At 41.0% G+C, this 266,801-nt stretch overlaps 2 protein-coding genes across 9 annotated transcripts; both read left to right on the top strand.

Annotated features, from left to right (window-relative positions):
* The first annotated feature begins 36,744 nt into the window (after positions 1 to 36,744).
* Positions 36,745 to 37,644, top strand: LOC307186904 (ferritin heavy chain-like). The gene has a single exon (XM_079922533.1). The coding sequence runs from the start codon at positions 36,921 to 36,923 to the stop codon at positions 37,470 to 37,472; it is 552 nt and encodes a 183-aa protein (XP_079778659.1). The 5' UTR covers positions 36,745 to 36,920; the 3' UTR covers positions 37,473 to 37,644.
* A 10,051-nt stretch (positions 37,645 to 47,695) lies between these two features.
* TGFBR3 (transforming growth factor beta receptor 3) lies at positions 47,696 to 252,859 on the top strand. 8 transcript variants are annotated; one of them, XM_079902214.1, is made up of 18 exons: positions 47,696 to 48,153; positions 79,534 to 79,713; positions 138,333 to 138,517; positions 177,309 to 177,446; positions 200,807 to 200,990; positions 205,397 to 205,565; positions 207,816 to 207,963; positions 213,607 to 213,796; positions 215,756 to 216,090; positions 216,518 to 216,670; positions 219,393 to 219,533; positions 219,706 to 219,864; positions 224,226 to 224,525; positions 225,078 to 225,113; positions 227,410 to 227,530; positions 236,327 to 236,368; positions 238,965 to 239,072; positions 249,431 to 252,852. In XM_079902214.1, the coding sequence occupies exons 2-18, from the start codon at positions 79,653 to 79,655 to the stop codon at positions 249,547 to 249,549; spliced, it is 2,589 nt and encodes an 862-aa protein (XP_079758340.1). In that variant the 5' UTR covers positions 47,696 to 48,153; positions 79,534 to 79,652; the 3' UTR covers positions 249,550 to 252,852. The 8 variants fall into 8 exon arrangements, with proteins under 8 accessions (XP_079758340.1, XP_079758341.1, XP_079758343.1 ...); XM_079902215.1 differs by having other exon boundaries at positions 47,698 to 48,153; positions 215,753 to 216,090; positions 236,333 to 236,368; positions 249,431 to 252,847; XM_079902213.1 differs by having other exon boundaries at positions 47,699 to 48,153; positions 215,753 to 216,090; positions 249,431 to 252,845.
* The last annotated feature ends 13,942 nt before the right edge of the window (positions 252,860 to 266,801 follow it).

The raw sequence follows: 266,801 nt of genomic DNA, 5'->3' as shown, positions 1-266,801 counted from the left end.
AAATTGTACTTATATAGCCGGGTTTATATTTCATGTCTTATTTTCCCCACTAGGCAGTAAGCACCATGAGTGCAAGGTATCAAAAGCCTCTAAAGTGTATTATCATTGAGTATATTATCCTTTGATCCTGCTGGGTTTTAAGAACTGTGACAAAATCACATTTGAATTAAGGGTGGGGATGGGTGGGGAAAGGAAGTGTGACAAAACCAGATTTGAGTTTTTGAAAAACTTAAAATGGTTGCAAAATTGAAAAGATATGGAGAATGGATTTATTTGGGAGTAGACTCCCCAGGATTTGGTGTTAGATGAGATGTAAAGATGACTTGGGGTTTCTGGCTTGAAGAAGGCACCATTTACGGGGAAGGGGATTGTAGGAGGGGAAAGCAAGTTTGATGGAGTGGGGAGAGCATTAGTTCAGTTTTTTTTTTGGGGGGGCAGTTTATTTTTCCTTCTGTTCTTAGTGGAATTTCTATCATTTAGCAGATTTACTTTCAAGAGTTCTCCTTAACTTTATCTTCCCATTCATTCTACTGATTTTTATTAATTTTATTTTTTTAATACAGCAGGTTCTTATTAGTTATCTATTTTATACAAATTAGTGTCAATCCCAATCTCCCAATTCATCACACACCCCCACCCCCCGCTTTCCCCCCTTGGTGTCCATATGTTTGTTCTCTACGTCTGTGTCTCTATTTCTGCCTGGCAAACCGGTTCATCTGTACCATTTTTCTAGATTCCACATATATCTATGATATTTGTTTTTCTCTTTCTGACTTACTTCATTCTCTTTGACAGTCTCTAGATCCATCCATGTCTCTACAAATGACCCAATTTCGTTCCTTTTTATGGCTGAGTAATATTCCATTGTATAATGTACCACATCTTCTTTATCCATTCGTCTGTCGATGGGCATTTAGGTTGCTTTCATTACTGGGCTATTGTAAATAGTGCTGCAATGAACATTGGGGTACATGTGTCTTTTTGAATTATGGTTTTCTCTGGGTATATGCCCAGTAGTGGGATTGCTGGGTCATATGGTAATTCTATTTTTAGTTTTTTAAGGAACCTCCATACTGTTCTCCATAGTGGCTGTATCAATTTACATTCCCACCAACAGTGCAAGAGGGTTCCCTTTTCTCCACACCCTCTCGAGCATTTATTGTTTGTAGGTTTTCTGTTGATGCCCATTCTAACCAGTGTGAGGTGATACCTCATTGTAGTTTCAGTTTGCGTTTCCCTAATAATTAGTGATGTTGAGCAGCTTTTCATTTGCCTCTTGGCCATCTGTATGTCTTCTTTGGAGAAATGTCTTTTAAGGTCTTGTGTCCATTTTTTTGATTGGGCTGTTTGTTTTTTTAATATTGAGCTGCAGGAGCTGTTTATATATTTTGGAGACTAATCCTTTGTCTGTTGATTTGTTTCCAAATATTTTCTCCCATTCTGAGAGTTGTCTTTTCGTCTTGTTTATAGTCTCCTTTGCTGTGCAAAAGCTTTTAAGTTTCATTAGGTCCCATTAGTTTATTTTTGTTTTTATTTCCATTACTCTAGGAGGTGGGTCAAAAAAGATCTTGCTGTGATTTATGTCAAAGAGTGTTCTTCCTATGTTTCCTCTAAGAGTTTTATAGTGGCCCATCTTACATTTAGGTCTTTAATCTATTTTGAGTTTATTTTTGTGTATGGTGTTTAGGAGTGTTCTAATTTCATTCTTTTACATATAGTTGTCCAGTTTTCCCAGCACCACTTATTGAAGAGACTGTCTTTTCTCCATTGTATATCCTTGCCTCCTTTGTCATAGATTAGTTGACCATAGGTGCATGGGTTTATCTCTGGCCTTTCTATCCTGTTCCATTGATCTATATTTCTGCATATAAAAATATGCAGGTCTTTCTGTAAGAGACCATATTGTCTTTTCTTTTTTGCTCATCACAGAGTTTATTATTAATCCATGGTGGTTTCAGTTTGCCCATTCCATACTATATTATTTCTTAATCCAATGGTTCATCTGATTTGCATATACTGTCTTCAGTTTTGTTCCTTCAAGGCTTGTTTTTTTTTACGTCTTTATTGGAGTATTAATTGCTTTACAATGGTGTGCTAGTTTCTGCCCTACAACAAAATGAATCAGCTATACACACACATACATCCCCATATCTCCTCCCTCCCACGTCTCCCTCCCACCCTCCCCATCCCACCCTTCTAGGTGGTCACAAAGTACCGAGCCATATTGTCTTGATTAGTGTAGCTTTGTAGTATAGTCTGAAGTCAGGGAGTCTGATTCCTCCAGCTTCATTTTTTTCCCTCAAGATTGCTTTGGCTATTTGGGGTCTTTTCTGTCTCCATACAAATTTTAAGATTTTTTTGTTCTAGTTCTGTAAAAAATGCCATTGGTAATTTGATAGGGATTGCATTGAATCTGTAGATTGCTTTGGGTAGTATAGTCATTTTCATAATATTGATTCTTCCAATCCAAGAACATGGTATATCTCTCCATCTGTTTGTGTCATCTTTGATTTCTTTCATCAGTGTTTTATAGTTTTCTAAGTACAGCTCTTTTACCTCCTTAGGTAGCTTTATTCCTAGGTATTTTATTCTTTTTGTTCCAAAGGTGAATGGGATTGTTTCCTTAATTTCTCCTTCTGACCTTTCAGTTTTGAACATGATGAATTCAGGGTGCCTGTAAGATATCTGGGTAGAGATTTTGAATAGGGAGTTTATTATAGAGTTCAAAATACAATCTAGGCTGAAGTTGGGAGAGGAATGCAAGAAGGAGGTTAGGAGGGTGAAAAAGGTTTAAAATAATTATAGAGAACAGGAGAAAAAGCTGACTGGGGACAGGTGTTAGTAAGACATATCTGAGACAGTTGAGACCCAGAAATTGGTGACTGTTCATGGAGAAGTAAGATAGTTGCTTTTATCCAACACTGAGATTTGCCAGGGATGTGTGGCACAGACATGTAGAGAAAAGTAGCTTCTAAAATATTGAAAAGAAAGTGGCTGAAGACCAGGATAGTAAAACTAGGATATCACAGGACTATTCTAAGACAAATGTAAATAGTTGTAATTACATTTTTTAAGAAAAGCAACAAATGTAGTTCCATGAGATATGCATTTTAGTTTAAATCCAGATATCACATGAACATAGCTAAAAGACATTTTAAAGTTTCCATCCTTCATTCTAGCATCAGATTCAACAAGAGGAAGCCTAGCTCTCTGGTCTTCCATGGATTCACAAGTATCCCCAGAACTCAGAGTTAAAAGAATTTAAATGTACAAATGGTTTTGTATAGGAATTTGGAGGCAATAAAATACATATAGACATAGGAGTTGATTCATCACTAAAAATAAAAATACTTGTTACCTCTGTGTTGCTAAATCTAAAAGTCAGTTTTTGCTGGTTCCTTCTTCATCCTTGTTCTCAGTGTTGAAATGCTCCAATGTTCAGTCCTTGGACCTTCTCCCAATTGATACATCTGTCAGTGTATCCAGTCCCAAGGTTTATCTGCTCTTAGCTACCAAATTTACATCTTTCTAACCTGAACGTTTTCCTGAACTCCAGACTCATACACCCAACTGCCAACTGGATACTTCCATGTGGAGAGTCTACAGAGCGTCTTAAACGTGGTATATCCAAACCTGAGCTCTTGATATCCACCTTCGAACTCCTCCTCTCAGTCTTCCCCATCTCAGTAAATGACAACTGCAATCTTACAGTTACTCAGGCCAAAAATTTCAGTCATTCTCTCTCTCACCTCTGACAGCTAGTGAAGTCCAAAAAGAGTTGATTCATCAACAAATCTTTATGGCTACATTTTCAAAACCTATCCAGAATCCAAACTATTCTGAGTCTATATAATTTTTCATCTAGTTTATTGCAACAGACTTCTAACCTAACTAATCTCCAATGCTTCTGCTTCTCCTTTTGGCCTTCTTCAGTTTAGACTCAACACAGCCATAGAATGATGTTGGTAATCAATTCATGTCACTCCACTTCTCAAAATGTTTTAATGGCTTCCCACTTCCCTCATAGTAAAAAACAAAGTCCTTGCAATGGTCTTCAATGCTCAACATTAACTGCTCTTTATCCTCCTCCTTCCTACCCCCCCACCCCACCATTAATACTTGATCTTATTGCCTGCTACTCTCTCCCATGCTCACTCCACTGCAGCCAAACTTGGTGCTCCTAGAACACCCTACCCACACTCCTGCCTCAGAGCCTTTGCTCTAGGTGTTCCCTTTGCCTGGGAGGCCTTTTCCCCAGAGAGCTGAATGGCTTACTCCCTCAAATTCTTCAGATCTTGTCAGCTTTTCAGTGATATCTTCCATAGCTAGCTTATCTAAATTAAAGCATTACATAGGTACACATACATGTATTTCTTATTTCCATCCTGCTTTACTTTTCTCCTTAATTCTAGTCACTAACATACTATATATTTGTACTTATTTATCTTATCTATTGTCTCCTTACCCTATTAGATTGTAAACACCATAAGGACAAGGAGTTTTATCAGTTTTGTTCATGATGTGTCCCAAGTACCTAAAACTACCTGGCATATAGCAGACCCTTAATAATTATTTGATAATTGAATTAGTTGATACATGTTTGGATTGTTCTTCTCTATCACAGAAAGAAGATATGTACCTATGACCATATAACAGGAAAAAAGACAGTTGAAATAAAGAACTAGGATAACCTGTGTTTATATATACATCATCATAGGTAAGTTTACCTGGGTAGACCTACTTAGTGAGTCATATATTAAGAATAAGTAAATTTGGGGGATGCAAAATGCTAAGAAGAATTATGAATATGATTTTGAGAGAAGACAGAAGAATAATACTTGTGATGCATAGGTTCCTCCATAAATGTTTGAAGAAACAGAGCCAATTAGTTGACAAAGCATGCAAAAAGGTTTTGAGTCAAATAGCACATATACTAACTTCAAGGGGAGACATGACTTGTAATCCTAGTCTTGCTTTCTGCCTATTCAATTTCATGGTTTAAAATTTTGACTTCTTACTTGCCTTAGACATTAATATTTTTATTAGCAGCTTTTCAGCTCTTATATATCCATTCATTTTTTAAAAAGTAAAATTAAACCAGTTTTTAAATTATTTTGACAATAAAATGTATAACATTTACCAATAGATATAAGCTTACAATTTTCTCTAACAAATTTATTTATTTTGGAAATAGTATTAAATACAATTAAATAATGCTCCTCAGGTAGTGCTTAAAGTATAGAAGTTTCAAATTTGAATGCGAATTAACATGTATAGTAAATAATTATTTTAATATATTCATTTCAAATAAGTAAAGATTATACATAAATAATTTTGGGAGGCTGGGCAGTAGACAGGGACTCCATCTGTGAAAAGAGAAGCCAAAAATTTTGTATAGTACTACCACAAAACTGAAGAATTTAGTTAATCAGCCTAAGAAAATTTATTTGTAAAATTGTTCCCCATTAATCCTGTATATCAAGATTTTGTAAATAGCACAATAACACTGGAAAACACTAAAAGAAAGTTAATTGCATATAGAATGGTAAAACTATATGACACAGAGAATTTCTATCCGCAATAAAAAATATAAATCATGTACAGTAGAAAGTTACAGAAAATGTCTCTGTGAAACCACTATAACCTAATCTGGATGTCCTCAGAAATTCCTAGCCCTCTTGAGTCAACTGGATTTCTGTTGTTTGGGCTTGACTGCATTTTCAGTCACCTCCTGAGAAAAGGAACTGAAGAGAGGTATTGGTGAGCCCCACCCTCTAAAATAAAAATAGAGGATCAAAACTACCATATGACCCAGCAATCCCACTACTGGGCATATACCCTGAGAAAACCATAATTCAAAAAAAGTCATGTACCACAATGTTCATTGCAGCTCTATTTACAATAGCCAGGAGATGGAAGCAACCTAAGTGTCCATCATCGGATGAATAGATAAAGAAGATGTGGCACATATATACAATGGAATATTACTCAGCCATAAAAAGAAATGAAATTGAGTTATTTGTAGTGAGGTGGGTGGACCTAGAGACTGTCATACAGAGTGAAGTAAGTAAGAAAGGGAAAGAAAATACCATATGCTAACACATATATATGGAATCTAAGAAAAAAAAATGTCATGAAGAACCTAGGGGTAAGACGGGAATAAAGACACAGACCTACTAGAGAATGGACTTGAGGATACGGGGAGGGGGAAGGGTAAGCTGTGACAAAGTAAGAGAGTGGCATGGACATATATACACTACCAAACATAAAATAGATAGCTAGTGGGAAGCAGCCGCATAGCACAGGGAGATCAGCTCAGTGCTTTGTGACCACCTAGAGGGGTAGGATAGGGAGAGTGGGAGGGAGGGAGATGCAAGAGGGAAGATATATGGGAACATATGTATATGTATAACTGATTCACTTTGTTATAAAGCAGAAACTGATACACCATTGTGAAGCAATTATACACCAATAAAGATGTTAAAAAAAATTTCTTCCTCACAGATAAACAGGAAAATGAGAATTCTATGTCATGCTGCAATCATTATCTGGTTTTCTGGAAAATTAAAATATCCCTTTAAATTAATAAACGGATGTTCTGAAAAAAAAAAAAAATAGAGGATCAAACCCCAGTGTGCTTCTGATTTCGATCCGAGAAGAGAATCAGAATCCAGCAATCCTTCACCTCCACTGGGATCAGTAATCCATTAACCCTATCACATTTTCACTATCCCTTACCTACGTCTTCTCTTCCCTTATTATCCAACTTTAATGCTGTGGTCAATCATGATAATCCCTTCTTGTGATCACCCTCAGCTCCTCTGTCTCCTCTTGCTTCCTCCTCATTTCATGCATGGCAAGGTCACAACCTTTATTAAACCCTTATTAAAACTTAAATTAAATCCTTATTAAGCTTATATCTGCCCTGTGCCTTGCAGCTCCGTTTGACTAAAGGAAAATGCACAACTGTGCAGTTAAGTATTCCTTTAAATGTATGTCCACGAACGCTAATGGCCAATTGTACTGTATTTCTTAATCCATGACTTTTCTACTCACCTTATTGGTGAGAGCTTTTCTCACCATCCTATTTAAAAGAGTAACCACCATTGCCACCCCTATACATTCTGTCCATTTCCCAAATTTTCTCCATAGCATATATAGCCATCTGACACATAATATAGTTGTTTGTTTGTTCAATATCTATCTCTTCCTTGAATGGAAACTCAGAGAATGGATATTTGTCTGTTTTGCTCACTAACCTAGTAGAGTATCTGGCATATAGCAGGTGTTCAGTTAATAGTGATCTAATAATGAACAAATGATTTGTTCCTAAAGACCTCCTCTTTTTTATCATTAAAGTATAGTTGATTTGCAATATTATATTAGTTTCAGGTATACAACACAGTAATTCAATATTTTTTATAGATCATACTACATTTAAAGTTATTATAAAATTTTGCCTATATTCCCTGTGCTGTACAATACATCCTTGTGTCTTATTTTATACATAGTAGTTTGTAACTTTTAATCCCCTATCTTGCCCCTCCCCCCACCGTTCTCCCCACTGGTAACCACTCGTTTGTTCTCTATATCTGTGTTTCTGTTTTGTTATATTCATTTGTTTGTTTTGTTTTTTCAGTTCCACTTATAAGTGTTTGTCTTTCTCTGTCTGACTTATTTCACTTACCATAATATCCTCCAGGTCCATCCATGTTGTTGAAAATAGCAAAATTTCATTCTTTTTTATGGCTGAGTAGTATTCCATTGTGTTTATACACCACATCTTCTTTATCCATTCATCTGTTTATGGACACTTAAGTTGCTTCCATATCTTGGCTATTGCAAATAATGCTTCTATGAATATTGGGGTGCATTTATCTTTTTGAATTAGTGTTTTCATTTTCTTTGGATGTATACCTGGGAGTAGAATTGCTAGATTGTATGGTAATTCTATTTTTAATTTTTTGAGAGACCTCCATACTGTTCTTCATAGTGGCTGCACCAATTTACGTTTCCACCAACGGTATACTAGGGTTCCCTTTTCTCTACATCCTCACCAACATGTGTTACTTGTGGTCTTTTTTTTTTTTTTTTGCGGTACGCGGGCCTCTCACTGTTGTGGCCTCCCCCGTTGCAGAGCACAGGCTCCGGACGCGCAGGCCCAGCGGCCATGGCTCACGGGCCCAGCCGCTCTGCGGCATGTGGGATCCCCCCGGACCGGGGCACGAACCCGCGTCCCCTGCATTGGCAGGCGGACTCTCAACCACTGCGCCACCAGGGAAGCCCCCACTTGTGGTCTTTTTGATGATAGGCATTCTGACAGATGTGAGATTTGTGGTTTTGATTTGCATTTCCCTGATGATTAATGATGTTGAGCATCTTTTCATGTACCTGTTTACCATCTGTATGTCTTCTTTGGAAAAATGTATTTTCAGGTAAAGACCCACTCTTCACCAAAGGTGAGAATGTAGGGGACAAAAGAGGTAAAGGGAACAGAGAAATCCTCTTGCCAAAGTGAAAAGTAGGAGACAGTGCCCTTAACTGGCCTGAGAAGAGGCCTGAAGTTCCCTGATGAGGCTCTATATTGACTGCAGAAGAGATATTCTTGTACTGAAGAGTGGATTAGGGAGCTCCTATATATTTTCTGGGATTGCCCAGCAATTTAAACGGGCAACTAGCTTTCAAATATTGTTGAAATTGTATAAACCCTATGTATCTAAACTTCTAATAATTGGCTGAAAATTGGCAAATATATTCTCTATTGCATGGAAAAATCAAACAAACCAAAGGGAAAAATTTACACATGGAGCAATGACCTTGTCTTTTGGCTGCCTTTGACAGTCATGATCCATGTAATGGAAAAGAAGAAGATTCCTTCAGTAATCCAATGAGTCCTTCCAATATCTGAATTCTTTGATCAGAACTAAAATAGTGGTTCATAAGGGGGAAAAATCTCCCCTGACCAAATCAGAAAAAGAGCCATGATAGCAAAATTAGTTACAGTGTTTAAAAAAAATTCAAAGTAAAGCAAACCAATTTGTCAAAATTCTTTTATTGCTTATTCATTTGTTTCTTAGGAGGCTTTGTGTTGTTAATTTTAGTGAATTCTGACCCCTTGTTTAGGCTTAACAAATTCTAAGGATGCATTTCTATTGGAGAATTGTACATTGTAACTTGGCCATTTCTTAAATTGTTGTTGACACATAGGTAAAATTTATAACGTACATGAAGGCTCCTAAGAAACAAATAAGCAATAGGGGAATTTTATTTTGACAAGCTGGAACACAGATCATGAAAGGGGAAGAAATTCTTATTCATTTTGCTTTGTTTTCCTTTGAATTTGTTTTACTGTACTTTTGAGGGATGATTATTAACACATAGGTAAATTTTAAAATGTTACTAGTGGTGAAAAGATTTTTGACCATATTTAACATGATAAAATTTCTTGACTAAAAAAATTTTTGTATAGCTAGAACCTCAAACATATAACTTCTATGTATTTATTTACCTAGAAAGGCTGAGATTTGCAAATAAGTCAGAATCAATAATGCTTATGTTTCTTGGCCATAAGGTTCACCAGAAAATGATGCAATTCAAATTAAAAGTGATGAGATAATGTGTTATAAAATCTCTTAGGTTAATAAACAAATTGTCTCTCAAAAGCACAGTAAGGTAATGTAATATTCAGAGATACAATTACCAATGCTACTAATCTGGAAAACATGTGCCTTTCCATTTATTTTACTTAATGCTGTTGCTGTCTCTTTTATAAAAGTAAGTCTTCAATACAATTGTTGAACAATGAATAATTTGGGGGTTTTTTCCACCATAATTTATTTAACGAATACTTGAGTATAGAATCTAATTGGTATACCTACCTTTTTATGCTTTTGGATTGCATTCGAGTAACTTAGTAAGGTCAATTTCAAAAAACATCTTAGAATTCCAGATGGGAGGTTTCAATTTTTAGAGCTTTGGGTCATGTCCCTGGGTTGTGCCCCTGCCAAAGTGTCTGTCCTGGGAACGTTGGAAACCTCTAACCAGGACCTGCAGGGCACTCTGCACAAAATAATGAGGTCACTAGCATGAAGGGCTCTGGGCTCTGAAGCAGTTGGAACAGGGTTCTATAACCTTTCCCAATATTAGATCCCTTCCAGGCTAAGGGTCAGGGAAAGGGAAACCGGAAATGAGATTGCCCTGCTGGGTGGATAGAAAGACAAGGGCAAGGGACCATAAGTTATGAGAGGAAAGAACTGTTCAAGAAGATTGAGGGGGGAATTCCCTGGCAGTCCAGTGGTTAGAACTCCACCAAAAAAAAAAAAAAAAAATGCTTGAGGGAGTGGGGAAAGGAGAGGGATGTGAACAGAGGAAGAAAGCTCCCTTTGAGGTCCTGGCGGTCATGCAGTTCTAAGTGAGGACCAGTCCAACTGAAACAGCTAGCAGGACCCTGTGGGGCCTTCCTGGGGACAACCTCCCCATGTTCCCACTGTGTCCCCTCCCTCTTGTTTGTAGAAAAGCTTTAGCCTCCTAGGCCTACCCTGATTTTTTTTTTTTTTTTTTTCGGTACGCGGGCCTCTCACTGCTGTGGCCTCTCCCATTGCGGAGCACAGGCTCTGGACGCGCAGGCTCAGCGGCCATGGCTCACGGGTCCAGCCGCTCCGCAGCATGTGGGATCCTCCCGGACCGGGGCACAAACCCGCGTCCCCTGCATCAGCAGGCGGACCCTCAACCACTGCACCACCAGGGAAGCCCCCTACCCTGATTTCTAAAGAACAAATTTAATCAGAGAAGTGAGAAAATGCAGAAACAAAGGAAAATAGTCAAACAAGACAAAATAATAATAGTTTAGCCATAAAACAAAGTCAGGGACCTTTATTTCCTCCTCAAGGGCTGTAAATAATATCCTGAACAATATCCTTGAATTGTTTTGGAGATGCTAAAACCCCTACTAGGTGAAAAAGTTAACTGCTTGCTGACCACCAGCGAGTAGACCGCAGACCAGGTGGAATCAGAAAGTTGATGACTGAGATTCCGGAAACATCACCGTGTTACCTCACCATCAACCAATCAGAGAATTGTGCACAAGCTGATCACACACCCTGTGACCCTCTACCTCACACTGTCTTTAGAAATCCTTCCCTGAAACCTATCGGGGAGTTTGGGTCTTTTGAACAGTAGCTGCTCATTCTCCATGCTTGGTCCCATGTGGGGTGCCTTGCAGTAAGTGCTATACTTTCCTTCACCACAACCCAGTGTCAGTAGATTGGCTTTGCTGTGCATTGGACGAGCCAAGTTTGGTTCAGTAACACAACGGGGGTAGATAAAAAGCAGTGGAAATAAAAGTCTGTTTTTAGGGAATTCAGAAACTGGGACGCAAGAGTCTCCTGTAGAAGGGCCATCTCTGCTGCTCTCCTTCTGGCCATATTCATTCATTTCCTTCCATCCATGTCTTCTGTCTCTAGTTTCTTCCTCCAGTTCACTAAGTAGACAAAACCCCTTAAATAAAGTAGCCGGTGGTATGAAATCCAGGTTTTTCACTAATGCTGGTTTTAATTTATCATGAAGTCTATGTTGAAATGCTGCAAATCTGGATTAAATTATGGGAAGCATTTCACCATTGACTTGAAATGCGTCACAGACAAAGCATTAAATTACAGGGAATCACATGGTCATAAAATTATTCCACGTTTCTCTTTCAGTCATTCTGATTATACCTCCAGGAGAATACCTCCGTTTGTTGAAAGCTGTTTGTCTTGGACACAAGGCTCAGGCAACAGCATTTAAGGAGTACTGTTGGGGGATTCTGGTGTAGAGGTCTATAGACTGCACTTTGGAAAACCCTGGCCTAGACAAATACAATATTGTTTTGCATGATCAAATACCCCATTAGTAAAAATAAGTTTAGCAAAACCCACAATATTTAATGTAATGAGTGATATAGTGAAAGCAATGTAGCATTTACACATATTTGCTAGTTAAAAATTTTTTTTTGGTTAATGCTTTGTGATAAAGATCTAGTTCAGTCAGCTTTGGTATTTAGTTTTAATGACAGCCCTAGCTGATAAAGCTATCTCACCAAGATACAAAGGGTCAAATGGAAATACACAGTTGTCTGTACTTACTGAATCTTGATACTCATTTTTCAGTTCAGTTTACCAATTTTTCAGGTTTTGTTAAAATCTGGCTAGTAAATTTCTTTCTTTTTTGGTGTCAATCAATATTTTTGTGAACTGGGAGATTGTGCTTTTTTTTTTTTTTTTTTTGCGGTACGCGGGCCTCTCACTGTTGTGGCCTCTCCCGTTGCGGAGCACAGGCTCTGGACGCGCAGGCTCAGCGGCGATGGCTCACGGGCCCAGCCGCTCTGCGGCATGTGGGATCTTCCCGGACCCGGGCACGAACCCGTGTCCCCTGCATCGGCAGGCGGACTCTCAACCACTGCGCCACCAGGGAAGCCCCATTTTTAATATTTTTAACAAATAGGTTGTAATATTTTTAACAAAACCCATTGAAATTTCTAAACAAATGATAAATTATGTCTCCAAGTCTTTTTACCATGCAGGTGAGCTTTAGATAGTTACATTGTTTGGGGGGAAAAAATTACCAAACAACGGAAATAATTTCACACATCAATTTTCTAATGTTCTTTCAATAACATGAGTTTCTTTTAAAAAGCAGATGTTTTCTTATTCATTGGATAACTGCTTGTAATATCTAATTAGACTGACACACTCTTTTGACTGCCTGATGGAAAGCTCATAATATGTCAGTTTTGTCATTTTCTTATTAGCTTCTGTTTGCATTATTATTATTTTCAATATGTGTCTACTTTGCAGGAAACTTTAAAGTCACACTAGATAATATACTGTGTGGGTTTCCTGACACAAACAGTCCTCCAATTTTCCAACACCAACTGGGTTTCCAATAATTTAATTCAATTCTGACACTAAGTGTCTGGAGTTAGCTACAGGTTAAGGGCTCTGTCCCACAAGACTGCCTCTATGTCAGATGCCATCCACAAATAGGGTACCAAGGCTACCCACAGTTCTGCCCAGCCAACTACAAATTTGGGGGTTCCCATGACCCCCTCCTCAGATTTGTAATTCACTAGAACTACTCACAGAAATCAGAAAAACACTTAAGTTTAAAGGTTTAGGTTTAGTCAAAGGTTTAAAGGTTTAGTCAAAAGGAAGAGATGCATAGGGTGAGATATGGGGACTCGTGGTATTGCAGGGGGTGCGCAAAGATTTCATGCCCTCTCCCAGTGACCATGCTCCCAGCACCTTTTGACTAACAGGGAAGCTCTCTGTATCTCCTTGTTTAAGAGTCTTTAAGGAATACAATCTTTAGTCCTTCTTCCCGTCCTTGGAGGTCAGGGATGGGTTGAAAGTCCCAACCCTCTCATCAAGGGTTTGGTCTTTCCAGTGACCAGCTCCTAGCGATCTAAGGGGCCTCACCCTGAGCCACCTTATTAGCATAAACTCAGGTGTGGTCCCAGGGGCCTCTTGTGAATAACAAAAGGCACTTCTGTCACTGAAGAAATTCCAAGGGTTTTAGGTGCTCTGTGTTAAGAATGGGAGAAAAAGACCAAATATATATATTATTATATATATAATAACATACATTATATAATATATATTATTATATATATATACTATATAAATATGTATATTATACCACGTAATACTCTATATGACTCTTAACCAGGCCCACGTAAATTGCAACTGCGATGTACTTAAAGTGAACAATTGGGTAAGGGTACCACTGTTAGCTCCCACTTATGCCCAGGATACCTCACTGCACCAGTTAGGGTTTCTAATTGTAAAGAACAGAATCCACCCTAGCTAATAAGTAGGAAGAGCGTTTATTAAACGACAGAGCTCAGAAAAACATTGCTTATGTTTACCAGTTTATTCTAAAGGATACAACCCAGGAACAGCCAAATGAAGAGGTGCATAGGGCAAAGTGTGGTGGTGGGGAGCACACCACCCTCCCAGCATATCAACGTGTTCACCAACCTAGAAGCTCCCTAATCCCATCATTTAGGGGCTTTTAACTAGGTTTCATTTCACAGGCATAACTGATTAAATAACTGGCCATCGATGATTGAACTCAAACTCCAGGTCCCTCTCACCTTCCCAGGAGTCAGGGAAGTAGGGCTGAAATTTCTAACCCTCTCGCCACCTGGTTGTTTTTTCTGTCGATCAGCACCCCATCTTGGAGCTATCTAGGGGCACCCACCCGAAATATTTCATTATCATACAAAAGACACTCTTATCAATCCAGAGATTCCAAGGGTTTTAGGACCTCTGTGCCAGGAACTGGAACAAAGACCAAGTATTTAATTTTTATTGTACCATAATTTCATTTAAAAAATACAAAATTTGTCATGGTTTTGTGAATGAAAGGTCCTCCTCCTCTAAATTTTATCTGTCTTGTTGGGTGTGAAAGTTAACAAGTGGCTATGTAACATGAAACTGCAGCTGTAGTGATTTGTCTGCCTTTCACTGATTCAGAAATTTTTGTCCAAGCAAAGTTCATTTTAAAAGCAGAATCATATATATATACATATATACATATATATGTATATATGTATATATATATATGTATAACTGAATGACTTTGCTGTATATCTGAAACTAACACAACATTGTAAATCAACTATACTTCAATTAAAACAAAAAAGGAAAAGAAAAAAACAAAAGCAGAATGAGTGTTTTATATGAACCATAATCAAAAGAAGTGCTTTAATTTTAACTGATTTACCATGATTGGTACTTGGCTAGCAAATGTCCATAACATAACAATTTTCTTAAAGTGGAGAAGGATATAAAACACTATCTCAGGAATAAAAGACTAAGCGATAGTACTTTCTAAGAAGGCAGACCTTATAAAAGCCATTGTCAGTAGGTTAAAACACTCCTCAGAAAGAGTAAATTTAAGTTGTGAGTCCATAAATAAAGGTGATGTTTTCTTCTTGTCTGGTTGATCTTTAAGGATATTTATGTGACATTTATTTGACAAAATGAAATGTTTTATATAGCAAGCTAGGAATGGTAATTTCAAAGTAAATTGGGAATTTTTCTGGCTTGTGCAGTCGTTACTTTTTTTAAGATAGTTATTTTTAAGAGATATTGCATTAGTTTGTTAGGGCTGCTATAGCAAAGTACCACAATCTGGGTAACTTAAAAGAACAGAAATGTGTTCTCTCAGTTCTAGAGGATTGAAGTCTGAGATCAAGGTGTCCACAGGGACGTACTCCAGGGGAGAAACTGCCCTATGCTCTTCTTTCAGCTTCTAGTGTTTCCGGCAACCTTTGGCATTCCTTGTCTTATGGACATTCCATGTTACATCTTAATTATGTCTACAAAGACCCTGTTCCCAAATAAAGTCACATTTGCAGATATGGGGGGTTGTGTGTGCTTAAGACTTACACATATCTTTTTGGGAGATGCAAGTCAATCCACGATTTAGGGTCCCTGGCTGTTCTGGAAATTAAAATAACAAAGGATAATGGGAGAAAAGCACACAAATTTTACCGAATTTTTACATGTACATGGGAACCTTCACATGAGAGTGAAAACCCAAGGAAGTGACCAAAGCAGGAAGCTTTTGTACCTTTAGACAAAGAAACCAGAAATTTGTGTAAAATTGACAAGACAAAGGGGTTTGAGCTAGGGGTAGTAAGTGGTGAAGAAGTAACTAGGAGGACAGGGGTTAATTTAATGAGAGGTTTATACAGATTTCTTGGCCCCAAATTCCCTGATTCTGGTGATGAGAATTTCTCCCTTCCTCCTGGTAGAGGGAGGGTACATTTCACTTGGGAGTTTTAAGATGTGTTTCAGGGAAGAAGGGCAAGAGGGTGAAGTTAGCGTGACTTTCCTGTTTCTTCTGCCTTTTTCTCAAACTTCTTCAGCTTAAGATCTTCAATGTGCCAAGGTGCCATATTTTGTCGTAGCATGTCCTGGACCCCATCAAGATAACAATGTCCTCACCATCACTTCCACTGTAGGGCATAGTCAGTGAAATATGCTAAAAGAAAGAAATTAGAGGCATAGGACTGGGAAGGAGGAAATAAATCTGTCATTATTAATAATAGATTTTAGCAAGGTGGCTGAATACAAGATTCTATACAACAGTAATAAGCAACTAGAAAATGTTTTTGAAAGAAGACATTGTTTTCAATAGTGTCAGAGAATATTAAATACTTAGGGAAGACATATAGGACTTCTAAAGGGAAAATTATAAAACTTTACTAAGAGACATTAAGGAAGGAAGATTCAAATAAGTGTAGAGATAAAACATGCCCACAGAAAGGAAGAAGGATCAGTATAGTAATGGTGTCGTTTTTTCCCAAATTGCTCTGAAGTTTCAATGCAATTCCAATCAACATCTCAAAAACTTTTTTATGGAACTTAATAAGAAGGTTTTAAAGTATATTAGTAAATAGATAGAACTGAGGAAAAATGGTTGTCCATTTGGAAAAAGATGAAATTGGATTTCTAATTTGCACCAACTCTAGGGACTTCCCTGGCAGTCCAGTGGTTAAGACTCCGAGCTTCCAATGCAGAGGGCACGGGTTCAATCCTTGGTTGGGGAACTAAAATCCCACATCATGCAGTGTGGCAAAAAAAAAACAAAAACAAAAAACAAAATCAACTCTAGATGGATTAAGAAGTTAAATCTCAAAAACAATACTTCAAAACTTTAATAGAAAATATAGGTCATCTGAGGGAAAAATGTCTTAAGACATAAAAACCACTATCTATAAAAAGAGAATGTAGATAAATTAGACTATATTAAAGACTATATTAGACTATATTAAAGGATGGTCCCATGGTTCCATAAGGCTCCATCCCAATTTGGTTAGTAATTTTAGGAATCCCATAGACTCACTGTCATTTTCCTGATGGTGATGTGCAAAAGCAATGGACAGGGGCCTCTGTTCTAGGTCCAGCTTCACTAACCAGTGGGACCTTAATTGATCTGATTTTCCTCTTGTAAAACAAGAGCACTGGATTCAATCATCTCCAAATTTCCTTCTAGTTCTTTTCTTTTCTTCTTTTTTTAACTGACATGAAACATTATATTAGTTTCAGCTGTATGACATAATGATTCAATGTTTGTAAATATTGCGAAACGTTCACCCCAAGATGTCTAGTTAACATCCGTCAATATACATAGTTACAAAAATGTTTTTCTTATGATGAGTTCCTTTCAGACCTAAAATTCTGAGTCAGCAATCCCAGGCATAACCTCTTGACTTTCTTGGGTGTTGTCCTAGAGCCAGGCCACAGCTCCTGGAACCTGCCCCTGCCCTGCTTCCCCTGCCTCAGTTCCTGCTTGACGTGTGTCCCTCTGCAGCTCATACATGAGCACAGCCTCTTCTCCCAAATGCTATGGGCTTGGCTCCAGCTCTCCTGCATTTATATGTTGCCTTGTGTTACCTTTGTATGTGCATGCATTTTTATCTCCTCAGGTGTATCTTAAGTGCTTTTAAGGTTAGAGCCCTGACTTCTAACCCAAACCGACCTTTCCAGATCACCTGCCTATAGTGGACATTCAGTAAATGTTTCTTCATTGAAGAGTGTCTTGAGAATTTATGTACCATTGTTATGAAAGCTTTTTTTCTTTTTTTTTTTTTGAGACAAGCTAGTAAAAATAGCATAGCTCTGGCTTGCCTGAGTTAACTTGTTTCAGTGTAAAGATACTATGCTTTCTTCCTCTATAACCCTCCTTGTGAGTTCCCCTAAAAGAACTGTCTTTATAAACGTTTTGAAAAATTTATGTTCTTATGGGAAACATTTCTCCCCAGGCATTCCATTAAACTTGTCTGTCAGGTTATTTGGTATTTTATGTTGTTTTGTCAGAGAGTTACTCAGAATTATTAGGTCGTTCCACTACTTAAAACCCTCCAGTGGGCTTCCCTGGTGGCGCAGTGGTTGAGAGTCCGCCTGCCGATGCAGGGGACACGGGTTCGTGTCCCGGTCTGGGAAGATCCCACATGCCGCGGAGCAGCTGGGCCCGTGAGCCATGCACTCCGCAACGGGAGAGGCCACAACAGTGAGAGGCCCGCGTACCGCAAAAAAAAAAAAAACAAGAAACCCTCCAGTGCCTTCCCGTCTCACTCAGAGTTCCCAATGCCAAATGTGAATTCCTGACCATGGCCTATACGGAGCTGGCATCCTTACCACCTCTCTGATCCTGATACCTACCGCCTCCTTACTCTCTGCTCCGCGGGCCTCCTTGCTGTTCTTCAATGACATCAAACATATTCCACCTCCAGGGTTTTGTACTTCCTGTCCTCTTGGCCTGAAATACTTTTGACCCCCAAATATCAGTATGCTTTGCCTCTTCACTTCCTTCAGGATTTTCTTTATTGAGTGGCCTTCCCTGATAACCCTACCTGAAGTGGAACACACATCGCCCTTCTGTTCACTCTCAAGTCCCTCAACTCTGTTTTGTTTCTCTTCATGGAACTCATCATCAACTAATATATTTCATATTCATCTACTAATTTTCTCCCCCACTACAACCGTAAGCTCCACTGAAAGCAGGAAATTTGCTTGTTTCTCTGCTGTAACTCTGGCACAAAGTAGCACCCAATAAGTACTCGCATGTTAAATGACTATGTGCTGGAAAAAAAAACAACAAAAAAACCCAGATCTGACTTGAAAAAATGTGGTGTCAGATCACAAATTTTAGTTCGAGTACATTACACTTATGTAATTATGTTGCTGGTGCTGTTTTTTCTGCTGGCTCTGTGATACAGCATTGATCAACTCAGTAAAAGTTGATAAAAATTTGATAAATTGAGAAGACTGATTCAAAGTTCCTAAAAATAATAACAAGATTTGTTTCATTAATTTTCTTAATATTAGCATAGTTAAAAATGAATTCTTTGTGTGGCCACTAGGTGACAGAATATACACACATACTTTGAAAATGGAAGTTTGTCTTCGGGTTCACCTTTTGGGAGCAGTGATACTAATCCCCTCTATTTGAAGAGTACTTTATAGTAGACAAAACACTTTCACAAAAACTATCTCACGAAGCCCCTGTGAAATAGGGAAGATAGGTATTTGTTTGTTTACTTTTAATCCGTTTCCTTTATTAATTTTTTAATTATTTTTTATATTTTAATTTTTTTTTTTTTGCGGTATGCGGGCTTCTCACTGTTGTGGCCTCTCCCGTTGCGGAGCACAGGCTCTGGACGCGCAGGCTCAGCGGCCATGGCTCACGGGCCCAGCCGCTCCGCGGCATGTGGGATGTTCCCGGACCGGGGCACGAACCCGTGTCCCCTGCATCGGCAGGCGGACTCTCAACCACTGCGCCACCGGGGAAGCCCCGTTTCCTGTTTTTAAATAGGAAAACTGAGGCTCAGAGTTTAAGGGATTTGCCCAAGGGAGTAAAGAGCAGGGCTAGGCCTAGAACCCATATCCTGGGCCTCCTAGTCCAGGGATCTTTTCACAGTTCCACTCAAAGATGGGAAATTTGAGTCCTGGAAATTTGCTGTTGGGTCTAAACTTGTCGTGATGAAAGAGCCTGAAAATACAAATAATTTCCAGCTTTTAAAAAGTAAATGAACCATAAAAGCTTTCCAACCTTCCCCGCTCCCCGCTTTTTCTTTTTTGGCTGCGCCGCACGGCTTATGGGATTTTAGTTCTCCGACCAGGGATCATATCCGGGGCTCCAGCAGTGAGAGCGCTGAGTCCTGATCACTGGACCACCAGGGAATTCCCCCAACCTTCCCTTTTGACTTGGGACAGATCCTGAAATGCTTCTCTTTTTGGATCTCCCCAGACTTCAAAATACGTTTAGGGGAAAAAATAGTTTAAGTTATGAAGCTTCCACATTGTGTCAACAGACAGTCTCGGTGGGTAGCAGGGCGCCTAGGCACATGACAACATGTGCCTGATTCTTGGAAATTTCTGCCTCCTAAATGGTTGAGTGGTTTGGGGGCTGTTTTCTGTGAAGAGCTGGGGTGTGTGATCCCCATTAGCATCAATGGGAACTGCACATGTGTTGAGCCCTGGATGGATCTGGAAGAACACTCGTGGAATAGCAAAAAAATCACCTGCACATAAAAAATATCACTTAAATTCATTAAATATTGCTCTTAGCTTTATCATAAGCAACCTACTGGTGTATTTTTAGCACAGATTTCTATTGACAGAAATGGGATGTAACAAAGTCTCCTTTACTAATTGCACCTTGCTACAGTGCCATGTGGCATATTAGAAATAACTTAGGCTTCGAGGCTAAATTCTGGGGTGTGATTCTAGTTTAGCTACTTAGTGGTTGTGTGATCTTCAGCAAGTGATTCAGCCCCTCTAAACCTCACTCCTCCTGTGTAAAATGAGTATAATAACTGCTTCACAGAGGCAGTATGGAGATGAAATGAGATAGTAATTATGAAAAATGTTTATAAACTAAAATCCTTGTATACAAAGTTATTGTTTTTATCAGAGAGGCAGGGAGAAAGCATGTTTTTTTGTTTGTTCGTTTTGTTTCATTGTTTTGGGGTTTTTTTTCTTTCCTTTTTTTTTTTTTAATAAAACTGGAGGTATTGGGCGTTGTCATTACTAGCTGTTGACCTTGGGTTACTTTATTCAAATTGCTGAGCCTCCATTTTCATGTGTGTGTGTGTGTGTGTAGGGGTGGATGGTGAAATAATCAGCAACTCATTTATTGAGGACTTCCTAAGTGCCCGACACTTGTCTAAGTTCCTGACATAATAACTGACTTAATCTCTACACCTACTTCTGAAGTGGATTTGTTAAAATTGATTAATTGTTAAAATCTTGGCATATCAGAGCTAGCGGAGTCTTTAACTAGTGTGCTCTACCCTTTTGTTTTATTCATGAAGAAAATACACTCAGGAGATGAGGTAAAGTGCTGAGGTCACCTGGTTAGCTGTGAGGGCAGCTGAGACTAGAAAATAGCCAGGCTGGTTTCCAGGGCATTTCATTGTCTCAATTCCTGTAATGTCAATTCAAAGAAATGCAAAAGGGAGAGTTACTCTTGTACCTTTTAGTATGGTTGGAGGGATGAGTAGCGATGAAATTGTGGGAGAGAGCAGAGTGGTAAGAGAGAATAACAGAGGTGGAGGGCTTCCTGCAGGAGAAGAGATTTGAACTGGGTGTAGAAAAACAACTAGGACGTGGTAAACAAAAGGAGGGAATAGATGTTGCAGGAGAAAATGGCGTAATTCAAAGAGGGGAGGAAGATAAGAATACGGAAATTGCAGGCACTAAAGCTTCCCCTTAAGGAGAAGTTGCAAATGAGGGAGGATGGGTGGTAGGTGAGGACTAGAGGCCAGGGACCTGGGATACCAGGCAAGATTTGTTCTTAATCCTATAGTCAATGAGAACCATTATTTAAGCAATTCATTCAGGTGTTTGACAAAGGTTTATTGGGCATCTACTGTGCGCTGTGTTCACTTGGGCACTGGATATATAGTGCTGAACAAAAGGGGCTCTGGCCCTACCTTTGGGGGGCATTCAATCTAGTTTGGAGAGATGGACAATAAACTGGTAAGTCAATAAAAACTGAGAAATGCCAATGGAAGTCCTGGACAGGGTGCTGCCTTAGAGAGCAGGGGAGAATGCCTCGTTACACAGGGAAGCCAGGGGCAGCCTCTCTGAGCAAGTAAAGAGGCCCACGTGGCTAGAACACTGTTCGTTTGGGGCTGGAGGACAGCTGGGGAAGGGAGCTGGGTTGGGTAATGCGGGACTTTGTTCTAAGTGCAAAGGGAGTTCTAAGTGTGCTGGAAGTTTAGTTATAGGTTAGTGATATAGTCTGACGTAAAAACTGTAAAAGCCATTCTTGGCTGCTCTATAGGGAATGAACTATGGAGGGGGGAGGAGACCAGAGTGGAAACAGGGAGACCAGTGCTGCTAGGGGGCCATGGCAGAAATTCTCAAGAAAGACAAAGGTACCTTGAATTGGGGTCATAGCAATGAAGCAATGAAGCATCGCATCTTCAAAGCAATGAAGATAGATGGGCTTGGCTGAGTGAGAAGATGTGAAGGTAGGTTCTTCAGAACTTGTTGATGAATTGGCTGTGAGGGGTAATGGAGAGTGTAGTGGGTTGAATGATGGCCCTCAAAAAGATACATCCATGGTTTAATCCTTGGAGCCTCAGATTGTGACTTTATCTGGAAAAAAAGTTCTTTGCAGATGTAATTAAGGATCTCCAAATGCAATCATCCTAGATTATCCACATGGGCCATAAATGACAAGAGATTTTATAACAGACACAGACAGAAGTGGAGCAGGCAATGTGAAGACAGTCAGAGGTTATAGTGATGTGGCCACAGGGAATGTCTGGAGCCACCAGACGCCGGACTAGGCAAGGAAGGATTCTCCCCTGTAGCCTCCAGAGGGAGCACAGCTCTACTGACACATTGTTTTCAGATTTCTGGCCTCCAGGGCAGTGGGAAAATACATTTCTGTTGTTTTTCAGCTACCAAGTTTGTGGTAATTTGTTAAGGCAGCGACAGGAAACTAACACAGAAAGGGAGGTGTCCAGGATGACCCTCAGGTTTCTGGGTGTTTGGTGTTGATATTTACTGAGTTGGGGAAGTATGGGCTTGGAGGGGGTCCAGGGGGCATCAAAAGTTCTAGTTAGGTGAAATAGATAAACAACAAAGGCCTACTGTATAGCACAGGGAACTATATTCAATACCTTGTAATAACCTATAATGGAAAAGAATCTGAAAAAGAATATATATATATGTATAACTGAATCACCTTGCTGTATACCTGAAACTAACACAATTTTGTAAATCAACTAGACTTCAATTTTTAAAAAAAGACAAAAAAATAACAAGTAGTGGCAAGGATGTAGAAAATTGGAACTCTTGTGCACAGTTGATGGGTATGTAAAATGGTGCAGCCACTACGGAAAACGGTATGGTACCTCCTCAAAAAATTAAAAATAAAATTATCATATGATCCCCAAAAAAAAAGTTCTAATTTGGATGTGTTAAATTTGAAATGCTTGCGAGATGTCCAAGCAGAGATAGGTCGGTACGTAGCTGGATGGAGGAGTCCGGAGCTCAGAGGAAGGATTGGGAGGGAAGGTATAAACTCGTCAGCGTACAGATTACATTTAAACCACAGAAACTGATGCATTATTTTAGAAAGAGAGCATATTGTAGAACCTCGAAAAATTTGTGAACGGCTGCATGCAATAGTTCAGTCCATCTGTGGGAAACTCCTTAATCTTTGCCTCATGTTTTTTCTTTTCTCACCTCTACTGCCCACATGCTGTAAGAGAGGAAAATTATAGGAAGAGCATGGCTGACTGGGATGGTAGTGTAACTTCAGGGCAAAACAATGCCATATGCCTTCCCAAATAATTTATCTGTTGACTGATGGCTGGCCTTCCACGATTAGAGATTTTTTAGGTCTTAAAATGTAAATATTCTTTTGGAGAAGTCAGGTACCACCTTTTCCTTTGCATCTACCTCAGTGAGAATTTGTTTATCAGTCAGATGCTTTCCTCAGAGCAGGTTACGACCTGGTGGTGACAGGAGTATGAGAGAACAAAGGCATAAAGCCTGGGGCTTAAGCTGGGCCAGCTGAGTACAAACAGGCAATCAGAACGCAGGGACGCTGAAGCCTGGCTATGACTGCTCCACTGCTTTGCCAGTGAGGGGGAAATCAGCGAGAGAAAGATTCTCCCCTTCTGTACCTAAAACTCATGCTCAAACTTCTTTCCCTCACCCCCTGGAGTACCCCTGATGGAATCGGAGCTGACATGCCCTTCTCCAGTATGAGAAGTCAGAGAAACACCAGTGGTATACAGCAGATGGTTTTCCACAATTATAAGGAGAAATCTATGGCATGGACTTTGCAGCCTTCTGGTAAGGGCTGTTCTGAAGTTTCTCCTCTTTCCAAGGCAAGGGCTACTTTCACTGGCCTGTTGATATTATCTCCTCTTGTCTCCAAGGCTACCATCATCAGTCTAGCACCAGCCCACTGGGACTCCTGAGGTACCACATCAGATACCCACACAAGGCCAGATTCCCTGCAGCCCCTCCACCAGCCCTGGACCTTCTTGCTAGCTCTGCTATTGGAGGGAGGGTTTCAACATGAAGCATGCTTCTCACCCTTCAGTGTCTTCGCACTAATCCTTGGATAAAAAAACTATAAAGCTTGATCTAACTATTCTGTACTTCCGGCTTCATATCATCTCCTGCCTCTACACACTGCTCTCTGAGACCCAGCTGCAGGACTTTCATTCAGTTTTTCCAGCTGCATAGCTCTCTCCTTGCTCCCTGGTCTGGAATGTTCTCCCTGCCTCCACCTCCCACTCCCTTACTGGCCTTCCCTCCCCTACCCCCTGCCCCAACACAGAATCACACACTTCATTAGGGAAGCTGTCCTAACTGCTCCCTCTACCCACCATATCAAATCCCCCTATTTTCAGCCTTATAGCTCTGTATACCTTTTCTGCCTAGTCCTTTTGATAGTTGTAGTTGTATATATAATAATTGTTTAAAAATATATTTGTATTTTTGTTAGTGGGCTTATTTATTTATTTATATTTTGGCTGCCTTGAGTCTTAGTTGTGGCACTCGGGATCTTCTTTGCGGCTCTCAGGCTTCTCTCTAGTTGTGGCGCGTGGGCCTAGTTGCCCTGAGGCATGTGAGATCTTAGTTTCCCGACTCCTCTGCATTGGCTCACGGACCCAGCCGCTCCGCGGCATGTGGAATCTTCCCGGACCGGGGCACGAACCCGCGTCCGCTGCATCGGCAGGCGGACTCTCAACCACTGCGCCACTAGGGAAGACCGGAAGGCGGATTCTTAACCACTGGACCACCAGGGAAGTCCTTTGGTGGGATTATTTGATTAATGTCTCTCCCTACTAGACTTAAGTCTTCGCCAGGGCAGGTGTCTTGTTCATAGTGGCATCCCTAGCATCCAGCCACCTTTAGCCTGTGACAGGGTCACGTTGTACGTTGGCTGAAGAGATGAAATGAATGGACATATATTGCCACTAATTATTGAGCTGCTAGATGAATTCTAAGAATTGTCAGGATGGGTCTCTTCTGTGTGGCTTTTTAGGGTTTGAAAAGTGATTCGTAATGATATTGAGTCTGATTGTTTGCTGGGGGAGAATGCTCATTCCCAGACAGCAGGAAGGAGAATAATGTTATCTATCAGTTTTCACTTATGATCATCAATTCACACCCCCAAATGAAAGGAGAGAAATTCTTGCTGGTCCCAGGAGAAATGGAGTCTCTTTTTGATAGCAACCAGCAGGACGAATTGCTCTGTGACAGTCACTTTTGAATGAAAAGAAAGCCCAGTGAAGGGCTTGCTTTTCCTCCTAGCCTCTGGAGGTCCTCCTGCCCACCCCCACTCCGCCCTCACACCTTAACGATGTGCAGTGGTTATCTGAGAATGTGTTTGGCCTCCCTGAAAGAAGATGATAACCAAACTCAATCACTTTAAATAAAAAGAACACAGGGGCTAAGCGTGATAAAACTACCAAAAAACATTAATTAAGGGGAAAAATCCAGTGACATTTCAAATGTAGTTCAAATTCTCTTTCTTTTGAATATTAAGTCTCCAATACATGGCTCTAGTCCGCAGAGTGATGAAAATATGGTGTACATCTGTACATTTGTTTTCTCATGGCTTGTGTTTAATTATCCACAAAGAAAAAAGATTCACAAAATGTTTCATGTTCTTCTCTTTTAACTGCCAAAACAGGAACTTCTGAGGCTTTGACAGAATTGGTTGCAATCCCTTTGAAAGTTTTATTAATGTAGCCAGAGTATGTTTTTAATCTTTCATATTTTGATCACTAAAATGTATTTCCTATGATTTGTTCATGCTTGTTTCTACCGTATTTTAAGTAAACAAGGAATGAGCAGTTCTTACCTTGTAAAATATATTGGGCTTTTTTTTTTTTAATGCAGAACTATGATGATTGATGAACAAACTAAATATTAAATCAGAGGATTCTTCTTTGTCTAGGACATAAAGGAAGTCTTGAGAACGTTTGAGAGACTGGTATCTGCATTCATTTTAACGTAAACATCAGAGACATTCCACTGCGAACATATTTCGTTCCTCTAAAAAATTCTGTATGTGGATGCTGTATTTTCTATGTATTTGTGGATGTAAAAAGGCAAATAAATGAAAGTGCTTATTTTTTGTCTCAATTGATATTTTTTGATACTTCAAGCGTGTGTTTTTAGTAGAGTACTTTAAAAAATAAAAGTGTGCCTGAGAAAATATTGAAAATGTACTCAACAGAATCTATTATCATAATTATCTTTATTATTCCTATTTTTTAAAGGTTCATTCCAGTTTCATAGATCTCATTGTTTGGGGCGTATTTAAAGTATTTGGAGGATAAAGAGCAGGCTACCTATCCATAATTGCCTGAACAGAAAAACAAGGTGTCTTGTCTTCTGGATGACAAGACATCTTGTTTATCTCAAACAAAATAGAATTCTTGGGTTAACAGTCTCAAAATAGGCATAACTAAGGTAGTTTTAATGTACTGCCCAAACAAGAAGGCATTTAGTAGAGCTACAAGTCAAAGCATTTGATTGAGATAAGGTAATGCCATCTTTTTAAAGCTAAAAGTTTTGTCTTTTGTTTTTTTTTTTTTGGTCGTGCCGTGGGGCATGTGGGATCTTAGCTCCCGGACCAGGGATCGGGATCGAACCTGTGCCCCCTGCATTGGAAGCATGGAGTCTTAACCACTGGACTGCCAGGGAAGTCCCTAAAAGTATATTTTTTAATTAGTTATTTTGACTTTGCAGAGTCAAAGCCTCAAATCTTTGTTTCTTGTTAAAATTGCACTATAATTTGTACCTACAAAAGTTTATTTAAAAAAAAAAAACAGTACTTCAACAAATCTCACCTGTGTTACTAGGTTTACAGAGACGTAGACACTCTAGCCTAACAGACCATTTAAAGATTGAAGAGAATGCCTAGAAGTGGAAGGATAACAGCTTCTAAACATCAGGCAATCTGAAATAGGATTTCTGACAGCATGTCATAAAGAACCGTTTTTCATCCCTCTTTTATTCACTAACTGAGCAAGTACTTAAGTGCTTCCTACATATCAGCCACTGTTCAAGGTGTTGAGGATACAGAAGTGAACTAAAGAGTTTAAAATCCAGCCTCAGGGATCTTCTATCCTGCTAGGTGGAAGTGAAATGCTTAACATTTAACCATATCTTTTCTTAATCCAATACTCAATCACATGTTATTAAAATATCCCTAGATTTCATCATGGATTAAGTTCAAGGACACCTATGAGATAAATATTATACTACAATATATTACTTTTCTTGTTTTAAAAAAATATATGAAATTCATCCCGTTAGCTCACTTAAAGTTTGCCGGATAAGTGGTAACTTTATGATTGAATTTGTCTACATCTTAGAAAATTATGCTTTTCTCTGTATTTTACAAAGGAAAACCAAAATGTTTGTTACCTAACTAGTTAATGGCGGAGCTGGTAATAGATTTTGATGTTTTATCTGATACCTTTGATCTTATTAGTCACTTTACTTTAAATTTAGAACCTTGTTAGAGTGATCTGTTCTGAACTGGAGAGTGGGAACTGACATTTATTTAGTATCTACTATGAGCCAGGTACTTGACATATGTGGAGAAGCAGGTATGATCAGACATAATTCATAATTCCTCATAAGGAGGAGACCTCTCTGAATACAAATTGATAATAGGTAACAAGGCTGAAGTCTGGACCTTGGCCTTTAGCTTTCTACTGTGCCAAGCTAGGGCTAAATGAAAACCGTACATCTGTTTAAATTTAGATTGCCTTTTGAATCCAAAATAGGAATAATAATCAACTTTTAAATTAATGTCTAACAACAGATTCTAATGATAACTAACATTTAATAAGTGCTGTGCTAGGTGCTTTAAATGAAATGCAATGTATCATTTAATCTTCACAGCAACAATTATTATCCCACTTTTATGGATGAGGAAAGTGAGGTTTAGAGAAGTTAAGTGACCTTTGGTCACACAGTTAGTAGAGTCAGGATTCAAACTTGAGATTGTTGCACGCTAGAGGCCAGACTTCAACTGATTTCTTCAGTAAATGTCACCCAAAGGAAATGGAAAGAGGGGCCAACTGAGGGAGCACTGCTACTTCTGGGACATCACACGTGCTGGGACAACCTCTTCCCTAGTAGGAAAATCCCCAGTAGGATGCACAGTGAGGTGGGCTGTCCCCTTCTTTCCAACCCTTAAATTCGTTGATCTGACTCAAGGAGACTTAAAGAAAGGAAACTGCAGCTGGAGACTGGCTGTAGTAGATTGGGTGGGTGAAGTGAGGATCTATAATGAGTATACCTGGAAGGTAACAGAAAGGAGTAGTTCTCTGTGTGAGTCATGAGCATTTCCTAAATGCTCCAGTGAAAGAACAAAAAATGGTTTCCTCACATTTGCACAGCAAGATGGGAGTTGGTAGCAGTGTAAATGCTGGCTGAAAATATGTGTTGGGGACAGTACCTCCTTTTGGTAACTTTTCAGAGCTTTTAGTCATTCATTTAAGGCAAACTTTCTGAACACCTTGTGTATAAGTGGCTGTGTGCTAGGCAAGGTGGGGGACATGAAGGCATACTTTGCAGGAGATTGGAAGTGAAAAAAGGCAGATTGAATCTTAAGCCAAATCTGAATGAATTCAACAATCTAAATCAAAAATGAAAGAGGGAGTTTACAACGAAATTAGAATGTTTAGAGAAGAAACTTGATAATTCAAACAGAGATCTAACATAGAATTATCCAGAATAGAATAAATATCTATCTTAATTACATTGACTGAATAGATTGCACAGTCAACTTTTCACATTTGGTTGTATGAATATCATCACTGAAGGATATTACATTTATACCCTATTTAGGTAAATTAGGATGGCACAGGTGAGTTCCTGAAACTCTCATGGTAGAACTTAGTAAATATTTTAAGAATATTAGAGGAAAAATTAGATTTTAATAAAGTGATTCTAGTTAACTACCATGCATAATACGGCATACTATGTCCATTCTCCTTCAAAAGGGCTCTGGATATAAACCAAAAAAGTCTTGACGATATTTCATTTCTCGGATGCCAGTTTATTACATATTAATTAAGTAGTTAATGTTTGAATTTGATGCCTTCCAGATGAGATTTTGTTGTGGTTGTTAAGGCAAAATACAAACACAGACTTATTAAATCCTGCTCAATTCCCCAGTGAAGATCCTTCATTACAAAACAGTTTTCCACACAACTTCAAGTTAAGAGATTGGCATCAGATGAGATTTTTTTTTTTTGGTAGCAAAGTTTTATTGTAAAATAAGAAATCAATATAAAAATGGATCAGATGAGGTTTTTTTATGCAATATTCTGGTGATTTAGGAAGAGACTCTAATGTTATCAGTAATAAGGTTTCAAATTTTGGGTGTGTCACTCTTGGGAAGATATCTTCAGATGGCTCATCTCATTCTTTTTTGTGTTTCCATCGCAGAGGATGACTTTGCTTTTTTCTCTCTCTTTCCCCATATTTTGTGACTATTCCCTGTTTGGGTTGTGTACCCCCATATGTGAAGTTCAGAGAGTTTATATATATACATATGTATATAGAGAGAGGATTTCTTTTGGGCTTAAAAAAAAAGTTGTATTATGGAGCTTATGTAAATATTTTCCTTTTTCTCCTCCCTGATCATAAACTTGCCCTCACTCCTGGATTTGGAACATAACCAAGCTAAAAGATGAGATCATGTTTGCAGTGCACACTGAGGTCTCAGCAAGAATCTTCTAATTTGAGAGGCATCAGTATTTTATGCATTCATGTGCTGAAATGCTGAAGAATGAAATCAGGAGTTTAAAAGTTATTTTCGACATCGGGACTAAACAAAGGAGATAGGGCTTTCCTTTTTTGTATTTTTTAATATTCAAAATAATATTTTCTGTTGCAAATGTATTTCTCTTTCACTTAGAAAAATTTAGTCAATAGTCATTTGCTAATGCAAGTAATGCTAATGTCTTCCTTTTACTTTATTTTTTAGTATTATGTAAATTGCCCAGAGAATGTTAACTCTTTTGTTCTTATTTTGAAACAGGCAAAATTTTAGACTATTTTTTATCAATTGTCTGATTTGCTTTTTCATCCGGAGAAATTTTTTCCTTTCTTTTTCATGTAATTGTACATTATTATTTATTACTGGTCTTATTTGCTTTTTCAATATGGAAAGATATATTTCCCCCTTTTTCACGTAATTACACATACTATACTGCTTAGGATGTAGAACATATGAGGATAACTATTTTTTTTTTTTTTGCAGATGTTTACCACATGTGGAGCTTAGCATGAAGAATAAGCATGAATCAAGAATGTCCCACCCCAATGCCCTTTTGAAACATTTTTATGTGGTTCCATGAAATAGTGCGTATTTTAATAGTTGCCATGATGGCCATGCTGAGGTCTTTGGTCTCAGACAATCCAACTCTTACTCTCTGCTCTGGACATCTAACGTTTTTACTTGCTCATTCTACCATCTTCATTTGTCAGGAATCAGGTCTTGATTTTCTTTTGGGAATCACCTCTCCCTAGGCCATGTGGTCCTAGTGAAATGACTACAGTGTCCCACGTACTCTGAAACAAGAAGAATCTTCTCTAAGATTTGTTTCTGTAAGATTTATAGCTTCTAGGAGAGAGAGGAGTTCCTTTTCTCTGGGTTCTCCAGCTGAAAGAACCGTATTTGCCTGAAGCTTATGGTCCTAACCTCAGGTTTCGTGGAAGAAGTTCTCTGCAGAATGATGCCAACACATGGAGAGAACTAGAGCTTTGTCAGCATTTAGCACCATGTGAAGCTAGATCAACCCTTAAAGTCCTCAGTTACTGGAGGCAATACATTCCCTTTTACTTAAGCTAATTTGAGTTGTATTTCTATTATTTTCAACCAAAAGATCTTTGGATATTGTTTTTCATCTAGAGGTAAGAATGATCAACTTGGTACAAGCAAAAGTAACTTGCCAACAGTTCTGAGTAATAGAAAATACTATCAAAATCTCTTTTGGATAAGTAGTAAGTGTTTGTTGGTTTGGGATCCTAAATTTAGAAAGCTCAAATAACTAACATTTTCTTGTACCCTAGAGACGTGTTGAATAAACTAACTGATCCCAAGGATTATTCAAAGATGTAATTTCAGGGTATGTCAGAGTGTCATTATAGATTCAACTTAATCACCTACATTTTCAACATTAGTAGGATTGTTCTACAGGAATTGATGCCAAGAGAAGTGATCCCAAGGCCCAGTGCTAATAACAGCTACAACATATTGGCACATTCTATGTGCCAGGAAGTGTGCAAAGCCTGTCATTATTTTACATTTAATTCTCAGAAATCCTAAAAGGTGGGTGTTACTGTTTTCCTTTTACAGATAAGAAATCTTAGTGAAGTTCAGCAATGTTCTCAAGCCCAGGTATGTCTAACTTTAAAGTCCAGGGTTTTAACCACTGTTTTCTCTCTAAGTTTCCAAAGTTCATAAGAATTCACTCAATTACTGATTTTTTCAACACATTTTGGAGATACACCTGGCTCATGGTAGGTATATCTATATCTATATACATATAATAGATAATATGTAGTAGATATCTATAAGTTTATATATATATATATATATATATATATATATATATATATATATATATATAATCTACAAGGAGCCAGTTATAAGTATCTTTAATTCACATGGCTTATTCCAAAACTCTTATGGATAAACCATAATTTGCCATCAACAATTCAATATCTGAATTTTTAATTCTTTCTCTTACAAGAGAAAGAGGCCCAGGCAGCCATTTAAAAAAGAAAAAAAACTGAGGCAACCAATCCAGCAGACTGCTAGCAGAACATGGTGTTGCAGCTTCTTCCAAAATTGCACAAACCTTTGGTGGTTTTGGAAGACTTGGAGGGCCTCTCTGCTGATCTAATGAGATCCAAGGGCGATCTGAGGCATAGCAGGCAGGAAGGAGGGAGTGGAGAGCCTGGCCCTGGCCCTGTCCACAACCTTCTGTCATAAGCCAAGTCCCGTGTGTGGATGTGTGCTCCTGACCTGTTTCTGGATGTGTGACAACGCCTTGTTTTCATGTTGACTTTTCACAGCTGGGAGCTGTACTGGCACCGAAAGTTTGTTTTAACTTCCCACACAGAGTCCAAAATGTAATTAATTGAGCCCTTATTTGAAGAAAAGATGTGTTTGGTGTATTTAGAGACCCCAAAAAGAGGTAAAAATAATATTTGCAAAACTGAACTAATTCAAATAGAACTATGTTTTCTAATGGAGGAATGAAAAGAAGTAGGGATTTGGAGAGAGAACACCTAGCTTTGAGTTTCAGTTAACCACTTATTAAATATACATCTTTGGGCAGATTGTTGTATCTCAGTTTTTCAGCCCATAAAGATGCTGGGAAGATTAAGTTAATGTTGATAGGAAAACTTCCTAGAAATCCCTTGAGTCTCAGGGAACACACACCATTCATTCATTTTGATATGCTTATTTCCATAGAATTTCATGAACAGTTAAAAAAGTCAGTTTAAAATTTAATATCTTTAAACACATTACAATGCAGAATACAATACTGTTTGCAATGTTCAATGTTCAATGCTATTATTTAAACAAATAGCTAAATAAAAACAGATTTAAATCCTTGTCATCTTAATCATATGAAAGATCAAGCAATTGCAAAAAATGATTAACTTGTTTTGTTCTGATTTTTGGGCGTAGTTTCCCTTAATTGCATATTTGTAGATACTGGTTCTTACTGTGCTTTCCTTTCATGCTGGAGAAAAGACTTATTTCTCTTTAGACACCACTTGTATGTGTTCCAGGTAATTAAATATTTAGATTAATGAAGAACTATTAGATATTTTTCTCAGAATTAGAACCAATAAAAATACACCTAATGAAACTATATATGACTATCAGAAAAACAGAAAATAAGTGTTGTGATCATGTGGAGAAATTGGAAACCTTGTGCACTGTTGGTGGAAATGTAAAATGGTGCAGCTGCTGTGGAAAACAGTATAGAGGTTTCTCAAAAAATAAAAAAAAATAGGATTACCATATGATCCAACAATTCCACTTCTGGGTATATATCCAAAAGAATTGAAAGCAGGATCTCAAAGAAGTAGTTGCACACTCATGTTCATTGCAGTATTATTCACAATAGCCAAAAGGTGGAAACAACTCAAATGTACATGAATGAATGAATGAATAAAAAAATGTAGTACATACAATGGAATATTATTTAGTCTTAAAACAGAAGGAAATCCTGTCACATACTGCACCATGTATGGACCAGAGGACATTATACTAAGTGAAATAAGCTAGTCACAAAAAGACAAATATTGTACGATTCCATTTTTATGAAGAATATAGAGTAGTCAGATTCATAGAAACAGAAAGTAAGATGGTGATTATCAGAGTCTGGGGGAGAGGGAGAACTGGGGAATTGTTTTTCAATGGGTAGAGAATTTCAGTTTTGCAAGATGAAAAAGGTCTGGAGAGCTGTTGCACAATAATGTGAATGTACTTAACACTATTGAACTGTAAACTTAAGCATAGTTAAGATGGTACATTTTATGCTGTTTTTTACCGCGATAAAAAAACTATATACAAATGCAGTTTAATTTGGGGGATGATTCAGAATACTTCTTTATTATCTTTTCAGGCCTGATGATAATTCATCTTCACATGGGGCCTCAGGATAAGCAGCTCAGATATTTGCTTCAGATTACAAGGCACAGAGGTGCAGATGTCCTCAAACCCAGTGTTTGACTCAAGTGGATGGTGGTAGTGCCGCAGGGCAGAGAGTTTCTTATCAGTTTGTAAGGACTAAATCCAAGGCCATTTGTAGGGGTGGGGAACTGAATTTTGGTCCAGAACTCTTTCTCTGAAGCATGTGAGCTGGGGAAAGCATTCCAGAACCTCATGTTAGTAGATATCAGTCATCGATAAAGGAAATATTTGTTGATGAAATACACCAATGAAATGCACTGTTTAAATCAAATAAATCATGTTTGTTATTGCATATCAGAGTTTCCCTAACTGTGTTCCGTAAAACATTAGCTCTGTGGGTATTACATTTAAAAAAAGGGTTTTGGGGTCAAAAAGTTTGGAAGATATAGGGATAAAAAGAGTTAAAAATGTGATTTTTTACTCCATAACTTCTCAAAGGCTTTACTATGTTAACATTAATGTTACTATACCAATATTAACTATTAGATGTTAATATTTAACGTTTGATAGGTTGACATTTATGTTAATGTATTCATTAATATCCATGTTAATATATTAACATGTTTTTCCATATCTCATATAACCAAGGAAGCAGTCCTCAGCACACCAGTGTGAGAATGCTGCCCTATATCATAAAAGTCATGATATTTTTGTCACCTGCTTTCCTTTAAGATAGTAGCTTTCTTTCATTTCTCCTGGGTTTGCTGTGAAGCCCATCTCCTTCACCATGAGCACCACTGGGGAAATATCCAGAGAGTAGGGCAGTTGCAGTTTTAGTATTCGTTGTTATGAGATACTGTAAAGCTATATGATGGATGCAGCTTTTCTGTACTTCCAGCTATTTTCCAAACAGAGCATTAATATTGGACAAACTTGCAAGAGTGTCAATAGAAAAGAGTGAGTCAAGACGAATACATATTGCAAGGTGAAAATGGTCAAAGTGTGTAGTTTCTTCAGTGGGATAACTTTTTTGTTTTATAAGAAAAAGCTAGCTACTGCATTAGGAAATTATAGTTGGCTTATTTTGAATTCTCATTCCAGAGATTTTAAATGTTACTGTTACTAAAATGATGATAGCTCAGAAATGGCCCATTTAACAGCTAACTCATTAGTTAAAATTAAGCTTGATATGAATGGAGTAATCTCTAGAGGGAGTATATTTTAGAATATTAAAGAAAGAAACAACTGCTACAAGTATCTGCCCACAAAATCCAAATCAACTGAGCAAGAAGAGAGTCAAAGCAGTTTCTTGATAGTTTGAGAGTCCTTATATGTGTTACTTTTTCAGCTGAAAACTCAGGGTTGCTACAACTACACTCAATTAATATTCTTTGTTTTATTTGTAGTCAAAACCAGGACACACCATCAGAGGGTGGGCAGGGAAGCCTTGTGTGTAGAACTTTGATGGTGAGTCCCTGATACGTCATCTAGGTTAAGTCATTAGCATTAGAAGCATTTGATTTTGAACCTGAAAAGTGGAACCATGAATCTAAGTCATTACAAGAGACAGTGTGATTAGCAGAAAGAAGTATTGGCTGTGTATTTTTTTTTTTTTAGTGTATAGTTTTATCTTTACCAGAGCACTTGTTCTGAAATGCTCCTTCTGAAATTACCTCTTGCCCTACTCCTTTTATTTTTTAATTTAGCAGGTTTTTATTGAGCACCTACTATCTGCCAAACATTGGGTGGTGCACCGAAGATATTTGTTTTGCTACCATATTTAAGAAGTATATTTTTTAAAAATTAATTTGTTTTATTTTTAATTTTTGGTTGCATTGGGTCTTTGTTGCTGTGCGTGAGCTTTGTCTAGTTGCGGCGAGCAGGAGCTACTCTTCGTTGCGGTGCGCGGGCTTCTCATTGTGGTGGCTTCTCTTGTTGTGGAGCATGGGCTCTAGGAGCGCGGACTTCAGCAGTTGTGGCACTCGGGCTCACTAGTTGTAGCTCACGGACTCTAGAGCGCAGGCTCAGTAGTTGGGGCGCACGGGCTTAGTTGCTCCACGGCATGTGGGATCTTCCCGGACCAGGGCTCAAACCCGTGTCCCCTGCATTGGCAGGCGGGATCTTAACCACTGTGCCACCAGGGAAGCCCTAAGAAGCATATTTTTATTTGCACTAAGAAAAATTAAGACAGGTTAGTCCCTATGATGCACAAAAATGAAAAAAAATACATTAAGATACCAGTTTAGACATTAACAACCTATATATCAAAATTTTGGTATGATTGCTTTTTGAGAAAGTGGTTTTCAAATTCCTTTTAAGTTTTGCTTTGTCTAGGAAATGAACATATATCACAGCGGAGGAAAACTGAGTGGTTAAACATATGAAACCATGTTCAATTTTACCAGAAGTCAGAGCAAAACAAATCACTCTTCAGATTAAAAAAATTGGAAAGTATCAACCATTGGCAAAGATGTGGACAAGTAGCATGGCTCATTCCCTCAGTGGAAATCTAAATTAATATACTCCCTATGTAGTACACATTGATAATACCTACAAAATTTTAATTGTTTATACCCTTCAACCCAGCAATTACACTTCTAGTTATACATTATAGACTAGAGAATTTGTCTCATGCGTGAAGTGGAAGATAGGTGTAAGAATCTCTTGTTTGTTGAAACATTGTAATAATAGAAAGTAGAAACATTTTCAATGACCATCCTCAAGGAAACTTGAAACTTAAATTTAAAATGGTATAGTGGGGCTGCCCTAGTGGCACAATGGTTGAGAGTCCGCCTGCCGATGCAGGGCACGCGGGTTCGTGCCCCGGTCCAGGAAGATCCCACATGCCGCGGAGCGGCTGGGCCCGTGAGCCACGGCCGCTGAGCCTGCGCACCCGGAGCCTGCGCACCCGGAGCCTGTGCTCCGCAACGGGAGAGGCCACAACAGTGAGAGGCCCGCGTACCGCAAAATAAATAAATAAATAAATAAAATTGTATAGTGTGACAGTCCTCGCGGAGAGTCGCCGCGGTTTCTTGCTTCAGCAGTGCTTGGACGGAACCCGGCGCTCGTCCCCCGCTCCGGCCGGCCGCTCAGAGCCAGCCCTCGCCATCACCTCACGGCGCCCTCCGACCGCCCCAAGGTCCCCGCCGCCGTTACAGCGCCGAGCAGCCACCGCCACCGTTTCACCTCAGCCGCCCGCCATGACGACCGCGTCCCCCTCGCAGGTGCGCCAGAACTACCACCAGGACTCGGAGGCCGCCATCAACCGCCTGGTCAACCTGGAGCTCTACGCCTCCTACGTCCACCCGTCCATGTCGTACTATTTCGACCGCGATGATGTGGCTTTGAAGAACTTTGCCAAATACTTTCTTCACCAATCTTGTGAGGAGAGGGAACATGCTGAGAAACTGATGAAGCTGCAGAACCAACGGGGTGGCCGAATCTTCCTTCAGGGTATCAAGAAACCAGACCGTGACGATTGGGAGAATGGGCTGAATGCAATGGAATGTGCGCTACACTTGGAAAAAACTGTGAATCAGTCACTACTGGAACTGCACAAACTGGCCACTGAGAAAAATGACCCTCATTTGTGTGACTTCATTGAGACTCATTATCTGAATGAGCAGGTGAAATCCATTAAAGAATTGGGTGACCACGTAACCAACTTGCGCACGATGGGGGCCCCCGAATCTGGCACGGCACAGTATCTTTTTGACAAGCACACCCTGGGAAATAGTGATAATGAGAGCTAAGCCTTAGGCTGGCTTCCCGTAGCCACAGGGGTGACTTCCCTGGCCACCAAGGCAGTGCATGCATGTTTGGGTTACCTTACCTTTTCTGTAAGTTGTACCAAAATATCTACAAGTCCTTTCCTTAGTACCGTTCCTTCAAATAAAGTAATTTGGTCCCCCCCACCCAAAAAAATGGTATAGTGATACTGTGGAATATTATCTATCAGCTAAGAGAAATACCACAAAGATGGATTTAAAAATCATAAAGTTGAATAAAAAGGGCAAGTTGTAGATTATGTTCTACTTATGTAATATTTTTAAATGGACAAATACATTCATATTATAAAGAATTGATTTATTTCTATATGTATGCATATATATGTATATGAATATACAATACAAACACATATATGTATATGTAATAGTATAACAAAACACACTGGAAGGATACACCTAAATTCATAAAAGTGGTTTCCTCTGAAGACACTGGCAGGGTAGTCGGTTTAGACTGGAGTTGAGGGGAATGGTCAAGGGGACTTGAATTTTATCTGTAATGTTTTACTTCTTGTATAGAAAGACAAAGAATTTGTCAAAATGTTAACAATGTTCAGTTCTGGGTGTTGACACAGGGGTGTTTATGAAATTCTTTTTGTTTTTCTATATTTTGAAATTTTCTTATAAACAAGATCTTTTTTTTCTGGAAATCAATCTTCTACTTTGTGCCTAGGTTTGATAAGTTGTGCACATTTCACACAATAGTAATGAAGGGGTCTTGGAACAAAGCGCGTGTAATTCTCTGCATAGCTGCCTGGCACATTTTCACCAAGCCAGCCTAAAAATAACTGAAAAGTAAAAGTATGAGTGGGTAGAGGGCCCCTCTGCTGACCTTCAGGACTTTTGGGTTGTCCATCAGTTAATCTTGTCACAATCACATAATTATGAGGTTGGTTTGAGCTTGATGAACCAATATATACAAGGAAAATACGCTATAACCAGAACTGTGCCATGTCAAAGCCCTTGGGACACGATGATTTTCTGGTGTTTCTATGTGAGGTTTTCCTCAAGGTAACAAGGCTTTTAAAAATAACTTGCTTTTCAGGCATATCACCATTTCCAAAAAATATGCCTCTTCTCCAAGCCGAGTTGTATATTCCCCAAAATATGCTGATGCTGTGTGTCCATCACATAAATACCCAAATGTCACACCATACCCCAGCAGGTTACAGTTGGGCAGTACAATACCTTTAAAAGCAGTGGGGCTGCAGAATTCTATAGAAAAGACCATTATATCCTCCTCTGAAAGAGAATCTCATAAGCTGAAATACCAGTTAATAAAAAATACAGGACAGAGAAAACTAACAAGGCAAGGATACAAGTGCACTCAAGCGATACTCAAAATTCCAGCTGAGTTGAACTTAGAGTTATTTAAGAAAAGTCAAATATCTGAAGAACTAGTTTGGGAGCCTCAGTGTGTCTTTTTTTTTTTTTTTTTTTAAGGTACATACCACTTAGCTCTCTGGAAAAAAAAAGTTGAAAGGGGTTTCTAACCAACAGAATGAAATCTGAGACTGAAATCTCAGGTCACATGCAAAGTTAAAACTCAACATTCCCAGTAAAGGTTTCTTCCTTCTAAACTTTGTATTTTGAAAAATTTCAGGCCTTGAGAAAGTTGAAAGAATACTCAGTGAAATTCTGAAGGTATTTGGCACAATGAAAGACTGGAAAATAATTTACATGAGGAAAAAATCTGTAAAATTTACTAATTCCTATGTTTATTTTTACAAATGTGCACAAACTCTACAAATGTATATGCTTTGCTTATGCATTTAAATTTAGTAAAATTACATTTAAGGAAAAGCAGGAGGAAATTTGGCAAAAAGAGAAGAAACAAGAGTAAGGAACAAAAAGCCGTATAGAACGCACAAAACCCTGCGACGCTTCGGATTTTTAAACAGGGCCTGAACAATTGGTTTGCTTGATTTTTAAAACAGAGTTGAAGTTGTTTTAATATTCTATAGAGAAAACTGAAGGGGATCCTAGTGGGACTGTGTAGTGTCAGAGACCAGAGGCAAAGAAGGAAGTACGTTGTCCTTTCTCAAAGGGAAAAGTGAGTGGGAAGGGAGGAGGCTGTTTAAGTTAATGAATGCTTCCTTCCTTTCTCTCTCACTTCAGGAGTAGCCAGAGACCAAAGACCTGCTTCTTTCTCCTTTAGTATCTGTGCCTTTAGCATTTAAAGATGGCCAGCATTTTCCAGCAATGTTAATAGTAGTGTGGATATGATTTTTTTCTATCAACATAGTATAAAATAAGAGTGATATGCAAAGGCATTACATTACACATTATTTCTACTCTTAGTGGCTCCTGGCTCTTTCTCTCCTTTCTCTCAAGCTAACTTGAGTCAGCAGCCTTATTTGCTCCAGCCCAGGGACTTGGTTTATCTCCTCTTTGTTAACGGGTCTGACTGAGATCAGGAAGCCCCTTTCTCATGCTAAACCTGTGGCTTCCAGGTCAAGCTTCATTCATGCTGTTTATACCACATACTTGCTTCCTGCCTGGGCAAATTGGTTCCAGTTCTTCCAGGTCAGATGTATTCTGCTGTCTCCTGAGTCTTGGCTTGCGTTAACACCCAAAGCCCTTGTGTCAGTGTCTTGTTGAGCCTCTAGAGGGGCATGTATCTCAATGGTTGTTGCAAGACTTCACTATTCTCGGTCTCTAACTGTGGGTATCTATCTGTGGAATGAAGCCGTCCATAAATTCAATAATTTTTATTGGATACTTGTTAGAGGCAAGGAGCATTGTACTCTGCTGGGAGCTGGGAATACAATGTTGGTTAAGATAGCCATGGTTTCTGCTCTCATGGTTCTTATCGTCTAATGTGAACTTACACAGACAGCCTGCTCCAAGGAGGGGCCAGCTTTTATTCACTAACATGAACTGTACACAGAAAATACTGAATAAGTACATGTGTTTATGTTAGTGGGTGGGAAGCAAGATTAGAAGTAGGGCGGCTAGAGCTATCACAATTGTACAGGTGAAAAAATTGTATAGGTTAGATAGTATTTTGACTGCAATGGAAATAGTGAGAAGTGATAATTTGAAGATAGAGCAAACAGGCCTGGGTTTGTTATGGGGTGTGAGAGACATAGAGGCAGCAGTGAAGACCCATTTGTTTTTGACCTGAGTCACTGAATGAATGGTTGAGCTATTTACTGAGATGAGGAGATGGAAGATGTGTTCATGGGAATCAGGAGTTTAGTTTTTGTCATGTAACATTTGATTTTCCTACTGAACACATTGAGTAAAGATGTTGAGATGTCAACTAAATACACGAGTTTGGAATTCAGGGGAGAGGTCCAGTCTGGAGATAAAATTTTGAGAATTTTCAATGTGTGGATACACTTAAAGAGATGGGTCTGGATAATAACACCTTGAGAGAGAGAGTCTTAATAGAGAAGAGGATCAAAGGTACTGCCCTGGGACAGTCCAACATTTAGATCCTGGGAGAAGGAAGAAGAGCCAGCATCGGTAACTTAGAAGGTCCAGCCAGGAGGTAGGAGAGAAACCACTAGTGCTCTGTATCCCTGTAGGCAAAGGAAATGTCTCAAGGAGAAGGGAGTGGGTACCTGGGTCATAAGCTATTGAGTGGTTACGTAAGATGAAAACTGAGAATTGGCTACTGGTTTGGCCACAAGGTGACCTTGACAAGTGTGGTCTGATTGGATCTGGTTGAGGAGAAAATGATGGGTGAAGAATCATGGGCACCAAATGTAAATATCCCTTTTGGAGTTTTATTACAAAGGGAGTAGAGAACTGGGAGTGAGATGGGTATGCGGGGTCAAGTAAAATTTTCTAAAATGGGAAACATTACAGTATGTTTGTAAGTTGATGGGAATGATCAGAGAGAGAGAGAGAGAGAGAGAGAGAGAGAGATCTGAGGATGCAGGTGAAAAAGGAATTACTACAGTATGAAAGCCCTTGAGTAGCTGAAGAAATGGAATCCAGTGCACAGGTGGAGGGAGAAGGGCCAACAAGAGAGAAACCAGAGCAGAGAAGAATAGACACAGATAAATTTGCAGATGTGGTGGTGGGAAGCTGACGGTATTTATTCAGAGGGCTTTGATATTCTTAGTATCAATAAAACAAGAAATAAGAAGCAGGGTCAGCAGTTGAATTCAGGTAAAGGGCCGAAGGTATTGAAGATTTGAGGAAAGAGGAGGAGAAGTAACATAAACCTCTTGGAGAATAAGAGAGTGAGCTGATAAGGAAAATATAGTAGGATTGCTGAGCAGTGCTAAGAACCCATTGAGGCTTGCGGTCATAAATTTAAGTGAGACCAATCGTGGTTGCAGATGGTAAAAAAAAGTAGTAGGGACAATGGATTAGAGATCCTGGTGGGGTCAAATCATTGTTGGAATCAAGATACTGGGGGCAATGAGTTGGAACAATAGAGATTGATGGTCAGAGAGGGGTGCTTGAAATTGAGATCTGGGAGGCGGAACATTTATTTCTGATGAAAACGACCTGGACATAATCATGTTTCTAGGCGACTGAAGTGGGATGGAAGAACAGGTTGCTGGAGGGGAGAAAGTCAAGGAACTGAGAGGCCAGAGCTCTCCAGAGGTGGAATATACAAGGGATCTTGTTGGTAATTTGTCATAAGTTCTAGAGGGCACCTGGAAAGTTTGGAAGGTTGAGAAAGGGAGAAGGATTGAACAGGTTAGGGAACATTCAGAGCCGTATGGTGATAAGAATCCAGGTGTGAGCAATGACTAAGAAGGCTTGGATTTCTCATGGAGACTGAAGGAAACAGGATTGAGAGGTCCTAATAGTCTCTTCAGGGAAGATGAATAGGCTGTTCTCATTCTATTATTCTAGCTTCTTTCTTGGGACCAGTCTCTCAGGTGCTCCTGGCATTATAGCCTTTGCCATTGTTCAGAATGTTCTTTTCATCTTTTGCATCTGCTGAATCCTCAGCTCCCTTCTTATCTTGCTCCGATCATCCCAGACCAAGGATCGTCTCAGTTCTTCTAGCACTTACAGTCACATTTGATACTTAACATATAATACTGTTCTGTTCCTCCTGGAAAAGTGGTACAGATGAAACGGTTTGAAGGGCAGAAATAGAGACACAGATGTAGAGAACAAATGTATGGACACCAACGGGGGAAAGTGGTGGTGGGGTATGGTGGTGTGATGAATTGGGAGATAGGGATTGACATGTATACACTAATATGTATAAAATGGATAACTAGTAACAACCTGCTGTATAAAAAAGTAAATAAAATAAAATTCAAAAAAAAATAATACTTTTCTCTTCCTTAGTTATCTTTTATCATGTTTCCTGTCATCTCTATATGTATCTTTCACCTCTTAATATGGCTTAGCAAATGTCAATGAATATTGGTTGATTTTTCATGAAAGAGGCTAACATCTTCCAGAAATTATATGGGTAAGCTGGGGACATGGTAAAGGAAATTTTAATTTAAATTTTTGCAGCAAATTTTTCAAATGTTAACAATGTAAGGACACTTCAGAAGAAAAAAAAATTCTTAAGCATCTCTGGAAATGAATTTCCCACTTCGAAAAACATCAACTTAAGAAAAAAGTCTTTTGTTATGGGAAAGTCTATTGGTTTTTCTTTCTTTTTTAATTTATTTATTTATGTTGGCTGCATTGGGTCTTCCTTGCTGCACGCGGGCTTTCTCTAGTTTCAGTGAGCAGAGGCTACTCTTTGTTGCAGAGCACGGGCTCTAGGCAGGGGCAGGCTTCAGTAGTTGTGGCACGCGGGCTCAGTAGTTGTGGCTCATTGGCTCTAGAGTGCAGGCTCAGTAGTTGTGGTACACGGGCTTAGTTGCTCCACAGCATGTGGGATCTTCCCGGACCAGGGCTTGAACCCATGTCCCCTGCATTGGCAGGTGGATTCTTAACCACTGCGCCACCAGGGAAGTCCAGTCTATTGTTTTTTAATTATCCCTGTCCTCCTCCCCCACAAAAGAGGGTAAATGCTGCTTTTTAATATTACCATTAAAACAAAAATACAAAATGAAAACAAATTTCTTATTGAAATTATTACCGAATTCTAAAGACTATGTCTGCGGGACCCAGTTGAGGCACTCTCCTCCTTAGATTTTATGGTAAAAAACATTGGGTGAGTAACCTAAAGAAATGTTATAGCGGGTAATTTTAACAAATACGTGGAACTATCCATTTGCAAAATATGTTAGGAAATAAATTTTATAGGGCCAAACTTATAACAAGGGCTTGCCCAGAGAAAGTGCTCAATAAAAGGTAATAATAATAACAGTAATAACAGAAGATCAATAACAATAGCAATAATAATTTTTAAATTTTGGTGTTTTTACAAGTGGAGTTTCAGCATTTCTTATATTTGCTAAATGAAGGTAATAAGATTTGTAACATTCACAGATGCTAATATATGTCCTGGGTCCTCCTGGTCTTTTTTTGGTCCCCCTGTCACAAAACAACGTTTTCCATTTTTTTCTCTTCTCCAGGCCAAAACAAAAGTTCTCTGCGGGGCAGCTATGGAGGTGGGGGCCAGGACGAAGCCTTCCCTCTGGAACCCCTGCTCCTGAGGCAGGGAGAGCAGAGGCTCTGCCACATCCCCTACGGAGCTAAGACCACAGGGATCTCAGGGGAGGTTGCTGTTCCTTTGAAATGGTGTGAGGTTTCCTTCATTGTCAGTAGACCCGCTGAGGGGGAAATTAAAGGGGCATTGTGGAAACTGCTATTGGAGGCTCTGCACAGGCACAGGAAATGACAAGTGTGCAGGAACTCGGGCTTACTGTAAGGGAAATTGCTTTGGATTTTTATTTCCAAATTCTCTGAGGAATCCACCAGCCTGAATCAGGTGTCTGTTTGGGGCTCTGCTCTGCAAACGGGTTCACCTGACAGTATCTTTTCCTCATTAATTTGAAATTTGCTGGCTGCAAATATTATCAGTGAAAACCATATTCTAATCTTGGATATAGATATAGAAAATGTGGCTTTAGATTATGGCCTTAGGTTATGGTGATATATAAAACACCTACAGGTATGAATTAGAATCTTTATGGGCAAATTTTAGAAATAAGGTACTAAATCTGTCTGTAATAATAGGTCAACTGAGCAGAAAATAGGAGCACAGGCTGTAGTTTGTAGACCAGTATCCTGTCACAACAATTTTGGAACATTTGGTTCTTGTTCTGTCACACATTCTTAAGAGTAGTTATGCAACTGCCTCCAAGATGTTGGCTGTTTCAGACAAACTTTGAAGTTAGCGTCCCTTCGCCTCTCTTTCTTGGGTGAAAGGAATCGATTTTTATGTGGTGGTCGAGGGTCATATTTCTCCTCAACAAACTTTATCTTTTGAAACTTTTAAAGAATTGAGCTTTAAAAATATAAGACTCTTGCTCTGAGGGAAAGGGGGCTCATTTTCACCTGTGGAGCACAAAGCGGAGGTTCAGGGCGGACTCTGGAGTCACAGCTAAGTCACATCCTCATTCTAATCTGTAGAATGAGGATGACAGAGCTGTTACAGGGTTTAATGAGTTAGGATTTGTAAAGTGCAAAGCATATGCAGTACTATATGAGGACTTGTTAAAAAAGAAAAACAACCAGATGATTTTCTACTGATAAAGTCTTTTAGAACTTTGAGGTCTTTGCTTCTGTAAGGAACACAAACAGGTTATTATGAATTTGTTCAGCTGTCTGCTAATCAACACAATCTGGGGACATGCCACTGTCATAAATAAGTGGGTCCACACCTATAGGAAGCGTGGTTCCTTGCGAGAAATACAGCCTCAGTAAATTTGACGCTCTGCTGTCAAACGTTTTTATGCAAGTGAGATAGAGTGCACCTCTATATCTCACCCCCCTGCTTGCAATTCTTTTTGAAAAAATTTGGAACGAATGACCAAGATACCACCTTGAACCAAAGAAAGTTTGTATCTTATGGTAACAAATACTGTAACTTGAACAAAGTCCTAATTTGTAAGAGACCAATGAAAGGAGAGGATTCATTCCCCCTAGAAATCAGTTAATATTGCATTATTAAAATGTAGGGGAAACCCCTTTTCTAGAGCTTTGCTGGGGAACCAGAATTTTTAGTTTGTTTTAAACCTTTTCTCTATGCTTCAGGAGTCTGTATTTCTGCAAATAATATCACATTATTAGTGTAAATATTTAGAGAAAACACCTATGTAGACATTGTTGGTTTTGCAAATACTGATATAATTTCTTGTGTTTTTCCGTATCGTCTACAGAAAATAATTAAATAGCCCAAAATTTTAAAGATGTTTTGAGAAAAAAAAAATCCCAGCCAACCAAACAAACCCCCCAAACCTTTCATTTTGCCAATAATGTAAAGCTTTTGATGACAGGTGGTATGTCCTGTTGGTTGAAGACTTGGGCTCAGAGCTAGATGGATGTGGGTTTGAATCCTGACTTTCCCACTTATTAGCTGTACTATCTTAGCAAGTTGTAAGGCCTTCAGTATATAGGTAGGTTTCTACATAGGCCTCAGTTTGTATACAGCCTTATAGGGCTGTGAGAAGTAAATGTGTTCATATGTATAGAATGTTTAGAACTCTGCCTGGCACAGAGTAAGTGTTCACTGTTGAGTTACACTATTAGTTACAGTAGTGTAACTAACTGGTTACACTATTGAGAATCTGACTACTGTGAACAGTTACTTTATCACTCTTTAAAGACAAGACACTGTTAAGTTATCTAGGACTTGGTTTTTCTCTCTCTTCTATGCCATTTATTTTCTTTTTTTTTCTATGCCATTTTATTTAGAAATTAAAAAGCCTTAACGTGATTGATATGTTTAAATGTAGGATTAAATATCCCAACACAGCTCACGTGTTCATGTCTGCTCTTGAAACTAAAACTTGACAATTTGAGGCACGAATACTATGTCATTTGAGTCTATGAGAAATCTAAGGCCTTGAATCTAGAGAGACTGTATCATAGCTGAGGCTAACTCTACCTAGACTGTTGCTCCAACAGGGCATTATGCCTATGGGTTTCTCCAAGGCCTCACTCAAGCCTCTCACACAGTAGGTGTTCAATAAATATTGGTAAGGAATGAATTGTTCATTTTAGAGATTTTTGCAGGAATCCAGTTGATCAATAATGATTTGACTTTTGTCAAACTATATTCAATTGGGTGAGCTCTGTATGTATAGGTACAAGCGAAAAAGGAGGAGAAACACTTCCTCTTTAAGTAGGGAAACCCAGTAACTTTCCAAACAATAATACTGCGTAAGTAATAATATCAGAAACCTCCCCATTCTACTCTCCAACGTTTTGAAGGCCTAGGACCATAACATTTTAGGACTGGAAGAGGTCTCCTAGGCCAAGCTCCTGATTTTACGGAGGAGAAAACAGACTTGGAGAGTTTAAGCCGATCGTCCAAGGTTCCACAGCTCGTCGAAGGGCAGAGTCAGGACTGGAAGTCTGGTCTCTGAAACCTGTCAGCCCAGAGTCATTTCACCAGCCTCTTGGTAAAACAGTGCCCTTTGATTTAAGCATATCTTTTAATAGACAAACCAGGTGTAAAAAAGGAGTATCAAAGTGGCGTACTGATGACAGCATTCGTCAACTCTTGCAGCGACCAGTTCACCCGCGCATGTATGCAGGGAGTTGCACGCCGCCAACACCTTCGCTTATATCGCGCCAACCTTAGGGTAATGCTAGTAACGCTGACCTGCCTTCTTTATTTGTATTCATTTATTTAGCGAGCGGGGGCAATGGCTGGGTAATGCACTCTCAGCTGTTAAAGATGAGGAGGCAAGACCCACCATCGGAGCGCATCTTGAGAGAGCAAACAGCATCGGAGGCGGGAAAACAACCAGGGGCAGAATGAATGTGTGCGTGGGGACTTTTGCTAGCGAGTGGGCAAGAGGGCGTGATCAGATTACTGGAGGTTTTAGAATTTTTAGATCAAGACGGAGGGAACCAAATAACCCAACTAACTCTTCCAGAGAGCCCTGAGAAGTTGGAAGGACCTAGTTTAAGGGAGGGAATCCCTGCAGCTCGCGCCCACGTTCCACCCCCCCGCACCCCCGCCCCAATCCGGCTCTTCCCCGACGACTGGGACCCCCCCCCCACCCGACGCCCCAGCCTGGGCGCACAGCAGCACAGCAGTTCCCGGTACTCCTCTCCTCTCCCTCCCTCCGCGGTCCGAAGGGAAAGGCAAGCTGTGGCAGCGCTCGGGGTTCATCCGTCAGCCTGAGAGGAAAAGGAGGAGGAGAGAGAGAGAGGAGGCGGGCGGCGGGAGGAGGAGTTTCTCCGCGGCCCGGAGCTCCCGGGGGGACCGCGGAGGAGGAGCGCCCTTCCCCCCGCACGCTGATTGCTGTGGCGTCCTGCCCGTCCCCGCCCGCGTGTGTGAGGGGGAGCGAGTGCGCTGGGTCGGCCCGATGGGGGTAATCGAGGGTTTCGGGGACGCCGAGCGGCGCTTTCCTCTTCCCAGTGAGTGAGGGAGGGAAGTCGGCGGCTCTCGTGCCCGGCCACTTTCCCTGCGCGATTCCCTGAGCTCCCTGCAGGAGGAGAAAGTCCCCGGCGGGTCCGGATGGCGTAGTTGTGCCGCGGCGCAGCAGCTGCCGGAGCTCGCCGCCGCCGGGCGCGGGGCGGGGAAACTTCGTTCTGCTTCGCTCCAGCTTGTGGCGGGTGGATCTCCGCTTGACACATCGCCTCCAAGGTACGCGCCGGCTCGGCCCCGCGGCACTGCCGCCGGCGCCGGGACGCCCTTGGCCGCACCGCTAGCCCAGCACCCGTTCCGGCCGAGGGCTCTGCAGGCTGCGCGGTGCCTGTCGGCGTTGCGCGGTGGTCCGCGCCTGTTTCCCGGCCGGGGGTCGCTCCGGCCGCCCGGACCCCCGGGCTTGTGGGGGCGGTGTTGGTCTGTTAGTGTTTACACTCCGAGGTGCGTGGGCAGCGGCCGCCCCGGGGTGGGCAGCGCTCGGGGCGCTGCACTGTGCTGGCGAAGACATCTACTCCGCGCCTGCCCTCACTCTTCCTTTCCGCGGTTTCTTCTGACCTCCGCGGGGCGCGCTGGCCACTTCCCACTGAGCTCGTGACAGCGTCGGTGGGAGAGATTTGTTGTGGGTTTGCACGCAGTTGCCGTTGCAGAGGCTGCGGCCCCGGGACTTGAGCACCAACGTGAGCTACGCTCCCTGCGGGCCGCGCCCTCGGGGTGCTGTGCTGGAGGCGCCGAGCGCTGCAGCTCGGAGCCCCGCAGAGAATCCTTCTTCCCGCGTTAACTTACTAGCCACCTTAGCCAGCTTATTTGGTTAGAATACGCTGGAAAGTTGGACTGTTGCTAGGAGAATCTTCTTGCAGTCTTGTTCTTATTAGGGCGTTTGCCTCACTTTCCAGAATCATTTAGTGTAGGGAACCGGCTTGTCAAGCTTGAATTACCTTGACAGAGTAGAACTTAATGTGCCTACAAAAAGAGCTGAGAGAAATGGGAATTTCTCTTAGCTGTGAAATGGGAATAATAACAGTATTGGCCTCATAAGGTTACTGTGAGGATTGAATGATTTAAAATATATAAAGTACTAGAGCAGTGCCCGGCTCCAGGCAAGCGCTGCATGGCTATTAGCGGTGCTTGTCCTGAGCCCAGTGGGGACGAGAAGAGCAGGGAGGGTACGGGATGGTAGGAATGACAGACTGAGATAGGGAACCAGGCTTTTTCTGAACTCCGCATCCCTTCCAAGAGAAGTAAGCGAGCGGTTTGGGAGGAGAGAAGTCTCTACAAGTAGCAAAGCACATGTCAAGACCTTTTAATTTTTCTGAAATGGTACTTTAGATTGCAAACAGGTACTTCAGTGTGAAATTAGCTATTAATTTCTGATAATAATAATAGCTCACGTTTATTGGGCTCAAACTCTGTGCCAGACACTCTCCTAATACTTAGGGCACTTAATCGTTACACCAACCCTCTGGAAAAAACAGTATTAATAGCCCTATTTTACAGGTAGGACACTAGAGGTTAGTTCCTTAACTGAGCTATTACACAACTGTTAGTTCTGTCTGACTCCAGGGCTATCTTAGTCACTCAGCAGAGAGCAGCAAGTGCAGTCAGATTTGTGTGCAGTGAGTCCAGGCGTCTTCTCCCATCCTTCAGCTTCCCATTTGAGTTGAACACAGGTCTCCTGAAACACAAATCAGGTATCTGTGATTACTTTAGGTGATCTGCCCAGGGGGGCGCCAAATTACAACTCCTCTGAAACTGACCCCAAGTAATTATACATAGAACTCTGATTTGTATTAATTAGTTCAGATCTTTAATCTTCATTTCTTTTATTAATTCTCCGGACATCGTTGGTCAGTGTTACATGGCTTCCTTAGGAAACAGCTTGGGGTTGGCACAGAAGGCAGGGAAATAATTCTTACCCCCTTAAGGGCTATTAAAATGAAATTGATTTCATGCCATTGTGTCAGCTAAAGGATGTTGCTCTGTTTCTTGATGTTCTCTGCTTTTGGCTATAATTCTGCATTGTTTAGTGTTTCAAGGCTTCAGCATGTTTTCAGCTCTTCAGTTTGTCTTTGTCAACTTTAATTTTTCCTGTTTTGATGGAATCTGACCATTACATGGCAGCTTTGCTTAACAACTGTTGATCCAGCTCATGTTTTTAAACATAAAAATCACCAACTTACTTTTGAACCCCAGCACTTCAAAGGCAACCCCTGGGGAATTCATTGTTATGTTGAATATTAACCAATAGGGGGAGCATAACACACTATGTATTGATGTCCGTTAGGCACCTAAACCAGTTTTTAGAGTATTAAACATACATTTCAGGAATGGACAATGTGTGGCTTTATCTAGCAAAATAACCAAGTTGCCTTCCGAGTTGACTATGGAGAACTGGGTTTAATTTCAACTGATTACTGTTAAGAATGACTGACGACAGGGCCTACATGTTGGATATATGTCAAGAACTCTCTGGTGTCCAGACAGATATTAAGTACACACACAGTTTATTGCCATTTGTTTTCCTTAAGAGGCATATGTAAAACGATTTTGTGTACTTTGAATGATATTTCAGATTATCTAGGAGAACTGGGAGTCTGGAGAGATCCATTGTGAATCCTTTTGTAATGATGCTCATTTGTCTTTTGTAGAAAACTGGATATAGTGAATTTGTTCTCAGGGAGGTTGGTGTACTCACAATCCTGTCATTATCATTTTTCATTAACATCTGAGTGCAAGACAATAAGGGATTGTTATGCTGAGTAACAGCATTTCTATTCCAGTGCATTTTTCAGAGGCTTGTATTTTAGTATGGCAATAGTTAAGAAGTATCATATTTGTTGAGTATAGATACAGTGTGTCTATAGATAAATATATAAACCATATTTAGGAATTAACATGCTTGCAAAAACAGTTAAACTGACTTTTAAAAAAGGTTTTCAATCTTTGTCTGAATTTTGTAGGCCAGTTTCCTTTCTTGTTTCTTGAGTATCAGGTAGTAGGGACTTAACTTTATTTACCAAGTTAGGGGTCAGGTGGATCCTACTTTATTTTTATTTATTTATTTTTTTGCGGTACACGGGCCTCTCACTGTTGTTGGCCTCTCGCGTTGCGGAGCACAGGCTCTGGACGCGCAGGCTCAGCGGCCATGGCTTACGGGCCCAGCCGCTCCACGGCATGTGGGATCTTCCCGGACTGGGGCACGAACCCGTGTCCCCTGCATCGGCAGGCGTACTCTCAACCACTGCGCCACCAGGGAAGCCCTATTTTATTTTTTATAATTCGTTCCTATTTATTTATTTATTTATCTATTTATCTATCTATCTATTTATTTATTTATTTATGGCTGCGTTGGGTCTTTGTTGCGGTGCGCGGGCTTCTCACTGCGGTGGCTACTCCTGTTGAGGAGCACGGGCTCTAGAGCGCAGCCTCAGTAGTTGTGGTGCACAGGCTTAGTTGCTCCGCAGCATGTGGGATCCTCCCAGACCAGGACTCGAACCTGTGTCCCCTGCATTGGCAGGAGGATTCCTAACCATTGCGCCATCAGGGAAGCACGTGGATCCTGTTTTAAAATACCTTTCAAATTTAGTTTTTTCTTTCTAAATCTCAGCATTGCAGTTACACTTCAGAGTAGCATTTTGTTTAGAGTCTAATTTAGTCTTCCAGGGTCTCATCTAGTTTACTTATTCAGCAAACATTTATCAGGCCCCAACTCCCTAATAGGCTTAAGGTTCCTGGTGTTGGAGTTTGGCAAATTAACTATCCTCTTTCAGTCCTCTGATAGCAGGAGGCCTTAAGGCTTCCTAGGGCTTAGGAAAGCTTATACACATTGACAAAATTTTTTGCTTAAAGAGAACTATTGTCCCATTCTTTTGAAGACTCAAAGGAATTAATCTTTCTTTTTTGCATGCAAACTTGATTGTATCTTGTAAAAGTCAGGTGACTCTTGCTTTTCTGAGGGCCTGCTCTGGGCCTAAGTGCCTAGGGAACTCAAATGTCCTTTGAGTACTAAGAAGGTGATCTCTGCTGACTTCTTTAGTACCTAAGTGATGACCAATTTCTTGGGATCATAAATTTGTGGAAATTCCTGACTTTACATCTTAAGCTTAACAGACAGAACTGTTAAAATTTAGAGGATGACTGCTAACAGTTAACATTGCTGTAATATTTTTCCTGGATGAATTTGCTCTGTGGTCATTTAAAATTACCCCTGTTCTTGATAATCCATTTTGAAAATGTATTTTTTCTTCTTTCATTGCTATTGGACAAAAACTAATTATAATCGTCAGGTTCATTAGTTAATGAGGACAGTCTTCATTTTTTCTTTTCTTTTTTTTTTTTTTACTCAACAGTTATTTTGAAAATGATTTTATCACTGTTTCAGTCTGTCCACTGGAGTGTTTTTCTTATGTTTTTCAACTTCTTTTGAAATTTTGAAACTTAAAAAATGTTAACTACTTTTTGAACTTTGCATGACTCAAGTTAGATAATGTTTTTAAGGGTCTTTAGCTTAAAAGCAATCTTATATTGCCTTTAGGAACACGGATAGTTTGGAATATAGAAGAGTGAATCTAAGGCATTTGTGGCTTTGGAAGAGAATTACTGCACCAAGATTCATGGCAGTAATTTCTCTGGTTCCACATCTTCAGAGTAACACTTGGAATGATAGCATTGTCTTTTTGTAGCATTTCATAAAGCACAAGCTTTTGCTAATATGTTTGGTTTCTAGTAAAGCAGAAATAAATCAACACAGCTTGGAAGTGCCTTACAAAAAAGGATTTGGGTCCATTTCCTGGGCTCTGTCCACTTTTAGATTTCTTTTATATCTTTTGAAATAGCACATTTGTTTGTTAACTGACATTGAGATTTATTTTCTCTGCAAAGTTTTAAGATTTAGCACAGATTTCTGAGCATTCTTCCTTCTCTTAGGGAGAAATTTTTATTTCTCAACCAAGATGTGTGCAGTATTTAATGTTTGAAGCAACATTCATAAAATGTCTGCATTGAGGCCCCTCTTATTTGGACCTTATTTTACTTGTTTTATCCTTCAGTTTTCCAGGCCAAACAGCAAGACTTAATAGGCTGACAAGTAGGGGTATAAGGGATGGAGACCATATTTAAAATTGAGATTATCCCTGAAGGTCTGAAACGTGGGCTCCAGAAGCACACCCTTAGGCTATCCTGATATCTCCTGTTTAAGATAATTATAAGAAAAGAAAGATTAAAGTCTGTTGTTAGTGCTGGTAATTCCTTTAATGCTGAAAGCTTCAAGTCTGGGAAGAGGACTCAGAGTGATATAAAAGTTCATTTTTAGGATTTAATGTTAAATTGTTGCCACAGTAATAATTTAGAATCAAGTCTGAAGTGTTAGCTCTGTCTTCACTTTAAGGAAAAGGATGGTAATCCAGAAGCATATACTTTCCCCACCTCTAGGACACTGGGCTCTGGGAGAAAAGGGACTTAAGAATTTGGTGCTGTTTGCAGAAGAAGGAAGAATTGGGTGCTGTTTGTTATGTCCTTCCAAGCACATAATTCATTTTTCTGGTACATGCTGAAGGTCAGGTTTTTGTTTGAATTTGCAGATGGACCATTTGTAAAAACACATTCAAGTTGATTTAGTCCCTGAAAAAAAATGATCTTTAGAAAATAGTCTTTACAGATCCTAGTCCTTGAGTTTTCCTGTGATCAGATTGCCCTGGGAGAAGCTCTGGAGTTTACAGTCATGATGACTAACCACCAGTGATGGGTAAGAACACCAAGTGGACCAGGTGGAGGGTCTAGCAGAACTTTGGAGTTCTTTTTTAAAATTCTTATTATACTATTTTATTAATGGAAACTTGATGAATACTTAATTTCATTTGGTGTGTGAAAAGATTCCCTTTTGGGAGTATAATTCAGTTAGCATTTTTAGTAATTTATGTGTTTTGACATATGAAATTGGTCATTGGATGCAAAAATACACTGGTGGCTGTTTGCAAATTTCATTTTATAATTAACTGCATGATGATTGCTGGAGCAGAACGTTGCTTTTTTTTTTTAATACTTGGAAGGTTATTTGGGGTGAAATACTTAGATTCCAGTCTCAAAACCCTGTGTTCATGTGGTGCCCTAAGTACTTTTGTGTGATACTCCCTGTGTTGTTTTATCTCTTTTCTGTTTTTTTTTCTTTAAAGCAAAACATACTCAAACACAAAACTCTCCTTCTAAGAGTCCATAAAGAAAAAACGTCTCATTTTGTTATATTCTACTTTGTGCAATTGGCTGGCACATGAAATTCAACTTCGAGGGAAAGCACCATTGACTCATTACATACATTTTGCATCACTGCAGTGTAAGGTCTTCCCTATGTGTGTGGGAGAAGTTTCTGATCTTCTAAATGGGCATGTTTACTATTGCTGGTCTATCTCTTTTTGTCAGAGCCTTTCTGAGCAGACATTCCTCTTAGTTTTCTTATTTTTGTGTCCTTATAGAGATAGTTACTTGTTGTGTATTCATAATATACCATGTGAATCACGAAAAAATATGTAGCACCTGCCATTTTGTTTTGAGTCCATCATACTTACCCATTACAATACTGTGCAGCCATTGGATGCATCATGCTTTTGACACAGGAGCCAGGGGAAGGATGACCTACTTGATACATTTCTTTTTCTTTTGGTACTTATGCCTTTTTCAGTTTGAGGCATCTTTATTTCATTATTAGAGTGGCTGCTCTCTATGATATTCAAGGTTTTAATTTCATTCAGTGTGGGCAAACAGGGAGGTTTCATGTAGAGGCAGTTCTACTAAATAAAAACAAACAAACAAAAAAACCAAAAAAAACCCCACTTCCAGAAAGTATCATATATAGATATGTTGTTGGGTAAGGCTTTGGTAATGTTCAAATGGGAGATAACTGAACACACAGAAGGGTCCCACTTAGCTTAACGAAGTAGGGAGGCTAGGAGAGAGAGGGGAGTGTCTAATTTATTAGGAGAAAATTCACTTTTGCATAATAATAAGCATTTAAATGTTTTCTTTGGAATTAATATATATTTCAAGTAGTTATACAGGTAAGAGATTTGCAAAAGAAATTTTGCTAAGGTTGAAGTTCTGTAGTTGGCAACTCTTTTAGCTCTGAAGATCCTGTTCTCTGAAGCCAGGAAAAAACAGCCTGTTTCCAATTATAAATCACAAAAATAGGGAAATTAGGCCAAGAAAAATGATCATTTGGGGGTTGGGTTGCTTTTTTTCAGAGGGTAAAGGAGAAAGGACCATAGATGCACATTTAAAAAAATCTGCTAGTTATTCTGTTGGTTTTCAAATGCTTTTCAAGCATTCTATATTGGAAATTAAGAATAATTTTAGGATTAAAGACTCTTCCTCCTTCAGCTCCTTTTTGTTTTTCAGAGAGCAAACAGAAGAGCAGTTAGGCAGCTTCTGCTGAGACTGAGGGGCTTGGTCTCAGTGTTTTGGGACCCCGCTGGTATTACTGGTAAAGCCTTTTCCTGTCTGAATGGTGCCAGGTTATGGTTCCAGCATCATACCAGGTAGTTGATGCTATGGTTTTTTGTTATACTTTATACTATGCTTTGAACGGAGATGTAGTCCCTGTGGATTAGCATTACTCTGCTCTGGGAGAAAGACTAGCGATGCTAGTGTGAGAAGAATCAGAGGTGAGAAGCCTAACTGGGAGTTGGACGATGTGTGGGTGAAGATATTGTCCTCAGCACTTGTCGGAAGCAACTAGCCTTTCTTAAATAAAGCCTGCTGCTAGTTTCAGGATTAGTGGTCCCATGAGACGCAGGTGTTAACTAAGAAATCTCCTTTGTACCGCCAGAAGATCACCACCAAAACAGATCCTAGTTCCTGTTTCTCACACCTTACACCTCCAGAGTGCTGAATAAAACTTTCCTGATGGTACAGAATCTTTGATAACAACGTAGTCCGTCGGGGCCAGTGGTGTGCAGCTACTGGCTCTTTTCTTCTCACCTCGGGTTAACAACTCGGCCTGCGGCAGGCAGGCTCCCACGCCCACTGCACCGTGACCCATGATGGGCGGGCGCCAGAAAAGGTGCGAAGTGCAAAATTCCGTGCTTGTATTCAGTCAGCATCTTCATTGTACTCTCTTTGGTGCCTCTGCTGCTTTAGTCTCCCCCACGTTTTATTACCTTGGTTTCCGGGAACTACTTGTCCTGGTTTTCCCCATTTCCTGCCCGATCTGTCTTCAGTTTTCCTTCTCAGTGCTCGCTCCGTGCGGGTCGGCGTTCTCCACCTTGCATCTGCCCTTTCCCTCCTCTCCTCGGTTGTTCAGTGGTTCATGTTTCCATGCTTCAGTGGCCACGCCTATGCCAGTAACTCCCAGTTTTATACGCTATACCCTATTTCCAGCAGCTACCTGGCTATTCTGTAGGTTTTACTGTTAGAACTAAGTCCCAAACCCGACATACAATGTCTCTGTGGTCCCCAGTCTCAACTCCTTTATTTCCCATGTCAGTAAGTGGCACCAGTTATCAAGCTAGGAGCCTCAGGCATACTCAGTCTCCTTTTGCTTACTTGCCCCAGCTGAATCCCGCAAAGCCCATGGTGTCTTACCTTTAGCAGATCTCAACTGGCATTTTCTTTTTTCCCCCGAGTTCCAGGAAACTTTATTTATGGACACAAAAAGTAGAATTTCATATAATTTTCAATGTATCATGACATATTATTATTCCTTTGATTTTTCTCCATCATTTTAACATGTAAACACCAATCTTAGCTCTAGAGTAGGAATTGGCAAATAGACCTGTAGGTCAAACCCTGCAATTGACATTTTCTTCTCCATTTCCAAATCATCATCTCACCTGGACTATTGCAGACATATTGCAGTTGGTTTTCCAGGCTTCATCATCTCTATCTCAAATTGTTCATCCATTATGATTGGTACCTTCTAAAATACAGATCTGTGTTTTCCTTTCTTACATTTTAAAAGTGTCTGCTGTTCCATTATCCTTGGCATGGGATATCTGGTTATTTACAAGGTAGCTCAGCCTACTTTTTCAGCCATCATTCCTTCACTTCTTCTGTGAACCTCACTGTGCTCATACCAGACTCCTTCTGGTTTCCAGAGCATGCTCTGTGCTCTCATGCCCTGTTTCTTTAGTACTGGTCTCTTCTCTAGCATCCTCTCCTTTCCCTCCTTCCTTGTGGCTCCCTGCTTACTCATCCAGGCTATCTCCATGGTCAGCTTTTCTGGTGAAGCTTCACATGGCTCTTCCCTGGCAGGTGGTTGGTTGCTTCCTCCCTGTATTTCTCTTGCAGCGTTTCTCCTGCTGCCTCGTGAGAACTTACTTTCTTCTTCTGCCAGATTGTAGACTTCTAGAGCAGGATTGAGTCTCACTATCTTTGTATCCTAGGTGTGTGGCATGGGCATGACATACATGTTGTCAAATTGAATTCTTCAGCTTGGTTCCATTTCTGTTAAAGCTTGGGGGAAAGATCAAGTTTACAGCTGATATAAATTATAACTTTTTGTAGAAAAGACAAAGGAAATAATCAACTCAGAATCACAGAGTTTAGCATTAGATTGGGGCTTAGAAATAATTCTCTTGAGGTCCCTCTAAAGAGGAGGACAACCAGGTACAGAGAGGTTAGGTGGTCTGCCCAAGACTGCACAGCTGGGAGTACTGCTTCCCTCTGCCCCTCTGCAGTATTCTCCACCCAGTAGCCAGAATGGCCCTGATAAAACCTAAGTCAGATGCTGTTATTCCTCTGATTAAAACACTCTCTTGTTCCTGCCTTTCTCAGAGTAAAAACCCCAATCCTTATAATGATCCATAAAGCCCTATACAACCAGCCGGTGACTCCCTTGCCTGTTGCCCCTTTGACCTCACTTCTCTGCTTTCTGGCTTGTTTACTCTGCTCCAGCTGCTTGACCTGCTTTACCTTCCTCATACTAGACACACTCTGTCTCAGGGCCTTTGCATGTGCTGTTTTCTTTGCTTGGAATGTTTTTCTCCCAAATATCTACAGAGCTCATTTAATTTTTTTTGAATTTAATTTTATTTATTTTTTTATACAGCAGGTTCTTATTAGTCATCCATTTTATACACATCATTGTATACATGTCAATCCCAATCTCCCAATTCATCACACCACCACCACTCCCACCCCCCGCCGCTTTCCCCCCTTAGTGTCCATACGTTTGTTCTCTACATCTGTGTCTCAATTTCTGTCCTGAAAACTGGTTCATCTGTACCATTTTTCTAGGTTCCACGTATGTGCATTAATATACAATATTTGTTTTTCTCTTTCTGACTTACTTCACTCTGTATGACAGTCTCTAGGTCTATCCATGTCTCTACATGTGACCCAATTTCGTTCCTTTTTATGGCCGAGTAATATTCCATTGTATATATGTGCCACATCTTCTTTATCCATTCGTCTGTCGATGGGCATGTAGGTTGCTTCCATGTCCTGGCTATTGTAAATAGTGCTGCAGTGAACATCGGGGTGCATGTGTCTTTTTGAATTATGGTTTTCTACAGAGCTCATTTCTTGTAGGTCCTTACTCAACACAAAATAAACAAACAAAAAAAAAAAAAACAAAGACTCCCAAATACTTCCTTTCTCTCTTCTCTGCTTTATTTGTTTTCTTAGCATTTATCTCTACCTCACGTATAATTATATATCTTGTTTATAGTCGATCTCCCTTGACTAGAATGTAAGCTCCACAAGGGCAGGGATTTTTATATGTTTTATTCCCTGTTGAATCCTCGCACCTAGAAGAGTCCTGCACTGACTGAGCAGGCACTAGATAAATATTGTTGGATGAATAAATAAATGAGAAGAAGCAAGATTTGTGGATTTCTTATACATCCAGTTAAATGTACATTTATGGCATTAAAAAGGGAAAACCATCAGATATGTGTAGAAGGAGAATCTGATTTTTAAAAAGCCTCATTCTAGACCTGTCAGACTAGAACACTGACCTCGTTAATTGTCTGACTTGATCTTTAATTGTCTGACTTGAAGCAGCAACCGTGGGTTCTCCTCAGCCTTAAAAGTGGTTTGGGAAGACTCCCATTTTACCTCTAAAAGGCTAGGGCTTGCTGTGGTTTCTCTCTGCCTGTGGTTTGCCCTTTAACCCATCGGACTGCAAAGATGAAAAGTAAACACAGCATTAAAGAAAAGAGCTGGGGGAGAGGGTATGGGGCAGAGGAGCAGAATTTCCTTGTGGCCCTGACATCTTCCCTTGGCTCTGGGCCCATGTACAGGGCTGCTCACTGGACCTTCTAGAGTTGCTTTGGGGCTGTGCTCTAAGGAACAGTCTGGAGACTGCCAGGCCAGACTCTTAAGTTTTGCTTTGATGTTCCTATTTCTTTGAAAAGAAATGTTTAGTTTAGACAAAAAGGACATTGGAGAAAGGATTTTTAAAAAATTAAATTACTGTCTTAATTTTGCAGAGAGGTTTTTAACCCTTTTCAAGATAGCAGTTGAAATTACCACTTGTGGACTTCCCTGACGGTCCAGTGGCTAAGACCTCTGCGCTTCCACTGCAGGGGGCACGGGTTCCATCCCTGGTTGGGGAAGTTCCACATGCCGTGAGGTGCGGCCAAAAAGAAAAAAAAAAAAAAGAAACTACCACTTGCTTCTCTCAGTGGTGCTGGTGGGGATCTGGTCCTTTGAAACCAATGACTTAAATCCAAGGGGTGGTAAATCATACTTCTGTAGAAGCATCCAGTTCTTGCGGGTGGGGGCTAGGTTGGGTGTAGAACTCATTTATGTTAGTGTAACAGTGATGGTAGAGGCATTTGCCCCCCTCTCTTTTTGTGCTAACATCAGTATGGTTCCTACAGAGCCCTCCTCATCAGGACAGGAAGTCCAGCCAAGGAAGTCAAAGGCTTAGTAGGATGTTATTGGCCATGTACGAAGCTGCAGCATAATTTAACCCTGGGATTCAAAACCATCAAATTGAAAGTGAATTGTCTTGAATGGAGCTGTTGTCAATGACCTAGTTAAAAATCAAAGCTACCATTTCCTGAACCCTAAGAACCTATGAGGTATTAAGTGCTTTATATGTTATTAACTTACTTAATCCTCATAACAACCCCATTAGGGAAATAGAATCATTATCTCTACTTTATAGACGAGGCATGGAGGTGTTTATTGAGTTGCCCACAGTTACACCACTGGAAAGAGGCAGTGCAGAGGTTTGAACCCAGGTAGGCTGGGTCCCCACCCTTTCCACTATATTATACTGTAGTCTGCTCCCGGAGCACACCAAGCATGCTGTCAGTGCAGGGTCTTTGCATTTGCTATCCCTACTGCCTTGCATGCTTTTCCTTCAGATATTCATAGCTCTGCCTCTCATCACTGTGCTCAAATGTCACCTCATCTGAGAGTCCTTCTAAAAAGGGTTCTGGTCACTGATCCCACTTTGGGGGACTGTGTTCCCTCCACACCACCAAGCAATTCTCAGACACTGGCAGGGTGTCTAAGAATTCAGCTCAGCTCTGACACTATCTACTGTCCATCCAGAGATAGCATCATCTTCCACAGGTTAAGGACTCAAAGACCACTGTCCACTTCATTCACCAGTCAAAAGCCCAGGTTATTACCTGGGATTTTGACCCACTGGCTGCAGATTGGAGGTTCCCAGGACCTCCTCCTTGGACTTCAGACACCAGTCCCAGTCACAGGTCCACATTGTTACCTGTACTTCTGACCAGGCTGGCTATAAATCAGAGATTCCCATGACCCCACCTTGGATTTGATTAGTTTGCTAAGAGCAGCTCACAGAACTCAGAGAAACATTTTACTTATTAGATCACCACTTTATTATAAAAGGATATGAGTCAGGAACAGCCCGATGAAAGAGAGGCATAGGGCAAAGTATGTGGGAAAGGGGCGCAGAGCTTCCGTGCCCTCTCCAGGTGCCCCACTCTCCCAGCACCTCCATGTGTTCACCAACCAGAAGCTCTCTGGACCTTGTCCTTTTGGGTTCTTATGGAAGCTTCTTCACGTAGGCACAATTGATCAAATCATTGGCCACTGGTAATCTCCCAAGGATGGGTAGGGGTAGGGGGCGGGACTGAAATTTCCGATCCTCTAATCACGTGGTTAGTTCTCCTGACAGCCACCCCCCCATCTTTAGGTGGGGTCTAAAACTGACCTCATTAACATAACAAAAGACACCTTTCTCTCTCTTGTCACTTAGGAAATTCCAAAGTTTAAGAGCTTTGTGCCAGAAACAGGATGAAGACCAATTACATATTTCTTATAAATCACAATATCACACGTTCCCTGACCACCCTATCTAAAGTAACATTTCTCCTCTCATCATTCTTTCTTTTTAACCTGCTTTATTTTTCCTTCACAGGATTTACCACCATTTGACACATCATTATTGTCTGTCTCTCATTAGAAGGTAAACTCCATGAAAACAGTGTCATGTTTAGTTCACTGCTGTGTCCTCAGCTCTCTGAACAGTGCCTGGCACATGGTAGGTGCTAATAAATAATGAATGAATGAAGTAAAAGAGAACTGCTGATTGAGCCTTGCCTCCATGGCTTCAAAACAAAATAACTTATCCCGTATGTCAGATCTAATCAGACTGGCCCTATCAGAAAGTGAATGTCTCTGCAGGGCCTGGTTGGTGTCCATAGTGGAGGAGCTCCTGTGTGTAGTGGTTAAGAGCATAGGCTGTGGAATCAGACAGACCTGGGCTCAAATCCTGGTGCCAGGATTTATTAGGTGGTGACCTTGGGGGTGGTTTGACATCTTAAGCCTCACTCTTCTCACTATAAAGTGGAGTTAAGGACATCTGTCTCCTTGAGTTGTTGAGAGGTTGAAATGAGAAATTGTGAAAAACAGTGCAGGTGTTCAGTAGATGTTAACTGAGATGTTTTGTGAGGTCAGAAGAAGAAAGCAGGGTGTTAGCCTCTAATCGGAAGGCGAATGTTGTAGAAACACGGGAATGACCACAGAATAATTACAAAGCGGCCTGTGGATAAGTCTTGGCTGTGCTACTTACAAGTTGTGTATCAGTGGGCCAATTATCAAGCCTTTCTAATTCTTGGTTTGCTAATCTGCAAAATTAAAGGCTTGGAGTACATGTTATCTTTTTCGAACCTTCTGACTCGGCTCTGAGCAGAAGATAACATGGAACAAATCATACACAAGATGTTAAGGAGATGGTGTTTACAGTGGGCTGGGATTGTTCAGAAGTGGCTTTTGGAATGAGGTGAGGGGAACGAATAGATTTCGTGGAGTTGGAGGAGTGGAATAAAAATGGCAGTTTTATTTTATTTTATTTTATTTTATTTTACATCTTTATTGGAGTATAATTGCTTCACAATGGTGTGTTAGTTTCTGCTTTATAACAAAGTGAATCAGTTATACATATACATATGTTCCCATATCTCTTCCCTCTTGCGTCTCCCTCCCTCCCACCCTCCCTATCCCACCCCTCTAGGTGGTCACAAAGCACCGAGCTGATCTTGCTGTGCTATGCGGCTGCTTCCCACTAGCTATCTACCTTATGTTTGGTAGTGTATGTATGTCCATGCCTCTCTCTCGCCTTGTCACAGCTTACCCTTCCCCCTCCCCATATCCTCAAGTCCATTCTCTAGTAGGTCTGTGTCTTTATGCCTGTTTTACCCCTAGGTTCTTCATGACATTTTTTTCCCTTAAATTCCGTATATATGTGTTAGCATACGGTATTTGTCTTTCTCTTTCTGACTTACTTCACTCTGTATGACAGACTCTAGATCCATCCACCTCACTACAAATAGCTGAATTTCGTTTCTTTTTATGGCTGAGTAATATTCCATTGTATATATGTGCCACATCTTCTTTATCCATTCATCCGATGATGGACACTTAGGTTGTTTGCATCTCCTGGCTATTGTAAATAGAGCTGCAATAAACATTTTGGTACATGACTCATTTTGAATTATGGTTTTCTCAGGGTATATGCTCAGTAGTGGGATTGCTGGGTCATATGGTAGTTCTATTTGTAGTTTTTTAAGGAACCTCCATACTGTTCTCCATAGTGGCTGTAGCAATTCACATTCCCACCAGCAGTGCAAGAGTGTTCCCTTTTCTCCACACCCTCTCCAGCATTTATTGCTTCTAGATTTTTTGATGATGGCCATTCTGACTGGTGTGAGATGATATCTCATTGTAGTTTTGATTTGCATTTCTCTAATGATTAATGATGTTGAGCATTCTTTCATGTGTTTGTTGGCAGTCTGTATATCTTCTTTGGAGAAATGTCTATTTAGGTCTTCTGCCCATTTTTGGATTGGGTTGTTTTTTTGTTATTGAACTGCATGAGCTGCTTGTAAATTTTGGAGATTAATCCTTTGTCTGTTGCTTCATTTGCAAATATTTTCTCCCATTCTGAGGGTTGTCTTTTGGTCTTGTTTATGGTTTCCTTTGCTGTGCAAAAGCTTTGAAGTTTCATTAGGTCCCATTTGTTTATTTTTGTTTTTATTTCCATTTCTCTAGGAGGTGGGTCAAAAAGGATCTTGCTGTGATTTATGTCATAGAGTGTTCTGTCTATGTTTTCCTCTAAGAGTTTGATAGTTTCTGGCCTTACATTTCGGTCTTTAATACATTTTGAGCTTATTTATGTGTATGGTGTTAGGGCGTGATCTAATCTCATACTTTTACATGTACCTGCCCAGTTTTCCCAGCACCACTTATTGAAGAGGCTGTCCTTTCTCCACTGTACATTCCTGCCTCCTTATCAAAGATAAGGTGACCATATGTGTGTGGGTTTATCTCTGGGCTTTCTATCCTGTTCCATTGATCTTTCTGTTTTTGTGCCAGTACCATACTGTCTTGATTACTGTAGCTTTGTAGTATAGTCTGAAGTCAGGGAGCCTGATTCCTCCAGCTCCGTTTTTCGTTCTCAAGATTGCTTTGGCTATTTGGGGTCTTTTGTGTTTCCATGCAAATTGTGAAATTTTTTGTTCTAGTTCTGTGAAAAATGTCAGTGGTAGTTTGATAGGGATTGCATTGAACCTGTAGATTGCTTTGGTAGTAGAGTCATTTTCACAATGTTGATTCTTCCAATCCAAGAACATGGTATATCTCTCCATCTATTTGTCTCATCTTTAATTTCTTTCATCAGTGTCTTATAATTTTCTGCATACAGGTCTTTTGTCTCCTTAGGTAGGTTTATTGCTAAATATTTTATTCTTTTTGTTGCAGTGGTAAATGGGAGTGTTTTCTTGATTTCACTTTCAGATTTTTCATCATTAGTGTATAGGAATGCCAGAGATTTCTGTGCATTAATTTTGTATCCTACTACTTTACCAAATTCATTGATTAGCTCTAGTAGTTTTCTGGTAGCATCTTCAGGATTCTCTATGTGTAGTATCATGTCATCTGCAAACAGTGACAACTTTACTTCTTCTTCTCCAATTTGGGTTCCTTTTATTTCTTTTTCTTCTCTGACTGCTGTGGTTGAAACTTCCAAAACTATGTTGAATAAGAGTGGTGAGAGTGGGCAACCTTGTCTTGTTCCTGATCTTAGTGGAAATGCTTTCAATTTTTCACCATTGAGGACGATGTTGGCTGTGGGTTTGTCATAATGGCCTTTATTATGTTGAGGAAAGTTCCCTTTATGCCTACTTTCTGGAGGGTTTTTATCATAAATGGGTGTTGAATTTTGTCAAAAGCTTTCTTTGAATCTATTGAGATGACCATATGGTTTTTCTCCTTCAACTTGTCAATATGGTGTATCACATTGTTTGATTTGCGTATATTGAAGAATCCTTGCATTCCTGGAATAAACCCCACTTGATAATGGTGTATGATCCTTTTAATGTGCTGTTGGATTCTGTTTGCTAGTATTTTTTTTTTTTTTTGCGATACGTGGCCTCTCCTGTTGCGGATCAGAGGCTCTGGATGCACAGGCTCAGCGGCCATGGCTCATGGGCCCAGCCGCTCCGCGGCATGTGGGATCTTCCCAGACCAGGGCATGAACCCATGTCCCCTGCATCAGCAGGCGGACTCTCAACCACTGCGCCACCAGGGAAGCCCCTGTTTGCTAGTATTTTGTTGAGGATTTTTGCATCTATGTTCATCAGTGATATTGGCCTGTAGTTTTCTTTCTTTGTAACATCCTTGTCTGGTTTTGGTATCAGGGTGATGGTGGCCTCATAGAATGAGTTTGGGAGTGTTCCTCCCTCTGCTATATTTTGGAAGAGTGAGAAGAATAGGTGTTAGCTCTTCTCTAAATGTTTGATAGAATTTGCCTGTGAAGCCGTCTGGTCCTGAGCTTTTGTTTGTCGGAAGATTTTTAATCAAAGTTTCAATTTCATTACTTGTGATTGGTCTGTTCATATTTTCTATTTCTTCCTGATTAAGTCTTGGCAGGTTGTGCATTTCTAAGAATTTGTCCATTTCTTCCAGGTTGTCCATTTTATTGGCATAGAGTTGCTTGTAGTAATCTCTCATGATCTTTTGTTTTTCTGCAGTGTCAGTTGTTACTTCTCCTTTTTCATTTCTAATTCTATTGATTTGAGTCTTCTCCCTTTTTTTCTTGATGAGTCTGGCTAATGGTTTATCAATTTTGTTTATCTTCTCAAAGAACCAGCTTTTAGTTTTATTGATCTTTGCTATCATTTCCCTCATTTCTTTTTCATTTATATCTGATCTGATCTTTATGATTTCTTTCCTTCTGCTAACTTTGGGGTTTTTTTGTTCTTCTTTCTCTAATTGCTTTAGGTGCAAGGTTAGGTTGTTTATTCGAGATGTTTCCTGTTTCTTAAGGTACGATTGTATTGCTATAAACTTCCCTCTAAGAACTGCTTTTGCTGCATCCCATAGGTTTTGGGTCATCGTGTCTCCATTGTCATTTGTTTCTAGGTATTTTTTGATTTCCTCTTTGATTTCTTCAGTGATCACTTCGTTATTAAGTAGTGTATTGTTTAGCCTCCATGTGTTTGTATTTTTTACAGATCTTTTCCTGTAATTGATATCTAGTCTCATAGCGTTGTGTCGGAAAAGATACTTGATACAATTTCAGTTTTCTTAAATTTACCAAGGCTTGATTTGTGACCCAAGATATGATCTATCCTGGAGAATGTTCCATGAGCACTTGAGAAAAATGTGTATTCTGTTGTTTTAGGATGGAATGTCCTATAAATATCAATTAAGTCCATCTTGTTTAATGTATCATTTAAAGCTTGTGTTTCCTTATTTATTTTCATTTTGGATGATCTGTCCATTGGTGAAAGTGGGGTGTTAAAGTCCCCTACTATGAATGTGTTACTGTCGATTTCCCCTTTTATGGCTGTTAGTATTTGCCTTATGTATTGAGGTGCTCCTATGTTGGGTGCATAAATATTTACAATTGTTATATCTTCTTCTTGGATCGATCCCTTGATCGTTATGTAGTGTCCTTCTTTGTCTCTTCTAATAGTCTTTATTTTAAAGTCTATTTTGCCTGATATGAGAATTGCTACTCCAGCTTTCTTTTGGTTTACATTTGCATGGAATATCTTTTTCCATCCCCTCACTTTCAGTCTGTATGTGTCCCTAGGTCTGAAGTGGGTCTCTTGTAGACAGCATATATATGGGTCTTAGTTTTTGTATCCATTCAGCCAGTCTGTGTCTTTTGGTGGGAGCATTTAATCCATTTACATTTAAGGTAATTATAGATATGTATGTTCCTATTCCTGTTTTCTTAATTGTTTTGGGTTTGTTATTGTAGGTGTTTTCCTTCTCTTGTGTTTCTTGCCTAGAGAAGATCCTTTAGCATTTGTTGTAAAGCTGGTTTGGTGGTGCTGAACTCTCTCAGCTTTTGCTTGTCTGTAAAGGTTTTAATTTCTCCATCAAATCTGAATGAGATCCTTGCTGGGTAGAGTAATCTTGGTTGTAGGTTTTTCTCCTTCATCACTTTAAATATGTCCTGCCAGTCCCTTCTGGCTTGCAGAGTTTCTGCTGAAAGATCAGCTGTTAACCTTATGGTTATGGGGATTCCCTTGTGTGTTATTTGTTGTTTTTCCCTTGCTGCTTTTAATATTTTTTCTTTGTATTTAATTTTTGACAGTTTGATTAATATGTGTCTTGGCATGTTTCTCCTTGGATTTATCCTGTATGGGACTCTCTGTGCTTCCTGGACTTGATTAACTATTTCCTTTCCCATATTAGGGAAGTTTTCAACTATAATCTCATCAAATATTTTCTCAGTCCCTTTCTTTTTCTCTTCTTCTGGAACCCCTATAATTCGAATGTTGGTGCGTTTAATGTTGTCCCAGAGGTCTCTGAGACTGTCCTCAGTTCTTTTCATTCTTTTTTCTTTATTCTGCTCTGCAGTAGTTATTTCCACTATTTTATCTTCCAGGTCACTTATCCGTTCTTCTGCCTCAGTTATTCTGCTATTGATCACTTCTAGAGTATTTTTAATTTCATTTATTGTGTTTTTCATCATTGCTTGTTTCATCTTTAGTTATTCTAGATCCATGTTAAATGTTTCTTGCATTTTCTCTATTCTATTTCCAAGATTTTGGATCATCTTTACTGTCATTATTCTGAATTCTTTTTCAGGTAGACTGCCTATTTCCTCTTCATTTGTTAGGTCTGGTGGGTTTTTATCTTGCTTCTTCATCTGCTGTGTGTTTTCTGTCTTCTCATGTTGCTTATCTTACTGTGTTTGGGGTCGCCTTTTCGCAGACTGCAGGTTCGTAGTTCCCGTTGTTTTTGGTGTCTGTCCCCAGTGGCTAAAGTTGGTTCAGTGGGTTGTGAAGGCTTCCTGGTGGAGGGGACTAGTGCCTGTGTTCTGATGGATGAGGCTGGATCTTGTCTTTCTGGTGGGCAGGTCCACGTCTGGTGGTGTGTTTTGGGGTGTCTGTGGATTTATTATGATTTTAGGCAGCCTCTCTCCTAATGGGTGGGGTTGTGTTCCTGTCTTGCTTGTTGTTTGGCATAGGGTGTCCAGCACTGTAGCTTGCTGGTCGTTGAGTGAAGCTGGGTGTTGGTGTTGAGATGGAGATCTCTGGGAGATTTTTGCCGTTTGATATTACGTGGAGCTGGGAGGTCTCTTGTGGACCAGTGTCCTGAAGTTGGCTCTGCCACCTCAGAGGCACAGCACTGACTCCCGGCTGCAGCACCAAGAGCCTTTCATCCACACGGCTCAGAATGAAAGGGAGAAAATGTAGAAAGAAAGAAAGAAAGAAGATTAGAGAAAATAAAATAAAGTAAGGTAAAATAAAATAAAGTTATTAAAATAAAAAAATAATTATTAAGAAAAAATTTTTTTTTAAAAAGCAAAATACCAAAAAAAAACAAAAAACAAAAAAACCGGACAGATAGAACCCTAGGACAGATGGTGAAAGCAAAGTTATACAGACAAAATCTCACACAGAAGCATACACATACACACTCACAAAAAGAGGAAAAGGGAAAAAAATAATAAATCTTGCTCTCAAAGTCCACCTCCTCAGTTTGGGATGATTCGTTGTCTATTCAGGTATTCCACAGATGCAGGGTACATCAAGTTGATTGTAGAGATTTAATCCGCTGCTCCTGAGGCTGCTGGGAGAGATTTCCCTGTCTCTTCTTTGTTCGCACAGCTCCCAGGACTCAGCTTTGGATTTGGCCCTGCCTCTGCGTGTAGGTCGCCGGAGGGCATCTGTTCTTCGCTCAGACAGGGATGGGGTTAAAGGAGCCGCTGATTCGGGGGCCCTGGCTCACTGAGGCCAGGGGGAGGGAGGGTACTGATGTGGGGTGAGCCTGCAGCGGCGGAGGCCGGCGTGACGTTGCACCAGCCTGAGGTGCGCTGTGCATTCTCCCGGGGAAGTTGTCCCTGGATCCCGGGACCCTGGCAGTGGCGGGCTGCACAGACTCCCCGGAAGGGAGGTGTGGAGAGTGACCTGTGCTCGCATACAGGCTTCTTGGTGGCGGCAGCAGCAGCCTTAGCGTCTCATGCCCGTTTCTGGGGTCTGCGCTGTTAGCCGCGGCTCGCGCCCGTCTCTGGAGCTCATTTTAGCAGCGCTCTTAATCCCCTCTCCTTGCGCACCAGGAAACAAAGAGGGAAGAAAAAGTCTCTTGCCTCTTCAGCAGCTCCAGACTTTTCCCCGGACTCTCTCCCGGCTAGCCGTGCTGCACTAACCCCTTCAGACTGTGTTCACTCTGCCAGTCCTGTCCCTGCGATCCGACCGAAGCCCGAGCCTCAGCTCCCAGTCCCGCCCGTCCCGGCGGGTGAGCAGACAAGCCTCTTGGGCTGGTGAGTGCTGGTCGGCACCGATCCTCTGTGCGGGAATCTCGCCGCTTTGCCCTCCGCACCCCTGTTGCTGCTCTTTCCTCCGCGGCTCCGAAGCCTCCCCCTCCGCCACCCGCAGTCTCCGCCCGAGAAGTGGCTTCTAGTGTGTGGAAACCTTTCCTCCTTCACAGCTCCCTCCCACTGGTGCAGGTCCCGTTCCTATTCTTTTGTCGCTGTTTATTTTTTCTTTTGCCCAACCCAGGTACGTGGGGAGTTTTTTGCCTTTTGGGAGGTCTGAGGTCTTCTGCCAGCATTCAGTAGGTGTTCTGTAGGAGTTGTTCCATGTGTAGATGTATTTCTGATGTATCTGTGGGGAGGAAGGTGATCTCCGCGTCTTACTCTTCCGCCATCTTCCCCTAGATCTTCCCCAAAATGGCAGTTTTTATGAAATGGGCAGAGCTGACAAAATTCAGGTTTTGTGGTTGCTTGCATTGCTTGTAAGAGAATTCATTAAAAAATTTTTTTTGTTTTGTAAGTTGTGTGTTAAAAAATAGCTAGTGTAGTATTAGTATTTTATTTATACATACATTGTCAAGTTGAATGTTTTTCTGGGATAATACTTTCTAGTGTTGTTGTCATTCCTGCTAGCCATTACATGATCATGCATTTCAGATTTCCACAAGTGTGTTTGAAGTTTCATTTTATAGGAGAGATTCAGAATTAGTTGTTAGTCCTTATAACGGCAATCATAAGTAAGGTAGAGAATAAAAGATTTTCTTGTTTAATCTCTTCATATTAGAGATGAAGCAATTAAAGCTCCAAATGAAGTGACTTGTCTGAGCTTGTAACACATGTTGATGCCAGAATTCTTGCCTCTCATGTCCCTTTCAGGCTGCCTGCTGTGTAGGTTCTTTCTTATATTCAACTCTTACTTGTTGGCTTATCATTTATTATTGAGAAATGTTCTGATAATTCACCATCTTTTCATACTGTTTCTCATTTTAATGTACAAGATAGTATTTTATACTTGCGATCCATATGGTACATTCATTGGATGCCTACTATATGCCAGGTGAGCCAGGGAGACTGTCATCCCGCTTTCTGGAGTGAACAGATGAGTGCAAAAACCATACCCGGAAGGAAATAATTACATGGAGATTTACCAACAGGGTTGAATTGTACTACGTTCTACTTCGAGAGAATCAGAGGAGGCCTCCTTAAAGAAGTAATGCTTATACAAAGACCTGAGGCCTTGAAGGTGTTTGAAATTGACCATATTAGGGGGACCATGGAGGGTCATTGAGTTGCAAAACGTGAACATCGCTTCTGGAAGAAAGGGGTTGGCCCTTGGGTAAAACTGAATTAAGGTGAGCATGGCTGGAGAAGATGCAGAACATGAGGTGGGATTAAGTTGGCAACACCCAGCAACCATGCAAAGTGTTTTGGTCTTTATCCTGACCGCAGTGGGCAACCATCTAAGGGTTTTAATTCTTAATGTTTCACAATGCCTGGGCTGCTGAGCCCTTTCCTTACTAAATAATATCAGTTAAGTGATTGAAATGTATCTGTTGAGGGATTAGCCCCACTCAAGAGAAAGAATTTTATATTGGAAGTCAGTGAGAGGAATTAAAAAATGTGCTTAATTGTGATTAGCAAAATAGTCTGTTGCTGGAGTGTTTATTCTAAATTCATATATTTGCAGAATCCCTGCAAATATAAATAAAGATGTGAATCAAATATTTTAGTAAATTAGTACATATTGTACAAAATAGTCTATTGGAGGTCTAGAAGGTGTAGCTTCCCCAAAGGCTTTTTTTTTGTTTTATTTTATTTTTATTTAAAAATTTTTTTCCCCAAAGTTTTTTTTAATGGCTTGGCGCTTGCTAGGGCCTGAGAATATTCAGCTGTGCTGACTTTGCTGGAATAATTGCAGCTTTGTGATTTAATAAGCCCTTCTGGTGATAGCCGATTCCTTTCTCTAGGCAGCTGGGTTAGTTTGGTGGCAGTGCCAGGCTGAGCTCCGCAGCCCCCAGGCTAAACCCCTGCAGCTAATTTGGGAATCAAAAGGTAGAATTGAGGAGGGCCGTTCAGCCGGATCCCTGTAACTTAACACCAGAGCTGTTGAGGCAGCAGCTTTACTACCCTTTGGGAACAGCATTGCAATATTAGGACTATCTTTAGGACTAATACCTTACATTAGGTTTGGAATCATTTTTTGGTGATGAAGGGAATTTTTGAAACTCTAGATGACAAAGTCTAATCCTAAAATTAATACAAACTTTGATGTAAACTGTGATTTTTTTTTTGCGGTACGCGGGCCTCTCACTGTTGTGGCCTCTCCCGTTGCGGAGCACAGGCTCCAGATGCGCAGGCTCAGCGGCCGTGGCTCACGGGCCCAGCCGCTCCGCGGCACGTGGGATCTTCCCGGACGGGGGCACGAACCCGCGTCCCCTGCATCGGCGGGCGGACTCTCAACCACTGTGCCACCAGGGAAGCCCCTAAACTGTTATTTATATTATATTGTTACTGGTAGTTTGCTTGGTTTTTTCCCAAAGACTAGATGTATTTTAATCATAATAACTGCAATGACTGTTATTTTTAAAAAATGTACTGTGTGGGCCAGGTGTTGTTTTAGGTATCATGCCCATATTCTGTCTCATATATTACCATCAAAATATCATTAATATTTTACAGATGAGGGGGTGATGGAGGCTAAATGACTTGTCCAGTGTAAGACATCTGGGTAAGCCAGGTTTGGAACCCCAAGAATAGTTCTCTATTAATTCTAGCTTAAAATTATAAGCAACGGAAATCTTTGGATGCAGAAATATTAAATGTGAAAGGTAGTTCCTGGAATACTGCACGGGTGGGTAAAAAAATCTGTCCTACTTCCTTGGTGGCGCAGTGGTTAAGAATCCACCTGCCAACGCAGGGGACACGGGTTCGAGCCCTGGTATGGGAAGATCCCACATGCCGCGGAGCAACTAAGCCCGTGTGCCACAACTACTGATCCGGCGCTCTAGAGCCCACCAGCTGCAACTACTGAGCCCGTGTGCTACAGCTACTGAAGCCCACACGCCTAGAGCCCATGCTCTGCAACAAGAGAAGCTACCACAATGAGAAGCCCGTGCACTGCAAAGAAGAGTAGCCCCCACTCGCTGCAACTAGAGAAAGCCTGAGCGCAGCAGTGAAGACCTAACTCACCCCAAAATCAATAAATCAATAAATCAATAAATAAAATCTGTCCTAGTTTGTGAACTTGAACAAAACCTGGTCTTCACAACCTTGTGAGATGTGTACATGCCCACCCTCCCCTCTTTGCTGTATTTTCCTTGGGCAGTGAGGTCTGCTGTGCTTGGGATAGACAGAGGGCTTTTAAGGACTGACTGAAGGTCAGCCCCAGCTGGGGCCAGAGATGTGTTGGTTATACTCTGTGTAACCAACAGGAATGAGGGTGGGCCAGGCCCTAGAGGGGCAGGGGAGAGCAGAGCCCAGCTTCTCTGCACATCTTGTACCCTCTGTGCTTCCTGCCTTCCTTTACTGGGTCTTCATGTGGAATTCCTATCCACAAGTATAGGTAGTTCAAGAGTAATCCTTTTTTTTCCCCTTCCACTGGCAGCCATAGAATATTGGGACTTTCTTAGGCTTCAGGATAATTCTCTTTTGTAGAGACTGCCGGCTAATGATAAGTAATGATAGCTTTTATGCTGTTATGTGTACAATTTCATTTGATTCTTGTAACGGCCCTGTGATGTACGTAAGGTTAGTTTATTTTCTTACAAATGAAGAAACTGAGGCTCCATTCTGATCCAAACCACCTTTCTTATCTGACGTGCTGTCAGAGTCTTAACTGAACATCCAAGCACTCTGGGCTCTCTTCAGTCTCTTCTCCACATGGTACCCAGGGAAATTGTTATTTATTTTTAATTAAAATTTTTTTCAGTTTTATTGAGATATAATTCACACATAACATTGCATAAACTACAACACAGTGATTTGATGTATGTATGTATTGAAAAGTGATCACCACAGTAAGTTTAGTTAACATCCATTACCTCACATAGTTAATTTTTTTTTTTTACTCATGTTAACATTTTTTTTTTTTGGCTGCATCATGCAACATGTGGGGTCTTAGTTCCCCGACCAGAGATTGAACCTGTGCCCACTGCAGTGGAAGTATGGAGTCCTAACCACTGGACCACCAGGGAATTCCCTACTTGTGTTAACTTTTAAGATTTATTCTCTTAGCGACTTTAAAATATACAATACAGTATTGTTAACTATAGTCGTCATGTTGTACATTACACCCCCAGAACTTATTTATCTTATAACTGGAAGTTTGTACCTTTTGACCACCTTCACCTATTTCTCCCACCCCTCACCCCCACCTCTGGCAACACCAATATGTTCTCTGTTTCTAAGAGTTCAGTTTTTTAGATTCTACATATGTGTCCTACAGTATTTGCCTTTCTCTGACTGACTTATTTCTCTTAGCATAATGCCCACAAGGTCCATCTATGTTGTCGCAAATGGCAGGATTTCCTTCTTTTTTATGGCTGAGTAATATTCCATTGTGTACACACCACATTTACATTATCCATTCATTCATCAATGGACGTTTAGGTTGTTTCCATGTCTTGGCTATGGTAAACAATGCTGCAGTGAACATGGGTTTGCAGATATCTCTTTAGCACAGTGATTTAACTTCCTTTAAAGATATACCCAGATGTGGAATTGCTGGATGATATGGTAGTTCTATTTTTAATTTTTTGAGGAACCTCCATACTGTTTTCCATAGTTCCTATACCAGGGAAACTTTAAAAACATAATCGGATCATTCCACTTTCCTGCTTAAACTCTTTCTTGAACCTGTTCCTCTCTTTTCCCTTTGGCTTTGCAGCCATGCTCCCTTCAGCATCAGTGACCTGTAATGTTTCCTCTACTGTAATGTCATCCTTCACCAGAGCTTTTAAATCTCTACTTATCCTTCAGGTTGTGGATACCTTTTCTTTAGGGCCCTTATCATAGTGTATAATTACATATTTGTGTTTATCCCACCACACTTTAAGCCCATGAGGGTAAAAGAATATGTCTCTTTTCATGGCCATTATATTCCCATTGCCTGGCATGAGTAAGCAATAAATAAAGATTTACTGAAGGGAGAAATGAAGCTCAGGAAATTAAATATCTTGCCTAACGTACTAAATGGTGTTACTTTTACTAAAATATAAGCACCATGAGGGCAGGATTTTTGGCTCAATTTTTTTTTTTACTACTATATCCTTGGTATCTTCAACAGTGCCTGGCTCCTAGTAGTAAATATTTATTGAATATTGATTGTACTTAGATGCAATTCCAAAGATTTCTTATCCAAATCCAGGATTTTTCTCCTCTTTGTGCCAAATCTGTCTGAAAATGGGGATTTGGAAGTAGCTAGTTTCTCTGTGTAGTAGAGAAATCTGAGAGTTGCGACTCAGTAAGGTGGCTTTGCTCTCTCTGTGTACAAGTCTTAAAGGGCATCCAAATGTCATCGGACAAACAACAGTATCTGTTCTACACGTTGCACACCCCTTTTTACAGGCTGCCAAGCTAGATATTGATGTCCTCCACCCTGCCTCTTTTCTAAATCCCCTGAATAACATGTTGAATATCCATCAGAACAATTCTTTTACCAGCTTTTACTTAACCATTTGCAGACTTAACAGTATACCTTTCTCAAAAAAATTCACTTAAATGACCAGACTAGAAACAACTTAATGATCTGCTAGAAAACCTTTTCATATTGAAGGTACCAGAAAATCAGGTGTTATTTACTATTTGAGTTTAGGGAATGGCCATTTTTTATTCCACTCAATATATCTCTGTCTTTAAGATCTTCACATTTGTTGAATATTTTCCTTGTTGGGGGCTAAACAGTCTTAGTGTTAAGATATGATTGTGCAAAGATTTGTGCTTCATCTTCACAGAACTTGAGTCAAACAACATCACCAAGGATTGTTTATTTATTATAGCCGCCACCCACAGTCCTGAAGTCAAGTCATAGTTTGTGATCAGTAATGATTTGTGCAGAGTACATATGTCAACATGGAAGTACCAATGTCTGGTGGCAGCCATGGCAGGCTTCCCCCTCTCTTCGAAAAAAAATTCTGTTTCCAGAGATTGAGTATGGAGGGAGAGAAAATGGTTCCTAGTTTGTGGCAACAGACCTGGAACTGCAAGGTAGGATACTGGTCATGGAAAAACCTGGTTTCTAGTCTTGACTCTGCCCTGTTATTTGGGGCAAGTGCTGGGCTTGGAGTTTGGGCTCCTCTTCATCCATGAATCCTGTTGACTTCTTCTAACTTTAAAAGCTGTTCATGTTATCTTTAGCATGCTAATTCTTTTAATTGAGAAATTGATTGGCTGGAAGCTAATTTAAGTTCTGATTTTGAATAATCTCATGTTCATAGCCACTGTGTTAGCCATCTAAGGGGAAGTTAGCAATTTTTCTTGCTGGCTTTTAGCCTATTGCCAGACATCATTTCACCACATTTTTCCACTAAGACAGAGCAAGATTTTCTCTTTAAAAGACATCCTGGTCAACTCAGGGAATACTGTTCCCAATCAATTCCTTTTGAACATTAGTTTAACCCGTAATGGTTTTTGGGACTTGTTTGGGTAGGGGTTTTCAGCTTATCCTGGTCTTTCCCTGTGAATTCTGTTGGATCACTAGAGAATGTGGGGCAGCACACAGTTTAATGGCCTTAGAAATAGATACAGGGGAAATTAGAAGAATTAGTATCACATTCCTTTTTTAAAAAAATCCGTTAAAGTCCCTCTCAGAATTGTGTTCTGTTCATTTGCGGATACTATAAGTTCTGGTACCCTTTGAATGGAATACATTACTTTGAAATGTGGGTGAAATGACTACTACACAGTAGACCCCAAATTGTTCATTCAAGATTTCAGAGTACCCTATTTATATTCTAAAGGAAGAGTTTAGTTCTTAAAGTCCAAAGAGATACAGTGAGGTCAGAAAACCAGAGTGGCGAGTCCCTGGTCTTTGCAGACTGAGTGTGATATAACATCAGAGAAGGAGAAGAGTTTGTATTTCCCTAGTTTTATTCAAGATCTGCGACTTTTCCAAAGCCTTTGATCATCCTGCATTCTTCTAATTGGGGAACTGATCCCTAAGTCGTGTGTTAAGGCGCTGATGTATGCAAGTCTTGGCCAAAACTGGAGTTCCACTGAATGGAATGACATGCTTCCTTTTTTTATTCTCCTCCGCCTTAGGATCCTGTCACCACATTGGGAAGATTAGACAAAAATTCTGTGCAGTTTATTTTCTTTTTGAACAAGTTACATTATGGAGGGACTTTTAAGCTGAAAGAAGAAAAGCTCCCTCTTTGTTTGAAGCAGCAGTATGTAAGTTTCAACTTGTCTTGGACTTCCTTGGAGATGTTTTAAGATCCGGTGTAAACTTGCTGTGGTTTGCCTTTGGGCATCAAACTGTTTAGCTTGGCTCTATTGTATCTGTAATTGCTGCATTTTAATAATTACCCAATATTCTTGTCAGCAATTTGCAGTCTACATTTTTAATAGAACCATTTGCCTTTCTTTTCCACAGGTTCATTCAGACCTGGTTTAAGCCCCAGATTAACCGTGCACAGCTCCACAGAGCCTCTGCAGCTGCGGGCAGGGGGTGATACAAGCTCATTAAATATTCCCACAAGCCTCGTGCTGGTTATATAGATTGTGTGCACCATAAAAATCCTCTGGGAAGTCATCTTCTTCTGAAATCTCCTTACAGGGTTTTGCTTTATAAAAGTTGCCCTTAGCATTTGTTGAAATAGCATATTCTTTTAGAGTTTTTCTTATTGATCCATTCAGGAAATCTAATTAAAAAAATTTAATTTAATTAATTAATTTATTTTTGGCTGTGTTGGGTCTTCGTTGCTGTGCGCGGGCTTTCTCTAGTTGCGGTGAGCGGGGGCTACTCTTCTTTGCGGTGCGCGGGCTTCTCATTGCGGTGGCTTCTCTTGGTGCGGAGCATGGGCTCTAGGCGCGCAGGCTCAGTAGTTGTGGCGCACGGGCTTCGTTGCTCCGCGCATGTGGGATCTTCCCTGACCAGGGCTCGAAACCGTGTCCCCTGCATTGGCAGGCGGAGTCTTAACCACTGCGCCAGCAGGGAAACCCAGGAAATCTAATTCTTTGAAGGGAAAAAAATAGGGACAAATTCTCTTTGCTGTCATTGACTTTTAGGTTAACAGAGGAGACTTCCATTACATCTGAGGTGATGTGGAATTATGGTGACAGAAATTTTGGACTTAAAGGGATGATTGAAGTCAATTTTATGGTGTCCAAAATTGTGTCTATAATTTAGTCAGTTTTTGAGATAAGACCATTGTGCCACCAATGGATTGTGCCTCAATTTGACTGGCAATTTTTTTCCCTTAGTGATTCCACTCTTTAGCTTATCTCCTTTTTGTGTCCATTGTAGTGTTTATTTAGCAGCAAACAAAAGACTAAACTGGTTTTTCAGTAGCTAAGAATTATGTCAATAATCACAACCTACTTTCTCCACTTTCTTGTTATAAATATACCTCAAAGGGAATGGACAAGCATGATAATAATAGCTAACATTTATTCATTGCCTATTATGTGCTAGGTACTGTTGTAGCAATGTATATATATTAACTGCTTTAATCCTCATGGCAGTCCATAGGATAGTTTCATGCATGAAGAGTATTGTGGTCAACATCACCCATTTGGTAGGTGGCAGAGTGGATCCACACTTAGGCAGACCTTTAACTGCCATCATAATCTATATTTACTCACACTAGGCTTTTAAAATCACTGTCATACCAAGATTGAACTGCAGTGCCTCCTGCATATGTAATAGTTTAGTTTTAAAGCATATCTAAAATTTATTTTTGAAATTAGGACTTTATTGTTATTTCTGGGTAGGTAATACCTGTAAAACCCAAATGGGAGTTCAGTGAAAAGGTTCCTGCCCCCTCCCACCACTGTCCCCCAATCACCCTGTTTCTCTCCTTCTCAGAGGCCATTAGTGTTACTACTGTAGGAAACCATTTTAAATATCTTTCTCTTAACAATCGATGCAGTGAACTGAGACCATTTGATTAGAAACTCATTTTTCCATTGTTTTTATATTTTTCTACTGTATCTACAAGTGCCCAAACTGGCTTTGTCTCTAAAGGTAGCAAACTGGTTCTGGGGATGCAATTTTCTGGATGAGAGTAACAAGGCTGCAATCTCTAGCTCTTTGAGGTGGGTCCTAGAAACTCTGTGATCTTGCCTTGCCCAGGGCTTAGATCAGGCAGGGTCTTTATACTTTTTTCCAGTTGTTGGGTAATTTTTTTCCCTGTTAACAGGAATCATGTCCTCACACAACGCCTGGAACATAGTAGGTGCTCTGTAAACATTTGTTGAATTGCACCTTCTATGGGTTGTGCCAGGCTCAATGAGATAAGGCTGGAAATACTTTGGAGTGTCTAAATGAGGTGATCTTTAGGGCCATAGGAGGATATTCCAGTTCAGCAAACCTTCACAAAACTCACCATTCAAGGCTCTGGATAGGAAAAGTTTAGAAAAGACCTTCTGGATCCTCTAGTCATGCAACCAGATAGTCTCAGATGGGGTTGAGAGACAGGGAGAGACATTTTTGCTTATTAAAATGTTGGCAAACAGTTGAAATAAGAATCTTGTCTTTTAATGGTTCTTTATTTTTTCAGGTTGACTCTCAATGTGTTTCAATTTGATCCCTGTGATAACTCTGTCACTATAACATTAGATTGAGTTCTTTTTTAAAAAAAAATTATTGAAATATAGCTGATTTATTAATTGTATTAAATAAATTAAATAAATATAGCTGATTTATTGATTGTATTAATTTCTGCTGTACAGCAAAGTGATTCAGTTATACACATATATATTCTTTTTCACATTCTTTTCCATCATGGTTTATCACAGGATATTGAATATAGCTCCTTGTGCTATACCATAGGACCTTGTTGTTTATCCATCCTATATATGATAGTTTGCATCTTAGATTGAGTTCTAATCAGAGTTGTTTGTGTTTTTTTGCTGGCACTAGGGAGTTCATGTATCAAGTGTCACTGATTATTTTATAACTGATGATGTTATATTATAGGTGTACCTTGATTTTCTTCTATATTCTTGAAAATTTTATGTAAAACCAAAGATTTAAAATGTCAAAACAGCATGTATTTGCAGAAGTATTTGCTATAAAATTCTTTATTAGGTAATTACCTCCCCTGCACCCCCAACATTTGCTTGAGTGCTGTCTAGGCACACAAGATAAATTTATCTTATACTTTTTAGAAATTCCTCATTTCACTTTCATGTGTATTTATCAAAAGAAATACCTGCATTAAGTTTTCTTCTTAAAATGTTTATTTTTATAGGCAATTTGAAAATTGGCAAGAAAGATTTTAAGGCCACTTCCAATTTGCAAAGATTATTTATAATCTGAAGAACTGCAGGCTGAGGTGACTGAACGGGACACACTTTTGGAGAAATAAAAATGGCTTCTCATTGTGTGATTGCCATGTTTGCCCTGATGAGTTCCTGTTTAGCAACTGCAGGTAAGTTGCATAATATAAATTGCATGTTCATTATATTCTTTTGGATATATTTTTCTTCAGTCTCTTCAGTCTAGAAACATTTAGGACATGGGATATTTATATAAAACTTGAGTATTTGTGTTCTTCAAGGAAATAAAATATTTGACTACTCTACAGATACATAGTATGTTTGCCCATGTTATATTTTACTAGACAAGTGCTAGACATTCTAATGTCAGTAACACAGATACCTAACTGACCTTCAGTGTTGAGGTGGCTAGAGAACAAATATGCGGTTTAATACCACTTAATTTTGTTACATGCATTGATTACATTTACTTTCTTGTCGTAAATAAGAATTTCAAGAAAGGCTTTTTGTTCTTTATTACAAAATAAATAGATCTTTTACATAGAGGTAGCACTCCTAGCATGGGCTACTTAGGAAATATTTAATTTTGCCTATTTCAGGTAATTTTTAAAAAAGTAATTTTTAAAAAAGTACAGAGGGAATTCTCTGGCGTTCCAGTGGTTAGGACTCTGTACTTTCATTGCCGAGGGCCTGGGTTGGGGGACTGGGATCCCACAAGCCACGTGGTGTGACCAAAAACAAAACAAAACAAAACAAAATAAAAAAATTAAAAATGTACAGAAATACACTGTGCTTCCTAGAGGCCATCAGAATGGGAGCTCAGAGATGAGAAGAAGCAAATGATTTGGTTGGAACATTGTTGCTTAAATAAGAGTGTCAGATCCCCTAGGCAAGGTCTTAGTGTGGCAATCAGGGTTACTTAACAAATTTGGAAACTTAATTTGCTCTATTTTGTTATAATTTGCTTTGTGTCTCTTCTATAATGAGCTACATAGAACTAATTTGTTGGGCCAGTTCTGGAAACACATTGACTTAAAAAATGATTAGCCTCTTGGTTTTAGCTGTTGAATTGCACATACAGATTACATGAGAGTGATAATAATAACCATGTATTGAGTGTGCACTGCAGCCAGGTACTGTGCTAAACAATTATAGCCTCTAACAATGAGCAAGGATATTCTTAGTTCATGAGCTCACTTAGTCACAACTCTGCTCTTCACCTCTGCGTTATACTGAAGAAGCGGGACCACCATTAATGCTCCAGTTGACTCAGACCAGGAGTCATATGCAGGCACAGACTGAGTGGAAGCCAGTTTGCAGAAGCTGGTTTATGAGATTGGAAAGCAGAATGTCCTCCTTGTTGCAAATATCTTGAGAGAAAGTTGCTAGTTTTTTTTTTTTTGAATGCTGGTGTGTGAATTTGAACTGCCCATTCTCTCTGTCAGCAGTTTCATTTTGTCTCATGATTGAGAAGTTATTTGCCTTTTAGCCTGTGTATTAAAACTTATCTTAATTAAAATCTCACTGAAAAGTAGTAGGAAAAAAAAAAGAGAGAGAAATGGCTTGATGGAAAAATGTGCTGTTTTGATAACAAGATGTATAATTATACCTGGTGGGTTTGAGGCAGAATTTTCTGCTTTCATTGATGAAAAAACATAACTTAAGAAGGTACTTCATGGGAATGTGGTGAGTTTGGTGGTTCTGTATAGCCTTGATGTATTCGATAGTGAATCAGTTTTGCTTGAGACCTTCCTTCCTCTGTCCAGCCACTGGTAGAAATTTTTTTTGAGTTGTGTACACACTGAAAGCTTTGCTGAAGTGTACAGTAAGATTGAAGGTACAGTAGAATTACAGATTTTATAACAAACTGAGGCAACTGATCAATAGTACAGAGGTAGAGATGCTTTTTTGAACAAGCTGACGGGCCAAATGAATGAAGAAGAAGGGAGAAATGTTTTGTATATAATACTGACATCCAGTAGCTTTCTGTATAGGCTCAGCATACTTTGCAAAATACTTTTTTGGGGCATTCTGCATGAGCTGAATTTCAAGAAGATAGTAGAAGATAATATAATAATGAATATTTATAATAATTAATTAATTACTGTGTATCAGGCCCTGTTCAAAGTGCTTTAAATGTATTATCTCATTCCATCCTCATAACTCCCCTAAGAAATGTAGGTTCTTTGTTTATTCTCAGTTTATAGATGGGGAAACTGAAGCATAGACAGGTTAAGTAACTTCCTCAAGGTCCTACAACTACTAAGTGGCAGATTTAACCAAGAACCTACTGAGTCTAGGTCTACAGATTGAGCCTTTAATCTCTACACTATGAGGGAGTCTTGATCAGAAAGGTGTTTCAAAAAAATGATAATGGGTTTGCTGTGTGTCATCTGTGCCCTTTTGAAGCGTCAAGTAAATCACTTATTCACTGAGTCTCCACTGAGTGCAAAGCACAGTACTAGTCACTTAGGGATATAGAAAGAAATGTAAGATTCATCCTTCTTTTGAGTTGTTTATACTTTAGTTCGGCATATAAAATATAACCAAATAATCAATGCATGGTGAGGAAAAGCCAGAAGACCTCAGGGGGGTCAGGAGGGTGGATTAGAGCAGCTGGGGAGGGCTTTGTGGAAGCCTAGGTGTTGAGCTGTGTTTTGAAGACCAGGCAGAATCTAGAAGGCGAAAGGCATTGGGGTGAGCAGAGGGGAGAACAGGGCTTAGTACAGAACAGGGCAGTTAGGTGCTTGATGTTGTTTTAAAGAACGGATGACCCAGAGAACTGGTTGGGAATGTAGAGGAGGTCTGTTTGGAAGGAAGGATGGGGGTAGATTGTGGAGGACCTCAAATGTGAGAACAAGGCTGTGGATTTCATTCTGAGGTTTGGATTCTCTCTTCTTCCATCCCCCTGTAGCCAAAAGCATGCACTGTTTAATCTTAGAATTCAAACTGCAGCCTCCCAAAGTTAGACTGAGAATATGGCCTTCTTGGCTACAAAGGCAACAGTGCCTGGCACATAGGCTGACATTCAGCTAGGGCTTGATCTCTGCCAGCTAATTTATTTTGTTTTTATAAGAAAACCCTGTGAGGTGGTATTAGTATTACTATCATCATCTGCATTTTACTCACAAGGAAACTGGGACTCAGTAACTAATAAGTGGGCCTTCTCTGGTGGTCCAGTGGTAAAGAATCCGTCTTACAATGCGGTGGGTGCGGGTTTGATCCCTGGTCAGGGAACTAAGATCCCACATGCCGTGGGGCAACTAGGCCCGCGTGCCACAACTACTGAGTCCACGTGCCCTGGAGCCTGCACACCGCAGCTAGAGAAGAGAAAACCCGAACACCACAGCTAGACAGAAGCCTGCACGCCACAACGAAGAGGCTGCGCCCTGCAACGAAAGATCCCACGTGCCTCAGTGAAGATCCCGCGTACCCAACTAAGACCTGACACAGTCAATAATAAATACATAAATAAATAATAAATCTTAAAAAAAATACATTTTATAAAAAAAAATCTAATAAGTGGCAGAGCAGGGACTTGAACCCAGGCAATTTGGCTCTAGACTCCAGCCCATCCACCACTCCACTAGAGCCTCTACGTAGGAGACACTCCGTGGGGAATGAATGAGCCTCTTCCCTTGATTGATTCAATACCAGGTGAGTAGCCACCAGTGAGACATCCTGGAACCAGATGAAACCTCTTTGGCCTCAGAAGAGACGTATGTAAGTCATCAGAATGGAAAGACCCTCAAGTAATGGGCCTTTATTCGCGTTCTTCTTTCACTGACGGGGCTGTGGAGCTCTACTGTAGAGTTCTTGGCAGCAGAAGGGGTGAAGTCCTCCTTTAGACACGCGGCCAGGGAGGAGAAGAGCACAGCACCTAAAATGAGCCTGAGCTGGAACAGTAGGTGCCTGCGTGTGGGCCTTCAGTGAAAGCCTTCCTTCCCTGCTTGTGGCTGAGGGTGAAGGAGGCGGAGGCAGAAGCCACAGCCCAGGGTTAGTGGTTGCTTTGACAAAACTCATACTTTTCCTTCCCTCGCTTGTTCCTTGGTTATTGTACAGCATGTGGGGAGAGAGGGCCATGCTCTTGGTGAACAAGAACTGTGTAAGGACCATAATGCCTTCTGATTAGAAATTACCTTAGGTTTTTAGTGCCTTATCTTAGGTCCTGTAATGTATCTAAGAAAAGTGGGAAGTTATAAAGGTAAATGCTTGCTCCTGTGGGCTTAAGGCTCACTAAGTTTTCACTTTAAAAACTGTTCTGCTACACATCTTTAAAAAATATTAGCTGCTGCCTCTGAGGCTTGCCAGAGTTAGGTAGGGCTGTGTTCCCAGGAGCCTTAATAATGAGAAAAAGAGGCATGTATGGAGAATTCAGGGAAAACAATTTGGTAGGAGGGGATGGACTTGTCTGTGCCCTACTGGTCCCTTGTGTCAGGCCAGAGGGGTGCTGCTGAGGGGAACTCTGCAGAAACGCTGCTGGCCTCTGTGCTGGCCAGTGTTGATGGCTTGGCTGTCTCCCTCATTCCGTGGTTTCCATTTGGTGCCTAGGTGTATCCTTTTAGATGCTTGCCTATGACCCGCACACACATTTATTTCTATTGAACGAACTCATTTCTTTTTATCTTTATTCCAGGATGTACCTGGAATTCCAGGTACAGTCCACAGGAAAACAGAGATGTTTTTAGTTGGAGCTATTTTCCTGCTAAGAAATCTCTGAACTCTTCGGGTCCGTAGGACAGCAAGCAGAGACACTAGCTGGTTAATACTTGGTTTGGAATGGAACAAGCTGGCAGCCTTGAGGGGAGGCTAAACATAATAATATCATTTTATTTTTATTGTTTCCAAAATGCTTTCATGTCTAGTGTTTCATTTGATTCTCCTAGCAGTCCCTGGGTGGGCAGGGTTGTTTTCTTCACTTATGGAATGGGAGTAAGGGGCTTTAGAGAAAGTAAGCAATTTAGAAAGCTGGTCTGCCTCTTGATCGAACCGAACCCAGCACACTTCTGCAGATGAACTGCACTGTTGAGTCTTAGTGCGCCCCTCAGCACCTCTTGAAACAATGCAGCCAGGTGCTCTGCTGGGTACTTTGCACTAATCAGTTCATTTAATCCTTATAGAAACCCAGTGAAGTAGGTATTCATCATTATCACTGTTTTTGTAATTATTACTACTGCCACCACCCTTACCATTATTATTATACTAATTTTACAAATGATGAAACTGAGGCTTAGAGAAGAAAAATGTCATATATAGTGAGAGACAAATTTTTTAAAAAGTTAAAACGGTCCTTTAGGTAATAATAGTCATACGATGAGTAAGTGGCAGCATGGCAGCAGACCCAGAGTTCATGTTCTTTCCATTGTGCTGCCCAAAGGGAACTGGCACTCTCTCTCTCTTGGATTTGAGATCAGTGGTCTGAGGACCGCAGAGGTGGTTCTGCCATGGTTTCCCTGCTCTGCCAACTGAGGGATCAGAGGCTGGAACTCATAATGGCAGAAAGGGAGGGAGGGTGCCGGTGGGAGCTGCCACCAGGAAATGTGAAGGGTAGAGGAGGAATAGACTTGAAGGTTCAAAGCAAATTCGAAAGGCTCTTCTCTTGCTAACCCCTAAGTCTTTGGACACAACTAGTTGATTTGGTCTGTGATTATTATTGTTTATAGGTGGTTATTATAACCACTTTTGTGTTTAATTCCACTTTTGGATACATAGGCAAAAGATCTTGTCAGTTGTGATGCCAGCTATCACCAGGGTGCCAACTTTCTATTTATTTTAAAGGCAAAGTAATGTTATTAAAAGTCCCAGAGTGAATACCATTTTAGGTAGTGATTTTAGGTAGTGATTTAGGTAGTGATCTCTTTGGGGGGGACCATGCACACCCTAGCACGATGAGGTCCCTGCCTCCCTTTCTTTAGTTTTGCACAGAAACAACACACACACACACACACACACACACACACACACACACACACACACACACACACACCACACACACAGAGTTGGGGCCGTTAGCTGTAGTCAAGAAAAATACAAGTTCATTTCTCAAAGATTACCCTGCCCTGCATATTCCACCCACAGAGGTGGAATATGATATGATATCAAATAAAAGGCCTTTTTCTTTTTCATTTGCAAGGAGAGTAGATAGTTGGGTAAGCAGATGTTCATATAGTATGAGAAAGATATTTACCAAGAGTGTGTGTAAGATTATACATAGATTTGATGTCAGACAGGTCCACAGAACCCAGGTTTCCCTCTCCTTTGCATCCTTATCCTAGACTGTATCATTGCCACCCAGCTTTCTGAATTGTTGATTTATTTGGGTTATTTTAGGGTACCAATGATGGGGCATTTTTGTAAACACTGATCAACTTTTCCATCAGGACAGAGCTATCTGTATGTGACCACATAGCTGTTTAATTGCTCAGGGCTTATACTCTCACACACTGTGGATTTGGGAAATTAGGCTTTCTCGGCTTGTTTGCTTTGATAACTAAACCTTCCTACTCTGGGACCACCTTGAATCATTGCTGGAGCTCTGAGCTCCGAGTGCTGGTTTTGGAAGTGTTGTAGGAACAAGGCGGGTTCCAGGAAGTGTTTCACTGTGGTGCCTTCCCTCAGGACCGGCCCTGCACATGGGGGCCTCAAGGCGTGGAACAGTTTGCCTGTCTTGGAAGATTGGCCTGACCGGCACTGCGTCCACGTGAACCGCTGACTTTCATTCTCTTTAAAACATTCTCTGCCAGAGTGGCCTAAAATAGATTTATCCTGAAGTCCCATATAATCATATTTTTGTTCTCTGAGAGGACATTGTAAATCAGGCAGAATTCTAGAAGGCTTAAAAATGCACTTGCTCTCAGAATGTTCCTTCCAAGGACTAGGCAGCAGGTGCTCTGGGGACTGAGGCCCAGCTATTCTCCTGTCCTATTCTGCCAACTCCTAGAAATCTTAAGGAAAAAAAAAAAACAAACAAAAACACTAGAGTAGAATGTGGAAAACCTTACTGCCTTCAAAGAAAAATATTGATTAAAAAAAAAAAGTTATTCTCTCTGTGGGCAATGAAGGGAACCATATAGCGATAAGTGGTATAGTTATGGCAAAAGGAAAAAGTTCCAATAAGCCTGCCCTGAGTTCTTTATGTTGCTTCCCTTTGTCCTCATGTGCCTGAATAACTTAGTCCTGGTCTGGACGATAGATGAGCCATGAGTTGTAGCACCTCCCTTCCTCCCTACCCTCCTGCCCCATCCGGAAAGATGCTCAGGTAGCAAAGGCCTCAGGAGAGAGCAGAGCACCTGCTTCTGGAGTCAGTTCCTGCTCTGTTGCTTCCAGTGGTGCCAGAGCTGCTCCTGGGATGAGCTGTTCCAGCGGGACGCATCTGTGTGGCCCATTTTGGCATTTCGTTGCTGCTTGGTAAAACAGAATGCCACATAGCTCCCATCTGCCCCTTTCTTTTTTTAGACGAAGGAACCATTTATCATTTCACCGTTTCTTTCAACTTTTAAATACTGCTATGTTTAGGTGGGAGGTTGTAGTCTGGTGAATTAGCTTTGAGTGCATACCAGATTTCAGGTAGTTTGCTAGCTTCTGTGGCACAGAAAGGGGATACTTTGGAGTTAGTGCAAATAATGAGTTTTTTCCACCTTCTAACATGGTTGTTTCCTAAAGTGTTGATTGATTTATTCAGCAAGCATCTACTGAGCACTCTAGACACTCTTCCAGGTGTTGGAGGTACAGCAATGAACAAAACAGACAAAAATTCTTGTGCACCTGAGGCATACATTCTAGTGAAGAGAGAGAGAGACCAGAAACAAAAAATTATGCGTATTTTAGCAGGTTCAGTGGAGAAAAAGCAACAGGGCTAGGAATTACTCCTGGGGAAGTATAATTTAAAGTAAGGTGATCAGGGAGGGACTCACTGGGAAGATGACATTTGAACGAAGTTTTGAAGGAGGTGAGCTAAGTGGATATCTGGGGAAACGAGGACTCCAGGCAGAAGGAAAAGCACATGCAAAGGTCCTGAGGTGGGAGCTTGTCTGAAGTGCCCAAGTCCTAGTAAACAGGCCAGGTGGCTGCTGGAGTGGAGAGTCAGAGGGTTACCTGGGGGACAGGTGTAGGGCTGCATATAGCCTTGTAGGCCATTGTTAAATTTTTACTCTGAGTGAGAAAGAGCCATTGGAGAGTTTGAGCAGCAGAATGGTGTGATCTGAAGGATATTGTAACAAGATAACTCTGGCTGCAGTGTTGAGAATAGACTGTTGGGTTATGGTGCATTTAGGGATACTGGCTGGTGGCTATTGTAATAATTGAGGCAAGAGCTGATGGTGGCCAGAATCAGATTTTAGAGGCAAGACCCTTGGGAGTGAAATGCTTATGAAATTAAGAATGATTTTATGGTTTTCTTTCAATTTGTTCCTTTTGAGGAGGAGATTATAAAGACAGATATATCAGTGGAATACTATGCCATAACTTAATAGTAAAGATAATTACTTCTATGTAACAGTAAAAACTGTATCTTAAAACACAGAACAACCCCCCAAACTGTCTAAAGAAAATCTCTTTGCGCTGTGAATGACTGTCCTCGAAAAATCACTGTCTTAAAAGCCTGGACCCTCTCTTCCTAATTTACCTACTGTCCTGATTTCCAAGTCTCATCCTTTTCATTCACCATGTGGTCTGTTTTTCAGGATTATGGATTTTGACGGTTTTACCACCTTTTGCAAAATTGCTTCTCATAGCAAAATTAGCGTTTCAGAGAAATACAGTTGCATCCAGCTTTACCTAGTAAATAAGCGTGTTGTGTGTAAACTCATTTTTATAAATTAAATTACATATTAGGTGTGAGCAAGGAGCTGGATACTTACAGTAAACTTTATTCTGTAGAGCAAGTAATTACTTTAAAATATGTTTTATAGTATGGGTATTCATATTGCTTTTGCCTGAGAGTGGTATGCCCATTTCGCTTTTGGAGTTGGAAGTTAAAAACAGACAGACATTAGACCAGTGCTTTCTAAACTTTAATGTGCGTACGAATCACCTGGGGATCTTGTTAACATGCAGATTCAGTTTTCATGGGGTAACAAACTGCATATATTTTTTTTACCATTGAATTGTATGTGTTATTTTTTTAAATTAATTACTCAATGCTTTTTTTTTTTTTTTTTTTTTTTTTTGCGGTACATGGGCCTCTCACTGTTGTGGCCTCTCCCGTTGCAGAGCGCAGGCTCCGGACGTGCAGGCTCAGCGGCCATGGCTCACGGGCCCAGCTGCTTCGCAACATGTGGGATCTTCCCAGACGGGGACACGAACCCGCGTCCCCTGCATCGGCAGGCAGACTCTCAACCACTGTGCCACCAGGGAAGCCCTAAATGCATATTTTTTTTTAACAGGCCCATATGATGTTGATGCTGCTGGTCTGAGGACCACATTTGACAGCATAGATCATCTGTTTTCTCTATGCACAAATTGTAACACAGAACCTGCAAATACCTTCTAGAAAAAGTCTTACTGTCATAAAGGGAGCTTGGTTTTAGCATCCTTTTGAAACAGCTACCTTGAAAACCTTTCAGTGAACTCATTTGGGTCAGAGAGATCCATGTGCTGGAAGGGAGATTGGTTTGAAGGAGTGAGCTCCACAGACACCTTTAGCTCTCCAGCTGTAGGTGTGGTGCACCTGCAAATACCAGGTGCATCTTCATTGGCTGGGGCCACACCTTGAAATAATGGCTGTAGCTATAAGAAGAAGGAATTTTCCCTCAGTTCTTCCTTTCATGTGCCTCTTTTGCCTTTTCCCATTTCTTGCCTCGTGACTTAGTAGGTAATGGGGACACTGATGCAGGCAGCTGTGGCTGAGGAGACTCTAGGTAATGCGGGATGGTACCAGCTGACTGGATAACAGGGAGAGTTGAGGTAGGTTAACAAGGGTGTTAAAAAAATCTGGAATGTTAAGTGGGGCACACCCCATTTCTGCTGGAGCCGTTCTAGTATTTTTTTTAAATTAATTTATTTATGGCTGTGTTGGGTCTTCGTTTCTGTGTGAGGGCTTTCTCTAGTTGTGGCAAACGCAGGCCACTCTTCATCGTGGTGCGCGGGCCTCTCACCATTGCGGCCTCTCTTGTTGCGGAGCACAGGCTCCAGACGCGCAGGCTCAGTAACTGTGGCTCACGGGCCCAGTTGCTCTGCGGCATGTGGGAACCTCCCAGACCAGGGCTCGAACCCGTGTCTGCTGCATTGGCAGGCAGATTCTCAACCACTGCGCCACCAGGGAAGCCCCACCATTCTAGTTTTTAGCTCTGGCTTCCTCACTGATTCCTATTTTATTCCTGTAATCAGATTCTAGGCTAGAACTTTAAAAAAATTAACAATTTACAGAAGGGAAAAAACTCCCCAAAGTTGTTATTGATATTTATTAAGCATGAACATCATATTTATTGAAAATTGGGATAAGACACTGTGAAGATTTAACCTCCGTGCCTGAAAAGTTGTCTTTTAAAATAACTTGTTTATTTATTTTGCCACTGAGTAGTTTGTAAAATTTTCTGATTTGCTTTCTCAGATCTCATCACTGTCATCGTAGGGGTGGTAGGGGCTGGGTTTTGGGGTGGGTGGGCAGCGATAAGCAGCTTAAGTTTGGCCCTGGAGCTCTCTATAAGCCCCAGGTGGTGGTCGTTCTGTTTTTGAAACTGGAACAGAAAAGTCCAGAGGAATGCAACAACATTTTTACTTCTTGCCCCCCTGCTAGCTTTTTTCTAGGCCTCCCAAAAATGTGTTTATCTTGCTGGCCATGCATGTAGAGCAGCCTGGAATTCTGTGTGGCATTAAATAGTAAAAAAATCGAAAGATTTCTCACATGACTGAGGTTATGGGAGTGGGAAATCGTGGATTATGCAGGACTCTTTGATTGAAAGAAGGGAATTTTGGGACAAGATTTATTCTAATATTTAGTTTTAAAAACTATTATTCATCCCCCCCTCTTTTAAAAAATTAAAACCAGTCTTTCGGGGGATGGAGGTATGGAGGTGTGGAGGTGTGGATTAAAAGCAATATAAAACTTTTAAGTATCAAATTAAGAATTTCCACTCATTAGAAGAAAAAAATGTCTTTAGGGTGAAAGAATAATTTTGAACTTTAAGAGCCTGATAATGATATAATTTGAGAGCAGGGTCTGGCATATTGTGGAGGACCCTAAGGGCCTGACCCCAGCAGCCCCCCACTTTGTCACCCCAGGATCGTTTCCAGGATGGCTTCACTGTCAACAACCAGGTCTCAGCCTGGCCCTCTCGGGTGCCTGGGGAGTCTGTGTCCTCTGGTTTGCCACGTTTAATGAGCTCTGGAAATATGTTATCAGAGGCTGTCTGGCAATGTTTCATTAATGGTATGGGGTGAATTCAAAAGCACTAATTAATTGTTTTAGATCATTTGCAAAGCCCATGCTGAAAAACCTAATGACTGTAGGAGAAAGTTGGCAGAGAGGCTGTTCAGAGATTAGCCTGGACCTTACCCAGCTCAATTGCCTTTTGGAGTTGGGCCAAGAGGGGAGTTGTTTTTCTTTTTGGAGAAGTGCTTGTGGTCACATTGTTCCCTAAATTCCCAGTTTACTGCTCCAGGCTCGTGGCTGATGGAGCTCATATGGACCTTGCAGAGCTAGGGAGCCCAAAGAGCATCTTCTAGAAGTTTTTTTTTTTGTTTTGTTTTGTGAGTAAAACACAATTACTTAACATTCATTAACTAAATAAATACTTCCCAAGGGTCTCTTCTTGGAGGGAGGAAAGGGAGCTCTAGTTTATTATGAAACAGTTTAGGTTCCAAGTGTTAACTGTTCAAAAGGTACCAGGATCAGGCCTTAAGTAGTTTTTTTTTCTTCCTCTTAAAATAAAACAAATCAGATTCCTCATTTCCTCTGTTTGGCCGGCCCAGGGCAGCAAACTGCTACTGCGTTTGGAAAATGGTGTTCAAAAATCTCAGTTTGAAATCAAGTGCACACAATATAAGTTCAGAGTATACTGTATGTATGAAGGATAAAAATAGACTTGCATCATTTTGTTACATTTGACATATGTTATAGAATAATACCTTGAATTAGCTCAATCTGATGAATTATAGAAAAATAATGCAAGTCCTTGCCCGTTAAAGATGAGAGATATTTGAGGCTTGTTGAGCCAAGTGCCAGTTCTGGTGACTCTGAGAGCAGTGTAGGCAGTTGAAAATGAAAGCAGAGAAGAGTATTTCAGACTTATCTCAGAGCCAGTCAAGTGTTCTGTAAGGGAGCTCTTTTCTTTTCTAAGCAATATATAGCTTTGTTGGAAAACATTTATCCAGAAATCTGACAATTCCTGGGCCTGGGCCTGGCCCTGCCTCCTACTGACAGGCCTCAGTGTCTTTTCCCCGTCCTTCTGGGCTTGAGCTGCTTGTGAGTAAGTAGTTACGTATGAATCCGAGGCCAAATTGTACTTTATTAACATGATTCAGGAGAAAAGAATTCTAATGAAAAATTTCAGAGGACTGTGCTGAGCTATTTCATGATAATGTCAGATCTTCCTGAACTCAAGAAGGCCCAAGAGCATCTATTATTTCTGTTTGTTCCTCAACTTGGAATCTATTGGAAAAAACTTACATGCAAACCTCAGGAGAGTATGTGCTGGTTGAGGAATTTATTCCTGAGTGCACAGCGGCTCTGTTTACTCTGTGTGAGGCTGGCCATCCTGAGGTTCCAGGAAACCTGCTTCCTCCTCAGCCAGCAAGCATGGAGTAGCAACTTTGACTTTTAACCCTTTCTGCAGATGGTCCCCAGGCAGCTTGATGGAGTTGATCTCAGAGCTGTGAGGAATCATGAAAGATATTTTTAAAGTTGGGAATGAAACCTTTGAATGAATAAATCACTGTGATTTTTCTTTGCTGCTTTGTTTTTTTCCATCTCATTACACTTTTATTTTAGAAAGTAATTCTGTGCCACAATGTCAAGACTTACTGGTATATCCCAGTTAAGTTGTAAGATACCATGAGTAATGTTACTACTAATAGTTAAAGTGCTGACTTTAAAGAGTGGTTTTTCTTTAAAAAGACGAGATTCAGGTTTACCCTAACCATGGTTATTTGCATTTAAATATATCTGAGTGAGAGAGAGAGAGGTTAGGATTGCCGTTGATAGAATGAAAAGAGTGGTACATATATACAATGGAATATTACTCAGCCATAAAAAGGAACGAAATTGGGTCATTTGTAGAGACATGGATGGATCTAGAGACTGTCATACAGAGTGAAGTAAGTCAGAAGGAGAAAAACAAACATTTCATATTAACGCATATATGTGGAACCTAGAAAAATGGTACAGCTGAACTGGTTTGCAGGGCAGAGACACAGATGTAGAGAACAAACGTATGGACACCAAGGGGGGAAAGTGGCGGGGGTGGTGGTGGTAGTGGGATGAACTGGGAGATTGGGATTGACATAAGTACACTAATATGTATAAAATAGGTAACTAATAAGAACCTGCTGTATAAAAAATAAATAAAATTCAGAAATTCAAAAAAAAAGAATGAAAAGAACACAGAATCTGTAGCATGTAATATCTGTTTTGCCATCCATGAACATGGTACACCCCTCAATTTAAGTTTTCTTTAATTTCTTTCAGTACTCCTTGGAGTTTTCAGGAATTTATTTTGAAGACTGTAGTGTGTCCAAATGTGAACAATGTTCATTATGCATGTCTGTTTCATTAGAATTAGGTTTGAGAACCTCTGTTTTAGAGACAATAACTCTGTCTTCTTTAAACTACCCTTGATTAACAGTGATAAAAATTAATACTCCCTCTGGCCATCTGGAGAGTGAACTCAGTTACAGATAACTAAGGCCTTCTGCTAAAGAGAGTTATTGGCCTGGTGGCTTTGCTCTAAGTTGTAGGAACTCAGAGCTCAGTGTGTACTATAAGAAATATGTCCTTTAGCTGAGGCTTAAACTGGTGTTGCTGAGCAGGGGAAGCCATCACATCTCTTCAGTATGGTAAAGTGAGCACTCTTGTTCCTTTGGACAGTCTCAGAACCCAAAGATTGAAAATTGTGCCCTTTTGCCAGGCCCTTGGGTTTTCCCAGCAGAAATTTATTTTGGGACTTGTAACTAAAGGATTTTGTAGAGATTTTACCCTCCAAATGTGAGCAATACCTAAGGATTCCTGTTACACTTTTATGTAGGAAAAGTAATTCTCTACCACAATATCTAGTCTTAACAGAGATGTATTAAAGTCAGAGAGTCAGGATCTTATGGTAGTTGTGACCATGGGCTTTGGATTCAGACACAGGTTCAGGCCCAGGCTTTGCTATTTGCAGGCTGCATGACCATAGCCTCAGTATCCTCATATATAAAATAGAGATATTGATTATATCCACTGCACTGTGTTCTTGTGAGGAATATAAATGAGATAATGCATGTAAATTAGAGGGTCATGTTTATTTTAAAAAAACTATTGAAAATGGTGTTCTTTGAAAAATACGAGCATGTTGAACATATTTACCCAGTCTTTTAAGTTGGAAGTCTATTGCTTAGGCATATTTTTAGTGCGAAAATCAGATCTGATCCTGAAATCCAGTGTTGCAGACAAGACAGACTCTATCAGTGCCCAGTTTCTTTATTTTCCATATGTTCTGCTCAGAGCAGTACAGTGGGACTGATGAAGTTGGGAGGAGGTTGTGAATAAAAAGCTTTCTTCTTTTGTTTTCTGTATTGAAGATTTGAATTTGAGTCCCAAATGTATGACTTTCAGAGCTTCTGTTGCCTTATCTATAGATTATTGCTAATTATACTTATTCTGTTGATTTTTATGAGAATTAAATAACATGTAAAGCAGCCAGCAGTTTATGGCACATAGTAGGTCTTCAAAAAGTTATTCCTTATTTAGAGAATCTGCGTGTTTAGAAAAAGAAAGAGAGCTAGAACAAACGTAGCAAGGGCAGAATGAGTTTGCTGTTTAGCTCTGTGCTCCCAGCAGAGAAAAGGCAGGTCAGGGTATTTTTCTGGGAGATGGCTGATTTGCTGTTGGCTGAACCAGGGCTCAGGTGGCTTTGAAATGAAAAGAACTAATCTGGGGCCTGGATAGAAAAGACCTTATTCCTCTTGAGGAAGTAGCTTGGCCTTTAGCTGGAAGTTGGAGGGTAAGCCTGAAACTTCAAGAAAGGTGGTAGTGGCACTGAGGATGATGCCTGGCCGAGGACAGGAGAACTTGGAAACAATGGAGTGAGACCACCTATCAGCAATTTTCCTCATCTGTGGTGGTACCCCTGGGCTCAGTCCCACCCTAACTACCTTATTTAAAATTGTAATCCCTCTCAACCCCTGGTATTCCCATTCTTATAATCTTGTTTTATGTTTTCCCTCGTAGCACTTATCACCTTAAAACAAGTTTATGATTTATTTTGTTTATTACTTGTCTTCCTCCACAAAAGTGTAAGCTCCACGAAAGTCAGGTTGGTTTGCTTTTGCTCTGGTATATCTCTTCCATCTATATGAAAACTCACAAGTAGAGGAGTTTCTATGTTTTTGTTTGACCCTTCTTGAATGTGACCATTGTGGTAGAGCATGGGGACAGTTCACTGATAAATCCCTGGTCCCCAGCACATAGTGGATGCTTAATATTTATTGAATAAATCGCTAATTATAACTCTTGTTCATAAAGTACAATAAAGTGAAACAACTTTGCTAAAATAATAAATCTCAAGGTTACTCCATGAAGAGCGGGTGAGGGTCACTGTCTTTTCAGATAAAACAGTGTCTGAGTGACATGTGGGCATCTATTTAAAGACAGATACTCGATCTGTCACTAGATTGTTATGAGTCTTTGGCGGCAAGAAGCTGTTCTTTCTTTTTTTCTTATATAAATTTATTTGTTTTATTTATTTATTTTTGGCTGCGTTGGGTCGTCATTGCTGTGCACGGGCTTTCTCTAGTTGCGGTGAGCTGGGGCTACTCTTAGTTGCAGTGCACGGGCTTCTCATTGCGGTGGCTTCTCTTGTTGAGGAGCCTGGGCTCTAGGCATCCAGGCTTCAGTAGTTGTGGCTCATGGGCTCTAGAGTGCAGGCTCAGTAGTTGTGGCACATGGGCTTACTTGCTCCGTGTCATGTGGGATCTTCCCGGACAAGGGCTCGAACCTGTGTCCCCTGCATTGGCAGGAGGATTCTTAACCACTGCGCCACCAGGGAAGCCCCAAGATGCTGTTGTTTCTTGGGAAACATTCTATGAAACTTAGCATAGGGACTTCCCTGGCAGTCCAGTGGTTAAGACTTCGCCTTCCAGTGCAGGGGGTGCGGGTTCAATCCCTGGTCGGGGAGCTAAAATCCTACATGCCTTGTGGCCAAAAAACCAAAACATAAAACAGAAGGAATATTGCAACAAATTCAATAAAGACTTAAAAAAAAACCCAACAGCATAAGACAGTACTTTACATGTTGGCTAAAGTAGTGGTGCTATATTTCATTCAGGAGCTGAAGGTTAACTCTTTGAACCATTGATTCTCAAAGTGTGAATTGTAGATCTGAGACCTTTTCAGGATGTCTGTGAAGTCAGAACCATTTTTATAATAATTCTAAGATGTCTTTTTCCCTGGGTTAATATTGCAATGATGATATATAAAAGCAATACTGGATAATACTGCTGGTGCCTTATCAGGAATTGAGGCAGTGCTTCACTGCCACACACCAGCTTCATTTAAGAATATTCTTGTTGAAGCAGTAAAACCCCTCAAATACACGTCTTGTTCATATTCTGTATGATGAAATGGGAAGTATGCAGGTAGCACTTTGATACTTCAAAGTACAATGGTTGGCTTGAGGAGAAGCACTTGTGCAGTTGCTTGAATTGTGAGCTGAACTAGTCTGTTTATCATCAAATACCATTTTGCTTGAAAAAACGAGTGACAGACAAATGATGGTTATCTAGACTTTGCTATTTGGCAGGTATTATTCAAAAATAAACAGAGGGAGCATATTATTTCAAGGAAAACAACTATTTGTTGCTAATGATACAATTTTATTTTTCAAGTAAAAATTAAAATTTTGGAAAATTTATATCCATCACCATGACCATGGCAGTTTCTCAGTAGTTAAATGCTTTTCTGATGAGGTCAATGGAGATATTAACAAATGTGATTTTTTGATATCATATAAGAAATACTTCAACATTTGGCATATTTGTATAACTCAGTGAATCATTATTTTCCAGATGACCAATACCTGCTGTAATAAAATCATGTATGGTTAAAAGATCCCACATCTTGATAGTACAAGATAGAGCAATTGATTTTTTTTAAAACTTCATATTTTGAGATTATTTTATTTTATTTATTATTTTGGCCATGCTGTGCAGCTTGCGGGATCTTAGTCCCCCAACCAGGGATTGAACCCGGGCCCTCAGCAGTGAAAGCACGGAGTCCTAACCGCTGGACTGCCAGGGAATTCCCAAGATAATTTTAAACTTACAGTAAAGTTGCATATATACTACAGAGAGTTCCCATAATCCCTTCACCCAGCTTCACCTTACAACATCTTATATACCCATAGAGCTATTATCAAAACTAAGAAATTAATTTGATATAATATTATTAACTGAAGTATAGAATTTATTTGAATTTCACCAATTTTCCCACTAATGTTCTTTTTCTGTTTCAGGACCCAAGTCAGAATCTCACATTTCATTTAATTGTCAGGTCTTCCTTTTTTTTAAATTTTATTTTATTTTTGGCTGCATTGGGTCCTTGTTGCTGTGAGTGGGCTTTCTCTAGTTGTGGCGAGCAGGGGCTACTCTTCGTTGTGGTGTGCGGACTTCTCATTACGGTGGCTTCTCTTGTTGCAGAGCACGGGCTCTAGGCACGTGGGCTTCAGTAGTTGAGGCGTGTGGGCTCAATAGTTGTGGTGCGCAGGCTCTAGGGTGCACAGGCTTCAGTAGTTGTGGCGTACGGGCTCAATTGCTCCACGGCACGTGGGATCCTCCTGGACCAGGGATCGAACCCGTGTGCCCTGCATTGGCAGGTGGATTTCTAACCACTGTGCCACCAGGGAAGTCCCTGTCATGTCTTCTTAGTCTCCTCCGATCTGTGACAGTTCTCTGTCTTTCAGTGACCTTGACACTTTTTCAAGAGTACCGGTCAGTTTTGGAAAGTGTCCCTCATTTGGGGTTTATCTGATCATGATTGCGTTGAGGTTATGTTTTCTTGACAAGAATGCCACAGAGGTAATGGTCCCCTCTCAGGGTATCAAATCAGGGTTACATTATGTTAGTGTTGAATAATAGTGGCTAGAGTGGACATCCTTGTCTTGTTCCTGATCTTAGAGGAAATGCTTTCAGTTTTTCACCATTGAGAATGATGTTTGCTGTGGGTTTGTCGTATATGGCCTTTATTATGTTGAGGTAGGTTCCCTCTGTGCCCACTTTCTGGAGAGTTTTTATCATAAATGGGTGTTGAATTTTGTCAAAAGCTTTTTCTGCATCTATTGAGATGATCATATGGTTTTTATTCTTCAATTTATCAATATGGTGTATCACATTGATTGATTTGCATATACTGAAGAATCCTTGCATCCCTGGGATAAATCCCACTTGATCATGGTGTATGATCCTTTTAATGTGTTGTTGGATTTTGTTTGCTAGTATTTTGTTGAGGATTTTTGTGTCTATATTCATCAGTGATATTGGTCTGTCATTTTCTTTTTTTGTAGTATCTTTGTCTGGCTTTGGTATCAGGGTGATGGTGGCCTCATAGAATGAGTTTGCGAGCGTTCCTTCCTCCGCAATTTTTTGGAAGAGTTTGAGAAGGATGGGTGTTAGCTCTTCTCTAAATGTTTGATAGAATTCGCCTGTGAAGCCATCTGGTCCTGGACTTTTGTTTGTTGGAAGATTTTTAATCACAGTTTCAATTCCATTACTTGTGATTGGTCTGTTCATCTTTTCTATTTCTTCCTGGTTCAGTCTTGGAAGGTTATACCTTTCTAAGAATTTGTCCATTTCTTCCAGGTTGTCCATTTTATTGGCATAGAGTTGCTTGTAGTAGTCTCTTGGGATGCTTTGTATTTCTGTGTTGTCTGTTGTAACTTCTCCTTTTTCATTTCTAATTTTATTGATTTGAGCCCTCTCGCTCTTTTTCTTCATGAGTCTACTAATGGTTTATCAATTTCATTTATCTTCTCAAAGAACCAGCTTTTAGTTTTATTGATCTTTGCTATTGTTTTCTTTGTTTCTATTTCATTTATTTCTGCTCTGATCTTGATGATTTCTTTCCTTCTGCTAACTTTGGGTTTTATTTGTTCTTCTTTCTCTAGTTCCTTTAGTTGTAAGGTTAGATTTTTTGTTTCAGATTTTTCTTGTTTCTTGAGGTAGGATTGTATTGCTATAAACTTCCCTCTTAGAACTGCTTTTTCTGCATCCCATAGGTTTTGGATTGTCGTGTTTTCATTATTTACCTCTAGGTATTTTTTGATTTCCTCTTTGATTTCTTCAGTGATCTGTTGGTTATTTAGTAATGTATTGTTTAGCCTCCATGTGTTTGTGTTTTTTACGTTTTTTTCCCCTGTAATTCATTTCTAATCTCATAGTGTTGTGGTCAGAAAAGATGCTTGATATGATTTCAGTTTTCTTAAATTTACTGAGACTTGATTTGTGATGCAAGATGTGATCTACCCTGGAGAATGTTCCATGCGCACTTGAGAAGAAAGTTATCTGCTGTTTTTGGATGGAATGTGCTATAAATATCAATTAAATCTATCTGGTCTATTGTGTCATTTAAAGCTTGTGTTTCCTTATTAATTTGCTGTTTGGATGATCTGTCCATTGGTGTAAGTGAGGTGTTAAAGTCCCCCACTATTGTTGTGTTACTGTCAATTTCCTCTTTTATAACTGATAGCAGTTGCCTTATGTATTGAGGTGCTCCTGTGTTGGGTGCATATATATTTATAATTGTTATATCTTCTTCTTGGATTGATCCTTTGATCATTATGTAGTGTCCTTCCTTGTCTCTTGTAACATTCTTTATTTTAAAATCTATTTTATCTGATATGAGTATTGCTACTCCAGCTTTCTTTTGATTTCCATTTGCATGGAATATCTTTTTCCATCCCCTCACTTTCAGTCTGTATGTGTCCCTAGGTCTGAAGTGGGTCTCTTGTAGACAGCATATATATGGGTCTTGTTTTTGTATCCATTCATCAAGCCTGTGTCTTTTGGTTGGAGCATTTAATCCATTCACGTTTAAGGTAATTATTGATATGTATGTTCTTATTACCATTTTCTTAATTGTTTTGGGTTTGTTTTTGTAGGTCCTTTTCTTCTCTTGTGTTTCCCACTTAGAGAAATTCCTTTAGCATTTGTTGTAGAGCTGGTTTGGTGGTGCTGAATTCTCTTAGCTTTTGCTTGTCTGTAAAGCTTTTGATTTCTCCATCAAATCTGAATGAGATCTTTGCTTGGTAGAGTAATCTTGGTTGTGATCTTTGCTTGGTAGAGTAATCTTGGTTTTAAGTTCTTCCTTTTCATCACTTTAAGTATATCATGCCACTTCCTCTGGCTTGTAGAGTTTCTGCTGAGAAATCAGCTGTTAACCTTATGGGAGCTCCCTTGTATGTTGTCATTTTTCCCTTGCTGCTTTCAGTAATTTTTCTTTGTCTTCAATTTTTGCCAATTAGACTACTATGTGTCTTGGCGTGTTTCTCTTTGGGTTTATCCTGTATGGGGCTCTCTGCACTTCCTGGACTTGGGTGGTTATTTCCTTTCCCCCCGTTAGGGAAGTTTTCAACTATAATCTCTTCAAATATTTTCTCGTGTCCTTTATCTCTCTCTTATCCTTCTGGGACCCCTATAATGTGAATGTTGTTGCGTTTAATGTTGTCCCAGAGGTCTCTTAGGCTGTCTTCATTTCTTTTCATTCTCTTTTCTTTAATCTATTCCGCAGCAGTGAATTCCACCATTCTGTCTTCCAGGTCACTTATCCATTCTTCTGCCTCAGTTACTCTGCTATTATTCCTTCTAGTGTATTTTTCATTTCAGTTATTGTGTTGTTCATCTCTGTTGTTTGTTCTTTAATTCTTCTAGATCTTTGTTAAACATTTCTTGCATCTTCTCGATCTTTGCCTCCATTTTTTTTTTTTGAGGTCCTTGATCATCTTCACTATCATTATTCTGAATTCTCTTTGTGGAAGGTTTCCTATCTCCACTTCATTTAGTTGTTTTTCTGGGGTTTTATCTTGCTTCTTCATCTGGTACATAACCCTCTGCCTTTTCATCTTGTCTTTCTTTCTCTGAATGTGGTTTTTGTTCCACAGGCTGCAGGATTGTAGTTCTTTTTGCTTCTGCTCTAAATCATGTTTTATTTTGGAAAATAGTTGTTTTTTCCTAAATATACTATTTGTGTTCACATGCAATGGGTTTATTATTATTGGTTTTAAATGAATTAATAAATATTTTAAAAATTGCTGTTTTAATTTCTGTGTTGGTAAATCTTGATAGATAGAACTCATATCAACAAAGTCTCTGGAGTGCTCAGTAATTTTAAAGCATAAATGAATCCTAAGACCAACAAGTTTCAAAATTCCTGTTTACTGAATACTAAAGAGGAGCTATCTTGGTGTAGGGGTGGAGAGTCCCTAGCGGATCTTGTCTTCTGGCCCAAATGAAGATTCAAAGGAGACATGACCCTGAGGGAAGTCACTTACTTAGCATCTCTGTCATCAATCCCCTCACCTGTCAGATGAGGGAGATTGGCCTAGGGATCTCCAAGTTTCTTTCAACTCCCAAACTATGACTCCAAATCACTGTGGCTGTCAAAGAAGCCATGCTGGTAGCATGGACATTATGCAGCAACATAGGTAATTTCTAGATATTCACAAGGTTAAAGATGAAGATCTCATGTGGAGGATGTGACACAGTAATATTTGTGAGAACCTTGTTCTGACTTTTTGGGCCTGTAAAATTATTTTTTTCATCGTCACCTTCAGAAAATTATAGTTTAATTATACTAAATTTTACTATAATGACGAAAGATTTAAGTTATTGCTGAATATTTTTGTCAGTTTATGTATATCACAAATTAAGAAGTGCATGATTTCCTAGAAGTATTTTGCTATAATATTCTTTCTCCGTGTATGTGTAAGCTTATTTTGTGTGAATATATATAAGTATTTGCATAAATCATTTTTATTTGTTTAGGGTTCTTAATATACCACTGATATCTATATTGAAGCAGGCTCAAGTTGTATATCCATTTTATACTTACTGATCATCTTCATGAAATTAATTAGTTACTTTGGTACTTTGGTTTTTAAAAAATGTGATTAAGACTCTTTGGACATCATTGATATTTATAAATATAGACGTAGAAAAATGCCAGGTGGAATGTATTAATAATCCCAAGCTGGGCTTCCCTGGTGGCACAGTGGTTAGGAATCCGTCTGCCAATGCAGAGGACACAGGTTTGAGCCCTGGTCCAGGAGGATCCCACATGCCGAGGAGCAACTGGGCCCGTGCGTCACAACTGCTGAGCCTGTGCTCTGGAGCCTGTGAGCCTCGGCTGCTGAGCCCCCGTGCCACAACTCCTGAAGCGTGCTCACTTAGAGCCTGTGTTCTGCAGCAGGGAAGGCAGCCACAGTGAGAGGCCCGCGCACCGCAGCTGGGAGTGGCCTTCTCTTGCTGCAGCTGGAGAGAGACCCCGTTCAGCAACAAGGATCCAATGCAGCCAAAAATAAATAAATTAAAAAAAAAAAAGAGAATCCCAAGCTTTGAAACTAACACTTTTCCTTTTTTAGTTTAAATGGAAGGAGACTTGATGACATAGTTTTTTAAGATGAGGAAACAAAAGGGAAAGAGAAGCCAGTAGTAAATTGTCATATTAAGAATAAGTCTAAATCAGTTTTTAAACAGGATCCTGCATTCCTGTAAAGTGGATTTTGTAATGGAAACTGCCACAATTGAGGGCCAGCTCTGTCATAACCACCAATTTGGGCATCTCTGATGTTTAACAGAAATATAAATATCCAATGCAGAGTGTGTTTGTTACACTGTCATAGGAAAATTTTGTAACTGATTTTGAGCCAGATTCTTCTAGTGTTTAAGCTACTACTTGGAAATAAGACTTGGAACCTGAACTAACTTTCTGAGCACTTCTACAATTTAGTAGTAATAATAATAATAATTTACCTTATTATGATGAGGTAAATTTAGTATATATTATATCTAGAACAGAAATTTATGATTATCTTATATCAAAAAGGTTTCACTTATCAAATTTGAAAGGTTTCTTTAAGTAGTTAACTATTTTAGGATATTCATGTCACTCAGTCTAAGAGAAAAATGCTCCCCAGCTCCCAACAAGACAGTTTAGCAGAGCACGGTGCTTCACAGCACAGACTTGAGAACCAGCTGCCTGGGTTCAAATCCCAGGTCTGCCATTAAGCAGCTGTGTAGCCTTGTTTGCTTCAGTGTTCATCTGTAAAATGGAGCTAATAATAGTATCCATCTCACTGCGTTGTTTTGAAGATTTAATGAGATAATATGCTTCAAGTGCTCAAAACACTGGCTGGCGTTTATTAAGCACCAATAAGAAGGCTGTAGCTTTTAGTATTTGTGTGCTTCTAAAATTATTGCTTAGTTAATACATGGTATGTTTTTGGTTCCTTATCTCTTCATGACATCTGACTTTTTAACTCATTAGTGACATTATCCTCAAGTAATGTTTTAGGAAAAGTTACATCTGGAAAGATTTTACATTCATAGGGCACAGTACAGCTCTAGATTTGTGGTATGTTGCTGGTATTTTAAGGATCCTTAGAGATTACCTGGTCCAACTGAGCTTGATACATAAATCACCTTTCTAATATCCTGTTGACTGAGCCCCCAGCCTTTGCTTGAATTTAAAGTATCTCTGACTCTCGGGAAATTCTTCCTTGTGTTGTGCAATTCACCTCTACTCTCAGCACCAAGCTTTGTGCAGTAGAGCTGCATAGAATTTGGCTAACAAATAACCCATCTGAATAGTGACCGTGAAACAAATGGATTCTGGATAATTCAGGGTTGTCTAGAAGTGACCAGATAGTATAATTCAAAGTTGAGGGGCTCAATGGACTTTGCTGCCTGTTGGTAAAAGAAGTAAGGCTGCTATTTGTAGATGGAGTTGCCCTGAGCTAGTTGGGAACACATTTGGCATAGAAATTTGTATCATTAAGCCTGTGGTGGGGCTATAAACCAGAGAGGGGAAAGGCAGTGCCTGGATCTCTGGGCCCCCCTTGTCCAAAACACCCCCATGCATTGTTGTGCATGTCCTTTCCTGGAGGTGGAGCTTCTTTGTGTTTTAAAAACCTGATCTTCCATATTTAAAAATTTTTTGTCTATTTCTTTTACGTAGAATGGAAGCTTCACGAAAGCAGAAGAGAAACTGCTTACTTTTTTCACTGCTGTATCTCTAGCAGCTACAAGAACTTGGAATATAGTAGGTGCTCAATATTCAAATGATGGAAGCAAAGATTGAACACTTGAATGTGAATATATTTTCAATTTAAATAAATAAATGTCACGTTCACTTTTATGTCATGGCCCCATTCTTTGGGTCTTGAGCTGAAGGAGAACCTGTCAGAGGATAGGATTGAGAAAAGTATCTGTTATTATTATTTGCAACTTTCAAATATGTTCAGAAAAAAAGTATCTTTTCTGTTTTGATATGTGAGGATTTTCTAGAAAGAAAATAGAGGTTTCTGATATTATCAAAGCCAGAGGTATACCATGCTATGAGTTTTGGGTTTTTAAATCAGCCCAGCTGGATAGCAGCTTCAGACTGTAGCCTGGGCAATGTTATATGAACTTAGCTGTACTCTGAGTGCTAATGAAACAAGTTTGCCAGACACATGAATGGTAAAAAGCCATCAAAACGTTACAATGTAGAAGAAAAATGTAGTGAAAATCCCAACATATAATGTCTAAATGGTTCCTTTTTTCTGAAGGCTTTAAAGATTTTTCTTAGGTAATTTACAAAGACTATCTGAGGTTGTATAAAATATATGTAAAATTAAAATGACATTAGTTGAAATCTGAGCCTCTTTTTTTTTGGTGTATCTCTCTTTAACGTGCTAGTAGCTGAGTTTTCTGTAGCTTGAAGATATATATTTAGGTCAAAACTCATTGGCATATTCCTTGGGATATCTTGATTTGTCATCTTCTCTGGGAAGAAACATTCTTTGATTTTGGAACCAGAAGGCTGGTTCCTGCGTTCTAGCCCAGGTCCCACCCTCCCTCGTGTGCTGGTCTTGGCTTAGTTATTTGACTAAGTCTATAACTTATGAAGTCAGTAACTTTTGTGACTTTGAGTGAGTTACTTAACATCATTCTACCTCAGATTTTTCATCTGTAAAATGGAGATAATAGAACTGTATCTCAAGGTTGTTGTAAGGAATAAATACATAAACACATATAAAGTGCTTAGAAGAGAGCCTGGGACATTGTAAACAACCCATAGATAGTAACATCATTGTTGTCAAAGGTGGATATTTTGAAGGTAATTCAGTGGAAAATAGATAAAAGAGCTTTGGAGATTTAAAATCTCTATACAAATTCAAAGGAGTATTGATTATTTGTTTCCATGGTGACCTTAGTATTTGCAAAGTTATTTTGCACTTAGGGCCACTCACTGTGCTCTCATTTACATGTTTCTCTGCAGGGGTGTGGAGTTAATTCCTAGGGTGCTTCCTTAATCATGAGCCAGGAATGCTCTGAGGAAAAGAAGTTTAAGTACTGACTAGTTAGAAAATGAAATAACTTTGAATTTTCTAAGCTATACCTTTACTTGGAATTTTAACTTTGTAGAATTTCTAAGTAAGGGGATAAAAAAAAGACTCTATTCCATTTGTTCATAGGCAAAATGGAAAAAAAAATAGACAATTCAAGGAGAAATTTTTTTTGGCCATGTTACACAGCCTGTGGGATCTTAGTTCCCCAGCCAGGGATTGAACCTGCACCCTCGGCAGTGAGTGTGGAGTCCTAACCACTGGACCTCCAGGGAAGTCCCGAAGGAGAAAAGTTTTGAAGGGAAAAGTTTTAAAAAATAATTGTCTACATTAATCAAATTCCATAGATCTTGTATCTTAATTATCACTTTGTTTATGCAGAGAATGGAGTAGATTTTGAACATGCTTTTTTTTTTTCCTTAAAATATATTGGCATTATATTTAACAGGATCTAGGTTTTTTAAAAAATAGAGGTAATTAATTGTGAAGTATTTTGATGTTCAGCAGGCAAAGGAAACACATTACTTTGTGTAAACAGAGGTTAATATCGAGTCTTTGAAGTCTAAATTATTGAACTGTTTGCCTAAGGACAAACTTCTTAACTGTTTAGGTTTCCTCTGGCCTGTAGTAAACTACAGGGGTGGGAATAACACAAAAATATTCTATGTGTAAAACATTTGGAGTCTGTTTGCAAAGGATGTTTGATCCAAATTTTCAGGTTTCCCTTTGAGTTACACTGACGAATTAGGGAACTTTCATTCCATTTTCCTCTCCTTGTAGCAGTCTAATTGGCTTATGGTTGATAAAGACAGAAGCATGTGTTTCTGGGAAAGGTAAGCCTTCATTTGTTTAAGTTTTAAATGATCTCTTGCCTCTCGAACTGGCACAGGGACCAAAGAATGTTTATTACTTCCATGTCGTTAACATGGGAATGGATCTGAAAGATGTTAAGTGAGGTTTATGTCCATTTCTATTCTATAGCTTCCTTGGGCCCCAGCCAAGGTGACTTGGTTTTGTAAGGGCCAAGAAGGCCTTGCTTAAAGAGTAGACTATTTTTTATATCTGTTTTTAATCTGAAAATATCTACCTCGAGCACAGAGCTCTACTTTGCAGAGTAAAAGACAATTATTGACTGATCTTAGCAAATGGACAACCACCAGAGAGGTGGGCAGGGGCACACGTGTTTCTAGACACAGGTTGTGCCTCACACCTGCTCTGCTTGTGTTACTGGTCAAGCAGATCTTGTGGCCTTTGGACAGGGTTGCTTTGGGAAGGTGGAAACACAATAGTGTTGGTTTCCAACTTAGAAAGACCTTTGGGACTCCAGTCCACAAGTTTTTTGACGTGTGTGTGCCAGGTGGGAAGTAGAGTGTGTGTCCTGCTGTGAGGGTCGGGGCGTGGGGGGAGCGGTGGCCCACCCTCGTGGGGAAGGGAGAAAGCATCTGATTGGCACGTGTGATTCAGAAGCATCACTTCGCAACTCCACATTCACTTTTCCAAGATCCTTCCCTTTGCCCTGAGGTCTGCCCTGCCCCCTTTCACAGCTCTGGGGACTGTGGGAGCAGCAGGGAGGAAGTCGCCATTCTTCATGCCCTTTACTTTGCGTGTGCCTCCGCCCTGAGATCTGTCAGGTGGGTCTGGGCCTCACCCAAAATCCCATTTGTATTTAGCAGCCTGCTTGGCCGTTCCCGCTCAGGGCCCAGACTCCTGTCTGAAATACTGGCTGGCGTGACAGCAGCTCCCGTTGACCCTCTGTTCACAGAGGCATAGGAACAGATAGCCCCAGACTGTAGAACCCAAAGAAAGCTCTGGGTGACCTCTCTTATTTAGCAGCTGCTCCTAGCACCAGTCACTGTGGCAACTGGGCTCTGTTTATGAAAATGAATGAGGACCTCAAGCCTGGGGCATCCACACCATGGACAGAGCTCCCCCTGGAAATACATCGCCTGCCAGATTGCCAGGGCTAAACCAAAACAAAGATGAACCAAACAAAAGTAGCCAGGGAAGTGTTCTGCCCTGGAGAGACATGAGCCATGGCTCAACTGCCTAATTATCCTCCCTTACCAAGCAGAGCCATGCCAGAGTGAGCTTATCTCGGTTATGCTAGAGGAAGACTGAGGCTAAGACCCTGGAACTGGTCTGGGCAGTTTTCTGAGCTCATCCTCGCATAGCACTGGCCGGGCCTCTAGCTGTGGGTTTAGAAGGAAGCAGTGTTTAGTACCAAGGATCTGACTTTTTGAAAAGCTTATTTTAGATCCTGCCTTTACGTAAACTGGAAAGCTATTTTTGGGTCTGCACCTTTGGAATGGACCCTTGTCTGGAAAAACTGAGGTTGGAGTTTGTCATCTTTGAGTCCTGGCTTTCACAGTGTCCAAAGCACCCTTAGACGTTATAACTCTCCTTGGGAAATGGTGAACCCGTGGATGTCTTTGAGAACTCTGAAACTGGAGCTTCGTTGGAGAGGACTGCTATGTTCTAGGTGCTTCTAGCCTTCTTAGCTTTTATGATTCCATGGCTGGACCCGTCCAGCATATGTGTCCTTTGGTCTCACTTAGATGTTCCCTGGGGTACTTCACTGAAGTACAGATAAATGTGGAGCTAGAAGGGCCTGTAGAAATCATCAAACCGCACTCCCTTATTTTAAAGATCTGTAAGCCAAGGCTAAAGTTCACGTGGCTAGTGTGGCAAAGCCAGAGCCAGTGCGTGGGTCTTCTGATGCCGTGGCAGAGCTCCCTTCCCCACACCGTGCTTCGTCGTTGTGAGGGTCTGTTTGGGCCATGGCTGAGGTGGAGGAGGGAGAGTTGGGGAGCTTGAGAGGACTGGCATTGATGGTTCGCCAACAGAGCAGAGGTGCTTAGAAACATGATGTACGTTCAAAGAAAGAGGGATTCCTCCACATCCGTGTAAGTCAGTTTTAGCTTTAAATTTGGAAGCACCCGTTGGCTGCACTGAGGAGGCCTTGAGGTCGGACGTACCTGCTCTTCTTGATCTGATCAGATGTCAAGGAGTTGGGGATAAAGGGGGAGAGGGACCCGCAGAGGGGATGCTACAGGTTTTGACTGCAGTGAGAAGACCATGGGCTTGAACCAGAGCTCCTTCCCAGAAGAATTCAGGTCCGCCTCTGCCACAGCAGCCCTTTACCCCTAACTTCGGCCGCATGTGCTGGGGTTTGAACAGCTCCTACCCCTCATGAAGGCAACCCATCGAGAGGGACCCTTGCCTGCGGGGAAGGGAGTAAAGCTAAGCCCTTGCTCCTTCAGCAGTCAGGCCCGTGCAGTTACTGAACGGCTGCCGCTGTTTGCGGATGGTAATTCCTTATGGACTCTCCTGTTGATAAATCAAACCAAGTCAGTGGTAGTTTTCCTTTAACTGAGGATTTAAGTTAAAGTATAACCACAAGTATCCTGTTAGTTTCCATTCATGTCAGTGCTGAACATTTGTACACTGGGCTGTGGAGTTGATGTTTCTGAGCTGTCTCGGCTGAGATACCTGTGTGAAATGTGAGTTTCCTCTGGCTGGTCAGTGAAGCGAAAATAGACTGGTTGATTGGTTATTTTTGAGAGTTTTTCATGGGCGTGAATATTGGCACAGGTAAATCCTGTGTTTCACTCTGAGTAATTGTAATCAGGGGAAGAAGGAAACTTTTCCAGGTTTGTTCTGTAACTATCATGACATTCGTGTTCCTTGGGGAAAGGATAAGGAAGGGGTTTGTTAGAGGATGTCCTGTGCTGGTGCTGTCAGGCTTTGAAAAGCAGACCTCAGGGTGAGCTGAAAAGCCAGTACCCTGGACTGGATGAAGCCATGAACTAAAATGATGTTCTGAACAGTCTGAAGCTGAACAGGTTTCTCTATTATCTATTCACAGTTAGCCGGTGAGGTTAATAACAAGTTAGCTGGGAGTCAATGCCTGCACTGGTCATAACTCACCTGTATTCTGGATGGGGGTCAGAGAAACTGAATAGATTTATTCATTCAGTGAGCAGTGAGTAACAGCGGCCTTAGCTGCAGAACCAGCTCTTTTCAGCTTTTTGATGACATGTATTATTATTGTTGTTAACCGGTTGGCTAAAAAGAACCTGGAAGAGTCAAGGCTTTGTTCCTCTTTTTCCAGCACTCAGATGTGTTCTCCTAGTTAGTCAGTAAACATTTATCAGATGCCTACTGTGTGCCAGGGGCTGTGTTATCACAACGAGTAACTTATTATTAGTTAATGAACGATCTCATGCAGCAAGCATACAAAGAAGCCTTAAGAAGAGGAGGATAATTGGGATCTTGTGTGTCTCTTCCTGCCCATCCTTTGGTGCCTTCACACCAGGGAAAGGAAGCGGAAGTTGACTTAAATTAGTTTACTTTGGTAATAGCAGTTTTAGCAAAGGTTTGGAGAAGGAAATTGAAACTGTTGAGAAACAGGAGGTTTGGGGATTACTGCTGGAGTTTTCTTATTCCTTCTAGCCCAGGAACTCTGTCCCAGTTACCAGTGATAATGGACCTTTTTTTGTGTTTAACTGTCTTGTCAGGAAGTCAGTGACACATGCTGAGAATAGAAACTTAGTACCATTCCATGTTGTAATCGCTAGTCCATACATGCCCCACTGCTTCTGTTGTTGTGACTGTTGCTATGATGCTTCACATCAAGTGTCAGCCGTTAGCTCGCCGCTTTACATCACACCTGCATGGTCCCTGTTCCAAGCAGTTTACCTGCCCTAGAAGCCCAGGGCTTTTTCCACATTGGCACCACAGGAAGTGATTGAGGGGAAGGGACAGGAACCTTCCTTTCAGGGTCCTTTCCACTCTAACTTTTCCATAATTCTCTACTATAAAAGAGAGTTTATCAATTCAGTGGAATATTACAGTGAAATGTGGTCCTTGCTTGAGTCAATAAAGGGAACTGTGTTCATCTGTTTTAATAGGGAAGGCTTTTACTGAGGTAAATTTTTTTTTCTGTTAAATTCTGCTTTTTAAAGCGTCTAGGGTTGGGTGTAACAAGAACAGAATAACACCTCTGTTCACTGTTTTCTGTTCTTTCAGAATATGTGACTTGCAATGGTTGACTACGTGCTAGGCTCTGAGGGAGGAAATGAAACAAGAGATGTAACCTCTAGTCTCTGCTCTGTAGGTGTTTCCTGACCAGTGAGGGAAGAAAAAACATCAGATGGCGTTGTCAGGAGCTTCTTAAACTTAAGGTGGACAGGAGAAAATTTCATTCAGTTTTTAGGTTGTTTTGTCTCCACTTTCCTGGCCATAACGTTATTGTAACTGGAGATGGATCTGCTGGTGGTTGTAGGAATGGCTGGCAGTAGGTATCAGGGCTCTGGGCTTGTTTATAGTTCAAGGAAGTGTGATGCTGCCTTTGGCTTTCTTAAGAATGTGACAGCCTTCTTCCCCAAACTCCAAGCATGCCTCTCTTTGCATTCACTGGCAATTAACTTAGCCCCGCCCATCCAGGAACAGTCATTGGTGAAGAGTAATGGAGTTGCTGTGATTGGCTTAGACTGATCAGCTGGAAACTCAATCACATTGCTGACCACAGGGGTCTCCTACCAAAGTAAATGCGGGTGTACCTTACAATAGAAGAAATGTGAATCCAGCAGGACCCTGACGTAGGGATAAGAGGTCAAGAAGTAATGGAGAGAAGGTCCTGGCCCTTATTTGTGTTCCCTCAGTTCCCTAGACATCCCTCTATGGGGCCCTCTACTGTGGCGCTGCACTGTGGACCTACCTGTCTCCCCACTCTTAGAGTATAGCTTCTTAAGACTAAGGCACTCTGTCTTATTCAGTATTTGTGGGCATGCCTGGCACATCATAGGAACTTAACATGGGGTTTAAACAAATTGATTGAAAAGGAATGCTTTGAATTCCTTTGTGTTTAACTTTTATCAAACTTGAAATACGTGGACCACTGATATCCTGTTGTTCATTAATTTATTTTATAACAGTTTTATTAAGATATAATTCACATACCATGCAATTCATTCATTTAAAGTGTACATTTCAGTGGTTTTTAGTATGTTGACAGAGTTGTGCAATCACCAACACAATCAATTTTAGAACATTTTCATCACCCCAAAAAGAAACTCCATACTCATTAACAGCCACTCCCCATTCTCACCTTCCATCAGACCTTCTCCTTTTTATGGCCAAATAATCTGTTTTATGTATATACCACATTTTATTAATCCATGGTCAGATGATGGACATTTGTGTTGTTTCTAGTTGTTGGCTGTTATGAATAATGCTGCTGTGGACATTCGTGTGCAAGTTGTGTGGACATATGTTTTTATTTCTCTTGGGTATATATATACTTAGGAATAGCTGGATCATATGGTAACTCTATGTTTAAGCTTTTGAGGAACTGCCGAACTGTTTTCCAAAGTGTTGTGCTATTTTACATTCCCAGCAGCAACATTTGAGGGTTCCAGTTTCTCCACATCCTTGCCAACCGTTGTTATTATCTGCTTTTTGATTATAACCATCCCAGTGGGTGTCAAGTGGTATCTCGTTACATGTTCATGGATTTAAAAAAAAAATAAACAATTGGATGTGGCGGAAGCTCTCTGTTAGGTAAAAAGACATTGAGTAACTTTTGACCCTTTCCATCTTTCTGGCCTCATCTCTTTCATGTATTTTTCTTTTTTTTTTTTTTAACATCTTTATTGGAGTATAATTGCTTTACAATGGTGTGTTAGTCTCTGCTTTATAACAAAGTGAATCAGTTATACATATACATATGTTCCCATATCTCTTCCCTCTTGCGTCTCCCTTCCTGCCACCCTCCCTATCCCACCCCTCTAGGTGGTCCATGTATTTTTCTCTTAATTCATATTCCAAACACACTAAATTATTTTGTAGTCCCCACACTACTGTGTTGTTTCCTACCTCTAGGCCTTTGCTTGTGCTCTTCCTTGTGCCTGGAATATGAATACTAATGCTAATGCTAATACTAGTAATGATACTGGGTAATTCTTACACAGCCAGTAAGTCATAGAGCTAGCAGTCTGGCTCCAAGTCTGTGTTCTTTTTAATTTGATTTTATTTATTTAATTTAATTTTTTTAGAGTTTGTATTCTTAAATATATAAATATATATTTAAAATCAGTGTTATGGGAGTATATTTACATAGATTAAAAGGCACACATTTTAAGGGTACAGTTTGATGAATTTTGATAACGTGTATATCTTTGTAACTACCACTGCTATCAAGATATAAAAGATGTAGATATTGTCCTATTCCCCGTTCCCCACCATCCCAATTCTCTTATGCCCCTTTGTAGTCAGTATCCCCAGTCCCAGGCTCTGACTGATCTGCATTCTGTCACTATGTTTTTGTTTTTGTTTTTGCGGTACGCGGGCCTCTCACTGCTGTGGCCTCTCCCGTTGTGGAGCACAGGCTCCGGACGTGCAGGCCCAGCGGCCATGGCTCACGGGCCCAGCCGCTCCGCGGCATGTGGGATCCTCCCGGACCGGGGCATGAACCCGCGTCCCCTGAATCAGCAGGCAGACTCTCAACCACTGCGCCACCAGGGAAGCCCTGCATTCTGTCACTATGGATTACTTTTGCCTGTTCCTGAATTTCATGTACTCTTTTTGAGTCTGGCTCCTTTTGCTCAGCGGAATGTTTTTGAGAGTTAACAACCAGGTTATTGTGTATATCAGTCGTTTGTTCTTTTTTGATGCTGAGCATATCCATTGAATGGATATACCCCAATTTGTTTATTCATTCACCTGTTGACGGACATTTGTGTTGGTCCCTTTGAATACTATGAAAAAAGTGGTTATGGACATTTGCAAACATGTCTTTTTGGTGCACGTATGTTCTCATTGTTCTTGGTTATATACCTATGAGTGCAATTGCTTGGTCGCATGGTAACTGTATGCTTAACTTTATAAGAAACTACCACCTAGTTCTCCAAGTAGATGTACTTATATTGATTTTAATACAGATTTGTCCTTTCCTATCCTTTTTGTTTAGGTAACTTCAACTAATTCTTAAGAATTAACTGAGGGACTTCCCTGGCAGTCCAGTGGTTAAGACTTCATGCTTCCATTGCAGGGGGCACAGGTTCGATCCCTGGTCAGGGAACTAAGATCCTCCAAGAAAAAAAAAAAAAAAAAGAGCCCAAGAATTAACAGACATCACCTGCTAGGAAGTCTTTTCTGACCCCTTCATTTCCCCTTCCTTGAGATGGATTTGAAGAGGCTGCTCCTTTGTGCTCCTGTTGCACCTTGGTCATTGAAATTGTTCACTTGTCCATCTTTCTCATTAGACTGTGAGCTCCTTGAAAATGGAGAATGTGTTATTATTTCTGTATCCCCAAGATGGGGGATACTTATCATCTAGCTAGGTGCTCAGTAAATGTTTGTGAATGGGTGACTGAATTAAACATTATTCGGCTTATAAGGGAGTTTACAGCCCTGTATAGGAGTTGAAACAGGCATGCAAAGAACTGCAATGTATAGTAGAAACTGATAAAGTTGAAGAACAAAGTCTATGTGAATTCAAAGAGAGAGATGACTTTTAATGGGGAGAATTTGGGAAGGTTAATAAGGGAGGTGGAATTTCCACTAAGCATCAAAAGATAGGTTTAGATGTACAGAGGTATTATTATACATTGGTTCTAAAGTGATTTGACTTGAACTTCTGTTCAGAAGATTGAGAGGCTGGAAAATGAAGGCTGTGTTTGGGAAGGTGACACTAAAATCCTCTATTTTGTAATGCTTTGCTATTCCCAGTCTACCGCAGACACTAGGGGATGTTTTCCATTTGGCAATAGAAGAATATGAATGTGTCTGTCTGTCTGTCTATTACCTTTCCAAATTCTGAGTCTTCTAGACTGGAGAAAAAAGCCTTCTTGTATCCTCTTTTCCTCTTACCCTGTGCGGTAGTGGTCACACAAGTCCCACCATTGCCAAGGCTCTGCCTGGGAGGTTGTCTTTGGTCCCAGCCACCTGGCTGCACTTTTTAGCATGTACTTGTCCACTTTTCTTTTTTAGCACATGTTCATAGAATATTAGAGCTTTCAAAATAATCAGGTATCAGGCTCTTGTTTAACAGATGAGAATTGATCTTGAGACCCATAGAGTTACCTGGTTAATAATAGTCATGATAAAAGCTGCCATTCGTTGAGCACTTAGTGTGTGTCATATAATCCCTGTGACAGCCCTACAAAGTGTAGATACGTCCCCATTTTACAAATGAGAAAACTCAGGCAAAGTCTCAGATGGTACACAGCAGAGCTAGGAGTCAAAGTCAGATCTTTTCAGTATAGCATCCTTCTGAGCCCAGGCAAGACCCTAGGTCTGCAGGGTCACTGACCACAGAGAAGGAGGAAATCAGGCCAAAGTCCTCAAGTAGAGGAGAGGCTGTTTTCACACAGGTGGAGTAGACTAGGGTTCTCTGCTTCTTAGACATTGGGTGGTGGTTTTTTTTTTTTTTTTTTTTTTTTTTTTTTTTTGCGGTACGTGGGCTTCTCACTGTTGTGGCCTCTCCCGTTGCGGAGCACAGGCTCCGGACACGCAGGCTCAGCGGCCATGGCTCACGGGCTTAGCCGCTCCGCAGCATGTGGGATCTTCCCGGACCGGGGCACAAACCCGTGTCCCCTGCATCGGCAGGCGGACTCTCAACCACTGCGCCACCAGGGAAGCCCTGGGTGGTGGTTTTTTTGAACCACTTATGATGCTGTCACAAAATAGAGACATCAAGAGCAGAAAAGTAATCAACCAGCATTGGCTTTTATCAGAGTTATTTGTATGATAAAGTATGGTATATGTTCTTAGTTTTTAATTATACAAATACAATTGTTTATCTTCATTATACAAGTAATGCTTAAAATACATTTGCGTGGTAAAGGGGTTAAATAATGTGGAAAGACAGAGAGCAAAGTCACAGTTCCCATTCATCTCCCCGACCCCACTCTAGCACCATCCCCACCTTAGGTAAGAACTATTTTAGTTAGAATTATGTGCTTAATCTTTTTTCTATACACATGTAGACATATACATTGTTTTAGGAAGTTAATAAATTGTATCATTCTTTACATATTTTGTTTACAATTTTTATAGAGGCTTAACAACATGCCATTAACAACATGCCATTTTTGTCAGTACTAATAGACTATTTTAACTGCAGCAAGTGTATTTCATGGTACAGATGTACCCGCATGAACGTTTACAGCATTTCTAGTATTTCTCTATTGTAAATACTATGGCAGTTAACACCTATGCATGTAACACTGTAATAATACCTTTACGGTTAATGCTGTAAAGTTATGGTGTAATACAGTTGGTGTATTTACAATTACACCAATTGTAATTGGTAAGGTGTAATTACAGTTATGGTGTAATACCTTTACAGGGATGTTGGGCACTAACCAATCCTATCTGAGAAGGTTGTAACAGGTTCAAAATGTTCCTATTGGCCTTTATTATTGAATGATCACACCCTTTGAAAAGTATTAATTGAGCATTATCATTGTTTTATAGGTAAAAGGTTAGTAAGTACGTAATATGTGGTAGGTACTTTCTTATGTATTATCTCATTTAAATCTTTTAATAATCCCAAGAAAAATGTGCTACTATTTACCATTTTCTGAAACTAAGACTTGGAAAGATTGTGACTTGTGTAATGTGACATGGCTTCTAAGAAGCTGGTTCAAAATTTGAACCTCATCTTCTGATTACCAATTCAGTGTCTCTTTCCCCATTGTTCTGAAGCTGGTCCATTTCCTTCTACGAGCCTTTAAGAAGAAAAACGTCTTTGAAATAATGGAGTTGTAGCATGAGGAGAGAAAGGAAGAGAGGGTATCCTCTAGGTTGGGGGTCAGGGTGGCCTGGAAGCCTCTGCTCCTGTCATCAGGCTTGGAAGTGAGATTCATGACTTCAGGAGGTTGTGGTAGTGGCGACAGTGAGAGGCCTTGGTGCCCTGACAGCAGTGTCCTGCTATTGTAAACTGTGGATTTAATATCATGCTGAGAAAAATAAATCACCACCAGGAAAGGCTGCGTGCTTAGATGCAGCCGGCTCCTGGAGGCCCTCTCCCAACAGGAGAACGGCCCTCAGTGGATGAATTGTCTCAGCTTCCTTTGAGTTTTAATTTCTATATAGATCAAAGGGTTATTTTCAACCCGTGGGATGGCTTGGCCCTTTGAGAAGTGGCCCCTTTTACAGGCGCCGTGGAGTGGGGTGATGGTCAGGATTTAAGGGTTGTTTCAAGCTCTTCCTGGATGCTGTTAAGTCCCCTGAAGTACATGTGAGCAGCCTTTTCTCCTAGAGGCGGAATTTGAGCTGTTTGGGTAAGGGGAATCACTTCTGCTCTCTGGCAAAATGATTTGCATCCATCGATCCTGTTGGCAGTAAAAAAAAATTTTGAGAATAAGTCATCACATGTGTTTGAGGAAGAAAGCTTAGAAAACCTGAAAGCAAAACACAACACAACAGAACACAAACCCATAGCAGAGTAAATAACATTCTTATAATGAATGTGTCAGCATTTTTAACGGAAGTGTACTCAAGCATGTGGTGATGCAGTATGTGTATACAAGCGAAAAGCACAAATGTAGTCAGTTTACATTCAGCCTCCCACCTCCAAAATACACTCACCAAAGCTCCCACTTGTGTATGTGGAATTACATCTCTGAATACTCCCTTGGTCCACTCCTCCCCCTCCTTTCCTCAAACACATATTTTGGTTACTTCCCTAAAGAGACATGATATATATGAGGAAACACCTCTCTGAGTAGTGTATAAAGTGTAATGTTTTGAAACACCAAGGACGTGGGTCCACCGGGAATCCTGAACACTGGTTTCCAGCCACAACTGTGCTGGAATGAAAATAGAAAACAATGAGGCATGTGCAGAGTCAGCTTTACTTTGTATCTCAGCTCAGCAGTTTTCCCGCTGTCCTAAACTTTCCAGAAAAAAAAACCAAGGAAAAAGAGGAAATGATCCGGTTTTAAAAATCCTACTAGTGAAGAGTGAAAATATCAGATGGCAGCCAGGACTGTGGGGACACTTATAAAAAAAATCAAAACTGAACCAATGGTGAAAAATCTCACTGTTCTTTGCTTGGTTGTGAAGACTCACGTATGTGCGCACACCCCATAGTAAACACCTCACTGCACACGTAAGTACACACGCAGTCATGCATTTTCATGGTGGTGTGGTACAAGCTGTATTTGGTTATCATGACGTACTAGTTTTATTTCTGCTGACCGCTTGCTGTGGAATCTTGGAAATGTCACTTTTATTCATTAATCAAATAATTCCATTTAAAATTTTTTTTAATTTTATTTTTGACTGCGTTCAGTCTTCGTTGCTGCGCACAGGCTTTCTCTAGTTGCAGCGAGCGGGGCTACTCTTTGTTGCGGTGCGCGGGCTTCTCGTTTTGGTGGCTTCTCTTGTTGTGCAGCACAGGCTTTAGGCGCATGAGCTTCAGTAGTTGTGGCATGCGGGCTCAGTAGTGTGGCTCACAGGCTCTAGAGCGCAGGCTCAGTAGTTGTGGTGCACGGGCTTAGTTGCTCCGCGACACGTGGGATCTTCCCGGACCAGGGCTCGAACCCGTGTCCCCTGCATTGGCAGGCGGATTCTCAACCACTGCGCCACCAGGGAAGCCCCAAATAATTCCATTGAACAAATATTTATTGAATGCTGGTTATGTTCAAGGCCCTATCTAGGTGCTGTGGAGGGTTAGATCAATCAGAAAACATGTTGTGTGACTTGAATATGCTTAGATGCTGGGGGAATCATGAAGAAATGCTCAGCGTTGAAGCTTGCTGCTACGGTGCATGCCCGTGAAGGAAGAACCAGCCTGCTGCAGGAATTCAGAGGAAAGGGCATGGCTATGTCTAGCTGAAAGAGGCTTCTTACAGGCAGTGAATACCATTGAGGTGGGCTTTAAAGGCCAGGTGGGCGTTTAGAGATGGGGAGGGAAGATTGATTGCCAGAGCTGGGGAAGCATGAGGCCTTTTGGATGACCAGGCCGCAGAAGAAAGTGGGGCTCTGTTTTGGTATGTGCTGACCATGAAGTTAAACTGTGTCTTAATTTCTCTAGTCCTCAGTTTCCTCCTCTGCAAAAAAGACGGTTGAAATTTCTTTTTGTTTCAGTGTGCCAAAGAAAGAAAGAGAGGATTATGTTTGTGGCCAGGCATGCCAACTGCCACTGGTCTTAGGCCTTAGTGCTTGAAAACAAATAGGATTTTAGCCCTTTATAAAAAGTAGACATCAAAAGGCTTTCTCCCCTCTTTCTTTTTTTAAAAATTATTTTCACCCCCTTTTTATTATTTTCTTATTTTAACATCTTTATCACTAGGTTACTATTTACTATAGGATGGGCTTGTGGAAACTTATTTGGTAAAGAGGGGAAAAAAACCTAAGTGATGTGTCAAGCCTTTTTCATGAATGGCGCAGAAATCCAAATTTACATAGTGTAGTTTAAGTTGAAAGGTTTGTTAGTGAAGTATTATTTCAAACATCTGTATATGCGTCTGTAAAAGGAGAAAAACCAAGACAGAAGAAGATGTGAACATCAAGTACATTCACATTTTTTCCCTATTATCAGTAGCATCCTTCAGAAAGTACTGATTAAAAGTGAAGGCCGTTTCCAGTTCTTGGTTTACTTGCCTCATAGCACACTAAGTCAAGGCTAAGCTGGGGGCCACCTTCCAGAAAGCACAGACTTCCTTTATGGTTGGAAATAATCCATTTTTTGTTTGACCTTCAGAATACTCATGGCCTTGCTGGAATATATGGGCCAACATTTGTCCTGGCAAGGCCAGGGCAGTTTTAAGTTTGGTGTCTTCAGGGATGGCTTTATAGGCCATTAAAAGCAGTGGGAGGAAGGGGACGATAGTAACTCAGACATTTGCATCCTTTCCGACTAAAAAATCAAGGGGGTGATTTAAAACAGGCAGTATTTGAAAACAAACAAACAAAAAAACTTCTTGCAGTTCCTATTTGTCTGAACTTCTGAGAACGCTCTCAAGGTCAGAGTGTTCTTTTGCAAATGACCTTGTCATGAAGAGGGGATTGCATCTCATTTATTACACTGTATTAATATCTGAAATCCTCTTCTGACTGTCAAATATGGACCATGGAAAGAGCACAGTTTCCATGCCTTTTGAACAATATGTTCTTCATGATGCTTTGTTTGTAAAAATATTGTCAGATGGTTGGGATTTGCCTGAGGGTAGTAATATTAATTGGAATTAGGCCTCATGGTAGCTTTTTCTGCTTAGGCCAGAGGCAGAGTCCGAAGCCTAAGAGTGAAAAGTTATTGCTCTGTTTATTTTTTCACTTTAATAGATGGCACTTTTTCTTCCCTTCCAATTTTATTGAGATATAATTGACATACGGCACTGTGTAAGTATAAGGTGTACGGCATAATAATTTGACTTACATATATCATGAAATGATTACCACAATAAGTTTAGTGAACATCCATCATCTAAGATACAAAATAAAAGAAAAAGAATTTTTCTCCTTGTGTTGAGAACTCTTAGGAGATACCCTCTTAACAACTTTCACATATAACATACAACAGTGTTAATTATTGGGTTGGTCAAAAAGTTCATTCAGTTAATGAGTATGTTCAATAAAGTTCTTGGTGAAAATGAAAAATATATCTTTTATTTTTACTTAAAACCGAACGAACTTTTTGGCCAGCCCAGTATACTAATCGTCATACATCACATCCTAGTTCTTATTTATCTTATAACTGGAAGTTTGTACCTTTTATCTTCATCCCATTTCCCCTCCTCCCACCTCTCTTATTATTCTTATTTTAAAGCAAATACATAACTAAAGTTATTGTTGTATACTGGGTTTTTGAGTACTTAGTGAGGTCAGTAATGCCCACTACTTACGGCCAGTTCGATTGTCAGATGTGGTGTTGCAAAGATGATAAATGATAAGGTAATCAGGGATTAGATGGATTCATATGTGGCAATATGAAGATATTGTCTTTAATAAGAATATCCATTATATGGGCATAATTGAAAATAATTGTAATTTACTTGAAATCTGGTATAAATTTAGGGGAAAAAAGTAAAATAATTACTTTTTTCCTGCTCATATAAAGGGATATAAAAGAATGCATGTAATTAAATTTCTTAATGCTTCATTTTGCTTTTGATGTGCTCACACCAGGTGAAGTTATACTTGAATGTTAACGCTCATAGCGTGAGTCTAAAGTTTCAGTTGCAGCCAATAGATGGGAACCACGGTTTCTAGTGATTTTCAAAATACGATCCCATAAAGATGAAGAGACCCCACAACTGAAACAGGTGGTGTGCTTAGTTTAAGTGAACATTTGGGAGTCCAGAAAGAATCCGACACTGTCTCATCACTGTCAGAAGTGATTCCAACACCACTGCTGTGCACCAGCCCATGTTGTTGGCCGTTAGTTGTACGGATGTTTGCTGTTCACTCAATGACAAAAGCAAAATAGCCAAAAAAAAAAAAAAAAAAGGATATAAAAGAATATGTCATACACTGTTAAGTTCACATATATATGTATTTTCTTTTTGCAGTTGAGAAAGCAGGATTGGTAAGTGAAGCTCAAGGGTTAGGTATGAAAAATAATTGAGAGAAATGAATAGAAAGAAAGAAAAATTGATGTTTGATAATCTTTGTTAAATATGTTCTCAAAGATCAGCCTCAGATTTAAAGTATTATGTACCTGTAGACTTTGGTCTCCAGTAGTTTTTTTTTTTGTTTGTTTAAATAAATGTATTTATTTATTTATTTTATTTTTGGCTGTGTTGGGTCTTCCTTGCAGTGCACGGGCTTTCTCTAGTTGTGGCGAGCGGGGGCTATTCTTCATTGCAGTGCGTGGGCTTCTTATTATGGTGGCTTCTCTTGTGGCCGAGCATGGGCTCTAGGCACGCGGGCTCAGTAGTTGTGGCTCGCGCGCTCTAGAACGCAGGCTCAGCAGGCTCAGTAGTTGTGGCACACAGGCTTAGTTGCTCTGTGACATGTGGGATCTTCCCGGACCAGGGCTCGAACCTGTGTCCCCTGCATTGGCAGGCAGATTCTTAACCACTGCACCACCAGGGAAGTCCCTCCAGTAGTTTTTTGATAGGAATTCAGCCTTGAGTTGAACTTTGAGATACGTTCTTTTCTTTTCTTTTTTCTTTTTAATTACCAAGCGACCAACCTTTTGTAGTTTGTTGATCTATTTTCTCCTCTTACTCTCTTTCTGTTGCTTTCTGCAGGTGCTGCTGTTTATTCTGGAATGCTGGGCATCCATATGTAGAATTAGGGTTTGCCCACCTCTGTCTTAACCAGTAATGGAGAAAATCTGACCCAATATTTTAATTCACAAATTGAAGTGAACTCATTGGGGTCCTAATCCAGTTCCTTGGTCTAAGCTCCAATTTCTAAAGCCCCCATTTCTTTATGTAATAAGTACATGAGTTACCACTGTTTAGGCTTCTCCACTCCTCTGTCTTTGCTTAGCCTTCTGTCTTCAGGTGTTTAGGAAGGGTCTTATCACAGCCAGCTTCTTTGCTTGTCAATGGATTTTATAACAAAACTATTAAAGTCCAAACTCTTTGTTAAGCAAATCCAATTCATTAATCTATTATATAGATATCTCACTTTATAAGAATTATAGAATTCTTAAAGAATTATAAGCTTATAGAATCCTTTGCTACCCATTATGTTAGTTCATTTTGGCAAGACAGGTAGTATTAGCCCCAGTTTCCCAGGGAGGAAACCGAGTGAGGTGGCCCAGGTCAAGAAACTCGTTAGTGGCAGAGCTTGGTGTAGAACCCAAGTCTTCGAAATCCAAGTTCGACCTTCTTCTGTGTTTCTGTGGTCCATGTGGTATGTTATGAGCTTCTTTTCTGATGGGAGAAGGTAGGATGGTAGGGAAAAAAGTGGTTCATTCCTGTTGATTTTTCTTATGTTTATTAGTAATTTCTTTATATTTGTATAGCATTTCCTGATTTAATTAAAAAAACCCAAAAACCTTTTCATTGTTTTCCTAACAACCCTGGGGATTAGCTAGGACAAGTAATATCCTTATTTTATCTTATTTTTTTAAGGTTTTTTTTTTAATGTGGACCATTTTTTAAATCTTTATTGAATTTGTTACAATATTGCTTTTTAAAAAATTTTTTTATGTTTTGGTCTTTTGGCCACGAGGCATGTGGGATCTTAGCTCCCTGACCAGGGATCGAACCCACAACCCCTGCATCGGAAGGCGAAGTCTTAACCACTGGACCGCCAGAGAAGTCCCCTATCCTTATTTTGAAGATGAGAACACTGAGGCTCAGTGAAGTGAAATGTTATTAGTTGAATTGGAGCCATAGCCCAGACCGGGTTGGACTAAGACTAAAGTGAATGAGAATTAAATGTGAACCGTTCCTTTCTGTAACATACATGGAGCATCTATAGTGTGTCAGTTGCCATGTTAGATGTCGTGGATTTAAAAATACCTGTTTTTAGCAGTTTGGGAGTAACAATATACACACTACTATATATAAAATAGATAACCAACAAGGACCTACTGTATAGCACAGGGAACTAACCTCAATATTTTGTAATAACCTATAAGGGGAAAAGAATCTGAAAAAGAATGAATGAATATACATATAACTGAATAACTTTGCTATACACCTGAAACTAACACAACATTGTAAATCAACTATACTTCAATTTAAAAAAATTGAAAAGAAAAAAAATACCTGTTTTAAAATTTGTCACAGTATGTCAGAGGTTTTTAGAGTTTGTGGGGTCGTGCTGGGGGTTACTTTTGTTTAAGGAAATCATTTCTCTAGTATGGAGGAGGGGGTAAATTTGGAAGACATTATGTTATAGAACTGCAGCCAGATATATGTTTACTTTTGTGAGTGCCCGTTTTATTTGCTGGTTTATTCATTTCTATGCATTAGGATAGAAAAATAAATATAGTTCTGTTTTGGCTCCCTGAAATAGTTTTTATATTTTCTGGAATTTCCTCACTTATTGTCTTTAATATTCCAAAGTTTTACTATGACTCATTTTGGCCATCCAATAATAGAAGAAGTAGGTGTAGGCCTGTTTGAAGAGGCTCATTAAGTAATTTTGGGGAAATATGTTTTTGAAGTCTGTAAATGTTAATTTTTGCTTGCTGTCGAGATTTGTGTCATGGGTATCAGTTTTGCATGTTCCTATATGTTTTGGATGGGAGAGGATGAAAAGTTATGCTAAAAGAGCTTAGTTATTTTTCTCTTTGGCTCAAATATGTGGTTTTACCATAAACTACTGAAAGTTTCCTGTTCTTGTTTGATAAAAAGGCCACTTCCATTCATTGTTTCCCTGCAACTTCCTATACTTTTCACAGTAAAAAAGGTTGAAATTGAGGATAAATTATGAGTTATCTCTGGGAGCAAAGAAACTCTATTTCATTTCAGGAAAAAACTTAAAAAAGTGAGCCTCCCTGAGTCTGAAACTGCAGTAATCCTCATTATATGCCTTTCCATACATAATCATGATTTGCAAGGAGTTCATTCTGATCCATAACTCAAACTAACATGAGAAGGCGAGGAAGAGTCATGTCATGACTTGATTTTAGAAAGCCGCAGGATGGTATCACTGTCCTGTACAGGGGCTTTCTGAGTGGCTTTGTTGTGTGTTTTCTTTGTGAAATGGCACTGGCCAGCACATAGCCTGCCCTGCGCTGTATTCATACCGTGGATCATTTGTACTGACTGGGAATAGGGACCACTGGTGGGAGTGTCTGATCTCCCTGACGGTGTCTGCTAGCATTGAGGGGAGAGTGAAGATGAAAGGAATAGTAGTTACACGTTCCATTGAGAACGGTGAATGTGAAAATGATGCTAAAATTGTAATCAATTGGGGATGTGCAGTTTGAATATCTCTTCATCCTGAAAACTAAAAAGAGGAGGAGGTATCATGAGAACTTTACATATATACACGAAACCTAATTGTATATTTGCTTTCACCTCTTCTTGAAAAGATAAAATTTCAAAAATGCTTGAAGCCCTAGAGCACTAGGAGAATAGGGCTTCTAGCACAGTGGTTGTGTGAACTAAATTCCCAACAGTTCACCCTTAGTGTGTAAGCTTCGCTTTCTTTGATGCTTGCCATTCAAATTAGATTAGTGTGGACAGTGTCTCTAATATTGTTGCTAATATTGTCACTCACATTATTATACATGGTCAATTTTACACCAGGTTTGTGTGTCTGGAGCACATGAAGGAAGCCAAAATGTTTGGTGAGTTACAAGGAAGATAGCTGTCAAAAGCCCATATAAGTTACACTGGAGGTGGGATGGCCCTCATCCAGAGCTTGTTGGCTTACAATTGAGTATCAAAGAAGGCATGTCATGGGCTTGAGGCAGAGACACAGGCTTGCAGCCAGAGTTGAGAAAATAGAAATATAGAAAGTATAAGCAGAACTATAAAACAGAGAAATATGGGACCATTTAATGTAGAGATAAAAACTAAAATCCCAAACCAAGTTTAATAAACTGTAATTAGTATCATAATGATGACCCTATGTCCTCAAAAAAAAAGAATTAATAAGTGATATTTAGGATGTTCAAAATATATACGATGGCCATGAAGTAATTATGTATGTAGTATGTTTTAGGTAGACTTACCTTAGAAATGACAGAAGTCACTTTCTTGAAAAGGAGTGAAGCCTTAGTTGTTTGGAAGATTTGCTTATGTGGGCTATCTCATTGCTAATCAGTGCTAATTAATGAGGCATTGATTGTGTGGCAGTCAGGTGGTTTTTTGGGCCAGTTGCAGTAGGTGGGAAGAAGGGAGGGAGAATGATATAAAATACTGAAAGAAGGAATTAATTATTACTGTAAATAATGGATTAGTGTAGTTTCGATATATTTTTCTGTGCAGATCTTGAAACAAAGCCCTTTTTGTTTTAGGAACTGGCATGCAAAGGATTTTATTTTCAAACTGACCATTTGAAAGTACTAGAACTTGTCTCCACGTGAGAAAAGGTGAATTCCTTCTGGCAGAGTGGTTTCCGAAGGTTTACTTGAGAGGAAAAGAGAGGAGCTAGTTGATCCAGAGTGGAAAAACACCGAAGAAAAGTTTTCCCCAAAATAACACACAGATTTCAGGAAAAGAAAAATTGCTTTGATTGAATGTGACAAACTAAAAAAAAAAGTTGAGCTTTGAAACATCATATGACACATCTGTTTTGAAAGGTTGCTTTGTCAGATACAGCTGTGTGTTTCACAGTACTTTATTGTGTGTGAAATTTTATCATGAGCATGCTCAGTAGATATCTTTCTGAACAGGTATCTCATTTATCCCAGTTTTAAAATTTGGGGGGAGAGTTTATTAAACAACAGTACATTAATTTATTTTATATTTATCTTTAGTTTAAATGCAATGTGATTGAATCAAACCCCTCTCTTTTAGCCTTTTATTAAACTAATAGCTCTGTTTAGATTTTATCCTTTAACAAGTTGCTTGTTGACCCAGGAATATCCAAAACTTTTGATTTATTGCATGGCATGTTTTAAAAAATTGAGATCACGGATTTCCCTAAATAACTTTAGCAAACCAATGCCGCTTTGTTTTTTTGCCTTCGTACCTACAGTAATGTAAATTATTGGTTTAAAAAGTAAAAAAAAAAAATCTTCCAATTCTAGAAAGGAGTTTTTGTGCATACTGGAGATGATTGCCTAGATCCCGGATTGAAACTCACTATAGAGTGTATTTCCTCTATTTTTAATGAGGCTGTATAAGAAAAGTTATGCACCTACGCTTTTTGTAAAATAACTCTTGAAATCACTGACCCTTGCTTTATAACGGGCCTCTTAAATCCAGACTTAGGAAGAATATTTTCTTATCCAAAGAACTGATTTGTTTCCTTTTTATGAGATCTTGGGAACGTCACATTTTCTTTTCTACCTCAACTGCTAGGAAACTCAGAGCTAGGTCTGGTGCTCAAATGAAGTTGTTTCCTAAGTTCTTCAATAAGGTTTGGTTTGGTTTTGGTTTTTTCATATCCACTTTTTAATTGATTGGCAGCTGAAGTTTTCTGGGCCTGTTTTTTTTTTTTTAAATTTTTTATTACCAGCCCCTCAATTTCCTTTCTAGAAGTAGTTGAGTATATAAATAATAAAGGAATATATAGCATGACATTTTGGTTGGATCAGTAATTTTCTAGGAATAGAGTCCATTAAAACTGGGGACTCTGGTCAGACCTGTCTTGGTACATTAATTTTTGCATCGCTGGGACCAGAAGCCAGGGCAGAACTTATCTAAAAATTAGGAGGAATTGGAAGCAAAGGTCTTTTTACCAAAGAGTTTATAGAGGCCTCAAACTCTCAGGGTGACAGTGAGGGCATCGAACTACATGGTACCAAAGTTCCTTTAAACTCTAATATTCTATGCTTCCTAATGCAAAAGGAGGTTGAGATAAGTTAAGAAGTATTTTTTTCAGAACATATTCCATAGTTGGAGAGATGATAATAATAATTATAGTTACATGATAATAAAAATGAGTTAATCCTAAGAACAGGTTTTGTTTGTTTGATTGAAGAATTCATTACTCAACAAATCTTTGTGAACACCTGCCTTATGCCAAGCGCCATGCCAAGCACCTGGGTGGATAGAGAGTTAGCAAAAGGAACATGGTCACTGCCTTCATGGGATTTCCAGCTAAGTAGAAGACACACAAACACATGCCAGAATAAATGAAACAATATGTTTATAACTAAAAGTTGATATTGGGTGTAAAGGAAAAGTGTAATAGGTATGACAGGCTTATGGAGTCGCTAAATTTAATCAGGTATGAAAATGTGGTTCTGGGCCAGGGCTGGTTATCTGGGCACAATCCTTCTGTCTTTCAAAGGTCTGTTGTCCCTCGGTCTACACTGAGAAGTCCTATCAGTGGTGCTGTTTGATTGGCCCATAACTACTGTGAACCTTGGAAATTTCAGCTCCATCAATACTCCTGAGGCTTTTAGCTTCACTGTGAAAGGAGCAAGAGCACATTAGTTCTTCATAGATTTCTCTACAAACTATCAGCTATTTCTTTCTTAACAGAAGCACCTGAGCAGCGAGCTAGCTTGCTTGAGGAAAGACTATGGTTTTGTATTGTAATTGGATTTGACGTATCACTGATGCTTGGTGATTTGGCATTCCTGGTAAGCATTCCTGCATTCCTTTAACAACCAATTGTTGAGTGCCCTGACTATATATAAAATCCTTAAAGTAAATGTATTTTAGTTCATGGCCCAGTTTGTACATATGGCTGTAATTAGTAATATTTTGCATGGCCAAACCAAAAGTTGGTAGATTTTCCTTTTTTAATCTCTTGCCTCCTATTTATAATCAGGACCAGTGGTTACAACCTTTGATTCAACTCCCGAACAGTTGAGGTTTCCCCCTTCCGTCCTTTCTGACCACTCCCCCACTTACAGCTTCTTGTCTTGCCACTTACGCAGACACTGCACCCCAGCCCTAACCAAGGGCTCAACCAGTCCCCGAGAATGCTTGTTGCAGCGTGTTATACCTCTGTGTTTCTGTGCATGTCCTTACCTGTGTTTTTCCCAGTTTTTTCTTTCTTATCAGACACCAGTTTACTAGAGGTAAAAAAGAAAAAAGAAAAGAAAAGGAAAGAAAATTAGTTTAGCGACTATCTTAAGTACAAGTCGAGGTCTGAGAGACAAATTTGGTGACGTTATCCCTCAGGGTTAATGAGGAGTGGCTTTCCAGCCCTGCAAGTTTCACTTTACCATAAAATGTTGCATTAGTAGGAATTAAATTATAATTTTTATTGGTTATGTACCTAAACTGAATTTAATATTTTGACTCCAGATCAATTATTTTCCTTTTAATAAAGAAGTATACTTAAAAAAACCTATTTTGTGTATCTCAAAAACACAGTAGGAGAAAACAGATTTCATTTTCTTCCATCCTCCAAATCTTCAGATTTGTTCTTGGTCCCTGTGCTGAACCATTTAGGCAATAACATTCCATAAGTTCTAATCTCCTCATAAATGAATTCTGTAGCTGGTTTTCCCTTCATTCCCAGCTTCCTTTAGACTTGTCAAAAAAACAGGAACAAGTGCACCATCTTATTGATGGAAAGTAAATGATGAGAAAGTTGACCAAGATGGTGCCAGATTACTGTCTTTCTGGATTGTGGGAATTCCCTGGAGGCAGAAACATGGCCTGTTCTCACCTTTGGGAGTTGTACTTCCAGATTGTGGTCAGAGAATAGGAATTTTTACCCTAATACTGAAGATAGTTTTATTTTAATCCTTCCCAGGGCAATTCTTAGAAATAATTTTTGGGGAGTAATGGCTAGGGAGTAGTATGAGAACATTTTATCTTAGATATTTTATTAATCATTCTAAAGGCTCATAAAGAAAACATTTTTTCAATTGGAGAAAATATTTTCATTCATTTATTTCTCCCCCCCCAGGGGGCTTTATGTTTCTAATAGTAAATGAAATTTGTAAAGTATTCGCATGTATAGGGTTTCATTTGGTCTATGAGTCGAGCCTGTCATAAAGTAAGAGAAAGCGAGATTATGGGAATCTTAAAGACAAGGTCAAACAACTAATAGTTGGCAGACCTGGATTTAGAATGCAGTTCTTGGATCTCCTGGTCCAGTGCTCCTCCTGTACCAGTATGTCTCTAATACAAGGACTCTTCTCTTGCAATGCCCAGTGGTGACTTCTGGGGCGTGCTCCTTCTGCTACCTTTTCTCTTCAGGTTATAAAAAAATATGAAACAAAACAACCCCACAGCGCTTCCCTGGTGGTGCAGTGGTTGAGCGTCCGCCTGCCAATGCAGGGGACACGGGTACGTGCCCCGGTCCGGGAAGATCCCACATGCCGCGGAGCGGCTGTGCCCGTGAGCCATGGCCGCTGAGCCTGCGCGTCCAGAGCCTGTGCTCCGCAACGGGAGAGGCCACAGCAGTGAGAGGCCCGCTTACCGCAAAAACAAAAACAAAAACAAAAAACAACCCCACATCCTCACAGTTGCGTAAATCCCCTCTGATACTTTTCCGTTGTATAGTGGTATCTTGCTTAGATGGAAGAGTAGAGTGCCTTTATAGCTTGGCACTTCCCAACACTTGGAGAATTTAGATTCTTAAAGAAGCTCTGCCCACTGTTTCCCTTTGAACATTTAAAGACACAACTTGAACACAGGAAGTTCTTCAACATGGTTGCACCATGATTTCAACACAACAATATGCAGCTATGCACTGGCTTTTGGCCCAAGAAGTTGGCGGTTGACTTCTTGGAAGAGGGTTGGTTTGTCAAGAGAAAGGTTTGGATTTAGATATTTACTTGGAGAATGAATGAAACTATGATAAGATATGCTTAAGGAATTGTTCTGTTTAAAAAAAAAAAAATCTGGCTGTTTTTTCCTGAGAAATCCACAGTACAGGTTTTAGAACGTTGTATATACACTCTTCTGCCTATCTTTTTCTTATCAAGGATAAGCTTTAGCCGTAAGCCAGGTTTTATTGTTGAAAAACCCAGGTGGAAGCTGTGGTAGAAGGTCCCCCTTTGGATTTTAATGGTGGTGCATTCCACAGCTCCATCCCCAAGGAGCCGTAGCTCCAGTGAGTTGTAATGTAAGATGGTATAAACACGAACATATGTTGTCTACACTGCATGAGCTTGGGGCCTTCCAGGTGCTTTTTCCTGGAACTTTGTTTTCGCATCATATCCTGATGCCTGTCACATTCCCTCTCATAAAGCTCAGTTAGAGCCAGGCTGTGCTATTGGCTGAGAAATCACCCTGGGTGTCCTTTCTTACAGATTCTTGCATCCTGTGGAGGTAGAAGGGATTTTCAGCTCAGGGGCAGAGTAGATCCTGCGGTGCCAGGCCCACAGTCTGTGGAAGTTTGTCCCTCTTCGCAGCTGACAGCATTGCGGAAGTCCCTGTGGGACAATAACAGAAACCCTTATTAACCAATGGTGTTGTTGGAATAAAATCTCCCCACTGAAGTGTCTTGGTCCCAGGCTATAATGTTACCCCTTGATTCCCTCTGCATCTTTACCACTTTTATTACAGCTGAACACACGCTCCTCATTAGTGCTCTGGGTGATATGGGGAATCAGTGTGCTGGAAATTATGTGGAATAGGTACCAGATGTTTGTGTCAACTTGGTATGCATTGGTGTTTAGAATGCTTAAGGATCCCATTTATTAAATGTGAAAATTACTTACTATACCTTCCCCTAAACAATAACTCTCCCCCTCCCCAACCCCCAATATTTTTCTCTGTGTTGCATGAGGTGTGATATTAATTTCTTTGGGGACAGATTAAATTTAATGTGTGTGCAGCAAATGCATCTGTTCCCAAATGCTTTGTCTGCATTTTGTCAAGTCTGAGGGCTGGCCTACAGCCAGTGGGGATGTGGGGTTCTGTAACTGAGACTGGAATGCTATGTTGCAGCTAAAGGATATAATGAAAGGGTGAGTCCGTTTACATTTTTTTCTTTAAGTGGAACTGGGAAGTTAGACATTCGTGTTATAGCCAGGCCTTAGGAACATTTCCCATGTGTGCAGATAAGCAGGCATTAGTGAGAAAGAGGAAGACAGTTGGTAAAATGAGAAATGAGCTTGTGCTTTCTCATTAAATTTATGAAGTCTTTTAAGTCAACCAAAAGGTTGCAAGTGTGAACCAAGCAGTTTATTTTATTATATTTTATTTTATTAGACATGAATTAATGTCTGTGTTTGGCTAAGGCATTGGCCTGTTCATCAAGTCCTGAGGTGAAGGAGTGGAGAATGCAGGGTAGAAGCAGGCAGTGCCTTGTCATGGGAAGAACTTGGATCTGGAGTCTGAGAGACCGCAGGTTCGAATCCCACCCTGCCACTTACTGATGGTATGTGACCTTTGGTGAGTTGCTTAACCTCTCTGAGGCCCAGTTTCCACCACTGTAAAGTGGGAGTTTTAGCACAATCTTTACAGTGGTGTTATGAGGATTAGAAACAGTATGTACACAGCATGTGGCTCAGAGAAGGTGCACGATAACTGTTTTCATGAAGAATTAAACCCTCGCTTATCACAGGGGTCCCACCATATGCTTCACAGTGTTCCTCCAGGTGGCCCAGCTGCTGAACAGAGGGCCCTGCTTGCTGAAGGAGGCCACTCGGTCAGGGCCACCTGGTGAGTTTCTCACCACAGGGTTTACTTGAATTTGTGCTGCCTTCAGGGCAGTAAACGTTTTTTACTCAATAGAAGTAGCATCTTATAGATGAATAGGGGCTGTGTGTCTGTCCTGGTGGCCAAGGAGGGTGTACTGAGCAGGAAAAACAGAGTCTGACTTAAGTTGGATTCTTTTGGGAATTACCCCCAAAGAATTCTGGACAGGCCATGTACTAGATGTCTGGAATAAACAGAAATATCCAGATTGGGAGGCAACAGTGAGGAACATCTCTGGGGGTGTGTTACTGTCAGGAAGCACTTTACTGAAATATTCACCCAGCTCTGTGGCTCGCAGCAATTTACTTATAGTGGGAATAATATCTGTTCTACCCACTTTACAGAATTTCTATAAAATGCTTTTTAATTATAAAGTACAGTGCAAGGTTAACAGGAGTGTTGCTTATGAATATTGTTGCTTTCAGCCAACATTTCTTTTTTTTTTTTTGGCTGCGTTGGGTCTTCATTGCTGCATGTGGGCTTTTCTCTAGTTGTGGCAAGCGGGGGCTACTCTTCATTGCGATGCGCGGGCTTCTCACTGCAGTGGGCTCTCTTGTTGCAGAGCACGGGCTCTAGAGCGCAGGCTCAGTAGTTGTGACGCATGGGCTTAGTTCCTCCGCGGCATGTGGGATCTTCCCGGACCAGGGCTCACACCCATGTCCCATGTATTGGCAGGCGGATTCTTAACCACTGCACCACCAGGGAAGTCCCTCAGCCAGCATTTCTTTCCGCCATCATCTGTGCCCTGTTGATTCTTACTGTGGTAAAGTAGCTTTTGCTGTGCCACTCAGCATCATCGCCAGAGCATGTGCTCACTTGCCTCTGGAGTGTGGGGGAGAGATTGCTCAGGGGAGGAAGGGCTGTGGGTTTCTAGCAGTGGCCACAAGAGAAGCTCCCAGCCCTCTGAGGCTGTCAGTGAGAGCCTACACTAGCAGAGCTCACAGGTCACAAAAGTGAGGAGGACATGAGTCAGGTCGGGTTTCGGAGCACGTTTTCCTGGTTTCGGAGCCTTTGTGACTGTGAGGTACTGTACTTGGGCCCTGTGGTGGTCATGTGAGAATCACGGCCACCTGCCTATTTCAGGCTTGTGTGGTAGAGCCTGGGGAGGGGATCAACTCTTCCCGGGTGGAAGCTCTTCTAACTGGAGTTGGATCTGACATTGTGTGGGCAACCCGTTGTAGACACCACCGTGAGGCCGGTAGGGAAGGATGGGAGACCAGTTTCTGGAGGCAGGCCGTGGCTGCAGGAGAGGGGCAGGAGGGCCTGGGGGCTGACCCAGGGGGTGACAGGATGAGGCCGGCGGTGTGCTGTGCTATGGGAGAGGGAGGATTGTTATGCCACCTGGAGAGAAGGATATTGCCAGACCGTGTTTGGCATGAGAGGACAAAAACAGGTTTGCATTTCCTGCCTTCTGTGACATTTGAGGGTGGGAAAGCCCTGATGAAGACTTGATTCTTAGCAACCAAAAACGTCACCTGCTTCAGCTCATGATCGATTTTTTTCGCTTTACCATAAGATTGAAGCTTTGGCTACTAGGTAAAGAGTCGAAGGAAGAACTCTGAGATAGAGTCTCCTATTGGTATGAAATCCTTTGCACATGGATCGCCTCGTTGTTCTTTCCCTTTTCCTCTCTTACTCCCTTCCGTCATTAATATTTGAGTGCACACTGTGTGCCAGACATTATGCTGGGCTGAGGGATACAGCAAAAAACAGAATGATTGGGTTCCTTTCTTTTGTGGTATTTGTAGTCTTTGGGTGTGTGCAGACGTTAAACAAATAATTGCACAAATAATTATATAAGTATAACCACATGAAGTGCAGTGAAGAGAAATAGAGAGTATGAAAAATGTATATCTAATGTTGTAAAAGAGGTAAGAGAAGCTTCCTTGAGAGATCTGAGTAGGAGTTCATCACACCAAGGCAGAGGAAAGGGATAGGAATGGTAGGGAAAGTGTTGCTGAAAGAAACCTTGTATGTGCAGGTCCTGGTGGGAAGAAGGTTGAAGTAAAATAAAGCCTGTATATTAATGAAGGCAGGTCAAGCTGTAAGTGTCAGAAAACTCAAAACAATATTGGCTTGAATAAGAGAAAAGTTACGTGTGTTTCATATTAAAAAAAAGAAAAACAAAAAACAGTTCAGAGCTAATTCAACAGCTCCATGTTCATCATGACCCAGGCAACTTCTGTCTTATTGCTTTACCTGACTCAGCATGTTGCTTCCATCTTATGGCCTAAAATGGCTGCTTTAGCTCTGTTCATCACATCTGTATTCCAACCAGCAGCAAGGAGGAAAGGGCAGAAGAACACAACTCCTTCCTTTCTTAAGAAACTTCTTAGAAATTGCATGTATCACCTCTGGTTACATATTATTAGCCAGAATTTCATCACATGGCCATACCTAGCTGCAAGCATTAGCTAGAACTTCCAGTACAATGTTGAAAAGGAGTTAAGAGAGGGGATGTCCTTGTCTTGTTGATCTTAGTGATCTTGATCTTAGTGAGAAAGCTTTTAGTTTCTCACCATTAAGTACATTAGCTGTGAGATTTTTTGTACACGTTCTTTAGACTAGAAGTTCCCATCTGTTTCTAATTTGCTGAGTTTTTTAAATCATGAATGACTGTTAGATTTTGTAAAATGCTTTTTCTGCTTCTATTGATACGATCATGTGATTTTTCTTCTTTAGCCAGTTAGCGAGATAGATTATATTAATTGATTTTCAAATGTTGCATACCTAGGATAAACCCCAGTTGATTGTGGCGTATAATTCCTTGTATACATTGTTGGATTCGATTTGCTAATATTTTGTTGAGAATTTTTGCACCTATGTTCGCAAGAGATATTGGTCTGTAGTTTTCTTGCAATGTCTAGCTCTGGTATTAGGGTAATGAGTTAGAATGAGTTAGGAAGTATTGTTCCGCTGTTATCTTCTGAAAGAGATTGTAGAGAATTGGTATAATTTCTTCCTGAAATGTTCAGTGGAATTCACCAGTGAGCCCATCTGGGCCTAACATTTTTTTTTTTTTTTTTTGGAGTATAGGTGCTTTACAGTGTTGTGTTAGTTTCTGCCGTACAGCAAAGCGAATCGTTTATTCATATACATATACATATATCCACTCTTCTTTAGATTATTTTCCCATATACGTCATTACAGAATATTGAGTAGAGTTCTCTGTGCTTTATAGTAGGTCCTTATTAGTTATCTATTTTGTATATCATAGTATGTATATGTCAATCCCAATTTCCCAATTTATCCCCCCCTTCTCCCTGGTAACCATAATTTTGTTTTCTACATCTGTGACTTTATTTCTGTTTTGTAAATAAGTTCATTTGTGCCTTTTTTTTTTTTTTTAGATTCCATATATAAGTGATATAAGTGATATGATATTTGTCTTTCTCTGTCTGACTTACTTCACTCAGTATGACAATCTCTAGGTCCATCCATGTTGCTGCAAATGGCATTATTTTGTTCTGGGCCCAACATTTTTTAATGAAAACTTTCACTTTACAGAGATACTAGTCCTGGAGGCAGGTCTGAGTCTGAGGCCTTGAGCGACTGGGGCACGCTTAGAAGGGTTACTTACGTTCATTGAACTCACTTTCCTGTTCTTTACAATGAGGATAATACGACCTCCTTATGGTGGTATTGAAAGGATGTATAGCATGTAGCACTGCCCAGCCTCTAGTGAGCACTTAATGGGAGCTATTTATTTACTTACTTACTTATTACTTACTTGCTTACTTTCTTTACTTACTTACTAGACCAGACTGACATTGTGTGTTGAACTGTTGAAGGCACCATGTCTTATATACCCTTGGAGGATGGGGTAGATAGTTCCTGTTTTTTTCCTTTTCCTTTCCTTCCTTTCCTTCCCTTCCCCTCCCTCCCTTCCTCCCTTCTTTCCATTTTCTTTCTTTCTCTCTTTCTTTCTTTCTTTCCTTTCTTTCTTTCTTTTCTCCTTTCTTTCTTTCTCTCTCTCTCTCCCCCCCCCCCACTTCCTTCCTCCCTCCGTCCCTTGGTTCCTTCCTTCTTTCCTTCCTTTCTGGGGCTTTTTGGCTTCAGGATGTATTAATCATATGTTGAACTTTTTTCTTTTTTAAACTTGGAGGACAAAAAAATTCATCAAGGCACCTCAACAGCCAGCACTACTCTAGTGTGTCTGATGGTCAGGGACACTCTGTACCGAGCATATTTAAACATTGACCCCAGTGGGTCTCTGTAAAGTGCAGCTCTTCCGTCACTTGATCAGAGTAAGCCTTGTACATTGCTTTCTCTTTTTTTTTCAACCTTGGTCTGACTTGTATAACACGTGGCTGGAGCTGCAGCCCATAAAGTGGGGGTCTGCCCCGTCTTAGACTCTGGTAGGACAGAGAACAGACACTCTTAAGGCAAAGAGTGCCCATTTTCAGTGCTGGGGGCATCCCCTCTCTGATTCCCTCCACCTTTGGGTAAGACCTTATCCTCTGGTTTGTTGCCAGTGAGTTTTGCTCTCGCCCAGTGTGGAGATGAGCAGTGTGGTGACTTAAGACCCTAATGGGTGATGGTGGTATGTAAGGAGGAGGGCAAGTCAAGCAGATTGCAAGCCTTTTGCAGACGTGTTTTAGGTGGAACTATAGTCCAGTCAGAGCTTTGTACATACATACAAAAATGGAACTGTAAAGTATTTTTATTTGTGCTTAATTTGTGATAATGGGAAATTCATGGCAGGAGACTGTGAAACCAATTCAGAAGGGTTTCCCAGTGTTGGTAGCAATAGCCACAGCAAGTCGCCAGGGTCAATTCCCTCTGCAGGTCCAGAGCCCAGCGCCCAGTGCAGGAGTAGGAGACTTCTTCTGGAGCTCTGGGCTGTGAGATATCTCACTGTGACTGGTGCGGGCAGGAGGAGTGGGTGGGGGCACCTGCTCATCCTGTTTGCTGTGCTTGGGGAGTTCAGGGAATCCTGCGTCCAGTACCTCCTGACTTTGCTGCTGTGACATCTTCCTCTACCACCTCTGTTTCTCAGAAAGCAGCCGGGTGCAGGAGAGCAATACGGAGGGTGGCAGTGATTATTTGAGAAGGTACATACTTCATTTCAGATAACAGTTGATAACTGTTATCAACCTAGATAATTTCCGTGAGTTCTGAAATAGACTTGCACACCAGGTGGGGTATCTGCATATAGCACAGCAAGTGGGGATACAGGATTGTCTGGTTTGAACTGTATTTGCATTTTAGACTGGGGCTAATCCCGGAGGGTATTTTTATTATGTAGAAGTCAGGAAGAACTACTTGGAGTGCATTCAGGTCTTTTATCGGGTTCCATTTGGAAGGTCGGGGTTTAGGATGCTGTATGTTCCAAGTCCCAGTCTCCTCAGCTAATTGAGGACAACACCAAGCTTACAGAGGTATGTGAGGTTTAAGTATCGCTGAGTCCCTTTGATTTCTGGATGTCCTTCCCTATCAGTTCAGCTAATGTATGTCACACCACTGTAGCAATCTGTTTCCCCTTATTAGCTGCATATAGCCAAATCCAAGTCCCCAGAATGGGGCCCTAATCACTGATCAGAGACGGGGCAGTGTTTTCTTTAAGCTCAATGATTCGTTTAATAAATATGTTTTGGGCATTTCCTACACGTGAGGCACTGTGATGGGTGCTGAGGATACAAAGAGAGTAACCCACAGCTGTCAGGGAGGTCCCACTGGACTGGCAAAGACGGACATATACACTGGTGGTTACAGTGTAGAAAATGAAACAGCCGAGACAGGCAGAGGAATTATGGGAGCACAGAGGAAGTGCCCCTTCCTCAGCTTGGGATGTTTGTTTTGGGGGTGGAAGTAGAGTGGACGAGGAATTTGGGAAAAGGAAACAAGCTTGAATAAAGACATAGAGTGAGAAACATCATGGTATGTTTCGAGACATTTAAGCCACGTGGGGTTCCTGGAGGCGGAGGGCTTAGGCTGGAGAGCTAAGAAGGGGCTAGATCAAGAAAGGCCTTCGTGTGCCAGGTGAAGGAGCACAGACCAGCAGTTCTCAAGGGACGGGACATAACTGCAGGGCTGGGCGGGGCAGGTCTTTGAATCTGGAATAACCATTCAGTTGAGGACCACGCTGGGTTAGGTGAACCTCGTCTGTATGGAAGGAAGCTCGGAGAGTTTGAGACCAGAGGCTCCTTTCAGGAAGATCTGCAGTTGTCTAGGGATGGAGACAGTGAGTGCTGCAGGAAGTAGAGACGGGGAGGAAAGGATGGATTTCAGATTTAAGTTCTGATTGCTTAGAGGAAGGGAGAATGAGGAAGTAGGAGCCAGGCATGCCCAGGGTTCTACTTTTTCTGTCTGAGGCTCTGCTCGTATCCTACCTCTCTTGGGAGGATCTTTCTGACCTCTCTCAAACTTTGCTGTACAGCTCTGGCCCCAGTTGCCTCTGCTCATTGCATCTTGCTTTTGTATGTTCTTAAGATTGTTTTGCTTTCCCTAAGAAGGGGAAGCACTTAGAAAGGTAGAATCTGCATCTATACCTTTTTGGGTGCAATTTTAGGTGTCTAATATTTATGCGTAATATCATTGGGGCTTTCCACAACTTATTCTATTTATCTCTGCTTTTCTTCTAAGAGGGGAAGGAAGAATTGAACACATGTCAAATGGGAACTTTCCTCCATCCAGAGGAATACATTCGTGGCTTGTGTGTCTAAAAGGGAATTTAATCAAATACACATCAAAAGTATCCAAAAGGAGTTTAAGAGATTGGGATTTTACAAGAATAGACTAGCTTTTTTGCCATTTAGTTCTGGAAACAACTTACCTGGAAAGGCGCCTCTGGTGGGTTGGCAGTGACTTGTATATTCAGAACAATTAATTTAATCATGGCACAATTAATTGCGGATTCTGAGGGGTTCATGTTTGTGATTCCCTCTGCAGGTCCAGAGCCCAGCACCCAGTGTGAACTGTCGCCTGTCAATGCCTCCCATCCGGTCCAGGCCTTGATGGAGAGCTTCACCGTCTTGTCGGGATGTGCCAGCAGGGGGACGGTGGGGCTGCCCCAGGAGGTGCACGTCCTGAACCTCCGCACTGCCGACCAGGGGCCCGGCCAGCCACAGAGAGAGGTAGGCGCAGGTGCCAGCTTTCTACCCACTGCCCCTAGGAATTTGTAAAGACATTTTCCTGGATGAAGAGTCCTTTTCTTCCTTTCTGGGTTTAACGAGGATGCTCATGTATGAACGTAAGTGGGGAGGAGGACACAAAGTACACTCAAGAGACAGAGAAGGATTTCATTTAATCCAGAAGGATTGCTCTCTGGACTGGGCAACTCTAAGACTTCGCTCTAGAGAGATTTTTCAGCTTTTCAACTTTCCTGGTCCCCCTCCCTGCCTCATAGTGGAAAGAATGTTCTTAAGAATTTCATTTTTAAAACATGGTTGTGAAAAAACAAAATAAGGTGCCATTTCTCTGTTATTGTAAAATGTCTTCCTCAACTTCTCCTGTGCCCTGTCTTTCATCTTTCTTTGTTTTGTCTTGTGGACCTATTGCTCCTGCAGGATGAGTCAGAGGAAACAGAAACACTCTGGAATAAGGATGGCAGTACCTTGTATGTGCATGAAAGCACTGGGGGTGGGTAGCTCCTTATGTTATCCAGGCAGCTTCTTGAAGACTGTGGTGGTCTTGGTGGTGGTGATGATGACCCAAGCTCATAGTGACTCAGTATTTCCTCTATCCTCAGCCCTGTTTGAAGCACTTGTACACTTATTCCATGAAGTCCTATTACTACCCTCAATTTACAGGTGACAGGCACAATGGTAACTCACTTGCCCAAGGTCATTACCATAAGAGAGAAATGGTCTCCTCTTTCTTGTGGCTCAGAAATGACCTGGGTTGTGGATAATGGTCCCCCTGCTTCTTTTAAGATAACACACAGTTGTCATTCTTTCTGTTTCTAAGCTTCTGTGTCAGAAATGTTATCACTCAGTTATTAGCTCTTCAGGAAGAGAGAAACCACAATAAACCATGATCACAGTGAAGTGTAGAAAAACTAATATAGAGCAGAATTTATCTTCGAGCTTTCTTCTGGTCAGGAAAGTTAATTTCCGGAACTGTTTGTTTATGTGCCTCAACCACTCTTCTTTTTGGGGGTGGGGGGGTGGGTAGGAATAGGAAAGGTGAGGTGTGCAGAAGGAAAAGCAAACTGATTTTAATCTTGTGAAAGTGTGCAGAGTTGGCTCATTTCAAAGACAAATCATCTAACCTTTCCAGCTACATTGGAAATTATCATTAATACTCTTGGTTGCTTGCCATTGTTGCTGCAACACATATTTCAGGTTGGATTTCTTTATCCCAGTAATGCCTCTTTAATTCTTAACTTATGGGGGAGAATTTGGGTGGGAGGGAAAGGAACGGAGGAGGAAGTGCAGTTCCTATGAAGCCTTGCTGACTCCAGCAATTCTTTAGCGGCAATAATTACTCATATTATATATGCTCTCTCAGAAGAAGCAAGAAAGAAAAGCAAGTCCGAGCGATTACAGAAGCGGCAGAAATTCTGCGTGCTAAATTGTGCGGTACTGTTGTTGATTCTGAAAATAGATTCACATAAGACTACTGAAGCAAAAGAAGAATACCTCAAGGAATGACAGCAGAGCTCTCCCACACTTATATTGACTATGTTAGATCAAAATAGACATGGCTCTACTGAAGATACGGAAAATTAGCTGGCGTCAAGGGACGTCGTACGTTCAGTGAAGAGGTAAAGAAAGTGGGCCTACGGGGGATAGTCTCTAAATCTTGTTTAAAAACCTGAACAATTAAGTATCTCTCATGTTCTTCACATGTGACTCTGGAGATACAGGACTGCAGCCATGCCAACAGCTTTTTAAAATCATTCGAACTGTATGACCCAGCAGTTCCACACCTAAGTGTATACGCAAGAGAAAGGAAAACATACGTCCACATAAAAACTTGTCCACGATTGTTCACAGCAGCATTATTCATAATAGCTAAAAAGTGGGAACAACCTGAATGCCCATCAGCTGATGAATGGATAAATGAAATGTGGTACATATATCCATACAATGGAATGTTATTCAGCAATAAAAAGGAATGAAATACTGATACGTGCTGCAACGTGGATGAACCTTGAAGACGTTACGCTGAGTGAAAGAAGTCAGGCACAGAATCCACGTGCTGTCCGGAGTAGACAAATTTATAGAGATAGAAAGTAAACTGGTGGTTGTTTAGGGCTGAAGAGCAAAAGAGAGACGTGGGGGCTGACTTTATGAGTACAGTGTTTCTTTTGGGGGGACAGAAATGTTCTAAAATTAAATTGTAATGATGGTTCCACAATTGAATATGAATCTAGTAAATATCATTGATAAATGTCAATACATGTGACTAACCAAAACCCATTGAGTTGTACTTTTAATGGGTGAATTTTATGGCATGTGGATTTTATCTCAGTAAAGCTGTTAAAAAATGAATGCAACCTGTCGGTATATTAATTACCCATAAAATTTACCTTAACTATATCCACTTTTTTTTTTTTAAAACTAGGATTGCTTCCTCTTCCAACCTAAACCCATTCAACTCTTTCTGATATTCTCAATGGATAACTTGATTTTTATAGATATGCTATTAGATATGGTCTGTGCTAAAAATCACAGCCAGTCCGTTCTGGAGGTAATAGTGGGAGGACCAGAGGCAGCCTTTGTGCATGTCTCTACGAAATATTAAGGGCAAATATTTTTCAAGATGAAATGATAAATGTTGTTGCTTATACATTAGAAAAGAATGCCCTACTGGCTCCAAGCCATAATTACTTTGACTCTTATGACCGAAGTCGTTGTTTTTCATGATGTCCTCCTTAAATGTGAGGGAATTACTAAATCAACCCTATCCCCACTCCCCGCCCCGACCGGCTTGTTTTGGTACAGGATTAGCATTAAGATCTGTTATAAATCATCCCTTCTCTAACATTTTACTAAATTCCTACCTCCCGGGCGCCTGAAGCTTCCTCAGCTGAGGAGAGGCTGCTGCCTTTCCTGTGTGGCGGAGGTGACAGAGCCTACACCTGGAAGTCATAACCTCAGCAGGTTGACAAGATTTGGGGAAACAGTTATACTTAATTAGACAAACAATTTTATAGGCCAGCAGAGAATTTGTATCAGAAACATACTTGATACAATAATGTATACAAAGCCCCCTGTGGCAAAGCATGGTTTTGCCATTGGCTTCCCTGCTGGGTTCTCATCAGGACAGCACAGACCTGTAGTTGTATTTTTCATCTGAGACCACACCTCTCATGTGTAATCATTGGTTTTGGAAACAACAGTCCTGGAAGTGAACCGGAAACTGGAAAAAGACTCTTTGGCGACAGAGGAGGGCAGAAGAGGGTAAACAGCCCTGAGAGACCAACTTTGTCTTTTAGAGTAAGTGGGGAGATGTCATCGGCTTCACCCTATGAAAACCAGCTGCCTGTGCCCTTTAACTTCAAGGTAAAATGTCCCGCCCCTCCCTCACTTCCTGCCCCTACTCTGTTCTGACTACCGCTCCATCCCCTGCCCCTACCCCTGAGTTCAGTCCCTCTGGGTGTTTCCTGATTCCTGAGAAGGGCTGTAGCACCACCAGAGGCTTGTTTATAGTAACATACGTTCATTAGTTGCTGGAATGGCAACAATTTTGTTTCCGATCCTCTAATTTTTATTGTGACCTGCTTTTTCCGGGCGATGCTTCTTTTCTATTTCCCGTCTATCTAACTGCTCGCTTATTATGAAAAGCCCTTAGTTAGCAGTACGTATGTGTATAACAGCTATGGACGTTTAAATTTATGTATTTGTTTTGACATTGAAGAAGCGACTGTTAATGGGCGTGCCAAGCCAGCGACTGGCTGTAGGGGTGGAGTGAGGATCTGGGAGGATCCATGGTCATGGGAAAGGGGCCAGGTTTAATAACTTTATCCTCACCCTTCAGAAAGCTCAGAACCGTCCATTCTTGTATGTATTTACTTATTCTCTGCTTCATTCCAAAAAGGGATTTGGGATGGGCTTACAACAATAGACATACCAAGAATGTAAGCAGAAAAGCAAAATGAGGACAAAAGAGAAGTGCAGTTTGCTAGCCATATGCGTTCTGTGGTGGGTACGACTGGGTTTGAAATTTGGCAGGCTTCTTGGCAGGCAGGGCCACGTGGGATATGCGGTTAATCACACATGTGACTCCAAGTTACTCTCCCTTGGTGCCTTCCCTGAGGACTGTGGCGTACAATTGTTCCTTCCCTGGTTCTGTTTGAGGGCGGGAGAGACCACAGTTGGGAGAAAGAGAAGGAAGAAAACACAGCCTAATGCTAACGGTTCTGCTTGCCTCTTAACAGCTCCCGTAGGCCCCAAATAACAGTAACAGTGACCACAGTGGTGGTGAAGTGCCAGCTGTGGGCTAGCCACCTGCCCGGCACCTGTGCCGTCGCCGCCCATCCTCACTGTCGGCTGGAAAGGGAGGGAGGCCTAGGGAGGTTTCACGGCAGACCCTGGGGCACGCAGCCCACCTCTGAGCCCGTGTGTGACTCTACAGTCCAAGGTTTTCCCACACGTCAGTCCACTTCCCTTTCACCTTTAGCTCTGACCTTGCTCCCAGCTATGAAACCTGCCACCCTGTCTCACTTGGCTCAACCTGTTCCACGAGGCAGCAGATCTCTCACCGACGGTTTGGGTTTCCTGCATAGGCTCGTGATAGCTCTTTCTGATGCTCAGAGTTCCTTTTCGTTCCCTTCCTTGTGGCTTTGGGGCAGTAGTGAGGGTGTTTTTTTGTGTGGCATTGTCTCTTTTTTCCTTTCTGACTTAGAAGATTATCACGTCAAGTGTCAGTAATTATAAAATGCAGGACTCAGCTCAGGAGCCCTTGCACTCTATGTGGTTGTTAATCCTACACTAAATGTCACCTCCCATCTGTTTTTCACAGTTGGTCATTTTCCTCCCCCCACCGCCACCCCAAATAAAGCTTTCAGCTGCCTCCACAAAAAGTAACTCACCTGTCTTCTGCTAGTAATCCATGACTTGTAACCAAACTTGCTTGAATTGTGTGACAAGGGAGAACAAACACATTAAGGGACTCTTCCTGCTATGCGTGAAACGCAGGACCTTCAGTGTGTGGACTTTGCCATCTGATTTGACATCTTTTTTTTTTTGCGGTACGTGGGCCTCTCACTGTTGCGGCCTCTCCCGTTGCGGAGCACAGGCTCCAGACGCGCAGGCTTAGTGGCCATGGCCCACGGGCCCAGCCACTCTGCGGCATGTGGGTTCTTCCTGGACTGGGGCACGAACCCGTGTCCCCTGCATCGGCAGGCGGACTCTCAACCACTGCGCCACCAGGGAAGCCCCTGACATCTTTTTTGCTTACTTTGAGGAATCTTGCAGTTCAGGGATTAAACATTTTGGAGAGCCCTACTACCTACCTACTTACCTATCTATCTATCTGTCGTCTTTCCCGTTTCCACAATATTAGTAAGTTGACAACTTCTCTCTTTTTGTTCCCCTTCCCCTCAGTTATTAAAAATATAATGGAACAGTGCAGGGGTAGGGGGAATGGGTGTGTGTCTTACCTTTACCCATCACAACTAAAAGGACTGATAAAAAATTTCAAGACTTGTTTTTTGGAGAGCATACACATGAGAGCAGGAATACCAAATGAACACTAGCACGCTAGTTACCTTCCTTCTCTTATCCGGGACATTTTCCCCTCTGCTGTTATTCATGAATGACTTTCCAGTGCTAGTCCTGTGTGTATGCTGGGGAAAAAACCTCAAACAAACTCAAGGCTATTTATATTTCAGAGATCTTGTGTGCAGTGTGTGCTAGTAAGCGAGCGTCACAGTAAACTCCTCACACACGGACACTATACACTGATGAAATTCAGTTACTAAACAAACACCTTCCATGTGTAAACACTGCCTGGTGTTTGTTTAAATGGAAGTTGTTTTGGAAATCACCCCAGGCTGACAGGTAAGGTTATCTTTGAACTGGCCGTTTTGTCGCAGACCTACAGCAGATTTATGAGAAAGTTACACCAACAACGAGGGTCACGTTTCTCTAAAGGCATTCATCTCTCTTTCTCTCTCTTTCCCTTTTTCTTTCTCTCTCTCCTCTTCCCTCTCCCTCTCCCTTTCTTCTCTCCTCTCTCCCTTCCTCTTTCCCTCTCTCCCCTCCTCCTCCCTTCCCCCCTTCGTTTGACTGTTGTTCTGGAAATTATTTCCTTAACTTGAAAGGCCACTGAACCTGGCTCTTACATAGGATTGGAGGCCCTAAATGAATAGGACAGTCACATGATTTAAAACGAGTTGCCACTTCACTTGAAGATACTCCGTGCAGGTTAAATGATGGCAACCTGCTGCGCAGTATGAAGGTGCCAGGCTCGGACTGGACAGAGGAGCAGTCAGGCCGTGGGGTGGGGCTAGCCAGGCCGCTAGACCTCCGGCTGCTGTTTCCACGGAAGGCAATGCAGGCCGGGTAGAACTGGCTACGCCAGTCATTGATGGTTTCTAACACGTTGGGGCAAGATGTTCAATCTGAAGCTACAGCTAACTTTCAAATGAGAACTCTCCAAAAACCCAGTCTTGGAATCTTAGAAAAAGTGAAAGCAGAAATCAGAGCGATAATAGTAAACATCGAGATATAGCAAACAAATTAGGACACAAGAGGAAGCGAAGAAGTTATAACGTTCCTACCAATACGCTGGTTAGCCATGTGGCTTCAACTTTGCCATGTATCACAGTAACGTTGCCCTGGGAAAGCATGCCCCCTGTCCCACAGGAGGACTGAGCCTGGCTGGACTCTGCCATTTTAGCATGAGGTAATGCCAGTTATGTTCTTTGCTGGCTGGGAGCTGACACACTGAAAGAGCCTCTCTCGTTATTGCCTCTTCCCCAGTCTGGAGGAGAGGCTGCCTTGACTCCTTCTAAAATTTGTCCAGCAGCAGCATTTTCCAACCAGTGTGGTGTTTGTCTTTATGGAGGTTAGGGTTACAACCCTGACCCATACTGTTGTTGCCATGGTAACTTCTCTTGACTTTTAAAAGACTGTATAATTTCCCAAAACTGTCATTAGAAAATGTTTCTAACATTTTCTAGGAGCACCCTCCACATTTGAAAATGTGACTTTTTGGAGAGTATTTTAAGAAAGCAACAGACCAAAGTAAGGAGCGGGTGTGCAAATCTGAGACCTTGATGTGCCGATTGGGCAAAGGCCCAGTTTGTGTTGCAGAGTACCCAGATATCCAGCTTGTATTTTCTTGTTTCCATTGCTGATTTGCTACCTTGACATTTTATTTGAGAATGTCAATTTACTTGCTAATACCTCTGATTTAAATGCCCAAATTCTGCAGAAGAATTTATTACTTTCAAGAGTCCCACTCCTCACTGTGTTTTCTAAATATTTCTGTGAAAATTAGACACATGTTTAATTATTTTACTTTTCCTTTCTCCCACAGTGAAGGGGCCATGTGTGAACTTGGCCCTGCTGATCGCCTCTCTGTACTATCTTGTTTCTCTTTTCCTCGCCTGTCCCACACCTTGAAGGAGTGAGTCTGTGTGTCCTGCCTTTCCCTTCTTTCCTCTCTGCAACCTGACTTCTGCTCTCCTGAACTAGTCTCTGGAGATGCCCTTTTGACCCAACTCATAGGATGCTGGGACTGGAGAGGTGCCCTCAAGACAACCTAGTCCTAACCACCTTGTAGAGCCAGGGGGTGAAGCGATGACTTATTCACCGTCAAACAAGAATCGGTGCCAGTGCTGGACTGGACCCCGGGGACCCTGACTCCTATCTCAGAGTTCTTTCTACCGCCTAGTTTTTCTGTTTCTTTCCCAACTGGTCTTTCTTCCTTCTCAGGGGTCTTGACTGAAGTGCAGTCCTTGGCCCTTGTTTTCCCCTGTCTACTCTCCCTGAGGTGGCTTGTTTGTTCTCAGGATTTGGGTTGTCACCTCCATGCCAGCAACTCCCAAAACTCTCTCCAGGGTCTCCAAATCTCCCTGCCTCTCATGTCTTACCTCAAGCTCCCAGGTGCCTGAGCTGTGCTGTGGAGGAGTGGCTATCAGTGTGCTTCTACCTGGTGTCAGATAGAGGGCTGACTTCAGCCCTGTCACTTCCCAAGCGTGTGACTCTGGGGGAGTTACTTAATTCTCTGAGCCCCAGTTGCCTCATCTGTAAAATGGAGATGATAGTAGTTTTTTAGGGGGTTCACTGAGGATTGAGAGATGTCTCTGTGGCCCCCTTAGGGCTGGCATGTGTGCCTGGCATACAATAAACAATCAAACACTAGCTCTTTTCTTATGTCTAAAATTGACTCTAAGGACCTTTCTTACCCCCATGCTGGTTTACCAGTCCAACTTCCCTGTCCCATCAGTGGCACTGCTACCATCTGTCTGGGCACTTTTGAACCATTCACTCAAACCTTATATTTGGTCAGTCACCAAGTTTTATTGACAGTCCTCTGGAATTTCCCGAATTTCTACGCTCCTCTCCACTTACCTGCAGCTCCTTAACCAGTATCCTGGGACTGGTGCCTCCAGCGTTAGGCACTGGCTCTTTTGGTTCAGCTTGTGGACCACTTCATAAAACTGATTTTCTCTAAATAATACTCCTATAATTGATTCATTTGTCCATTCCTTTACAGACTTATTCAATGAATTATTCATTGAGAACCTACTGTATGCTAGGTAGACACTCTGCTGGACTCCTACTCATCTTTATATCTTCAGCACTTATTGGGGGTGGAGGGAGAATAAGTTTAATACAGTGTGACAAATAATATGACCATTATTTGTTATAAAATTAACAGAAGTTTGCAGGAGCCCAACAGAGGGAGTGGTAACTCTATCTGCAGGGGAGGGAAGGATCCAGAAGAGAGCATTTGATGAGGGGCTTGACAGTCAAGTAGAAGTTACTGGGCAGAAGGGAAGGGAGGCTTCAACATGCACAGAGGGAAGAGCAAAACCATGTGTGGAGGAAAGTTCTTCCTTGTACATGGTGTGGCTGATGTACAGATCAGGGAGTGGCAAACTATGGCCTTTGGGCCAAATCCTGCCTGTTGCCCGTTTTTGTATGTATGTAATTTACATACCATAAAGTTCACCTGTTTAAAGCATACAAGTCAATGGTTTTCGGTGTATTTTATAGACTTGTGCAACTACCACCACAATCTAACTTTAGAACATTTTCAGCACTCCCAAACTTGGTACCCATTAGCAGTCATTCCCCAGTCCCGATGCTCCCACCCCTGCCCTAGGCAACCATTAATCTACTTTCTTTATAGATCTGAAATTCTGGAGATTTTTTATAAATGGAACCACGCAATATGGGTGACTTTTATGACTGGGTATCTCACTTAACGTAATGCATTTGAGATTCATCCATGCTGTAGCGTGTATTAGTTATGTCATTCCTTTTTATTCCTGAACAGTGTTCTGTTGTATGGCTGTACCACATCTTGCTTATCCATTCATCAGTCTGATGCTTGTTTTTGTAAATAAAGGGTTTTTTTGGGGGGGTGTAAATAAAGTTTTATTGGCACATAGCCATGCCCATTTGTTTATGTATTGTCTGTGGCCCCTTCCTCATGACAGTAGAAGACTTGAGTAGGGTAACAAGACTAACAAAGCCCAAAATATTTAGTCTGGCTACTTGCAGATAAAGCTTGCCAACCCCTGGAATAGAGGATGGGGCAGTGATGGGAACAGTGATGGGGGCGAGCTGGGGCCTGGGAGTGGAAGATGAGGCTGGAAAGGCTGAACAGGTAAGGATTTGGACTTAATCCTGTGGATCAGTGTTTCCCCAAGTGTGTGTGGGACGTGAACCCCCTGCATCTGAATCCCTTGGAAATGCTTAAGTGCAGACTCCTGAGCCTCACCCCTGACCTTTCAGCTGAATCTACTGCCCCACAGCTTTTTCTTAATTCCACCTGAACTTCTTTCTTAACTCTCTCAATCCTGGCCATGTTTGAAGCCCATGCGTTAAGTCTTAACTCTTCAGCACACCCTTTCCTGATTCCTTTATCCGCCTCCATTTCCCTCTTTTCTAAATGTTGCTCTGAATTCCTCTCCCTGCCCCTTCCAGTCTGAACTTCCGCAGAGTATGGGATTATATGTTTTCCTGTATTATTCGCTGCTGAATCACCTGTGTTAATCTTGCGCAGTCAGCTGGTGAGTGGACTTCTTAAGGCCAGGAGCCAAGTTGGACTCTTTTGCATTGTGATATTGGGCTTTTGCATAGTGCCGAGGACGTTAAAGTATCACTGTAAGTCTTCTTAAGCTCTTCCCCTTTTCCACAGTGTACTTTTATTTGATTTCATTATATCAGTGGACTTGGTGTTTTGTCCCCAGTCCCCCTTGACTGCTACAGCTGAGCAGGTGTCCTCCACTTTGTATTATGGCTTTGATTTATTTTTTCTAATTAAATCTCATGCTACTGCAATTTACCGTATATTCTCCAGATCTCTGTGTCAGCCCGTTTCTGAGTTTTTGTTACAGTTTTCTTTATTTTAAATATTTATTTATTTATTTGGCTGTGTCGGGTCTTAGTTGCCACACACGGGATCTTTAGTTGCACCATGTGAACTCTTAGTTGCAGCATGTGGAAACTAGTTCCCTGCCCAGGGATTGAACCCGGGCCCCCTGCATTGGGAGCGTGGAGTCTTAGCCACTGGCCCACCAGGGAAGTCCCACATTTTTCTTTACTCTTATGGATTTTAGTCCTCTGCTAGTACACTAGTTAGTCCTTTCCCTCAGATGGGTAAAAGCTATAAATGGCTTTTGACTCCATGCTACTCCCTTGGGTAGCTCATTTGAGTTGAGCCTGGTTTGAAGTTGGGCCATTGAGAACAATCTGTCCTCATGATGTAGGCGGTGATTCCTGGCCAATTCTTAATGTTGCTGGAATTAATTAAACTGATTCCTCCAATTGAAAGAGGACATTTTACTCTACGCTGTATCATTGAATTCTTAATAACTTGATTTTTTTATTTTGTTTTTTTGCTCAGTGAGCACTTAAAATATCCCTGCCTGTATAGTAATTTGTTCCCTGTTTAATGTGGCTTTTTCCTTTGTTTACTCTGGACTCAAGTCTTTGTAGCTTGTTTTCTAAGTCAGCTCTAAAGTTGCTGGTCATTGGATTTGGCAGCCTTTTCAAGCTTTACCCACCAGAACCCTACAGGAAGTTGTGTGTCGGCCAGAAGAGTCTGTTTATTTAAAGCATGGTGTCCAGCAGAAGCAATCCATTTATGAGGGTCTGGTCTTAAAGATACAGGAATCTGAATCTGTTTGGAAGACCTGCTGCTTTGGCTTCCATTGCAGTTGTGTGCTCTGTGCTTTCCTTTCCAGGCTGCCCAGGCACCTCAGCTAGACGGGTGGTTAATTGAAATAGCCCTTTCCCTGAAGCTCCTTGGCCTTGTCTGAAATACTAAAACATCAACACCCAGGTACTAGATAGCCCTTTTAAACTCATAAGAATGAGGTTAATTTTAAAGAAATCAATTGTCTTTCGTTAGTTTAGTGCCATTTGCTAGTATTCTGATGGGATTTTGCTCTGAGGGCACTCCTGAGTTAGAATGCTAAAACTCAGGTGAAATGGCTGTACTTTTGACTTCTGGGGACTGTTCTTTGCCCACAATCGTCAGGCATTATCTGGGTTCTAGTCCAGGACTAGTGCTTTATTTATTTATTTTTTTTAAGATTTATTTTATTGAAGTATAGTTGACTTACAATGTTGTGATAATTTCTACTGTACAGTAAAGTGATTCAGTTTATACATATACATACATTTTTAAAAAATTAATTAATTAATTAATTTTTGGTTGTGCTGGGTCTTTGTTGCTGTGTGAGGGCTTTCTCTAGTTGTGGCGAGCGGGGGCTACTCTTCGTTGCAGTGCGCGGGCTTCTCATTGCGGTGGCTTCTCTTGTTGAGGAACACAGGCGCTAGGCGTGCAGGCTTCAGTAGCTGTGGCACGAGGGCTCAGTAGTTGTGGCTTGTGGGCTCTAGAGCTCAGGCTTAGTAGTTGTGGAGCGCGAGCTGAGTTGCTCCGTGGCATGTGGGATCTTCCTCGGCCAGGGCTCGAACCTGTGTCCCTTGCACTGGCAGGCAGATTCTTAACCACTGCGCCACCAGGGAAGCCCTATACATATATTCTTTTTCATATTCTTTTCCATTACGGTTTATCACTGGATATACAATAGTACTTTATGTTTACAGCATTTTCCACCTGAACTACAGAGTCCTTTGACTAGATCTAGAATTTTTACATCCCTTGGTGGAAGAGGCAAATTGCAGGTAAGATTTGGCTTCTTTTGAAGTTAGAGAGACTAGATTAGGTGTTACTGGGTCTAACGATAAACCAAGGAGAGCAAGCTATAGGATTCAGGATCACTGTAATAGCCTAATTCTTGCCTAGAGCCCAAATACCACACTGTGCACATTAAAGTTTAATCTTATTTGTTGATACAGGTGTACACGCATCTGATTCTTTTTGAATTTACACAGCGAGTTGGTGATGTGGCTGTAGGTTTCATGTGCCTAGCACCTATGCACTGATTTAAAGGGAAGCTGCGTTCATATCTTAAGAGGTGAGCCCCCCACAAGGCCTCACTCCTAGGGATGTAAGCGCATATGCAGGTGCCTTGGGAGAAAGGAATAAAGAGATATGGCAGCTGCTGAGAGGACTGAGAAGTGAGAGGCAGAGGAAAATGAGGTGTCGCACTTCTCAGCTCTAGTCATGCTCCTGTTGTCTTTTCTGGTCTACGGTTGGATGTTTTGTGAGGTGGAAGTTATATGAGATTCCTACCTCAGAATAGCTCCTAAAGAACCTTGACTTTTCTTGAAGTGTTTGGTAAATTTAAACCTTAATGAAGTTAAAAACAATACTTTACACATTTCTCTCTTACTCCTCCACATTTCTCTCTTACTCCTCTCAGCCTCAAGTAGATAGACATGTAGGCAAGGCCTTCCTTGGGAGAGAGTAGTTTCTGAAGATAAAGGAGAAAGCTGAAGTCTAAGGGAGCCCAGGGTCCATCTGGACACGGACATGCAGGCCTTGGTGTGAGACATATGTCTCCTTTGCTTGCCATGCTGAGTCTCAGATTTGGAGGTCTTCCAAAATCCAAGGCGACTGAAGAGCTTAATTTCCAGTGGAGTCATGCGTGGGCATTTTGCCTCCGTCATCTGCCCCAGAGGACTTCTGGGGGCCGATTACCCTGCCTTCTACTCTGAACACCCCCCAGCTTGTCATCTGGTGCAGCTGACCAGAGGGTGCGTGTTCCCCAGCGTGAACTCTTTCTGCTGGGCCGAGAGGCCTTTAGAGGCTTTGCTGCTGGCCCTTTATTGCTCTTTGTATGTTGTTAGTGCATGTGTTGCTGTTTCTTTTGTTTCCTACCTTTCATATGGGTTGAAGATTCCACCCTTTTTTCCCTTATCACCCCTGGTTGTTAAGATAGTGAGAATCTCAGTGAAATGGCAATCTTACCATTGTGCACAAGTACTTCTCTGAAAAGATCTTTTTTGTTCAGTTTTAATGCCGATAATATCTAATTCCCAGTGTTTTAGTTGGAAGCTGTTCAAATTTCCCAATTCATAAAATCTTTCAAAGCCTACTCCAAGTTACTTTTTCTTGATTCAGTTCTCCTCCTTTTTGCATTTAAAAATAAGCCTATTTCCAAGTAGGGAAATGACCTATGTTTATTAGAGACCAGAATGATATGGACCTCTGATTTGCTGTGAGGTTTTTTTTTGATGTTTTTGGAGCAGTGTACAAGGGTAATTTTTAGTCCTCTTTTTGCCATGTGTTCTTATACGCATTTCCTAAACACTTTCCCTGGCTTGGTACTATTACTGTGTATATGTCCTACATGTGTTTCCTATTTTTGATGACTCATACTTACGGTACTCATAAAGATTTATCCTTTATCTTGGCTCTGAGTAATGAGCACACTTGCACATTTCCAGCAGAGATGTGAGTTGGGACTTTTGCATTTAATCCTGTAGGATAGGCCTCTTGAAGGCATAGTGAAGGAAGCATGACATATTCATCTAAGGTTCTACTCACTTCTCCTGCCTGAGGAAACAGTCAACTCAGTTTTTGTGAATTTATTAATTTGTGTTTTCCACGTTTTCTTTTCCCTTTGCCCCTTTTAGCCATTTTACTGCTTATGAGCGAGGCCACCAGAGGGTGACTAGATGGAACAAATGTGCTACTCCTTTTCCCTGTTGGTAACTATGTTAAAGAGTTTGGTGGTGGAAGAAATGGAAATCATTAAACTGAAATGATATCTGTATTACATGTGGCAGCAAACATCCAGGGGGGGCCTTCTTGGGTTCAGATAAACACTTAGACCCAAGAGATTATCACAGGCCACAGGTGGCTTCAGACTACTAAAGGATATAGGGTAGGGGCTGCAGCTTGGAGCAGGGCATCATGGCCTTCCTCTTTTTTTTGATGCTTGCGGCTACATACACATGAGTTTATACAGCCATCTGGAGTGCTCCAACTGATGGCTCAAATGCTAGATCTACGTGGTGTGTGTGTGTGTGTGTGTGTGTGTGTGTGTGTGTGTGTGTGTGTGTGTTCTGATTTAGAGGACTCATACTTCCCAGGAGCTAATAGGCAACTATGCTTATAGGAATACTTTCCATGATGTCCATGAAAAACATGCTGGTTTACAAGAGTCTCTGCTCTCAGGGAAGCCTCCAAATATCTCTTCTTATCAGATATTTAAAAATTTTCCAATCCCCATACAATTTACCAATCCCAGGGTTAGTTTTTATTATAAGCAAGTGGCCTTTTATTATAGTTGACATATGGTTCTAGATTACCAGGGTTATAGAGATAAGAGAGTTAAAAGAAGATCAAATTCTCACATGAAAAAGGGATAAACTTTGCCAACTCTTTGTCCATTGTGGATTTTATTAGTTTTCTTATTATATGTATTCCTGACTCTGGTAGGCTAAATAGTGGCTCCCAAAGATATGCTCACATCCTAATCCCCAAAACCTGTGAATGTTACTATATGAATATTCAGTGGAAAAAGTCTTTATAGATGTGATTAATTGAAGGATTTTGAGGTGAGAAGATTCTCCTGGATTATCTAGGTGGCCTCTGAATGCAATCATGTGTCCTTATAAGACAGAGATTTGATGTAGACAGAAGAGGAGAAGGCCACGTGACCATGGAGGTGGAGACTGGAGTGACGGGGCCACAAGCCAAGGAATGCCAACAGCCATGAGAAGCTGGAAGAAGCAAGGAACGGATTCTCTCTTAGAGCCTCTGGAGACTCTGACGTCTCTGCTGACACCTTGATTTTGGCTCAGTAACACTGATTTTGGATGTCTGGCCTTCAAAACTATAGGAGGATAATTTCCTGTTGTTTTAAGCTACCAGGCTTTTAGTAATGTGTTACAGCAGCCACAGGAAACGAATACGCTCACTCCCCATATCACCTTAGTTTGGGGGATTATCTTGAGTTCCATGCAGCCCTCCTGTCCCCATTTTGTTCACAACCTGTGTTCTCCATCTCTGTAAAGGACTCTACTACCCCGTTGCCAAGGCCAGAATCCTTGGCATCATCCATGACTTCCTGTGTTTTCTCAGATGTCACGCCCAATCCTATCTATTCTACCATAGAAATATATTCTGAATCCGCCCACCTTTGGCCCGCCACTCTCCCACCCTTGCTACACCTCCCCCCATCTTTGGTCTGAGCCACCATCACATCTTTACTTGAGGCGCAGTGGACCCCTAACCCAGGTCCCTGAAGAGGGCAGGGTCTGGAGGTAGACTGCCTGTGTTGGAAGCATGGTTCCACTGTTTATGAGCTGAATTTGGGCAAGTTATTTAACTTCTCTATGCCTCATTTTCCCTCTATGGGGATAAGAATAGTATCTACTTCAGAAGTTGCTCTGACAATTGAATAGCTAAAATGGGACAAGTGCTTAGAACAGTGCTTGGAATAAATGTCAGCTACTATCCTTATTAGCTAGTAAAAATCTGTTCTCCACATAGCAGCTTGAATAATCCTTTAAAAACTTAAGTCTAATCACAAAGTTCACCAGCTCAAATGTCCTGTGGTGGCTTCCCACTACATTTAGAGTAAAATCCCCAATCGCCAGTGTAACTCTCACCCCCTTCTCCCATCACTCACCGTTTTCACAATACTGCAGTTGTTGGCCCAGATGTCTTTCAAAGGTGCAGAGCATGTTCCTGCCTCTCATCCTTTGCCTGGAGCACTTGCCCCATTTATTCACAGGCCTTGTTCCTTCCCTTCCTCCGGTCCCTGCCCAGCCATTACCTCTACAGAGAGGCCTTCACAGACCACCCCATTTAAAATAACCATATCCCCTTGCTCCCGCTGTCTCCAAACCCTGTTTTACTTTTTAAAAATAACTCATATCACCGCCTGATATTTATATTTAGATGTGTTTATTGTCTGTCCCTTGCATTAGAATATCCATGAGATGTTTTACCTTGTGCACTATCTCCAGTAATTAGAACATACCCAGCACAGAGTAAGCATTCAATAAATATATGTGAAATAAATACTTGAATGAACAGTGAATATGTTGATTGTAGCGGTTTAGCTTTATTCAATGGACTGAGTTAGAAATTTTTTATTTGGAAATTCCTTATATTAATTATATTTTCTGGAATGTTTGGTTATTGATATTGGTATGTATGGTTCAGTCATAATGTTTTTTGTGTTTTGGGGGGGGGGTCACTGCTCGGCTTGTGGGATCTTACTTCCCCAACCAGGGATTGAACCCGGGCCACTGCAGTGAAAGCACTGAGTCCTAACCACTGGACCACGAGGGAACTCCCTAAAGTAATGTTTCTTAATCCAGGTTTCAAGGAGTAGAAAATAGATCACTGGATTGTGCATCTTAATAAATGATTGGTTCTTCATTTATCAAGATTCTATTTAAACCTGAGCAAATCTGTAGACCCATGTGAGTCAGTTTCTTCATTTGTCGATATGAAGAGGTTGGGAAGATTGAGATCTAATATTTCTTTCAGTGTTATTGTTGTTTTGAGTCTACATTGAGACTTTAAGGCATATTTTTTTTAATACATTAGTCCAGGCCTCCAAATAAAAAACAGCATAACTTGCATTTAGTGAAAAATACCCATTGAAAAGTAGAATTGAAAGTGTTTCTGGAATTGTTAAACTAGAAAATATCCTCAGAGAAACCCTCAGCATACAGTGGGTTAGGAACCACCTAAAAACGAATGATATGTTTTCTTATGTGTTTTTTAAAAAACCTGTATTAAGTAGGATTTCCAGATCCGGGGGCCAATCTGGCCTCCAAATACTTGGGAAAATGCTCTTCAATTTCACTGCTTAGATATTACTGCCTTGCACAGTAGAAATTTCATGATTTCCCAAACAGCTCACTGTTTCATCAAGACAGAGTACACGCAAAGAATCTTTCTCCCTCTCTCTTTCATTTATTGAAATACAGAAGATTAGAGGAACGAATCATTTCAGTTTGCTCCAGCGAAGGCCCCTCCCCACGTAATTAGAACCAGGCAGCTGCACAGCCATGGGCCGCCGACTCCGAGCACTGTCCCCCAGTGCGAAGCATGGTGGGAGGGAGGAAGGCCGCAACCCGCAGAGCTCGGGCTCCGCAGTGCGGACCCCGGCAAAGAACACCACCTGTGAACAGAGAGGACAGAGACATAGAAACATATTATTGCCCTAAACGTACATGACAGAAACGGAACCAAGTAGATTTAATCAACTGCAGCTGGGTGGAGATAAACACAAGTGCTAAGGAATCAGGCGTGTTGGAAGGGGCTGGGACTGGGGAGGCGCATTGGAGTAATGGGAGCCGGGTGTGCTACTTGGAGGTGAGAATTTGGAGAGGTTTGAAATAGGGATGTGGTTTGGCTGAGGGCTAGAGGCAACGTTTTCCAAGACTAGGGGAGGAGGCTGGTAAATAAAACAGACGAATTGAGGAGTAGGAACCAAGTTAGGACAGCAAGTACCTTGGCAGCTGTGAAAGCTTGTGTCTGATGGCCTTGCCCGTTGGTGTTTTCGGTGGGAGAATGGGTGCCCAGCTGTACTGATGCAGGTCTTCAAAGCCAGATGAATTGGTTCAATCTTTAACGCTGGAAGGGGCAATTTAGGTAGACCTCTAAAGATAAAACTTCCCAGCCACAGACTGAGAGAAACCTCTAGCTTTACCTCATCCAGTGACTTCAGCTGCCTTGGAAGGAGTTCATGGCTTTAGCACTTCCTGTGTTCCTGTTTCTCTGGAAGGCATACTCCAGGATGGAAAGGCAGGCGATTGAGTTTCTGTCCAGAAATTTGGGGTCTCCTTAGAGCAGATGTGGTGTTGGGGTCAAGCGTGGAATGAATGTGGTATTCTCAGGACTGCTTCTTGTTAGATTCTGAACACAATTCCCCCAAATTGCAATGAAATTTGGAGAGCAAGACTTGAGCAAGACTTAGCCTTACCTGAACAGGAATCACTGGTGAAGATGATCGATCACCTTTGTGCTGCTTGTGAGCTGTCATTCGGACTGGGTCTTTGATGAGACCCAAATCCCAAAGGTTGAGGGGAAAGCTGGGGGATGGCAGAAGAGCCGCTAGTTATTTACTGGGAATCTAAGGGTCGTGTGTGCGGCTGTAATCAGTTTGTCATCCAGCTTCAAAATCCAGGGACCTGTAGGCAGGAGGTAATGGTACCACGTTGATCGGAGCCACAAACATTGGTAAACTGCTTCCTCAGAGGATTAAGAAAACTGGCATTCTGGTCAATCTCATCAACACCCTTGCAAGGGAGTCATTCGCACTAGTTTACAGAGATAGAAATTGAGGCTGAGAGAAGTTAAATATTCTCCCCAAGGTCATGAGCTAGGAAGGAATCGGTAGAGCCCAAGCTTGGATGTGCAGCATACATCTCCTATAGATGGGTCGATGTGCAGTGAGTGGCTGTGGGCAAGGTGGGCTCTCCCGAGGTTTAGACATTTGTTTGATCATTAAGTCAGTGTTTATTAAGCACCTGTTACTAGGCAGTCCTGACACCCCTTGAGAATTTGCCAAAGGTAGCAAAGATAGAGTGGGTAGCAAGTTCTCCCCCGTCTCTGCTCCCGTTTAGATGATCTCAGCCTCCTTGCTCTTCTTAACTGTGGGCTTAAGTATTGCTGCCAGTGTTGTTTGTTAACTTTAATCATATTGGAGGTCTTTGAGCTGCAGTAAAATAGCCATCTGGTAAGAACTACATGTGACTAGCTGGGTTGTTATCTATAGGTTAAGTGCTTAGAAAGAGGGGCAGGTTGGGGTGTCCTGTTACTCCCGATAGCTCTGCTCTATACAAACAACTTTCTTTACCGGATTATCTGTGCCAGAATATTACCAAATAGCTTGGAAACAGGTTGGTGTTTTACCCTTTAGGGGAAAAAAAAAAAGGACCATGGAGTTGAATTTGGAATGGAATCTTGGAAAATATTTCAGTAAAACAATGTATCATTCACATGCCCAAAAATTCAGCACTGCGGGGCTCCTGCTGGCAGAATAAGGTGAGCTTTGAGATATATTATGGCTTGATCTTGAATCCCTTCATATCTGGAGTAGGCTGAAAGTTGGTTATTTTTGTTTTCTTGGCAATGACCTTTTGTAAGAAATGCTTGTGAGATATGGTTTAGGTAGATGCCAACAGGGTTTCTGGTAACTTTCTGTATCTACATCCACCTTCTTTTCCCTTCATTTTATAAAAACATAAGTGGAAGGATTTCCCAGCACCATGTCGTGGAGTCACCCCGTATGTTGGTTCATCTTTCCTTTGTCTTTCATACATTCATTCATTTATTCATTCTAAAAATGCGTGAGCGTTTGCCATGTATGGGCATTGTTCTAGGACTGGAGATAACAGTGGGAAAGCAGGCAGAGTTTCAGCGTTTGTAATGCTTACATTGATTTGAACATGATGTACCCAGGTATTTAAGTGACACGAAGGTGTGGTCGTTCGGCTGGTTAGGAAAGGCTTCCTTGAGGAGGTACACTTGAACAGAGACATTAATGATGAAGAGGAGTGAACCATGCACAGATCCAAGGGAAGTATAGGGCAAATAAAAGATCTGCTTATGTCAAGGCCCAAAGCTTGGAAGTGACTTGTTGGAGGTGAATGAGAAGGCCGGTGTGGCTGGAATCTAGTGAGCAAGGAGGAAAGCATGGGAGATTGGATTAGTTAGTCAAGGGTTAGATCATATGGTACTTTGCAGAGGGAGAAGTTGTTTCTTGGTGTTCCTTATGTTTCTGTGTTCTTATCCAGTGGTTAAAAAGGCTGGCCCTGAACTCTAAAGGTTCAGGGAGACCTTCTTCTCCAGTATCAGAGAATCAGTTCTGTAAGGAGAGACATGGAAAGTTCCACTAGCAGGATAAGTAGAAGCTGGAACACTGGATCGTTGGGTTCTAGTCCCAATGGTGCCATAACCAGCTGTGGAATTTGGGCATGCCATTACGTCTTTGGGCTTCAATTTCCTTTACAATAAATATTTGGAGTAGACTATATCTAAAATCTCCTGTATCACTGAAAGTCAATGATTTTATTATACACAAATTTCATTTTGTGTTTTATCCTCTTCTTTCAGATTTTTTATCAGTGCTGCTTACAGTAACCAAGTCTTGTTGGTTCAAAAAGTGGCAGGAAGAAGTAAAGAGTGGGGGGAAAATGAGAGAACTTCATAACTTCACACCTTGGATTCAGAGCTGGCCACAGTCATTGAATGAGTCAATTATAGTGACTAAGGCTTGATCTCAGCCTAATGATTTATGGTTAACCAAGAGCAACCGTTGTCCTCATTAAGAGAGATTATCCCATCAAAATAGTGTTTTTAGAACCTGACAATGTAATAATGTTTGTGTTGACGCCTTTATTTTTAAATCATATTTTGATTTATTGGAAAGATAGAAAGTAGAAAAATCTGCCAGTCTTCCTGAAATTCAGAATAAATCATGCAGCTCTCTTATTCAAAAGTATATCTAAAAGAAATTAGCAAAACCAAATAAATTAACTTGTTTTATAATCTTGTCAACGCTACCTATTTTAAAAGACCCTGTAAATCTTGATCTACCTTTAGGATTAGCCTTGAGAATTTTATGATTTATTTTGCTTCTGCCAAGCATAAAAGACTATAGGGCATACATTGACCCAGAGTTAAAGTGAAAAAAAAAAAAAGAAAAGAAAAGAACGAAATTCTCTAAAAATGCTCACATTGGTCTGAAAAGTTTGATAAATTCATTTTGGAATATTTTCAGTTCTTAAAAGAAGAAAAATCTTCTATTTTAATCTCTTGCGTTCACTTTGGCAGGTTCAACTGAACTTTTGTCAATCTTTCCTTTTAATTGAGTACACAAATCATTTAGTGTGACCTGGCATTTATGAGTTGATGACTCAGTCACATCAACCCATTCTTTTTCATCAGCTACGTCTATTCCTAGGGATCTGCCTTGAAGACTGTTACTGACTCTACCAGTTGCTCAAAGAACGGTAGGCTTTGGTTTAGCCCCTTCATTTATGGGGAAACTGAATCCCAAAGTAGGATTCCAAAAGTTCTTAGGCAGAACTTTTTTTCTTTAAATGAGTGATATGTCCAGAATCTTACACTAGGAAGAAGACAAGTTTGGGAAGCACCAGTGTTTGTGGTTTATAATGAAAGTTCCTTTTCTCTGTTTCTCAGGCAAGGGTAATTAACTTCCCCCCAAGGGCAGACAGTAAATCGTTTTCTGTAAATCAGGCAATCTCATCTTCATTCCAAAATTACTTACCAACCGTTTACTTGCTTTCTCTTGTGAAAAGAATACTGTATGAGAGATTATGACCCAAATTTGTTTCAGGTGTGTACTGGAAATATTGGAAACGTATTGTTAGGTCTTGCCAGGATTTAGGAGGGCATCTCAGGAAGACATTCCTAGGGTGGAGAATGGAGACTTGTTGTCACTTTAGGACTAGTAAAGTAGAGGGAGCAAATGAGCTGGTTCATTTCTTAGACAGTAGAGAACTAAGGGTGGGATTTAAAGATTTTTCCATAGAATATTATAATCAGGACTGAATTACCAGGCCCGTGAGTTATTCCTTGTAAAAATGCTCAAGGCTAGTAACTCATAGTAGTTGCCTGGTTTATTCATTTTCTGTGGTTAAAATATATCCCAAACTCAACAAGTGTTTAGTGAGGGCCTATGAGCTGGGGACAAAGCCAGGGAACAAACTCCTCAGGTCTGGGAGACTTGGGGTTGAGGATTAAGATTTCATTTTCTCCCCTTGCAAGATACTCCTTGGTAATTCCTTAATAATGATACCGTATAAGACTTGGAATGGGATCCTATACAAAATGGGATTTAAAAAAATTTCTATTACTGACATATATTCTGTTGGGCAAAAAAGTGAAGTGATTGAAGGGGATTTAATAAATTAATGTACTAATGTGATTATCTAAGTCATACTTGATATGCCAGAAGTTGACGTACCCATTATTTATCAGGAGGCAAGCCATGGTCACATCTCAGTGAATTATATTACATGCTATTCTTTCAATTGCCTTCACTGATTAGTTAAGCTTGGGTTTCACGGCCCATTGAGATCTGGCCCCAGTCTACCTTTCCAACTTTATTTCTCTATATTCTTTTGTATATTTCCTCAGCTCTATCTGAATTAAATGTTCCCCAGACCTACCCAAGCTGCCTGCCTTCCCTGTCTTGACATTTCTCTCGAGGCTCTCCCTGCCCTCCTTCCTGCCCCCTCCCCTTAGTTCTGCCTGCTCTGCCCTGTTCACTCTCAGGGCCTAGCAACAGCGCCCCCTTTCTGCTCCCCTGGACACATTTACATCTGAGCATCTTGCTCAAACCCCAGAACTTGTGCAAGTGGACCTCCTCTTCACGATAGATTCAGGAAGCAGCACTATACGTGGGACGCATCTAGAGAAGAGGAATGTGATGTGTGTGTACACATCACATTGTTCTAAACAAATTTCTAAATGTTCTATTCAGGGTAATTCGAGTTACAGATTTCTCCCTACCAATAATTTTTTTTTTTTATTAATGGATTGTGTACTACCAATATAGTTGAGGTTCTGAGAATTTCTTCCATAAATTATTGCTAATGGGAATAATGGTATATTTTTCTTACCTAACTTTTGAGGATGCTGTAAGGCTACACAGGTGTATCACTTTGAGTTCCTTAAAATAAAAATGTTCTGTATATTAAAGCTATCATAAACATAGTTAATAATTAACTTTAGTCATGTTAATAAAAATTGAAGGCTTTTATAAATCCATGAAGAAATACTCTGTAGTTGCTGCTTCTATGTGGTACAGCTATAATATAGTATATTCTTATTCTTATATAGTTTCTTATTTGCTATTTAAATTATAGCATAGATTGATGGTAGTAGATCAGAGACCCTAGAACAGGTCATTTTCTCCCTTAGCGTTAAATAAGGTTTAGATAATTTTTCCTTAAATTTATAGGAATTAGTCCAGGTAAGGTCAGTATGGAATAAAGTCTGTTTAAGATTTTATCAGAAAAATCACCTTCTCTCTCTCTCTCTCTCTCTCTCTCTCTCTTTTTTTTTAAATCCAGGGTTGGGATCAACAGCTGTTCTAGCATGGGCAGGGTAACTTGATATAATGGCATACATTTTTACCCTGGTCTGCTCTTAGAGCAAATTTGAAATGGTTGTTTTGGAAAATGTGCTATGAATTTATCTCTAGACCTTCGCACCAGAGCAGTTAGTTCAGCCTAGCAAAACCTTGGCACTTGATGTGCATCTTTCATAACAGAACTCTGATGCTGTGACTTGATGCCTTGAAATCAGCACAACAAAATGGTGCTTGAAGAGCAGTGTTTACTTTGATCATTTTTCAACTTCTGTGCCCCAGCCTTTCACGGAGTACAAATTGCTTTACCAGAGTTACGGGGCTGAAGCCCACGGACTGTTTTTGTAGTCTGGTTGCTGTGGTGATTCTTAGTCTTCCATGAAACTCCGTCTCCAGGGAAACAGAAACCTTTGCAGCTGTCTCAACCTTTTTGGTATCGTATCCGGTGGAGGTCTTCACCAAGCTCCGTAGCAAGCCTGAGAGTGGTTGATTTGTGTCAGCGTAAACAAATATGTGGAAACAGGACATCTCATTCAGTACATGCTGTATTTCAAAACAAATAGCTCCCCTATCCTTCTCCCAAATCATATGGGGACTTTGAAGTATCTCCAAGTCCGGCTGAAGCCAGAGTTTAGTGAGCCATCGAGATGTTGTTGGTCACGATAATGATACGAGTAAGAGCTTTGGAAGAATGACTGATGAAGTCTGTAGAGTTGCCAGGTGGGGAAGAAAGTGGTGGCAAAGGAGAAGCTTAATGGGGCTTGTGTGTGCCCAGACAGGAGAAGCTGGTTTAGGAAGAGAGGCGGGCTGAGTCTAAGGATGCCAGCAGTTTGATGTTTAGGGAACAGTGAGAAAAAATGTTTTGACTTTAAACTTCAGTGGAGAACAATAAAGACAAAACCTTCCTTCCATAGGAACCAAGGGAATGGAGAAAAATTGCCATGGTTTTAGAGGGTAGAAGTAATAATAGTGAACACTTAAAGAGCACTTACTGGGATTTCCCTGGTGGCGGAGTGGTTAAGAATCCTCCTGCCAATGCAGGGGACACGGGTTCGAGCCCTGGTCCAGGCAGATCCCACATCCTGCGGAGCAACTAAGCCCGTGTGCCCCAACTACTGAGCCTGCATTCTGGAGCCCACAAGCCACAACTACTGAGCCCACGAGCCTAGAGCCCGTGCTCCGCAGCAAGAGAAGCCACCACAGTGAGAAGCCCGTGCACCACAACTAGAGAAAGCCCGCAGCAATAATGACCCAACGCAGCCAAAAATAAATAAATAATAAACTAAAAAAAAAAAAAAGAAAGAGTACTTACTATAAGTGCCAGTCACTGTTCTAAGTGTTTTACACATATGGCATGTTTAATCCTTTGACATTTGATGGAATAAGCACAAGTATTATCCCCATGTTACAATGGATGAAACTGATGCCCATAGAGTCTTAACATGCTCAAGGTCCTAAGGCTGGTAAATGGAGAGCTGAGAGTCCAACTGACTCTGACCAGTAGGTCAGAGCTCTTAACCAGTAGGTCAAACTGTCTGTAATTTAGGAACGAAGGCAGAATGACCCAAAGGATTGGATTACAGGAGATACTGGCCAACTTGGAAGAAAATGTAGATCTTGGAGGAAATTAAATTATGCTCTAAAATGTGTTTATTGATTCATTCATTTGTTCATTCATTCATCATTAAATATTATGTAGTGCCTTCTAAGTGCCAGGTATTAGACTAGGCTCTCAGATGGTAAGAAGACAAGTCCCACTCTCTCCCCTCAGATAATGTGCGTGTTAACTTAATACAAGGCAGCAGGTGCTAGATGCTATAAGAAGGTCAACTGGACCTAGGTCAGGAGCATCCACTGGGAAGAGCTTCCTTCTGCCTTCTAGGGCACTGATGACTCGAAGCCTTCTTAAAGAGTGTGATATTTTTCTGGGAGGTGAACAAAATTGATCCCAGGTGAAAATATGAAACTGTAATTAAATTCAGTATGTTAGTACATACCTCTACCTCTTTCTAAACAGAATTGAGAGGTCCCATTTGATGAGTTTACATATAGTTGCATATAGTTTGCTCTTGAGGATTTCCAAACCACAGAAGAGCAGGATGTCCAATTTGTAAACAGCACTGGCAGGAGTGGGTTCCAGGGTAACAATGGAGAGCACTTTACAGGAAGGGAAGGTTTTGAGAAGGCCTGGGAGATCCATCTTTATAGGAAGAAGTTCCCATGATGCCTCAGGTGATGACTGTGCAAAGTTCCTGAGATATGTTGAAGGCCTGTCTGAAACTAATGGATGATTTTTAACTATGGGGGCAAGCATGTTACTAGTGCTTTACAAGTATTAACTTATTTATTCCTCGTAATAACTCTAAAAAGTAGGTACTATTCTGTTTTTTTAGGTGAAGAAATAACAGCACAGAGAGGTCAAGCAATTTGCCCAAGGTCATACAGCTAAGGAATTAATGGAGCTGGAATTGAACACAGGGAGTTTGGTGCAAGTGTCAATGCTCTCAATCATTATGCTTTGCTGATTAGTCATATTTCACTTTATGGGTCTCATTTTAAGCCATAAAGGTAGTCTGTTAGATGCAAAGGCATTCTTAAGTTTAGTTTGAGGCTAATGTCAGACACCCCCTCCCCATGAAACATCTGGTCATCCACTGTTCTAAAAGGGACGATAGCCTACTTTGCACATCATGCTTTATTTCTCAGGGCTGACTGGGAACCTTCCATAGTAAGTGGATAATTAATAGAAAAAAGAAACAAAAATCGCAGAGTTTAGCTACTTGTTAACTCTGGTTGAAAAGTTTGTTTGCTTAAGAATGTGGAATCTGATGGTGACTTTATCAGGTTTCTCTATTTTAAAAACAGTTATTTTAGAATATTATCCCTCGAAAATGGGTCTGAAAAATTTAACTTTTCATCATCTTTCTTTCAGAGAATAATAACATTTCCTTCACACGTTAGAGTTCACAAAGAATTATATTTGTCATAATGTAAATTATTTAACCTTCTCAACTATCCTACGTGATTGCTCTTAATCTCTTTTAAGGTTAGAGGAGATTTAATTTAATATCTTATGAAGAATAATGGCTTGTTCAAAGCTAGTTCTAATTTTAGAATCTGGGCTTAAAAGCAAGAGGCAACAAGCTCCCACAGACTCAGATATACCAAGACATGGACAGATGTGACCTGAACCTACCAGGAAAGTATTCTGAACTCTTTATGAGATACTAAAGAACTGTCATCACTTCCCTAATAGGTTTGCTTTATCCTAGTATCATTTTCTTTTGAAATAATTACTGTTGAGAAGTACTCTCAAGTATTTTACTGTATTGCTTACTAAATATATGGACTTTAAAAAACAAATTTAGCAAACTTCTATAGAGAGTAAATGAAATAGGAAGTGGGTGAAGTGATTCTGAAAGTCTTAAGAAAAGTATTCAGTAATGAAGTCATGGAATCCCTAGATTCTAGGATCAGAAGGGGTCTTTGTGGTCGTCCACAAAATATTTATTTTATTTATTCCTTGTTTGTGAATTTTGTTTCTAAAATATCTCTGGCAAGTGCTCGTCCAGCCAATCCAAGTCATTCAGAAAATTGAGAAGGATTGAAAGAAACAAGAAAATTGATGACGTTGATAGATTTTGCCTGTTTCTTTCAGAGAAGTTTAGGTCTGATTTGTCCTGCTTGGGAGCCCCGCCCAGCCAAGCTTCTATTGCCTCTCCCGATCCTTGACATCTTCTCTCCCCACACACCCTGGACATACCTCAGTCTTGGTGGTGTATTCTCACCATCTCTTCACGTGTCTGTCTTCCTCTGGACTGTGGTGAGCACACTGGGGAAAGATAGGTTGCATCTTACTCATGTTTCTGTTGCCGGTAATTGACATGGTGCCTGGCGCATCATAGGACTTAATTTATGTTGTTTGAATAAATGAAAAACATGCACAGGAGACATAGTTACTGTCCTAAGCTAGCTTAGTGTGTGCCTTGGCTTTGATCACCTTAGATCTGAAAGCCTGAGGATTGATGTGACCCTTCAGACTTCTAAGATACTCTGAGTTCCTTGTACTGTCACATGAAGCTCTTTCTCGATAAGATTTGAAACTCAAGACTTGGTCAGGTTCATCCTGTAGGAAAGTTCAAATCACATTTTTTTGGTGTGTGGTAAAAAACACATAATATTTACCATTTTAGCCATTTTAAAGCGTACAGTTCAGTGACATTTGTAGACTCACAGTGTAGTGCAAACATCACCACTGTTTTGTTCCAGGACATTTTCGTCCCTCCAAAAACAAACTCCATACCAAACAGCGGTCAGTCCCAGCCCTGGAAACTACTCTCTGTCTCCGTGGATTTGCCTGCTCTGGACATTTCATACACATGTAAAATCATACAACATGTGGCGTTTTGTGTCTGGCTTTTTTCACTTCACATAACGTTTTCAAGGTTCATCTATGTTGTAGTATGTGTCGGTGCTGTACTCTTTTTATTGTCGAATAATATTCCATTGTATGGATATACCACGTTTTGCTTATTTCAGATCATATATATATATATATATATATATATATATATTTTTTTTTTTTTTTTTTTTTTTTTTTGCGGTACATGGGCCTCTCACTGCCGTGGCCTCTCCTGTTGCGGAGCACAGGCTCCGGACACACAGGCTCAGCGGTCATGGCTCACGGGCCCAGCCGCTTCGCGGCACGTGGGATCCTCCCAGACCGGGGCACGAACCCATGTCCCCTGCATCGGCAGGCGGACTCTCAACCACTGCACCACCAGGGAAGCCCATTCAGATCATGTTTTTATAGAGAGATTTGTCATTGTGAGTCAGATTTCTTACTTCTGGCCAAATATCATGAATGGCAGAGAATCTTCATTATTATCTACAAGATCCTGGTAATTTTGGAATATTTAAATTTATAATCTAAGCCTGAATGTTTTGTAATGCAACACCCCCACCCCTTCTGCTTTTCCCATTTTGGCTCAATTTACTTCTTATTAATGGTATTTTCAAAGGACGAGTCAAAGACAGAATGGGAGACTATAGTAGTTTTGCTGCAATTGAGAAGTAGAAGACTAGTGGCTGTTGACTTAATAGGCATTTGCGTCTTCCCTGAATTATGAAATAGAGCTTAAGCTATCTGATTTTGATATCTTTTAGGACCTTCCAGACTTTGGTCAGGATTAGAACGTTTCTTTAGAGATGTATTATGGAAGAGTAGCTTGTACTTTTCTCTATTTGCATGGGAAACTAAGGCTTTGTAGTACTTTCAAACTCTGTTTAAATACAAGAGCTCCAGCTGTGCCTTCCATGTTTAACATACTGAGTAAAATTCAGAGATTATGAGCTTTTTTATAAGTCATTTTACATATAAAAAATGAGACTGTATAAAAAGTTGACAATTAATATTTACAAATATTAAGGCAGAACCTCATATTTCCTAATGTCAAATAGGGAAAGCAGTTTTAATTATTCACTTAGAAATGAACTGATATTGTTCCCCTTTCTGTTGCTCTGCACATTCACTAATTCCCAGCATTATGACTTGATTCACCAGGGTTTAAATTTGCTGACTATGTGTATGGTGTTGACAGAATTACAGTATCTTCATTATTGGGAAACGAACGACTGTGTATAAGTTATATGACTTGAAAATCAAATGGTTTGTGTTTGAATTTTATTTATTGATGGATTGATTGATTGCCTGCGTTGGATCTTTGTTGCTGCGCGTGGGCTTTCTCTAGTTGTGGCGAGCGGGGGCTACTCTTCGTTGTGGTGTGCAAGCTTCTTATTGCGGTGGCTTCTCTTGTTGCAGAGCACGGGCTCTAGGCGTGCGGGCTTCAGTAGTTGTGGCACGTGGGCTCAGTAGTTGTGGCTTGTGGGCTCTAGAGCACAGGCTCAGGAGTTGTGGTGCACAGGCTTAGTTGCTCCACGGCATGTGAGATCTTCCCGGACCAGGGCTCGAACACGTGTCCCCTGCATTGGCAGGCGGATTCTTAACCACTGTACCACCAGGAAAGTCCTGGTTTGTGTTAGAATTTGCACTTGTTTCATTCTGAGGTGAAATCTATTCCTCGTCCCTGCTATGACACTCAATTCTGATTTACTTGTACATAAATGTCAAGAGGTTCCTTCTTGATCTAAATAAGGAACGTTGTTCAGACTTCTTACAACTTAGTCTTTTGCTTCTTTCTTTTTTTTTACGTTTTATTTTCCTTTTTCCTTCAGGTTATTAATTAAGTGCTGAAAGGTTTTTAAGGGTATAATGTAACTATAATGAATTTGTCACCAGGTGTCCACCTCTTTACTGTAGCTTTGTCCCTTTCCAGTTAGAACAAATGTATTGAACTACTTTTAATGCTGCCTGAAGAAAATAGGAAATTTAAACCCTTCAGTACTGGCTCTGGGAAGATATGATCCCATCTTAGACACTTATCACTTACAGCATGCCAAGTTCTGTAGGCATATTTTGGCAACTTTCCCTCTGCTTTCTGTGATCATAGCTCTTACCCTGAAAACTCATTTCAGGGCTTGGGGAGAACTGATTCTGAGGAGGAAAACAGGCAACGGTACTGAACTCTAATGTAAACACTGCAAACTGCATTTGCTCTGTTGTGCATTAGGCTGTTCTGACACAGTTCATTGCCTGAATTAAAAGCATTTAAAATTCTGTGCCTCTAAGAGATAATAGAACATTTGATCAAAGAACATAATGCTTTTTCAGGAAAAATGTTCCCAAAACACAGACAGATAACATGTTCTCCCACCTTTGACCTCTGGAGTATTTGTTCTCCCTTTCTCCAGATAGGCCATGTAATGTTGAAACTATAGTTCCTCTAAAAACATTTCCACTTAAAATTATAACCTGGCTGGATGAGACCAGAATACTCTTAGGGGACTGGTACTGTGAATTTCAGGAGTTGTTTTGGTTAGAGCTTTCAAAGGAAATCAGACTTCACATTATTCCCAATTCTACTGTAATCAGAATTTAGTTTCCTTAGAGAGTGACTTGGTCTAATCCACACATCAACTGGGAGGTCCTGGAGCTCAAGGAATGATTGACTCACACCTCTGCTAATTCCGTGGCATGAAGAAATCCAGAGGAGGGTATATTTCTGCAGATTGCCAGAGCCTTAGCATTCTTGTGGCCCTCTCCACTTCCTGGGTTTATAACTCTATATGTTACATGGCTGCGATACACTTGATTCACTTGGATTTGAAATGCAACCAACACTATCTTGAATTCCATAGTGCCTTCGTTCACGAGAACAGTAAGCATTATTAGAGTTTTTGTAGAGGAGATAGAGGGGAACTCACATCAAAGCAATTCAGACAACTTTAGCTGCACTGTAGACATCACTATTCATAAAAATACTTGTTGACCCATCCCTGTGGAGTTTCACTGACCTCTCGGCTTGTGCTGACCTCCTGTTTTCTTGCTTACAACTCAGTCCCCTTCCTTTCTTCTTTGTCTTTCCCTCTTTTCCAGAAGCAAAATAGTTCCTGGCTCTTACTTCTGTAGAGCAGCTCCCCATCAACCCCTATGCCCTATGGCCAACACCCAAGATTAAGAGTGGAATGGGAAGGTAGGGAGAAAGGAAGAGTCAGACATTTCATTCTGTTCTTAGGAATAGAATATGAATATTCTTATGAATGAGAGACGTTCATTCTATTCTTAGCATTGCCACTTTCTAGCCATATACCTTTGGATAAATTATTTATCTCTAAGCACCAATTTCTTCATCTTTAAAATGGGAATAACTAGATAATTATGCAAAGCGTCTCTTGGTGAGAGTAGCGAGTCTTAATCCAGTAGATGGACCCAGGGGTCTGCTTATTGTCTTTCTTTGGGAGGTGATGGCTGTCACTACTGTTGGCACCTCTATTCCTACTAACAACAACAATTCCAAGTGTAGTGTTTTTGAACATCCATATCTCAGTAATTACTCCTCTCTAGGTTTCTCTTTTGTTCTAGAAAGCTAACACTGTGTGCCCATTCAGAATTCCTTACCAGGTAAAGGTTAATGTACTAGCCCAGGGGAATCCAAATGCCATCTTTTGACGCTTAGAGCATCAAATTAAATTTAATCACTACCTGAACACTGGTGTATTTGCTAACTGTAAGATGGTGCATAGGCAGCAATCTTTATTGAGATCCGTAACTACAACTGGCAGATGGAAATGATTAATCCAGTACTCAGATCATATGGGAATTGGGTTCTTGCTATGCCTACCTTTTAAATTAGCTTCTACTGGTCACCCCATGATTCTCTTTATTACACAGTTCTGTTTACCATAGTACTGACAAGCAGGCCATCCTGACATCCTATTATTATAGACGTAATACATGCCAAAGGACTGGCTCACTAAACAAGTAGCAAAAACAATTTCAAGCCCATTGTAAAAAGTAGACATTGAGAGGAAATAAATTGACACGGTACATATTATATGGAACTTCTGTTAGTGTTCGAAACAATAATAAAGTGTTTGGAATCGATCTGTTTATTAAGTGTGACAAAGGAATATGAAAAAATAAAAGCAAACTTTTTTTTTTCACATTGGTCAATTTGCCAATATTGAGTTCCTTCAATTTGTCTAGAAGTTCAGTTTCTAACACACTTCATTGCCTGAATGAAAATCATTTAAAATTCTGTGCCTGTAAAAGGTAGTAGAATATTTGGTCAAAATTTTATCTTTGTTATCTACCCCTGAGAAGGTAAACATGCTCCAAAGTTTTCTTCACGTTTCACATATTTGTATTTGCATAACTGTAAAAGATAATAAATAAAAACATTCTGTTTTCTTTGTTTGCCTAGTGTGATTCCCCTAAATGGCATAGGTGGTGCTCTGCCCTGGCCTATACACACAACAGAGGATGATAATCAGGGCAGTTATTCTCACAAAGCCTGGGCGTGGCCTTGAATTCTGTCCGACACACGTTCCAGGCAGCCCCTACCATTTGTTTTGGAAGCACGAGCTGGAATCTGTTTGCTTTCCTTAACTGTGTTTTAAAGTTCAAGTAGAACTGGATAGTGAAGTTAATGTTCTCTTTACTAGATGCATCCCCCCATCACTTTATGGCCAGGGAAGTGCAACCATATGACTCTGTAACCATTACTTGAGTCACATTTCATGAATAACTGTTATTGGTGCTTCCTTTTGTTCATCTTTCAGAAAACTTGTTGCCTGCTTACTCGATGTCTAGCCCTGTGCTAGGCCCAAGGATGCAGAAATGAGTGTGACTTAGTTTCTGCCCTTGAAGAATGCCCTGAGGATTTCACAATGTAAGGTGGGGAGTCAACGGCAAACATCTGACCAGATCGTTGCCGTGCCGTGTGAAGGTAGAAACAGGAGTGTGGTCTGTGGGAGCGGCGCTGGACCCAAGTCTGCCTGCAGGACAGGGAAGATTTCCCTGGAGGCTGCATTTTGAGCTGGACACACGTCAGTCCTGCGGCTGGCGGGAGGGTGCTGCAGGCTACCGTCCTGAAGGGCCGTGGTGTGTTACTGACACACACAGTCCCGTTTTCAGACGGCAGATGCTTAATGCTCCAGGACGATGGGAAAGTGCTTGTCGGTGTTCCCAGACTTGCCATTAGAAGCACCTGTACCTCAGAACATACCCACACCTGGGGTCTCCCCTTTCTCAGCCTCCCTTCCCCATAGTGACTGAGCAGTGGGCTACTCTGGGAAGGCAGGGCTAGGGTCCCTGGAATCCCCTTGCAACTCTCCCAGGACTCCTTTAGAGGGTCATGACCTGTAGTTTCAGAAATACTCTTCTGTTTATATGAGCTCTTGTCCCTCAACCCCCAACCCAAATTTAGTTCCGAGTATTTTTCCAGGACATTCAAAATACAGAGCAGAGAGGGCAGACTTATTTCTGCATTATATTTCAGTCTTTCATTTTAGGGCTTTTTCCCCCTATTTTATGGTTTTATTAGATTATTTTCAGAGGTTCCCAGGGAATCCTGAATCCTGTCCTTGTTGAGGGGAGGAGGAATTAGTTTTGGAATTGACCGGCTTTGTTGCTCTCATCATGTTAAGTGTTTCAAGAAAAAGCCATTGGGCAGGAACTTGATATCATTTGTCATAGCAGTGAAGTCTTTGACCTTAATGCTGCTGAGACCAGGGTGAATGGTCAGCTGACTTCCCGGGTAGCGTAGAGACACTTAGGGGGGCTGAGATTCCTTGAATTTGATGCTAACTGATGTTCTAGAAATTCAGAGAAATGTAAAAATAAAATCATAAGGAAATTTTTTAAAGTTCCGAATCCACCCCTCTAAGAATATTTTAAGGGAATCTTTTTATACCAATTCCCAGATGGCAAAAGACAAGCAGCGGTAAATAAAATGTCAGCTGTAGGGGTTCCTCAGACTGGAATATACTTTAAAACACTGCAAAGCAACTAACTACTGTTCCCCACTCCCAGCAATTGGTTGTGTATTTCAGATGCATCTGGGCCAGATTTGAGTTCCTAAGAGTCCTTTTGCCTACATGTAAGTGAAATTTGGGTTCTGCTGTGGTTACCCTAGTGTCCTGAAGTAGGTTCATGTCTCACTGTTCGGCTGTGTAAATTACGAGTGCTATGGGACCCAGATTTAGGATGTTTTCAGTTACTGCGAACACTGTTGCTAAATGGATGTCTGCTTACCTCTGAAGAGGGCATAGATATGACTATACACACACCAGGGTGGGAGTTTATGGGTCTTGTTTATAGACACAGTGCTGGAGTGCTTCTCTTATCTGTCTTCATGTAAACTGATTATTGGATCATCCATCTCAGAGCAATATTTGGTCTGGTTTTAGAGAACAGGAGTCCCTCTGGTAGTGTTTTGGATGACTTCACCGTTTCATGGGTCCATAGGGGCTCTTACAAGAATCAGAAATGTTGAGCTGGAACTTCACTGACACGTTAGCAAAATTAGACAACTGTTAGACTCTCGTATCAGTTGTTCCACTCGCTTTTCTTTTGCTTGTTTTAACAAACCCCAGGAGTAAGGGATCTAACTAATAAGAAAATTTTGAAGTCACTGTGGTAGAAATATCTTGCATCTCTACCACGAATCCTGGGAAATTCAAAACAATTTTCATATGGCATCTTTCCATCAAGAGAGTAGGGTGGATTTTTTTCTTTTCTGTAAGAAAGTACATAATTCATTTAGATAAAGTGATTTACCAAGTTTGCTACAATGTATAGTTTTTGCTTATCAAAGATAATCTTTGGAGAGCTGAGAGTCTTCACCCAGACAAGGGTCCAGAGAAAACTCTCCCTGTTGTTTTCTGGCGATAATGTGGACAGGGACATGCTTCCTAAATGGGAGATAGGAAGGTTGTCTTTCCACTCAGAGGCTTTATGCACCTGAGAGTTGGCCTTGACTTTCGTTACAACTGTGTTCAGATTCCCCAGAAGAGTACTCAAAAAAGATTTACTTTGGATTTCTTTGTAAAATAGGAGAACTACATTAATTGCATCTAGTAGTTTATTGAAGTGCACAGATAGCCTCAGAAGACCTAATATAAATAGATGTCATGGAACAGATTAGACCAATTAGCTTTTCTTTATTTGGGGGAGGGGTCAGCAGTGCATGAGGAACAGTGTCTACATCTGGGATGTGACAGATCACATTTACTTGTATTTTCTCACGACATTAGGAAGACTGAACATTCAGCACTGTTTGAGACAAACGTGATTAAAGCTGGAATTCTTGGACAGGACTTTATGGACCACTATATGGTCAAAGTATGGTTTCAAGAAGTCACTGGAACCCCAGAAACTGCATGTGAAAATTTTTTAGTTCTGAGTTGTCATCTATTATGTTCTTTCCCTGAGGGGATGTTATCTTAAGACTAGAGGTGTAATTTCTAGTTTAATTACAGGGAGTAGTTTTGTTCCTGATTCTGTCATTAGAATTTTCCTACTCATCTATAATGGATTCTTTAACCTGGGTTAATGGTTACTTAACCTGGGGTTTATGGGCCCTGCAATGGATGTATTTCCCTGACGTGGTCAGAAAGTTTTATGTGCATATGGGGTTTTTTGGTGTGTTTGGGGTGTGGCGTTCATAACTTGCCTTAAGTTCTCAAGTGCTCTATGACTCCCAAAGGTTAAGAAAGAAGCCATCAGCTATGTGGGTTCAGTTTTGTCCATGGACTAAGCGATGACCCTTATTTTTATGTGTAAATTTGACATAGGGTTGAGAGTCAACTCTTTAAACTATTGTTTGGATTTCCAAGTTGGAAATTACTGAATACTATTTGTGTCACTTCTCCATGGGCTATTTCTTTGCTACAGTCTGTCTCACCTCTGGTCTTCAGACCATGATCACTGGACAGTTTACCCAGGGGAAAAAAACTTTAGCAAAACGCTCTTACCTTTGTAACTATAGTCTATCCTGATCTGTAATTGGTTCTAAAGAGGATTTTCTTTATTTTTTACTTCTTTTGTTTTCTTCTTCTTCTCTTCTTTCCCCCCCCACCCTTCTTCTTTTTTTCAGCCTGAGAGAAATTAGGCACCTTAGCCAGGAATTCTTTAAGAGCTGTTACGCGTATGTTCTCCCCACATTTCCGAGAGCTTTTCTACCTTCGTTCTTTTGTTGGTTGTTTTTGGTTGTCCTCTAGTTTCCCTTCAGTAAGATTTATTCAAGTGGAGGAAGGTTGCTGAGGGATTAGGTGAGCAGGTGCTTGGAGGACTCTCTGTTCCTGCCAAATGATCTTTTTAAAAAAGTATTGAGTATTTTTCTTTTAATTTCCCAATCGTCGTGTCAATTCTTCTTTGCCAAATGGTTTTTGGGGCTTTGCCTGGGCCCCATGTGCCAGAGTCGGGGATTCATTTTGGCCAGACACTGCCACATATTGAAGAGGGAACCGATTCCAGGAAAGCTCAGAGAGCCATGGCTCCTAGAAATCTTTCCTTGATGGTATGAGCCAGGCCTCAACACTTTTGACCATCTGGAAAATTTTGGACTTGAGCACCAATATGTGTCTCATACATATTTTTCTTTTCATTTCCTAAGGTTTTTTTTAAAAAATTCTTGTTCATTTGAGATATATATTTATTACTATTTTATCTGTGAGCTCCAAGAAGAATCATATGCCTGAGGGCTGCAAAGAAAATCATCCAAAAAAGAGTTGATGTGCCCTCTGTGGGTATACATTGCTCTTCTTGTGCTCAATAAACAGTTTTGGAATGAATAAATCTGGAAACTTTTCACATACTATAAGTGACAGAGTGTTTCTTTGCAATTTTCAAGTACTCTTGGACCAGTAATGATTTCATCTCTCCTTTCTTCACTCTCCGTAGTGTGTGCTTTCTGTAGTGTGCCTCTCTCTGTCTAGTTAATGCTGCAGTATGAATCTCTGCCCCTGCTCTGTTTCTACAGCCTCTCCTGTTTATAGTGGCGATCAGTCTGATTATTTCTAGATGTGGACAGCATCCCCAAAATGCTGTGAGGTAGATTCTGTACAATAAAAGAACATGTTAATTTGCTGTAGCTGACATCAAATTGACATCATTGTTCATTAGTACTCTGCTTTTAGTGCTATGCTTATGCCAGTATTAAAATGATCCTATGCTTATGCCAATATTAAAATGACTCCTAGCTCACGACAGTTGGAGTCTCGCTCATGTGTTGTTTCACTTTTGGTAAATTAGCTAACTAAATTCCTTTGAGCCTATTAATCAGATTTTAAAAAAGCTTTTTAGGTAACATAAATTTATGAATTTGTTGTGATAAATCCATCATTAAAAAATTATCTACTCTGTATCAAGCAGAGTATTAAACGTAAGACATATCTTTGCCTACTGAGTATTTGCAGTGTATTTTGAAAATTAAGACACATACACTCAGTAGCAAATGAATGAGATGCTATTATATACCACAGTGCTAATTATTCATAGAATAAAGTACTTTCGTGGCCTTGAAAAGTAGAGACAAACATCCAGTTGGCATTTACTGAGTGCCTATCGTGCGCTAAGGGATGGATATAGAAAGTTAAGTTTAGTGCCTTATTATCAGTGACTTGAGAGTACACTGTAGTAAGTGACACTGGTGTCATAAGCAGTCTCTACAATGAAAGGCAGAGATACATTGAGATCAGAGTGAGCCAGCAGCCACTGGGAAGATATCAAGTAAAGTATTCCAGCTTTGAGTGCTCTACCCCTGATGATTGTATAGATTCAGATCATAGATCTAGACCATTTAATCCTCATAAGGATTGTGACTGAGACGTACGATTATTCCCAGTGTATCACTCAGTCTGTGTCTTTTTAGCTAAAGTCCTTTTTTGTTCTTTCCCTCTCTTATCACTCTATGGTGCTCTTTGGTGAGTTCAGTTTGTTTAAATACGTGATTCTTGGGTCTTGCCTCAGCCCTCTGTACAGAAAGCCAGTGTGAGACATACTTATATGAAAGCATCTGTTCAGTATTTCTTTATTCATCCTATCGCTTTTCTGTGTTTGTGTTGACTGATCTTGGGTGATGTGCTCTGGGAGGGTGTTGCTGAACCCACTGTTTCCAGATATCCTCGCAGGTGCTTTTGGATGATGCTAATGATGACAGTGTAACCTACAGTAGTCCTTGATCTGCCAGCAAAACTGGCCACAGTTTTCCTATGCAGACTCCTGGTTTTCTTCCCTGTTTTTTTCTTTTTTTGGATTGGGACTGTGTACAATCAGTTTTTATTCTGTGTGTTCTCTATGCTTCATTTCTTTGGAAAATCCCTTCGAGCTAATAGCTGGGATGATGAAAGCACTGGCAGCTCCCCTTGGCAGCCCCTTTCCCTTAGCTTTCGGCACTTTTCTTTGGCAGAACTCACTTAACTTTATAGAGGGAGGTTGGAGTTTACCTGGAAGAGAACAAAGTCATTTCTTTGGTGATCCAGAGGGATGACATGCCCCCAGGTGATTGATTCTGTACTCCAATTTTGAACTTGGTCATTTGACTTGAAGGATAAGGTAGTCCTGAGGGAAGGTAACCTTTATTTTGCCTTTGCCAACTTTGAAAAAAAGAAGTGTTCTGTTTATTTGTGTTCTGCCATCACTAGGAGCTGATTCATGTTTTGGTTGGAATTAATGTGGGTTGAACCACACGATATAGCTATGTTTTGTAGTTAAAAAATGATCAAATATTGGCAGTATCATCTAGTTCAACCTAATATATCGAATCCACAGAATCTGAACTAGCTTATAGCTTGTTTCTGTTAATGGTGAGCTGTGAAAAAGAATTCCAGATTCTGTGCTAAGTGATTTTAATGGAAAGCCAGTGCTAAGACTTCTCTTTGTTTCTTCCTAGGTCACTCTGCACCTGAATCCCATCTCCTCAGTCTACATTCACCACAAGCCTGTCGTGTTCCTGCTCAACTCCCCACAGCCCCTGGTTTGGCATCTGAAGACAGAGAGACTTGCAATTGGCATCTCCAGACTTTTCTTGGTAAGTGTTTGAAACCCTCCCAAAGTGATCCTTAGCATAAGGATATAATGACCCTAAAATTTTGCAAGGCTTTTTAAAAGGCTTATTTCATCAAAATAATACCAGAGTCCACAATGTATTAAATTTGGATTTTGCCGTTAGTGATATTTGGATAGCATCGATAAGCATTCACAGAAAACAGATACCATTCACATGCCCTCTTCTGTGGATGGAGAGTCCGGTCTCTCTTGCACAATAGAGCAGGATCTGCAGTCCTTCTTTGTGTGGACTGAGCTTTGGTCTCAGCTCTGAGACCGCCTCCCCACGCTCCCCATAGTACCAGGAGCAATGTAAATATTGTAAGTAGCCATTAGGTGTGTGGTCTCTGACCGCAAAATAAATATGCACAAACCCATTTTATTTGTGTATAACACAGGCCTAATTTCTGATATGAGGATCTGTTTGTTGAGCAAGTAACACAGTGAGCTCCAAAATGAAAACATTTGTATTTTATAAAAAAGCTGGAACCCAGCTCTTGTGGAAGGATCCAAATATTACCTACTATTTGTAAATCATGTCCTTTTGAGTTTGCCAGAACATTCAAGTTTGCTAGTTGTGGAGGAATTGATGGGTTGTTTGGATAGAATATTTGGGGTATGATATCATGTCTGATGATGAGCAACACTGCACTTCACAGTGATAACTCACATTGTCTATTGCTAGAGCTATGTGCTGATGTCCTAAACTACAGAGCCTTGGACTCTTAAACCTCTCTTGCCTACAAGCGATCAAAACAAGAAGAGGCCTCAGTTAATAGTCTTCATCTTGCACAATGAATACATTTTGCCTAATTAATGATTCTTAATTCAGTTCTGTAGTTTCTTGTCACTTGTATTTGAAGAGTACTTTTAACTCAAAGGTCCCCATTGAATAAGGTAAGAATCCATAGTCAATACAGTTTAAAAGTAGATAAATAAATGAGTAAAAAGGAGAGAAGGGAAAGCTCCTCTTTATAGAAGAATACCCATCAATTGATATAGAAGGAATGATGGAGTTAGAAAAGCATCAGTTGGTAACCATCACAGTAAAAGTGGATTAGGCAAGAGTCATCAACAGATACTAGATCTAGTGGTGGTGGAGGGAGTTTGAGGAACAGTATATTTACATGGTCTTAAATTAGTTATTATTCTAGCCCAAAATGCATATAATCTGAGTCTAATCATGAGGAAACACTGGAGAAAACTAAATTGGGTGACATTCAATAAAATAACTTGGCCCGTACTCTGCAAAAATGTTAGTCATGAAAGACAAAGAAAGACTGGGGAGCCATTCCAGATTGAAGGAGGCTAAAAAGACACATGTGATCCCTGGGTAGGGAGTGGCACCCTTGCTATAAAGGACATCAGAGGGACAATAGGAGAAATTGGAATTGAGCCTATAGATTAAAGTATTGTATCAATGTTATATTTCATAGATTTAATAATTGTACTTTTCTTATATAAGAGAATATCCTTCTGAGGAAACATAATACACTTAAGCATTAAGGGTTAAAGGGCCAAATAATTCAGAAAACAAATTAATGTGTAGATAGAATAATAAAGCAAATATGGCAAGGTGTTGAAAACTGGGGAATCTAGTTAAAGAGTGTACATGAGTCTTTGTACTATATTTGGAACTTTGTAAATGTGAATTATTTTCAAAATAAAACTTTTTTAAACTCAAAAGTACATTTACAAGATAAGAGTTACTAATAACTTAAATTATAGCCTTTTCTGAGAATTGAAACTCTCATTACTTCTAAATTTAAAAGTCCAAAAGTCAGAATTAGTTGTTATTACTATTATCAGCACATTTATTTAGCACTTAGTACATTCCAGGTATTGCATAAGTGCTCTAATACTTTATCATATTTAATTCTCATAATAACCCTGTGACGATTTACTCCATTTTACAGATGCATTCACAGATGAGGAACTAAGATTTAGAGAGGTTAAGTAGTGACCCAAATCACTTGGCTAATTACTGGCAGAGTTGAGACTCAAACCCATATAGGACTTAACTCTACAAGCTCTTATGCTAAACTGGCTCCCTTCATACTTATAAGCATTGTCAATCTCCTGTAATTAAAGGCATTTGTGATAGTAAGACTAAGGGCCGTGATTATAAAGTCATATGCTCATTTAGCCCTTATCGTGCAGAGCTGCACCGTCCAATACTGTAGGTACTAGCTATGTGTAGCTATTTAAATTTAAATTAACCAAAATCAGAGGACTTCCCTGGTGGTCCAGTGGGTGAGACTCCACACGCCCAATACAGGGGGCCCGGGTTACATTCCTGGTCGGGGTACTAGATCCCACATGCATGCCACAACTAAGAGTCCCCATGCCGCAACTAAAGATCCTGCATGCTGCCACTAAACATGCTGCAACGAAGATCCCGTGTGCCACAACTAAGACCCAGCACAGCCTAAATAAATAAATATTTAAAAATTTTTTTAATTAACTAAAATCAGAAATACAATTCCTTAAGCACACTAGCCATTTCAGGAGCTCGATAGCTATGAGAGGCTAGTGGCTACCACATTGGGCAGGTTATAGAGAGGTTATGAGCAAAGGCTTTGCCTACCCTGGTTTGAATCCAGGCAGAACGTGGGAAAAGTATTTAATTTCTCTAAGCCTGACTTTCCTCAGTTGTAATATGGGAATGATAATAGTCCCTACATCATGAGGTTGTTTTCTTCATTAAGTGAGATTACATGTAAAACGTTTAGTATGGGACCTGGCACTGATAATTTCATAAACATTACCTACCATTTTTGTTGCTATTTATTATTAGTCATAGTAAAGAACACTTGGGAAGGACGTTGAATTTACATTTCTAATTATGAAATGTCTAGCTTGGCCGGCCCCAGATTGAAAGGAGTTCCCATTTCTCTGGGCTGTAGGTCCAGATGAAAAGTGTGGACCACATCTATCATAGTTGTACTGATCACTTTCTAGATTCTTTCTTCAAACTGCCTCTCTGTGACTTTTAAGGGAAAGTATCTTACTCCTAGTTATTATTTATTTGCTTTAATTTTGTTTAATATCTGTAAGAACTGCTTCTTGGCCATCAGCTTAAGATGCACTAACAATGAACCACAGGAGACGGTTTTAGTAAATAATTGAACATCAACCCTATTTGGAGTTTATCCCATGTAAGGAGATTGTAGATCAAGTGATAAATCTCAAATTACCAACACAAGGGAGGCAGCACTGGGAGAAGTCGAGGATTTAAACTGTGGGACACATGAACTCTGCCTTGCTGTCCAGCAGGCCTTCTTTAGGGAACATGGTTTTCTCTATCTGCACATTTCCTCATGGCCTGGAAGAGATAGTGGAGCATCTGTTGTTCATTCAGGTTCTCAGATAGTTAGACGACGAGTGATACAAGTTCTCTCACAAGCTGGGCAGCTCTCCCTAACAGAGACTGTGCTGAAAGAAAGAAGGCAAGGCAAGCTCTTCCCTTGCTCTCTGTAACCTGAAATGAATGACTTGACAGCCATTGCAGCAGAGGGGTCTGGATAGAAAATCAGTGGTGTGTTTCATTTATCCATTTATTGTAGTTAAGAGTTGAAGGTTAGGGATAAGATAACTAAATTATTTTACATAAAGTGTTTCATCCAAACACTTCGGAAGGCCCATGGAATCTTTGGAAACTGAGGCTTAGCCATTTCTATCAGTGTCTTTTCCAAAGTTACCTGGAGAGCTTAAAGGAGCTGAGGAGAGAGGGTGGGTCCCTTGACTCTCAGTCGAAGAGGTGTATGTCCTTGCTCCCTCCTTTATATATTGCTGAAGGATTTGCATTACTGTCGTAAAGCTGTCTTTACTTTCTGTGTAGAGTTACAATACTTTAACAGTTATTTAAAAAATTAAAAAAAATTTTTGGCTGTGCCGCGCAACTTGTGGGATCTTAGTTCCCCAACGAGGGATTGAACCCGCACCCTCAGCAGTGAAAGCATGGAGTCTTAACCACTGGACCACCAGGGAATTCCCAACAGTTATTATAATTATTTTTAAGTAGGGTTGTGAGAAAAGCTCAAGTAATGGCATCTACTCATCTATCATGGTGAACCTTTTAAGTTGTCCTGTCTGCATTATTATAACTGCCCAATTTAAAAAAGGAAACCTTTCATAATTAGTTAGCAGGACCTTGTGTTACTCAAAATGTCTCAGCCACCCACGAGGGTGACTGAAAACATATTTTAATACCGTCTAAAAAAATATCTGTTTTCTACTGTCAATCTTTTTAGTCCTTCTCTTGATTCCACAGTGCAGGCAAGAGGGAGTGTGTCATGTAGGGAGAAAGTGGGACTGAGTTTCCTCTGCAAGTGCAATTCCTTTATCTGGTTGTTCTGGTTACCCAGGAAATGGGAATGGATGAGAGTGGTTATCTCAGGCTGAGTGTGAAGTAGTAGATCTTCGAGTATGTCACACACATACACATACACAGGCGCGTGCGCGCGCAGTGGAGTTCTCACAGCCTCATAGATTTTCTTTTGCGGGGTGTAGGGATAGCCCAGAGAAAATTGGGTAGGTTAGAGTTATGCTTCAGAGCAATCAGAAATAAAAATAATCCTACTCTCTCAGTCTGTCATGTTGAAACTACAAGTAAAACTCTCTTAGAAGGATCATCTAAGCTTATTTTTATTTATGCAATTATTTCTGCATCAAAGAAGAAGTATGGTAGCTCAACTGTGTAATAGATGTCTGAACTTTTAACTTGAGGTTGCTAAAAAAAGATTGGGAAGAGCCACAGTACCAGATTGTCTTTAAAAACATGCTACAATTTGAACAGACGTTTCTCCAAAGAAATAACACAAATGGCCAATAAACACATGAAAAGATGCTCAAAATCATTAGTCATTAGGAAAATGCAAATTTAAAACCACAATGAGAATCCACTTCACACCCACTAGATGGCTATAATAAAAAAGGCAGATAAGAACAAGTGGTGTTGGGGATATAGGGGAATTGGAACTCTCATACATTGCTGGTGGGAAGGTAAAATGGGGCTTTGGAAAACATATGTCCGTAGAAAAACTCGTCCACAAATGTTCATAACAGCATTATTCATAATAATAAAAAAGTGCAAACAACCTAAATGTCCACCAACTGATGAATGGATTAAAAAAGTGGTATATCCATACAATAGAATATTATTTGGCCATTAAAAGGAATGAAGTACTGATACATACCGAACATGGACGGACCTTGGAAACATAAATGAAAGAAGCCAGGTGCAAAAGGCCACATAGTGTGTGATTCCATTTGTATGAAATATCCCAACCAGGCAAATCCATAGAGATGGAAAGTAGATCAGTAGTTGGCAAAGGATAGTGGGAGGGGAAGATGGGGAATGACTATGAACAGCATGAAGTTTCTTTGGGTGGGGGCGGGGGGGGGTGATAAAAATTTTGTGAAATTAGGTAGTGGTGATTCTTGCCACAATTGTGAATACACTAAAAATACTGAATTGTACAGTTTAAAAGGAGGAATATTATGATGTCTCAATAAAGTGAATTATAAGAATGAATTCTAATATATAATCATGTTTATGTAGTTTATGTAATAGAATTATAATAAGGTTGAATTATATCTCAATAAAGCTGTTAGAAAAAAAACTTGAGGCAGCATTCTTTTCAAAAGTGATGTTGTAAAATCAGTGAACCAAACTTTAAAATCATTTTACTTTATCCCATGGTTTTTATTGAAAAAATCTTGCTTTATTTGTATTACAAACCTAAGCACTCTCTCCTAAAAGGTCTACAGACTTAGAACCCTGGGACAAGCAGAAATTCTCTAGATGAGACCCTAATGCCTGGCTTCTAATAACATGAAATGTCTAATCCAGGGGCCTCTGCAGCCCTTTGACATCGGGCTTGTTGCTTTGCCTGCTCGTGAGGGGAAAAATGTATTTTAAGATTAGGAAAGTCTCAAGAAATAAGCAGCAACTTCTTCCAACCTCATTCACTGTTGGGATTACAGTACTATGATTTATTTTTCCCAGCCATTTATCAGTAAAATCAGGAAAGAAATGCATGTAAATGTGTGTGTGTTTGAATGAAGGTGGGGAGTTGAAGGGGATATTGGTCTTCGAGGTAGAGTTTCCAATATTTGGGGCATATTTATACTAAAAAGTTATTCATTGTTTATCTGAAATTCAGATTTAACTGGGTGTCCTGATTTTTTCTGGCAGTTCTACCTAGAGGTAACTCAGATTTTTGTTTCTAGTTAACACTCTGGCCTGGGTGTCAGGAGGCCCAATTATTAGTCTTTGGTTCTGCCACTAACCAGTTATATACATCAATCACCGGACAAAATCACTTCACTACTCAAGCCTCAGTTTCCTCATCTCTAAAGTGAGGAGGTGGTACTAGTCAATCTCTGAAGTTCCTTCCAGCTTTCAAACTCTCATTCTTTGATAGTACAACTGCTACATATTACATCCCAGTTTAACTGGAAACAGAAAATGGTAATCTGAACATTGCCTCTTCAGCAAATCCAAGTAAATATTAGAGCAGGGCAATTGAAATAAATGAGAGAAACCAAACTCTATGCTCTTGGCTTTGGATTAAAAACCAATAAAAATTTAACCCTAATGGAAAATGTAAATTAATACCAGGAACATGCTTAATATTTAAAACCTTATTTTGTGTTTTTGAGTGGGGTGGGTGGGTGAAGAAGCTGAGGTTGCCAAAATCGGCTTATTCCTTTCACTTAAACTTGTGGGGGGGAAGGTCCAAATATGTTGGGGCTCTGCCACCAAACCACAGGCAGTTCTCTGGTCTGCATTGCAGTTTGGATGACTAACAAGGCTCAGTGAAAAACAAGTGCTATTTGTTTTCCTGTGCCCAGTATTTAACTGGAAATCAGAAGGCGAAATTTCCAATCAGTTGTTAAATAGCCCCAGATGTGTGCTTAGCGCTGCTCTAGGAAGGGACATGCACAGCCTGTACCACAGCGCATGTCCAGAAATTCCTTTTCTGAATCCAAGTGATGTGTAACTGGACACTGAGCGTCCAAAAATGCCCTCTGAATAACTCAGACATTCAAGTTTGCTTGTGGAGGAGGGAACTTTTGAAAAATTTCTGTATTCTCTACTGTGTTGCATTTAAAAACCTGGAAATGATTTTTTTTTTTTTCTTTTTGAACTTCCTCCTTACTCTTGTTTGGCAGTTCTCCCCATGTTTAGAAAAACATGACATTAGCATACCTGGTATGACGGTTTCTGGATCTACTTTTTCATTCATCCAACACCTAGTTTTCAGTGCCTGCTGGGAACTGTCCTAAGTGTGGAGGCTCCAGAGAGAAAGGGGGTGGATTGCCCTGCCCTCAAGGAGCTTCCCGTGGTGTGGGAGGGATGATTACGAGACTGGGAAGTACCACCAGTGGATCCTGAAAACTGGAGCAAACAAGAATCTTCTTATTCCAAGTGCAATTAAGGCAGCTCCTTCTGTGAGGCTGACCGGGGAGCAGCATGTGGTTGAGGGCTCGGGGTTGCAGACCCAAGCACGGCCTTTTGCTCAACCAGAAGTGTCACCCCTATATATAGGAGTCTGAATATACCATTTTGGATTTTCCAGTGAGGTCTTTCCCCAAACAAATTCTCTCTTAAAGGCAGATTAAATAACTAAATGTTTCAAGATTGGTTCTTCCCTTTTCTTTTTTAAAAATATCTCTTGTGGAATGACTCACTGTGTCCTGTGGGATATTCCAAGTGGTTGTGTACCAGGCATTTTTGTCCCAGAGGCTGCTTATCTCTTGGTTTTGTGGCTTGTCCATAAGAGCCTTAATTATAAGGGGCTTGATCCTCTCATGAACTAGGGTCGGTCAACTACCATATTTCCTAGGAGTGAGTTTCTGGCCCTTTTGTGGTGAGAGAGCTCTTCCTAAATGTCACTGAGGTAATTAGAGCATTGGAAAGAGTCCAGTTTGGGCTGGTAATCCTGGTCCAGAAAGAGTTTTTGAAAGACTTCCTAGGATTTATCCTAACTCGTTATATTAAAGCTGATGAATGTTGTCAGTGAGTGGCCTTAGGAGGTTTGCCTGGGTGTATTCTTCCTGATCAAGACATCCTGTCCTGAAGGGTTCACGCGAGCATGGACTTTTCCTGCCTCTGCTGGACTTGCTTTGTCATGGCTCTGTGGCGGAAGGTTGATGTTTTTTTGTGTAGAGTCCCATGCTGCCCTTTAAGGCTTTACTGTTAAAGGCTGATCTGGTAATCTGATGAATCTGCCCTTCCCAAGCGTTGGGCAATTGTATCAAATGTAACATCTCTAGTGCCCTTGGTTAATATGGTGGACAGCCTCCAGAGAGCTGTTTGGTAGAAAAAGCAAATGTTTTGTTAAGGGAGATGGCAGAATATTTTTTTCAGGTCATGGGATGGGGGAAATCTGTCTCCTGGGAAATTCTAGTGAGGCTGACTTGAAAGCTCATTGGCGTTGCCTTGGTCTTCTCATAAATTGCAGACAGTGGGGCCCTTGGTAAGCGCTCCCCACAGGTAGCTGACATTCCTTGTCTCTGAAAAGGACTGCAGGATGGCCTGACTCCTTCCTAGGGAGAGTCGTTGAGTTTATTTGAGGCAACCCAGTTCTGGCATTTCAGGCCTCCATCATCCAGCTCTCTGGCTTGGAAGCAGATTTCTTCAGGGGAGGAAGAAGCCCCTTTAGTCTTCCTATTTCTTTGTCCAGAGTGGAATTTATATCTCAGGATCTGCCTTTGCCCTTGATCCTTATACCCTGTCCCCAGATGACCTAGGGTCTGTGTTGCAAACTTTTTTTTTTTTTTTTTTTTTTTTTTTTTTTTTGCGGTACGCGGGCCTCTCACTGTTGTGGCCTCTCCCGTTGCGGAGCACAGGCTCCAGACGCGCAGGCTCAGCGGCCATGGCTCACGGGCCCAGCCGCTCCGTGACATGTGGGATCTTCTCGGACCGGGGCACGAACCCGTGTCCCCTGCATTGGCAGGCGGACTCTCAACCACTGCGCCACCAGGGAAGCCCTGTTGCAACCTTTTAATGCCCCTGGACCAAGGAGTCATCACCGGTTTGCTTCCTTCTGCCTTGTCCTTTTTGGGTGGTGAATGACATAGCTGCGATACTAGGAAGCAGGTTGTACCTGGAAGTCAGGGGCTTATCCATCTGCCATCTCTGGCAAAAGCCCACAGTGGCCACTGCCCATTTGATCTCTAATTTTCATAACAAGCCTATGAAGTAAGTACTCTTATTATCCTCATTTTAAGATGAGGAAACTGACACAGTGAGAGGTTGAGTTAACTGTGCACGGTCACACAGTGAGTGGTGGCTATAACCTGTGTAAAGTGCTTAGAATAGTGCCTGGCACAAAGTAAGTGCTCAATAAAAATTAGCAAAAATAATAATAAAAAATCTTTTTTTTTTTTTTAATGATGGGGATTAGTAGTTTGGGCTAGACTCCCCCTACTTTCTCCCTTTACATCACATATGCCAGATTTTGACACTGGGATTGAATGAAGTTATACTTTGAATGGGAGTAATAGGTGAGGCAGGGATATTAGATATTTTTAAAATAAATTTATTTATTATTTATTTTTGGCTACATTGGGTCTTCGTTGCTGCGTGCAGGCTTTCTCTAGTTGCGGCAGGTGGGGGCTACTCTCCGTTGTGGTGCACGGGCTTCTCATTGCAGTGGCTTCTCTTCTTGCGGAGCACAGGCTCTAGGCATGCGGGCTTCAGCAGTTGCAGCATGCGGGCTCAGTAGTTGTGGCTCACGGGCTCTAGGGCGCAGGCTCAGTACTTGTGGCACACAGGCTTAGTTGCTCTGGGTCATGTGGGATCTTCCCAGGCCAGGGATCTAACCCGTGTTCCCTGCATTGGCAGGTGGATTCTTAACCACTGTGCCACCAGGGAAGTCCAGGATATTAGATTTTAATTACCCACTGTCATCTGGTCCAGGGCTCTCCTTTGCAGAGGAAGATACCTAGGATAAATGATTTTCCCCAAGACCTAGATGTGGGAGGTGGTCCTGACCACATCTGACTGTACATAACAACAGTATTCCTAGATACCATGTGAAGCTTCTGAAATAGTGCTACAGTTGCTCTACCAATAGCTGGAAGTGAGCTATAGTGGCTGCTGCCTTAAAAGTAGCAAAGCATTCTAAAAGTGATTAAACCCCCCAAGTGTTTTGAGCCCCTCTTTCCCTGTTTCTTTTCCTCCTTTGCTTGGAGCCCTTGCCACTATCCCTCAGTCACAGATAGTGCAAGGAAGGTAGTTGGGTGACCCTTCTGAGGGACGTCATTCAGGTAAGGATTTAAAAACTGCTTCTTGGCTGCTTTCCCAGCAATATTGTGTCCCTGGGCTCCTCTGGTTGTCCTGTCTCTGGATCAGCTCTACCAGGATGCCCTGCTTTAATATCTGCATCTGTTCTTAGCCCTCTGGGGATCATTTCTTCATAGCTGTTAAACGTGTTCAGTTCAGCCTTCTGGCTTTGGCATAGGAGATCCCCGCAGTCGTCTTCAGAGACTGTGGAATGTAGACTGGAAAATGGGGGTGGGCACAAATACACGGCCTGCCTTTGGTTGAAAGCTACGCTTAGGAAGTTCAAGAGGGCTCCAAACAGTCGTTTTGGGTTGGAGGCCCCACCTTCATCTTGCCCCACAAGGAAATGTCCTTTAGAACCCTTTTCCCCCAAAGTGTTCTTAGATCTGTGGTTTCTGGGCTAGAATATGCAGCTCCATTTCTCTTGGGGTCTATATCAGCCATTCACAGAAGCTGTCAGTCAGGGGTTATCCAGAAAAAGGGGACCAGCTGTGGGTATATACGGGGAGAGGTTTATTGCAGGAAATCAGCTTATGACACTGTTGGGACAGGCAAGGTAAGTCAGAAACCTGCAGGGCCAGTAGTCAGGAAGGGCAGCCAGAACTCTCTGGCAGGAGCCAAAGCTTCTGTCTACAGGTGGGATTTCTTCTTCCTCAGCGAAGCCTCAGCTCTGCTCGTAAGGCCTTTCAACCGATGGATCAGGCCCACACAGATTATCTAAGATAATCTCCCTTACCTAGAGCCACCTGATTGTGGAGTTTAATTATATCTACAAAATACTTTCACAGCAACAACTAGATTAGTGTTTGATTGGATAATTGGAGACTACAGCCAAGCCAAATTGATATATAAAACTGAACGTCACAGAAGCACTTATATTTAACATTTTTACAGCCTCAGGTTCTCGTCATGCTGTATCTACTATAGTCTCTATTCTATCATTTTCAGATTCTTTGGCAGTTTTTCTTGCTGTTGTTGTTTAGCAGATCTCTCTTCTTCCAGCCAAGCAATTTTTTGCTTCCATAACAGTCACTACGATTTTCTTTCTGCACCTTCCATTCCCTTTCTCCTCCACTTTCACCAGCATAGCTCCTCCAGCTTCTGGGGAAGGTGGCGGGGAGAGAGAGAAGGAAACAACCTGACGGGGAGACTGTGCAAGAGGTAGAGAAGACACAACCCCCTACCCTGCCTTACTGCTTTCCCCTGTCACTCTTGTAAAAGCCTGGGTTTGTATTGCATAGCTTTTGTAGTCCTGCAGATGCAGTTTGAACGTGCACCTTGCTAAAATTATGTAATCTGGGGCTTTACCTAACTTCTCAGAAGAAACTCTGACAACAGTTTCTTCAGTTGTCAGATGTGAGGATTCAGTATCTATGAAACATGCACTGAATGATCAGTAAGTGCCTGTGGGACTTTCTCTCCCAGTGTTCTATTAATCCAGGGTCCAGGGGGCTCCTGTCTACCCTACTCTACTGATTTCTTGCGCTTAGTAGCAGCTACTTCATGGAGCCACTGGAGTAGAAAGAGCTCTGGAGTGAGAAACGAGGTGTTTGGTTCTGTTGTCAATCCTGCTTTTTACCAACTCTGTGCCTCAGGCAGATTCTTTAGCTTCTTTGAGCCTCAGTGTCCTTGTCTGCAAAACTGAACTTAGATTGTCAGTCTTGATGAAGAGGAACTCTTCATCAAGAGAATTCTAGGTGCCTATTTGGCGCCAACTGTTTGTAAAATCCAGTTTGTGCCCTTGAACCTGGGTCCGCAGATGGGATGTAACTTAAAAGAAAAATAGAAGAAAGAATCCTTCTTGGTGAGGGGTTTCCCAGAAGCACACTTGGAGGGCCACAATAGATTGAGGATCATGGCACGTACTGGTAAGGATGCCAACATTTTATTGTTTTTTCCTGAAAAACACCCTTTAGATGATAAATACACTTTAAAGTTTGGGTCAACTCCTTCTAACATCATGCTGCATTGGAAGATGGGAAAGAATAAATTTAAGAGTCTCAAGAGATGATTCTGTAAGGTCACTGAGGATCCCTGTGTGGCCTGGGGCTCTACTTTGGAAAACTCTATATTATAAAGCAGCTTACGCTTCATTAATTTGGTAACCTGTGGGGACTGAGTTCATCTTTCAGTTGCAGTGAGTTATTTTGCTTGTCTTTGTGTATATATGTATTCACATATACTATCGTTCTTGTGACATCTCCATGGGAGATTAGAGTATTGCTTTTGTTCTGGCTCACGTTCAAGTTTGTGCGTGTTTCTATTTGGAGGGTAGCATCTCAGAGCTTTCCTCTTGGACATGTGTAAACATGTAGGGCATTAAGAACAGAAGGCACTTTCAATCCTTTATTCTTTATATTTCAACAGGAATAAAAATTAAAAGCAGAGGATGATCATCATGAATGTTTTGAGAAAAATTGTTGAATATATTTTAATTCATTTTATTGGACAGAGTAATATGGTTGTGGATACAAAATTAAAACATCAAAGAATTTTTTTTTTTCATCCAAGAATTTTTAAATGGTTGCATGGATTTGTGTTTCTTGAGTGCACTACTGGCAGAGACCACAATCACATGGCTCATGAATATGTAGCTTTGCAAATTATGACTGTAGGTTCATGGGCATGGAAGTTATTATTTCTTTAAAACAAACTTTGAAAAAAACATTGAGTCATGATATATGGTTAGTAGAAAAACATGTTTCAGATCACATTTCATATCACGAGACTTTGGAGGAACTGGGCAAGCACAGTCCTCCCAGGAATTGGGGTAGGGAGAACGTGTGATTTTCCTCTTTCAGAATGTAGGGTCCCATCCTCATTTGGGAGGTAAATATTTCCAGGCTGTAAGTTTGTTTTTGCTGGACTTGGTGCACAAAATACATCAAAGCATAATCTCCTCAATGCCTTTCTGTGTGGGCACTGTTACGAGTTCTCAGGCCAATCTGCATAGATCCTACTTATACATAAACCTAAGCTCTAGAGAAATGCCTATTCTACTTTACCATAAGTCTTTTTTCCCCCTAGAATTGAACTAGCAAATTCTTGGCATGGCAGGTGTTTCTGAAATGCCCACGTGTTTTTCTTTGCTTTATTTGTTTTCCTTGTTTTGCTCTTCCTGTTCTCCTAAGCAGGCATCTCCAGAAAGAGATGTGTCAGTGAAAGAGTCAAGAAAAAGGAATAGGAATAGTAAAGGTTGGGGGTAGGGCAGGACAGAAGAGGGAGAGGAGCTCATCCTGACTGTGCAAGTGTTGAACTTTCAGCAATGCCAAAGTCATGTAAATGTGCGAAGTTGCGTGTGCGAGTTAAAGCAGCCTCACGGAGCTGTAACCTGAATAGCAGGCGCTCACCCAAGCGATAACTCAGGCTCTAAATGGACCACAGCCCAGCTATTGGGTGTGCACGCGTGCATGCGTGTGTGTGGGGGGGGCGGGGAGAGAGAGAGCTTGATTCCTGGAACAGATTTTCCTCTGAGATTTCAGCAAGCATTTCTTTATCATTGGGGAGCTATGGCTCCTCGTTTCACAGGGCCCGTTTCTATCTTTTTAGATATAGAAGAAGATGACTCCAAAAATGACTTGGCTTTACTCTCACCCTCTTAGCTTTTTTTTTAACCAGTGCAGGGGAGAAAATTCTTGCTTGTTCTCCAAGTAATCCTCTTCACGCTTTACAAAGATTGGAGTTTACATAATATTTTTATCTATGGCACAGAGCAGTGATCCTCAAGTATGCCTGGGAATCATGGGATAGTGGGCGGAGGATTATAATGCAGTTGCCTGACCCTACATTCCCACCCCACCCTGGAACCTGCATTTTAACATACTTTTGTCTGTGATACACTGATCTGAGGATCACACTTCAGGAAGCAGTGAGATTTCTTCTTAACACTGGTTTTACTACGCCTTCAAAATCTGGTGTGTATTTTACAGTTATGACACAGGTCAATTTAACTAGCAACATTTGAAGCTCTCAATGGCCAGTGGCTATTTTACTGGGCAGCCATAGAGCCAGGAGAGCCTGCCCTGAGCCCCTGGCAGGCACATGAGTGACCATGGCACTCATTCCCCTTTCTCCACTGCTCCTGAGTATGGCCTCAGAATTCTTCCCAGCACAGAACTTTAGGTAGCCACTGCCAGTTAATGGGACCTCAGGATTCATTCATTCATTTAACACTTATTGAGTGTCTTCTATACCCAACACTGCGCTTGGGATATGCCCATAAACAAAGCAGGCTAAAATCCCAGCCTCTGAAGGAGCTTACATTCTAGTGGGAGGAGATGGGCTATAAGCATAATATACAAGTAAATTACACGGTAGTTTAGAAGCTGGCTATATTATACTCTAATCTAGAAATAAGAACATGTAAAGCAGGTGTGAGGGAGTCAGAGCGCTAGAGTGGGGGCTGCCGGGTAGTTGGATTGTAATTTTAAATAGGCTCTATCGAGAAGGTAACATGTGAGTGCACATGAAGGAGATGAGGGGAAACTTCAGAGGAAACTCAGTTGCCACCCGTGCAATTACGTGCGGCCTGCATTTTCATCTGGGAGCGTGGACGAGGCGGGAGGAGGTGGGTAGGACTAGGTGAGGCCTTGCAATATGGCATTATGCTCAGCAAAGATTCTCTCTCCCTCCTCACTAAAGACCACACCAGCTTGGGGGAGGCCGCAGAGTGACTGTGAGGCAACCGCCAGGCCTCTGAGTCAGCTGATGTGCTGAGATAAGTGCTAAGACGAAGAGCCTCAGTTCCAGGAAAATGGTGTCTGCACCCATTAGCCGGCATTTGGTTCCCTTCCCTGAGGCTTGGGAGATCAATCTTGAGGCTTCAGTGGGTCTGCTTAGGACTTTAAGAGTTAAAGCTTAAACGCAGGTGTGGAAACAAAAGGGCTGGTTGCCTCTTTTGCTTGTTTCTTGCTCTTTTGGACAAGGTTGTTGAATCTGATCCAGAAAAAATAATAAACTTGGCTCTTGTTGCCTAGCTGTAAGTTCTTGTAATAAAACTCCCAGCACTGGCAGAGAGAGTAATGTTCTGCTTTTTTAAAAAGTCTGGTAGCATAACCAGAATGTAAAATACAAATGCTGTGCGTGGTTTCAGTAGGGAAGAGCAGTCGGGAGAAGGGGTGGCGCAGTGCATTTTGAAGCCTGGGGCTTGTTGGACAGTCAGGTGCTTCACGTTTGCCCCTTCAATGGACGCTTGCTAAGTAAGATTCAGAATTCTCAGGGCTCAGGGCTCTGTTTGTTCCCACAGGAAGATGTTTGTCATGTCAGGGAATGTCAGAGGACTGGGTTTTAATTAGCAAACAGGAGGAAAGTTTAGTGGATTCTGCGGGGAGACATGGAACTACTAAATGATTTGATCATTGGTTTTTAGGTCAGCTATTAGGTGAAAAATCAAATACTAGCTTTAAAGCCTGGCCGAAAGATCGTTTCTGGGCAGTGAGGGAAGTAAGTGTTGTGAGAATGAAGAAATTACGGCATCGCCTTTCCTGTAAGTAACACCATTGAGCTTTCATTCAACAAGCACTTACTGAGTCCCTGCTTTGTGCCCAGCACCTCTCCAGGCCAGGAGATTCAGAACGAACTAGGCACTCTCTTGGCCTTGTCAAGTGGGGTGGCAGGTTTGCTGGTAGATAGTAGCAGTTCACGCGAGAGAAGGGCTGGGCTAGTGGTGTGCACAGGGCACGGAGGGTAGCTCCATCCTGAGGAAAGAAAGGGAGTCGGGAGGTTTTACAGAGAAAGTGAAAACCTGTGGAGGACAGGAGCAGTTACCAGGTGAGCAAGCCAGGTGGGGAACAGGCTGTAAAAAGACGCAGGAGATGTGAAGCAGCATGATGTGTTCTGCCGTTGTGAGTGGTTCCATATGGCAAGTACTTGGGGGAGTGGTGGGAAGTGCGGCAGGCAGAGGCCCTCTCTGGTCCCGTGCCAGTTCAGATGCTGAGATGCTGTCCTGCCTCATCATGTGTTTACTTTGTAGAAAGATCGCCTTGGTGACAGTATGGGTGAGGGATGGAGAGAGACAGGATTGGCAGCTTGGACAGCAGGAGGTTACTGTAATGGTTGAGATACTAGGTTGGTTGAGACATAAGGGCTGGAAGTGTGGTGGTAGCAGCACAAGGACCTACAAATAAGGTGGAAGATGGGGGAGGGAATGAATTGCCTTGGAAAGTTTCTGCCACGTTATCCAAATATAAGACCCTTGCTCTTCAGGGAGATCAGCTCAGTGCTTTGTGACCACCTAGAGGGGTGGGATAGGGAGGGTCGGGGGGAGACGCAAGAGGGAGGGGATATGGGGATATATGTATACATATAGCTGATCCACTTTGTTATACAGCAGAAGCTAACACACCATTGTAAAGCAATTATACTCCAATAAAGATGTTTAAAAAAAAAAACAAAAAAAACCCCTTGCTCTTTAACACTTTTTTAAAGCAATTCCATATTCAGTCATGTAGTTATTATCCTTGCAATAGTGATTGTAACCACTTCTCCTATTAGAAAAATACTATTTTTTCTTCTATTTCTTGTTTTCTGTTATTCTCTTTATATCTCTGTTCTTCCACAAACTTTAACCCAAGCCGGACTCCAGTAAGAACAGACACCACACCAGGAAGATAAGGCAGGGACTGGAGTGCTGACTGGTATAGGAGTGGTGATACTGACGTGTCATGTCTTTATTTCCAGAGGGCTCTTAACAGGTTCTAGCATGACGTCCTTACAGACAAGATGAGGATAATTCCGTTGGGTTACTTTGTAGTTGGCGAACAACCAGGGCAAGTGCTGTTTAATGCGCTTGGGTCAGCGTGGGAGCGTGCCTGTAAGTCACAGACCTCAGCCTTGTCTGGTTCAGCTTCTCAGGGATTTAGATGAATGTGTAGATGGTGCACACACGAAATTTAGAGATTTTTGACAGCTAACAGAATGAGCATTTTTATGTGGTCTCTACAGAGTTGAAATACGGGTCTAAAGAGTTTGATTTATATTACAGAAGTGCTGGTGTAAGGGAAGGATGTAAGGGAAGGATGTAAGGGAAAGTGTAAGGGAAGGATGTAAGGGAAGGTGTAAGGGAAGGATGTAAGGGAAGGATGTAAGGGAAGGATGTAAGGGAAGGTGTAAGGGAAGGTGTAAGGGAAGGATGTAAGGGAAGGATGTAAGGGAAAGTGTAAGGGAAGGATGTAAGGGAAGGTGTAAGGGAAGGATGTAAGGGAAGGATGTAAGGGAAGGATGTAAGGGAAGGTGTAAGGGAAGGTGTAAGGGAAGGATGTAAGGGAAGGTGTAAGGGAAGGTGTAAGGGAAGGTGTAAGGGAAGGTGTAAGGGAAGGATGTAAGGGAAAGTGTAAGGGAAGGTGTAAGGGAAGGATGTAAGGGAAGGTGTAAGGGAAGGTGTAAGGGAAGGATGTAAGGGAAGGTGTAAGGGAAGGTGTAAGGGAAGGTGTAAGGGAAGGATTCTCAAGCTGATAAAATAAAGACCTGGGGCTTTAGGTATCGTCGTGCCCACCTCCACCTCCACCTCCCTGGTGTGAGCTGCTGTTCTTTCTCCCCTGGATTATTCCAGAAGTCTACTACTGGTCTCCTGCTCCTTGTCTCCCTTCAGTCTAGCCTGGCCCTATTAGCCAGAGTGATCCTGTTAAAACATCTGTTAGGCCCATCTCACCTAGACTAAACACCACAGTCCTTAGCAACAGTCTGTAAGGTCCTATTGGACCTCCTGGTCTCCTCTGTGATCTCTGACCTCTCCTCCTACTCATCTGCCCCTCACCCCTGTGCTCCAGCCACACCGGCCTCCTTGCTGTCCCTTCCACACCAGACCTGTACCCTCACCGCTGCCTCCACCCGAGAACTCTTTCCCTGAGGTCCACGTGCCCGGCTCTTTCATCTCTTTCAGGTCTTCACCTGCTCAGTGACTTTCTCAGTTAGACTTGTCCCATCACAACACTTTATAGTGCCCCCTCCTCTTCTCTCAATTTATATCATTCCTTCACACTTATTAACATAGATTTTGTTCCTCTGACTTCCTTACTAGACTGTAAGCTTCACAAAACAGGAGATTTTGTCTGTTGCCCTCTCCAGTATATCCCCAGCACCTAGAAAGGTGCCTGACACTCAATAAATATTTGTTGGATGTATGGTTAAAGCATAAATTAATGGTTATGAGATAATAGTAGGGTTCAGCTGATATAAAAGCTGATGTGATCTTGGGCCTCATGCAGTGTTCACATAGATATAGAAAGATATTTATTGTAAAGAATTGGCTCACGTGATTATGGAGGCTAGCAAGTTCAAATTCTGCAGAGCCCATGTCCCAGTTTGAGTCCAAAGGGCAGCAGGCTGCTATAGAACCAGGAAGAGCTGATGCCCAGTTCAAAGGCCGTCAGCAGGAGAATTCTCTCTTACTCAGGGGAAGGGTCAGCTTTTTGTTCTATTTAGGCCTTTGACTGATTGGGTGAGGCCCACACCCATTAGGAAGGGCAATCTGTTTTAGTTAGTCTACTGATCTAAATGTTAATCTCATCCAAAAACACCCTCACAGAAATACTCACAATAATGTTTGACCAAGTATCTGGTACCCTGTAGCCCAGTCACATTGACACCTAAAACTAACCTTCACAGTACTCTCATCAGACCACACCCAGAACCCTAGGTTTTGTTCTGGGCACCACATACCAGAGACTATGCTGATGAAACTCTGACAACATTGGTGTCTGGGGAGGAGATGGGGGGAGTTGGGACTGTTGCCCTGAAGAAGTGAAGTCGTGACTGGGGTTGAGTGATGACTTCAAACATTTGAAGGCTTATCTCATGGAAGAAAGAGGAAGGGATTCTTTGGTCTGGAAGGCCTACCTCAAACAAGTGGACGGAGGGCAAATCTTACAGGTAGAAAGTAGGAAGAGAACTCTTCTGCCTTGGGAGCTACCCAGGTCTTCTTTCTGGAAGGGTTCAGGCAGTGGCCAGCTGTAAGCGGGAGTCTGAAGTGTCCTGTGCTGGTCTGCCCTGGGTGCTGCTTCTCTGACCTTGGGTAGGCCTTTAGCTTCTCGGATGTTTCCTCCTCTCTACCGTGGAAATCAGACTAGCCTACCTCACAGGTCATCCTGAGGATCAGGTGGAAATAACAACACGTTGTAAAACTCGTTGGGGGTTGGGGTCAGAGTGAGAGAACTGGTGGTCAGAAGGGGCACTGACTAACCCCTTGTTGCGGCAGAAAATTTCCACTGACCCGCAGTCAGGGACGCTTCCCTGCCCGTGGCAGCTTTGCTTTCTTCTCACTGGAATGTGCCTGAGGAGTGGCCGTTGACTCCTTTTCCAAATTCCTCAGCCCTGAGTGTATGATCTGTGCCGCTGCTGGCCCTGGGGGAGACGGACGCGCGAAGTGCATGGCGCATGGAGGGAGCTTCCCCTTTCGAGGAGTCAGCTACACGGTGGCGTCCCTTTTAATTACTTCAGGATACGTTCCCGAGTTGCTCCCCATTTCTACTCTTATTTACACTGTTCACATTCTTGCCTCTGGAATGCACCAGGGTGATCTATCCCACCTTCCACTCTGAAGAAATGTACTCTCTGCATAACGTATTTATAGCCCAAGTGTTTTATTTGATGGCTGTAACATGAATGAGAAAAAAAGAGCAGAACATCCAGGGATGCTTGCCTAAACATTCAGAACTGTGCTGGCAGTGGGACAAAGGCCTTTGGACTGTTGTGGGTTTTTTCAGTGACAGGCTTAATAAAAACGACTTTTTAGCACAAGTGCTTTTCAGTGAAAAGAAGATTTTACTACAGTGCTTAAGTCAGAAAATCAGATAAACATTGTTTGAAGTTCACTGTTGATGAGTAGCTAAGCTTCAGAGGATTTATGCATAGGTTGGCATGGTTACCGTTGGCAGGTAGTTGGTTCAGGAGCTTTTTCTTATGCAGGTGATGTCAAAACAAGGTCAGGGCTTCCCTGGTGGCGCAGTGGTTGAGAGTCTGCCTGCCGATGCAGGGGACACAGGTTCGTGCCCCGGTCCGGGAAGATCCCACATGCCGCGGAGCGGCTGCACCCATGAGCCATGGCCGCTGAGCCTGTGCGTCTGGAGCCTGTGCTCTGCAACGGGAGAGGCCACAACAGCGAGAGGCCTGCGTACCGCAAAAAAAAAAACAAACAAAAAAACACAAGGTCAAAGCTAAATGGTCCCCACTGGTTTTGCTTATAACTGGCATTGGGACATGTAGCAAGTGTCATTACTAGGTAGCACTTCATGGTGCCTGATACATAGTAAGTGTACAGTAAATGGTGACTGTTGTCAGTGGTCATAATTTACGCTCAGCTTATTAATGATTAGTTCCGGGTTTCCCAAGCCAATACAACCCAGAAAGGTTCTATTATTCTTTATTAAGTACTAAACAGCCCAATTTCTAGGATAGAAAGAGCTGTCAATTTGGGGATCCAATTTGGGGATCCAGTAGATGTTCGAGTGGCAGTAACGTTCGGTCAGTCCAAAGCGTAAACCAGGATTTCTCAGTCATGGCGCTATGGACATTTCAGATAATTCTTTGTTATGGGGGCTGCCCTGTGCACTGTAGGATGTTTAGCAGCATCCCTGACCTCTCTATTCACTAGATGCCAGTAGCTCCTCCCTCCCAGTTGTGACAATCAAAAACGTTTCCAGGCATTGCCAAATGTTCCCTGGGGGGCAGAATCACCCCTGGTTAAGAACCACTGGTGTAGAGGAAACTGTGAGATGCACGTTGGGCTTTTCAAACTGTGGATCACGCAGTACCCATTAAGGCTAGGCTTCTCAACTGTGGCTGAACATTGGAATCACCCAGGGAGCTTTTTTTTTTTGCGGTACGCGGGCCTCTCACTGCTGTGGCCTCTCCCGTTGTGGAGCACAGGCTCCGGACGCACAGGCTCAGCGGCCATGGCTCACGGGCCCAGCCGCTCCGTGGCATGTGGGATCCTCCCGGACCGGGGCACGAACCCGCGTCCCCTGCATCGGCAGGCGGACTCTCAACCACTGCGCCACCAGGGAAGCCCCCCAGGGAGCTTTAAAAAATCCTGATGCCTGGGTCCCACCCCCAAGTTCTAATCCGGGATATGGCCTGGGCCTCAGGATTTTTAGAAACTCTTCAGATGCTTCTAGGTTTCAGCCAAGAGGGCAACTACAGCATGAGTAGGTGATGGAATCAGTTTGGTGAAGTGCTTCTTTGCTAGCATTTAAAAAGTATATGTATATATAGTTGGAGAGAAAATATTAATGCCTCGCATCATAGTTAGGGCAAGTACTGTTTTGTATGTGTGTGGAGGCTGAAAACATTGCTGGCAAGGGTAGAGCCCTAAGCAGAATCCCTGCCCTCAACCTGCTGTTAGTCTGGCTATAACCACTTCAGAAACTGCTTGCTTTTTGTTAATGATAGTTAATGTGAAAACATTTTTTATTGAGGTATAATTGACATATAGAATGATATTAGTTTCAGGTGTTCAGCATAGTCTTCAATATTTGTATATATTGTAAAACGATCACCACAATAAGTCTAGTTAACATCTGTCACCATATGTACAGAATTTTTTTTCTTGTGGTGAGAACTTTTAAGATCTATTGTCTTTAGCAACTTTCAAATATGTGATACCGTGTTACTAACTATAGTCACTAAGCTGTACATTACATCCCCATGGCTTATTTAGTTTATAAGTTGAAGTTTGTACCTTTTGACCCCTTCGCCCATTTCACTCACCCCCTACCTCCCACCTCTGGCAACCACCAATCTCTTCGCAGTATCTGTGAATTTGGTTTTTTGTTTTGATTTTAGACTCCACGTATAAATGAGATCATATGGCATTTGGCTTTGTCTGACTTACTTCACTTAGCATAATGCTCTTGAGGTCCATCCATGTTGTTGCAAATGGCAAGATTTCATTCTTCTTTATGGCTGAAAATATTCCATTGTGTATATATACCACATCTTTATTCATTCATCCATGGGCACTTAGGTTGTTTCCATATCTTGGCTGTTGTAAATAATGCTGCAGGGTGCATATATCTTTTCAAGTTAGTGTTTTCATTTTCTTCAGATAAATACTCAGAAGTGGAATTGCTGGATCGTATGGTAGTTCTGTTGTTAATGTGAAATTTAATACAAAACATTTAGAGTTCTGTGGCTTGGGAATTTTTGAGCCTTTTTGCTCACATTTTGAGGTTCCACCCTGACACTGATAAAATCAGTTATAAATGCTAGCCAATAAAGATGACATGCATATTTTCACCAGCAGCTAAATTTAATTATAGTACAGCAACAAGATGATAATTTTCCCCCTTTGTGTGTGTTAATTATATATACCATGATATGCTAGGTCAGCATTGGTCTAAATACATCCAGCAAAAAATGTGGGACTTGCATCAATCATCCCAAAAGTTTTATGAGGATCAGTCTAACAGCCTCTTGACTTCATTATCTATGGGAATTTGGGGGTCTTACAAAATAAACTGTAATACACATTCATCTCACTATGAGGAAGTAGTATACAAAGTGGTAGAAGACAGGCCAGCTCTGCCCATTTTTTATCTCAGTGCTCAGGAGACCAAAGGGACTCTTGCTGTGGTGGTGACTCTGATGGCAGAGGCTGCAACTGTGGAAGACTCGGACGTCAAGTTCGGGTGCTAGCAGGCCTTTGGGATCACTTGAGCTGATCCAGAAGTCCATTACAAGCCTATGAAAACACTCACCAAGGCTTCCTATTTAACTTGAAACTCATTCCTTGAAAGGTTGGCCTTCAATTTAGGTATCTGGAAAATAGTGGTAAGTCTCATGATTCCTCACAATGCACTCTCTCATCACAAAGTTCTTTAAAAATTCAAAAGGACATCCTGCCTTGTGTGTAGTTTTGTCTTTACCTGGAAGAAGGTAGGCTTGTGATTGTTTCTTGAATCAGCTGCTGAAAAAAGATGATGTGCCTCTCTAACAAAGGGAAGAGGTTGGATTGACAAATACCCATTAATTGTCTGATTAGTTCTTTCACTAATTATGATTCAGCTCTGGGTGACTGCACCACATTAAATATGCAATTCTATTTCTTCTAGGTGTCTGAGGGTTCTGTGGTCCATTTTTCATCAGGAAACTTCTCCTTGTCAGCAGAAACAGAGGAAAGAAGCTTCCCGCATGGAAATGAGCATCTGTTAAATTGGGCCCGAAAGGAATATGGAGCAGTTACTTCATTCACTGAACTCAAGATAGCAAGAAACATTTATATTAAAGTGGGGGAAGGTAAATTTTATGCGGCATCCATTACTGACTGATTTATGACAGTCAGTTTTTTTCTTTTCTGAGACCAGGTGGTTAGGGCAGGGAATTATAGAATTACAGATTGTTGGAGCTGGCAGGGACCTGAGGGATCACTGGGGCCTACTCACCACCACATCCCCTCCTTCCCTTTTTCCTTCTGAGGAAACAGACCCGGTAATGGGGGAGAAGTGGGGAGTAGCCTGGCTGAGAGAGGAGAAGGTGGTTGTGCAGAATTTAGAAGACACCCATGCACAGAAGTTAGAAGAAGTGAGTGGAGGCCGAGAAGCTGAGGTGTGGGAAAGGAGGGAATACCTGATGGAATGCACGAAGAGTTAGCAGGATGGGTCAACAGTTAGAGCTTCCTCCCACTTATAATTCTGTAGACATTTGAAGCCAATGTCAGCTTTATGGCCTCGAGACATCAGTTAAGTTTTGGACAATAGCAGAGGAAAAGTGTTTGAAAATATTTTTTAATACTAATGCCTGTTACAAGGACAAATTATTGGAGAAAGGAACTGTTTAGCCTTGATAAGAAATTGCCCATTTTAATTTCCTTGCCTTGCAGAGGGATATAAATATCTGGTGACTCAGCTTTGAAAGCATATTATTTCTTAAATAACTTTTTAATCATTATTTTTAGTTGAGGAGCTCCCGAATAAGTTACTGGAAATAACAACTCTTGTGAGTGGGTCCTTGTTACAGTCAGGTGATTGTGTGAAAATGGCATTTCAGGTCCTCAGGGTCCATCTGCTTTCTTTTGAAACCTACAGCAATTGTCACCTCTTCCACAGGCAGCGTGGCAGCACAAGTGAATTATTGAATGCTAGTTCCCAGCCCTTTTTTGGATCTGGGATGTTTAATATAGATGCAGGAAGAGGTGGACACTGAAGTTGAGTGTGTGCTCTGTGCAGAGGCCATATCAGGTGCCTTCACATGCACCCCACTTAACCCTGCCAGTAATCCTAGGAGAAAACCGTTATTTCCACCATTTTGCAGAGGGGTTGGTAGAGGGTTAACCTAACTTGCTCATATCCACATTACTAGCAAGTGACAAAACTAGAACCCAAACTCAGGTTTCCTGACCTTTGAGTCTAATGCTTATTTCCTGATGCTGCATTTTAAGTCTTAGCCAAATAAGCATAACCTAAACGTGAAAGTAGGTTACCTGGATGGGCAGACTTGTTTAGTTGAGTAGAGGGAGGAAGAGTTTTAGACGAGAACTGGGTTCAAAAAGTTGAAGTTTGTTACTAAACTCTCATGGTATTCAGGCAGCTAAGCATAGAGGTCAAGTCCTATTGGGATAAAACAAAAAGTCTCTTTTAATAAAGGTTCTAAGCCCTGACCAACAGTCTCTATTTCTGAAGCAGAATTCTGGTGCATATTGATTGAATATTGATTACCCCCCTGGAATGTGTTAGAATAAGAATATGTGTTATGGTAACATGTAGAATGTTGGGCTCCTTTCTCTTTCTGGTGCATGTGCTTCTGTGTACAGGAGTGAGGGGTTCCATGACTTCCCCAAGGCTGCACACTGGATCAGGGAAGAACTTTAAGGACCTGGTGTCCCACCCAGTAAAAACTGTTTAACTCCTTGGCGACACCTTTGGAGCCCCTGAAACTTGACTCCAGCCACCAGTTGGGTATAAGTCACTGGCCCATACCATGGAGAGGAGCAGCTGGGAGAGTGAGGGTCCTTGGTTAGGTTGGTGGACCACAGGCGATGTTGTCTATCACCATGGATTGGACTCTGCTGAACAAACCTCATCCACTGGTTTCCCAGAACCTGACCTGTCTCTACCCAACTGAGTCGGGAATCCTAGGCCATGAGCCTCCTCTTGTTCTTTCCCCAGTGGTTCTCAAAGTGTGGTCCCCACCCCAGCAGCATCCTTATCACCTGGGAACTTATAGAAATGCTGGTTCTTGGGCCCACCCCAGACCAAGTGAATTGAAAACCCTGGGGTCCAGCCATCAGTGTTTTAGCAAGCACTCTAGGTGATTCTGTTGCTTGCTAACGTTTGAGAACTACTGCTCTAACCTATATGCTTAGAGTGGAAGAACTGAGGGCTTTCGGTTCTTATCCCAGCTGGTCTCATTACCTGTGAGGCTTCAAGCAACACTCTGATTTACCTACCACCGGAGCCTCAGTTTCTATAACGGCAGCATGAGGTGTTTACATTACCTCCCAGGTTCTTAGAGTATATTATTCTAGCTCTCAAAGTGGTTTGTCAATCCTTTCCTAAAATACAAATAAGCATGTGACTTCCCCCCTCCCCCAAACTTGCCAGGTTTCTACCCGGGGATTCCCCTTTGTGGTTTCCTTTCTGCTTGGCAGTTGGTGTAAGTTTTGATGCCAGGCATGCGGAAGGTCATTTGGGGGGAAAAAAAAAACCACACACATGCATGCACGCACAACAAAAAGTGATCAGCTTATTCACCTTAGTGACAATGGCAACTGGGACTTAAGCCCTTAACAACATCAACTTTTAAACAATTAAAGCTTTCCTGGTGGCTTTGGAGGGTCACAATGTGGGTGAGTGTTTTGTTATTTGTCTCAAATCTCACACCATTGTTAATTCAGGAAACCTATGCCATGTGCCTACTCTATTATGTGCCAGATGCACCCCAGGCCCACCTATGAACTGGGTATACGGGCCAGAGTCCCAGGAGGGTCCTAGTCTCTTGAGTTCCAGACTGACCTGTCCTGGGCCCATACATCCACCCTCTGATTCTTGATTAAGTTTCAGCCTTGCCACCCCAATATCATCTTCTGTCCTGTGATCTGGGGGAGGCATCCGCAGGGCTGCAGCTGCAGGGTGTGCGTTCCTCATCTGCTCATCTGGCAAAACCCTCAGCAGATGTGGAGGGGAGGCTGCTCCGGCGGCCCGAGTCGGCAGAGCCCTGGCCTCTTCTCTCTGAGGGGGTCTTTAGGGAAGAATACAGAATGCAGAGCCAACACTTTCTTGAAGCGAGCCTCCAAGCAGGGGCCTCGTGAACTCCTCTGGTCCCCTCTGTTCTAGGGGTGGCACTGGGGGTGCCATGGTGCACGGAGCCAGGATGCCACAATGTATGTTGTGAGCTTCAGTAGAGGGGAGGTTGCACAGTTGGGCAGGCAGGGGAGGGCACTGTCAACCCAATCTTGGGAACTCCCGGGCTGATTCCTCACTCCTAAGTGAGACTTGCATATGAATCTGAACCCTGGCGTGCTGTCCATTAAATGAAAAAGGCAGAAGTCTGTTTCATTAGAGTGCCAGGGCTCTGATTAATTACCCCTTCTGAATAAAGCTTGCTACACCTAGAACTTCCTTGACATTGGTCCCAGCTGTCACACTGCCAGCAGTTTCAAGTCCTGTTTAAACATTTAAACCACTAAATGGAAATCCCATCAGCCATGGTGCTGTGTAAGCATCATGTGCCGTTGGGGGAGTATCTTCAGACTGTTAGTAATTGCATCACTTTCCCTGGTGGAGGTGATGAACAGCCCTCAGCACAATCAGATAATGTTTATGAAAGCACCTTATAAACTGTAAAGTGCCATGTAAACATTCGCTGTCTGTGTCAGGATTATGGGAAAGAGTAGAGGTCTGCCCTCACTGTTTCCCTCAAACTGTTACCTTCAGCTTTTAGAGTATAAATTGCTTTGAGGGATAAATATGAAGGAATGATTAATTCTACACCGTGCACCAGAGAATTAGTTAGGTTGCTGGTTCTTCTATTAATTGAAGTAGCAAATATCCAAAGAGGAGCATGTTTGGGGATAGGGTAGGTCATTGGATTCAGTGTTGAGTATGCTGACTAAAATATCTATTGGATTTTTGGGTGGAAGGTGCTTGGTAGGCAGATGACAATGCAGGTCTGCAGCTCAGGAGTCATGATCTAGGTATAAATTGGAGCCGTGGGAGTGATTGAGATCATCTAGGAAGAAAACGAAATAAAAAGAGAGTTGAGGAAGGAACTGAGATTCTTAGTCTTGGTTTATATCAGGATTAACTATGGAGCTTTTCAAAAAGAAAGCTTCCTAGGTCCCACCTAGATCTTCTGAATCAGACTCTCTGGGGTGGGGTCCAAACAGGTGGATTCTGATATGCACCAAAGATTGAGGACCACTGGTGTTTAAAGGATGAGCAGACGAGGAACTAGTGAGAGGCTGAAAGGTAGGTCAGAGGAAATGGGTGAGGACAAAGCAGAATCAAAGAGAACAGGAAAGGAGAGAATTTAGACCAAAAGAGGCCACTAAAGTTGGTCAGTAGGAGGCCACTGGTGACCATAGAGGAAGCATTTCAGGACACAAGCTTGTGATTTCCTGTGTCCTGCACTTGCCCAGTGTCACTGTTATCTTCTCTCCTTTGAGTCTGGTTACCATGTAGTTCAATGTGTTTTTTTACTTTCAGATCAAGTGTTCCCTCCCACGTGCAACATAGGGAAGAATTTTCTCTCCCTCAATTACCTTGCCGGGTACCTTCAGCCCAAAGCTGCAGAAGGGTGTGTGATATCCAGCCAGCCCCGAGATAAGGAAGTACACATCATTGAGCTAATCACCCCCAACTCTAACCCCTACAGGTGAGTGTGAGTGTGAGTGTGTGTGTGTTGTGTGTGTTTTCTGAACTAAGAGATGAAAACAAAGATCTGATATGACTTGAGACAGGGAGAGGCTTAGCCCTCCCTCGTGTGAGGGGGAGGAAGCCACTGATGCTTTGGGTGAGATTCACAGAAGCTTTGAAGAAGGGAGTAAAGGTACCAGTGTCATATTTTATTTTCTGCATCTGTCTCTAGATCCCATATATCCCAGATGAGTTCTGAAGCCTAATTTGAACTTCTTGGTATAGTCGTCCATTGGTGTCTGTGGGAGGTTGGTTTCAGATCTCCCTCGGATACCAAAACCCATAGATGCTCAAGTCCTTTGTATAAAATGGCATAGTATTTGCATATAACCTACGCACATTCTCCTGTGTACTTTAAATCGTCTCTAGATTACTTATCATACCTAATACAATATGTAAATAGTTGTAAATACAATGTAAATAGTTGCCTGCATGTGGCAAATTCAAGTTTTACTTTCTGGAACTTCCTGGAATTTTTTTTTTTCCCAATATTTTCCATCCGTGGTTGGTTGAATCTTCAGATGTGGAACCTGCAGATACAGAGGGTGGACTGTACTAGTTATAGAACAGTCACTCTTACTCCATTATTATCTCCTTTGACTGAGGTTATCCCTGTTAAGAAAATTACAAAATGTGCCTTGTTGACATAATTATTATTTTGACAATATTATGTGGTTTTTTTTAATATTATGTTTTTTAACAGATTCCTGTTTATAGTGTCCTCAGAGCACTTTTGCACTCATAACTGTTTAAATCTGTGTGTGAATGTGTGTGTGTGTGTGTGTATCAGAGGAGTGGCCCTTCATGGTGACACACCAAAGAGCCATTAGATACCACTTACCTCTCTCTCTCTCACCCCCACCGTCCTGCCCCAGGACTGGAAATTTAACTCTATCAAGAATGATTGTGGAATTTAAGAAAGAAAGAAAGAAAAGGGAGAGTGTAGGCCTTTCTCCCACTTTCACCTGCATTTCATGGGGACTAGTGAGTTAAAATGTAAATTTATATTATAGAAGGATTTCACAGTTAAAATTCTAATGAAACTTTGATTTCAAAAGTGATTAAACTACCAATCGGTTTTGGTAGGGTTGGAAATGGAATTCTGTTCCATGTAAAGAATTTGTGGAAAATTAAAAGGGAATGGGAATAGAAGCGATCTGGCATATGTGCTTAGATATAAGCCTGAGGCTTCATTTGAGTACTGTATATCATTCATTTTACGGTTTACAAGTGTGTAAAACCAAGATGGAAATAAAGACTTTCCCCTAAATCCAGAATGACAGAGATGTTATTGTTTGGTAAAAATTCTCTTTTATACTGGATTCTTAGAAGTTTGGATTGTATTCATTAATTTTCCAGTAATCACTTGGTTGACCATCTGTTTTTTTATTTTAATAACTGTATATCCAGAAGTTTGGGAAAGTAAATGCAGATATGATTTTGTGACAAATGTTAATGGCTTAAGCACACCTTATATAAGTCAAGAAATTCTCTAGCCTTCTGCCTCTTATTTTATTCTGAAGCTTCCTCACTGCTTTACTGCCTCCCTCTTCCATCCACCCTGTCATCCCACTCACCAAACTGCCGCCCACTACTGCTCTGAAGGATTTTGAGCATAGAATGTTACACATCAAAGGTGCTGGAGGCTGAAAAAGCAGCAGTTCTGCTTCAGAAGTAAACTCTCCGGGTTTGTTCACGTCCATTTCAAACAGTGGCTGCCGCATCATACAGGGAAATCACAGAGAGATCAGCTCTGCTTTGCGTCCACCTGGAGGGGTGGGATAGGGAGGGTGGGAGGGAGACACAAGAGGGAGGAGATATGGGGATCTATGTATACGTATAGCTGATTCACTTTGTTATACAGCAGAAACTAACACACCACTGTAAAGCAATTATACTCCAGTGAAGATGTTAAAAACAAAAACAAAAAAAGTGGCTGCATTAAGTAACCACCTTTTTTTTCTTTTTTCAACAAAGAGAAAAAGTTTAGTGGCTAATTGTCCACAGGCATATTTTTCTATTGTTATGTAAAACCATTTTGTTATGTGTGCACTAACAATCTGTTTTGCACATGTCATTTGCCTGGGATCAACTCCAGCTTTTTAATCAACTGGCCAGACGCTGGAAACATGAAGACTTGGAAGAGGGGAAGATAGTTGCAACTTTCTGGCATTTGGGTCCTAACTCTGCCTTTGTTTTCCATTCACAGTGCTTTCCAGGTGGATATCATAATTGACATAAGACCTTCTCGAAAGGATCCTGAGGTGGTCAAAGATCTCATCCTGATCTTGAAGTGCAAAAAGTCTGTCAACTGGGTGATCAAATCTTTTGATATTAAGGGAAACCTGAAAGTTATCGTAAGTTAGTTAAGTGTTTCTTTGTTTTGATGAATGGTGGTAATTTAAGCTGTGTTTGTATTTTTGTGAAGTTTCTCTCTGTTATTTTTCACTTTATAAAAGAGGCTGCTCCTTGGCTTCTCCTGACAAGGGCGGGCGGGGTGGTAGTTAAAAACATGGTCTTTGGGGTCAGTACAGACCCAGATTTAAGTTCAGACTCTGCCATTTACAAACTCTGACCTTGGGCAAGCTCCTTAACCTCTCTGGACCCCACTTGCCTCATTTGTGAAATTCCTGGAATGTATTAGTGTGCTTCCCAGACTTAGTAAGTATAAAATAATGAACACAAGCCTTTCATGGCTGAGAGCCCTGTAGGGGCCTCAGTGTCATGGTCCTAAATTTCAGCTCTCACTTTGGGGTTGGGTACTGAAGGAAGCTGTGGGAAATCAGCTGACTCCAGCCCATTTTTCTTTTTGAGATAAATACTTGGTATTGGCATGTCTTTTTTGCTTGCTTCTAAGGGTGAAACACTGATAAAAGCATTATAGCCATGGAGAGGTTAGTGAGAGGATGCTGGAAAAGCATCCCCCAGCCTGTTCCCTAAGCATTATATTTCATGAAGGAAATATACTTAAGAAGTTTAGCTGGGTGGCATGACAGGCAAACAGTAGCTAGTTTCCTGAAAAGATGAATGTTGAAATTTGGTAAAATAAATCTTTTTCAAGTCTTTAGGGAGATAACTCTTTGACAGAACATTGGAGCAAATTATATTGAAAGTTAAAGAAGAATTGCCCCTCCTCATTTTTAAGAAGATAATCACCTCTTTAGCATCTCTTTCGTGGGCTCAAATTTTTGTGCATTTTCTTTTATAAAAACCGTGGCCAATTCCTCTTTCAGTACCTGCATTGAATCAACTGGAGTGGGTTTTACGTTTTCACTATTTGGGGAGAGGGATACCTTTGGCGTTGGTATTATTCATTCATGGCACCTTCCGTGTGATAATGCAGTGACAGAGCCAACGGTCCCCTGGGCAGCGTCATGTACAAGCATTTGCCAGGGGCATCGGGCAAAGCCATGAGCACACACATCATAATTTTAAAGTAATCATTTCTGGTTCCTGTGGGGTTGTTGTTTTTTTTTTTTTTTTAACTTTGAGAGGATCCCAGTGAGCCGTCATGTGTAATGGTGATACATTAATTTGGTATTGAGCACAGAGCCCAGCAGTGATTTTCTGAAGTCAGAGCTGTTTTGATTGTCTTCCGTGGCATGGCCTGAGGGGTGTTGGTGACCAGGGGTGTCTGCGGCCTTTGCTGCCTGGCACACCAACCAAATGTTTTTAATTTCAGAATAACAAAAACAGGAAAGGGAATCATGCTTTGAAAGGCAAAAACATACGGTACATTTTAATTCCCTGCTGGAGTTCTTGTGTAAATGTTCTTTTGGCCCTGACCCTTCAATGGCTCTTTCTCTCCCTGAGTATGTGTGCCTGGTCCATGGCCGTCCTGGAGTTCACTTTGAACATCCCCACTTCTCATATGAATCAGAAAGGCTAGAAATGAGATTGCTCATCCCAGTGCAAGATCTGTTTATATTGCTCTCCTTGGCCGTACTCCTGTTCCAGGCCAATTTTGGACAATGCATGACAACATTGCTAAACAATTAGGTAATGTTTCATGATGTTCTTTTTTATTCTCCCAACCAGTTTCATGCTTTGTGATTTCTTAACTGCTGTCTCAGATGTGAATTCTGACTGTGCTGGGAGGAATAGTTACCTGCTAATAAAAGGCTGCTAATAAAAGGGTGGAGTGGAAAGAATCCTGGCTTTGGGGCCAGAAAGGGCTGGATTCAAATCCCATTTCCAATTGCCATTACTCCCAGTTGATACTGGGCAGTCTCATTAAATTCTGGGTCTGTTTCCTTTCCTGTGAAATGGGTACGATGATAATACTCACCTAGAGAGTTCTTGTGAGGTTTAGCAGAGTCCATTCATTCATTCAACAAGTATTTGTTAAGTGTGTCCTGGGTATTTCATCTAAAGCACTCAGCATACTGCCTGCACATGGTGAGTTCTCAGCTACATGTACTACGTAGCTTCTGTGAGCCTCAGGTTCCCCTTCTCTAGAAAGGAATAGTAATGCCCAGTCCTTATATTTTGGAGGAGAATTAAATAACACATGTAAAGCTCTTAGCACAGTGCCTGCCATAAAAAGGAGGGTTCATCTTCCTTCTATTAACAACTCTTTAAAAGTTTGTCTGTAGGAGCAATTAACAAAGTGAAGACAAGGACAAATGTCCACTAAAAGAATTGTATGGAACTTGATGGGGTAAATTTAAAGAAGAGCATGCAGACATAGAGAACGGATGTGTGGACACCGGGCGGGGGTGGGGTGGGGCGAATTGGGAGATTGGGATTGACGTATGTGCGCTGCCATGTGTGAAACAGATGCTAGTGGGAACCTGCTGTACAGCACAGGGAGCTCAGCTCGGTGCTCTGTGATGACCTATATGGGTGGGATGGGGGGGTGGGAGGGAGGTCCAAGAGGGAGGGGATATATGTATACATGTAGCTGATTCACTTCGTTGTACAGCAGAAACTAACACAACATTGTAAAGCAACTATACCCCAATTAAAAAACCAAACCAAAACAAAACATAGGCGCGCGCGCGTGTGTGTATATGTGTGTCAGGAATGGGACCTGGGTAGAATGCACCCTCCAAAAGACAGGATGGTCCTAAGAGACACAAAGGGTTATGTGCTGGAGCCAGACGGGACTACTACAAGTGTCCACATTACATCGCCATGCCCAGCTCTGGCTTTTAATTCAGGGCCCTTATGGACCATGCATAATCACATTTTGGAAGAACCTCCAACACATAAAAGAATAGATGGAGATAACTTGTTAGAAATTTCCTGTTGTATTATTTCATATGGCCTCAGGGCTTCAAGTTTGGAAATAGTGAGTTTATTCTTAGAAAAGACATTTTTTAATCCCAGTGGGAATATGCACAACTCTCTGCCTAACCCGTCCCCCAGATGCCCCCTCCCAGACATCAGCAGTTTTGATGCAGGTGTGTTGGGTGGTGGGAGAGAGGGGAAGCCACTCAGACTCTACTTAGCTCATCGTCCTTTGTGAAGATACGAGTGGGAGATGGCGGTGGTATTTGAGACCTCCTTGAACACTCCCATAGGAAGTAGCTATACTGAGGCCTTGAAAAAGCCTGGGGACTCCCAGAAATACAGGATGAGGAATTCACTCATTGCCGGGAACCAACTTGCCTGCCATTGTCCCAAACCTTGCTGCTTTACGAATGCGTAGGTAGATTTCTAGCCTTGTAAGTCACGAGGTGTCATGAGTATGAGTTGTACTGACAGCTCCTAGAGTTAATGTGGAAAGGTGGAAACAAGTCATTCCATATTGTTACAAAAAGGATAGGTGGCAGTTATGATGATAGTATTCTGGAAATACAGTATTTTCTCAGCTGTCCAACAACATGAAAGACTAGTGCAGATGAGGCCAAGCGGTATTGTTTAGGCCAATGTTGCAACTCCAGCCAGTCAAAACAACAGGCTACCTTGAAAGGCTGGAAGAAGCTGTGCTGAAGAAAATGCTATTGACTCAGTGAATAAGAAGTTCTAAGAACAAATTGGATCCTTCTTTACTTCATTTTAGTTTCCTTCTTTCCTTCCTTCCTCCCTCTCTCCCTCTCTCCCTTCGTTTCTTCTTTCCCTTTCCCTAAGGAATTTTCTCTGAAGGAGTTTTCTCTGAATCCCAGTAAGAATAGAATAATCCAAACCTGTGAAACTGAGGTTTTTTTTGCAAATGGCTACAGAACTTGGTTAAAGCTCTCTGTGGTCCCTTGCATGCATCACTGTGACTGGCCAGTCTGGCAGTTTTTCCTCAGATAAGCACTTTGGGTAGTAGAAGAATATACCGGGTGAGATCCTTTAAGCTTTGAATTGAAAATGTGTGTCCTCAGCCAATATCTCACAACCAGAGAGGCCAAGAGAACTTAGAGGCTGTGAATCTTCTATGGTTTTACAGTGGGAAAGGATTAATATTTAGTCATGTTAGGGGCAAACAGAATGGGAAACAAATGGGGAATTTAGGAAAAATGCTGCATGTATGCAGAAGAAAATAATTGGGCATGGAAATTAAAGTGATTTTTATATGGCATGAGATGGCATAATCTGCCTGCTGGAAGGGCCTTCCAGCCCTGTTGGAGCAGTTGTTGAAAATGTGGTGACTTCCCTTTGGGGTGCCCCCTGCAGCATTCAGCTCCCTCACCGTCTGAGAAGATCACTGCTGTAGGATCAGAAGGTGATGTGAAATTTACCTTCCATGTCCTTGTTACTCAGAGTCCTTTTATATCCTTTCCTGGAAAGATTTCTGTCATTCAGTTTTAAGTTTGTAACTGATTACCAAGTGAAAGTTAATTTTAACAGTTACTTGTACTGCCGGATAAAAATATTGGTACTATACACAATGGAATATTACTCAGCCATAAAAAGAAATGAAATTGAGTTATTTGTAGTGAGATGGATGGACCTAGAGTCTGTCATACAGAGTGAAGTAAGTCAGAAAGAGAAAACAAATATCATATGCTAACACATATATATGGAATCTAAAAAAGGTTATGAAGAACCTAGGGACAGGACAGGAATAAAGACACAGATGTAGAGAATTGACTTGAAGACACAGGATGGGGGGAAGGGTAAGCTGGGATGAAGTGAGAGAGTGGCATGGACATATATACACTACCAAATGTAAGATAGATAGCTAGTGGGAAGCAGCCGCATAGCACAGGGAGATCAGCTCGGTGTTTTGTGACCACCTAGAGGGGTGGGATAGGGAGGGTGGGAGGGAGACACAAGAGGATGGAGATATGGGGATACATGTATAAGTATAGCTGATTCACTTTGTTATAAAGCAGAAAATAACACAACATTGTGAAGCAATTATACTCCAATAAAGATGTTTAAAATATATATGTGTGTGTGTGTATATATATATATATATATGTACTTAGAGGGATGGTAACTTAATTAATTAATATTTTAAACCATAAAATCTGAACATATTCTGTTAATAGAATTGGCAGATGTATACAGTTACAGGCTTCCTAAATTGATCATAAATTATAGATGAAGTATGAACATTGACTGTTTGACTGTGTGGAACTCAGTAGTTTACAAAGGTGGGATAGTCTCCACAGTGAAGTAACTAAGTTGTGCCTTCTTTCATTTAACTCTAGGGTATAGGATTTGGGGAAAATATAACATGTACACCTGTATACTTTATATATAATTTTAAATAAAAATAAGGAAAAGTTTGGTATCATATTTGGTGTGTGTGTTAATAAAATTTAAACATTAGCTCTGTAGTGACATACTAGGTATGCTTATGATAATTAGTTTATCAACCAATGACAAAAATGATTATGCCATTTGTATTAACATAAGCAACCCAAATGGTATAACCAGTCAGCATGAGTTTCTTAATCTGCTGTTAACAGATTTTCACATCAGTATTCTCAGCCCAAGGAGAGTAGGGATCAAAAGAGGAAATAGTTCTTTCATACACAATAGAGAATCTATTTGTTTCAGATATTAAGGCACTGTTTAATTTCATACACTCATGAGTGAAATTTTACTATTGTCTTCAGGCTCCTAACAGTATTGGCTTTGGGAAGGAAAGTGAAAGATCCATGATAATGACCAAATCAATAAGAGATGACATTCCTTCAACCCAAGAGAGTCTGGTCAAGTGGGCTTTGGACAATGGCTGTAGTCCAGTAACATCATACACAGTGGCTCCTGTGGCTAATAGATTTCATCTTCGGCTTGAAAACAATGGTAAGTATGATTTTTTTTTTTTTTTTGTATAAAAAATATCCCCCAAATGAGTTTTCCAATGAGGAACTCTCATTTCAGCTTATATGGTGCTGTTTTTCTGTTGCAAATTTTAATGATTCATTCACTACTTTTCACTATAAAGCTTAAAGTTATATAGAATTGTGCTAGATTATTTTGGGGAAATTATCTTTAATATAGATTTTTTTGTAACAGAGTTGATTGCGTGTTGGAAAACTTAGTTATAGATCACTTTCGCCGTGCTTATATTAAGGATAAATTATCCTGGGTTCTTTTCTCAGAGGTACCTAATGATCACTTTTGGCTGATACACAGAGGGGCTGGGCCTGCAGGAGAGAAGTCTTAGTTCAGGCTGGATCTTATAGGAAAATAGTCATGAGTACTCGTGCTTTCGCATACTCATCCAGAGGGAATGCAGGAGTTATTATCCCTCTTTGATGGAGGAGAAAGCAGAGGCTTAACAAGTTCTTAAGGTTCTCCAGAATCTGATCGGTAGTAAGACTTGAAACCCAGGTTTTCTGATCCCCAGACCTCTTGCTTACCACACAGTACCACTACTGAGTGCAGTGCCGGTAGAATGAAGGTTAGGAGTACAGGTTCAAGTCCCAGCCCTGCCATTTGTTCACTGTTTGGAAGTTGCTTAACCTCTGAACCTCAGATTCCTTCTCAGTCATATGAGTGAAACAATAGGCCCACCTCGAAGGGTGGTTGTGAAGGGTTTTTTTAAATCAAAGTACAAATTAAAAACCTCCAAACCTCTGACTTCTTTTGGACCCATACACTGTGCCATCCTTTTCAAAAAAATAGTATCTAAGGAGAGCCAACATCCACTGTCATCCTCATTCCCAACTCCCACAGAGATGGATTGACCTCAAGCATACGTCGGTTGGCTTTGGATAGTAGATGTAGAGAATACTGGGAAAATATTTTTTTCTTTAAATTGTTGAAAATATGACGGAATAATGAGTATGGATTGTATGGAAATATGTCTCTCCCTTTGAAGGAATAACTGTGCCTAAGCAGCTTTTTCTTTCTTCCTTTGGGACTAGGTTCTAAAAGGCCAGGGTACCCAGATACGTGTTAGAATTTAGCGCTCAAAAAGGAGGTAGCAGGGCTTCCCTGGTGGCGCAGTGGTTGGGAATCCGCCTGCCGATGCAGGGGACGTGGGTTCGTGCCCCGGTCCAGGAGGATCCCACGTGCCGCGGAGCGGCTGGGCCCGTGAGCCACGGCCGCTGAGCCTGCGCATTCGGAGCCTGTGCTCCGCAACGGGAGAGGCCACAGCGGTGAGAGGCCCGCGTACCGCAAAAAAAAAAAAAAAGGAGGTAGCAAAATCATTTCAAAATACCAATACTGTTTCAAGAAATCTTTAGAGAAACTGTTCTAAAGAATCTCTAGATTCAAGGAAAGTATTTCATTGGCATTTGAATGGAATAATATTGTCCCACATAACTTATTCAAATAGTAGATTTGTATAGCTTGAAGGGCCTTAGAAATCATCTAATCCAGTGGTTCTTAATCTTGGCTCCACATTGGAATCACATGGGGAGCTTTAAAACATAATGATTTAAAGAGAGTTCAGTTTTTAATTGGCCTGGGATGCAGCCTGAGCTTAGGGATTTTCTTTTTTAAGCTCCCACAGTGATTTTAATGTGCAGCCAAAGTTGAGAACCACTGATCTAATCCAACCTCTTAATCTTAAAAATTGGGAAACTGAGGCACAGAGAGGTAGACCACTTACCCAAAGCCATTCAACCAGTTAGAAAGAACATCAGCACTAGAATTCAGGCTTCCAGGCTCCTCATCTCTTTTATACATTGCTTGTTAAGAGTAATTTTACACATGCCCATTCGTTGCTAATTTTTCCTGTTCTTGCCTCTAATGATATGATTGTGGCCTTGCAGCAAACACTGATGATGTTTTGCCTTCTTCTCTTACCAGCAGAGGAGATGAGAGATGAGGAAGTCCATACCATCCCTCCTGAGCTACGGATCCTGCTGGACCCTGGCAACCTGCCTGCCCTGGACAACCCCCGCATCCGGGGAAGGGGAGGCCAAAACGGAGGTTTCCCCTTTCCCTTCCCCGATATCTCCAGGAGAGGCTGGAAGGAAGGGGGAGAAGATGGGATCCCTCGGCCAAAGGACCCTGTCATCCCCAGCATACAACTGTTTCCTGGTCCCAGAGAGGCCGAGGAGGTGCAGGGGAGCATGGATGTTGCCCTGTCAGTCAAATGTGACAACGAAAAGATGACTGTGGCTATAGAAAAGGATTCGTTTCAGGTGGGTGCAGTGTCTTAAAGGAGAGAAGGGAAGGCTACCTCCCTCCCCATCTTGCCTCAGCCTGTGTTGGTTATTTCCAGCTCTTTCACTTTTGAACTCCAGAGATTTGATACTGTTTTCTCAGTTGGATGGGCTCACTTCCCCTTGGCTGTGATTCTCACCCGGTTCCTGTTGTTCTCAGTGAGGGGGGTTCCAGATCCTTGTGTGTCAATATTTTGCTATTGAATTTCCAAGGCCAACAAACACAATTCTGGGGCTGTTGAGAGATGGTAGGCTGAAAGGAGGTAAGGGGGGAGGGGAAGTGCAGGCCTCCAGCAACTTGGAAGGCCTGGACTTGCAACTTGGAAGACCAGGCAAAATGTGTTAACTGCATGCTGTAGAATGGCCTGTGGGTCCCCCTTCATGTCTTCGGTCGTTGTTGTTTCAGGCCAGAGGCTACTCTGGGATGGAGCTCACCCTGTTGGATCCCACATGCAAGGCCAAGATGAATGGCACCCACTTCATTTTGGAGTCTCCCCTGAATGGCTGTGGGACTCGGCACCGGCGATCAGTCCCTTACGGTGTGGTTTACTACAACTCCGTGAGTGTTCTCCAGTACAAAGCTTTCCCTTTGCCAGAGCCTTGCTGGGTGTTACCTTAAAATTAGTCTTAAGACTTCTAGGAAAGTGAGGAGGGTCTGAACAAAGCCAAGTGTCAGTTCTCAACAAAATGGGATGTAGTATGACCCCGAACTCTTTTATTTGTTTTGTTGGTGAGTCTGTGGGCGTTGGGAGGCCCTGTTTTCTCGGCTGGAGCATTTGTGGTGATCTTTCCCACCCTTCCTTCCATCTCCTCTTGGCAGAGTTTCACTGGCAAGGTGATTATGACTTTTTTCTGGCTAAGCTGCAGGCTCGGATGGCCTGGTCCACAGAAAGATAAAATCCAAGCCCTTGGGCTATGAGTGAGCACCTCCATACAACTGAGCTAACCAGAGCCGTGGGCTCTCTGGCCTCCTCTGAGTCTTGTCTAGAAGTAGGAGAACTTCTCCCTCCCTCATGAACAAAAGAACCAGAAGAGAGAAGTCTGAAAAGGTCATTCAAGAAAGTGTTAAATCTCTCTCCATCTCTAAGAAAGACCCTAAATTGAAGAAAATCTTCCATTTTTGAAGTTACCCCGAGAGAGATTCCACAGATTCCCCCAATGATAATCCATTGCAATAGCTACCCTTCACTTTCCAGACATGATTCTTGTCAGAATCTTGTCAGAACAGATTCATCTAAATCTGTTCTTATAGAGATGGACACTTAACAGTGAATGTTGAAAGAATTTGAACATGAAATTTCAAAAGAACTTTAAAGTGATAATTTTGCAATTTGAGTTGTACTTTGGATGGTAGAAATAGCTTGGACATGGTGTGTGTGTCTGCACTCAGCGCCTACCCCAGCTTTGGCTTGGCATGGGGAGACCCCGACTCCTCTGTTTATTCCACTGCCAGTCAACAGATAGGCTCAACCTAGCCAGAGAAGAGACTGGCTCTCTGGTCAGTGTGGCTCATGTGGAGACTGACTGTCCTGTGAGCCAAGGTTATGGTTCCTCAGACAATCTTAGAATGTTTGAGCTGGAAAGAGCCCTAAGCTGATCTCATTCAACGTCCTCATTTCACAGGTGAGGAAATGGAACTCCAGGGAGTTAAGAGACTTGCTTGGATTTGAGAGACTAGTTAACAGTAGAGCCAGGACCGAATCCAGCTTCCGGACCTCTCGTCCACTAATCTTCCCCCAACTCTAGGTAGTGGCAGTTACTCTCCCTTTGTTACTGAAATCATTTATTAACCTTTGACTTCTATGATGAACCCTCTTCTGCCAATTCCAACACTAATTTTCTTGCAGTTATCCAATTTTTCCAGATGTAATGAATGTCATATATTACTGGTATACTTGATTTTGGAATTTTAAACTTTTATCTAAATTAATGCCAATAAGAGGCCATGGTAATCAGTCTGTTAAGTAAAAAAAAAACGTGCCATCTGCCTCAGGAGAGAAAGGTATATTCATTCTTTCTTTTTTTTTTTTAAAATTATGATAGGGTAAGTCATAACCTAACTTCAGTTGTATCAGTACTTTCTTTTGAGGGCCTGGTAAAGGATAGAGAGGCAGTTTTCCTTCATTTTCTTCCCATTCACCTCTTCAGTGGCTACTTTAACTATTTCTTCCAGTTATAATTGTTTGTAGTAATTTTCAGACTTAATATGTATTTTTGTTTTGCAACATATTAAAAATCTAAGGACGTGGAGTGAAAAATCAAACAAAAAGTATAACTATCCTATATATGCAAAGAAATTAGGAGTTAATTTATGGAGTCCTGGTCCTTGGGTGAATTTTTTCATCTTACCTGGAGCTAACCTAGGAATAATCATTTCAACCAGTGTTAAGAGAGGTTGTCATGGCATAAAACAGGATGTTCTTTCCTGCATCTATACACCATACAAAAGATATATTGGGGGACTTCCCTGTGGCACAGTGGTTAAGAATCCGCCTGCCAATGCAGGGGACACGGGTTCGAGCCCTGGTCGGGGAAGAGACCACATGCCGCGGAACAACTAAGCCCGTGCGCCACAACTACTGAGCCTGTGCTCTAGAGCCCGTGAGCCACAACTACTGAGCCTACGCGCCACAACTGCTGAAGCCCGCATGCCTATAGAGCCCTTGCTCACCACAGCTAGAGAAAGCCCACATGCAGCAATGAAGACCCAACGCAGCCAAAAATAAATAAATAAATTTATTTTTTAAAAAAAGATATATTGGGGAGATGGAGGAGTGCAGGAGTAAAAGTAAGGAGAGAATGGCTCAATAGTAAACATCAGGTCCTTTGCTTCTAACTCAAACCAAACTTGATCAAATCTTGACAGATACAAATTACAGGACTCCTTGGATTAACCAAATCAGTATTTCTTAGAGTTTTCAATATAAAGGTTCCTAAGGAGACCCCCTTCCCACCCCCCACAGAATAGGGGGGGCCTATTGACAACCCCATCCAATCCCATTTCAGTGTCTGGTGTTTTCCCACTGTTTGAAATCATTTATATTTTGTCACAGGGGAAAATACATATTTTACTGTAAGTCTTAATTTGAACATGCATTGGGCTTCTTCGTTTTTTCATCTCTTTGAGGATGAAGTCCTAAAAATACTTGAAATTCTTTGTTTTTTTTTTTAAGTCAGATTTTCAGTTTGCCTCTGAATTATTACATGGGTGTTTGTGTGAGGTAGAACCAAAGGCACATGATTTGGTGTTTTTATAACATTGTGTTTTCCTTGCCTTTTAGATTGTAATACAGGTTCCACCCCCTGGGGATAGTAGCGGCTGGCCAGATGGTTATGAAGATTTGGAGTCAGGTGATAATGGATTTCCGGGAGATACGGATGAAGGAGATACTTCCTTCTTCAGCCGACCTGAAATTGTGGTGGTATGTGTTTATTTGTAGTAGGTAGTTTGTAGAGACCGGTGTCTTTTTGGTCAGCTTTAGTCAGGGACTATTGGAAAATAAAATCAGATGTTAAAGGCTAAAGCTCATAAAGCTACAAGCTTCATTTGACTGTGATTTATCTCCATCTGTGTTTTGTTTTTTTTTTTTCCAGTTTAATTGTAGCCTGCGGCAGGTGGGGAATCCCAGTAGCTTCCAGGACCCACCCAACAGAAATGTCACCTTCAACATGGAGCTGTACAACACTGACCTCTTTCTGGTGCCCTCCCAAGGCGTCTTCTCTGTGGCAGAGAACGGACATGTTTTTGTTGAGGTGAGACACAAATGTTAACCTTGGGCTGTTAGGTTAGCACAGATTCGTAGTAGCTTCTGCGCATGAGTGAAAGCAGCTGGGGCAGACGTCTTCCTGCTCTTCCTCACCACTTTGACCAGCTCTGCGTGAGGGCGTGGCTTAGAAAACGCTCCCACGTCGTCGATTTCTGACCAAAGCAGGAAATTTCAGGATTCACTACGTTCATTCTAAACGGAGAGAGTAATTTGTAGATGAATGGATAAATGTTTTAAAAAAATCAGCACTGTGAATTCTAATAAAGTCCTGTCCTTACTTTGTCCTTAGCATTTTTGCTAAGGACAGTTGTTCAGTAGCTGCAGTATCAGAATTAACCAAAGAATATTTCAAACCACCTCAGAGACTATCTTTTAAACTGTGGATACTTTTGAGTGAAATACTGTGTGTTACTGTATCTCATGAAAATTGCTTTTTCTAGATCATCACCTAAATGTATCTATAAATTCATTAAAACTATTTCCTATATATAACAGTAATAACCACACATAACATAAATCTTTGGAATGACTCCAACATATTAGGTAGTGATGGTAATAATGAAATAACAACAGCTAACATTTATTGCAGATTTATTTTGTGCCAAGCTCAGTTATAAGTATTGTAGTATTTTACTCTTCAGAGCAATTCTGTGAGACAGGACTATTAATATCCCCATTTCGTAGATGAGGCAATTGAGGCACAAACTTGTCTAAGGTCACACAGTTAGTACCTACTAGAGTTCAGAGTCAGAGTTCATGCTCAGACCATCTGGCTCCAGAGCCCACACTGTTATCCACTGGATGCTATCGTTTATCCTCAAAGTACCATTTGAAAGGGGGAGAAAATGTAACCTCTTAGCAGTGCAAATATCCAAGTTCACAGATTGGATTCCAGAGAAGATCAATATCCTCATGGCCCCAGAATGTCTGCTGGTCTTACGTGGAAGTCGTCCTCTGTTGAGCTGATTTGGGTGCTGAGCTGCTAGCTGGTGTTCTCCTTCACTGTGGGAGGAGGGAGAAGCTTAAGGGGCCAAAATGGGATACTTCCATATATTAAAAGTGACTTCAGTGCACATATTTCTAGTTAAGAAAGACAAATAACTCACATTTGTACTGATTCTGGGACGGAGCCCACTGGCTCTAGACATTTTCCTGGATCGTCTCCTCCTTTTTGATTCCCTGTTCTGAGAGACCTTGTCTTTCTTTGGGTATACCTTCTTTCTCAGCTGGGGAAAATATACTGCTTTCTACATGCTGTCCCTAATCAGAGCTCTCTCCTAATCCAAGATGCGTTGTTTTCTTCTTGCTTTTCCGGCTGCACAATCTACATGTGTGGTTGGTCAGTGGTTCGCTGTTATGCTATGGGTTTTAGGGGTGCTGCTTCATTGCAGTTTGTTCTTTTCCAGATGTGTGCCTGCTTTTGCCAGGCTGTGGCGTTGCTGCCTTAAATCTTCCTCATGTATCCTACCCTGGGTGTTTTGGGTTTTTTCCCCCACCCTGCCACCCCCAGTGTTGGCTTACTTGAAATTCATTTTCTTTTTCATTCTTATTTTCCCATTTATATATTATCTGTATTGTTCATAATTAAATTTAATCAAAGACATGGTCAAGTGATGGAAAAAAGTGAACCAAATCCTTTTGCTATACCATTTTAAATATCATTATACATCATAATAATACATTGAAGAGAATCTGGGGAGGGGGAAAGTGGTATAAACTGCTTTATTTTAAAGTTGTTTCAAACCACCTGAAGTATGAGAGAGAATCTGTAAATATTTTGCTAAATAGGATAGCAGCCATGCCTAGTCCTTGTTTCCCAGTTTGGACTCCACTGCTAATAATAAAATTTTTATTTGGGGAAAGTAAATAAAACTCACCCAATCATTGGCTTGGTCTAAAGAACTATTTCCATGTTTCTTCTCGTGGTCATCCCTATCACATCCCCTCCCAGAATCACATCCCCTCCCAGAATCTTCTATTTCCTCTAGATCCTAGTCTCTTCTTTTAATCCAAGACATTATCAGCTTTGCCACCTGGTCTTTGGTCATCCTTGGGTGATAGTTGGTCACATAGTTGGCAGCTTTTCTTTTAGTTCATTTGTCTTGGGAAATTAAAAGAATATATTTCTATATATAACCCCCCAAATTTAAATCTAGACGAATACTATTAATAACAGCTGGCATTTCTTAACTAGAAGGGAACTGTGTTGTGTGCATGTAATTTTGACTTTACGGATCGTCACAATCACTGTATCTAGACAGTGTTAGTGCCCTCGTTCTGTGGGGGAGAAACCAAGGTTTAGTGCTCACAGCGCGTGAGCAGCAGAGTCCTGCCGCTACTCATTTCCGGTCCATTTCAGAGGAAAAGGCTTGTTGATGATTTTTTTCCTCTCATCGAAACAACTTTTTGGAATACCTTAGACATTCTGCCATTGCATACTTTCTTTGAGATTAGAGAAGAGGTTTGCATTTCTTCTGTCACACATTTTTGCATTGTGGGTTCTGAGTACATGTTAAAGGCCACTTTTTAAAATAGAGTATATGTAATTTGCCATTTTCCCAAGATTAAATATCTCATTTTTGGAAATACTGTAAAAATAATGAAGTGTGAATATTTGCAGACTACCAAATACTACTTCCTGGAAAGACTTCTTACCAAGCACCCTCCCTGGCCACGTCATGGGTGGCTTGAATTGACCCTGTAGCTGTAGTGAAATAGTGAGGAGAAAATCGACAGGCTCAGAAGACCTGGGCTCACCCACTGTTTGTTAGATATGATTTTGAACAAGTCAGCTATCCTGTGTGTTCAGTTTTTCCTCCATTTATAAAATGAAGTTGAAAATATTTATCTCATAAGACTGTTTCTCAGGGATTAAGCTTTAAGGCACAACAAAATGTCATTATCACAGTCATCTTCATTGTTTAGCATCTTGCAGTTAACCACATAGGGATCTTTCAAAATAGTGCCGTGGCCTAAAAGCCCCGTGCAATGTCAGGGATTTCCCCTGGGTATTTCAGAATGGAAAGTGTGTTTATGCCTCTTCATGCCTTTGAAAGGACTCTGGGGCTATTGGCCTATGGTTGAGGACCAACTTTATTTCTAAAGTGTTTAAGTTTATTTTGATCCTGAGTTTAGTCAAGGAATGAGGCAATAGAGGGGAGAGGCAGTTCACACAGTGATGCATGTGTCACCAAATGGAGGATCCAGTCTGGTTTGAGGATTTTAGCTGAGTTCAGGATAGTTGAGATTTGAATTGGTAGTTGAGATGAGAATTGAATTCTGTTTACTCTTGGCCAAATACTACTTCCTGTTTCTAAAGAAAAGAACCTTAACAAGGTTTGGACATAGCCCATACAAATGTTTTGTAAGAGGGAAGTGTAAATGAGTCGGAAACGTTTCCAGATTAGATTTCCCTTAAAACACCCTTGGGCTTAAAGAGTGAAGGGAGAGTACTTGGCAAGGTCTGGTTTGGACCTCTGAGAAGCTGGGACACTTCACCAGGCCTGTGATCGCCACCAGATTGCACCCTCCCCGACATCCAGCCCCAGAGGCCAGCTCTGCCTGCTCACCATGAACCAGGACTTCAGGTCAATCTATAGCTTTACTGCGATGTTTTAGGCTCAGTCTGACTTGCTGCAGTTTAGAAGTTTGGTCTTCCGTGCCTAGTTTAAATAGATTCTACCTCTGTCCTCTATTTTTTGAGTAATTTTTTTTTTTTTTTTTTTTTTTTTGCGGCACACGGGCCTCTCACTGTTGTGGCCTCTCCCGTTGCAGAGCACAGGCTCCGGACGCGCAGGCTCAGCGGCCATGGCTCACGGGCCCAGCCGCTCCACGGCATGTGGGATCTTCCCGGACCGGGGCACGAACCCGCGTCCCCTGCATCAGCAGGTGGACTCTCAACCACTGCACCACCAGGGAAGCCCCTGAGTAATTTTTTAAAAGAGCTTGCCTTACAGGTGCTACACTATTAATGACATTAGGGGCTTTGCCTACTGGTGTTTTGTTTATTTGGGAAAATCCACTTAGGTGCATGATGTACTTTTGTTTTTATTTCCCAGAGGACTTATGGGAGGTTGAAGGGACTTATGTATCTTGTATTGTAGACTCTTCCAGGCTGGGACTTGAACTAAATAATTCACTGTATCATCTATACCAAGTTTAAAGGAAAACGTATGTTTCTTCAATTAGTGTGTGTTACTTTTGTAATTAGAAGGAAGACTATATGGATATGTTATGAAAGTAAAGCAATGTCTCTCATCAGAAGGGCCGCTTTGATGTTACCCTTGTGCCTAGAGTGAAAGTGGCATGCTGACTTGTTTCTGAATTGATCTTTCTGTTCTGTTGTAGGTGTCCGTCACCAAGGCTGACCAAGAACTGGGATTTGCCATCCAGACTTGCTTTATCTCTCCATATTCGAACCCTGATAGGATGTCTGATTATACTATCATTGAGAACATTTGTCCTAAAGATGAATCTGTGAAATTCTACAATCCCAAGAGAGTGCACTTTCCTATCCCGCAAGCCGAGATAGATAAGAAACGATTCAGCTTTGTTTTTAAGCCCATCTTCAACACCTCCCTGCTCTTTCTACAGTGTGAGCTCACATTGTGTACCAAAAGGGAAAAGGACCCCCAGAAGTTACCTAAGGTTAGTGGTCCTTCATCCATTTGTACTGTTATGTTGACGTTTTTAGGTGAGGCAGTGACCTACCAGAGAAGTTCAATCACAAGTTACAGCAGGTTGAGGTTTGGGGTTAGGGAACTGCCCAGTTGAAGCCATAAAGTTCATGTTAGCAGGGAACTGAGTTTTATGGAGTCTTAGAGAATAAATCCTGACAGTATGATTTTTTTTTTTCCATGCGTGCTACTCAGTAGTATCTTACAAATGATAAATCAAGACTGTTTTCCACTGAAGGAGAGGTCTGGCTTTATCTTTGCTATTCAGATAGTATCCAGTGCCAAGAGTACAGAGAGCCGAAGGACAAGTTCAGTGTGAGGATTAATTTTTCCAGGTCCCGCTGAGATTTGTATTGCAGTTGTTTTTTGACCTTCTCTGTGTGAGTTATAAGGTTGACTTGTCTCATGAGGACTTCTAAGGGAAACTAACAAATATTTAATTTTTCTTGGTTTCTCATCGGTTCGTCATGTTCGCCTCATGTCACTCCCCACATTGAACCAGTACATTCTATTGCCACAACAGAAATCAGAACCCTTTGACCTTGCTGGCGTGGCCAAGGTAGGGAGGATCAGCAAGGGTAATTACCTCATCATTTTGGCCTTGTGCACAAAAGGTATCTTCTGCTTAGTTTTGTTTCTGTGATCTGCCGTAATTATGTATCATTTCATATGTGCATTTATTTTTTAGATATCTCACACAGTGTAAGCTGACTTCTATTCCTTTTATAATCACATATCAATTAATGTCTAAAAGTCTAATAATCGAGTCCTATCATTAATAATGTATCGTATGGATGGAATTTTCTCACCTGATACACAGGTTGTAAGAGACGGGTGTAGAGGGAGAAGGAAAAATTATTATTATTGGATGGATTACCATTGACATGAATCCTTTGCACTGTTATATTCCCCTGGGCATCCATTTCTCCATAAGACCATAGGAAATTTTATAATACATTTGAAAATATAGCAAATCTGATTTCATAGTCCTCCGGGAGGACGTATATATATATAAGGTAATTTAGGCTGTGTTCTTTAGGTTGCCTTTGGAAACATTGGTGCCTTAGCTGTGTGGGCCTTCACTTTCCAGTGGCCATCAAGGTTGGGGTGTAGTGGACCATGGTAGAAAACCATGTGGAGCTTCGTGCATGGCTGGGACCCAGAGGATAACTTTTAGGGATTAGGATCTAGGAGGAGAGGCCTGGCAGTTACCAGGGGTCTATACTGATGGCTGTGTGGCTGTTACCTTTCAGTGAGCCTGGCCTGTGGCAGCCCAGCTTCATAGTGTGTTAATCTGTGAAAATTAGTCCTAATATTTCCTTCCAGAACATTCAAAGGAGAGTTCTAAGTCACAGGGGATGACATGGGCTGTGACCCTAAGCCTAAAGTCGCTATTTATATCCAAGGCAAGATAGAATGGAAAGGGCATGGAGGACCGAGAAGGAAGGCCTGCTGCTTACCAACAGGACGTTAGCAAGTCCCTGACCTCTCAGAACCTGCATGTCCTCATCTGTACCATTGAAGTAATAGTACCGGCTTCCCTCCTGGGTAGAGGAGCAAATGAGACGGTAGATATGATGACAGAGGACCATTTATAGAGCTGTTACCACTGTCCCTCTGTTTGCTGTCTGTGGTTAATATTTCCACATTCCTGTGAGTGCTTTCTATGACAATAAACAGAGTCAAAGAATCTTCTAGGAAGAGTTCTCAAAGATCGGTGAGTCCAACCCTGCCCATTCCTGATGAAATTGAGGCCAGAGAGTTCAGTGTCTTGCCCAGGGTCTTGCAGTGAGTTTGTTGTAGAATCATAGACTCTTGCTTAACCAAAGAACTAGTAGGAAAGTAAGAAGGCTTTTCCTAAAATGCAGATCTTTTCAGTAATGATTCCTCTCCACAGAAAATCCATTGTTTCCCTTTACAGGAGGGCTATTGTAAAGGCTTTTCTTGTTTGTTTGTTTGTTTGTTTCGGGAGGTGGGGAGAGGGGGAGAGTTGTCTTCTTATAACATGTATCTGACTTCCATGTTGCCTAGAGCAGCAATGACAGTAAAGCTACAAGTCTTTGCTCTTTTGTGATTGGAAGAACTGGAAGCTAATTAACTTTTCTGGGTACCTTGCTGTATATAGACTTCTAAAATAATTGATATGTTTCTTCTTCCAACAAAAGGGAATGGATGTCATTGACATTAGCGTTTTACCCACTGATGGGCATAGATAAGGAACCAAAGTTATTTTAAAGAAAAAGGTAACGGAAACAGATACACTAGGCTTGGGCATTCTGGTTCTAAGTTTGGAGCCTTAAAATAGCTAGAAACAGCTGATCTCATGACCTCCACACCTGGGCACAACTCCCCAGGACTTCATTTTGGAACATTAAAAGCAGATGACCCTGGAAAGCTTCATTTTGCATGAGCCTATACCAGAGTTAAAAAATCAAACGTACTCGACAACATGATTATCTTTTTGGACAACAAATGTAAAATCTGTCACCCTCATAATGCAATACATGAAGTTTCCCACAATCACAAATCACAAACATGAACCATTTATGTGAAGCCAGCTTGGTGAAGGGCCAACATTCGTCATGTAGTTTTTTTATTTTTCAGACTAAATAACACTAAAAGCTCCAGTTGTTTTGTGAGAAGCCGTCCAGCCATGTTTGCATCTTCAAGTGCAGCTGAGAATACACTGGGCCTGCTCTCACATCTCCCAGATTATTTGTGGTTCTTTGAAACCATCCCAATGTCCTGTTTTTCTGGGGTAAACAGCTGTGAGCTGTCTGATAAGGGGCCACAGGTCAGCTGTGCAGGCCCTTTTGAGTGACCTCCCGACTCTGCTTTGCTCTGCCTCTCTGCAGTGTGTGCTTCCTGATGAAGCCTGCACCTCGCTGGATGCCTCGATGATCTGGGCCATGATGCAGAATAAGAAGACGTTCACCAAGCCCCTCGCTGTGATCCACCATGAAGTACAATTTAAAGGTGCGTTTCAAGGAGGCACAGTCAGAGAAGCCTGAGGGCTGCTCATTAAGAGGCTTCAATACTGTAAATCAAAGTCCACTTGTATTCAAAAGAAATACAAAATTAAAATACAAAATTAATAGCCAATTAGTAACTTTAGAATAGAATTCTTTGCCCAAGGAGTATTTTATTTAGTTGGTTCTCCTGCTGGCATGCGGTTAGTGATACCTTTGCAAATGATTTCCTTATTTATTTATTTATTTTCCCCTTTTTGGCCATGCTGCACGGCATATGGGATCTTAGTTACCCAACCAGGGATCGAACCCGTGCCCCCTGCAGTGGAAGTGTGGTCTTAACCACTATACTGCCAGGGAAGTCCCAATGATTTCCTCTTTAAATATTAGATCAAAGTCTAGGTTGCCTCCATCACATCACGATGTCACTCTCCCTTGCGTGCAAATATGCTTCCTTGAGGAAGTGTAGGAGAGGGTTAGAGTTCCTGCTGGAATTGCATGGAGTCCATAGCCCATTTTTCCATGACCTACTGGGAAAGGTTGTACTGGCTGCAAGCTATTAGAGTACTTTTTCAGGACCGCAGATGCCTTTGGGGAGGGCACTATCTATGTGAACACCATCCATCTTAGGTGTCACAGCCGAAAGAAGGCTGAGAACTGTTCAAGTGCATTTTTATAATTTAGTTTTTAGAATCTTATGCACAGCTCTTGGCTTTCCCTGCTAGCTGGCTGTGGCACTTTGGAGCTCTCCCCTTAGGTCCTGGGGTTTCATTTTCTTTATCTGGAAAAAGAGGGGTTTCGACCAGATGACCCCCAGAGGCCTTTTCAGCTGTAACACTCAGCTGTACTGTTTGAAGAAGCAAAACCATTTTTCATTCACTTCCCAGCCCTCCTAAAGTTGGTGTGAAATGTACACGTGAGATGTTTATTGGTTCCTCATCAATGTTTTTGTTGTTGTTGTCTGTTTTACGTTATTAGGTTATTAGTTGGTTTTCAATAGTTTGAAACAGCTATAACAGCCTCAGTCTTTCTAAGTGGATTGCCCAAATAGTTCCTTGTTTTTTGGGTCCAAGGGAAAGAAATAAGAATAAATTAACTGTGTTGCAAAGTATATGTGACAATTGGGCGACAGCTGGCTCTGTTTTGTGCTGTGAAAGTGGTTTAACAACAGCAACAGCTACCTCTACTCCATCTGTTACTCTTACCTGTTTTGAGAGAGGTCGTTCTGCTGGTAACTGAAGGCAGCAACTTGCTTTTTCCTGTGCCAGACAATAATTAGGCATCCGTATAACTTCCAGTAATTCATTCATCCATTCTTTTAATTCTGGTGGTATTTTTCTAAGTAATTCCTCTTTTATTTAAACTTTGTAATTATCCTGAAAGGTCAGTGTTTTCTTTACATAAAAGTTCAAGAGTAAAGTTTTACCAAATATCAAAGCAATTTCATGAGATTTGCTAATTGAGAGTAGATTTTAGTGGAGAAGCATGCAGTGAAGAAAGTTTATTGCTTCGGTTTGTTAAACAAATTGAGAAGGTTAGACTGTAGGCTGGCTTCCCAGAGCAGAGGCTGTATGCAAATGCTCTTTCTAACTTTACACTGAATGGGGTAGGTTTTCTGGCAGTTTTTAGCTTTATGAGTGACTCCTCCCACCTTTTATGTTTATTTTCCTTTGACTCTAGAAGCATTTCTCCTCAATGCAGGCCACTGGGGTCTGTGCTTTCCTTCTACCTCTCAGTGATTTGGAATAATCATTTATAAGGGGAGTGTGGCCATTTGCCTGATAACATTGGTCTCTTTGAAAAATAACAGGATCATGAATGTTCTTCCTGCCAGACAGCCTAATGTGTTACTGTAGTAAGATAACATACTATAGTATCTCTGAAAGTGGGCAGATGTCTTGTTGGGAATAACTTTGGGGGTAAAAATTTCCCAACCAATGGGATGGTTTACTGTCTTTTTACTATATGGGTGCTCTTTGGAGACTGGACCAAAGTTCTAGCTCTCCCTGGCCATTTGGTCCATCTTATTTCTCAACACTTGGGTTTTCTGGGGCAGATAGAAGTTTTCAGCTTCACAGCCAGCCACAGGGCTGCTCTGTGGCTACCACTGCCAGTAGCATGGACACATTTCAGGTGGTGTTTCTTCCTTCTGTGGACAGGGAGAATAGGCCATCTAGACTAAGTAAATAATTCTGGGTCCCTCCTCTGGGCCACTGTTTTTAATGGAACTTTCCTGAACCTTGCAGCACATCTTTGCTACCTTTGATATCTCAGTCCCTTGGGAACCAACATTGGATTAGAATTCTTTTGCTTCTTAAATTTTCAATAATAGATGTTGATGGTAGTGGCAATGATGGAGATGGAGATGATGATAATGATGATCTAACATTTATTGAGCATTTACTTAGTACAAGGCTCTGTGCTAAATGCTTTATGTGGATAATAGTATATGATCCACATAGCCCCTCTGTGAGGCAAGTATAGTATAGAGCAAGGATGGCCAAGGCATATAAATAAATGGTGGGTCTGGGATTCAAATCAAGGAACTTTGATTCCAGAGCCTGTGCTCTTAAACCCTATGCCTTGTCCTAGGGGGAGGTTGATTCTAGTTTTTAATAAAAACTGCAAGCAACATAGGCATCTGTCTCTTCATACCCCTCTTCCTGGCCCCTTCCCCTGTTCATGCCGCATCACACTGGTATGCAAGTTAGCACCCAAGTACTCTAATAATTATGAAATGAAAAGAAGTTGAAGAATTTACACTATTGATACTATGTGTTAAACGGATAACTAATGAGAACCTACCTTATAGCACAGAGAACTCTACTCAGTGCTCTGTGGTGACCTAAATGAGAAGGAAATCCAAAAAAGAGGGGATATATGTATATGTGTAGCTGATTCACTTTGCTGTACAGTATAAACTAGCACAATATTGTAAAGCAACTATACTTCAATAAAAATTAAAAAGAAAAAGAAATGGGTTTAAAGGAAGAGGAGAAATGCAATAATTTGAGAAAATTTCTGTTTTCCAGCAATATATTTTATTACTTATTTTAAGTTTTCATTTTAAATTTTTTATTGATTTTTAATTATAAAATTAATACCTATTCATTCTAACAGTTGATGCAATATTAAATGTATAATAAAATAGGTAATAACTAGTCCTTAAGCCACACCTGGTTAATGAAAGTTAACAATTTTTGTATCCTGTGTATATCTTTCCATCCCTTTCTCTATGCTCATATAACCGTATACAAATAAGTAGAATCTTTTCATTTTCCAAAAAAAAAAGAATTTAAGGAAAAAAGTCTGTTCCCCAAAGGGTTAAGATGTTGGGAAACATGTAAACTGTTTAAGAGAGTATTAAAGTTTAGGACAAGTTCTGTGACTTTGAATTGTAACTCACAAAAAAGCCCAGGAAACGTGAATAGTTTATGCAGATTATGGTTTATGGCAAAACAATTAAAATAGTTGAGATGGTGCTGTCCTACCATATTTTCTGAAATATTTTGAAGTATAGGCAGGTTAGTGCTGTTTGCTTTGGATGCTGTGACCACTTTTTACAGCATCCGAGAACACTTGGGCTTACATAATAAAAATGATTACACCATGTCAGTGATGATTTTATTTTTTAATGGTGAAAGGGAAAAGTAATCATCTGAAATTTAGGGCATATATATAAAAAAAATTGGGGGCACAAAAGAACATCCCCAAATTTGCCATGATTTATATACAATATATAATTCTTAGCAAGTTAAGTGTTTAAAATACTGAATTTTCTCCATATTTCTACCACATAACTTTTTTTTTTAAAACATCTTTGTTGGAGTATAATTGCTTTACAATGGTGTGTTAGTTTCTGCTTTATAGCAAAGTGAATCAGTTATACATATACATATGTCCCCATATCTCTTCCCTCTTGCGTCTCCCTCCCTCCCACCCTCCCTATCCCACCCCTCTAGCTGGTCACAAAGCACCGAGCTGATCTCCCTGTGCTATGCGGCTGCTTCCCACTAGCTATGTATTTTACACATAACTTTTTAAAGATTAAAATGTGCTCAGGACAGTACCTGGCATATCATGGGCACTCAGTAAATGTTAATTTCCTTTCCTTCCTCTTAACATCTCAGCCAAACTAGGGTTTTTGCGGGGGATTAGAGGGGAGTGGAAGGGAAAGTTGTGAACGTCAGTTGGAAATTAATCCAAGAGAGGCGTTACTTTTTGGAACACATTTGATTTTTCCAGAACAAAAATAGTCTAAAGCACCAGCCAGGTTTTGTCCTCAGGCTGAGGTAGAGATGAGGGGAAGCTGAGTAGAAAGATGGTATGAATGTTTAATTAACAGACCAAGACATTCAGTCTCTATCCAGTAAGGAAGAGATATCATAGGGTTTCTTTTTCATTCAATGTGCTTCACATTTTGAAAACTTTTTACTTTAGAAAAGTTCAAATCTAAACAGAAACAGAGGTAATAGTAGAATGAACTCCCATAAACCCTTCAATTGGTTTCAACAATTACCAATTCATAGCCAGTTTTGTTTTATCACTTCCTGTCCCTGGATTGTTTTGAAGGAAACCCAGACATCTCATTTTATTCACAAATAATCCAGTATGCACCTTTAAAAGTTGAGACCCATCAAAGATCTCAAGTAGAGAACCGATGGTCAGATCATTTAGGAAGGCTACTCTGAAAGCAGCATGGAAGTTGAGTTGCTAGGGTATGTATGCAATAATAAGATATATATGATATTTATGGTTATTTATAATGGAAATGTTTATTGAGGACCTACTACATGCTTGGCATATAGTAAACAAATTTTCCTATCTTTGAATGAAGGCTTTACAATCTAATGCACTACTGATGTTTTGGGCTGGATAACTCTTTGCTGTGGGCGTTATCCTGTGAATTGTAGGATGTTGAGGAGCACCCCTGGCCTCTACCTACTAGATGTCCTTAGCAAACCCTTCCACCAGCAGTTGTGACAACCCAAAATGTGTCTAGACATTTCCAAATGTCCCCTGAGGAGCCAAGTAGGCAAAAATCACCCCCAGTTGAGAACCGCTGATCTAGTAGAAGGATGCAGATAAGTGAATAGGCAATTGCAGTGCCTATTGATATTGAAAGAACCCAGAGAAGAGATTAATTAATTTGTTAAGAGTGCAATAAAGTTAGTAAAAAGTATATCTTCAGTGATCTGCACAAGCTTCTTTGTCTCCCCATCCTTCCTTCTGTGTCAAATACTAATGGATGTGGGTGCCTGTTAGACACCTCATTTCCCTGTGGGCCTGCCTGGTCCTGCCATGTTTAGGAGAGCTGAATTGAAAGCCTGAGGCCAGAAGCTGTGGTCAGTTACTCATGCATAAGCCCAGAAATATCCCTTTTATGAAAACCATGCCTAACAGTCTGAGGAGGGAAATTTTGGTTCTGGGGCAGACCAAAGCTTGCTCAGAGTATATGAAAAGATTTAATTCAGAATGTTGATTATAGTTTGTTCTGTGTGTAAAGAAATCTTTACTGTTAAAATTCTCTTTACAGTAATAGCTAGGATTCCTTTCTTGCAATCGTACCCTGAAACCAAAAGTAAATATTGTTCTGTCCACTCTTTTCCTTTCAGCATGCCAAATCGATCATAGGGTTCCGGTGGAGATCAAACTATTTTAGTTATACTCAGGGGTTATTGGGAATTTTGGAACCCAAGTGTTAGAGGATAAAATCCTTTAACCTTGTATCTGCAGCTTGTGCTTATTATTGTTTATGCACAGAAAGCATGGAGGAACTTCGCCTCTGGGGAAATGAGCAACAACTGTTTCTGCTTAGCTCTATGAGGAGGCCCCTATTCGGGGTGGGGTAAGAGGATTAGGTCATAACGTAAATCCATTAAGAATTTTAAAACAATGTCATCTATCACACAGGCCTTACTATAAAACCTACATTCTCACATCTGATGTCTCCTTAGGGGAGAATGATGATTTGAAACCTCTTGGGGATTTTGAGTGACAGAGTTTAACCATGGGTGGTTGATTGAATGGAACTCTTCCCAGAAGTGTGTATATTTCTTGCATGATGAACGCTATAGAGACCTTTAAATGCCTTTGGACTTAGTTCAGCGTATCAAACCACTACTTCTTGAAGAATTTTGTGGTTAGATACCCCTACTTCATAGGACTCTTGAGAGTTTAAAATGAGAAAATGTAAGTGAAGGTTTTTTGTCAATTGTAGAACACTATACAAATGTACAAATGTAAGGCATCACTGTTGTTACTCTATTGCTGCCAGTAAGGCTGGTGGAGCCAAACTCCCAGGAGACAGTCTCTTATGTGCATTGTGTAGTTGGTGTGTGTTCTGCACACTGAGATAGATTTTCTTTAAAACACACAATTATTTTAATTTTCTTAGTAATTCTATTTAAATATAACTTTCGCATATATCCTGATCTTAGGGCCACTACACTGCACAGCTCCAGGGGGCATCGTTCAGTTGTAGTGGCTTTGATTCATCCCATAGCATTCCTTTCCTTAGAGCTGGACCATGATACCCCATGCTGCAAGAATGTGATCAACCAGCTAAGATGGTTAATCCCGAGAATTTACAATCCTATCTAGCTTTTTTTATTTTTGTAAACATCAACTCAAATGCTGCTTGTTTTGGTCAGTTTTTCACGTTGAGTTTTTTGCTTCCCTATGGATTCCAACACAAGGTGTGTGTTCCTTTATTGAATGAAAATGGAGATGAAGAGAGGTCCTAAACACATCACTTTTAAACTCTCAAGAACAGGGGCAGAGTCTGTGTGAGGACTTAACATATTTTTTCTATAAAGGGCCAAATGGTGAATATTTTCAGGTTGTGGCTTATGGAGTCCCTGCCTCGACTATTTAACTGCTGTTGCAGCGTGAAAGCAGCGGTGGACAATATATAAATGAATGAGTCTTGTTATGTTCCAATAAAACTTTATTTATGGAAGAGATTTGACTTTCATATAATTTTCACATCATAAAATCTTATTTTCATTTTTTTCAGTGACTTAAAAATATAAAATTCATCTTTAGTTCACTTAAACAAAACTAGAGTGGTTGGCTGTTATATGCTACCCCCTGGTCTATGATATTCTCACTGTTGAGAATAGCATGTCACTATGCACAAGTACTTTCTTAATCAGTGCTTCCCCAGCTAAGGACAGAGCAACACTCACCAGTCATTTAGCTTACGGGGCAGAATCTGGAATCCTTGGTCAGCCCCTACCCTGATGCTTTCCAGCTCTGACCTTGGGCTGGTCACATGATAACAGTCTCAGGCTTCTCATTGGTAAAATAGTGATAAGAATTCTTTTTCTGCCTCCCTTACGGGGTTGGTTGAAACCTCAAATGAGATTAGGCTTTCTAGCACTTTCTGAACACAAAGGCATTGTATAGAAATGTCAAAGCATATAAGCATTTTCTTATAGTCTTACTCCAAATTTCCTTTATTGCCTTTATTTTCAAAAAGTGCATCAGCATTCTAACCATCCTCCACCAAGCATTTCTGCTAAGGCCGTTCTATGCCAGGCTGAGCCCTGAGGATATACAGATGAATAAGATCTAGACTCTGGGGGTAAGCAGAATTGAGAGAATTCCGATGTGATGTGGCACATTTATAACAGAAGAGGGAGGGAATGAGCAGAGGTGGGAGAGACTTGTCCTGCTGGGGTGGGCATGAACTATGAGAGAATCAGAGAAGGCCTCCCTGTGAAAATGCCAGCAAAGCAGGTCTGGGAGAGCGGGGGGTACTTGAGGGGATGGCTTGCAACTTGTGATGACATGGAGCCACATGGAGAATTGGGGGAACTTCACTACAAGGAGCCCAGCACGGGTGAGGAGCTCATGAGGAAAGGAGGCTGGAGAGAGGTGGATAGAGGGAGGCAGACCTCTCTGTGCTGTGCTAGAGAGTTTGGATTTTTTTTCCCATAAACGAAGGGAAGTCATTGAGTGTTTTAATCAGGGCAATAGCATAATCAGCTCTGAGCTCTGGAAAAGTCACTCTGGGGGCACATATGGGGGGAGAAACATTTGGGGTGGGAGCAGTAGTGGTGACAAGGAGACCAGTTAGAAAAGCTCTGTAATAATGCAGATGCGTGATGAGGAGCTGAACTATAGGATGATCGATGGTATTAGGATGGAAGAATGAAGATGCCTTTACAACACTTGTGTACATTAAGAGACTTTTTTGAAAGTCGAATAATATTGAATACACTGGGCTTCCCTGGTGGCGCAGTGTTTGAGAGTCCGCCTGCTGATGCAAGGGACACGGGTTCGTGTCCCACTCCGGATGGGCCCGTGAGTCATGGCTGCTGAGCCTGCGCGTCCGGAGCCTGTGCTCCGCAACGGGAGAGGCCACAGCAGCGAGAGGCCCACGTATGGCCAAAAAAAAAACCAAAAAACAAATATTGAATACACTGGAGAAACACAGGATTTAAAGATATTGGATCCTTTTTTAAATAAACAGAAAGGTATACACACACACACACACACACACACACACACGCGCGCGCGAATTATCAGACTCAGATTCCTTAAAGGTGTTTGCCTTCAATTTTTCTTCAAATTGGAGAAACTGTACAATTGATCACTAACAAAGTACAGTGTTTAAAATTTCTGAGTAATCCATGTTATAGTCTTGATATCTAAAGAGGATAATTGACAGAGCTTTTACAGAGGGAGTATTTATTAACAAATAGAAAAGTGTCAGCCTCTGCTGAGATTTCGATGACCTTTCGCTTAGAACTTGGTTTCTCTGTAGAACGCATTGTGATTTATGTTTTTGTTTCAGAAACAGGTCCAAGCATTAAGAAACCGATTCCAGTTTCTCCACGTAAGTCTTTATGCAACTGTTTCGAAATAAAGCCTCCTGGGCTTTTATAAGAATGAGTTGGTTATGGAACATTTGCCAAACTTTGAGTTTTGATAAGAAGACTTCTGCTCTCATTCTCCCTCACCCCATTTTTCTCGAACTTTCTTTTTTCCCTTCCCCTGTCATTCCTTCATTCTCCTTTCTTTTTTCCTCTCTACCTTTGCCATTTTAAAATATGAATTTGTTAACCCATTGGTGTGTATCACCTTAATGCGAATGTAGTAACTTTCTTAGTTTTAGAGAAGTTCATCGTCTGCATACTTATATCGATTGTGATCTGAAAGCATTAACATACAGCTATGGGAGGGGTTTGCTTTATGTATCATCAGCAGTATCTACCTGCTCAGAGAAGTAGTGATAAAGGAACTAGCTGCTATACCATTAAGACAATCACTAGTCCAAGGGGTGTTGAGAAGGCTTATAAGACAAAAAGGGAGAGAGACCAACTGCTGCAAAATGATGCGTTGGAAATTATCTGGGCCAATTTCATTGCTTTATACAGAAGAAAACTCTGACCCAGAAGTATTTAAGTGACTTCCCCATGGTTATAATTGTCACTGAGGCAGGACAAGAACCTGGGCTTTCTGGGTGTGCACCCAGAGCTCTTCTAGATAATGTTGCCTTGTGAGGAGAGTCTATACTTTTTTCCTCTTTAAGACTTTCCAGGTTAGTCTCCATGGCTGACCCCATCACATACATGTAAAAATCAGTCTGGAGAGTTCCTTTATGCTAAGTACTTTATAAACCATTCTATTAAGTGTATTATTTTAACAATATCATGGAATAGTATCATGAACCCAGAAAGAGATGCATATGGACACATTCTCTGGTTCTCACCTAGTCTGATTCTCATAAATGACACCTTCATCTTTAGAATTTTAGAATATTTTCATTAAAAACTTTTACTCATGCCCCACTTTTGCATCTGTAGGCATGAAAAGACAAGTCATCTTTTTTTTTGCGGTACGTGGGCCTCTCACTGTTGTGGCCTCTCCCGTTGAGGAGCACAGGCTCCGGACGCGCAGGCTCAGCGGCCATGGCTCACAGGCCTAGCCGCTCCGCAGCATGTGGGATCCTCCCGGACCGGGGCACGAACCCGTGTCCCCTGCATCGGCAGGTGGACTCTCAACCACTGCGCCACCAGGGAAGCCCAAGCCAAGTCATCTTTTAATATCTGTCCTACAGACTAAATTAGGTTGATGGCGGCTTGGTTCGTCTTAACCTCCATAGCGTTCTTCCCACTTCTTACTCCTCCTAGGGGATCCCCAGCCCCTTTGCAAACTCCTTTTGTTTACCCCCTGCCTTCAGCAGGTGAGGTAGTGCTGTCCCATTTTTTAGAAGTTAAATGAACACCATAGGGCCCATGGCTAGAAGAGTAGGGACCAGGACTTGGGAATTTGGATCCTTCAGAATCTTCTCTACCACATTATACTTTTCCTGAGCCCTTTCAAGTGCTGGGGCTGCTCAAGGGTCACCTTTGTCTACACCTGTATCTTCTACCCTGAAGTTATTGAATTTACATAGAGATCAACTGGAGTCACTTCTGACTGGAGAGGAGCATAGAAACAGTATTGAAATAATGGGGAGATCCTGTACCTTCAATTTATAGTAAAAAAAAAAAAAGAGAGAGACTAGAAATTTTATTCCACCAAAAACCTCTCTCCCTTGGAAACTGATTTTTACTTTTTATAAGTGATCCAAAGAAGGTAGTTCTCTTAAATGAAAGGAAGTGTTCTATTTCTGTGGCCTAGAGTTAATTTCAAATATAAAAATCTTTGCCAAATTGAGGAACAATTGGTTCTATTTATATGTTTTGCTGACCATAAAATTGACATCACTCCCCACTGAGGAGTATTTCCGTTCACCTTATAGAAAGATCATGGTTGGAAAAGTGTTAAAAAGTAAGTTGTGTTCAATGACACAGTAGGTAATTGTTGAGATGGAGGGTTTAATGTGAGGAGGTCAGTGAGATTTTATAATCCATAGGAATAGTTTATCCTTATTGTATGTTTTCTCCTTCTCACCACCTTTCTTCCTGTTATCTTTCATACTTTTAAATGTTCATGAAGGTATGTTTGTAAAGTGTTTGGAGTGTGTTTTTTATGTAGTGTCTTGTTGTTTTCTGTGTAGTGTCTCAGTGTTCAGTGAATAAGAAGCCATGAGTCAGATTTTGATAGAAGTTCACCTTATTTTCCCAAGCATCTTAACCTTTGACTTTTCAAGCCACTTTACCATTCAAATAGTAGGTCTTCAGATTGAAACAATGAACCATAGACCTAAGGTTTTACAGAGTTGACAAATCTGATTTTTTTTAGTAAGTTTGTTGCTCAAAATAAATTGCAAACTGGGGGTATCTTGGAAATCTGAAATTTTCATTTTTCTGTTGAGAAAATATTTGCAAGTTACACATACAGTGTATTTTGTTGGAATCTGCTTTTTATCCTCAGATTTTATTAGCTGGTGCTCAGCCTTTCTGACAATACTTGTGAAACAATATAAAATTGCAGCATGTGATGCAGAGTCACTCAACGTATGCATTGGTTTCTCTTCATTATAGCGATATTCCATGGTCTGGACACCCTAACCGTGATGGGCATTGCGTTCGCAGCATTTGTGATTGGAGCACTGCTGACAGGGGCCTTATGGTACATCTATTCTCACACAGGTTAGTGTGACTGTTGCATATCAGTTGGTGCACATTCCATGTGCCTGGCACACTATAGACACTCAGTGTTTCATTGCATGGATGAATGGATGAAATAATGAATGAAAGACAGAGAAAGTTCATTCCCACCATTTTCACATTTACGTATTGGCATGAATTGGGTTTTGCAAAAATATAATTTGCTTTAAGCAAATCTCTAAATTCCTTTTAGAAAAGGAATGTTTAAACTATTTATGTTAATTACATTTGAGATGTTGCTGAAGTCTAGCTGCTAATAAAGCTATTTTGTGGTTAGCGTTTAATTAAAGAAAGATAATGCAGACAAACTGGAAACATAAAACATTCCCCCAAAGCTAAAAACTCAGAATAAACATATAAATGGGCAGGAAGTAAAAAAGGAAGCCAAGGTGCTGAGCACTGTCCACCAGAGGCCCTAATCAATGGCATAAACCAGAATTTCTCAACCTTTTTTAAATCCATACCATGTCTTTTTTGATAAACATAGAATTCTCATGTCTTGCTTGAAAATTATTTAAAATTTCAAAATATATTTTCATGAATTGTAAACAGATAAAAATGGTTGAAACAAAGCAGTTTGTTTTCAAGTTATGCTCTTCCACCCCTAAAAATTCTCATGTGCCTTTCTTCTTGCCCCTTACCCCCAGTCCCAAGGTTGAAACATTCTGGCCTGAACAGAGAACCTGTTCTGACTCCAAGACAGAATGCAGGCCAGGCTCAGAGAGTCTGTCGGGCAAGGGGAAGGAACAAATGGACTGCCCTTCTATTGCTTCTTTCTTAGGTTCCTTGCAAATATGGAAAGGAAAGACATGCATTTTGAGGCGTGTCTAGGAAGCTAGTTGGTATTGTCTGTTCTTGGATGCTTGTTTACACTGTGAAGCTAGGTAAGCTGCTGGATTGATCATTCAGGTGAGACAGGCACAGACTTTCTGTTTAGAATTTCATTAATTCTCCATTGAACCAACACATGCCACGATCTTTGGCCTTACCTTGGGCCATCCAACTAGCCAGGCTGAAACGATGACTGCTTTATAGGGAAGAGAAGCATGGAAGGGCGTTTTGAGAAGTCACATCTTAATCTTCATCAGAATCTTCCCTTCAAATACTGCATTCTCTGACTGACTTACTTTAAATTATGGCAGAAGGAGAAGAATGAACCCTATGTGCCTAGCATGGGAAAGTCACACAGTCCAAAACAAAAGTTTAGGAGTTTAACAGTAGGCTTTGAGTCCACAGATTCCTCGTCAGCATCCTTTGAGTGAAGCCAGTTACCCTTAGACAGCACAGGTTTAAACTGTGAGGGTTCACTTATACGCGGATAGTTTTCAATAATAAATACTGCAGCACTACACGGTCTGCGGTTGGTTGAATCCACGGATGCAGAGGACCTGCGGATGCGGAGGGCTGACTATAAGTTACATGCAGATTAACCTCTGCGTTGTTCAAGGGTCAAGTGTATATTTCACGTGAGAGAAAGGAAATAAGTCTCTTAAGTTTAAGGCTCTGAGGATATATGAACATCTGTGAATCAGTTTAGGAATGTTCTTCATGAACAGCGTATACAAGCACTGGAAGGCACAGCGTTTAGCAGAGGAGCATCTTAGAGTTAATAATTTTGTCACAGGAGTACTGACACATTCACATCTCAGACTCACAGTTCTTTGCAACTTTCCCCAATCCTGCATTGCTGTAAGGTTTAGGGCTGTTGGGCAGCTTATGCTGTATATATTAGGAATGAACTTGAAAGTACGCCTAGAAGACTCTGTAGCCCTGAGAATTTCTACGGGGTAGTCACCCACAGACGCTTACCACGTACCTGCTGAGCCATGACTGGCCTTGGTCATAGATTTGTAAGTAGATTAAAAAACAAAAACAAAACACAAAGGCCTTCCTGTGATGATTTCCAGCAAAATAAATTATGCTGATTTGGAAGCTGAAAGGTTTATAGACACTGTCATTTGGGCTCTAAACCTGTTAGCATCACATATGATACAGCTTCAAATGACTTTTTAAAAATTAATTAATTAATTAATTTAGGCTGTGCCAGGTCTTCTTTGCAGCATGCGGGATCTTTTTAGTTGCGGCATGTGGACTCCCAGCTGTGGCACGCATGCGGGATCCAGCTCCCTGACCAGGGATCGAACCCAGATCCCCTGCATTGGGAGCGTGGAGTCTTACCCACTGGACCACCAGGGGAGTCCCCAAATGACTTTTTATTAAAAGCTATAGCCTATGGTTCATTTTAAAGATTGCTCATAAGGAATACCAGTGTCATGCAAGGAAGAAAAAGGCTCACTTTAGGACCAAATGGTAGTTTCCTATCCAGAACCCCCTCAGTTTCTTACCTGGGTCAGCTAGCAGCAAGTTTAGATAAAAAGAGAAGGTCATAATGCAGTGGCCAATGGGAAGAGGTGTCTATACAAACACTGACTCAGTCCATTCAGTTTCCACAATAATCTAAGCTGTGGAACTCAGACCTTATATGGTATATTTGGGGGTTCAGGCAGCATCTGCCTCTATGGCTAAAATGATCCATAATTTAGACAACTTCCTGTTGTGCTGTCCATTCCTTCTGCAGCACAGAGTGCAGAACCAAGTCACAGGTTTCAATTGTGGAGATCTACTTACACACCTGGAATGTGTGTTAGTCCAAAAAAGCTGGGTCCCTGCTTTATCATATGACAACTTTGGGCACAATAAGGGATACTTCCTTAGGGCTATATTCACTCTGTTTGGAAAACTCCATTTCTAATATTTACATTCTCCACTAAGATGGTGCAGAGAGGAGGGGCAGTCAGGGTGGAAATGGTGCTGGAATGGAGCCATAGAATCTTCATACTCCTGGGAGCCTAGCTAGGTCATGGTCCCTAACCTGACTCATGAAGATCCCAAAAGTCATGTGCAATATTATATCATTAATTTTTTGAGGAGAGGAGCAAAAGCATTTACTTTTAATTTTTAGTAAAACTTTTAAGCTTTATCACAACATGCACATAGTTTAAAGGCTGAAATAGTTCTGTAAGTTCTGTAAATAGTTCTTGTTATGAAAAACATGAGCCCCCTACTGCCCCACTCCCTTTTCTGTCTCCTCAGAGCACCATTTTTGACTCTTAGCTGATTCTCTTGGACATCAATCCATATCTCTAAATAACATGAATATGTTGCCACTTCTTGACAAAAATTTTAGGTCTTTTCTGTCGACCTCTTACTATGGAAAATGAAAATTTAGTTCTCTTTCAGCCCTGTGTCCCAATTATATATTCATGCCTTTCTTGTCCCCCTTGTCCCCACCATCCTCCAAATAGAATTATACTGACATTTTGGTTAGGTCAGAATTAATGTTTGCGTTATTATGACAGCCTAAATCCTAACCACACTTTAGCCATGTAGTATAATAGTGTTGCTTCTCCTGCATGACTTCTAATTTTTCCTAGAATTAATAATTGTCTCTCTCTCCACCCCCACATTACCTTGGTTTTGTATATAATTATCACTAATTCATCAGTTGACTCTGCCAGTTGTCTCAATCTCCTCTTACACTTACACATTCAGACATCAGATATTCTACTGATTCATTTTCCTCAGTACTTTTGAGTTGTGGATGTCCTGTGTCATGGATCTTGTCTTCCCCCTTCTTGGTTTAAAGGGAACATAAGAGGTAAATGTTTTTTGCACCATGCATGTCTGCAGATATCCTCATTTTATACAAACACTTGGTAGATAGTTTGGCAAGGTATAGAATTTTAGGTTACAACTTTCTTCAGAATTTTGAAAGCACTCCTCATTGAGTTTTACCTCTGAAGATTGCTTTGGGGAAATGCAAAGCCATTCAGATTCCTGAGCTGTTTTTTCTCTCTGGAAGAAATTTTACAATAATCGTGCTTGATGTAGGTATATTTTCATTCATTATGCTGGGCATTAATTGAGCCCTTTCAGTCTAGAAACTATGTCCTTCATTGTTGAGATTTTTTAGAATTATTTATTTTTTCTTGCCCCTGTTTTTTTTGTTCTCTCATTCTAGAAATAATTTTATTTGAAAGTTGAACTTCTTGAATCATGCTCTAATTTTTCTTTTCTGTTTTCCATCTTTTTCCTTTCTTTATTTTCTAGGAGATTTCTTCATCTTTATCTTTCGGTTTCTTATTGCATTTTTAATACTGCCTTCACATTTGTTAATTCCAAGAAGTATTTCCTATGAATTAAAAAAATATATCCTACTCTTATGGGTGCAATGTCTTATCTGTCTGAGAATATTAATATAGAGTTATTTAAGAATAGGGAAGTTCTGAGCTTGTGGATAGAACATATTGATTTTGAACTTCCCTTAGGGTGATCTGGCTAAGCCTTTTACTGAGGAACTCCTGGTATCTCATCTTTGGATCTTTCCTCTTGAGCTTATCAGGTTTTCAATGAAACAGGTTTTCCTGTTTCCTTCCTGGAGGTTGTAGTTCTGGCTGTCAGCATTCTGGGGGTCACAACATTCAACGTGTAGACATTAATTTAATTCTCCTGTGTAATTGTGGTTCTCTACCCTCAATTGTGCTGGTGTTGGTCATTCCCGGAACCCTAGTTTCATCCTCTTTAGAGAGTAAACTTGTTGTCTTTCTCCCAGATGAGGAAGGGCAGGGTCCCAGCACCATGGAGTAAAGAAGGGGATTTAGAGAAATGTTATTGCTTCTCAAGCAGAAGTTTAGCCAACCCAACTTCTTACAGCCCCATGTTCACCCTCTTGTCTAGGGGTACCTGATGCCACCATTTCCTGAGTTTTTGAGGAGTTCTGTGTTCCTACTTGGCTGTTTCTCAGCTTTTCCTACTGGTGGCTTAGCTTCCACCTAAGTCTTGACTTGAATCTGCTAAGTCAGTTACTACTCACCCATTTCCTCATTAGCTTCCAGTATTTTATTGCTATTGTCTCCACTCCTGTTTTCTTTCTTCTTCTTGTAGGTTTTCTTTCTTCTTATAGGTTTATGCCTTTTAAAAATCTGTAAATTGTCATTTGGGTAAGGTTTTTCCTCTAAGCCTATGACTTGCAGTTTTGTACCAATTAATATCTTGATTCTTGATATTTGAATTTCATAAGCTCCCTCCTGTGAGAAGAGTAAACTAGACTACCCTTAGTTTAGGGAAGTTTTCAATCCCTTTTCATCAGTTTCAAAAATTACCACTCCCCATTCTCCAAAAAAAAAAGACCTACCTTTTGCGGGCAAAACTGTAGGAGGGGGTGGTTTAGATGTTGTTATAATTTATCTTTACTTTAACTTGCCTTTGTGGTCCCTGAACCGGATGCACTCAAAGTTTGATGATAATAAGAAGAGGAAGAAGAGAAAGAAGAGGGGAAAAGTGGGAGGGAGGCCACCTTCTATGTGTATCTGTACCACCTTAAGTATGGGCTATTGTCAGAAATTGGACTTGAAGCACTAGTTTGTTCAACTGCTAATCTTGTTACCTGAGCCAAGAATATGAACCATGTTTCTCTTTAGTAAACATAGAGATGATCTGTACTTCACAGGGTTATGAAGGTGAGCGTATTTAAACAAATGCAAGTGAAAAGTTTTCTGAACTTCAAAGTCCTCCAAAAAATGTAAGGTTGCTCATATGTGCAGGCAGAAAAAAATCTAAGTGTGGAAGGAACACTGTGTTTCACAGAACAAAGTAAAATGCTGAGGTGTTGAATTAGATGTGCCTGTCCCAATCCCTCGGGCTTCTGTTCAACGATCCTGAGTTGAACACACTGTATGTTCTTAAAGCAGAAGTCAAGCACAAACCCAGGTCCACCTGAGTCAGGTAATTAGGATGCTCCTTTTAATTAGGAACATCTCTAGAGGCTTCAAATGCTTTCAGACATCTGAAGTTTCTCCAAGCTCCCCAGTTTAGTCCAGGTGAAGAAAGAAACAGCAAGAAGATCAGCTAAAGTGGGACTAAGTAGGAGACAAGAGACTAACTCCCACGGATCAGAAAGATGCAGGTGGGACAGATGGGAACCCTGGTATGCCTGGAGAGAGGGCAGGATCCACTCTTTTCACCCAAGTGCTCAGGTTAAGTTAAAGGAAGATGCCTACAAAAAACCAAAGTGCAGGTGCGAACAGGTTGGCCATATTGCGGGAATATAGAAAGAAAGTGGGAGGCAGGACATTTTGAAAGATTTTACTTCCTGCCTTGGCAACTTTCTCCATAACTTATAACAACATCTAATTCACCCCTCCTGCAGAGTTTTGGCTACAACAGGAAAGTCCTGTAGCTTGAAAAGTGAGGAGGGACAATTTTTGAAAATGATGAATAGTGACTGAAAGCTTCTCTAAACTAAAGGTGGTCTAGTTCACTCTCCTTATTGGAGTGAGCTTGTGAAATAATTATAATTAGGATATCAAGAGACAATAATTGGTACAAAATTGCAACCAACACATAGGCCTTGAGGAAAATATCTTTGTTTTCTCTGCAGCATCAAGTAATATTAGGTCTAAGTCACCCCCAGGCATATGGTTTTCAGTCCAATGCTTAAATATCTCTCAAGAAAGAAATTCCATAAATTCCCGCTCTAACTAACCAATCCCCATAATCAGCAAGTTCCCTGCTATGTGACCTAAATCTCTGTCACTGCCATTTAAACTCATTTCCTCATGTACTGCTCTCCAGGGAGCAGTACACCTGTCTGCTCCTCTTCATAATAATCCTCTGTGGGCAATATTTGCAAACTGTCTGCTTTGGGCTAAATAATTGAGATTCCTCTCACCTTTCTTTAAAATTCTTCTGTTGTTGTTTCCCCATAGAGCTTCTCCATGTTATTCACATCTTTAGATTAAGTTTCTTCCCCAGGACCTGCCGTGGTGAAAGATTTAAGAGATAAGAATCCAGTTATAAAGTAGACTGCCAAAGAGGTGGCAGGAAATCGGATCTGGACAGCTCCATGCCAAGCTAAAGAAAGGAAATAGGTTATCCCTTAAAATATGTGGGTTTTTTTTTTTTTGCGGTACGCTGGCCTCTCACTGTTCTGGCCTCTCCCGTTGCGGAGCACAGGCTCCGGACACGCAGGCCCAGCGGCCATGGCTCACGGACCCAGCCGCTCCGCGGCATGTGGGATCTTCCCGGACCGGGGCACGAACCCGCGTCCCCTGCATGGGCAGGCGGACTTTCAATCACTGCGCCACCAGGGAAGCCCTATGTGGGTTTTTTTTTTTTTTTTTTTTTTCTTAAAAGCATCTCTGGCAATATCTAAGCTCAGCCACAGGCTAATATGTGAGCTGGGTGGAATGGAAGGCAGCCATGCTCACCATTATACCACCAACTCACACTGAGCCGGGTGGAAAGAATCCTTGTCCTAACACACCTTCCTCCTGAGTATCCTGTGTGCCAGATGCCTCTTTCCCCGACTCACTCTCCTTCTCAAATATCTCTTCCTCGGTGGTTTCAGATTTTAGGAGCAAAGCATGAAGACTGAACACATTTCTTCTGATGGCCAAGTTTGATATTTATGAGCAGGGAGCCTTCCTTGAACTTGCATTCTCTAAGTGCGCCTGCTCTGCATAGCCCTGCAGTCCTCCCTGACCATCCGTCTTCTCCAGAAGTAGGCCAGTTGTATTTGTCACCCAAGGGATATTTTAGAGAAACTCAGTGCTCCAAGAAATCAGAGGTCACTGTGATAGAGAGCAGAAAACCAAAGAACCCATCTTAGAAAACCTAAGGGACTCTGCTGGCTTTTTAAGCAGAAACATCTGCACATTAAACTTCCTTTCTCATGGTGAATTTTTCTGTAGTGCCACTTGCATCTGACAATGAGAAAACTTTTCTTGATTTCTCCAAAGGTAAAAGTTTTTCCAAAGGTAAAAGTTTTTAACAACTTGGTTATACTGAGAAATCTCACATCTCACATGTGAAAATAGACACAGAGCTAGAAGGGATAGTCTAAAGAAGCTGTTTTCAACATTTCCAAAAGGTACTCCTTGGCACACTGTTCTCTCAAAGCCAGCGGATTATTAGGTTAAGTTGACTTGTCCACCCTGGTGAAATGTAGCCTGTAGTCTTGAGTATAGGGGACTTCTTTGTTTTGTTTTGCTTGGGGTTTCATTTTGGACGGTGTTTTGTATTAGCAGCGCAAGAGTTTCCAAAACTCTGGAAGTTGAAAGACCTTTTTAATGGGCAATGATTAAAATAAACTGACATGACAACAAATTATATTTGGCAAATAAACATCGGAAAGCAAATATTCAGACTTCCTGGGCAGGGAGTAGTACTGGCACTTTTCCTGAATGTGAATAATCAAGCACATGTCACATTTGGGATGAGACAAACCTGTTCACTGTCGATAGAACAGCCAAAGCCATCTTGCTTTAGCTGCTATCAGGCTGAACGAACGAAACCCAGGTGAGCCAAAACAGGGAGGTGGGGTATATTGACTTACCGCCTGCTTTTCTGACGGATCCTTTATTGAAATGGGGAAAAGATATTTTTAAAATGTGCTTCACATACAGCCACTTTAGTCCTGCTAATTGATAACCTGAGAATCCAGCTGGGTATGTTTCAACATGTGGGTTGTAAGGGGGCTGAATTTTTAAAGTATATCACGAGTTGTTCTAGTCTCTGGAGGATTTGGGGTTTTTTGGGGGTGGGAGGGGGTAGACATAATTCAGAATAGCTAACAGATTTAATTTCCTTTTAGAAATAAAGTTCCCACTCTGGGGAAAGTGGATTTCTGGCAGAAAGTCACTGTCATTGAGGCAAACTTCCCCACCTTTAACTAAATGCACACATGAAGGGTAGAGGGTAATGCTGGAAAGGGTCCAAAATATAGATTGCCCAAAAAAAAAGAAGAGTGAAAAATACATTGTTTCTCTGCCTCTGAGGAATATTGACCTGCTCTCCCCTCTGCATCCCACCAATCCCAGAAGAATAATCAGAGGAAATACAGCAAGGGCCAAATATGCAACAAGCATATGGCATATGCAAGGCCCTGAGGTTGAGGCCAGAATGTGTGTTGTAGCCGTGTGGTTCATAAGTGGGTGACAGGGAAAGCTGTAACCAGACCCAGAGGCATGAGCTGCTTCTACATTTTGTAGAACTGCTGTTTTGGCAGAGGCTTTTGAGGGGCCCCAAAAGGGGAATGGAAGTAACGGACTAAGTTCCTGTGCTTGGAGGGCAGAGCCTTTGCTGGTGTGTTTTGTTTTAAGGAAGAGGCCAGAGGGTTGCTTATCAACTGCGGAGTGCTGTGTATTTCTGCCTGACAGGAAAGAGGAGGCTCGTTCATAAACAGACCTGGCCCTCTGGGGCTTCCCACAGTGGAGTGGGGAGATCGCTGACCAGAAGTGTACGAAGTTGATGCTTTGACTTTTCGAAGAAAATGCAGTGTTTGTCATCAGAGAGCCTTGATCACTTTTCCCTACCTAGAGCCATTGTTTGAGGGCTGCCCTGAGGCCAGTTTTGTTGAAGAAAAGACAGCTCTAGAGCCTTTTGCAGTGCTAAATGCAGACCATCTGTGTGACCCAAGGTTCCCCCGCCTCCCCACAGCCCTGCGCACTTGGCGTGAGGTATGGGCTTTGCTGAAATGCAGTGGGGTGTGTGATGAAAAGTGGGGTGCTTGATGTGCTCAGCTGCACCCTGCAGTAAACCTCCCAATGGAGGGGCTGTTGCCTGGCAACCACAGTCCCCTTGTGCAACAGCTAAGCCCCTTCTTCAAAAGGTGTTTCTGGGAGCAGGCTCCTCCTATACCTCCATTTCTCAGGCGGGTCATGTGCTCCGTGCACGGTGCTCTCTCCGCTGTAGCTAGGGCGAAACCTAGCCGTCACTACCCCTATTTCGACCAGGGGTATTCAGAAAAAGGCCTCCAAATTGCCAAGATTCTCTTATTACAGTTTAAAGGTCTCACTCTCCGAACCCTACGATACCTTTATGAGAGGAGGTGTTTCCTGAATACAGGTGCTAGTCAGTTGGATCACACAGTACAGATGATGGTGGTCTTCAAAGGTTGCAGGCACTGAAATCCTGGGCATTCGTCCTCAACTATCAGGGGTCTTTGCCCCTATTAACTGTCAGTCCGCTTGAAATCAGTTCTCTTTTCCCCATGCAAGAGGCTTTAAAGGAAAATAACATACCCACAAGCAGAACAGCCTATGGTACAAGGCCTTTTGGTCTAGTTGCTTCTTCCCATGGATGAGAAGAACATCAGAGAAAATGGGCTTTTCATTGTTATACAGCAGAAACTAGGACACCATTGTAAAGCAATTATACTCCAAAAAAGAGGTTAAAAAAATAACCAAATAAGATAAAACAAAAACTGAGAAAAAGGTCTTTTCAGAAGTGCCCATGTGTAACATGCATCTCTCCTCACCCCTTTTCTTCATTAACTGCAGGAGAGACTGCAGGAAGGCAGCAGGTCCCCACCTCCCCACCAGCCTCGGAAAACAGCAGCGCTGCGCACAGCATCGGTAGCACGCAGAGCACGCCCTGCTCCAGCAGCAGCACAGCCTAGCCTGCCCCACCCACCGCCAAGAGCAGGACTGGGAACTCGGGAGGCTAGATTGTGGGTCCCTGGAAAAGAGAGTGAATTTCAATATAGCGATCACCTGTTGTGTTCACCCCCCACCCAGGGCTAATATAAATGTGACCCCTGGGCTTCTGTAACACACTAGATTCATGTGAGAAAGCTAAGGTGGTGGCCTTCTCCACCAGCCCCTCACAGGCTTGGGGGTTTTCAATGTGAAACACATGCCAGTTTTTAAAATGCTGCTTTGTCCAGGTAAGAACATCCGTAATTTGGAGCCCTGCGTTTTACCCAGACGCAAAGGGTTGGTAAAAGGATAATAGCCAGATGGTAGAACCAGTGAGTAGATGTGGCCAAAGATTCTTTTATAACTGAACCAAGATGTAAAACAACAGAAATGCTTCGAGACTTTCTCAGTGTGTTCCTCCGTTTCTAATTTGCACCTTCTGGATGCGCACTTCTCACCTTGCTGCCACACTCGTGGGGACTGCAGTGTCGGCTTGATCGGTGCTGCCCTCACGGACTGCATCCTGACACACCTCAAGGCAACATTCCTTTCTTGTGCCCTGGGCCAAAACCAGTGCTGATTTCCTTATCAGCTTCCTCCTTCTCCCCACATTCACACACCAACTGCAAAAATGTCTTAATTTAAATTTTGCATTTCTTTATAGGCATATAGAAATTGAAAATGGCCAAAATCCGAGACTGAAGATTTGTGCCCATTTATGACAATGTGTTCTATTACATTAATGTGTAAATGGGGGCAAAATTCGGTTGTAAAGTTGAGGAGGAATTTGCACAGTGATATATGTACCAGTACAAGTATATAATACATCATTTGGCACATTCGTTTTTTTCAGTTTAAGAAGAGAAAATTCATTCCCATTTTAAAAATGTCCTACACCTTCAGAGTTGGAACTTATTCTTAAATATATTTGAGAGAATTCGTGTTTCCACGCAAAACATGTCAGCCTTTTCATTAGACCCTTTTGTAAACGCCAAGCTCTTGTAAGATGCAAATGTATGGCAGACTGTTGGTTATCTGAACAGTGTCACGAGTTCTGCCAAGAAACTGATGAGATACGGAAAAAGACACTCATTTGGATTGCTTTAGTTCTCTTGCCTTCAATATACCCCCAAAACTCAAAAAGAATTTGAGGTGAATTTTATTAAAATGGAATAATATGATACCACTTTGCAGCTAAAATAAGCTCAACTGATACCTCTATGTTAAAAAAAGATGCCGGAGGGAAATGTCCATGCCAAATCATTTACTCCTGAAGGTAACTTCATTGCAAATAAATATTATTCTCTTTCCAGAATTCTCCCAAACAACTCAGAAGTCTACAAATAGAACAGGCTAGATTCTAACCCCAAACTATTCAGAAGCAAATCTAACTGCTCTTAAAATAAGGAAGTTGTGCCTGGTTCTCTGTGAATGGAATCTTAAGTAGGAAATGTTGATGTCACCGGAGACCTGAGGGCAGTGTCTACAAGGCAAATAGGTAGAGATTGACAATCGTTAACCCATCATGGAGTCATGCTCTGATTGATTTGATAGTTATAGACATTCAATCAGGATGATTTTAATCGAAACAGATTGTGGGCTAAGATTTCCAGGCTATCTATATTGATAATTTTGCAGATTTTCACAGACAAATGAAGATAGGAGATTAGAAAAACGTTTGCCTTCAGTTAACTTTTTTTAACATAAAGGTATGAGTGGAGGACCTAGATTATGCTACCTGTGTTTGAAAATAATGCGCTTTGCCTAACCTTCAGCAGAATGTATTGTTTTAGCATATTCTATGTATAAAAAAGTTTAAAGATGTCTTCAAAGAAGACTAGAGTCTTTAAGTCACTTATAGCTATATTTTACTACAAAAATCTGTGTATAAAGATATATTTAAGTGTTTTAGATAAATTTAAGTTACTCCATATGAAATGTTTAATTTCAGTTACTGTGAATTCTTCTGATCAGTTCTTTGCTTTTTAAAAATCCCTATCCATCCTGTTAAAAAGATGATTAACTATTAAGAGGTATTAAAAGGTCCAATTCTTAGATGGACAGGGTTAAAACCTTTTGTAATATATTTAAATGTATATTTTTGAGAGAGATGCTACATTGCCGATGATTTTATAAATAATTTAAAATTAATTTACAAATTTATGGGTGCAAACCAAAAGATTTTAAAAGAAAGAGAAGAAGAAATCAACTTTTATTTGTTTGGGTCTTACTATCCAGAAGTATTATTCAGATCAAGAAATTCATGTTGATGAAACCCAATCCTGCGTTAATTGCAGAGTGAACATCATTAAGTATTTCTGAAATGTTTCTAAAAAGTGAACATTTTAAAAAAATTGTGTTTTCTCCCTAGCTTCCTGTTATAGCATTTCCAGTTGCTTCATATTTCACAGTTTTAATACAAAGTATAAGCTCTACTTTATAATACATCCTACAGGTTTCTTTAAAACTGTTTTTATATTCCAGTTAAATTCCTCTATCTGCAAAGTCTTCTGTTACTTCTGCAGGTTACACCCTTCATTTGCAGAGGCCATTTTGTTTTATTTATTTGATGCTAAAGCTATTGTTGAAATGCCCTAAACTCGAAGGCAGATTGTGTAATACCCTATAGCTTTTCACCGTGTGGTGTGTACCAGCCCGTTGCTCTGTATTTGGAAAGTCAGGTTCCTTCTGAGTAAGCTGTTTCTATAGCATTTTCTAAACAAAACAAAAGGTCTTTTCCTTGTCTGTAATGAGATTGTAAACCCGTTTCCTGTGTGTGTTCTGTTGTGGGCGTGCTTGTGAGTGTGTGTGCACCTGCGTGCCGGTTTTTTTGTACTGTAACTACCTCATGATTTGAGTGATGGTTGTACTGCTGATTGTGTTAACAGAGCACATTTTGTTGGGTGACTCGTGAGTGTGATTTTTTTTTTCCTGTTTGTTTTCACTGGGGGTTGTTCATGAAACTGACAGATGTTTTTCTGAAAAGGACTATTATCAGTTTCCAAATACAATACTTCTCTCTTCTGGTTTTTCCTGAATGAGCCTGATTTTGTTGCTGTTTTTCATCATCTATGAGGGTAAAAAGAGTACCCTGAAAATCCCTGTGGCCAGTTTGAGCACCCCTGTTGTACTCTTTTCTCTGTTCAGTATGTCGTCAATCTTATGAACATGCTTAGATGTATAGTTTTGATAACCACAGTTTTAAGTCCTTTATCTGTGCATAATAAAAAGATATATATCAATTATTAATACGTGTCTTGTTTGGTCATCATTAAATTCTACCCTCAGGCTGATATAACCATTGTTCATTGTGCCTTTCTCCTAAATTTATCCTCCGCTACGACTGTGCTGACGAGGAGGAGGGAGGGGAAAGGCGAAGGCTCACAGAGCAGAGGTGGGGGGGTAGACAGACCGGAGGGGACGTGCAGGAGCTGCTACTCTTCTCAGAAAAACATGGCAGGAGACCTGGAAGTGGGGGTCAGCCCTGGAATCCGCTCAGGGGCTTTCTGTCAATCTCCTAGAGGCACGGAGTGAGAAATAATACGTATTTTGGACCTACTATTTCCAATCCCTCCAAACACCTCAGTGCTACTTCTAGCATTCTCTATCAATACGCCATCACCATCTACCAGCTGCTCAAGCCAGAAACCTGGGAATCTCTCTGGACTCCTTTTTGGTTCTCACACCCCCAAATGAATAAATCCAAGTTTATTCTATCTTTCGAGTATCTCTTTCTCCAAACCATGCACTTATTTCTTCTCCTCCTGCTGTTACCCGGAATCCAAGGCCTGTTATCTCTTAAACTGAATCACTGCACAAGCCCACTTCCCAGCCTGCTCCCCTCCAACTCTCTCTCCACCGCGCAGCCAAAGGAGTCCTGAACAGCCTCAAGTCATGTCACCTTCCAGCTTAAAGCCTTTAAGTAATTCCTCTATTTGCCTTCAGAATAAAGTTCAGCCTCCTAAGCATGGTTCAAAGAGAATAATCTGCTTACTTTCCCAGCTACTTCTCTCACCTCACTGGAACTAAAGTTCTATGTGGCATATCTCCCACCAGACACATTTATGTTATGAAAAGAATAGCTTTTACTATCAGAGATGAAATTATAACATTGAATATGTGTTTACAAACTGCTCTCTCATATCCCTGCCTCTCCACCCCTTTTGAGAATTAGTGATCTAGATGGTTAGAAACAGACCCAAAAATGTATCAAGGCCAGTGGCCCATGCTCACACGTCACACAGGCAGGTGTCCACACAGCAAGAGCAGTGTGAGGGGCTTAAGCAGCATCTCACTCCAGCGAAGGTGGAGTCCTTGTTACAGATAAGAGTCCAGCCAATGTCCAGTACCCAAATTGTGCCCTGGAGCCAGCTCCTCGCTCAGAGGAAAAAGAGAGAAATTGGCAGGTCAACCAATTTTTCTGCTGTTAAACTCTCTTTGTGTCTACTGAAGCAGAAACCTAGCTGATCCATAAATGAGCTTCAGAGTGTCTATTAACTACCTGAAATTGCATGTAAATTTTTGCATTGATGTGTCTGGACTTTTTTTCTAGTTTTGAGTTTCTTTGTTGAAAGTGTCCATAGCCCTTTTGTAGTTACACTGAATAAAAAATTATTTTTTTTTGCAAACAGTTAATGTATATGTATAAAATGAATGCAAACAATAGACATGTAACAATGAAAAAGCCTCCATAGTCCTCAAATTTAGAGATAATAATACTGATTTAGTGAATGTGTTCCCAGACATTTCCTTAATGTTCATATCAACATGTAAATGTCACTACAATAAATAAGATCACATTATAACATTTGTGACTTGCTTCTTTCTTGTGGCATATCTCCCTATCAAGCTTCACGAGCACTGATCATCACTTTTGCACTAGACTTTCCATAAATTGCCAAAGTAAAAGGTGGCCATTAAAGGAGGTGAAATGAAACGAAGTTATTTGTTAATGCTCTTCCCACCCCCTCTAGTCACTTCCCTGGAGGAACTGCCTTTTTTCTAAGGCAAACATATTGATACATGTTCACAAATGAGGAAATTCTTTTGGTTTACACTGTATACATACTCTGAAATGTGCCTTTTTCACTTAACATGGACCTGCCTTTAGTTAGTACATATAGAACAAATTCATGCTTTTTAGTGGCTATATAGTATTTCATGTAATGAATTCAGCCAATTTGCTACTGATGAACATTTAGAAGGGTTTTGCCAAGATACTCTACTGCAGTTAACATCCTTGTAACATCTTTGAATGTCCTGGCATTCTAGTACTTTAAAGAAAAAAAAGTGACAGAATCACAAAGAGAAACTGACAAATTCATCATCACCATAGAAGACTAATATATCATTCTCAGAAGCGAATAAATAAAAAAAATTTGGATATGGAAGATTTGAACAATGAAGTTAAGCTTGATCTACTGGGCATACACATAGAATCTGTGACCCCAAATTTGAGAATTTTGTACATATAGAATATTTATAAAAATTGACCATTAATAGACCATAGTGGAATTCTCAACAAATATCATAGAACTTAATCATACTCGTCAAGTTCTTTATCCGTAATGCAAGTAATTTAGAGATCAATAAGAAAATAATTTTTAAACACTCAATATATTTGGAAAATTTAAAACACGTATTCCTGGTTCAAAGGAGTACTTATAATAGAAATCAGAAAATATATAGACTTGAAGAATTAAAATACTAAATTTGTACAGGCAGTTAAAGTAGTAATTTATGAGAAATTTATAGCTGTAAAATGCTTATATTGGGAAGCAATGAAAGGGTGAAAGAGTATTCAATATAACAAATTAGGAAAAATGCCAAAAACTAATTATTATTTTAAAAGACTACCAGAAATAGACAAAAATTAAGTAAAAATAAATGCATGCATTAGGAATGAAAAAGGACAAATCAACAGATACTACAGAGATTTTAATAAATAAGGGATCACCATAAATAATTTTCTTCTAATAAATTTGAAAACTTAGACAACATGGATAATATATCAGTTAGGGTCCTATTGGATGAAGAGAAGTCACACTGGGTATTTCAGCAGAGAGAAATCAATATCAGGAATTGGTTAAGCAGGTGTTGGATGGCTGAAAAGGTGAAGAGAGGACACTGAGGTAACACAGAGTTAATAAATGTAGGAAGAATTGCATCCCTGGGACTGGTGATTGTCAGCAGGTGTAATTGGGGGTGGTTTGCAGAGTCCCAGCACCAGCATCATCAGGCAGGTAGAGAAGGGAAGATTGGGATCTGGGAGACAGAAGCTTAGTAAATGGCACAGATGATTTCCTGGAAAACTACAATTTTCCAAAACCAATTCAAGAAGCAACAGAAATTGAAAATACATCTTCAACCATTAAGAAAATCAGGGATTAAAATCTACTTACAACGAAACAGAACATAAAATTTAAAAAAAAAAAAGCTGCTAAGCCCACATGGTTTTACACCTAACTTCTACCAAGTAGTCAAAGAATTGATAACGGATAGTGCCAGGATCACAGTGGCCCTTTTATTTTGGAGGGGGCGGCAGGTCAAAAGGAATGAGTTTTTTAATATTAATATCTATTACCACATTACTTTTTCTAAAGGTTGTAACAAATCATAATGCCACAGGCCTCCCCATCAGAACGGGGCATGTCGAAACAGAGCTTGGGCTCCCAGACTGTCTAGGTTTGAATCTTGGCTCTGCGATTTGCTAGCTGAACTATTTCCTTAATTTAAAAAAATTTACTTCTTAGCATTGCCATGAACATTAAATGAGATAATCCACATAAAGTGTTTAGCATATACTAATCACTTAATAAATATCATCTACTATTATTGTTACCAGCATTACGTTTTAAATTTTGCCAGGCTGATGGATGAAAAATTGTATCTCCTTAGTTGACTTCATATTATCCTCATAACCAGTGAGTTTTAAGTTGTTATAAATTATTGGCTTTTTCCAGGTTCTTCTGTACATTTCTATTTCCTTTGCCTGCTTTTCTACTGAGTTGCATTTTTCTTAATACTTTTCATATTAGTGGCATTATATGTCACATGTCATGTATGACAAATATATTTTTCTAATCCACGATGGTTTTTTCTTTCATTCTGTTTATAACAGTTATTGCCAAGATAAAATGTTTAATTTTTATGTAGTTGAATATGTCTACCTTTCCCTCTTGGGTTCCGGGTTTCCTGTCTTGCTTAGTGTCTCTCTAATTCTAGGCATATACTAATAGTTTTATTAATTTGTTTTTCAAATTTAGATCTTTATTCCATATTTTTGTGATGGCATGAGGCTAGGGGTCTATTTTTGTTTTCTTCCAGATGATTATTCAATTCTACCAGAATCATTTATTTAAAAGTTCATCTATTTCTCACTGAATTAAGATTTTGAAAAAGAATGGTCACTGTGATTTGGCCTTAGCAGATACTAGAATTTAGCACAAAATCTTAAAATAAAAATAGTATGATATTAGCACAGGAATAGTTAAATAGATTTCTCAAACAGATAGAGCATTCACAAAGAGATCTAATTCATTGGGACCTTAACATATGATAACTAGTCACAGTTTTCACTTGATTCTTAAAGGATTCCATGACCCCAAAATGGTTATAAATTCAAGACCAAAAATAAGAGCTATAGGTTGTCCCATTTTCATTGTAAAAAAACAGATCTGATTTTTTCTCCCATCCTTTAAAACATTTAGAGGAAAAGTTGTCTGAAAAAGAAAAAGTCGATTAATGTTAGGTCTACCCTAAACTTTCTGTGGGCATGATGTCGCTGCCCCGCTAGGTCTGGAACAGAAAATCAAGCCAAAGAGAATTGTGTTGGTCCTTAAGATCACATGGAACTTGTTTTGTTAGGTTTTGGACTTGCTTGGGTCCTGTCATGCCTTCCTTTTTTCTTATTTTTCCTCTTTGGAATGAGAATTGTGGGGGAGGAAAAAAAAATGTTCCCTCTACCCTTCTAAGTTCTTAGCTGAGACCTCTAATAAAAGATGTATTAACAAAAGAAAAATAAACAGAAGTTTATTAACATGTATGCCTTATATATACATGGGAGACACCAGGGAAAAATGAGTAGTGCAAGCAGGCGGCCTTAGAATTCAGAATTAGATAGCATCTTAGGGAAAGAAGAGGGGGAAGTAGGCCTTTTAGGGGAGCAAAATAATTAAATAATTTTTTAGGAAAGATAAATAGATGAACAGATGAGTTTGTGACAATGGTTAAGATTGATGTTCTATTCTCCTCTACTGTGATGAGTCAATCAATCTCCCCTGGTTGATAAAACTCCTGGGGAGAAGATTTATGACAATTGAGGTCCTTTTGGAGGATCTGTCTTCAGGCAGATAAGGGGGAGTGCAGAGTAAGCTTTTCCCCATATTTGCTGTTTTTCAAGTGCCTACAGCTCAAAATAGTCAATATACCAAAGCTGCATATTTTGGGGTAGTATGACTCCTAAACTCCTACAGTCATATCTTGGGGTGGCATGTTCTGCTGCCCTTCAAAATGTCTATCCTATGCCTGTCCCACTATTGTATTTTGGAAGCACACAACTTGTTTGGCTTTACAGGTTCACAGCTGGAGAGGACGTTGCCTGAGGATGAATTGTACCTACCTCGAGTCTCACTGTTATCAGGTGATATTTAGATGAGACTTTGGATGTTAAAGGCAATGCTGGAATGAGGTTGAGACTTTGTGGGCTGTTGGAATGGGTAGAATGTATTTGGCATGTGAGAAGGACATGATGGGGTGCAGGGGTGCTGAGTGAAATGCCAGGGACTGAGCGGTTGTGCCTTCCCACAATTCATAAGTTGAAGCCCTAATCCCCAGTGTGATGCTATTTGGAAAATGGGCCTTTGAAGATAATTAGATCATGAGGGTGGAGCCCTCATGTTGGAATTAGTGCCTATATAAGAAGAGACAGGAGACAGCTTGCTTCCTCTCTCTGTCATGTGAGGATACAATGTGAAGACAGCCATCTACCAACCAGGAAGCAGGCTCTCACCAGACACCAGATCTGCCAGTGCCTTGATCTTGGGCTTCCAGCTTCCAGAACTGTGAGAAATAAATGTCTGTTGTTTAAGCCATTTATTCTATGGTAGTTGTTGTAGCAGCCTGAGCTAAGGTAGAAATCAATGATTTGCATGATGATTTACTGCTCCTCCTCCTCTTTGTCCTTCCACATAAATGTTTATAGAAAAATTAATATTAGCTAATCAAATGTCATTTATAAAGTGTTGGTTTCTTCCAGCCACTGTGAATGTTACAATAATTCTGTAAAGTGAAGAAATATTACCAAATGCCAATTTCAAGGAAAATGCACACATCTTTTTTTGTGTCAAAGCAAGCCAAACCTATATAGCATTGCTCTTCCCTAACACAGTATGTTTGAAAATGGGCAAGTGGCTGCTTGAAGCTTTATAGATGTCATCAATAATCTACAGTTTGAGTTTTTGCCTATTTTCTGCTTTCGTGTCTAAATTTCAATCTCAGCTCTTTTGGAGGAACTGAACACTGCACTTTATGTAGATTTTATTTCACCCTTAAAGGTCATATGACATCACCTCCCCTTCTGCAGAAGATCACAGCTTGAATTGATTTTTAATGACCTTCTCCATATACTGCCTCTGAGATTTCATTTAAAAAGAAACAAAAAACTTTCAAAAGTAGAACTACATGACTGAAGTTAACTCTACCTTGACTTCAAGAGAGATAAGGGTCGTGAGCACGCACGTGTGTACACAGACACACACACGCTTGTATCTCAAACACTTTCCTCATTTTAAAAAAAATTAACATATTCTCAATATTTTTTTCTGCTCAGAAGCCCCAGAACTGATCATTCTTTTACAGACCGTAGCACATCATCTGTACAAGAAGGATGGGCAAGGAGAACAAGAATTTCTCAGCTTTAAAAACGAACTGGGTTCCTTCCACTTGACCAACCCAAGATCCAGAGTTGAAAGTCTTCATAAGTAACTTGGGTGGAGCAGTTTTTGCCGATCTGTTGCTCGTCCCGGTTCATAAACTGCGTATGACATAGTTCCTGCAAAGAACACAGTGCACTTGATGAGAGTGTTGAAATAATACTGAACTTTAAAAGGGGAAAAACACATGGATTCTGTTTGGTGGAGGGGAAGGGTAGGAAGAGAGAAAACTGGATTGTTGGTGTTAAAACTCACCCCAGATAATAATAATCAACCTCCAAAACTGGAAACCAGAGCTTCAAGTATATTCTTCAGAAACACAAACTTCTGGGGTCACTAGTCTTTCAAGATAAGTACAGAATCTGCAGGGGAGTCTCTCCATTGAGGAATCTAGTTATTAAATCTTTTTCTTAAATGGAATGGAGAGGTGAAAACAAAAAGCTTCTTAGCCTATCAATTAGGTTTCAAAGTAGAAGCATCTGTTGGAGTGTCTAACCTAGACTCCAGGGAAATCCACCATTCTTCACTGTTTCATTACAGTTAACAGTTTACAATTACATTCCAAGAGAAGTTAATTCAGTTATTGTGCCAGCAAAGGAAAAATCGACAAATCCTAAGCCCAACCAGAGAGTCCCCATTTTGACTGGCTGATTTTCCCCTTTTAGTATATTTCTCAGAATGCTAATGTGTGTGATAGGAACTCTTCAGTTACTGCAAGGAAACAGTCACAGGAAGAGTAGGAAGCAGTTAAAAGAAGCATGTAATGGAAACGGAGGATTTGGTTTCAAGTCATTTAATGCCCTTGAGTCTGAGCTGAGCTGCAATGGAGAAAAACCAGAAGCAACTGTTAGGAGAGTGATCCATCGCCCTGCCCTGTGCCCCTTGCCCCCTGTCCTGTGCCCCTGGCCTGCTCCATTCCCTCCTATCCATCTGCATGGCCTTCTCACCATCTCCTCCGATCCTAATGTCCTTCATAGTTCTGCTGTTACTCAACCTTCTCCGTGGAACCTTATGAGCTGCCCCATCTGTGAGTTATTTTCTCACTTTCTGAGCTCTAGTAGCATCACCATGCTACCCGTGCTCAAGGCACAAAACTCTTATTTTCTCCCACCCCTCACAGCCTATCTATCAGCAGCAAGTCTTGTTGACTTTACTTCCAAAACATATTCTGCTTCTCCCCAACTGCACCACCTCATCCTGGTCTAAGTCATCCTGTCCTGGAACATAAACTAACACATCTCTTAGACTTCTGCATCCTTCTTGTCTCACTACAGTTTGTTCCCCACTTGACTGCTGGAGTACTGTCTTCAAAATATGCCCCTGTTTAAAGCTCTACGACTTCCCATCACACTTAAATTCCAAATTTTTCCTATCACACTTAGAAAAAGTTCCAAATTCCTTTATTTTTTTTCTTAGCTCAATCGGTACATTTTCTTACTTACTCATTTTTGTCTTTAACTTTTTATTTTTACATTTTTGAATAAAAATACAATTTATATGATTTGAAAATCTAAATGATATTCTATTCTCCCCATAGGTAACCAAACCTTTACAAGTTTGTCCTGTTTCTTAAAGGAAATGCAAGCAAGTAGGAATTGCTTCTTATTTTCTTCTTTATTACACAATGGTAGCACACTACACATGCTCTGAATTTTGCTTTTCTCACCTAATATATTTTGTTTCCATATCAGAACATAAGGGAGTTCCTCATTCTTTTTTTTTTTTTTTTAATAGCCATATTGGGTTCTACAATGGGAATATACCATGATCTATTTAACCTGCCCCTTTCAGTGCACACTTGGTTTGTTTCTATCTCTTGCTGTTACAAACAAGCTGCACTGAGTAGCTTCATATGCAGGTTTTTTGGTTTGTGTGCAGGCAAATCTCAAGGATAAAGTCCCAGAAGTAGGATTACCAGGCCAAAGAGTAAATGCATTTATATTTCTAATAAATATTACCAAATTGAATTCTATTGAAGTTGCACCATTTTACACGTCTGTCAACAATACCTATTTTCTTACAGCTGCACAAGTTGCGCGCATTATCCAACTTTGGTATTTTTGCCAATCTGGTGGATAAAAAATGGTATCTCAATGTAATTTTAATTTGGATTTTTCTTGTGATGAACGAAATTGTGAACTTTTTTATATGTATATAGATCAGTTATTTTTCTCTTTCTGTGAACTGTCTGTTCTTTACCTGTTTTTCTATTGGGTTGTTGTCCTTTACCTTCTCAATTTCTAAGAGTTCTTTATACATTAGGGAGATTAGATCTTTATCTGTGATTATCTTGGTATTTAAAGCCCTAGGGATCTGACCTCACCTCTGACCTCAGCTAATATAAATCTCCTTCCCACCTGTTACGCTCCAGCCTCGATGTTCTGTGATCTCTTTCTTGCCTGAAGGCCTTTAAATTTGCTGTCCCTCTGCCTGGAATGCTGTTCCCCATGTCATTGCACAGTTGTCTCCTCCTTATTACTCAGAGCTCTGCTGAAGTATTGATGGGAAAGTCTTTCCTGGACCACAGTCTACTGTAGACACCCAGTTCTGCTCTATCACATCATTCAGGCTTAATTCTTTGCGAAGCTCTTATTTTTCACCAGTAATTTTTGTTTGTTTTGGTTTGTTTATCGTCAGTCTCTCCCCATCCAGAATGGAAGCTCCAAGAGAAACAGGTCTGTCTTGCCCATCACACTATCCCCAGAGCTTAAAATAGGACCTGGCACGTAGTAGGCACGTCAGATTGTGTGATGAATGAATCCTTTCATCCTCTCTCCAGGCATCTTCACATGCCTTTACAATGTGCATCGCCTGACATATTCCCTAGAAAGAAGATTGAAAATAACATGTTTTTTTCTTGTTTGTTTGTTTGTTTGTTTTGATACCAATATGTGCCAAACAATGGGCTAGGTTTTATTATACATGTCATTTCATCCTTCTGGTCACTCTGAGCTAGTTAGCATTATGTTCACTTTTATCAATAAAGCTGAGACTCTAATAAGCCCCCAAAGAAGTTGCCCAAGAACATGTGGTTTATATACATGCACGTCCACGTGAGGTGAGCTGGTTTCAAAGTCCGTTCTCTTCTAATTACACCATACCTAGGACATTATCTTACTCCTTAAATTTCGGCATGGCATCTACTTTTTACTGGCATGCCATACTTTCTCAATAGATCACAGAATCATAATATGTCAGAGCCTGATAGAGTCTTAATGGTCACCTAGACTTAACTAAGTGGTACAGTAAATCAGCAGTAGGTCCAGGATGCAAATCTGTAACCCCTGAATCACTAACCTCCTCCCTACTCCCTGTTATAATGGTTATGCCAAGCTCATTCCCACCACAAGGACTTTGCACTTGCTATTCCTTCTGTCTGGAATTATTTCCTTCTAGATTTTCACATGGCTAACTCTTTTGTCATCATTCAGGCCTCAGGGCACATGAGCTCCTTAGAGAAGACTTTTCTGACCACACAAACCAAATTAGGCGCCTCTCTCACCCCAATCACTCTCTATCGTGTTTTTCTGCTTTTATATTCTTCTGAGTACTTCTCCCAATCTGGAACTCTTAGTTATTTGTTTTCTTGCTTGTTGTATGCCTTTCACACTAGAATGTGAGATCCATGAGAAAGGGGCCTTATCCAATTTGTTCATGGCTGTATGTCCAGTGTCCAGAATAACAGAACTATAATAAATACTGTGAAATTTAAAAATTAACAAGATGGCTCTAGAAGCAGCATGGAAAAAGCATAGGCCTAGGAGACTATTCTGGCTCAGTGATTACCCAGCTGCTACCTCACAGCTAATCACTGGGCTTTGGATTTCTCGTCTTTCAAGTGAGGAAATAGATACACTCTGTGGCCACTTACAGTATGATAATTCTATGAAGCTGTAAATTATTCATATGATTCAAGAGTGATTCTCAAAGAGATGAAGTTTACCCCTCTCAGTACAAACTCTTTTCCTATTTTTTTTCCATTTGGGATGGGCATAAATCCTAAAGGTTATCATACTTTTCAGTTTTTAAACAAATAAACAGAACATCATTTACCTTCTTATTTAACTAAAATTCTCATTCCTAAAAGCAAGTATTGTACCATATTGCAAGGAAAATATTGGGAATGTCAGTTTCTATTGACTGATTTTTCTTCTCATTATGGTTCACGTTTTCCTGCTTCTTCAGATGTCTAATAATCTTTGATTGGCTGTTGTAAATTATGAATGCTATGTTGCTGAATTCTGGATTTTGTTGTCTTCTTTAATAGAGGGTTGAGTTTTGTTCTAGCAGGCAGTTAATCTACTTGTGGATCAACTTGGTCTCTTCAACAGTTGTTTTTAAGCCTTGTTAGGGTGGATCTAAAGTAGCCTTTACTCAAGGTTAGACTAACCCTTCTCCTAAGATGTGGCCTTCCTGGGTCTCTATTGACTGCCTGGAGTGTTCAGTGAGATCTCTCCATCTGGCTGGTCAGAACTTTAATGTCTCCCAGTCCTGTTTGAGTTTCAGTAGTTGTTTAGTTTACAGCACCCCAGTGGTTGTTCTTTCCCTGATAGCTCTTTGCCTAGCCTTGTGGAGTCCTACCCCAGACAAAAACAGCTTAGTATTCAACCATAGATTCATGGGGACTCCTAAGCAGATGTCTAGAGTTCTTTCTCTGCAGAGTCCCTCCTCTCCAGTGCTTTGCCCCACGAATTCCGTTCACTTAAGTAGCCCTGACCTCTGATTACTGTCTTCTCAGCTCAGCAAGGGGACTGTACTCTGATTGAATGTCCTCTCCCTGTACCCCACTGGGTAAGGGGCCTCCAGGCAGAAAGGTAGGGCAATTGAGGGATTTACCTCATTTGTTTTCTTCTCTTGAGGATCACAGTCCTGTCTAGTGTCTGAGAACAATTACTTTCTACATTTTTGCCAGTTGAAGAGTTGTTTACAATGGGAGGCTGGTCTGGTATCACAACAGCTAGAAATGGAAGTTACCTCCTTCAGCGCATTCAAGGTGGGTAAGCTCTATTTGCCACCATACAAAATGACCCCAGTGTGCTATATATTTTTATATTTTTTCTTGGGAATGAATATGATGGTTTATAAAGTACAAAGAAACTCAGAAGATATAAACAAACTGATGTAATAACTAGATATACACCTGGTGTAAATCACTAAGTCATGGAGTATCAGGATTAAATAAAATAATGACCAATGGGACAAGCCCAGTGACTGGAACATAGGTAGGTATTTGATAAATATAATCTTCTTTCTTTTTTCTACAGGAGATGCTTGAAGTCAAGTCCTATTTTAAAATCATTTGGTGAACTAGTTATTTAAAGTGTTCCTGTGGTGAATCCTTTTCCAAAGCAAAGGATCCTTTTCTGAAATGCATAAACTCCTCCTAATCTTTTTGTAAATACAGATTTTTGTATATTTGGTTGGCTTAACGTGTTCTGTGAAGAATTTGCTTGCTAAGGCTAAGCGTGGGTGTGGATGTGGATGTGTGTTTGGGAAATGGGTAAGAAAGAAGGGGTTTTGTTGTGCTGTGTCACAAACCCTGCTGGTTTGGGTAGAAGCCATGAGGTTTTAGAACTGTATTTTGAATGAGATGATTAGACAATAACAAATACGGGTGGGAAATCCCTAGACTGCACAAAAGAGGCAGCTGATGTACCAGTTTCTGTTGCTACCTGCTGCTCCTTGGGTTTTCACAGAACATTTTCCAAGAACCTGGAAAGAAGCTTGCCAGGTCAAGTCTCATCCATGGCAGTTCACTCATTCATGCATTTATTCATGCAGCTAATATGTATTGAGCTCTCACTGTGTGTCAGGTGCTAGTCTATGTGCTGACAACACATCAGTGAACAACAGACCTGCTTTCAGAGAACTTATGTTTTAGCGAGGAGGCTATCAAATAAACAGATGATGTACAGAGAAGACAGAGCAAGGTAAGAGTGTTATGGAATAGGCTAGACTGGTAAGAAATGCCTTTTTGATATTGGGAGGTGGCACCTAAAAGGAGCGTACTTGAGCAGAGACCAAAGGAAAGAAGGGGGAGAGTGAGCCTATTAAACATATCTGAGGAAACAAGGAATGCAAAGGCCTGAGGTGGGAGCAACATCACTGGGGTGTAGAGAACAGGTAAGGAGGCCATAACGTCTAGAGTGAAATAAAGAAAGGGTGAGATTTAAGGAGAGGGAGGTAAGTGATGAGGATAGAGGTTGGAGAGCACCAGATCGGGTAGTCTTGTAGGCCATGGCAAGGACTTTGGGTTTTATTCTGGATGAGACAGGAAAGTGAACTGCAGAAGGAGATGACCTTACATTTTTAAAGGATCACTCTGGCTGTAGAGAAGAAACAGGTGAGAAGACCAGTGAAGTTGCTCTTGCAGTAGTACTGATGAGAGCTGCCAGTGGTTTAGGCCAGGATGGTAGCAGCAAAGTTGGCAAGAAGGGGTCAGATTCTGCATACACCTCAAAGGGAAATCTGACAATAAGTGCAATGGATTGGATGTGGGATATGAGAGAAAATGCAAAATCAAGAATGACACCCGAGCAATTGCAAGAATGGCAGTGCCATTTCTTGGTAGGAATGGATGGAATGGGGGGTGGTGAGAGTTGGAAGAGAAGGTCAAGAATTCTTTTTGAACTATCAAGTTCATTTCTACATATCCAAGTGGAGATGCTGAGCAGGCAAATAAACAACCAGGCATGGAGTCCTAGGGAGCCTTTTGAGCTGGAGATACAAATTTAGAATCATCAGCAGAAAGGTGGTATGTAAAGCCATAGAATGGGTTGAGACTCCCTAGTAAGTTGAGTTATTCCAGTATTTAGGGTCAGGATAAGGAGGATGAAGCAAGTAGCCCGAGATAGAGCAGTTACTCCAAAGAGACTAACAGTTGTGTTATTGAGTTTCCCCATCCCCAGGCTCTTCCTCTGTAAAGCAGAGATAATAACTCTCAGCTGCGATGGTTAAATGAGCTAAAGTACTGGGCCGGCTGTGTGTAGCCCGCTGAGGGAGAGAAGAGGGCTTCTTTCTTTTCCCAGTGGCTTCTCCCCCTGTGTTCTCTCCCCTGAACATCACGGATCCAGATGGAATCATTTCTCAAGCTGCTCTGAGATGGTGAGTATTAGTCTGTGGCCCTGGGAGCTGGTTGTGTTGCCAGCTCAGAGGGACACCCAAAGCCTGATTCACAGGGCTGTCAACAGAATTGGCCTAAAGGTATGAGAAGCTGTTATCTGTGTGGGATGGCAGAAGAAGTGTGAGGTAGGGTAGAAATAGGTTAAGGAGGACCACTAGGGAGAATGTAGGGGTGCAGG

The sequence above is a fragment of the Stenella coeruleoalba genome (assembly GCF_951394435.1).
Source record: "Stenella coeruleoalba genome assembly, chromosome: 1".
NCBI lineage: Eukaryota > Metazoa > Chordata > Mammalia > Artiodactyla > Delphinidae > Stenella > Stenella coeruleoalba.
This window is presented reverse-complemented; position numbering and strand designations above follow the sequence as displayed.

What these genes read in the sequence shown, in the direction of transcription:
- LOC307186904 (XM_079922533.1), top strand. Translation starts at nt 36,921, where the DNA reads ATGACGACCGCGTCCCCCTCGCAGGTGCGCCAGAACTACCACCAGGAC.
- TGFBR3 (XM_079902213.1), top strand. Translation starts at nt 79,653, where the DNA reads ATGGCTTCTCATTGTGTGATTGCCATGTTTGCCCTGATGAGTTCCTGT. An exon ending in CCCAACTCTAACCCCTACAG is followed by an intron (nt 205,566 to 207,815) that starts GTGAGTGTGAGT and finishes TTCCATTCACAG; the next exon opens with TGCTTTCCAGGTGGATATCA. An exon ending in CCATGAAGTACAATTTAAAG is followed by an intron (nt 227,531 to 236,326) that starts GTGCGTTTCAAG and finishes TTTTTGTTTCAG; the next exon opens with AAACAGGTCCAAGCATTAAG.